Source organism: Uloborus diversus, chromosome 1, assembly GCF_026930045.1.
Source record: "Uloborus diversus isolate 005 chromosome 1, Udiv.v.3.1, whole genome shotgun sequence".
NCBI classification, from domain to species: domain Eukaryota; kingdom Metazoa; phylum Arthropoda; class Arachnida; order Araneae; family Uloboridae; genus Uloborus; species Uloborus diversus.
In genome coordinates this window covers 116,752,561-117,011,271 of record NC_072731.1, presented here as the reverse complement: position 1 = coordinate 117,011,271, position 258,711 = coordinate 116,752,561, and the positions used below count along the sequence as shown (strand labels likewise).

At 34.4% G+C, this 258,711-nt stretch overlaps 1 protein-coding gene and 1 non-coding gene across 2 annotated transcripts; both read left to right on the top strand.

The window, feature by feature from the left end:
* Window positions 1-71,648: 71,648 nt before the first annotated feature.
* Window positions 71,649-257,923, top strand: LOC129231666 (protein Wnt-5b-like). Its single transcript, XM_054866031.1, has 5 exons — window positions 71,649-71,863; window positions 108,971-109,135; window positions 219,229-219,485; window positions 231,779-232,071; window positions 257,439-257,923. Exons 2-5 carry the CDS (start codon window positions 108,996-108,998, stop codon window positions 257,895-257,897), a joined length of 1,149 nt encoding a protein of 382 aa, XP_054722006.1. The 5' UTR covers window positions 71,649-71,863; window positions 108,971-108,995; the 3' UTR covers window positions 257,898-257,923.
* On the top strand, window positions 143,973-144,064 carry Trnai-uau (transfer RNA isoleucine (anticodon UAU)). Its single transcript is given in 2 exon segments — window positions 143,973-144,010; window positions 144,029-144,064. It is a non-coding gene; the product is annotated as a tRNA-Ile (tRNA).
* Window positions 257,924-258,711: the final 788 nt, after the last annotated feature.

The following is a 258,711-nucleotide window of genomic DNA, read 5'->3' as shown; positions in this document are numbered from 1 at the left end:
GTTTCTTTCTTATCGACACCTCTTATCACCATTTTCCTGTCATTTCTTTGATCCAACAAGAAACTTCTCTCATTGATGGGAACTTTTTTAGGTTTTAAACACAAACAAGACTCAAATACAGGGCACTTACAAGCCGCAACGTCGAAGAGCTTCTCAGATGACTCTAAAAAGCACTTCAGTTTATTTTCAAAACTATCACTTCGTTTGCTTCTGGGGTATCGTTTCAAATTGACGTACTTTTCGAAATAGAATTTTAATAATTGAATTACTCGTTCCTTAGTTACGATTGGAATTGAAGCTTTTGTCCAAATACTGTTAATTTTTTCAGAAACAATTGTATATATATCTGAACTGGAAGGGTCCTTTCCATTATACATACATTTCTGTTCGCTCCTGACAAATAAAATAAATTTTATGACGTCTTTTACAGTAGGTAGCTGCCGATCATCAAGTTCCTTGTAGGGTCCCAGTATAGCACAAGTAGTCTCACTACGTCTCGAACTCATTACTTAAAACTAACAGAATCGACATATAACACTAACAATTGCAACTGTACTTTTATAGCATTAAAATTACTTTGGCTACGAAGAAAACACCCGTGAGTCAAGCCAAGAAAGCCCTCGAAACAAGTAAAAGGAATTAGCAAGTTGAAACCAAACAAAGTCGAAATCGTCAGTAACATATTGTTGCATGCAAATCGAGACGTGGCGCCAAGCTTCGTGGACGATTCTACTGCGGAAATGGGGGTTATTCCCATATATGCATTTACAGTAGTAATCACCATGTTTTTTTTTTTTTTTTTCCTGTTCGTGTTGATATTACGAATCACGATCTTTTTATTTCAGCTGTCGAGCTTTTATTTCACAGTAAATTTATAACTTTATTCACAGTACTTCTTTTTCAGTTGCCATAAAAATGACAATTTTTCAAAACTTTGACGATCGGTAGAGCCCTGAAGATATAGTTTTATTCTATTTTTTAAAGTAGTTTTGTAATTTACGATCGATTTCGCAAATTTTGAGAGGTCTTGCATTAAGAAAAACGGAAATTTTTTTTTTCGGGACACCCTAGTGTCCCCCCCCCCCAATACAATTTTAAGGTATAGTCCAATTCGAACAAATTTATTTTTTGTTTAAAAGATATCAGCGAAGACACCTCATTCCCCTATTTTATTTTTTTTCTTTGAACAGTTCAAATTAGCGACTAGGATGAAATTCAAGGCAAATATAAATCCCGAACTTAGAGGCGAATTTGCTTCAAACAAACTTTGTAGGAAAAAGTTTTCAAAGAAGAGCACGTGTAGGAAATATATCTTTTTTATTTTGAGCAATTTTTCGTTCAATGGGGTGGTTTCCTCAGTCAAAAGTACTACTTTTAGTCATTGAAATAGATAGAATGATAAAAAAAAAAAAAAAAGCATGGACCCAGAAAATACTTCATTTTCCGAACAGTTTTTTTTTTTTAAATTAATTTTTTTTAAATGTCCGATTTTGAAAACAAGGAGTGGTCTTTATGACGTCACAAATGATGCAATTTGGCGCCTCTTTCTATCACGTTTCCACGTTATGATGAAATTAGTCGGATTTCGACTCTCCGACTTTGACTCCGTAGCTTTAGCAAACATTTAGACACGGAGGGGAAATAACTGACTCCGACTCCTGGAAATTCATGGTCTTCGATTCTGACTCCGTTGTCCTAAAATAAGTCAGACTACGACTCCTCAAACATTGGCAAAGTTGCGGACTTGAAGGAAAAATGACCAATTCCGACTAAGAGCCTTTGAATTATAAACCTTCGACTCCCGAATCTGACTCTTTTACCCCAAATACGAAAATGAGATTGACCCCGACTCCTCAGTTATGGTTTTTACTTTGAAAGTTATTGTTGATATGATTTATTTTAATTTTCACTTTAAAGTTTTAATTTATGTATTCACTGTTTGGCGGAGAAATTTGGATTCCTTTATGTTTCTACATGAAAATATGAGCAGACGATTTGATTTTTTTTTTCATAATAAAAATTATTTCTTTAAGTTGATATTTTGTTGTTTTTTATTTATTTTGAAAGTACATTACTTATTTTTTGACAACAGGGGAAAAGCGATTTTTTTAAACACATTGTATTTATTTTAATGAGCTTATTATTTTTCATCATTTTTTTTTCTGTTTGAAAGCGATAAAAGTTTTTTTTAATGGAAAAAATACATTAGCTGCTTTGCTTAAAAAGTGCTACTACTTTATTTGTTGGTTTATTTATTTTTTACACATCTATTTCTTCAGATAAACGAGGCATATTTTATTTCTAGAAATCAGATTAAAATGTTAAAAGTTACGTTTGAAATAATTTGCGATTTTAGCTAATTTGGAGAATATTGATCAGATACTAGAATTTCGATATCGGTATACGGGAAAGTAGGCTCGTTTAGTTCTGGACGCAACTTTTTGTTTAGATTTTATCTACTACAGTTGATTACTCCATGTTTCAAAAATCATCTTTTGAAATTTTCGATTCCTAATAAATATTATTCGAAGACGAACATTAATAATTCAAAACTTTTCTTCACTCGTCTCTATCTTTTAACAAAAAGTTCGTAAATAACGTATGTGAAAAATAAATAGTAAATAAATAAATAAGGAGATAAAAGAGGAAAAAACCCATATAAAGCATAAGATTTGGCAGATTAGCTCTCTACCAATCACAGAGACAGAAGAATCAAAAGCGCCATGCCAGCGGGATAGAAAAGTCGGTAATTTTGATTTCTCAGAAAATAAATAAACATAATAAATAAATAAATAAATAAAATAAATAAGAGACGGCATAAAATGAAATATTCGAAATGCACTTCTTTTTTACCAGTTGTTTTGTGAAATTCTTGCGATTTCAATCGATAATAAAAAAACATAATATTTCATTGATTTTACCAATGCGTCGTTTCTGCGGTGTAACAATTTTTTGCAACCACAACGAATGTGATAAAGTTAAATGATAATCCAATTAATCACTTGGTAGGTACAAATCACATTATTTTATTAGCAAACTTAATGCAATTAATAGGAATTTGTTTCCGTAAAAAATGGTAAATTTAAATGAGCCTCAATTTGCTCCTAATAGATTTTGGAGATTCGTTCCACTACTTTTTCTTCCGATTCATTTATTACTATTCTTTGTTATCTTACGAGTTACTGTGTGTTAAGCGTTTTAATTAATATCACTATCCTATTGTGATTGAGGAAACTATTGAATAAATATAAACTAATTATGAAACGCATTTACTCAGTCAAAAGTACTACTTTAGTCATTGAAATGGATGGAATGAGGAAAAAAAAAAAAACATAGACCCAGAAAGTGCTTTTATTTTCTCAACAGTTTTTTTTTAAATAATTTTTTTAAATGACCGATTTTTCAAACAAGGCGTGGTCTTGATGACGTTTTAAATGATGCGATTTGGCGCATCTTTCTACCACGTTTCCACGTTATGATAATCAAGCAGTGAATTAAAATTGCGCTCTACGCTTGCTATCAATCATATCGTCTACAATACACGTGAGTAAAGATGCGAATTAAATATTTTGCTCCGTGGATGGCAATTCTGCATGACATTTCATCATTTGTAATGTCAACGGCAGAAGCGTAAAGAGTGAAAGCGCTCCGATTTAAGTAATTTTTAAAAAATATTAAACGTAAACAAATTTATCAAAAAATGGTCAGATCCTATGTTTTTAAGGATGCTCTTTCAGAAAAAAATACTTTTAAAATTTTGGAAACGACCCCATTGGGTGCGAAACAGAAGTAGGCTGTTTGTAGTGGTGGATAACATTGGTGTCACTTGATTATCTGTCGCACCAAAATACCTCTTCCAAAATGCTTTTCTTTTTATTTTGAGCTTCAATCGATTGTCTTATCTTAGTCCGCTCGGATACTGAAAGTCACGTGGCTTACGATGTGTACGTACAATAAGAGATATTTCGTCGTAGTCGTAGTATAACTATTTTTAGATGCTTCACAAACAGTAGCGTAACTATGAGGGCTAGCGCCCCTGACGAACTAAAGAAATTGCGCCAGCCCCCCCACTCCAGGGGTGGCCCCCCACCCTCCCACGCCCACTTGGGAACTCGGGAACTCATTGTGACCTGCAATTTTTTTTTCTTTTTTAACATTTTGATTAATTGATTCGACAAATTGGAAGCAGCATTGTATTTTTTTTTCTTATTTTCTTTTTTAGAATTGTTTTTAATGATCTCCAAATGTTATGTATATATATATATATATATATATATATATATATATATATATATATATATATATATATATATATATATATATATATATATATATATATATATCCCCTCTAGCTCTTTTTCTTGAAAGGTTTTTTTTTAACAATTTTTAAAGCATTTTTCAAATTCTATGATAAAAAAAAGATTAAAAAAAGCGCTTAATTTTTTTTTTTGTTTAATCAGTCGAAATGCCGCCCCCGTCTGCTGCGCCCCCTGGCGAGAGTCAATATTGCCAACCCCTAGTTACGCTACTGTTCACAAAATAGGTATTACTGAAGGAGTATATGATCTTCCAAAGTTGCGAGTTTAGCTATTACCTTTTATATTTAGTCATTTCATGGGTATTGTGACACAATTAGTATTTTTATGACATTTTTATGTAAGATGCCGCTGACGTGAACTTAAAAGTCTGAAGTATAGTATTTCTTTAAAATATAAAGCAGGAAGTAGAGTAACTTTTTTCTCTTAATATTTAATTAAAAAAAAAAAAAAGAAAGCTTCAAAAAGAAGAGCAAAGGATATTTTGGTAAAATCAACATTCTGTAAATTTTTCGCCATTTTCTAATCATTTCGAGTTTTTTTTAGACCAAAATATCTATTTTGTTTCGAATGAAATTAATTATTTTAACCATCAAATTAATGCTTGGCATGGAATTTCATATAAGAAATTATAAAATTTGGCTTCATCTTCAAGTAATGCAAACACAGTTAACATGTCTTCTAAAAAGAAACACTTACATCTTCAATTTTAAATTAAGCTGTAATTCATCCAAGCGCTAACTATTGCGCAATGGTGTTCGTAAAATTCAGAATTTCTTAGAATTTCAAAAATTCTAAGAAATGTGCTTTGGAATTCGGAGGGAGATGTACCGAAAACGAAGAGTAATTCTTGATCGTCAAATTTTTACTGAAAAAGATTTGTCTGTTCTCAGTATTTAAGAAAAATATCCTGAATTTAACTATTTAAAACGATTCAACTACTTTAACTAGATTAAATTATTTTTTTTACATGGATTTGTGAATGCAATAAAAAAGTCATGTGGTATTCGCGATCAGAGTTTAATATTTTTTTCGTTTGAATTATGTAACTCATATCATTTTTATCGTAAATCATAAATGGTTTAAAAAAAAAACAACCAAATATTCCTTAAAAATATCTGTAATGTTGAAAATTTTGATTTTTCCCAAAATATGTATTAATAACCCCAATTATGCCAATAAAATAAATAAATGCTTAAAAGTTGTTGTTTTTTTAATTAAAAATATTTTATCAACTAACACGGTTCTCTTTCCAATTAAAATAATAAGCAGCAATTTGAAACTAATTTGTATCATTATTAAAATTGTATTATTATAGTATCATTATTAAAACTTCATTCGAGGTTTCAGTTTCTACACGTTCAGCAATTGAAAAATGAAAAAAATAAAAAAATAAAAAAAATCAAAAGCCATAACTAAAATTTGAAACATTGAAACTCAGAAAATAGCACTTTGGAGGAAACTTAGCAAATATATTACAGATTGCATATCCCTCTGGAGTAGCCTGAACGAATGTTGGAACGCTTCAGTAAGTTTAAGGAATGCACTCAAAACCTTTAACTTTCTAACAGCGCACAATGTTTTTCTCAAAAGGAGATAGCAATGAAAAACCTGACATTATTAATGCTTTCTATAGCCTGTAGAAAAGTGCACGGAATTCGAGAAAACTATTAATTCAAGTAACAAAAGCAGTCCTTCCTAAAAAGCACAATCTTTTCTATTTGAGATTAAAATTTAACTTTTAAAAGAATAATGTCAATCCCGCGGGATTCTGATATCAAACAAAACACGCTTGATTCATGTATCAAAACCAAAATTTTTCAATTATGTTTGTTAGCATTAAAAAAAAGAAGCCATTTGGCCTTATTAGGAACATGGGACTGTAATAAGGCTAACTCTGGGAAAGGATAACCTCTAATCCTGCGAGATTTTTGGATTGTAAGGAGCCAATCCCGCGTGATTGTTTGACGGTTTTTTAAGAATTGAAATTTTGAACAATACAAAGTATTGGGGTGAAACTAAAAGCAGAGCCGCCGAGAGCCAAAACGGGCTTCTTGTTGGTTTGGCCGCCGAGACTCCCTCTCACATAAAACTCATTAAACTTATACTAGTCCGCTTACAAGCCGGGTTCCCCTCAAGGGGTCCTAGTTTCCGACTAGACTGACTAGGCTCTCGTCGCGGGTCTGACTAAAAGTCACTATTTCAGTCTAGCTCTTAACATGTTCACAGATGTTTTGTGATTTTTTAATAAAAATGTCAAACAAACAAGTAGTTGACTGAAATTAGGTTTAATGCATTTAGTGAATATTATTGAAAGTTGAAAAACTACTTCAAGTATCATAAATAAACCCTTTACACATGCAAGTGAATTATTTAGTCAAATGTTTCACAGTTAGAGCAGAATAAAATACAGATATTGCACTGGAACATTAGAATTGATATTTTTATGAACTATAAAACAGATTATAAAATTTTATGCTTAACAACGAATTTTAATGAATTTGCTACTGCAAAATAAAGGCCAAAACTTTATTCAAGTTGGTTTTCGTTTCTACATGAGTAGGAAAAAATGCATCGCACATTGCCACTTGTGTCACCACTTAATTTTTCTCCTGTTTTATTGTTATTATTATTATTATTATTATTATTATTATTATTATTATTATTATTATTATTATTTTGATATCTTCTCTCACTGTTTTCTTATCAGAAATAAGTGTTAAAATGCTTTTTATTTATTAACATATTATTTTCATTTCTGCTTTAACAGTTTTAAAATCTAACAGATGGCAGCATTCGTAATTATTACTTACAAAAGCTGGCAGCTTTTAAATAGCTGGTGCTGCCATCTTTTGCGTATTTATGTAACTTCATACAAAAATCATATTATTTAGTCCAGTTATAGTGCCCTGAAAGAGGCACTTTCTAGGCATTACAGTCCAGTCCCGACCACAGGGCTGCGGAGTCGGAAGAAAAATGATCGACTCCGACTCCGGCTTATGTATTTATTTATTTTTCCAATCCCCCCCTCATGGGAAGGAAGAAAAACCCCTAAGCAGAGATTGAAATACAGTCGGACTTCCATATATCGAAGTAGCAAATTGTCGGGAAAAAATTCGGTATATAGAAATTTCGATACATAGAAACAATCTTATTTTATCCTAAAAATCTCCTAAAACATTAAAATTAAAGCTAATTTTCGTGTATGAAACCTAATTTATAATTTATACGAGCATTCGTTTAAATGAAAGTTAATAATTAAAAAAATAATAGAAATTACATTTTTGCGCCTTCATACATCTTCATTCTTCGGCAATTCAACCTGATCTGCAACATTAGGGGATTTTCGTTTTGACAAATCGAGAGAAAAGTAAAAAATTAATCTACTTAACTTGAATGAATTTTACTGCAGCCAAAACGACTAGGAACGATAATCAACAGACAAAAGGGATGACTTGAAACTGATTTTACAATGTTACTTGTTACAACTAAGATATCTGAAATAAACTTGAGGGAATTTAAGAATTCTAGAACGAAACAACGACCTATCTACACATCCCTCAGTGCCAGATTCCTTATGAGTTTCGTAACAACCTTTAGTGAACATAATTTTCTCCCCTAACCTTTATTTTTCATGAGACAAACAGTCTAAAGAGGAAAAAAAACTACGAATGTCTCGAAAAAAAATTCGATATATAGAAATTTTTTCGATACATAGAAACAATTTTTCTATGTAATGAACATAGAAATTTGCTGGGATTTCGATATATAGAAATTTTCTATATGTGGAAGTTCGATATATGGAGGTTCGACTGTATTAGTTCCTTTTTATGAAATTTTCGAGTTGAAAGTACACAATTTGAACAACATCTATTTGTTGAACATTAAAGAGCTGAAAATTAATCCTGTTCATTTTTCCCCTTCCCATGAGGGGGAAAATAAAACATAAATAAAGTAATAGTAATAAAAAATCAATAAATGGATAAATATGTCGGAGTTTGAGTTGGAGATTTTAAAATCCAGGATTCGGAGTCGGCCATTTCACCTTCCGATTCCGCAGCCCTGGCATGCATGCTTAATACATAAACTTGCTTCAAGTTTATTAAAAAAATATTTTTTGTTACTGAAAGATGAGACTAAACCAGTGGTCGGAAAAACTACATATTTTTTTGTTGCGAACTACAACTACTTTAATATAAATGTAGTTTACTACAACTAAAACTACTTTTTCCAAAATGTAGCAACTACAAACTACTTTTGAAAAGTAGTCGCTACTTCGCTCCTTTTTAGTTACTTTAAAAAAAATAAATAAATAAAAAGCATTCACTTATACACCGTTTTAGGATTGAACGAAATTTTTTAAAAAATGATTGATTAGTAAAAACTGAATCATTTGAACATGGTACATTACCAAGAATTATTTATTCTTTCCTTCGCTTGCTGAGTTAATTTGTCATTCAAATATTTGTAACGATTTTTGCGCATATTCGCTGCAAGAAAGGATTTAAAAGTGGATGGAATTCAACCTTAAAATTTTTAATCCTTTCCTGACAGTAAATATTTCATTCAAGAAGTGCAACTCGGTTACTTGAAAATGTAAATAGATGCAGTCATAATTTGTTTTGAATTTTATAAAGACATACATGTACATAAAATTGATTTAGATGATGAAAAACATCTTTTAAACAAAAGAGAAAAATTTTCATTATGTCAGTTAATTTTATAGGAACTTTTTTCTTTTTCTTTTTTTTTTTTTGCTGGAACTAATGAATTGATTTTGAGCTTCTAGTTAGAGGTCCGGACCAGAACATTTCCTTTCTTACTCCACTCATAAAATGAAATAAAAGCATTTTTTCAATTTCACCGAATAACCTCAAAAACTTACATTATTTAATAATTGACTTTTATCATGTTAATATAGCCAACACTCAATCAGTAGAAAAGTTGCTTCTACATTTGAACAAAGCCATTGCCTGTTTGGTGATATTTTGATAGTTGAAATTGTAACCGTAACTCCAGTGGATTAACCCTAAACTCCAGTAGATAGCGTTAATTTTGTTGACTACCTTTGTCGAAATACAGCATTTCCCAGCATGTCATAGATTACCAAAAAATATTTCAAATCATCATGCCGTGGCGTGCGTTTCATTATTGATGACGTCAGGAGCGTTACTCGATCATTCGCTAGTATATATATGAGGACATCTAAAATATGAAACATAACTAAGAATGCTCACTTTACTTCAATGTGAAATTTTAAACTACAATGGACTCGCGCAAAAGCGCGATTCTATTTACACGAAATGTATATTTTGCGAGCTTTTCTCGGAGTAATGAATTTTGGAGTTAACGCGGATTCCTCACCCCGTAACACAAAAGTTTTCGAGTGAGAATCACAGGGCTTAAACATCACCTTCTTTACTGGCTACTAAATATTAGTTTCCTGAATGAACTTTCCCTTTAGATTCACTGAAAGCGCAAGTTCCTCCACCGAAACATCGCTTTGACAATTTATAAATCGCCACCACGCATCTTTTTCATTCTGAATATGAAGTTGATGAAACATAATTTCACATAAGCGGCTGGTTATCTAAAGTTTGAAAATGGAAGGAAACTTAGAAATCTCTGACAGCTAAAGAAATGTAAAGATTTTCGATATGCTTGAACAACTAAAAAGTGTGTCGAATATATTTACAATATCTACTGTACAGTATTATTGTAGTGTTTCATTTTTTTTATTGCTACATACTATACGCACTGCACTGTTTCATTTTATGCCATTATCTCCCACTGATTTTTGTGCAACCTAACAGTATTTTTATTCAAGAACACAGCTTTTAAAAAAAAATACAGTAAAGATTCAGTTCTCTATGTTTAAATTTGGTAATAGGAGGTTAAGAAATGGGTAAAAATAATCTGAGGGATGTTTCAAATGTCTCAAAATTATTGGTATGCTCATAAAAAATCGTATATTTTCCCCCTTTTCCACAACGCGAAATTTCAACCTACGCTAGGAGTCTTGGAACGCATCCCTCGCGTAAGTTGAGATTCGACCATATATGCAGATGACATCTGACATGAACACCGAGAGCTTTTTGCTCAACGAGCATATTTGCAAGAAACGGAAAAATTTTCGTGATCATACATTTCTATAACACTGTAATATTTGTTGTTAGCCGGCCAAGACAGTTCAATATCTTGCTCTTCCATAACATTTACAGTAGCTTCCATACTATGGGGATATTGGCACAATAATCTCATTGACATCTAAAATGCTAATCCACGGGACATTCTCAACTACCAGAAAACAGAAACGCTGCATGGGCGCCATTATGCAAAGTTTTAAAAGGGGGTCAGATATTTTCCCCATGGTTTAGCAGGAGATGTTCACATGGAAACTGATTTCAGTACAGATTAAAATTATTAAAATTTGACATTTTTAATAACTTATTTAATAATGGCTGGGGAAGACATGTTTTTACATTTTTTCGAAGAAAAAAGGATTAGAAGCAAGGAAGTTCTAATTTCTAAGGGGGGGGGGGACATGAGCCCCAACTTGCCTCCTATATGGGCAGCCATGAAACGCGACACCACATTGACAGTTACGCTTATTCTTTTTTTCTTAAGCCATTCAATGTGAATATTGGGAAAATGTGAAAATTTCGATGCTAAACAAGCTAATTGCGTCAAACAGATAGAACGTATGGTGTTAATCTGATGTCAGCTCGTATTTTTTAGAGTCTTTCGAATCTGATTGGTACAACTTTTACTCGCGTAAGACTTCTACCAGTCAGATTCGTTTGAAACTTCGTTTCTTTCTTCTTCTTCTTTTTTTTTTTTTAAATTTTGTTTAAAAGTAGTTTCCAGAAACCGCTACAAACTACTTTTTTTTTGTATCGAACTACTCGCTGCACTACTTTTTTGAAAAGTAGTGCGCTACACTACAAACCATTAAAAAATGTAGCTACTACAGTAGCGTCGCTACTTCCAACCACTGGACTAAACAATGTGCTCTACTCCAGTGGCGCACTCACGGAGGGGGCTAAGGGCCTTAAGCCTCTCTCAGAGATCAGAAGCAATTCAGAAATGGCCATAACCCTCTTCACCAGACCAAAGAAAGGGTCCAAAATTGCGTTTTTTGGTCTTTAATTTTGGAAATTTTAGGAAATGGTTGAAAATAATTCTTCTTAAAATATGACTGCTGTAAATATCTTTTCCCAAAAGAATTTTCTCTCCACAAGAGTCATCTTCTTTTTTTTCTTCTTTTTAAAAGTAATATTTGTTGCATATTTCTTTATTTAATGTTTTTTCTTAATAGTTCTCAATGGGATTGTTTTTGAAATTTTAAAAGTATTTTTTCTGAAAAAGCATGCTTAAAAAACTAAAATCTGATCGGTTTCTAAATAATTTGACAAAGTTTAATATTTTAAAAAAATATTTAAATTGGTGCGCTTTCATTTTTTACGCTTTTGTACATGACATCACAAATGATGAAATACCATTCACTGATGCCATTAACGCAGAGCGCAATATTTAATTCACTTCTTTACTCATATGTAGTGGAAACGATATGGTTAATAGCAAGCATAGAGGGCAATATTTAATTCGCTGCTGAATCATCATAACCTGGAAACGCAGTAGACAGCAAGCGTAAACATTCTGCGCGCCAGTGGAGATGGGCTTTATTACATCATTTGTGAGTCATAAGGACCACGTCTTGTTTGAAAAATCGGACATTCAATAAAATTAATTAAAAATTAAACATTTTGAAAATAAAAGATTTTTTTCGCTCCATATGTTTTTTTGCTCATTTCCCGCCTTATAAACTTTTAATATTTTTCGCGATTTCGATTATTTTCATGCATTTTAGAATTCGATTATGCCACTTTAGTCTTTGTCCAATTCAGCGTCTTTTGATCTTTGATTATTTTCGTACGTTTTCGGACTTCGTCGTTTTTCGAGCATATTGAACTTTGTCGTTTTTCAACAATTTTTTAAACTTTATCATTTTTCCCGACTTAGATTATTTTTATGCATTTGACTAAGACTATTTTGGATTCTTTTGAACTTTGATTATTTTCGAGCATATTAGACTTAGGTGTTTTTTTTTTCATGAATTTTTTGAACTTGTCCTTTTTCCCGACTTAGATTATTTTTACACTTATTATTATGGACTATTTTTCAGTTTTGATTATTGTAGAACATATTGGACTTTGATTATTTCTTCGCATTTTTGAACTTAGAATTTTTTTGTGATTTTTAGTCTTAGATTATTTTTATGCTTTTTTTTTGTCTTAGTCGTTTTTCCCCCCATGCATTTAAGTGTTCGATTTTTTTTTGCATTTAGGCCTTAGACTATTTTAATGCTCTTTTGATTATTTTTCGAGATTTTTTAGACTTTGTCTTTTTTTTATGCATTTCGATTATTAACTATTTTTGCATCCTTTATTTATTGAAAAGTATTCTTGACTTCATCATTTTTCCAATCTTTATCCATTTTCATTAATCTATCGAGTTTAATAATTTTTATAAATATTTTTTTTTTTTACACGTGAAATATTTTTCGAACTTTGGTTTGATCATGCATTTCGAACTTTATCACTTTTTTTTACAACTTTATGATTATTTGCGCGCCTTTCGAAATTCATAGTATTTCTGACTTAGTTTATTTTCAATTGTTTCGAACTTTGTCATTCTTCATACACTTTGAACTTTAACGTTTTTTCCCGTCACTTAGCTCTTTGATTATTTTTCACTATTTTCTGGCTTAGATTATATTTATGAGTTCAATTATGCAGTTATTATTAATGTTCCGCATTTCCTAGCAGAGCGCTTTAAAGCGCTCTGCTAGGAAATGTGGAACGAGATACAGTGAAACCTGTGTAAGTTGACCACTTGCGGTGCACTACTTTAGTGGTCAACTTAAACAGGTGGTCAACTTATAGAGGTTGAATTATATGATTTCGATCTAATCATTTGCCTGAAAATGGTGGTCAACTTAGACAGGTGGTCAACTTTACAGGTTTTACTGTAACTTTTTCGCGGAGCTGCGGAGTTTCGCTATTTTTCCGGAGCAACTTCGCGAGATGCGGAGCAGTCGGCAACCCTGCTTCACGGGATACGCTTGCAGCTTATAAGTGTGTAATTATGTGTTCATATTTTATTTGGCGTAACATAACCTTATTTTTCTTATTTCGGAGTCGGAAGGGAAATTTGTATACGCTCAAAAAGCTTTTTTTTTTAAACTGTATAGTACGAGCATAGCCGTGTGGGGGCAGCAAGGAGAGAAATAAATTTTTAATTTGACGCTGCTGAGTGCTCTAATTCAGGGCTGCAGAGTCGGATGGAAAATGGCCTGCTCCGACTCCTGGATTTAGAAACATCCGACTCCGGATATTTTTATTTATTTATTTATTTATTTTAATTCCCCTTCCCTCTCATGGGAAGGGCGGAAAACCTCTAAACAAAGATTGAAACATATATTCCTTTTTATGAAATTTTAATGCTGTATTTATTGCAAACCTAAGATGCATATTATAACATTAGAAATTCAATTTGAAAATCAAGTTTTCCAATAGTTACGATTTTAAAAGTGAAATTACCTAAAAATTCCAATTTTTTAAAAATTGAAAAGGATTAATTTGCTTCTTTTTAATGCTTAACAAATAGATAATGATCAAATCGTGTGCTTTCAATTTTTGAAAGCTCTAACTTGAGAGAGAAAAAAAAGCGTTTTTGCTAAGTCAAAAATCCTTTCTTGAGATGGGGCGCTCCGCCCCGGGTGACACCCATCAAGTGGGTGAAAATCCAACTTAATTTCACAGTTTATGAAAATTTTTAATACTTTAAGCCTGAACAGTTTTCCCAATAAATCTATAAAATTTCAACGAAACTAGGACACTATATAGTGGGGAGAGGGCTTATAAAAATTTTACACAAAATGCAGCGGTTTACAGCTTTGTACAAATAGCTTATACTGTACCTATATTTCTACTTCGCTCAATTTTTTATTTTAATGTTATTCGCTGGCAAATCTAAAGATTTCAGGATTAACTGCAATTAGTGTTATAACCAAGAAATCATACTCTTATTTTCTTTCATACTTTCTAGTGAGAACCAAGCTTTTGACTTAGTCTTTAGATATAAAAAACAGATTTTTTTGGATCTTTTGGATTCGCGCTTTCGCGCCAACACTTATTTCAATTTACCGAACACCCTCAGAAGTTTCCTTCCGTGCTACGGGGCCCCGACTTGCGCAAGGAATATATTTCTTTTACTATTTTATAATTGAGATAAAGGAAAAAAATACATTATTATTTTTCGTTAAGCAATCAAGCTAGCTGGTTGCCAATGACAGTTATTTTCTTATTAGTAGGCCTTTATACATATAATCGAACCTATTGTTAGTCATTTTTTTTAATTCAAGGAGAGCCGGTGAAAATTAAAGTAAAAAAGAAGCCCAGAGTTGGACTCGGCATATTTTCTAACGACTCCGGCTCCTTTACCCCAAAATCAGTCCGATTCCGACTCCACAGCCCTGGCTCTAATAACATCCGTACATCTTCAGCGTTTTTCTTGTATGAATAAATGAATAAATGAATTTTTTTTTTTTTTTGGTACTACACTGGTGGACGATTGCTAAGGACGGATTCCAATGGGCTATGTAACCCGTAAAAAAGTAAGTGTAATTCGATGCCAATTGAAATAAACTAATGCCAGAACTCTAGAACATTGCAATGACGATAATTTATTGTGCTCTGAGATACAGAAGGCGTTGAAAAGTGTTCAAAGGACGAAACGGTCATTTTGGGCTGAATTCTTAAAAGTGAATAAATGTAAATACCGTCCCAGGCGTTCCGGCGTAAGAAGTCAATATGAGATATGGTTACCATGGAGAGCGATGCAAGCTTCCACACATCATTTGATGCTTTACACAACATTATCCAGCAGTTATTGGGGTAATTTATCCCATTCTTCTGTCAGTCACGGATAAGAGTGTCCTTGCTTATTGGAGGGCGTTGTCGACTAGTAAGACTGCTCCCCAAAACATCCCAAACATTTTCAATACGATTCAGATCTATAGAACGTGCTGGATATCCGATGGGTTGAATGTTTTGAGTGAGCTAGACACTCCTGGACAGCGATTGTTAATGACACATAGCGTTGCCATCCATGAAAACGAATTCATCGCCGCTAGCATCACAGAAAACGTGAACTTGAGGCAGTAGAACAACATTAATGTATCACTAGCCGTCCTAGTCTTGTTTGGAAGCACACTAGCGACGTATGGCCATTGATCATAATCCTACCCATAACATATGATACAACCCGTATCCAAAGGTGGGGTGTGTTGGCCGGATTCGTAAGGTGTCAGACTCTTAACTCAGGGGTGCCCACCAGGAAGGGGTCATGGTACAGACTGCGCCAATAGAATTTCTAAGGGATTTCTAAGGGAAGGGGGGGGGGAGAAAATTGAGAGGTATTTTTTGGGGGGTGCTTTTGCCCTTGGGGGAGGACCCCTGCTTACCCGAAGGGTCCAAGGTCCGATGCCAGCTGGTCAAAGATCTTCCATGTTTGTTAATGGTGACTGGGGCAAGTTAAATATGTCGCAGTCAAAGTCCTTCAAAGAATTAATACCTCTGGGAGTGCTAGACCAGAGATTACTCGTCTTCTGACCTCTGGATCAAAAAACAGCTGTCTTCAGGTCCCCATCCAACAGTTTAGAACAAAAATGGTAGGTACGGGGAATCCTAGAGTGTGATGTATTCAACAGTACCAGTATTGACTTGGCAGACATTTCCAGTTCAGAGGAGATGCGGTTAGGGACAGGCAGTCACAGAAATTAATATTATCGACTATTAGATAATCTGTTATGCAAATTGTTCTGAATGATGTTTTAATTTTCAAACTACAAATAGAAAGAAATTCACGAAAAAACATTTTAGCAATTATTTTTCTTTTCGTAATTGCATATGTAAAGCCTAATAAATACAAAATAAATTTCATTCATTGGATATTTAAAGAGAGATGGGTTTCTAAACTCCTTGGGCCTGGGCTCAGTTAGCCCCCGCTCCAGATCTACTTACCTGCAGCCGGGGTGGCTCACTATACTAAATGGGCCCCCAGCTTTCAGTGGCTTAGAACTCCAGTAGCCAGTTAGGGGCTCTGCTAATTTTTTGCCAGGGGGGCCTAAAATTTATAGATCAGAGCCACACAAGGGTGTCGCCATCTCAACATGGAAGGGGAGGGCAGGCCCAGGAAAGTCCCAATGCAAAGTCGTTGTGACCTCCCAAAATTTTCCTTATTCGATAAATTTTTTTGCCGCTTCAGCAAAATTAGGAGTTTTATTAGGTAAAATTATCCTCATTCAGCGACAATATTTGTGGCATTCCATTCGGCAAATAATTGAAGACTTTTTTTCCTCCCAAAGATTAAAGTTCAGTGTCCTCCTGGGCAGGGCCATAATTTGGACAGTTTGGGGACTGGTCTTTTAGCCCCCCCCCTCCCCCCAAGATTTTGGAAGCAAAGCAATTCTAAAATGATAGCAGTATTAACTCAACACCAGTAATTTTTCTTTTTTAATGTACTTGGAAGAAGATGTATACACTTTCAAACTCATTGACAAATGCCCCCCCCCCCCGGTGAATATGTCCATGGTGCCAGAAATGCCTGTTTTTTATTTGAGAGTTGACACAAAAGTACTTTGAGCCAAATTCTTAAAAAATATTATAGTGTTAAAGCTATTTTGATAATTTACAAAACAATTCAAAATAATGTTTCAAAGAATGATATTTCGTTACATTAGGAATATTTTGTAATTTCATTATCATATTGACAGATCAATGAAGAAATATCAAAAATGAATTTAATTAGAACCTTCCATTGCCTTGTTTTCTTTGCTAGTTGATATTTTAAATTTTAGGAATTTGTTACTGAATGCTCCAAAAAAAAAAAAAAAAAAAAATGGTAAAAACTCCAACAAAAATGCTTTTTTTTTATTATCATTATGATTCTTAGGTCAAAAGGTTCTTCTTTTGTGCCCCTTTTTTTCTGATTTGGGTACCCGAGTGGTGTAAGTAATAACAAGAAATTTTTTTTCCATCTTTCTATGATTGAGAGCAGACGTCGGAAGGAGAATCAAAACAAAACAACTGAGGCTAGCCTCGTCTCCTGAGCGTTCTCATGTCAACGATTCTAATTTTCCATTGGCTTACAGGGACAGGAAAAAAGGCGTGGTTTAATGCTTACCGTACGTTCGTTATCCCAGTGAGTATTAACGAACTTCCGGTATTTTTGGGCAGAGACTACCGCAGTTACCGTATGTACGGTGAGTGCGTAAGTTGCTAGCGTCCGATACGATGTGCTCGTGCGATGACGTCACGATTAACGTATGCTATTTACGTATGGGCAGAGACTAGACCTCTAGTACACAAGTCCAGTCGACTTCTCTCCAATTGCGATGTTGAAGACATCATTACAAATTAGCAGAACACTGACTTGTAGACAATGAGATGTACAAAACATGCTAACGGGCGTATAGTATTACTGCATTCAAACGTCTGGCTACTGTTTTTGGGGATATTTACTTACTAGTAGCAGCAGGAAACTACTTTGTTACCTGCGTAGCTGTGTTGCGCTGGTTCCGTTTCGTAGCTAGCACTAAGTACCAATCTTCTGCTGACGTTGTATTGCGTACACGACCTCCCTCGTGACATTTACTACACATTCCATTTATTGGAAATGATTTCCATACTCTCGAAACAACCCAGTGGCTGACGTCGAACACCCTAGCAACATCTAAATTTTTATGCCCTTCTTCGATGTTGCCAACCCCACGACCACCCATAAAACCAAGAGATGTTGGGAAGACATACCAAAAATTGCAAGTTCGTCAATTGATCCTTTCCCGTCAAACTTTGCTTTTGAACAATAATTATCATCATGCGCCCAATCCTTAATATCGCTTATCAACGTTATCACGTGACCAGCAAAGTCGTGAGTCTAAAATCTGCATACTCACAGCACGTCTTACTGTGTCCCGAACTTATGCTAATTTCCATATTTCCTTGCCTTCGATTTTGTGGTTGCTAATGCTGATATTGTCATCCGTCCTTAACAATTTTCCACCAATGTCTGAATAGAGCGGCTTAGAAAGCTTTTTTCATTTTCTATCTGGCTATCTACGGCGAAGAATGGCGTCTACCGAGTAGAAAACAACGTGAAGAAGGATCGAGGTGCAGGGGGGGGGGGGCTTAAGAAAGAAATAAGAGTAACTGGAATAACTTTTTAATAGAGTTTTTATAAATGAATGTTAATAATTCCAAATATTCATGAGTTCTCTTTCCGTCATTTTTGTTTCATATTCTTATTTCACGCTCTGAGGAAGGTGCGTAACTCCAAAACACTTATACAAGTTTTTCATTGCCTATTTGTGAGTTTGCAAGTTGGTGAAGTGCGAGTAATCAAATGCTACTGTAGATTGTGAAATGATAGACGTTTTACTGCAGAGGCTAACATGCCATTTGTTTTCACGAAACAGCTGTTATATGCAATCACAATGCAACATCTATTCATCCCATTTCTTTTTACAATATCTGTGCCCGTGTTTTTTTTTCGCAAAAGCGATTTTGAACAAGAGCTGACACACACATCACCCTCCTTGGCAATCTTTCTTTCGCGCTACAAGAAGTTACTCGCCTTCCTTGGCAATCTTTCCCATCAGCCGTAATTTTCAGTTTCGTTTTCTAATGATGTGACCTTCACTCGAGAACCGTGATTTCTCTTCTTTCTAGAAGTCACGTCATTGATACAGTTGTCAAAGGAGAAGCTAGAACTATGCCTACGCAATTGCGATGGCTTCAAGACTGAGTTTTGATCTTGAGTAAAGTGGCACGCATCAGTGGTACGTCAGAGCAGCAATTACGTGCTCGAAACCACGTTTCACGATCAATAGAATAAGTGAGTCGACGACACGCAACCTCAAATAAAGCATTCAAATAAAAATTTGCGTTTGTCTAGGCTTCACATGTTTCTCTTAAGGCAGGGGTTCTCAAACTTTTTCGACTCGCGGCACCCTTTGAAGCATTAGAACTTCCTCACGGCACCCTAGTCCGTCTAGATTATTCAGGTAATGCGTAAGTGTGCCAAATAAAGCTAACCTAAGGTTCAAAACCAAACAGCTTTCTCCTTTATGATTGAATTGCTCCAGCTTTTGCATATTCACTAGATGACTCATAAAAAGTAAGAAAAAAATAAAACCAAGTGAAAAATTAAGTTTAAATTGTGTTTCTTCGCAGTTTTAGCAGAGAAAAGGCGGTTAAGTTTTATTAAGAACAAAGACTCTAATAAGGAATAGACTGGGCAAACATTACTGCAGGTAAAGTTAAAGACAAAAACGCTAAAAATTACTATCAAACTAAAATGAATTGAAAGAGTCTTTATCTCGAAATATATTAAACCATATTTGATAAACCTAAAAAACATTATCGAAAACTCTATGTTTACTTCCATCGAAAGAAGAAAGACCAATCGTCATATTCCGGACCACTAATAATAATTCATTATTTTCTGTTTTATGTCACTCATGGTAACACTTCGTGCACATATGTGCAGCATATGCAGCACATGATAATATCCTCCATCCAATACTCCGGTGTCATATTGTAAGGACACCGGAGTACTCAGAAGGCTAAACACAGCCTCAACAGCCAACAATCTATTTTTCTTGGTTATCAAATCGCAATGGGGGGGGGGGGGGACGGTACCCAGCGACATTTTACTTTGTGAATTCATCAATTGCATAAACTAGGCTACAAGAACAATGAAGAACTTTTTTTATACTAGTAGTTTACAGTGAACCATGTAGAAGCAAAACTCACAGCAAAATAAGATCAGCTAGTTTTTTCATTAGTCTTCTGTAATAACTTTTCTCTGGTTATTAGTGGTGCGACATCGATGGCAAAACATCGATGTTGGAAATTAAAACATCGATGGTATTGATACATCGACCAAAAAACATCGATGTTTTAAAACATCGATCTTTTTGTCAATATTTAACAAACATTTTTTAGTATACTACACTACTAACTTACATAGATGATAATCTCTAACAAATTTTTCTTAATGAATCAGGGAATTCTTTTGGCATTGCGTCTAATTTTAGCAATACAAAAGAATACGAACCCCACGAATATATTGAAACTACTGAACTGCAAATCATAAATACAATTTAATAGGAATAATTTCGCAACATCTTGGTACTATAATAAGACAAAAAATGATAATAAGACATGCAACAATTAATACAAACTAGTTAAATCTGTGAAAAAATCTATCATAGCACTTACAGTCAGTTGTATGATGAGAAAGAGTTGTGCAAATTATATTAAAAGTACAAAATTAATTCTGACAATTATTATTAAGAGCTAGAAATATGTTTTGAACTGTTAGTGCAATATAATTAAACACAAATTGTGAGTAATTAAGGGACGGCTTGTTGAGGGTAGACAAGTGAGGGGTTCATAATCCCCCCCCCCCCAACCCGCAACAGTATTTGAATGTTTGCTCGAAAAAATAAAAAACTTGTCGAAATCGTGAGAAGTGTATACAAGGAGGAGGGGGGAGGGATCATGGGGGTCATGACCCCCTCCTCTCATCAAAATCTGTGGCAATACTTTGTAATCTGTTTCAAGGTTCATTGCATTGAGTGAAAATGACTGCTTGAAAAAAAAAAAAAAAAGCAGGACCGAAACCATATAGTACAGTAAAAATAGGGGTCGGACCCAAACATCCAAAAAAAAAAAAAAAAAGCTAAACCAGGTGCAACTTGCTTATTACCCTCCCAATAAGAACAGGTAAAAAGTCCCTACATTGTGCGTCGGGTTTCGGAATGGGGGGGGGGGGGGGCATCTAAAAATTGCTGTTTTGGGTAATTTTCTAGAATTTTTAGAGTAAATTTAAAGTGAGAATATTATGTCATACTAAATTTAAAAGCATAAAATTAAAGGTGTTTGCCGCCCAAGAGGGATGACATAACCCACCAGTGCTACAGAGCCCTCTATCCCCGTAAAACGAAGCAGTACCCCTGAACCCCCCTCCATACATTTCATATGGAAATATTATTTTATGCAAAGTTAAAGTTAGAAATCAAGTGTGTCCATCCTCCAAGTGCCATGGTGCACTTCCTCCCGAAGCTACAGCATCCCCCCTCTGCCAAATAAATACCTCAATCCCCCCCTTCCATTTCAAGTAGAAGTATTATTTCATGCAAATCTAAAATGCATTAAATCAGGACTATCCACCCCATAAGAACAGTAGCTCACCTCCCAAAACGAACTTATATACTAAAAGATACCCCCCCCCCCCCCCTCTGATGGCGCACATTTGATTAAATGGTTGAAAAAATTACACTGAACTGTTTTTTGCTTTTAAATGATTTCTCTTAAGCTTGTAACAAAAAGTCTTCGTTATCAAGTCTTTTTTTTGGAATCTAGATCCTCATCAAAATCGTTATTGTTGCAGCTATGTCTAACACAGTTTAAACACACAATTGAGCACTTCAGTCCACTTTCAGACTTATTAAACATTGACTATATCCAATGAATCCCTCAGAGGAAGCACAAGATTTGAGGCGCAGAAAGTCTTCTAGAGCAGAAGGCTTGACTGTTGTAATTGGACGTAGATTATATTTCTGGTGCTTTCTATGTACCCATCAAAAATGACACTAGCTTTCCCATACTTACAAGTGACCTTAACACTGCATTGCTGGCATATTTCCTTGAAGCTTGCAGATCATTACCAAAAAATATGATCGAGCAGGTATCTTACATCTATGAGTCAGTGAGAAGCAAAGGGATGTATGTGGCAAAATTAAAAATTTGGAAATAACCAGTACAAATGGTAGGTGAACCTCTCCTCTGTCTTGGGGCAAGAGATGGTATTAGCAGACCTGGTAGTTGCTGCTATACAGCATGATTTAAAAGAAAAAAATCAATGAAAGCCTACCTAGGAGCTAATCTTTAAACGCGTTTTACTCAAAACGTGAAAATGTCCACTCACACCCCTTTGCTTCTCACTGCCTCATATATGATACCAGCTGTTCGTTCTGTGATGGTGGATGAATCTTTTGCTTCAGATAATAGCACTTTAACGATACAGATTTTTTTTCCTTCGGAAACCAGATTCATCGAATACTGATGGGGGATCAGCGCATAACTCATACTAGAAGTTTTTAGCAATTTGTTATTCCATCTTTACTGTTCATATCATTTGGTGTAAAAGATGGTTTGGGCTTACACATCTTTACAGATAGTAACTACTCTCGTAACAGAAGCTAAAGACATAACTGCTTACCTCCTTTACAAAGAAATGCCACCAAAGTGTTTGCCTCCCATATCCTTTAATGTTACTACCCCAACGTTAAAGGCCTCCTCACCTCACCTTACCGACCAGTATCAACGAGCAATACCACTACCAACTTGAGTCAATACACATAGAGAGGGAAGAAACTTCTGGTGGCTTTAGAAACGGATTGTGATCTCCAAACTAGTAGACAAAAAGGTGCAAATATTTAGCATTCTACTGTTGTATTGCTCATTGCTCTCATCAAGACTTGTTCTATCGTTGAATCACTACAGGTTCTGGACCACCTGAATTTGTCACTTCGTTATATCGTTGGATAGCTGATGTTTTAGCTGATGTTTGATGTGATCAAAATTTTTTTTATCGCATAATGTACTCTAAAGTTTCAGATAGTGTTACAAGTACATGTGCGCATATTTATCATAATTCACATAACCTGTTGCGTAAAAGAGAGGAAGTTTGGTGTTTGCAAATGAGAACCCCCACTCATTTAGAGGGTGCAGAATTGCAGCATTGCCCGTCTCACTATTGGTAATTTCGGTTTGTCCCCCCTTACGGTGATGGCAAAAGATTGTAGAAAAGTTGAAGTAAATTATTCAAGAAGTAGAGAAACTTTAGTCAATTTGGACTTTTTTATGTTGCACAGAAATTTGGTTTTCCAGCGCTCTAAACAGTTTAATAACTCCAGTCACAAATAATTTGGTTACTGAGCTCACTTAGATCTTTTAGAATTATCCTTCTGACATTACTATATCATTGTGTGGCATTTTGTACTTCGGAAAATTTGAAATCGGGGAAATTTTTTCGTAAGCTTAACTGCAATCGTTGATTTTAGGATGCAAATTCAGGTCCCCCCCCCCGCCAAAAAAAAAGCGATGGCGCACCCCTTAAGTGTGACGGAGTACCCATCCAGAATAAAAGCCCTCAAAAAAGAAAGAAATACCCCTTGAAAAAACTGCCTTAAAAATTCCAATGACGTAAATCTGCTACATGGACACCCCTCCCCCCCCCCCACAAGTGCACTCCTGTTAATTAGAATTTTTTTCTGTGAGAGTTTATTATTTTACTATTATACAGTGGTTTCTGCGAGGTTTGAGAATTTTTTTTAAGCAATAGAAATTATTTTTATTTAAATACAGGATTATTTCGTCCCCCCTTCCCCCCAAAACCCGACGCGCAAAGTGCTGGGACTTTTTACCCCTTCTTGCTGGAAGGGTAAGAGGTAATTTGCAACAGGATTCACCTTTTTTGTTGGATGTTTGGGTTTTGCCATTTTTTTTTCCTAATTTTACTGTACTAATAATAATAAACAGTAAATAGTTCTCGATTTTTTGGGGGGGGGGAGAGGGGCATTAACTGTCACTTTTCTATTTATAGCGTATGTATTTAAAATATGTAGACAGTAAAGATAGCTTTTCTTGAGACAGTTAGTCTGCGGCGCTGAGTTCAGGAGCCAGTATAATGAAAAGTAATAAAGAAGTGTCTGACGCTCGTTTGCTTTTTATAAGCAACAAATTTAATCAACGATAGTTTTTGTGAAACCATATCCAAAGCTTCAGGCATCGCTTCAATCGATAAAACATTCGAGTCCGTAAATATTTTTTTTCTGTAAAGTCTCTATAGATTAGAATTTCTTTCTGTTGTAATTTTTAGATAGTTCAGTTTTTAGTCGTGCTGAGTTTATTTTTAAATGTGCTGTAAATAGTTTATTAGTTTAAATCAGTGTTTAGGATTTATTATCGTGCAAGAAATGTAAACTTTGAGTGCCGTGTTAGACCTCATTATACATAGGTTCTCGCAGGGGTGCCCACCTAGGCAATGGCGGATACAAAAAGTGGATCATAGGGGTCATGATCCCCTCCCCCTCCCTAAAACGTCGACAATATTATTCGTTTGCATTGTATTCAAACACTTTATGGATAAAATGTAAATAATTTCAGTTTTTGTTTCAGTTTTTGAATTGCTTTTAAAAGTAAATACTTGAAATACTACTTCTTTTAATTGTTTATAAAATTTATTCGTGAGGTTTTTGTCCTATTCGGTGCCATATCCCTGACCGATGTGGTGTTTTTTAAACACCTAAGCAGTTTCAGATTTTTTTCTTATCAAAAACCATAAGTTTATTCATGGAGGAGGAGTGAGGGTCACTCTTTAGCATGACCCCCCCTAAAATGTTAGTCTGTATCCACTCCTGGGTAGACGATAAGTAACCCACAATATTTGGTGTTTAAGCGCATTTCTCTTTTCGCTGACTATTCCACCAGGCAGAGAAAAAACAAAAGTCGCCATCACTATCAAATACTTCGACACAACTTTTAACAGTTCTGAATTTGTACAGTTCTAATATTCACCGTAGTAATACATAGGATTCTCCTTTAGTTTAATAATTGGAGTCTTAGAATCGACTGCAAGTTCTGGCAACAGACTACCAGTGTCGAGTTCTTCCAATAGCTTTGACCTCTTCCTCACCCTCCAGTTATCTTTTACCATCTTGTAGTGATCTTCCCAAAAATCATTCTTTACACAGAAAAATCGATATTTTTAAATGTGCGCAAATAAATGAAATTTTTGGAGCAATTCCATACGTTAACTTAATTACCTAGCGAGAAAATTGGAGCAAATTTTACTATAATTTTTAATTATAATACAAAAACATCAACATCGAAAAAACATCGAAACCAAAACATCGATGTTCCGAAAACATCGAAAGTAAAACATCGATGTTAAAAACATCGATGTTTTGACAAAAACATCGATGTTTCCAAAACATCGACATCGATGTCGCACCCCTACTGGTTATTAAAAAGTGCTGGTAGATAACGCTTTGATGAAGATGAAGTCTCGATCTAGAAGCTTTTTACCATGTTACAAAAAAGGGGAGACTGGCCTTATTGTTCAATATCACCTCATTTGGCAAACCCACGTAATATATGTTATATTGATAGCATGGACACTTCGCGGCACCCCTCCACTCTTCTTACGGCACCCAGGGTGCCGCGGCACCCAGTTTGAGAACCCCTGTCTTAAGAGATAACTTTTAATTTTTTTCCTATGATTATCCAAGTGCTGGACATGAATTCGCGTTTCGCCGGATTGCTAGAATGTTTAAACCTCGCGACTTAAGGTCTACCCTTTAAAACCCAGCTTACAGACTTCTACGTCATTTACAGCAGATTAATTTTTCTCAAAGATGTTGTTATGCACTTCTATTCGCACAAACCTCGGAGAAAAAATCTTACTTTGAAATCTAACACAAAACATGGTTATTTTCAAGTTAGAAATGGATAAATTTCATCAAACCCACTCCCCCTCCTACATTAGTTCGGAAAATTCGTTATAGTAACATACTTTTATAATAAGGTACGCGCTGGAGATAGGGATGATTGAGTAAATAGGCCATTAGGGAGTAAAATATAGGGAAGTATTCTTTTGAACCACCTTATATTTCCGAAGAAAATATAGGCCTGAAAACCCCATTGCACGGGGCAGGAGGACTAAACGGAGACTGAAAATCAAGCACTATTTCTTTAACAGGGCCCCTTCCCAAATTTTTTAGGGGATTCCCCGAATCCTATAACTTGTTGGGGGTCAGTAACAGGAAACAGAAAGGGTGCCGATGTTCTGCCAAACGGTTCCATTTTTCACCGCCTTGCACGCTGGGTTAAGGGTGCCAATTTTCCCCTCGTGTTAAAGGTGCGCCGTATAGGCTGGTGAACAAGCTTCCTTGAAAGGTGCCAAATGCAACCTGTAGTTTTAACGGTGCAGGTAGGGCAGATCTCCTTTGGAAAAAAACGCCAAGGGAGGGAAAAAAACTTCCCAATTGTGTGCAGGAAAAGAAATTACTTGAGTTTAAGAACATGGTGCTCAAAAGTTTCGTCAGTTAGAAGCGAAATAACATTTCAGTTCCTAACAACGGAGTAAAATTTGCCCACCGTGTGCACTCATTTACAGCATCCCAAACAAATATACGATGATGCAAACGACGCGCTGAAAGCAACCGCCTTCAAAGGCACAGCTGATAAAACAACCCTCATTCGATGTGTCAATATGTCATGGATTTCACTGTCACGTGCTTGAAAAAGTGTTCCATCTTTCCTCAAACAATGACCTTTAAAACCTTGTCCTCTAACAGAACAGTCTTCTTACAACGACAATCGTTTTAACTTTTTGTTAGTCATTGTTTCTATTATAACAATGTTTGTTTCAAACTGGGTAAGATTTAAGACCACGGGCAAGGGAGATACGAGGATAGTTACACTCCTTTGAAAATTCGAGTTCCACTTCGATCGATTAAAAACGTAAGTAAAAGAAAAGAAAAGGCTCGCCCCCAGCCGTGCGGGGGGAAGGGGGGGGGCGCTACGCGGACCCCCCGGAGGCCTTCAGGGTTTTCAAACTTATAGGATTCGTGATACCCTTTGAATTGCAGAAGCTTACTCACGGCACCCTAGTCTATCTCTAGTACATATGAGACAATTAGAAGCGAAAAAGGATGTAAGTAAAAAAAAATAAAAAAATTTGGAGATGACCAGTTGGGCCAAGAGATAGTACTAGTAGCCTTGGTAGGTACAGCTATACAGCATGATTTAGAAAAACTTTTCAATGAAAGCGTACCTAGGACGTTATCTTTAAACCCGTTTTACTCAAAACTTGAAAAGGTCCATTATTTTGTGTGTTCGTGTTGCATTTCAATTTAATATGCACATTTTTAATGAACAGAGTTTACGAAACAAAATTTGAAAATTAATTCGGTTTCTCGTTGGACCAACTACATCTTATTCCCAACTTTAACTAATCTTAACTATTTCAAACGCCAACGGAAGAGAAAACTTTTGCTAATGAATTTAAAATTTAGACTTCTCCATTTCGAGAGTCTGCCAGTGAAAATTAAGATCTGAGAATTATGAGAAATTTCGAAGAAGAAAACAAGTTTCGTATCTTTTCGAAAGAAAAACCTAGATTCCGACATGTTTGGACACGCTCACAAAGTATAAATATATTTACTTTATGAAATGCTGTGCCCTTGAGTATGGAAATTAAAATTTCCCTGATCCCGATCAGAAATTTTTGAACAGTAGGCCAGACACATCTATAGGGGTCCACTTGAATAGTACAATTGCCGAAAGTGCTGTAGAGTTGCAATGGACACCTATTGTGTTGCTATGCTACAGGCTAGAGTACACGCATAGAGTGTAGAAGTAAAATATTATGCAGCAAAAAATGGCTATTTTGACGTTAAAAGCACCAGTGCTTTTCAAGTTTTATATCGCTCTTGATTTGAAATGTCAGAATTAATAAATTTATGCCATATTTTGGTATAAAGTTACATATCATCGCTTCAGAGCAACAGTAGGATATCTTAATGTTACTCCTGGGATTAGATGTCTTAGCGCTGCCAGAAGCGACGGTATAGTCTTTTCTCTACAATACTCCACCTCTTAGCTTTTAGCCAAGTTAAACCTTAGTTAAGTTATATATAGTCTGTAATTTTTCAGTATGTAACTGGACCCCTTGCAATTGAAGGGTCCCTTGGCTGTATCTCATGTCCTAGTGGTAAATTCGAGCCCTACCTGCCAATATTACTATTGTTCAACATCTGTAGGTCAAGAATGGCGGCTTCTGATCGTAGGTTGGCATTATCTGCAGGTCTTCACATTTCGTGACCAGTGCCGCTTAATCATGACGTCAGAAACGGTAGGAATCCAAGTCACGCGCAAAGGGGCCCACGGAACGTGCTAAAAGACCCGATCCCCGGATCACGAGCCGGACTCACCCTCTGACGTGTTCAATTTTGATTCCCACCCCCTTCACCAGTTCCTACGTCTCGCGTGAGATCTAGCATTGGCTTTGTAGAAGAATGCATCATTGAGAAAATTTTCACAACGGATGACTGTTTTGCCGTTAGTTGGAATGAAAGATGCTACAAAAGTTCAACTTTTAGTATGTTTCTAACCTTAATTACTTTAGTAAACGGACTAAAGTATAGTTATGTGTTCATGTGCAACAAATTTAGGAAATTCATTTGTTGAGAAACATATAATTTGATAAGTCCTTTCAGAGGTTGATACTTAGCACTAATTATTTGAACTGTCTTTTCAAAGATCACCTATCTGGTTAAAGAGAAAATCGCAGGCTCACAATTCTAATTTGGATACATACCCTCTTCATTTTATTTAAAATTTACAAGTTAGTTCCAGCTTTTCCCATGAAAATTTAGAAACACCTGAATAACCAGTCGACATTCGACTGTAATTTTGTTAATAATGGTACAAATTCAATGCCTAACCATTTTAACTGTGCTTTCAAAATTTTAGCTTTGCGCTCTCAAAATTGCCAAAACTCAGTCGTAACCTTCCTTAGAGCTTGCTGTAGAACTTGATCTTCAGTACTCAATAGTGTAAGAGCTAGCCCCAAAAAATCGACTTGGAAATCGAACCGGAGAGTTTTGCTTGCAAAAGGCATGTAATACATCTTCTCTTTTTATCCCTGCGCATTGTCCGACACCTTTCCGTGTCGGCGTGGGCGGACGCGTGAACATGACTTTTTGCGATAATTTAAAACCGGTAACCGAACTGCACGACATTTTGGCAACCCCAACTCATTCGAAATAGTTTTAGTAGCAAAAACTTTTTAACAAAAAAATTGAACCGCCGAAAAAACTGAAAAGCAAAAAATAATAAACCATTTTAATTAAACCTTAATAACTAAGTTCTTAAACTGATGTAAGTATACCTAAGTATATATTTTTGTAATAATTTAGAGTTTTTAATTAACCTTAATAACTCAGTTCTTAAATTAATGTAAGTATACCTAAGTAGTTTTGAGTCGGTGCCAAACAAGCAAATTAATTATTTTTGTAAAGAGTGAGGCGCAGCGGTGGCGTATGGCGACACGCCCCTTCGCCGGAAAATGCCGAGCGTTCACAAAGTTAAACCCGAACGTCGTCGAGTGGTCTCGAAGAAGCACGTGTCGAGTATTTGGCTGCTACTGAGCTTTTCGCTCATATACAACAGTCAAAATGTTTATATCATTGTTCATCATACTGAAGAAGGATTTCTCATCTTGTTAAAAGCTCAAATAAATGGTTTTGTGGGTCATAGTATTATTCAGCGTAAGTATGGCATAACATCTGTAGCCGTTAATTGCATACATGATCCTGAAGATTTTTCTCACTGGTTGTTTGCCTCTCTCGTGCGAGGTCCCAAAGGTTTCAAAGCTCCAACGAGAGGTACTTTTTGTTGTATACGATCTACTAGTATTCATGATTTAATGATGGCGTGTGGAGGGAGCATTTTTTGAAACATTTATGTTTATCGCCGGACATTTCACATTACATTGCTAATTTTATTTGGTTATTTCTTTAAATTTAGGTAATTTAGGGATCTTTGTTTATTTATTGTTTGGCACCGACTCAAAACTACTTAGGTATACTTACATTAATTTAAGAACTGAGTTATTAAGGTTAATTAAAAACTCTAAATTATTACAAAAATATATACTTAGGTATACTTACATCAGTTTAAGAACTTAGTTATTAAGGTTTAATTAAAATGGTTTATTATTTTTTGCTTTTCAGTTTTTTCGGTGGTTCAATTTTTTTGTTAAAAAGTTTTTATTTTATAATTTTTTGTGGCTATAAGCTACTAATGTGGCTATAATCTGTATGCTTATATTTTTGATTACTTTTAAAATAGCTACCTACCTTACTTTAGCTATTAACATATATATATATATATATATATATATATATATATATATATATATAATCGTATTTTAACAATTATCAGTTGTGTTATATAAATAATTTTAAAAAAGCAGGCTTTATATACTAACATTGGTAGGCCTACAAAAAATGCTGCTCGGATGAGGAAAAGATGTTTAGAAGAATCTATTAATGAGAAAGAAAAAAGGTTGGAAGCAAACAGAAAGAGAATTACATTAACACGTTCACAGGAGAGTTTAGGTCAGCGCGAGGAAAGACTGTCCAGAATGAGAAGCTACAATAACGATAGGTTATTGCAAGAAAGTGATAAGCAGCGCGCTCGTCGTTTAGATATGATAAGAGAGCGACTTTCAAATGAGAGTGAAGAGCAACGCGCTCATCGTTTAGATCTGATAAGAGAGCGACTTTCAAATGAGAGTGAAGAGCAACGCGCTCATCGTTTAGATCTGATAAGAGAGCGAGTTTTAAATGAAATTGAGGACGAACGTATGCTGCGTTTGGATGCTGCTCGTAACCGTTCAGCAATGGTGGTACTTCACGAATCTTCCGAGGAGAGAACTAATCGTCTGAGCGCCATGCGGCAAGCAGCTCGCGATCGAAGAAACCAGTGTAACGCAGAAAACTTTAAGAAATCAATTAATGTTTATGCTGACTTGTCGTGTTCAATATGCAAAAAAAAAAAAAATTTGTATCCTCAGCAACGTAGGAAATTGCAAACTAAAAATTTAGGCTCTATTTTGCCTAACGAACTGATAGCTTTAGGTAATATAATTACTTGTTCACGATGCTCAAACAATATTAAAAAACATAAAACTCCACCCCAGGCCTATTAGAACAAAATGTCGGTAGCTGCAATACCTACAGAAATTGATGAGTTATCGGAAATTGAGAAACGTTTTATTTGCAGAGTAGTGCCATTTCTTAAAATAATAAAAGTTCAAAATCGTTTGAGCCAAGACTGGTGCAAAGGGCAGGCAATCCTTTTTGCTCAGGATGTGGTCGAGCTGGCGGAACAACTTCCGCTTGAACCTAATCAAACTGGATTAGTGCTCGTAGTAGAAAGTCGTGAAAATTTAGAACATTCTAGGGAGTTTCAAATTGATATAGGTAAACTTCAAGTGGCATTGCAGTGGCTCCTAAAGAATAATGCACTGTATAAAGATGTTCGTGTGCATTTTCCTACTGTGATCGATATTTCTACGATAACACAAATTGCTGACGAATTTGCATTTTGTCATCTATTGTACGTTAGCTTTGTTGTACAAACTAACTTATTTGGTTTCCGCTGAAAAAAATATATAACTCCAACATTTTCTTATTGTTAGTACTACTGAATCCAACACACATTTCTTCAATTATCTCGAAAACTCATTTCTGCAGATACTGCCGCTTACCTGCCCACGGCAGTACACACGAGAGACATACAGGTCTGAAGCTCATTCATTGTGAGCTTTTTTTTTTTTTTTTTTTTTTTGTAATACCCAACTCAGAATCAAAAAATCTTGGAGTAAACAACTAATCACCCTCTCTCCCCCCCTTAGGGTAGGAATTTTTCCCTCAAATTTATAGGGGAATTACTTCAGGCTATACCCTTTCTAATAAAAAAAGAATATTCAAAATCGGGCTATTCTGTAAAAAGTTATGTGTGGTCATACATTAAAAAAAAAAGAAAAAATATACGTGTCGACTTGAGAACCTCCTCCGTTTTTTCGTCGGTTAAAAATAGTATGTCACCATCACTAAACTTCGCCCTATTTTTTCATACAAATCCTGAACATAAAAAATGTTTGACGACTGGCACTGAAAACTAACCCTAATCACAAGTACCAGAGATTGAGAAGTCTACACTGCCGTGTGCAGGTAAAGGGCTATTACTGCAATTTTATCTTTTTTTTTTTTTTTTTGCATTTTGTCATCATTGTTTGTACGTTAGCTTTGTTGTACAAATTAACTTATTTGGTTTCCGCTAAAAAAAATATAATTCCAACATTTCCCAGTTGATAGTACTAAATCCAGCGCACAATTCTTCAAATATCTCGAAAACTCATTTCTGCAGATACTGTCGTTTACCTGCTCAAGAGAGTACACACGAGAGACATACAAGTCTGCATCTCATTCATCGTGAGGTTTTTTTTTTTTTTTTATACCCAATTCAGCATCAAAAAATCTTAGAGTGAACTACTAATCGCCCCCCTTTCCCCACCCTTAGGGAAGGATTTTTTAACTCAAATTTATATAGGAACAACTTCAGGCTATACCCTTTCCAATAAAAAAAAGAATATTCTAAATCGGACTATTCTGTAAAAAGTTATGTGTGGTCATATATAAAAAAATCTGTGAGTGAACAACAAATCTCCCCCTTTTCCCACCCTTAGGGTAGGAATTTTTTCTCCAAATTTATATGAGATCAACTTCAGGGTATAACCTTTCCAATAAAAAAAGAATTATCAAAATCGGACTATTTTGTAAAACGTTATGTGTGGTCATACATTAAAAATCTGTGAGTGAACAACAAATCAACCCCCTTTTCCCACCCTTAGGGTAGGATTTTTTTTTCAAAATTTTTATGGGACCACCTTCGGGGTATACCCTTTCCAATAAAAAAAGAATTATCAAAATCAGACTGTTCTGTAAAAAGTTATGCGTGGTCATACATTAAAAAAAAAAAATATACGTGTCGAATTGAGAACCTCCTCCGTTTTTTCGTCGGTTAAAAATTGTCAGACACCTTTCTGGGGCCGTTAAGCGAGGATGGGCGCGTAATCATGAATTTTTTGCAATCTTTAAAAACTGGCAACCGAACTGCACGACATTTTGGCACAAGATTCAAAATAGTTTTTTAAACGCGTAACCAAATTGTCAGACACTTTTCCGGGGCCGATCGGACGATATGTTTTTCTTTCGCCTATCAATTCAGCACTGCGCATTCTATTTTTACTTCCTTTTACAAAAAAGGAAGTAAAATTCGCGAAAAAATTTGCACTCAAAAATTGACCTTAATTTCCATTTTGCTCACCCCCGAATGAATGTTGAATTTTTTTTTCGACCCGACTACACGTGCATATATGCCTAAGAACTCATAGACGCCCGAAATATCGATTTTGACGATTCCCAAGTTAATTACAACGAATTTTTCATGACGTCTGTATGTACGTATGTATGTATGTATGTATGTCGCATAACTCAAGAACGGTATGTCCTAGAAAGTTGAAATTTGGTACGTAGACTCCTAGTGAGGTCTAGTTGTGCACCCCCCCCCCATTTTGGTTGCCTTTGGGTGTTTCTAAAGGGGTCTTTTGCACCTTTTTGAGAGGAAATCATTGTTAATTTCGATGCAGACTCAAGTGGTGTTATAATTTGGTGGACATTTGGCGATATATCGCCAGTCTTTTGGTCGCCAAGTTTTGTCGACAACTTAGCGACAAAACATTTTTTTTAAATTTGTTTTTAATTTGGCCATTGTTGGTGATATTTAGAGAGTTAAATATTGAATCACATTAAAATAGCAATAATGGGGAAATAACATTAAATTGGTGTACAAGGAAGTCATGTGATGCACACATCAGTGCGTTTTAATTGCAAAACCGATAATCGAACTGCACGACATTTTGGTAGCTGATTCGAATTTGTTTTATAAACGCGTAGCAAAATTGTCAGACATTTTTCCGGGGCCGTTAAGCGAGGATGGGGAGGGGACCTTAATTTTTTGCAATCTTAAAAAACCGGTAATCGAACTGCACGACATTTGGGCACGAAGTTCAAAGTTTTTTTTTAATTTAGTAACCAAATTGTCAGACACCTTGCTTTGTCCGATCGGACGATATGCTTTTTGTTTTTTTTTTTTTCCACCTATAAATTCAGCGCTGCTGCCTCTTGTCAGCGTTTCAAAGTTTGTTTATTTTTGATTGGACGGCGCTTATGCCAAAACGTCGTGCAGTTCAGTTACCGGTTTTTAAAGATTGCAAAAAAGTCGCATGTTCACGCGTCCATCCTAACAGCCCTGTAAAGATGTCTGACAGTTTCGCAACGCGATCATGAAATTACTTCGAATCAGATGCCAAAATGTGCATTTCGGTTGTCGGTTTGCAATTAAAAAAATGGAGTGCGCGGTGCTGAATTGATAGGAGAAAAAAAAAAAAAAAACACATATCATCCGATCAGCCCCGGAAAGTTGTCTGACAATTTGGTTACGCGCTTAAAACCTATTTTGAATCTTGTGCCAAAATGTTGTGCAGTTCGGTTACCAGTTTTTGAAAATATCAAAGAAGTCATATTCACGCGTCTATCCTCGCTTAATGGCCCCGGAAAGTTGTCTGACAATTTTGCTACGTGTTTATAAAACTATTTCGAATCACTTGCGTACATGTCGTGCAGTTCGGTTACCGGTTTTAAATTATTGAAAAAATTCATGTTCACGCATACACCGACACCTAACGACCCCGGAGAGGCGTCGGACAATGCGCAGGGACATTAAGTGATGCAATATATGCAGTTTGCAAGCAAAACTCTCCGGTTCGGTTGCCAAGTCGATTTTTTGGAGCTTGCTGTTAAACTACAAGTAGCTTTATCCCTTCAGTCGAAGTTATGAGATGGGGGGGGGGGGGGGGTAAGGGAAGAATTTATAAACTATTCGTATTTATAAACTTTTATAAACGAACTCTTAATAGTTTGAACGTTTTCTCCATATCCGGAGATCTATTTGATAAGAAGAGGAAATATTTGGGGAGGCCCGTGTGCCCTTTAACAAATGATCAGCAAATAAGGGCGTCGTCCATGGAGGTGCAGTTCTTGTCATTAAAGCGGGGTGTTGCGGGATGAGAAATCTTTTGTGAGAAAAGCCGACATCTGCAGGAAGTATAACACGTGGTTCGTCAACTTTCGCACACCCTGAGAAGGTCTTTCTTTTTGATTAATCTTCATTTTGTCTCCAGGTTTTCCTCTAAGGTCACTGAATAGTGACTAATGGGACAATTAAAGATGAAACTAGATAGACATTGAGCCTTGATCTTGTTACTGATTTATGAAATGTCAAGTACTTCTTTTGCCTTTGGAATCTTTTGAAATCTTGTTTATCAAGTAGCATTAGATAGGTCCTATAGAAATTAGCCATATTTGATTGAAATGTCATTATGTGGGAAAAAATTTTGGACGATGGGAAACATACTACATATGAGTCAGTGAGAAGCAAAGGGATGTAAGTGTCAAAATTAAAAATTTGGAGTTTACCAGTACACATGGTAGGTGAACCTCTCCTCTCTCTTGGGGGCAAGAGACAGTACTAGTAGTCCTGGTAGGTGTTATTATACAGCATGAATTAGAAAAACTTTTTAATGGAATCCTACCAAAGATCTTATCTTTAAACGAGTTTCACCGAAAACTTGAAAGTGTCCAATTACATGCCTTTGCTTCTCACTGCCTCATATGTAACCATTAATTGAAATAATCAGATGTTCCGCTAATACTACTAGCAGGGATCCATAGAACACAGAAATAAAATAGGAACTCGAGCACATGCGACAATAAACAGTAAAATTTGAGAATATGTTAATTGAGATCGTCCGCGTTGCACTGGTTGCTGGGAAACCCATTATAGTAGGGGGAAAATTAACCGGGCAGCGTCCGTAATGGTGTGATTAGGATCTGCTTAGCCTTCACAACGGTGCCAAGTTAGCTTAGCCACAACTGTAAAATGGCAATTCAGACTATGCAGAATGAGATCTTCAGGCATCTTGCAAGTAGTTCAAGAAGAGATCCATAGAACCTACAGTTAAAATAGAAATTCAGAGCTAGGAATTCTATGTGACTGCACATAGCAAGATTTAGAAAATATAAATGGAGATCATCAGCCATTTTCCCTGGTATTTCTAGCAGGCTCCTTCGTAGTCCTGCCACAGTTAAATGGGAATTTAGTGCCCATGTGATCGTACATAGCTCATTTTCGAATGTATAAAAGCAAATTGGCGATGTTTTATTCCACAGAAATGGATCCACCATGTGGTAAAGGTTGACCACGGAGAGATGGCGGATGACCTTGAAGTGGAAACATCATTTGTATCATTGTAATATGTAGAATCAAACTAAAACGCAGAGTAGTAAGAGGTGCGTTCTCGCTGATCCTTTCTATTACAAAACAATAACAAACTATCTATTACAAACGTTCCAAATGATGTTTCTGCTTCTAGGTCATCCGCTACCTCTCAGTTGGTCAAACTATACCAGAACTCTGGCTAGTCAACATGAGCTCGGTTAGACCGACATTTGTGTGAATGCCAAACTTTTCCTTGTATACCACCATCTGGAGAAATAGAATTAAATTATATAGCACACCTGTATTATTACATTACGTCATGCCTTGGTATTTTAATGTTGAACTCCTATTTTGTCGTACTGAGGGTGTAGCTTCAGCATGCACCTGGAGGTAAACATGCAATGTACTAACATGAACTGGATGGACGCGTTAGCTTTTCTTTTTAGAGACGTCATTAATGCATGGGATTTTCTTTTAAAGCTTTTTTTTTTTAAACATTTAAATGGTTCCCCGCAACCTGAAAGACGTGCTTGCAATTCTAATTGCTATTTGCGCAAATTTAACGTTGCTATAATATTTTTAACTTATCCTCTGTCTTAGAGAAAAAGAGGCCTGAAGTCAATAGACGCCATTTCTTCATTAGGACAGCAAGCTCTAAGAGGCAGAATTCCTGCATTTGCAGTTATAGTACATGTAGCGAGAAGTAATAGTGAAAGTAAACAGAGCAACGTGACAATTGGCGTTGTCTGCTTCGCGCTGATATGTTGGAAACAGAGCCAATCAAATAAGGGAAATGTTCGGGAACAGAATCGCCAACCCAACGAGTAATTCATGAAAGTGGCAAATGTTGGCTCGAAACAGCAACCCGCTTTGTTTACTTTCACTATCACTTCTCCATGATTGCAGTATAGGTTAACATCGCAGTACGTAATTATCAAGGAGTTCCTACAAACAACACTCACTATTTCATACTTAAATCTTGTCTACACGATCGGTTTTTTTTTTCAAGTATGATTTTAAAAGGAAAAAGTTAAATGTTTAAAGGGGGAAAAAAAGAACAACGAGTTTTGTACATTTAAAAGTAGTTAATGGAAAATTTCTACTTCTAAAGTTATGCATTTATACCATGTTTCTGAAATGGTGTGATTACGAAGCTTTTTTTTTTTTTGATGGCATTTATTGACCGTCAAATTTCACTTTTGAAGAAGGAGAGTTTATTTATACTGCCGTGTGCTAAACACAAAAGTCGTATCTGCACTTTTCATCAAAATTGAGTTACGGTCACCAGGTGATTCTTTGCCGCAAATTTTACCTAAATACAATGTTTTATGGTCATTTGTGAATGGGAAATATATATATATATATATTTTTAATCTGAAAAAGTTACATCTGAATCAAAAGCATGGAGGAGCAAAACTTTGACGGCAATTTCTCATTTTGAACTCAGATGCAGATACGACTTTTGCGCTTAGCACGGCAGAATACGATTTCATTTTTTAAAGTTAGTGTCACACGTGATCGATACTCTCAAAAGCCGAAGATTAAATGCTTTGTAAAGTTTGCATTGAGTTTATAAAAGCTGTTTTTTTAAAGGATTTAAGATAAATTTAATTCAAGCCAATATATTTGGCTTTTGCGTCATACTTGGTATAGGGGAGGGTGGGCCACAATGAGACATTGTAAATTCAAAAATAAATAACAAGTCTAACAGCTGCCACCACCTAGGAGGAGTAAACATAACGAAAATGCTTCCCAGAATTCCTAGTTCCATGCTTTTCTATGCTTTTGTTTTGTAGTTATTTAGATAATTTCTTGCATGTATCATAATCTTGAAAAACTCCAACAATTAAGATAAGTGATGTAGTTTATGTTGTTACTGACCCTTTAATATTCTATTATTCAGCTATAGGGTCTGGTGGGGGAAAGTGGTCAATGGGGTAAAGTGGTCATTCGTCAGATAAATGGCTATAGCTTAGAAATAAATGTTCGAATGAACGTGAAAATTTTATTTTAGGATAGGGCAGTTAGAAACTACATTTTGAATACAAAATTTCACATCTGGCAAAATTTTATTTGGTGAAATAAAATACTTTGTATGAATATGAAAAATTTCAAAATCTGAACACCTCTTTTAACTTTCTTGGAAAATTTTGTTTGTTAGAATTATGAACAAATTGGCTGCACAGGAAGCTTCCTACATGACTCAAGAACTCTTACTCATTAGCAGTTAACTGAATCTATTTTGGTTAATTTTTCAGAACAATTTAAGTAAGATGGGGTAAAGTGGTCATAATATTAGGCTTAACGAATATTGTCCTTCTAACGTCACGTAATCTTTAAGCATGAGGCAGACACAAATGAAATATTGATTTTACTTAATATGTATTGTTTTTACATTAAACAGGGATAAATATACGAGTATATGCGTATGCAAGCGCATATAATCGTGTAGGCACGTATACATACGCATTCACATAAATGCATCAACAAACGCGTAGTATATGGGTATCTGCAAGTATTTTTTGTCTATAAAAGTATACGTTCGACTATACACGTATATACCCGCTTATACTCGTATATATACGAACACTTATTTTCTCAGGTAGACACGTATATATGCGTACGTACTCGTAACTCGAGTAGACACTTACACACAAGCATATGATATACACGTATACAGGGTAAGATTAAACTCTTGGGCAAATTCTTAAAAGATGTAAGAAGGGAGTAGAAGAAACAAGAATCATAAGAAACATATGGTCACAAACACAACGCTGACGCGCTACATGCACGCAAAGCCAGAAACTGAGGGATGCAAAACAGGTCACAAATTTATTACACAAAGACAAATTTACACAACATTTTAGATCTTAAGAAAGTGTTAAAGTGATTGATGAACTTTGTGGCCAGTTGCTGTAATACATGCGTCGTAATCACAAAGCACTCTCTGTTGCAATAATGAGACTTATGAAAAACTTTTATCAGTCGCTGTGCCTTTGTTGCGATGGATGGATTAGAGCTACTACAGGCCGTAACTTTAACACCTTCTCTAAATATTTCTTAAAAACTAAAATGTTGGTTAAAATCATCTTTTTTTTTTCTTTTTCTTTTTTTTTTCCAATTGGGCTGTACAAGAGACCCACCTGAAGAGGCGTCTGGGTCATAACCAGGCCTAGTGCGCTCCCCTACAATCCTAGAATGCCTCAGTTTTTTATGTGTCACCATTAAGGCGCTGATGCATATGACACAGTAGTGTTTTTGACGCCCAGTTTCCACCAGGTGGAGACACCTGGGCTCTTTTTGATGCGACATTGCACTTGGAATTTAATTTTTTCCTAGGGAGTTCTAAGCCAAACGTCCAAAAATCCTAAGCCCTAGGGATCTTTTACATGCCGCATAATCATACGACATGTGCGCTGATGATTTTCTTCATGTCGAAAATCTACCTACCGGCATCCCCAGTTCAGAACCCGGCTCCACAGACCTGCAAGGCGAGCGCCACACGGCACCAGCCGGTCAGGTAAATCATGTTTGTGTAACAATTTTGTGGCCTGTTTTGCATCCATCAGTTTCTGGCTCAGTGTGCATGTAGCGCGTCAGCGACCATAATTTCATTATGATTCTTTGCTTCGTATCCTCTCCTCTCACACACCCCTTTGGTTTTTGCCCCATACCTTGGATTCATTCTGTAAGCATATATGTATATTAGGGGATATACCTGTGTATACATACATGTACTGATGTAAACGTAAATGTACGTATATACATACGTCTATACTGGTACATAATCGTGTTTGCACGTAAACATACGTATATACTCGTTGCTTCCATATATATGTAAGTGAGTAGACATGTACAAACACGCACTGGATATATCCACGAAATAACTCGTGTATACCCGTAAATGTATGTATGTATACCTATACATGCATATATATGTCTACTATACACGCATATACTCAGGTATGCATGTATAGACTCGAGAAAGAAGTGCATACACACATATGATGTTCGTTTATACGCGTATATACTTGTATATACACGTGACACGTATGTACTCGTTTAGACACGTATATTGTAGGTAATCACGTATAAATGCTTATGTATACCCGCATATACTCGTGCATATACTTGTAATTGTAATCGACTTTAATCGAAATATACAAATATTACGGTTATTTATAACGGTTTTGCATCTATTTTAAACTGTGACCACTTTACCCCATGCTATGACCACTTTCCCCCACCCCATGGGGTAAAGTGATCATAAATATATAGGGAAATGAAAGTGTTATAAAACTACTTAAAACAATATTTTTTTCCCTGAAATTCTATGTACCGTGTTCTTTAATAATGCAATGTAAAATAACAACAAAAAAAGTTGAAGTGTTTAAAGAATTTATTGTACTTATTATCCACCTAAGTTGAAAACCTACGATTTTATGACCACTTTACCCCACCAGACCCTATTATTTTTAACTCATGGTTTATTTTAATGATATGAAGCAAAAATCTTTATTATGTTGTTTGGGCCACAATGAGACAAATTTTTTGGGCCAGAATGAGATATTTCATTGTGGCCGAAGCAGCAGTAAGCAAGCGTAAAATACTTATCTACTTCTTGTTTTAGTTTACAAAAAAGAAATTAAACAATAAAAAATAGACTTGATTTAAAAATATTTATATTTTAACTCATTATTACGGGTGAACTTTTTATTTTACTACAGAACTTTGTACAAAACAAAACTAGAAACCGGTTAGGAATTGATAAGGTTGCCAAACATGGTACTTATTTCAAAGCCCTTTATAGTTAAGATTAACATTTGTATAAAATAATTATATAAATTAATCATCAATTAATATTTGACATTTATTATTTTAATCTTTTCCTGTTCTTTAAATCCTAATGATTTTTTTTTTTTGCCATTCAGAAGGGAGAGGGCTTAATGTGCAATTTCCAGGATGTATTTACTGTTGAAAAACACTAAAATTTAACCTTTGCTTATTTTTTGCTTAAATACATTACTGGATTGTTTAAATGCTGTACTGAAACGTTGAAATGCTATTGCAAAATGCTTTTTAATAACTCTGTGCCAAATTAAGTTTCTTTACCAAACTAGCTAAAGGTACTTATTTATTTTGCAAACTTTAGGTAAAAATACAGTGTTTATTCAGCTGTCCCATTGTTGCTCTACTTAATGTCTCATAGTGGCCCATAATTGGGCCACAATAAGACACTTTTCATCGAATTTATAAAGCCTCATAACTTTTTTTTAAACATTAAATGGGCTAAATTTGGTGCAATATAGTATAATTTAATACCTTTAACATAATGAAATATGTTTCTGCGCTTTAGAACTTACTAATATACGAAAAATATGTGTTTTTTGTCTCATTGTGGCTCACCCTTCCCTATATAACGAATAACAAAATTTAATTTTTCAAAGAGGAATTTAGCTCTAAAAAATTCATTAACCCTTGTGTGAGACAATTATTGCAAGAAACAAGAACTTTTAATGGTTTAAAATGGAGCTTAAAAAGCTTTATTCCAGATTTATTAATCTTTCCTCGAAAACGAATTTATCCTTTAGAAAATGGAAGGTGCACGCTTTTTAGTTATGAAGTAATAAATTAAAAAAGTCCGTGGAAACCATCTGTCCACGATTTCGCAAACCACAGTGCTCCAACTCTCTCCTTAAATCAAAAGAAACGCGAACTCTCTTTTTTGAAACTTTTGACATTTTCTATAATCGTCTGTCGTGTTAAGAGAGGGTGGGGTAGATAAATGAGCCGCATCGGACTGTTTAATGTTCCAGCATCATTTCTCAAAGAATTTCCTCGTCTTGAAACTATTTCTTCCGCAGAAGATTGAGAGCGAACACGGCAACTAGAAGAACGATCTTTTGTTTTAGAGGGAAGAAAACGGTGCAGACGGGTGTCTTACGAGTTAAAAATGCTATGATGTGTCCGATTTTTTAGATAAATTGTTGAAGAAAACGAAAGGAAGAAAAAATGTTGAATTCTGTGGAATTGTAAACTATTATTCGCATTATAAACTTGTTGAATGTGGGAATACGAATAACATGGAAGATGATTACTGTCATCGCAATGGACAGGGAAATGGTAGTATTTCAATCATACCTTTTAACGTGTTTAAGGGGGTAGGAAATTTTAAATGTCGGCGAAACGGGGTGTGAATCAAGAAATATGATGTCGTATGCAAGACCCTGTTTTGAAGTAGTTTTAGTAATCCCCTCTACAAAACAGAAACAATCACGATATTCTTTCAGGTATTTTCTATGGCAGTTGCAATTCTTTACTGAACGAGTCTTTTACACCATGAATGTTGATTTCTGCCATGATTGATGGGAAAAGAATTGCTTAGTTCACTTTGAATAATTTCCTTTGTATTTCTTTTGTTTATATAAATATTTTATGTGTTGCCATAAAATTCTACAACCACTCATTCGAACGGTCTCTACAACGGTGTCATTTTATGAGAAACTTAACCATTCACATACGGGGTTAATGCCGTAAATTACCTATTATCAGTGGACGTCAGGATGACGCTTATTTCTGATAGCGCGTCGAAAAAACCGTTAAGATTTTATTTCTAAGTAACTTTTACGGTTCTTGCTTGAGCTTCAACCTACCGGTCGTATTGATTTCTGTACCAATAAAACCACTTCCCGTTGCTTCATGACTCATAAAGACTTTAATGTTCTGATGTGTAAAAAGGACTTCCTAAAATGGGTGGGTGTAGTAGCAGAAAGCTTTTCTTTTCTACCCTACACAACATGAATCGAATACTTTCTTGGACAACCGTTTGAAATGATAGGGAGAATAAATGGGAGCAGTCATAACTTGTTTCTCGTTGTTGTAGCTACAGTAATCCGAAATCGTAAATGTTTACTTAAAAAATAATAATAATAAAAATAGACAATTAAAACACATCGTCTACAATTTGAACTTGCACAATGCACAAACACAACGAAGTGGTTTGCCTCAAATATTCTTAAAATGAATTTTATGTTGGTAATCATCATCGTCCCAACATTTTCTTTTCAATAACTAAAAGTGAAGATTGAACAGTCTGTGGGAAAACATATTGTTTCAGAGATGTTATTTTTGTTTTAGTAGATTTGAAAAATAGTAATTATAGTAAACTAAAAATTTGACGCTAAATTAGTAGACGCTAAGTGTGACAAACTCAAGTTGTGTGAAACCAAATTGATTCATTCCGAGTGTGTTGTGATTCCCTAAGTTCAGTTCAGTAATTTCAAGTATTTTTTTGAGCAATCACGATTGCTTATTATTGCTTTCATTTGACTGTTTTGGGTCCTATCATTTTATTTTCCCACCAGCACCCTCTGCAGCATCACGATGCTGCTCCTCTAGCGAAAACCGTCTCCAGGTTGCGTCAATATCCTATACTTACACGCATACATACACGCACGTACAGACACACAAACACATACACACACATACATACGCCAACACACATACACAAACACACACAAACACATACACCCACTCAAACACATACACACACACGCATACATACAGACACCTACACATACACACACACCTACACACAACTACCAACACTCATGCCTGCACACAGACACAAACACATATGCTTACACACACGCATACAAACAGACACACCCCGCCACACACAAACAATCATACACACAACTATCCACACACTCATACCTGCACACAGACATAAGCACACATGCCTACACACACTTACACATACCCTCTACACACAAACACACATACCCCTACACACAAACACATACCCTTACACACAAACACACATACCCCTACACACAAACACACATACCCCCCACACACATAAACACACACGCCGACATACACACATACCCTCGTGATTGCGAAAAACATAATTTGAATTCAAGAGGTCAAAATTCAAATTATTTTTTTTTTTCATTTTCGGTATTGTTAAGAAAAAAAATGCTTTGATTTTAAATATGTTAAGTTTGTATCAGTTTACAAGACATGAATCCTTATAGAAATTTCTTATATACAGTCAAACCCGCCAATTCAAAATTTTCTTAGCGGAATTGATCTCCCTCCTTGGGCTATTGTAGGCCAAAAAGCTACTTTTTTATTTTAGAAAAGGAGAATGACGTCATAGATGCGCTGCTTTGGTAAATTATTCAGTAGTAATTACAGAAGAGCGTCTATTAATAAAGTCTAAAGATACATGGAAAATTGAAATTTGAATAAGTTTTTATCAAATCAATACTTCTGTAAACTTAACGTGGTTAGGCTTTGTGAGTTTTACCTTAGAATTTACATTTAAGTAGCAGAAAAACGTAAATTTGTTTCCGGTACAATGCAAAAAAAAAATGCTTCTTAGAAAGTATAATCGCTAAGATTTATGGCTTGAGTCGGAATTTTATTTCTGTATTGAACATATAACGTTTTCCGTGTGGGTTTGCTTTTAGTGAAAACGATTTTAAATTATGTTTTATAACTCAATTTTTCTATCCCAAAAAGAGGAAGTAAGTCTTTGTCGCCTTTGGGTGGATCTGGCAGTAATTGCGCATCGCTGTTATTTTTGACTTGTTCACCGGGGGTGGATAATTAGGACATAAATGTGTGTCGAAGGTAAACGGGCAATTGAAACGCTAGTGTTGTTCTGTTGAGTCCGCCTACTTATACGGTTTATTTGTCTTTTAGCAAACGAATTTATATTTTTTGCTATCTTTATGAATTTTAGCTGTCTTGGAAATAGCCAGAACACGCGAAGCATCAATTAGATCGCCTTCGCTTGGTTAGTGGAAGAATCAAGACATGTTGGACTACTTGTAAGATGACACCATATGGTAACGGATTCTTATACGGCCGTGCTTAATACAGTGCGTATCGAAATGATAGGTCCACTCATATTTTTCGAAGTTACGACACTTAATTGAGAATAAGAATCACTTTTTTACTACAGATAACTAATCAGTAATTATTATAAATATTTATGAAGAAGTTTCGTAAAAATAAATAATTCCTTTTTATTTTATGCAAAGTTTCATTTTTAGACGGCTTCAAAAACATAGGTCCACCTTAAGAAATTTTGCTCTAACCACATTTATTTCCAAAAAATTTGTATAAATCTCGTTGCCTAGTCTTACTGCGAGATTATGCTGGCTGCTGTGGAGGTATTTAAACAGATTTAAGCATGACGTTGTAAGCAAACGAAATGGGTCGTCGTTGCAGTCTTTTGCTGGTTGAGCAAGCAAAAATTGAAGCATTTAAAAAGTGTGGAAAATCGAATGGAGAAATAGGTAAGCTTTTAAATAGATCATATAATGTTGTAAACAAATTTTTGCTACGTAAATGCTTCTGGCTGTAAAGAAATCATCTGGCTGCCCATCAAAAGTAACAGCCCGACAAAGAAGGATTATCGTAAAGGACTTAAAATCAGGAAATATAAGCTTATCCACTTTAGGCAAACAATAAAACCCTCTAATATCGAAATCTACAGTTCATAGAGTAGTAAAGAAGGTCGCCAATTTAGTTTACGTGAAGAGGAAAGGGGCTCCAAAATTGACTAAAAAGCGCAAAGGAAGTTATGGACTGGAAACAAGATTGTAATCGTGTGATATTCAGCGATGAAAAGAAATTCAACCTGGATGGTCCAGATGGCGTAACGATAGACAGATATTCTCGAAGAGGCAAGCTGGTAGTGGTTCCGTTATGGTATGGGCCGGATTCGGAGGTGCTGGAAAAACTGATATAGCATTTGTAGACAATCGTTTGAATGCTGCAGGCTATAAACAGTTGCTTGAACAATATTTTCTTCCACAATCAGAGTACATTGGGGGCACATTCTTCTTGTTCCAACAAGATACTGCTCCTGTGCACACTGCAAAGTCCACTTTCGAATGCTTTCTGGATAATGGTGTACACGTTATCCATTGGCCACCTTGCAGCCCCGACCTGAATTCGGTAGAAAACATGTGGGGTACACTCGCAAGAGCGGTGTATGCAGGCGGAATGCAGTACAACAGTATTGCAGGCTTGAGAAAGGCTATTTCCACCGAATGGTCAAAAATCTAGACAAATTGTATGCAAAAACTTGTAGGAACCATGCCGAAAAGGGTTTATGAGCTTATTCAGAAAAAATACAAAAATTTCTTATTAATTCAACATTAATTTGATGTTTGGCTCAATGGACTTATCTTTTTGGAACAGCTGTTTCATGTAAATTTTGTTTAACTTATTATTCCTATTATTTGCAAACTCTTCATGAATTATTTTACATTGAATGAAGCAATTAAGTTTATAAAATAGTATTTTGTACACAATAAATCCTTTTTTACCAACTTAACTTTCGATTTTACGGGTGGACCTATCATTTCGACACACAGTAATGTATTTTTTTTACGATTGCCGCCAAATGGCAGTGAATGTAGACTGGATCCAGACTAATAGTGCTATGGAAGAAGAATAATTTGCGCATACTACCATGGCTGTAGCCATGATTTTGCTCGGGGGTAGGGGGTAGGGTAAAAAGTTTCGACAAAAAGACGAAAAAGTTAGTTGTTACAATGATTTTTGTAGCATATTGCGCATTGGTAGATATATGGCAGTAGGGTGAAGGGGGGGGGGAGAGACAGCAAAATGAAATGTTTTTTTTTGAAGACGTGGGAGTGGGTAGGCGGTATCATTGGTTGTTATTTTTTAACCGACTTCAAAAAGGAGGTGGTTATCATTCAGTAAATTACCAGTTCATACCGTATGTATGTTTTTTTGTTTTTTTTGTTTGTCCACTCATAGCGTCTCACATAGTGAACCGATTTTGATGATTCTTTTTTTTAATGGATAGGGGATGGCTCAACTTAGGTTCCATTACCTTGTTTGACCATATTTATTCTTTAGAAAAAAGTTATGGGCAAAAAACAGTAAATTTTATGCAATTTCCCTATTAAATGATTAAAATGATATTCTAGCGAAGTTCGCGCTTTTCATCCGTGGATAACGGTGGCTCAGTGGTAGAATTCTCGCCTCCCACACGAGCGACCCAGGTTCAAATCCCGACTAGGACAAAGTGAATTTTACTAAAATTTCGTTTCTACTGTTTCCCGGATTTTCTCGAATATTCTATTAATTTCTGTATCTTTCCAAGTCTGGAAAGTTCCAGCACTTTCTCAAGTTGTATATAAGGAGATGTAACGTTCATTCGTGGTTCTGAATAAAGATCTCGAGTTGAGACTAACGAGTATTCGCTACATTTGGCTTTCACATTATCTTCGCTATCTTCATTTACGCGACAATATGAAACTCATTGTTATAAAAGTTTAGTGCCATATAACAGTAACATTAATAGTAATTGCAATGATAATTTTGAAAAAAGGCTTTTCTAAAGCAATACAGTGATATAGAGCCGAACTTCTTACTAGGTAACTTCTTACTTTTACTGAAATATCTACATTTACACTAAAAAGAATGAAATAAAAAAATTTTGAAAAAAAAATTGAACCGACTTCAAAAGTGCTCTAAAAAGTGAAAAATAATTTTATTCTTTAAACATCATTGATAATACTTTTAAACATAATTTTTGAAGTTGGCGCAAAAACAAAAAGTAAAATCTATTGTAACCATGCTTCGTTCATATTTTTATCAAAAAATCATTCAAAGTTAGGAACGAAACATTTATATCGTTACTCAAATATGCTGTCATCAATGCGTAATGCATGTGGTAGTGAAGAAACTGGACCTGGTTAAATTTATACTTGTAGTTGAGTTATGGCTGTGAATGATTTTATCGCTCATTTTTGCGCCAACTTCAAAAATTATGTTTAAAAGTATTATCGATGGTGTTTAAAGAATAAAATTATTTTTCACTTTTTAGAGCAATTTTGAAGTCGGTTCTATTTTTTTTTTTCAAATTTTTTTTTCTTTTGAACAGTAATTTTATTGAATTACCAAGAGTTAAAGTTACTTAATCAAAATGTGAGCAAATGTTTTCTCAGATAATTTAAATTTATTATCATAATATCATTTAATCAAAATTTAATAATGTACAAGTTACTCTCCCCTGAAATTTTTCGAAGGTATAGTTGCAAAAATGCAGTTTTATATGATCTTTTATGACGTTTGAGGGAAGAGAGATTCGTGGCTAATCCCCGGGAATTTTTTGAAATTGAAATCTTGAAAACACGTTTGTAATACTATCTTTGGTATAGTCAAGGGGACAGGGAATCTTTCCCAATTGAAGCTTCAAAAACGTAATTTTGGTTGACTTTGAATGTTTTTGAAACATTCTCTCCAGAAAATTTTCGAAATTCAAGCCCTGAAAACGAAATTGAAAACAATCTTTAATGATGTTAGGGAGAGAAAGAGGGAGGGGGTTGGGCAGAGAGACATTACCTCGAAAAAATTTTGAAGTTAGCTTTTAAAAAGGCAGGTTTTAGAAGATCTTCGGTAATGAGTGGGAGAAAAGATTTGGGGGCCACCTTTCGGTAATTTTCGGGGGCGCGCCCCCGGAATTTTTTTTTTTTTTGGAAATGAAGCCTTAAGAACGAAAGTTTAGACGATTTTGGTGATATTAAGGAGGGGGGGGGGGAAACCTAATATTTTTTGAGTTCAAGTCCGAAAAACGAAAATTTTGGCAGTTTGTTTTTAATAGCAAGTGAAACTTTGAAAATTTCAAGGGGAGGGGGGATCTTCCTCCCCCGCTGGCTACGGCCTTTTTATTATGAAATCGGATTGATGAGATGTTAGAATTAACTAATAAATGGAAAACTAATGCCGGAATCAAGGACGTGCACAGAAATTTTGGGGCCCGTTAAAAATGACTTTTCTGGGCCCCCCTCCATATTGTTTACCCCTGTATTCCACCCCTAATTAAAAAAATAGCGGGCTCCCTTCAGGCTCGGGCCCTGGCCAACAGGTGTCCTTTCTCCCCCCCCTGTGCATGCCCCAGGCCGGAATCAATTCTTAACTGATTAGTACCGAAATATACTTCTTGCAGGCGAATTAGTGTAGTTTTAATCTGAAAAACAAATAAGTAAATAATTTTCTTATAAAATTAAATGTAATGGAATCTAATGGAGCAAAAGGCACAGTTAATCTTTCCCAAAAAATGTCCTTGATTGTTGTAAGATACCTTGCTCATTGAATAAACCTGGCTGATAATTACGGTCAGCTTTCTAGAGTTACATATATGAATGACAATTCGCGGTCATCTGTGATTTGTTTTTAATAGTAAAGTGAACTTCTTGAATGGTAGTGCTCCTAGAGACAATGTTAAGTGTTTCACAGTGTATGTTTTATTTTCGAGCTACAGATGACTATCTCTGATTTCGGCAGTATTAAAGCACACCTGTAACTTAGTCATCTAGCTCTGACTCAACTTTTATAAAACTAAGGTGATAGTAATGGCGCGTATCTTGTTGTAAGGTACAGTTTAGTGATTGCAAAACCGAATGCCGGTATTTCGAGCTATTTTGCAATTTCGTAGTATATACCAGTATTTGCTGAGATAAAATTCCATTATTTTCGGTATTAGCTGAAAATAAAAAGTAATTTTTATTTTAAGAGTTTTTAATTTTACCTATTAGATATTTGCTATTTCAAATGTATATTTCCTTTTCAAAGAGACAGTAAAAAATCATTTTATTAATGTAAAAATTTAGCTTCAAAAACACAAATTAGTAGAATATAAAGAAATAAAAGTAACGGAAAGATTACAAAATTATATTTTCGTCACTAGATGGTTCGATGAATCGAATTTACGTGCGTTTATTGCACCATGTTTTTTTCTTCCATTTCCTTGATCCACTTGTATTTTTGTAAAAGTTAATTTTAAGTGTAATTAACGAATATATTTGTGCTACGTATGAATAACTTATTCCAACCATCAGTTGAAGCAATACTTTATGATATTGTTTTTAAAATTAGTATTTGTCTCAACTGTACTGAATTTTGAGAAAACCTTTTTCTTCTCTAATATAAAAATAAATTACTTTTAAATAAAAAAAAACCGCCTTCAAAAAATTCAGAAGAACTAAAAAGCACAAAATAACTGATTACACTTACATTCGATTTCCTACCCAAACATAGAAATGAAATTTATTTTACAATTCCAGTACAAAAATCAACTAAACTAAACACCGAATTATAAAATCTCATTTAAATTACTATACGATGAATTATTTTAAATACCTAACTAATTATATACGATCTCTTAATTTTTAATAACCATTTGAAGTCGGGGTCTCCTATAAACAACTACATAACGTAACTGACAACCCACCGAATCCTGAATTAAACACTAATTTAACTATATACGCGAAATTAGTCTTTAAAACTAAACCTACTCAGTTACATTATGTAGTTGTTTATAGGAGGCCCCGACTTCAAAAGGTTATTAAAAATTAAGAGATCGTATATAATTAGTTAGGTATTATTATATACAATCTCTTAATTTTTAATAACAATAACCTTTTGAAGTCGGGGCCTCCTATAAACAACTACATAACGTAACTGAGTAGGTTTAGTTTTAAAGACTAATTTCGCGTATAGTTAAATTAGTGTTTAATTCAAGATTCGGTGGGTTGTCAGTTACGTTATGTAGTTGTTTATAGGAGGCCCAGACTTCAAAAGATTATTAAAAATTGAGAGATCGTATATAATTAGTTAGGTATTCGAAATAATTCATCGTATAGTAATTTAAATCACTGTTTATTTTATAATTCGGTGTTTAGTTTAGCTGATTTTTGTACTGGAATTGTAAAATAAATTTCATTTCTATGTTTGAGTAGGAAATCGAATGTAAGTGTAATCAGTTATTTTTTTGCTTTTTAGTTCCTGGGAATTTTTTGAAGGCGTTTTTTTTTTATTTAAAAGTAATTTATTTTTTTATTTTTTGCTTTTTGGTGGTGTAAATAACACGGCGAGCGTCTCGGAGACTTCCGACGACTGTGAAGAAAGAAGAAAGGCTTTTCAAATGCGTAACTATGTAAAAATATGCGTAACTATGTATGTGCTTTCCGAAAGTAAATGCACAAGTCCCTAACAAAAAAAAAAAAAAAAAAAACGAAATCGCTTTAAGTTTAAATTTGTAAAACTGTAAACTTTAGAATTGTAATATTGTAAATTGTAATTTATGTTTCGCAATTAGTGTCATGTAACTCGTGATAATAGTCGCATGTTTCTTCACATGGCCCCACTATAGATGATTAAAAATTCCACTAGAATGAATTTTATGTTTGCTTCAGAGAATCCTTAATTCAAAATTTTCATTATCATTACTCTTAATAATATATATTTTTAGTAATTTCTTTAACTATAGGTAAAGAAAGTATAAACCTCTGTTTTATGGCCTTTGTTTATCAATTGGTTTTATATTTAATCGTTTGTAAGGGAAATTGCATGAAATTTATTCTTTTACCCTTAACTTTTCCCTAAAGAACAAATAATGTAAATCAAAGATTTGGAACCTAAGTTAGACCACCACAAAACAAAACCACCACTAAAAAAAAAAGCATAAAAACCGGTTCACTAAGTGAGACGATATACAAAGTTAATGAAGTACAAATCGATTTAAATGTGAATATGATATTTGAAAAGCTCCATCAATTTCATCAAATCTGAACTTGATTAACATTAGACCGCCGAGGAACTATACTGTTTCAAACAAAAAAAGACTTTTCTTTATCGGTACAGGCAGGGGCGTGCACAGAAATTTTGGAGCCCATCACAAATGACTTTTCCGGGCCCCTTTCCATATTGCTTACCCCTATATTTCACCCTTAGTTACAAAAATATTGGGCCCCCTCCAGGCTCGGGCCAACAGCTGTCCCTCCCCCTCCCTGTGTACACTCCTGGGTAAAGGTGTCTTCGAGTATTTATGGGACATTGTACAAAGAAAAACCAAATCCGACGTGTTCAAAACCTCCTCCTTTTTTTGAAGCCTGCTAATTAATATAACCCTAATTTTAAATTGAACTGGCGGCATCGTGAAATAGTAAATCCAGAATATTGGTCAAACTTCAGAAATTATACACAGTTATGATGCATATTATTAAAGAATATAAATTAAATCGTGGGGGAGGGGTGTTCTGCATTCAATTCCCCCTCAACTGAACACTAAATATATTTAAAAATTGGAATATTAAATAAAGAACTTTATATTTTAGTGCCTAAATAAAGTTATTTATTAGTAAATAAAATATGAAGGTAATTGATTCAACTATTAAAGTAGCAAAATATATTTAATTTACTGCTTTGCTACGCAGTAATAAATACATTAGTAACACCTATAATAAAAAATTACCATGCGGCGCAGCGTTGAGAAAATTAATCATCCATGCCAGCCGCGAGAATTAAATATCGTTCAAGAGAAAGCCAAAAGCTTCGGTGTGAAAATACACCGATCACAGCAACACCACGTGATTGTGACGTTTGAAATTTAAAGTTTCTTGGATTTCTCCGTGACCCCTTATCAGATTCAGACCAAATTACAATGGGACCATCTGGGAAGTATACCCTTCCAAAAAAAAAAAAAAAAAAAAATTCAAATCGGTCCAGTAGTGTTGGAATAATTCGAAAACACACATAAAAAGCCGCAATACGACATCATATAACCTCCTTTTTTGAAGTCGGTTAAGAAATGGTAATTTTTTGTCATCGGTATTAGTGTGTTGTCTTATCTCGCTATTTAGCTTCTGGCTAGGCGAGATACTATTTAGCAATTATATAGTGCCTTGAAAATTTGCGTAGAGGAAAGCTATAATAAACTGGTACATATTTTCAGATATTTAAATAGTTGTAAAGAATTGTGTTGGGAAAAAATGAAAACCCATAAAATAAACTAATAAGAAAATCAAATTGAATTAAGTGCATCGTAAATTTCAAACCAAAAGGGTTAATAAAATCAAATGTAAACTTTTGCTGATGAAGAGGAAATCGTTGATTATGATGTTTATATTGGAAAATTATCGTTTCTTGAAGAAAAATTACAACTAGCTATGAATAAATTAAAAAATAAAAACCACACACAATACAAAAGAAACACACATACTCACACAAAATGATTTTCCCAAAACCAACACGCAAGAGAGACTTATTTGAAGAGAAAAGACTTTGGGGAAGTTGAGGAGGCGCATCGCTCATTGTACTCATAACATTACCACTGACCTGCGTAAACATGGAAAACTTATTTTCAACTGCAGGAAATGTGTTCACTCAAATGAGTTCCAGGCTTAGTGAGTATTCAATAGAAGCATTATGTTTCTTACTATAAGTGGCTTTTAATTAATGACATTTGCTCCTTCATTTTACATTTGTTTGCAATGTTTTCATAAACGATGCACTTTTTTCACAAAATTATGAAATATGGCAACAAACAATATGCTTTTGAACATTTTTTGATAGTTTTCTAATACCGGTATTAATACCAGAACTACGGTATCACGTCTTAAAAAATACCGAATACCGATATTGCGTTTTCGGTACAGTATTGCAATCACTAGTACAGTTGAAATATACTGATGTTGATCAACGTATGTCTGTACCTGGGAGGTAAAGGGCATCATGTCCATTGAACCATTATCGAGATCTAAGTGCTTTATTATTCAACTTTTTGTATTCTATTCAGAGGTACAAAGCACTAAGTCTAACTCTGAATTGTAAACAAGATAAAGAATAGAATACATCACTTAATGGCATATTAAATAAAGTTGATTTTCAGATAATCATGAAGGAGGATTTTAAACATTTTTCCTGAAAGCTTTTGTTTTGTAACATACCTACGAGTGCCCTTTACCTGCTAAGCACAAATGTAATAAATTTATTATTTACAAGCTGTAAACAAAGAACTTGAAATTATTTCTTTTCCTGTTCCAGTTCTTAGCAACGTTTTTGAAATTTTTCGCTCAAACATTTATGCCTTGTACTGTTTCGCGAAGATTATCAGCGATACATATATTTGTAGCTATCCAATAATTAATGTACACATGTATCTCATATAGAGTAAAAATTCTTCAAAACGAACTACCTGTTCATCCTCAGACTGAAAACTTCTTTATATAAAATCATCATAAAACTTTCAATCTCCCATAGGTAGCTGCCCACAATTTTCCTTCTATTTCCATAACTTACTGAGTGATATTAACAGACATAAAAGATCCATTAAGATCCAAACAGCCACGGGGGCGTATGATCACCCCCTTTCGAAAGATGACACTTTTCACCGGATGTCGACTAATGCACCTTTTCAAGCAGATTTCTAAAAGGAGTTTCCTCGAAAGGTGGTTTCGCCACAGGGAAGAATCGTTGTTAAAGAAAACAAAATGGATGGCGAAATTTTATTCGGAGATATCTAATGGTGTTTAAAAATATTTTAAATGGCTTTATGGAGATTTAGAATATTCAATAGGTTCATGCTCATTTTGAGCCCAGTTACAATGAGAACTCTATGCCGAGGAGACTAAAGTATCAAAATACTATTTCTCAAAGTGGTGGTAAGCAAAAATGCACGCAATACAAAATGTATTATAATATGAAGTATTTAAAGAAATTCTTATATATTATTACTGCAAAAAAGACAAAATTAAAACAGAACAGTTACACACTTTTTTAGCGAATAATTAAGCTTAAGTTCAGTCAATTATCAGTGACGCGCCGCAAAATAATTATAATCGTAATTAAAATCCTTTTTTGGGGAGAGAGGGAGGATACTGAAGCCTCTTAATGAACATAATTTACAAAATGAATACTTTGACGAAAACGATATGAAATGTTTAGTGGCAAAACTTATTTCGGCTCGCAGCCAATAAAAACGATGTCCACCTCAAGCTCTGTTGCGGAGCATCTATATATATATATAAAACGCTTATGCGTGGCGCAAAACGAGCCTTTATTTCTTTCTCTCCGCTGGCAACGATCCGCTTTGTTTACGATCGTTGTTTACAATTGTTGCAAACTCGCGTTCTCGGGACCGGAGGGTCTCGGGTTCGATCCTCACTGGTCGAAGACCCACCGTCGTCATTAATGGTGACTGGGCGACGTTAAATATGCTCGTGGTCACAATGTCCTCCAAGTGAAACGATACCTCTGGGGGTGCCAGACTAGGAAGTTATTCGGCTCCTGGCCTGGTTCTAAATTGACTCTCGAACTGTTCATAGATGGTACCACCATCTATTGTGTTGTCTGTGTACTGTCCTGGTAAACAAAATACTGGAAACATTGTGGATTAATAGAGGTATAAGCTTCCCTAGTGGAATAGCAGAAACCTCAATCTGTGTGTGTGAAAGAAAGAAAGAAAGGAGTGCAGATTCGCTTCTAGCGTTAGATGTCTAGCGTTAGAATTTTGATTTTTGAATGAGTGTTTCCAATCACTTGAATATAATTTACAAAAAAAAGAGCAGTGTGCTTAGGAGTCTTTAGATGAAAGATTTAAATGCTGATCGGTAAGAAATGCTGCAGATAGGATTAGGCCCTTAAACGCACGCCGTGAACCGCGAATTGAAAATCGAGTGAGTTCTGTAAGTGGTTTCAAACATATTTCCGGTATAATCATGCACTTTACTGGAGAAAAGAGTGAAATAACAGTGATAGTAATGAAACTGGAGAAAAATATTATTTTATGTTTTAAAAAAATGCTAATAATAACACTGATACTTAACCTCGAATACCACTTATTTTATCCGATAGTAACAGCCCTGCTATAGCTTACCACGAAAAGAAGGTGGATGACCTTAATGCAAAAACATCATTTGTATCATTTGTAATAGGTTGTTTGTTATTATTTTGGAATAGATAGGATTAGCGAGACAATGCCTCTTACTATTTGGTGCTTTCCGGAAGATTCTACCTATTACAAATGATGGTTCGCTTCAAGGTAATCCGCCTTTTGTTCGTGGTCAAGCTTAACTAATTGCAACCTGTAAATACTGAAGTTTTTTTTCCAACCACATTTTTTTATATACAGTGAAGCACCGTTTATACGTTTTTGAAGGGACTAATGAAAAAAGCATACAAATGAAAAAATGTATAATTGGTAAAGAAAATGTATATTAGACCCTCTAGGGACAATTTAAAAAATTTATAATAGATAAAAACGAATAGAAGAAAAATGTATAAACCGTGCTTCAGTGTATTATGTTATTCCACATAGACTAAATGAATTTATTGGACAATTCTCATTGCAAATCATGTCACTTAGTTTTGCAATGCATCGAAGTTAAGAACTAAACAACAATGACAAAGTAAAACAACAAATTGAATCGTGAAGACCTGGAGAGCGAAACATTTCACATACTTCTGCAATGGCATTGATGTTGAGAACTGAACCACAGTGGCAAAGTAAAGCAACAAATTGAATCGTGAAACCTGATTTTACTGCTAATATTTTTTCACAAAATCATTTTGACCCTCTGCTTTATTTATAGTCCTTAGGAAGGCTAATCTAATGGGAAATTGTTTACGTTTGAATTTAAAAGGCACATTGCTATCGAATGAAATAAATGGTATCCGAGGTAAGACAAATATTAGTGTTATATAATAATCAATAATTTTTTTTTGCTACAATAATATTTTTCTCCAGTTTCATAATTATCAGTCTTATGTCAGCCCTTTTTCTCCAGTAAAGTGCATGATTAATCCGTAAATGTATTCGGAAACACTTGCGGAATTCTTTCGATTTGAAGACGGTGTGCATTTGTGCACCTAGCGTATCGGCAGCATTTCTGACCAATCGCGTTCAGATCTTTCATCTGAAGAATCCGTAGCCTGTTTCGTAAATTATATTTAAGTGCTCTGAAGCCCAGAAACTCAGTGGTAACCCTTCCATGCTGCAGGTCCGGGTTTGATCTCCGGGTTGGGCATGATTGATTCAGCTGTTCATTCCTTCAGTGGGTAGTACCAAGTATGCTTGGGAACTAAACCCTGGGGGTTCCGCGTTAGGCTGACCTCTTAACCAGAACATCTGCCTAGCACCCCAGAGCCCTTGGTCAGAAGGAGTGAGATGGGTACGGTAGGCCTTGGCCCTCATAAGCTGTCATGCCACTGGATTTGGTTTCTTGACTCTTGAACACTCATTCTAACATTTTTTTTACTAAATCACTGCTTTTAGAGAATGTCAGAAGTTGCTTGCTCTTTGCAACTGTTAGACATATTAAAACATATATACACACATATTTTTACACTGAACATAGTGTAGTTAATGACCATGAAGTGTTTTTAAGTGTGTTAACATGGTAGTGTTTTTTTCACTGCAATTTCTTTTGCATTCAGTAAATGTAGGAAACAAAGATTATATTATGTTTGTAATTTTAGTACAAAAATGTTCTTTTTCATACTTCTCTCAAAAGATGATGGAATTGCAAACTTTTGCTTTATAATAATCCAATGCACAAGTTGCATGTCAAACTAATTGTCCCCTTCTAAGTGTATGAAAATCATAAGTTTTAGATATTCATATTTAAAAAAGTGCCTTTTTTAAATACAGATAAAGCTAGACCAATATTTGGTGAGCGAGCGTAGCGAGCTCGGATCGCGAAGCGATCCGAAGGAACTGCGGAAGCAGTTCCGGGGGTTGGCGAGCGTTAGCGAGCAGGGGGCGATAGCCCCCTAGTCTCAAGTATTTCGCTTATAAAACAGATTTGAATTTTGGAAGTGCGCATTGGGAGTCCTTGCAATGCGGTATTCCCTAATATACAACATTTAGAAACTATGGATTTCTTAAAAACTACTTTTTACATACGAAGGTTAAATCTAATGCTTCAAATTATTTTCCTAAAACGCATCGCGGCCAGCAGAAACCAAGGACGTGAGTTACATACGGCCGCGGGCTGTTAGTTGGAAATCCCTTTTCCATGCCTTCTATTTCCTTTTAAAATTTAATTTTGTTTTATCTCAACAAGTGACCATCAACAACACATGAATTGAAAAGTTATGGAAATCTCGTGTTCATATGAAAAATTTGTACTTGAGAGACCATTGTGCGCGCGCGCTGCCCTTTAAGAAGTTTTAAAGCAGGGAAAAGCAACAATTTCTGTCACAGACTTTAACTTGGATGTTATTATTTTTCCGTTCATTTTTTTCAGAGACCTTGATATTGAATTTAGTTGTACTATTACTGTCTGTAGATTCTGTGACGGTTGGCAAAGATTAACCAAATTAAGAACTTGTATTTCAGAAACATTATTCTGTAAAATAACTGCATTCAATGGAAAATGGCAATTTATTCCAGGGACTCACAATCTTGGAAAAAATATCAAAGTATAAAAAAAAAACTGGTCCCACGATTTTATAAAGAGTTTCTTCTAGGCGAGGGGGGCAGCATTCAGTTTCTGAAAGGTAGGTCTGCCGCACCCTACTCAACACCACAGCCAGCAAGATAATCATTACTTATTTGTTGTTTAATTCATAATCGTCATCGAAATCGGTTGCTATTCATTACAATCATTTCATAATCTTATGTCAAGACAGTAGACATGCAGCTCGGGGCATCTAGAGCGAGTGAACCGCGCCTGCCCCCTGAATGACCTAGACCCCTTAATGATAGGGTAGGGCACCGTGGCAGCACAGTCGTCTGCAAACGAACATCAACTATGTTTGCTGAAGCGTGGATGTGATTTTTATCACTAAAACTTTTTCGAGGTATGTGTTTAACATCCTGTGGGGTCCTTTAAGAACCGCAAAACTTTCTGAACACTCTCAGCTCTTTTAGTAGTAAATACGATTGCTTATCTTTGCAATGGAGATTTGTTAAAGTTTTAACCACATCAATACATATTTTCATAAATTTGATTAAACACAATTTCAATTATTCTTCTGATAACAAACAATCATGTCAACTTCTATTAATCGTTCAACACAGTGGTGCCCAACCTACTGCCTGCGGGCCACGTCCGGCCCGCGAAGCTGATCCGTGTGACCCATTGTTTTGATTAATGTTACAAATCGAAAAGCACGATTAATGACAAGGTGCCAAATATTCAGAAATTGGTTTATGAAAAACAGATGCATTTAAATAAAAGAAGATAGTAATTTATAATGACAATTATTGGTTGTTATTTTTTTTTCCCTTTTCCACTCTTTTCCCTTGTTATTAAAAAAAAAAAAAAAAAAAAAACTTAGGAAATTTTAAATGTCTTCTGGTTTGCGGGAATTATTTTAAAACTGAGGTACGGCCCTCGGGTAGAAAAATGTTGGGCACTACTGGTCTAACACAAACTGCTATCAACCTCCTTATTCTTAGTGAAGGCTTATAAGAGACAAAGATGCCACCAAGATAAATAAAATGTGTCACTGCACAGAAATGGTTAATTTTCGTGTTGATGACACTGAAAGTAAAGGTGTTTCGTTGGACAGGGTTTTATTCTTAGCTTGTTTACAGTCAAATGAAAATATCATTTTCTGATGGAAAAAAATGAAGAAAAGAACAGAAAATTACACTCATGCGTATATGAAAGTGTTCCTATTTTTAATTATTTTTATAGTTGAAAATTTTTAAACATGCTGCTGAATTCCTTTAATTTTGTGTTTTTTCATGCATGATTATTAATTTCACCACCAAATCTTCCTTCTACTAATTTAAAACCTTATTATTTAGTGTCGCTCCTATAAAAAACACTAATTTTCTCAAAAATAATCGCGCAGTCAGACATTTCCTTCGCCCCACCCACAAGGAAATTTCTCGCTACGCTACAAGTAAATAGCGAATAAGAAAAAATTGACTTGAACGTACTGTCCACCTCCGAGAAGTAGAGCTATGGCCTTGAGCAAGTCCATTCCACCTCCGAGAAGTAGAGCTATGGCCTTGAGCAAGTCCATTTCTTTCAAGGGAGAGCAACCAGTAAGCAGAGGACACGTTAGGTGCAGAGTTGGGCTACCGCAACCCATTTATTGGCGAGAAAACCCTGTACCTCTTGCTACTTCTTACCTGGATTATATTGTTTGCAAAATGGGCAATAAAACATCAAACTAAATCCGCAAGTTCATAAGCCGTTTTTTCTCACCCCTATTTCATCAAATGGAATCGTTGAATCAATCGGGCAGCGGAGCTCAACTTGCCAGCGGTGGACAGTAGAGATGTGCAACTTCGTTCTTTTAAAGATCCGTTCATCAGAGGATCGTTCTTTCTTTTGACCCGTTCACTGATCCCGTTCATTTAAAAATGTTGCAGGTGATCTCTCTGCCAGATATACTCACGTGAATTCGAATGTTTCATTAGATCAGTACCTAATATTCTTTTAAGGAAAAACAACTAAAATTACCTAAAAGTAGGAAAATATTGCATTTTTCTGAACAACACACTGCAACTAAGTGTAGGAGCCAATTAATTTTCTCCTTTACCACCCTGCCGTTAGCTATAAAACTCAGATGCAATACAATTTTATACATCATGACAGAAATGTTTGCCATGTTTTTATTTCAAAGTACGTTTGTTTTAAAGAAGATTAAATAGTAAGTACAATGGGAAAAATCCCATCCAATACAGAGACATTCATAAACAATATTTTCGAAACATAGAAATGACATGATTGAATATAAGAGCATGAGGATAAACAGACTCGCTTTTCCATCAATTTCTCAACATAAGGGTAGATCCCTGGCTTTATGAGTCTTAGTTTGGCTGTAAAATACATCATACATTTGGTTTCTTTAATCCATTCAACATGGCATTGTATGAAATAACGGGCCCAGGAGCCCTGTTCCCATTTGGATTCATATAAGTGCAGGGCAGCAACTATCCGCCATTTTGTTGTAATCGCAAAGAAAGGGAGTACGGTGAAACCTGTGTAAGTTGATCACTTGCCGTGCACTACTTTAGTGGTCAACTTAAACAGGTGGTCTACTTATAGAGGTTGAATTATATGATAGAGATCTAACTCTGTGCCTGAAAATAGTGGTCAACTTAGACAGGTGGTCAACTTACAATGGTGGTCAACTTTGCAGGTTTTACTGTACGTGGAATATATGCATGAGAAAAATAGGGTGGCATGCAGGAGCGTCCCGAACTTAAATACTTTGGGAGGGTAGAAATTCTTAATTTGCTGAATGAAGCTCCTAAGTTTGCCGAATGATGATTATTCTGCCCAGAAGAACTCCAAATTTTGCCAAATGAGGAAATTTTTTGGAAGGTCACAGCGGTCTCCCGTGACGTCCCATTGGGGCACCCCTGGTGGTGTGGTTTTCTTTGTTGGACGAACGAACGAACATAGAGTCGGGCACACACACACGCTCGCACCTAATTTTTGATACACGAACATTTTATATAGGAACGTATATAAAGAAATCTATTTTGGGAGGGACCCAAGTCCAGCATTACGAGAAGTTTCCCTAAGTTTAAGTTGAAAAATATTAAATCCTGATTTACAATGAGCTGTTTTAAACTTATTTTGGAAGGGGGCCAAAGCCCCTTCGGTTCCTTCATTTATACTAATCCAGGTCAACAATGTTCGTTAATAAAAATAAAGCATTTGTAAAGAAAATTAACGGATTGTGTTAACGTGCAATAAAAACTAAAGACAGATTATGTAACATGCGCGATAAATGATAATATTGCTGAGAATTTGTTAAACTAAGTATTACGTAGAGGAGGGGGGTGGGGTAATAAATTTCTTTATAGTACTACCTTAGATGAGAGCCTTAAAAATCGCTCAGATTTCAGTTGATTTCTCCCATTCCAAATCAAACCTAGGATTTTTCAGCTTCAATATTTTACGATGAATTCGAGACCGAAATGGCGTCCTGATCAACTTGTATTTTTCTTCTCGGAGTCATCTCGTTTCCCAATACTGTGAGAGCACCCCACGTTTTGCTACATCTAGCCATTCATATCTTTCATATTCTCTTTGGTCTGAATGCTTTATGACTCTTGTCTATGAAAGAAAGAAATGAACCGCGTCTGGGGAGAGGAAAGTCTATGGCAAGGGTAGGAGGGGAATGCGTAGGAATCGAACATTTTCACTTGCTTGAAGTGAATATGGAGCCATGCTTAAGTGTTTGGTGGGTGTATGTGATCATTGACTTGAAAACATACTATTCTCATAAATCTAAAACTTTACATTTGCGCGACTCCAAAAGGCGTAAAGAAAAATATTTCAGGTACATATATTCTAGAACAGTGGTTCCCAATCTTTTCCCCAACCCATAGCATAAAGATGATTAACCCCTACAGCCTCCCCCCTCCCCCACCTTTTTCCTTGAAAACAAGCATAACTTAAAAAAAAAAATGCCTAATTTAAATATGAAGTAAATTGTATGTTATAAAGCGATTTCTACACCTCTTAAACTAAAACGAAAGTAAATAAGTAACGCATCGTTTTTGCGTTGAACTGATAGGAATTTGAAGGGAAATCTTTTACTTTGATCATTGACTTACTTTTCAAAGTACGTTTTGTATGAAATTATTTTCATTTTAAATTAGATTTTGGAGGAATTAAAGACGCTAAAAAAAAGGCAATTTGAAAATTCATAAATTTTGCAAAAAATGATGCGATAATTCCTTAAAGTTCAACCGAGGTGTAAGGAGGAAGCTCCTGTACTTCAGTTTCATTTCTTTTTTACCCGACTGTGCGTGCGCGACGCAAAGGAGGGTAATGTGTTCCTATGCGGCGATGTAGCGACTAAACGCCTTATCCAGTTTTGATGAATCTTACGTCAATCGATTTGTCTTAACTGTGGGAGTGTCACTAAACACATGACAGCAATTAAAATTCACCATATCAACAACCAGTCGTCATATTGTCAGTTCGGGATCGTGTCGCACGCTAGTTGCGTACGACAAATGCAGGTAAAACTTGACCACGAAAAGAAGACGGATGACCTTGAAGCGAAGCATCATTTGTATCATTTATAGTAGGTAGAATCTGCCAGGAAGCACCTAATAGTAAGAGGCACGGTCTCGTTAATCCTATTTATTCCAAAATAATAACAAACAACCTATTACAAATCATACAATGATGTTCTTGCTTCAAGATCATCTGCCTCCTTTTCGTGGTCAAGCTATAGCGTTTTCGTCGCCTGAATTTTTTTGTTTACTAAAACCACTAATTCGATTTTCATCTCTAACATGTTGCATTTGTTTTTGTCGTGATTCAGGGGACTGAGTTTCGCGACGTGTACTTTCTTGACGGGCGTTTTTAGTTTTGCGAGAAAGATTTGACTAACGGGGGGAGGGGGGGGGGACGTTTTCGAGCTCGCGTCATCATGCTGTTTATATAGCTGTGGTTGACTTAAGTTCGCGCATTTTTGCGAAAAATCAAGCATATGTAGCTTTAGCTTTAAGCCAAGTTATGTCCCTAAAGGGACTAATAGTTTAGACCACTGTAAGTTACTTAATAATCCTCATGATATAAACTCTCTCAATAAAATGACAAATTGTGAAAATTACCGTCTTATAATCATAATAACTAAGTCAAAGAAAATTAACTAAAAAGTGTAAAATAAAAAATAATCATTAAATAAAAACAAAAAACCCGGCTGCGTAAAATCAAAAAAAAAAAAAAACTAAAAAGAAATAATACAAGCCCAGTAGTTTAGAATGTTATTAAGTACTACCGAATAACTACACCATTAAAATAGTTTTATAATCGATACATACATATGGCAAATCATAAATTCAAAAGCAGAATAGAAGGATCAACAGTCGGGGCCCGTCCAAATTTTACGGGGTTCTTTGATTGGTTAAAAAGGAATGAGCATTAACTTTTGATCCTTCTATTCAGCTTTTAAATTTATGATTGTCTTATGTGTCTATCGATTATAAAACTATTTCAATGGTGTAGTTGTTTAGTAGTACTTAATAACATTCTAAACTACTAGGCTCATATTTTTTCTTTTTAGTTTTTTCGGTTTTTACGCAGTCGGTTTTTTTTTTATTAATCTTTTTTATTGACTTGTGATTCCTTGTCCGAACTCTGAAAAATCGGTTTCGAGTACGTTTTCAATTTTGATATTCTCTGTCTTTCTATTATTTTATTCCTTTTTTTTAATACTTTCACGTCCTATCGCCTGCCCTTTACGAATTCAACGCTCCCTTGACGAGCCAAATCACTTCTTTGGGGGCGATCGCCCCCAGGATGGGATCCAATTTGCTAGAATTTTCTAAGAGCCCATTTCATTGACTAAAGAAACTCTTAATTCAGTGCATGCGTAAAGCGAGAGATATTTCTAGGGTGTTTTTTTTTTCAAGGTAGGAAAATACATTGACATTTTAGAGAAAGAAATATACGAAAACGGTTAGGACCATAATACTGATTAATTCCATAAAAATTGACTTTCTAAGGATGCAATGTAATATGGCAGTTTGATTTAAAAGATTTCGAATGATTGACATTTTGTAGTTAAATAATAATAAAACATTCAAATATAATATTTTTAAAATTCCGATTGCTCTTTTTTTTTTTTTTTTCATTTTTCATGATACTAAATTAGAAATACAAAGAGTGAAAATACGCTTAACAAACGTTTTGAGGTATATTTTCGATTTTCAATGCTTGAAATATGCTTGTAGAGTTGTAAAAACATCTTTGTATAAGATAATTATGTTATTTATGTTCTAAAAGCATCTTGGAAACTTATATTGTTTGAAAGTGTTTTCTCTGTTTTTTGCGCAGTTTCACTAAATGAACTGCGTTACGACAGAAATGCATAAAGCATTTCTGTCGTAATTCAAAACTCCATTAATCATAAGAGCTTAGAAATTTGCGTTTTCAGTGTTAACATAGTTCACTCTTAATAACTTAATAGACAATAAATTTCAAATAAATGAGCCAGTATTTACCATTATTTTTTTACATAAACACTCTTTCTGGAGCAGAATCAATATCTCCATCGGAGGGATAAAACACGTCGGATTTGTTGTTTAACAGATTATTTATCTTATTACGATGACTTCCTTACCTATTTTGAAGCAACACAAAAGTTACGATCCTAAGGAATTAACGTAATTTTAGGAATGGAATAAATGACTCTCGCAGTGCGTATTGACTATTAGAAAACAATCGGCAGCGTCCTGGTAGTATTTTTTTTTAAGTAGTCTGTGACGGAGTTTAAAAAACTCAAAAGTAGTCTGCAAAATAGAACAGCATTAGATTAGTCGTAACACTCATAATGAATCAGCAAAAAGGAATGCTTCAAAATAAAATGATAATTTAAAAAAATACGAGTAAAACTAAGGCTGAAAAAAGCTTCAAAATAGAATAGAAAATTGAAGCTCAGATAGCTGCGGGACAGAGACGTATATAGCACCCCGCAACCCCCACGACGTGGGGCGGGGGGGGGGGGGGGCGTGCGCAAGAGGTACGAGGGCACACGCTATGAAGGGAAAAAAAAGCCCACTATGTTAAAATTTAAAAGCAATTTTTCTTACGGGAAGGGGCGCACTTTTAAATCTTGCCGGACGGGGGGGGGGGGGGGTGGCGCACCGAAGGCTATGTACTTTACTGCTAAAGCCTTGGTTTCTTAGGAGCGAGCACGCCGATCGTCGGCATCGCTCTTCACTGAGCGAAAACTTGATTCTTCTGCGCATGCGCGCCCGAGCTAAATCGACGTCGTGAATGGCTACGCCGGAATCCACTTGATTTTGATTTCAGCGTCACGGCGAAGAGCTTCGTCGAAGATCGGCGATTCGCTTCTAGGAAACCAGGGCTTAAGAGAGCAAATGCTTTTGACCTCTTTGCCACTAAGGACTTCTGTATAGATTTAGATGCTTTTTTTAAAATTGTTTTAACTTTTTTTCTACTTCCCTTTGAACTGCAGTTCTCTGCTTTGCTTTGAAATTCAGAAATTTGTCCACAATGCGGAAAACTAATTATTTTCGATTCAGAATTAGTCTGCAGACCTTCTCAATCGCAGACTATATATAGGCAGGGAATCGGCGGATTCTCTTCCCGTCGCAGCGTCACGTTGCTTCTGATCCTAAGGGCAGCACGAGTCATTTAGATGACGTAAATGGAACCCGATAGAGCCTAAATATCAATTGTAACAACTTAATCTCCAATATCAATATTCTAATTGTGTGCGGACACGTTTCTATAGTCGACACGAGACTGCGATATTTGCTCGTTATATTCGAGTGCTCTTAAAAAGCGGATTCGTTTCAAAAATAATTAAATACACTCATAATTCCTTGATTTTTTTGTGCATTTTTTACTTCCATCAGTTTATAAGAAGTTATTTAATTTACTTCAAACTAACTGCTTTATGCCTCTTTCTTGTGTTATTGTTTTTATTGTTACGGCTGGAAAAATAACGTCATTTGTACCTCTGGGCTGACTTCGAAAGAGGGGGGGGGGGGGTGGAATCCACACTCAAAGTCGTCGAGTATGTTGAAGGTGGTTTCAGCTTAACATTCTTCCCATTCGTCGTAATCATTGTTACTTTCGGATAGTTTTTTTCATGTAATTCAGCTTGAATTTCAGCAGCAATATCTTTGTAACTCTGGTTCTTTTAAATGTTCTCAATTTAACAAAAAGAAAAAGGCCGTCATCACTTCTTTTCCGGATATATGACTCATAGGGCCGCCGAGAGCCAAGGCGGGTCCCTTGTCGTTTTGGTTATCGGCCCCCCTCCTCGCCACGGCTGGATTCAGATTACCGTTTTTTTTTTTTTTTTGAGGGGGGAAGGGTCATGCTAAAGAATGACCCCCGCCATGAAGGAACCTACGGCTTTAGGTACGAAAAGTCTCTGAAACAGCTTGGGTGTCAATAAAAAGCACTAAATCGGCCAGGAATATGGAAATAAAGTATCTAATCAAGGGCGTGCCCGGGGGGGGGGGGGGGGTAGAAGGGAGACCTGTTGGCCCTGGCCCGAACCTGAAGGGGGTCCAATATTTTTAAAATTAGGGCTGAAATATAGAGGTAAACAATATGGAAGAGGGCCCGGAAAAGTCATTTGTGACGGGCGCCAAAATATCTGTGCACGCCCCTTTATCTAAGAGGGCATAAACACTGCTAATTAATTTCATTTGCAATGAAAAGAATTAGTATTTTAAGTACTTACTTCAAAAAATAATTTATGAATTGAAAAGACAACTGAAATCGTTTACATTTTATGCATAAAATGTTGAAGCACAACGTAGGCGAGTAGTATTGATTGTGGTTTAAGAGGACGGGAGGGGGGGGGGGGGTCATGACCTCCATGACCCTCTCCTTGTATCCGCGCCTGCTCCTCACCCCGTAAAACAGTTAAAATATATACTACGGTTCCGAGTCGAGCCCCTAGTTTCCGAATAGTCTGACATGGCCTTTCGTCGGACCTGATGATTCATCACTGAAATTCAGTAGACTCCAGAATGATTAAAAGATTTTTTCAAAGAAAAGAGTAACTGAGTTAATAAAGTAGAAATCAATAGCAATTTCATGAATCACAAAAATATTGCTCACTATATCCGGGTTTCCTCGTTAAAATCGAGTTTTGTTCCCATAGACCTAACATTATTCCAACCAAGTATTTCTGATTTTCTCGTTTTATCCAAGTTCTCTTTACATCAGGCGAGTTCGACTGAATGAATCATTCGTTTAGCAAAGTGCAAAGTTTTAATAATACCAAGTTTCTCGGCATAGGAAAGTGTCGAAATTGATTCAAACTTAGTCAGTTCATTAAGAACTATCTTTTTCAAGACGATGTTCACTTCTTTAATGACTAATTCTGATATCGCGTGGGAATTAAGCGGGGACTTCTGAAGTGAAAGATAACCGACTCCCGTAGTGTCCGCATAGTTTCTGTGAGTGCAGGTTGATTGTTATATCGAGGACAATGATGCGCGAAGGATCGGAAATAAAGTAAGTACTCGGATTTAATTTGTATTAGTTATGTTTTGATTTAACCATCTAATTATGTACCTTATGCACGTTTTTGTTTCACCTGGTTGTAGCTTCTTGTTTGTTAAATTTCTCGTGGAATTTGCAATAGTTTAACCATTTTAAACAAAGTTTTAATATTATACAGCGTTTCAATTGCCCTTTCAACGCTGTAATGACCATTGGAACGTATTGGGAAGTCAGGTTTACTATTTTTTAATGACAAATTACTCTTAAAGTTAAAATTTTATTACCTCTCACTCTCAGTTATTTATTGTTAATTTAGAAATCTAATTTTTTTAGTTTTCAGTTTTTAAGTTCAGTATCATTTTTTAAAACTAAAATATTTCATAAAATTTCTTACATAAGTCAGGTTTATTTATTTTTCTGGAAATAGATTCATCATTTTTGAGTATACTCAATATTCAAATGACGTCCTCAAGGAATTTAACTTTGAGGACCCATAACTTTTGGCATCAATCTTTTCTTCACAACAATGAATTGCGCAAAAATAATTTCTAAATATTTAACTAAACGTTTTATAAATTTACCCCCAATTTCTGTTTTTTCTCGCTGTCTCTTTTTAATTAGAACTCGATATAAAGTTGAAAGAAGAGCAGTAGTATCAAAAGGGTTTTTCCTGCCTCGAAAAGTTGAAGATTCGGCAAGAATTTAAAGCACAGTAGAACGTCAAAAATCCAAATCCCAAAAATCCAAACTCCAAAAATCCGAGCCCTAAAAACCCGAATGCACTCTCATGAAGTTTCAACAAATTTTCCGAATATTATGAAACGTAAACAACGATCCTAAATTTTTCTTGAAGTTTGTTAACAAATGTAATTATACATTGTAGCGTCATTTACTGTGTTGTACGTTATGTACAGACATATTGTACAACCACTTTATTTGAATAAGGGACTTACAATTTTCCAAAACGGTATTTTCTTGGAAATTTTCGAAAATCCGAACAATTTGAAAATTTGAACTACATATGCGGATTTTGGCGTTCTATTGCAATGTGTTGTGACACTAAGAAATATATGTTTGATGGTTGAGTTGTATTTTTGCTACTTTCATTATTTTGATGGTTCATTGAAAGATTTTGTATAGAATTGTTTGGATACAAAATCACACATTATATTCAGATTCATATTATACTAACTCATAACAGTATTATGTAGAAATTAAACATGTTTTTTATGCACTGTTTTGTACGTAGAGATTGAAAATTCGGCACAGTATATGCATTTGTTGATTTGATGTACCTTTTAATAACGAAGGGTAAACCAAATGGATGATATTAAACACTTGAAATTTTATTTTACGGTTAAAATAATTTTCTAACATGTTGTCTCAAAAGCTACAACTTTGTAAAAAGTTTTATTGGTTTAAACAGGTGTTGAATTCGAAGAAGGGGGGGGGGGGGGAATGTGAAGAGTACTGATTGAATGAAGGTTTTTCTTTTGTAGGGGGAGGGTCTGTAAAACTCATTTGCTACGGATCCCATAATATCAGTGCACGGCCCTAGTTGCATAACTAGACCCCACTCAGAGTTTACATACCAAATTTCAGTCTTCTACAGCTAAACGCTTTTGAGTTATGCGAGATAAAAACACACATACATACACACGTACAAGCGCCCCTACAGACGTCACGAGAAAACTCGTGACAATAAACTCGGGAATCATCAAAATTGATATTTTGGCCGCCCATACGTTATAAGTACGGTCGTATCAATAGAACCACCCATCATTCATTCTAGGGTCAGAAAATGAAAAATTAGGCCGAATTTTACCTGACAATTTTTTCGCGATTATAATACTTTATTTACTTTTACAAAATTTATATTTAGCAGAAAATTTGATACGGAAGGCTCCTTTTCGATCATTTCAAGTTCCACTGATGATGTAAAACTTTACAAACTCTTCCGGAGTTTTAAGAAGTTGCAACATTTTCCTGACAATTTGTGTCTTTTCAGTAACTTACCACCCCATAGCCAGGGCCTAAGGCCCTGGCTATGGGGTGCTGGCAGTGTACATAAAATACACTGCCAGCTCAGTCATTCCATCCGTGGACTGCAGTTTCGTGCTTATTAGCACTCATCAGCCCGGAGTAGGAAGTGACTGAGCTGGAGGTGGAAAACCTCTTAAGGGAGCCAAGATAGCCAAACAAACTAAGGTAGCTAACATAATATAGCATTGCTTCGGTCACTAGTTTAGTCTGTGCTAATTTTACATTAGCTGCCAGTTTGTTTGGCTATCTTGACTCCCAAGAGGTTTTCCACCTCCAGCTCAGTCACTTCCTATGCCGGGCTGACGAGTGTTAATAAGCACGAAACTGCAGTCCTCGAATGGAATGACTGAGCTGGCGGTGTATTTTATGAGTTTATTCCTTATTTACCTTTTTTTTTCATTTAAAACATATTTTAGTGCAAAACATTTTCTATTAATTTTCGTTTCTTCTAGAAATAACTAAAATGACAGAACTTTTCTTTGAATTGTGATCGGGTTTTGAAGGAAGTTGATGAGTTACAGTTCTTTTTCTGATCAGAGTACCTTTTTGGTTAACATTTTTACCTAAAAGTTCTGTTTTTATTTATTTATATATTTATTATTTTTTAAATAGTTACATCTCACACCCATACATAAAGTAGTCAGAATTTTCCCATGGAAGGGGTGTTGTTCATAACAAGCCTGAACTTCTCCGTGCAGGGAGAAAGAATCGGTCACAAGTCCTTACAAGTATCAATATAAACCCACTAGGGGATTCCGCCTCCTGCTCGTTTTGCTCGCCAACTTTTATGTCACTGTTTCACATTACTTTGTTTTGCATAAAATTTTGTCACTTACTTAAAATCATTTCTCAATGTTTTAGCATACGAAAATATTGCTTTCGACCTGCTAATTTGCTTATAACTTTGCATAAAATTGCACTTTTTAAAATAATTTTCTATGCATAGTCTGCAGTATAATGTACGCAATTTTATTTATTTTTACTGAAGCTGAAGAAGTTTTTTTTTTCTAAACTTTGATTATTGTAAATGGCTAAAAGAATTCAGAAAGAAGTAGCATTTTTAAAATATCACCAATTTAAGTGGGGGGGGGGGGGGACAATTAAGGAAATAAATAATTCCAAAATATTCTTTTGTTCACATCCAAGTACCTAGAATCTTGAAGGAACAACACTACCTCCCTCTGACGCAACTAAGAGTATTGTCAACAATCGCCGAAAGAGATTCCGCTCAGCCAATCCAAAACGTCACAAGAACTTTCATAGCATTCCATTGGTAGATGTGCAAAGGTGCACACGCGCGCGCAGCAGATACATATTTTTTATTTTATTTTCGCTCCCTACGCGCAAACGTTTCCCACCGCGCTTCGTTCGTAGTTAATTATTCTAGTGGCTTCCGCAGACGATGTAGGTTATTGCGAACTCTTGGTTTTCTATCTATGGCTTGCAGACGATACTTACTTAGTAGGTGATCGCGGCGTTCGATTTAGCTTATTTCAAATTTGGTGTGTTTGGTTTTATTCCCCACTATGGATGAATGCTTGGATTTATGGGACGCGCTTTTGTGTTTCGATTTTCCGTGAAAGTCCTAGGGAAAGTTGGATAAGATTTTGGAACACCTGTGCCGTCAGCCCGAAAGGTAAGATGCTTTTTGTGGAGAATCCTCAACATTCATGTACTTTACTTTTGTCCATGAGCTTGACAAACATTTCACTCAATAGGACTTATCGTTTGTTGCTTTCACCCTCGTTAAAACTGGTATTTTTTGAATGTTTAAAGAGATAGAATGATTATATTAACGGCTATTAAAACGTAATGACTTTCTATGGTTTAGAATTCAATTTTACGAGAAAGTTACTTAGTGAGAATAACATCTTCGAAATTGATGGTTTTTGCAATTTGAATTTACAAGAGGTTGCTAAAAGTGTCGAAATAATTGAGACGTATATTACATTATCTTTCGCATTAATTCAAGAAAAAAAAAGCATTTTATTATCTGATCATTTTGCATCAGAAACTCTTCGAGCTATCAGTGAAAAACTACCAGCACATTATGTTATCGTAGAACATTGTAATGACTACAAATTTTATTCTAGAAAGTTCTGTTATAATTATGGGATAAAGAATAGGGTTTAACCGCATTAGGCCACGGAATGTGAACTTTCTCCCTTTCTTTATTACCCTTTTCGTATTTATTAGGTCATCATTATTTTTTCTCTATACATTGTTTTTTCGCATTCGGATGTTCTGAGAACACTTGATGGTGAATAATAATTACTTAATTTTGTTTCTTAATAAACTTTACTTTCAATAATGACATAAAAAAACCTTAATAGTAGTATAAAGCACAAAAATCATTCACTTTCTAGTAGGAAGAAAAAAACTTAGCAATGTCAAAACTTAGCAATAAATTACTTTTAAATAAAAAAAAAAAAATCCGCCTTCAAAAAATACCCAGGAACGGAAAAAAAAAAAAAAAAAAAAAAAAAAAAAAAACGATTACGTTTACATTCTATTTCCTACCCAAACATAGAAATTAAATTTATTTTACAATCCCAGTACAAAAATCAACTAAACTAAACGCCAATTATAAAATAAACAGTGATTTAAATTACTATACGATGAATTATTTTAAATACCTAACTAATTATATACGATCTCTTAATTTTTAATAACCTTTTGAAGTCGGGGCCTCCTATAAACAACTACATAACGTAACTGACAACCCACCGAATCTTGAATTAAACACTAATTTAACTATACGCGAAATTAGTCTTTAAAACTAAACCTACTCAGTTATAATTAGTTAGGTATTTAAAATAATCCATCGTATAGTAATTTAAATCACTGTTTATTTTATAATTGGCGTTTAGTTTAGTTGATTTTTGTGCTGGGATTGTAAAATAAATTTCATTTCTATGTTTGGATAGGAAATAGAATGTAAATGTAATCGGTATTTTTTTTTTTTTTTTGCTTTTTCGTTCCTGGGTATTTTTTGAAGGCGTTTTTTTTATTTAAAAGTAATTTATTTTTTGCTTTTTAGTGGTGTAAATAACACGGCGAGCGTCTCGGAGACTTCCAACGACTGTGAAGAAAGGTTTTTTCAAATGCGTAACTATGTACAAAAAAAAAAAAAAAATGTCTTCATCACTTTTTCAACTTTAATCAAAGTTTGCTTTCCGAAAGCAAATAAACGAGTCACTAAAAAAAAAAAAACGAAATCGCTTTAAGTTTAAATTTGTAAAATTGTAAATTTTAGAATTGTAATATTGTAAATTGTAATTTATGTTTCGCAATACGTGTCATGTAACTCGTGATAAAAGTCGCATGTTTTTTCACATGGCCCCACTAAGATGGTTTTTGCAATTTGAATTTACAAGAGGTTGCTAAAAGTGTCGAAATAATTGAGACGTATATTACATTATCTTTCGCATTAATTCAAAAAAAGAAAAAAAAAAGCATTTTATTATCTGATCATTTTGCATCAGAAACTCTTCGAGCTATCAGTGAAAAACCACTAGATCAAAAATTCCACTAGAATGAATTTTATGTTTGCTTCAGAGAATCCTTAATTCAAAATTTTCATTATCATTACTCTTAATAATATATATTTTTAGTAATTTCTTTAACTATAGGTAAAGAAAGTATAAACCTCTGTTTTATGGCCTTGGTTTATCAATGGGTTTTATATTTAATCGTTTGTGAGGGATATTACATGAAATTTATTGTTTTACCTTTAACTTTTCCCTAAAGAACAAATAGGGTAAATCAAAGATTTGGAACCTAAGTTAGACCACCCCCAAACAAAACCACCACTAAACAAAAAAAAGCATAAAAACCGGTTCACTAAGTGAGACGATATACAAAGTTAATAAAGTACAAATCGATTTAAATGTGAGTATGATATTTGAAGAGTTCCTTCAATTTCATCAAACCTGAACTTGATTAACATTAGACCGCCGAGGAACTATGCTGTTTCAAACAAAAAAAGACTTTTCCTTATCGATACAGGCAGGGGCGTGCACAGAAATTTTGGAGTCCATCACAAATGACTTTCCAGGCCCCTAATCCATATTGTTAACCCCTATATTTCACTGTTAGTTACAAAAATATTGGACCCCCTCCAGGCTCGGGCCCGGGCCAACAGGTGTTCCTCCCCCCTCCCTGTGCACGCCCCTGGGTACAGGTGTCTACGAGTATTTATGGAACATTGTACAAAGGAGAAACAAATCCGACGAGTTCAGAACCTCCTCCTTTTTTTGAAGCCTGCTAATTAATATAACCCTAATTTCAAATTGAACTGACGGCATAGTGAAATAGTAAATCCAGAATACTTGTCAAACTTCAAAAACCATTCGCAGTTATAATGTTTATTATTAAAGAATATAAATTAAATCGTGGGGGAGCGGTTTTCTGTATTCAATCCCACCCTCAATTGAACACTAAATATATTTAAAAATTGGAATATTAAATAAAGAACTTTATATTTTAGTGCCTAAATAAAGTTTTTATTAGTAAATAAAATATGAAGGTAATTGATTCAACTATTAAAGTAGCAAAATATATTTAATTTACTGCTTTGCTACGCAGTAATAAATACATTAGTAACACCTATAATAAAAAAATTACCATGCGGCGCGGCGTTGAGAAAATTAATCATCCAAGTGCCGCGAGAATTAAATATCGTTCAAGAGAAAGCCAACAGCTTAGGTGTGAAAATGCACCGATCAGAGCAACACTACGTGACCATGATGTATGAAATTTAAAGTTTCTTGGATTTCTCCGGGACCCCTTATCAGATCCAGACCAAATTACAATAGGACCATCTGGAAAGTATACCCTTCCAAACAAAAAAAAAAAAAAAAAAAAAATCAAGTCGGTCCAGTAGTGTTGGAATAATTCGAAAACACACATAAAAAGCCGCAATACGAAATCATAACCTCCTTTTTTGAAGTCGGTTAAAAAGATTTACTTCCCTGCAAGATAAAATAAGAGAATGCGTGTCATTACCTGATAATTTTCGCATTCAGTTAGTTCAATCATAGTTGCTGCAATTTAATTCAATGTACGCTAATGTTTTCATTTCGTTTGCAAGAATAGTTTTTCACCTCCGTTGTCTCTATTCGCAACTCCAGAGCTCAAATACGCTACCTTGCGGTGATTAACAGTACTACCGAAAAAGGTAAAACATTTCATTCCACGTGTTTTCTTTGGGATAAATTACAGGCTTCAGACAGTTTGTGGTATAATGTAATTTCAGAAGAATAGAAAAGAAAGCTTCCCGCAAACACGATGAAAAATTACTGTCATTCACTAAGCGTCAAAGCAAGTTAGAAGTTACGGCGTTTGTTTGTTTTACCTTTTTTATCCGCCATTAGACAGTGGCTGCAGCGCACTCTATAGTTTATTGGAGTTGCGAGTTGGCAGAAGATTATTTTCTCGTGTGTGTGTGCGTTTTTATTGGTAAAAGAAAGTAGCATTTCATCGCATCCATTTTAGATCACCTTAATGCTTCTTTTGAAAGAGACTTTCATTCACAACTTTTTACTTTACAATGATCCATTTCTGCGACGGAATATTTGATTGTTGTTTATTTAATTTGCAACAGATTAAATACATTTTTTTTGTCGAATAACAAATCGATTAATTCTTGAATTTTAGATTTTTAATTAGAGCTGCATCAATTTCTGGTAGCATTTTAATTCATCATCACATCGCACCCTGGTGACATAAGTGGCGCATCTCAATAATGTGTGCTAACTATTATTGACTTAAAATCGAAATTTAATGACTTTTTCATGCCACAAAAACTTGTAAAAAGTTGTACAACTGTTGCGTCGTGGCGTATAAAAGAAAAATGTTCGCACTTTTAGAAGCGAGAGCTTAGCTCCCACACTTTTTTTCAATTTTCTTTTGAATTTCCTCTTAAATCGGCGGAGGTAAGACTATTTATACATTGAAAACGGTTCGGGGATCCAACACTTTTAGTGGTTAATATAACAACACTTTTAGTGGTTAGAAACTAAGCCCCGAAAATGCTACAGTAAAATACCAAAATTTGAAAATGTTCACAATCGCCAGTGATTTACCGGAAATATTCGGTCTTCGACTGTGCTATGTGAAAGTCGACATTCACCGGCGAATGAGTTTTAATCTTGTTTCCGTCTTTTACAGCTGCATATACTCTCTAATATTAATTTAGACGACAAACACCTACCAATAAACCTAACATTATAAATGTTTTGCACGTATTGCAGTATTTGATTATAAATCAGTTAAAAGTAGTATGGCGTAAAACCAGGGCCGGATTTAGACTTAACGGGGCTTTAATCTATTTTGGGCCTGGGGCCTCTTTTGTAGTCCGGACAACTTTTCTGTCGTTGGTGGAAGAGACCATGTTTAAGTTTCTTTTTAAAAAAATATTGTTATTATTTTTGTGTCTCACTATGTATTTCTTTTCTCCCGTGATGATACATAAAAGCCATGATCTCTGTTTATTTTTTCCCCTTTTTTAATGTGTTCGCCTGCTGTCCTTTGGAGAATAGTATCAAGAAAGTGATGCAGGGCTCACCAATTTTAGGGGGTCCGGGAGTTTCTCCCCCGGAGTTTTGCAAAATAAATATCAATTTCTGCATTTTGAATCCGTACAAAGAAGGATTGAACTGGAATCAAATTTATCCGAAAAAATAGGCAAATAAATTTTTTTTAATGTTACGTACCGTAAACGCGGGCTATTTTGGCCTAAGGGAAGAGTCCTTCTTTGGCCCAAATAGATAAAAATTTACAACGTCCTCTGTCAACCTTCAGGGCGCAATTTTTTCAACATATTTTGACAGATTCCACTAGAGAGCATCCCCAAGGACTCCATTATGTATAGCAAACAGTTCTAAAACTCTGCTCAAGAAGCAACATTAGTGGTTCTGCATTCCTTGTGCTAACATGTGCCTTCATAACCTCTCAAACTCCTCCATGTGGAAGCAGTTCTACATCAGCTAAGAGTTTTTAAAGTACCTATTTATGAGCATTATTTAATACTCTATGCCGTAGTATAGTTGTACTTCTCATTTCTGTTGAGTTTTAAAAAAAAAATTGACAATGACAACATATCTCTTTACCTAAAAATTACGACCTACTTTGGCCCAGCATAAAAACTTGAAAAAATCCACCAGGGAGATTTGGAAAAGTAAAGAATAGCTAAAAATAAGACTCTAAACAGGAAAAACAAAAGAAAAAAATCCTGGAATTCTCGGCAATGGATACATAGAGTGATTGCAGACTCAATTCATCAGGATTCAATTACATGGCTTTCATTATGGAAGTGAAGAGAAATTAAAAGTTGCAGAAGGCTTAGAAAAAGGTTTACCCAGTTGCAACTACGTATTACAAATGTTGTTAATTTTTTTTGGAAAGTTTACGGAATTTCATTATTGTAGAATGGAATGAGCTCATGTTTCTAAAGATAGCTGTTGATGCGAGAGCAGAAGGAGCGAATGTTGAGAGCATGGAATGCGCCAAAAAGTTTTGAAAGTGACTAAAAATTTAGGATCCTTTGTTTTACGAATGGTGTAGTCTTTATAAAATTATTCAACATTCATAACTGATGAAAAGATGACTGTTCTCCGTCGGTAATTTCTGAGACAATAACTAGGTATGCATACACATATTAAAAAAATAATAATAATTAAAACATATATGTGTGACTCAAACTTCTTTCAAATGTATTTTTCATTCCAATAAATAGTTTTTCGCATAAACATACGTATTTCTTTGACTTAAGTTAGTTCTACAGCGGTTTTAAATAGAGAAAACCACTTTGGGCTAAAGTAACCCAAACGCAAGGGTAACATTGGCCCAAATTAAAAACACTAATAAAGGGTAAATATACTTGGAAATAAATTGATCACTGTTCAAAAATTAAATTAAGAAACCTCTAGATTTGTAAAACAAGTTTCCATAGCTTAGAAATATGAAGAGTTACAAATTTTTTTGAGAAAAGAATGAGAAAAAATAAAAAAACTGGGCCTAAGTAGCCCGCGTCTACGGTACTCTTTTGCAAATTGAGTTAATACACAGTAGAATTTTTTTTTTTTTTTTTTGGGGGGGGGGGGGGGGGTTGACAATCGATGTAGTAATCGACAGATAGATAGAGCGAGGGAGGAGATTGGATAATGCATTGTTACTTGCTCACATGGGCTTTCAATACAGTTAGTTTTTGATCCCCCTCCAACTCACCAACAAATACGACGATCAATTAAATATAAAATGGTAAATAGTCATTAGTGCTTTAAAAGAAATGGTGTACAGATTTAGAAAATAGGTAACAAAAGAAAGTAACATACTACCCATTTGAACAATTCATAATTTATACGCTTAGTAAGAAATAAAATTGAAGCACACTTTGATGAACACGCACTGAATTTAACATATTTTAGTATTTCTCTTCCCAACCTACTCCAATTTGTTAGAAATTTTAAATTTCAAGGTTTGTAGCCACACGTTTCCAAATTTTCAAGCACTTTAAAATGAAATTGTTTTTTTTTCAAGTAGTTATTTTTTAAGAACGAATCGCACAATTTTTCGGGAGTTAGGGGCCCCCATCAAAGCAAGGGCTCTAAGCTATAGCTTGCTCAGCTTACATGTAAATCTGGCCCTGTCTAAAACATTGGTTTTCTCCAATTCTGTTTATTTGGGTTGTCAATTTTGTTACCGGGGTGCGATATTTTTTTGCCTTTGCGAGTATTCCTCAGCCCATTTTATTATTGTTTAACCAGCTTATTATTTATGGACTTTAAAATAAAAAAAAAGAATTCATCGAGACTGTGTGCGCTGTTAATTTCCTTCATTTTGATGTATTAACAATCAAAACATGAGTGTTGTCAAATTGCAGTTCAATTAAAACGGTTTTAAATGTTATGCGCTTTTTTATAAAGGGTGTCCCAAAATTAACGCAAGATTTGAATTTGCCGCCATTTTTGCAATAAATGGTTGGCAACCCTGAAAAAAGAACAATTTGACAGCTGAGAGTTTAGGGTAATCAAAAATGGAGCGTTATACGATACAATAACGCGCTTTCATAATTGAACAATTGTTTCAAAAATAATGAAAGTTGAAGCTGGTCAAGCAGTTACTGTTATTGGCGCTCAGTATCGCAACACGGTAATGCACGGGTGGTTGTGGGCTTGTTGACATAGACCTTTGAATTCAAATAACCCCATAAGAAGAAATTTAAAAATATTAAATCACACGATCTAGGGTGTCAATTCTGATCACCGAAATGAGAGAGTACGCGACTAGGAAATGCCTTATGCAGTAATTGAAATGTTTCACTCTCTCTAGCTGTATGGTACAATAACACCCCATTTTTACTAACCCTAAACTCTCAACTGTCAAATTGTTCTTTTTTCATGGCTGCCAACAATTTATGGAAAAAATGGTGGCAAATTCAAATCTTGCGTTAATTTTGGGACACCCTTTACTAAGAGTTCATATGGATAGTTATCTTATCTCCATTATTTTCCCATTTCGTGACATGAGAAGTAAAATTTAAGTAAAGATGTTCGGTTCAAAAAAAAAAAAAAAGTCGAAGTGTTAGTCGCTCGAAAAAAAAAAAAAAAAAAGCTAGCAGTAACTTTTCATACGAATAATGCGAAAATACTCTAAGTAATCGCCTGCAAATGGTGTCACGCTTTGAAGGGTGAGGTTCGTGAAACTGTGAGTTTGTGACAAGGGGAAGAGAGAGGAAGGAGCGTGAATGCACGTGTTTTTTTTTAAATAAAAATATGATAATGAAAAATAGTGTAACGTGTGACAAGGGGAGGAGTGTGTAAGGTAAAGTGTGACACTTTATGACGAGAAAAAGGGGAGCGGGGTCAAAAAGTGACATCGTTTGTAAAATATAAGTTATACCCCTGAGTGTTTGTAAAATATGATAAGTAATACCAAAATTAAAAAAGAAATTTTTTGAGACAAAACTCTTAATAGTGGATAAACCTCATCGAAAAAAAAAACATTAAGAATTAAATGAATAAGCGGAATCAATTTTGTACAGGAACGGGCGTCATCGCACAAACTGTAAGTACTGCAAAATCAGGACTTGAAAAAATGAAGAATGACCCTCGGAAATCCAAAAACTTCGTCCACATCTGCTTTTTAAATAGGCAAAAAAAAAAAAAAAAAAGATATTCTTTCATTACCCTGAGATGCAGTACAACTGAAAGTTTGTATGTACTCATCAAAGTGCTCTAAAAAGGAAACAAATCATCCAAAAGCCAGCAGATAGTTTAAATTTTTATTAAAAATGGCCTGGTTAGAAAACATTTTTTTTCCAACAGCAAAAAACGAGCATCTATTATAGATGTGCAAAAAGTTTGAACAAATCGCTTGAAGCTAAGCACATTTCTAATGTCATAACTATCGTAAACCTCATACAGTGATAGCCAAATTATAAGGACAAAAGAAAAATCAACATATCTTCTCTGCATTTGGTTGGAAAGTTATCCAAATTTTATGACTGGAAACTATGGTAAAAGAAACTTTTTTCATTACTTTTATGGGAAATACATAGGTATTTCGTATTCAGAGAATGAAATTTGAATTTAGACATCGCTGTTATATAGACAAAATTTTCTGAACAATTAGATTTGTGTGCTCTAAAAAGCGAAATTTGCATGTTTTTTGTTCTGCACACAGCATTACATAATGATATAAATGCTCAGTAAGTGATTGGGGACGTCACATTCTATTTTTACAGTCATGCGGCTAGGTACTAAACTTTAAAAAAATGAGAAAAGGAAAGTGGTTGCTTGAAAAACTTAACGATTTACTATACATCAAAGAGCAACAAATATGAACAAATGATAGAAACGAGTCATTTAGAGCGTTTAGTCTCATGGTATGAAAATAATGTCACTGCTGACTCTTAAAACAGTTCATTAGAGACCAAGGGTTGTACCGTTGAACCTGCCAAAAATGCTTTGTTATAGGTAAAAAGTGGGATAATGTAACCTTTTTTGGTGAGAGAAAGTTTAAATAGGATGAACTAGTTTGTTTTTGGTATTTAAGGTACCATCTCTGTGAAGGAAAAAACATTCTCAAAGCGTAGATTTGGAGGCGGCTTAGTAATGGTCTGAGGAAATTTTTAAATGGACGATTTTTTGTGTAGGGCAGAATGTATTCTGAAAGTAATATTGATGTTCTGAGCAATATTTTTCAAAGCCAATAGCACCGCAAATTTCGAGTTAAGACAATTTTTTCCGCCAGGATAATGCCTAATTATATGTTTCTCAAACTTCAAAATCATTAGGGGACAGTTTTATACCTTGGGACAGTTTTAATTTTTAATGTCAATTATTTGAATCAAATTCAATATCTAAAAGTCCCATTAAAATACCCCAACATACTTCTATGCAATATTTTTTAAAATTCAGACAGTTTGAAAATAAAATATTGCCAGCCATTTAAAGTAAAAGTTCCAAGCTGTCCCAAGGTATAACATCCTATTGTATCTTGGGATACATCTTGGGGAAAGTCTTCACGATTCAGGAAACAGCCATATACTTGAACCAATTTTGCACCAGAAAACAAAAAAAAAATATTTTTTTTCATTGTAGTGAATTAAATCATGAATAATTAATTATGAATATTGAATTATTAATTATTATCTAACATTAAATGTGTTTAAAACGCTACATAAGATCAGAGCATTGTTCCATGTTCCTAAACATATCTTAATTATTAAGAACCATGCATATGTTGTACCTTGGTACGTGTTTTAAGGTACAAAATGTTTGGCTGTCCCAAGGTACAATCCCCACGTGGTTTAAGAAAAACCAAAATGATGGTCAATCTAGACGCACTATCGTTATTTTCCCATAAGAAAAATATTTAAAGTACTTCTCTTTTATAACAAAATAAAATTCAATTGATTAAATTTACAAATACAAAGACAAAATATAGAAGAAAGTAAAAATGAAATAAAATGAAGAAAAAAATTTACTTTGATGTCATGAATTTTTCTTTCTCTCACAGAATCGTCAATTTTACTCATTTGACGCTGATTTTTACTATGGCACCATTTAGTGGTGAAGGTTACTATTAGAGATTACAAAAACATGGCTGCTAAAAATAGATTCTTAGAAATTAGCAGTGTCCCAAGGTACAACGCTCTCCCCTACTTGTTGCTTATTTCTTGAAATTACTGTACTGACCGGACAAAAGGCTCGATCTAAGTTTAAGAGAAACTTTGTGAGACATTTTGCACCCAAAGTGTGAAGAAATGGCATTCAATATCGAAACAATGAAGAACTCATTTTTTCCTTCGAAAAAGACAGGATAAAAATTTCCAAGAACGTTCTTCAACTTCCATGACACCGAGACTGATAACAGTGATTGGGGGGGGGGGTAAAAAAAAGGGGGATATTATTTATTACTGCGATTTTTCAGGGCCAAATGCTCGTTGTCCTTATAATTTTGTCCAGTTTTAACAATGAAATTTTTTTAAATAAATCATATAGCAAAACATTTATGTTTTGTATTTTCAACTGTACCACAATACGGAACCATTTCACTGAACCACAATAATTTCTAGCATAAAAACGCATCTAATGTATAAATTTGACTAAATAACTTCAGAAAAATCGATTTTTTCTTTGCAATTTTCTGCAGTCTTTGTAATTCTGACCACCACTGTTATCTCTGTCAAAAGTTTTTTTCCCCGTCTCGTAATTATTTTTTGACATTTAACTAGCATTTGAATATAACTCAGTTCTTCGAACATATCCTGAAAATTAAAAGAATATAAAAGAACGTTTTTACATACAAATTAGCAGGAAAGCTGTACACTCTTATTTTGGAGTTATAGGGAACCCCGTATTCAATGCTAAAGAAACGAGTTTATGGATAAAAAGACATTCGACAAAAACAAAAGCCTACTTTTGCCGGGTGTCCCTTGCAAAAGGGGTTTCGTGCAACTCAAAAATACGCGTAATGCAGCTTTCCTGGACATTAGTATGTTAAAATGCTGTTTTATCTTTTATTTTTCAAGCACAATGGTATTTATTTAATTCATATCCTAAAAATATTCGATTTTCATCATTTTTTCTCGAGAGAAAAAATCTTGTTTACCAAACTTTTTATCCAGAAGAAACGAACATTTTTAATAAACCTCCAGAAAATTTAAATGAACCGTGTGAAAATAAGCATGTTTTCAATTTCGTAAGACTTCAATTGCCAAGTGCACTATGAATACGGGTTACTTTAGCCCACATTTGTGAACTTTTTTTATCTTTTCTCATCAATCTTGTCACTTGTCAATCTTGTCAACTGGGGAAACTTTTTTACACATCTAGAGTACTCTTAAACTTATTTCTGAATAGTTATTATTATTTTTTTAACCTTTATTATTACTTTTACGTGTTATTACCTTTTTCAATTGTTTTTTGTTTGGATCAATGTTACCCTTGCGTTTATGTTACTTTGACCCAAGTTTGTTTCCCTTATTTAAAAGCATTGTGTAACTAACTAGAGCCAAAGAAGGATTTGTGTTCCTAAGAAAACCTATTTGAAACAAAAATACATTTTATATGAAGTTTGAGTCGCACAAATTTGTTTTAAAGAAAGTTTTTTTTTTTTTTTTTAAATGTGTGTCTGCCTAGTTATTATCTCAGAACACGAAGAAGAGTCATATTTTCATTAGTTGGAAGGTTGAATAATTTTATTCATAAAACACCATTTGTAAAACAAAGGACCCTTATTTGTTCGCCATTTCCAAAACTTGCTGGTGCGTTCTATGCACTCAACAACAATTCTTTCTTTTCTCACATAAACAACTATCCCTGGAAACCTGAGGCACCTGAGGCTACTCCATTTCACAACACAATCCTCTAAACATTCCATCAAATTGCCTGAAAATTCGTAAAAAGTAGATACACACACACAACTGGGTAAATTTCTTTTGGATCTTCAATAATTTCTCATCTTTCGTTGTAAAAACCATGTTTCTGTGGAAGTCGTTCCTTCCTTCTGGTAATTTTTTGTTGACGAGTGGTTCTAATCTATTACACCGTTTATATGCAAAATGTCAAAGGCAATTTTTTCAATTGTAAGCAAGTTAATTCACAAAACAATTGAAGAGAAAGTGATACAATTAGATTTTGCGATCTGTATTGTTTCACTTCTTGTTTTTTCCTGATACTTTTGGAAGTTTATTATGAATCAGTTTTTTTTTTTTTTTTTGAGAACAAATGTTAACTGGAAAGATCTTTGAAACTTCGAGTTTGTCGTTGCATACGAATATGAACTTCGAAAATTGGGGCCATATTTACGTTGGTTTTTCTCCACGTGTGCTAACTTTATATTATGAACATGAAAAATGCTACCCCCCCCCCCCCCCACTTTCTCTTTTATTTTGTCTGCAACAGTTTATCAGTGCTCTGAAAGGAAGTGTTGTGCTGGGGAGTGGGTTGCAAAAACAAAGGAATCTAAGAACAGGAATACCCAGACGTGTAAAAATGTTGCTTTTAGACACCTTTAAGGTTTTTCCCCCTTTTGAAAAAAACGAAGAAAAATAGACCCTATTGTTCCCTCGTCGGCTGATTTAGATTTGTGTTCGTCTGCTGAATTCTTTTTCAACACTGAACAAATAGGATAAATTTTGGCTTTTGTCACGTTGTCAGACTTAAATCAGTTTTAGCTTTTGCTATTCTGATTGTTAAACTGGGCGAGTTCACATATGTATGAGAATTTTGCAAGTTAATGTAAGAAAATAATCTCTTTTAATAGTTGTACTGATGTTTCTGAGGCGTATCAAATGAATGGTCTATTTCGGAAACGTAACATCTGTTAAACATAAAACAAACGGACTTATGACAGTTTGAAAAATGTTACTAGTCTTATCTTTTTCTATTTTGTTTCGGTAGGTAATTGCAGTTGCTCCATATTTAACTAAAACAATTTTCGATTGTTTCAACGTAAAAATAAATAAATAAATAAATAAAAAAATAATAAATAAAATAAACTGAGAGTTAAGTAAGACAAAACAACGTAAGAAGAAGCACAAATTTGTAAATTACAGCAGACACGTGTTTTGGCGTTATAGGGAACGTCTTTTTCAATGCAAAAAATAATGAGTTTATGGATGAAAAGACATCCGACAAAAGCCAAGAGCAGATAAGCATGCAGCTTAAAAGATAAAAACAGCGGATTAGCCAAACACCAATGACAAAATTATAAACCGATCAGGAACCAATAGGAATGCAAGCAAAGGCCAAGAGCTTTCTCTTAGGTACGAACCCAGAAAGAAAGAATTCAATTGGACAAAGATTAAGCCGAAGCTTAAACAAAAAGAAAAGAAATTGTCAGTAACCGTGAACCGCAAGAAAGGAAAAGCTGAATGGAAAACCATGAAATAAAATAAACAGAAACAAAAAATATTCAAAAAAAAAAAAAAAAATAAAGATAAATAGAAGAAAATTGGGGGGGGGGGGTGTCAATCAAGACAAAAAGGTAAAAATAAACAAAGGAAGATCGATAAAAAAAGCGGGGGGGGGGGGGTGTGATGGGGAAAGGACAGTATTAAAGATATGGGAGCCAAATGTTAGAAACATATGGAACTGCACTAAGATCGTTAACTAAGTTATAACTGTTCCTCAAAATATGAAAGGATTCCCAAAAGTCAAGATCTGATGAATTGGGGCATTTTTGGATAATCTGATAAGAGTTAAAATCAAAAGAGTGATTCGAATCCCAACAGTGTTGAGCAATACTAGACTTATTTAATTGTTGTTTTTTCACATAATTTTGATGCTCTTTCAAGCGAATTTTTAATGCACGCCGAGTCTGTCCAATATAGGCAAGTTTACAACTACAATTAATTCTATAAATTCCACAACAATTAAGAGGGTGAATAGGATCTTTAAGAGAAGAGAATGAAAGTTTATTAATAGGAGAGAACACCACCTGGAATTGGAAACGTTTTAGAATCTTAGCAACCTGATAGCTTACAGATGGAAAGAATGGCAAAACAACCAAATTCTTTCTGATGAAGGTTCGGTTAAGAACATTAGTTTGGGATTTATTTGAAAGTTTTTTATAAATGGAATCAATCAAAGTTGGCGGATAGTCTCTATCAACTTATATTGATGATTCCATTTATAAAAAACTTTCAAATAAATCCCAAACTAATGTTCTTAACCGAACCTTCATCAGAAAGAATTTGGATGTTTTGCCATTCTTTCCATCTGTAAGCTATCAGGTTGCTAAGATTCTAAAACGTTTCCAATTCCAGGTGGTGTTCTCTCCTATTAATAAACTTTCATTCTCTTCTCTTAAAGATCCTATTCACCCTCTTAATTGTTGTGGAATTTATAGAATTAATTGTAGTTGCAAACTTGCCTATATTGGACAGACTCGGCGTGCTTTAAAAATTCGCTTGAAAGAGCATCAAAATTATGTGAAAAAACAACAATTAAATAAGTCTAGTATTGCTCAACACTGTTGGGATTCGAATCACTCTTTTGATTTTAACTCTTATCAGATTATCCAAAAATGCCCCAATTCATCAGATCTTGACTTTTGGGAATCCTTTCATATTTTGAGGAACAGTTATAACTTAGTTAACGATCTTAGTGCAGTTCCATATTTTTCTAACATTTGGCTCCCATATCTTTAATACTGTCCTTTCCCCATCCGCCCCTTTTATATATATATTTTTTATCGATCTTCCTTTGTTTATTTTTACCTTTTTGTCTTGATTGACACCCCCCCCCCCCCCCAATTTTCTTCTATTTATCTTTATTTTTCCTTTTTTTTTTTGAATATTTTTTGTTTCTGTTTATTTTATTTCATGGTTTTCCATTCAGCTTTTCCTTTCTTGCGGTTCACGGTTACTGACAATTTCTTTTCTTTTTGTTTAAGCTTCGGCTTAATCTTTGTCCAATTGAATTCTTTCTTTCTGGGTTCGTACCTAAGAGAAAGCTCTTGGCCTTTGCTTGCATTCCTATTGGTTCCTGATCGGTTTATAACTTTGTTTTTATCTTTTAAGCTGCATGCTTATCTGCTCTTGGCTTTTGTCGGATGTCTTTTCATCCATAAGCTCATTATTTTTTGCATTGAAAAAGACGTTCCCTGTAACGCCGAAACACGTGTCTGCTGTAATTTACAAATTTGTGCTTCTTCTTACGTTGTTTTGTCTTACTTTACTGTTCAGCACAAAGGTATTTATTTATCTTAAACTGAGAGTTGTTCTTTTTTCAGCAGACAGATGAGATCCAAAATACAGAAAATAAACTTTTCGAAATAAACGATTAAATGTATTGTTATTTGAGCTAGAGGAAAGATTCTGATCAAACAAGAAGTTTTAATTTTTTTGCAGACTAGCTAACGGTACCCGCACGGCTTTGCCCATAGTAGAATATTAAAAGACCATTTGTTACGCCTGTACATTTACAGATAACGTCTGTTATTATGCGTTAAGTTTTTTTTTTTTAAAGATCTCTTCATATTTTTGGCAAATTTAATAACTTAGCATGTAGCTTAACAGAAACCAGTGAGAGCCTTAGAAATATTTTAAAACAGGAAGGAAGTTTCCCTTCCTTGTTTAAAACGCAGAAAAAAACATTTTTCCAAAATTAAACACTATAGAAAGAAGGTTGGAATTCGATATTTTAATAATTTACTGTAAGAAATTCCGTAAAAACTAAAAAAATAAAAGCAGAAGACTTTTTCTTAACGGTTAAAATATTTTAATTGAATTCCTTTTCAATAAAAGAAAAGGATTGATCGCCAAAATAAGCACGCTTTTAAAAATGTTTATAAAAAAAAGTAACGAAACAATCAAAGGGACGAAGAGGAGTAAAAGTCTTTAACCATGGTAACATACAAATTTAATTTTTGCTTCAAAAATAATATCTATTTATCTTTAATTTTTGATTTCATTCTCGAGCTTGATTTCGTTAAGCTTGCATAAGATAAGCCCTGGATGATGGTTTTTCTCTAAGCGATTCCTACATTTTTCTTAATACTCATAATTCAAATGACTTAAAACTTAAAAATGGGAATGAAATATTTCTTCCTCATATTATCAAATTTATGTGAAAAATGGGCTTAAAATTATAACAGGAAAAGAACTAAGTCGAATTTTCGAAAAGTGCACACCCTATGCTACAAACTGATTTTGCGTCAAATTTCATGAAAATCGACGGAACAGCCTAGGCGCTATGCTCGTCATAGAGATCCAGACCGAGATCCAGAGATCCAGACAAACTTTCAGCTTTATTATTAGTAAAGAAAGATAAAGATTATGAAGCAATTTGCGACTGACAACAATCTTTTAAGAAACTTATGCTTTAGAACCCCACCCCCCCCTCCCCAAGTTATATTTAGAATCTCAAACGCTGTCGGTTTTTTAGTACTTTCTAGTGTTGGTCGTTTTCTTTTTTGGATAAGTTTTAACTGCTTCCTTAAGCTGATTATTAAACATATTGAAAGAAAACTTGTTGAAATCAAACAATAAGACACGGGAGTGAAATGACCCGTTCAAGACCTTTCGGACAAATAATGGTCTTAAGTAATAAGTTACCGCCCATAAGCCAGGGCTAAGGCAGGAACTACATGCAATATTCCAGACAGCTGTATATATTCTGGATGTAATAACCGGGCTGTCTGGCATATTGCATGTAAAGAATTTAGTTTGTTTGAGTCGAACTATTTCTTTCACATTTTAAAGAGTAAAAAGAGAGAGAAGGGGGGGGGGGGGGACAGATCAACAAACCAACCGTCAGAATAAAACCCATTTTCCAACCCATTTTTTTTATTTTAAGACTGCTTACTTATCAATTTCTATTGAGTTTTTAATTATATTATTTTTTTTTTATTCGTTTCAGCGATATTTAAAAAAATACATTAAGTATTATTTCTTCTATTTTAAAAGTCTTCAAATTACGCTAAAAGAAACTACATATCAATAATTTATTTCTAAGAAAACCTTTCTATTTTCGTCTTTTATTTTCTTTTCTTTTTATTTTTGAGTGAAAGGGAAAAGTGCTTTCATACTGAAATAGAATGAAGCAGTTTTTCTATTACATATTTTTAATATATTTTTTTAATTAAAAAGCTAAAAATATTTGCAAAAAAACTCGTGTTTTGCAACAAAACATTTTAGTTTGACAAACACGACTTAACATCTCGTAGTTCTTTTCGACGGCAAACTTTTTGTAAAATAATTAATTTGATAATCGTAATTTTACGTCGAGTTGTCATTTTTTAAATAGATATATATATTATGCAGAAAATTTTGTGGAAGCTACTTGAATTGTTTTATCATCACAAATGTACCACAGAGCTTTCATGGTGTTGTAGATCAATAACAGAAGTGACATTTTATCGCATATGATGGCACCCCATATTATCACCCCAGCTGTAGGTGCTGTAAGCTGCTGAAAACAAAGGCAGTATTAGGGCTTTCACACTGTCGGCTCTGTTTGGAGTATGTAGTGTCGTGTTCGACAGGAATGGATTACAACCAAATGGAACAGAAAGTCTTCTGCGACGAATCCAGATTCAATTTGGGCAACGATGATACTCGTGTATGTGTATGGTGGCTCCGTGGTAAAGTCTCAAGAGTGCTTTTGCTTTTTAACGACACACGGCACAGACAGCTTTGGTGATGTTTTGGGGTGCCATAGTGTTGAATACATGGTCACTCCTACTATTGATGCAGAACAAACTCGGCAATGCAGAAGTTTGTTCGGGACATGCTTCAGTTGGGCACAGGCGTCGATTGTTTTTCTTATAGAGTGTATTTGCTACGGTAAATGTGATAAATCCAATGATTTTATATAATCTCCGATGATTACTCACAACCCCCCTCTAAAATTGGTAAATGTGATAAATTATTGAATATTTAGAGAATATTTATCAAATTTACCGGTGAACTCATATAATCCCCGACTCGTAATGGGGAATGTCATAAAAGTCGGTACTTAGCCAAAATTCGTTCAATTTGCTCTACTACTTGTCTTTTTCTATGGCGTATAGTATCTCTTCTCGATGAGGGTTCACATACTTATCGTCTCTATTTATGTCGGATGCAGTTGCCTACGTCTGCGCATGGATTGACCTTTTTAGCAGAATTTTAATTTCAGTTCAGTACAGTAACCCCTCATTAATCGGGACCCAATTAAACCGGACTTCGATCAATCCTGACAGCCATTCGAACGTACACAATGTATAAATAAAATGCGAATTCTAGTAATAATGTATTTTTAAAAATTTCTCTTCAGTTTTATTTTTTCTTCTCTTGAATTCAAAGTACAATTTCTACTACGCAGAGTAGTTTTTTTTTATGTACCTTGGCTCAACTTATCGGTTATTTTGTTTAATCCGTACTTTCATTAATTCGGACAACCTAGATCCGCTATTTGTTCGGATCAATGATGTTCTTCTGTATTTCTGATTTCCTGATGCTGCTAAGCAGGGGTGCCCATCCTCCTTAAGTCCGATAGCGCAAATCCCCCCCCCCTTAATTTTCTCAACCCTCTTTCCCTTTTTTATTTTTTATATTTTATCTCTCTTTTTTATTTTATTTGCTTTAAAAAATTAATTAAAATTAATTTATTTATTTATTTTTAATTGTTAATATTATCATTAGAAAAGTTCTGTTCTACGCCAATGACATACATGCACACACAAACTAAATAAATAAATGAAATGAAGCATAAACGGAATCAAAGCAAATAAAATAGTATAAATAATTTAAATAAAAATAAATCAATAAATAAGTTTAAATAAATAAATAAATAATTTTAAAAAATCCCCCCTCCCCAAATTTTGATGGCGCAACTTGCGCCATATCCCCCCCCCCCTCCCTGGGCACCCTGCTGCCAAGATGTTTTCTTCGAGGTGTTTGCTTTCTCACATTTATGGAGTTTTAATAACGGCAGAAAGACGATAAATCACCATTTGGTAATGACATGTTAAGTAATAGAACATTTATTCTAAACGCAACGATGGACTAAATTTACAACACCAGTTTTCAAGAATTCTAAGTTAAAATCAACATTAGAGGCAATAAAATGACGAAATAACCTCCTTTTGTCAAAAAAAGTTCAGGCAGAAAGTTTAAACATTTTCTTTAGAAGAAATAACGTTAGAAAGAGATTTTTTTCCTCAAAACAGCTAAATTGCCGCTGTGTCAATATTTTTTTTTTTTTTTTCAATTAGTATTTGATGAACATTAGAAAATCCATATTAGGTACGCAGTTGGCTACTGGGTAGATCAACAAAACAGTATAGAACCAGTGGTCAATCTGCCATGACCGACTATTGGAAATGCATAAGATTTCAGTTCCCAATGGTCGGCCACCCCTCTAAAAATAATTGAGTCGAAGAAGGAGCTTAATTTTTAATTGAAACGTAATGTTATACTATCTATTAAAACATAAGTAAAAGCAAATTTACATTAGAACGATAAAAATAAGGGTACTTAGCATTTAAAGATGGAGTGTCTTCTTAAGAAAAAAAATAAGCAGAATCGCAAACTCGGATGATGGACGCACCATTTAAAATAAAATGACTGATTACTACCTAATAAAACGTACTTACAACTTCACTGTCGTTGAATGATAATTGGGGACAGGTAAAGAAATGTGGGAATGCATCATACCCGATTTTGAGTTATACACATTTTATTTACAGTGGCTCCCAAAAGTCTTCGTACACCTACGACTTTCAACGAAATAGGCCCTAATCCATTGGTTAGAATTAATATTTCGGAATAGGTATTTAATTATAAGATCTATGATCAATTTTTAACAAAACTACATGAAAAGTTTTTAAAAAAATATTAAAACGTAATTTTTTAAAAATAAAAAACCAAAAAGTGCCGGAAATTTTATTTCGCAAAAGTCTTCGCACACTTTATAACATGTCTATATATTATTGAATAATCTAACTTTTGATTAAGTTATTAGTTGGTAGAATATCATACAGTATTCATAACAACTTTTAAACGTCTGGGAATAAATTTCATTCTTTTTCTTTCTTTTTTTTTGCGTAATTTCTGAGTAAGTGTTCAACCACACCTCGAGTATTACTGTTTCTAGCTCTATTTTCGTTTTAAAGCCCTATTTTCGTAATCTAACTTCCAGATATCTCTAAATACGTTACTTTAAGTTAAAATCTGGATATTGAGGGGGTATTTTCTAAACTTTAGGACAATTTTCGAGGCACTAGACGCAAACGTTGAAAACCGTGTGCTTCTTATCGTTATCTTGATAAAAAACAAAGTTGTTTCCAACAACCAAATTTTTGGCTAAGAGTTCAAAATTGCTTTTTAAAATATTTAAAGGAACAGCATGATTCATTATTTCATCAAAAATTTTCAAACTACCAAGTCCTGATTCTGATATGCACCCTCACACTAGAACACTTCCACCGTCCTGATTAACTGATCCAACTAAGTTCTTAAGATTAAGTTCCTAATTTTTTTCTTCTACTTATAGTTATACAACAATTTAGCCAAAAATGTTGAATTAATTTTTATCTGTAAGTAAGACGTGATTTTAAAACGTTTTTAGCTTATTTATCATTGATTTTGCAACGAAAAGGTAAGCTTTCTGTTTTTCGCACGACCAAGAAAATTTCTGCGGGAAGAGGTCCCATTTAATCCAGCTAATCAGAGAACTTGGCGAACACTTTTAAGTGAAAATTAAATGTAAAATGTTTCATTTAACTCTTTAAAAACTTTTACAGCACTCAAATGTGTATTTTTCATAAATTATTTAACTTTAAATCTAATATCACATTTTGTCAACTTTGCCGGTTGGCCTTTTCTTACCTTGTTTTCGGTCCGATTTCTTTCTTTAAAGCATTTTATCAAGCACTTTACTATACAAACAAATAAATTAACTAATTTAGAGACATTTCAAACCAATTTACCACTACTGTGGGGAAAAAAAATTCAAATTTGGAATGGTGTTGGCGGTTTTTTACGAATACCAGCCATTTTACCGTAATAAGCACAATATTAAGGAATAAATAAACAAAAAATTAAAGCCAAATGACTTATAAGGGTCAACACAATGCAAAAATATAAATAAAACGGCATATAATAATTTTAATCATGAATTTATTCGAAAATATTTGAGTGTACGATGACTTTTGTGGCGTGTTATTTCTCAGTCTCTTCGTTTTCTGACCCATTTCAAAAAGAAGATCCGTCAATATTTTGAAAAAACCAATGGGTTTTATTTAGAACTAGCCGCCTGCGGCGACCAGCTGGTTCGCCTTCTTACGCAATTCGCCTTTTCTGTGCAAGCAGCCACCTACGGCGGCTCTTTGGCTAACTTGTCATTTACCTTTTCACTTCAAGTTTGCCGCAAATAAATTTGGCAGCAGTATTACTCAATCCATCTCTACCTTTTTTGTGCCATTCACATTTTTACGCCAAGATTGCCGCTTTCGGCGGCTATCTACCTTTACGGTCTATCTCTAAAATTTCTTATCCATCTCTATTTATTTTAACCTCCCCGGCCATTTCCTAATAAAAACAAAAAGATCACTCAAAAAACCGCCTTTTTTATTTCGGTAGAGCAAAAATAAAGGTTATCTCCAAAATTCCCCGTAGTGTGCAAGTAGCGTTTGACAAAGAAAAAAAAAAATCTCGCTGTTTTTATTGAATTTAATGTGCACAACTATGAAATGTAACGTAATATAGATACAGCAAAACGTCCAGCTTGGGGGGGAGGGGGGAATGGAAAAAGAAATAAATGCAATCTCCAAATAAAACAAAAAGAAAGAAAAAAATCAAGCGCTGCCGGAAAAACGCATGGTCAACGCGTCATAAAATGTAGAAGTAAGCTATATAGTAAAAAAAAAAAGATTAACATTGTTTGCGATTAAGATCCCATCGTAAATATCGAATCGAAATCCAAGTAGTGACGTCAGAGTCATAAAAGATTGAAGAACGTTTTTTTCGACCGATGCGTGGAAAGACATAATGTGTTCAGCATTAAAAAAATTGTAAAAAAAAAAAAAAAACTATTGCGTATTTTTAAGAACTTTTTTCTTCTAAAGAGGGCGAAATGTTTTTACTATTACCAACTTAAATTTCAGAAATGAGGCTTTGATACTTCTCGCAGGATGATATTAGAAAAAAATAAAACCCAGGAAAAAATGCAAATTAAAGGTTTTTTCAAAAATTCATAAAAAAATACAAAAATTGCTCTATCTTCAAATTTTTTCGTTCATCATATTTAAAATTAAATTTCCTACATTATAGTATGAAACATGTTTGTGTGGTGCGATTGGTTCGGGGTCTGTAAGGTAATAAATACTAAAAAGTGCAAAAAAACACATAAAATATTAAATAACTTTTTTTCTAATTAAAATATCAAAAATCGAACCCCGAGGTTCACATCTTCGGCAAAAACTGCACCTTTATACCAAATTTCATCTTTCTAGGCCTTACCGTTTTCCCGGGAAGCGCGCCACACACACACACACACAAACATCTTATTTTATTATATGTATAGATGACATAGGAATGACGTGAAAAAATATTCGACTTCATATTCGAATTCAGTTTCGAGTTATTTTGGTTTTACTAAAAAATTTCAAAGTGTACGAACACTTTTGGGAGCCACTGTATAAGCAGTTTTATGTCCTTGTGGCCGACTACTGGAGACTGGTCAACTACTGGAGCACTTACCCTATTCAGTTTTTGGCGGAAAAACCCGGATTCCTTTATGTTTCTACTTAAAGATATGCTCAGACGATTTTTTTTTTCGACAATGAAAATTATTTCTTTAAGATGGCATTTTATTGTTTTTACTTCTATTTGAAATTTCATTAAATCATTTTTAAAATTATTTTTTGGCATCGGGGGGAAAAAGAAATGATTTTTTTTTTTTTTTTGATTTGATGTATTTATTTTATTGAACTTATTAATTTTAATTCTTTTTTTTTCTTTTTGAAAGCAGCTAAAGATTTTTTTTAATGTAATAAAATGTATTTGCCGCTTTGTTTAAAATGTGCTGCTACTTTATTTGTTCGTTTATTTATTTTTTACGCATCTAATTGTCTAGATGAGCGAAGCATATTTTATTTCAAGAAATTGGCTTAAAATATTTTTAAAAATATGATATAGATAATTTGCGATTTTAGCTAATTTTGAGAATTTTGATCAGATTCTAGATAGTTGATATTGGTATTCGGGAAAGTAGGCTCGTTTAGTTCTGGACGGAACTTTTTGTTAATTTTATAAAAGCTCGACTACGGCATTTGAATTGAATTATAATGTTATTAATGTGAAAGTGACAGAGGATTTCAATAGAACTAAATAGATAGATATATCTAACACATCAAATGACTGGTTTTACTCAATAAGACGTTTATATCAAACAGCACCTACCTTGTTTCTTACTTTTAGCGTTTTTGCCACAGTCGGATTTCAATTTTTTAAATTTTATTTATTTTGATATTTTTTCTATTAATCGCATCTGTTTTTCAGAAACCACTTTCTGAACCACATTGTCGTCTATCGCGCTTTTCGATTTGTAGTATTTCTAACTTTAACTTTGCATGAAATAATTTTTTCCTCTTGAAATGTATGAAGGGGGATTCGGAGATACTGCTTTGTTTTACGGGGAGAGGGGGACTCTGCAGCATTGATGGGTTGTGTCATCCCTTTTGGAGGATAAACACCTATTATTTAATGCTGTTAAATTTAGTATGACAAAATATTACCCACTTGAAATGCTTTCTAAAAATTCCTGAAAAATACCCGAAATAGCAATTTTTAGATGCCCCAATTCCGAAACCCGACGTACAATGGGGTGGGACTTTTTCCCTGTTCTTATTAAGAGGGTAATAAACAATTTGCAACTGGTTTTAATTTTTTTTTTGGATGTTTGGGTCCGACTGCTATTTTTACTGTACTATATATAAGCAAATTTCAAATAAATTTTTTTTACGATGTACAACACTTAAAATATTCCCACGACAGCAATTGATTTTAGAATAGTTGTAAATTTGAAACATTAACTTAATTACTGTAGTTAATTATATTTCATTGATAATTCAGGTCAAGAAAGGAACTTAATGAAGTAGTTTCTTGATTTAGAATAGGGGTTCTCAATCTAGGAGGCGCGTCCTCTGGGGCAAATTTTTCATAAAATGTAAAATTAAAATAAAATAAAATTTAATAAATTTTGTGTTTATATGTACATAGCTTAAGATCAAGGATTGAAAGGAGTACCCTCAAAATCTCCCCTTGACTGAGCTCCAGTTGCACACATACAGGTTTATTAATTGAAGGGTCTTGAGGGAAGTTGCTTTTGTCTTTGTTTAGTTTGCAACAAAATCATATACTAATCTGAACAAATATGTGATTGCGATGTTTACATGTATGGTTCAATAAAAACTCTCCACAGCTCAGCAGAAAAAAAAAAAGTTAGAATCCATGTCAATTTAACAAGGGGTGTAACTTGATGGTCTCGGATTTTTTTTTTTTTTTTTTTGAATTTAACATATGTTAAAATTCATAAAAAATTAAGAAATACTTTTTTTTTGTTTTTCCCAAAAAAATTCCTGGGCCGAGATGCATGCCGCGCCAAAGATGGCGGTCCTGTCATGATTTCTCACTTGGTATTTTCGTCAAAATTTTTAAAGTCCATTATCGCAGGAACGGTAGAACATATTTTGTTGCGGTTTGTTTTATTTATTATTATTATTTTTTTTTTTGTTTAAAAACATGTGCAACATTTTAAAATATGTGCTTTAGTTTTTTTTCCAGAGTCTTTTTTAAAAAAAGTTTAAAATAATTGTTTTGATTTTTCTCAAAAATGCCAATTTCAAAAATTTTCCATTTTTTTTACAGTTTATTAGTACTACTGAGAACTACGTTTCCTGAAAAGGAGAGCTTCCACTTTTTCGTTCAACAGAGTTCAGAGGCATTAGAAAAAATGAGGGTTTTTAAGGAATTCTTTACGTAATGGCAAACCTCAAAATTAAAAAAAAAAAAAAAAAAAAAGAAATTTCGCAACAAGTGGCCAGAGAACACTTTTAACTCAGTCATATAGCGAAACTTCCATTTTGAGTCGCCATTTTATCCAGGATATTGAATTGAGAACAAGATGGCACAGCGCTTAAAGATTCTTTCGGCGCTGCGCTGAAAGGTTGCGTGGGGAAATGCAGCGAATCGGCTGGAGACTGCGTTATTGTTTTCATAAAAAATAAAAACTTCTGAATAAAGTGGACTCAAAATGAAAATTTTGCTATATAACTTAATTAAAAGTGTTCTCTGACCACTTCTTTGCGATTTTTTTTTTTTTTTTTTGAATTTTCAGGTCTGCCATTACGTAAAGAGTTCCTTAAATACCATCATTTTTTCTAATGTCTCTAAAATGTAAGTGGTACTAATAAACTCTCTGTAAGTGGTTCTAATAAACTGTAACTGTTTAAAATTGGCATTTTTGAGAAAAAATAAATAAATAAATAAACTTTTTTTTTTTCAAAAGACTGTGGAAAAAAATTAGAGCACGTATTTCAAAATATTGCATACGTTTTTAAACAAAAAAAAAACAAAAAAAAAAAAAAAACCCTTTTAAATAAAACAAACCGCAACAAAATATGTTCTACCGTTCCGGAGATAATAGACTTTAAAAATTTTGACGAAAATCTCAAGTGAGAAATCATGACAGGACCGCCATCTTTGGCGGCCTGTATCTCGGTCCAGGAATTTTTTTTGCCCCCCCCCCCCAAAAAAAAAAACGCATTTCTTAATTTTTTATGAAATTTAACATGTTTAATTCAAAAAATCTGAGACCGTCATGTTACACCCCTTGTTGAATTGACATGGATTCTACATAAAGCAGTTTTTTAAAGAAATATATTTTTCACACATAAAACCTGTACTATTTTGCATCAAAAAAAATAAGCCAGTAAAAGCCTCAAATTATGCATCGAAATGTTAAATTTATTATCTTAATTTAAAAAGATAAAGAAATAGAGACAAACAATAGCATAATTTCTAAATTCTTCAATACATATAAATTACCTGACTTAGTAATAACTGCTATGAAATAGGAGGGAAAATGACAGACATACTCCCTTCATATACGCCACTTTTCGCTGTTTTGAAATAAGTTAATCAAGCAAAGTTAAGTGACAAAACAATTCATTGTTTCCCAGTCATTGCGTCACATTACATGATGTCTTTGCTGCCTTTATTTTTTTGCATGGGAAGTTGCGTTTAAAATTAGAATCGCCACCGTGTTCGCCTTTATTCTTTTTCCAAGTGTCAGCTTTAGAAGTGATAGACGGCTCACCAAAATCTCATTCAAGACTCGTAGTTAACATTTTAAACGCAAGCAAATGAATTGTTTTGGAAAAAAAGTGTCATCATTTACTGACAAAGAAACGTTATTATGTGTCTAATTTGTGGCAATCTTAAAATGTGAAAGTAATAAATACTTGACTGATGATTACTAGACATGAAAGAAGTGTTTTTGTTTACCTGTTATTCGGGGTAATTAATCCATTGGATGTAAAAAGAAAAGAAAAAAAAAACAGTATTTTGTTATGGGATACTCTGATACCTTTTTTTTTTAAAGTAAAAGAGATATCCAACATTGTGGAGACACGTCCGCCATCTTGCGGCTAATTGATGCTTTCTTCCTATGTCTGCTATGATGAAGTAGCGTGTTTTTCTTCTCGATTATGATGTTTCTTGATTGTAGACAAACATGGGGTATAGCTTGATCACGGAAAGAAGGTGGATGACCTTGAAGCAAAACCATCATTTGTATCATTTGTAATAGGTTGTTTGGTATCATATTGTATTTGAAATAGATAGGACTAGCGAGACCATGCCTCTTACTATGCGGTGCTTTCTGACAGATTCTACCTATTACAAATGATGTTTCACTTCGAGGTCATCCGCCTTCTTTTCGTAGTCAAGCTTTAAATAAAAACCACAATCAAGAAGCAAAACACGCTACTTCATGAAAGTAAACATAAGAACAAAGCAGCGTTTAGCCCTAAGCTGGCGAACTTGTCGCTAATTAAGCTGCAATTTAGGGCTTTACGTTTCCCTTTCCCAACCCATGTAAAGATCGAGCTATGTGAGAGAAATAGAAAATGTGGTTGTGTTTTGGTTAATTTGCATAGAGTCACAAATGCAATTTATTTTTGCAATTTCAAATTTTAAAGTATCTAAATTTGAGTTTGACGTTAAAACGACAATTTAGCGACAGCGAAAGAAATTCAAGTTTCAAATTAGTGAACGACACAGTTTAAAATACCAATCGAAATGCGATAAGTGTTTCGATGAGTGCTATGTCTTCATAAAGTCATTCAAATAAATCAGAAGCTTGGAGAGAAGAGGGGACGAGAGACAAGTGGTAAAAACAAGCCGATGTTATTGGAAGCCATTGGAGGCTTACATTGTGTGATTTCCAGGACCTGGAACCGTTTTTGGGCGGCTGGAAATACAGATCAAAGACCAGGGAGAGGTCGTGGATGTGCAATAAGGCCCCAGCGAAGATCGACAATTATGGCTAACGGCACGTAGATAACACAATTCCATAGACATGGAAACCGGTTCGCTCGCGCTCTCTTAACTAGATGGATCATCCTGTGGTAGAAAAGTGATTCCTTTTCAACCAACGATCGTCCGCCATTGGTAGGGCAAGAACTTTCCACCTCGCATCACATAAGCTTATTATCGGTTCGTTTTCCGCAATTTTCTGGGATTTTTCTGTTTTAAAATAGTACTTTCAGTGAAAGATTTTTTTTTTCAATTTGAAAAAAAAAAAATCCTCAAAATCTGTTTGAAATTAACTACTGGAGGAAATTTCAAAACAGAAAATAGATTTCGCATCTTCTTAATTTGTAACTCATTCGTCATTCGGAATTATGCGAAACATTAAAGTATATTTTGGTCTTTAACGAAAAATTAATTTTTGGGTAACGGATAAGTCAGTTTTAATCACTACGAGGATTTTTTAGGCTGCATCTCGTATCTTGTGTGAATTCTCGCATATTTTCAAATAAAGGGATTTTAAATTAACTAGGATATATCTGTGAAGTTTACTGCATAAAATTTGCAACTCATGGGTAAATTTATATGTACTTTTGGTTAGTAATAAATTATAAATTTAAGAAATCAAAATTGATATTGAATGGCTTTTAAAGTCATGATAACATGTTTAATTACTCGTAATCAGAATATGTACTTTAAATTGCAAGAAGTAAAATTTACAAAATATTTTTATTGAACAAAAATGGCATAAGGTACATAGATTTGTAAATCTCACATCCACTTTCGGATCAGAATCAATAACAAATATTATAAAACAAAATAATATGTAACACTTGCAGCTAAATTGTTGATAAAACACGAAAATTTGCTATTAATTCTCTATTATGTGTAGTTTTTAATGGCGATAACTTTTCAACGCTAATTTTTGATTGATCTAAAACTTTTATGTCCTTAAAAATACAAAAGACTTTAGTTTTCGAGCGGTATCTGCCTGCATGCGTGTGAAAAATGTTATCCATTTCTCATTGGAAACTTGCTAAATTTAAACTTTTCTTAAAATTACGAGAGACCTACAAACTTCATATTTCGGTTACGGAGACACGAAGGCAAAAAATTTACGAATCTAGAGACATGCTATACTTAGCTCTTTCCGTTGATACTAAATGATCAATATTTTTTCGTTATTACACTATCGTATGGTTTCCTAGTATCTTTGAAACTTAAAGTTGAAGCATTATTTATCGTTACATTATGTTAACTTGTTAATTGTGCATGTTTTTCTTAAAGCAAAATTAAAATAAAATGCTGTTTGGTATAAGTTTATTTATGATATTTTATACTTAACGGATAATTTAATCATAATTTAATCGTTATTGAAGAGTGGGGTTTTTTTTAGTTTTTGTCTGATTCTACTACGCTTACAATTGAGATTCTTAGAAATATGGTGACCTCTAGTTTTAACATATTGGTTTGCAAGTAATTTTATTAGTTGAAGTGTATGCTCCCCATGTTTATCATCATTGCCATGATTGATTTCTTTAAATAATGAAATGCAAGTAAAATTGGCTAGCACTAAATTGACAATTTCGGTTCTTATTTTGACCACACACACATTTTTGGTAAACCTTTGTTAATATACTTACGAATACACTTTTCTGTTTCTGAGCAAATTTTAACACTATCCTTAGTCGGTTTCGTCAACCCTCCTTTGTTTTTCCTATCAAATAGAGCAGTATGCTTTACAATATTTTTACTCCTGTTGATTATTTAACATTATAGTAGCTCAAACTAAATTCTACGCTTCTAAATACAAACTCACTCTTACCTGTAGAAAGATACAGGTAGCTTACGGCATTTGTGATTGTTGACATTTTTAATTTTTCTTATTTTCACATATGTTGTTCCTTATCATAAATGTAATGTTTGTGCAAAATATGAGCTTTGTCTGCCTTACCGTTTTTGGGAAATTAAATTTTGAAATTTAGGGGGCGTGGCACATTTTGCGTGTTTTTCAAATTTGCGGATTTTAAAGTTCTTGTTGCTTTAAGTGCACCTACAATGACATGGATTTTTGAATTCTATAATATTATATGATCTTAGATACTATTACAGCTGTCAAATCGGTGTCACTACGAGGGCGACGGCCTCAAATCCCGTTTAAAAGTGACCGAAAATGAATTTTTTTACTACATTCAATGACAATTTTCTAAAAGCGCCTTCATGATGACACCAACGTTTTTGCATGAATTCTTAGCTACACTTGCATACATCAAAAATATGTAATAAAATTGGTGTCACTATAAAGGCGCCAGAAGATATTGGAACTTTTATGAGATAAATTTCACAAAAATGCAAATGTTTAAAATCTAACTACTACTCTCGCCCTCATAGCAGAGATCTGAAACTAATTAAGTTTGATAACCAACATGTTCGTCTAACATATGAACTAAAAAAATCGGTGTCACTCCTATTACTTTCGGAACTGTAATTTTATATTAAAGTTTAAAACAAACCGTGCAAAAAGCCATTCGAATTAAAAAAGTCTTTTTTTTTTTAAATAACTCCATAACATACTAATTATGAATGATTATATTTCCGAAAGTAATAGGAGTGACACCGATTTTTTAGTTCATATGTTAGACAAACATGTTGGTTATCAAACTTAATTAGTTTCAGATCTCTGCTATGAGGGCGAGAGTAGAAGTTAAATTTTAAACATTTGCATTTTTGTGAAATTTAACACTTATAAGTTCCAATATCTTCTGGCGCCCTTATAGTGACACCAATTTTATTACATATTTTTGATGTATGCAAGTGTAGCTAGGAATTTATGCAAAAACGTTGGTGTCATCATGAAGGCGCTTTGAGAAAATTGACATTGAATATAGTAAAAAAATTCATTTTCGGTCATTTTTAAACGGAAATTGTGGCCGTCACCCTCGTAGTGACACCGATTTGACAGCTGGAATAGTATGTAAGAAGACCATATAATAGTATAGAATTTAAAAATCCAAGTCATTATAGGGGCGCTTAAAGCAACAAGAACTTTAAAATCTGCAAATTTGAAAAACACGCAAAAATGTGCCACGCCCCCTAAATTTAAAAATTTAATTTCCCAAAAACGGTAAGGCGGACAAAGCTCATATTTTGCACAAACATTACATTCATGATAAGGAACAACATTTGCGAAAATAAAGAAAATTAAAAATGTCAACAATCACAACCTGCCTGATCTTTACAGACAAGGTTCTTAAATGCTGAACACGAAGTCGGCATGATTGAGCTTCATCCACCTGAAAAATGCTGAGAAACGAAGCAAATGCCATTCAACCACCAATATATTCGCCCTTACAATGGCGGCCGAGTGTACTCCTAGGAAGAATCATTTTCCCCTCCGAACTTCGGTAGGCTGATCCATCTAGTTAAGTGAGCGAGAGCGAACCGGTTCCCATGTCTATGCACAATTCGAATGCCACTTTTCGGCAGCATCGCTCTCTTGGCTACTGGCACCACAGTTTGGACTCAGACTATTCGAAACTAGCTTTATGCTTGGTCTGTGTGCTCGCAGGTCAGTGGCATGTGTTACGTTGATGGAAAGGCACCTTCAGACTCCCCCAGGGCAATAGAGCATCTAAACTGATGAAAAAATGAATGACGCAATTAGTTATTTTTCGTACGAGAGCTGTTTTTCTATTTATTTTTATAATGTGCGTATTTTCATATGGAGGGAACAAGTCCCTGCTTTCTTGTTCGGAACTGTCAGATTTGATGGTGGGAGAGTGATGGTTTATGATACTGACTTCACCATTGATGGTCGCAACGGTCCCCACATCCTTCAAAATGAAACTCTGTTGGGTAGCTAATGTAGGAATGAGATCTTAAGACCTGTTGTAATTCCTTACGTTGCTGCAATTGGGGAATATTTCGTGTTAATGAATGACAATTGCAAGCTATATCTTGCTAGCTTGGTGAAAGATTTCTTTTTAAAGGAAATGCGAATGAGATATCCAGTGTTCTCTTTGGACATGAACTCCATCGAACATGTTTGAGACATTAGAGGTAGGCAAACGAGGCCTAGGACGGCCCTTTATCGCCCTAGAACTCTCCAAAAACTGGAAAGAGCTCTTCCGAGGACAGGGATAGGATACACCAGCTCCACATTAATACATAAGCCTCATTGACTCAGTACTTCATATGTGTGGCATCTACGGTAGGGAAACTATACCCTCTACGGAAAGCAGTTTTCTTTCAAAGGAACACCTTTATTATTCGTTTTTCTCAAGTGCACAAATTAGGTTTTCCTTCTTTTATACCCAACCCACTGTGAAATAGATTGTGTTTTTTTCTGACAAACGTAGTATTTTCCCTTCATACAAACCACCACGTCTGTCGATCATGTATGGCATCAATCATTTCAACATTTTCCTCAGGCTCAAAATCCATTCATAACCTCAAAATCTTTTACTCGTTTTGAGCAGCGTATTTGATGTAGTTAATAAAATGTTCAGACTTAATGCTTGAATTTTCAAAACAAATTTCATCGAGAAAAAACTTACATAAAAATTCTTAGCTTCTACAGCGAAACTGCATACATTGAAATAAGGCTCAAATCTTAGGTTTTAAAGGGAAAGTTTTCTAAACTTATGCTTCCATAATTATTTTTCAGAAGAATGAAAAAAGGAAGTAAAAGGATTTTGAGTAAAAAAATAGCAAGCAGGAAAAGTTTTGAAAGTTGGAACAGAAAGTACAAAATGTATAACTATTAAAAGCTGTTGCAGCTTTTTTCTGCAGCTATTTCTTAATTGCAAAATTATGACAAACCACATTTTCAGTTTTGACTATCAAGTTTTTCATTTTGCTATCTTTCTTCCCGAGATTCGCAATTTTGCAACTGTTTCTCTATTTAGTCAGAATATCTTGTCTTATATTTAATGCTTCCGACTTTTGTAATTGTTTTTTACCTACTTTCATCCATATAATTTCCAATCGAATTTTATATCTTTTCCAGATACTTTTATCTGTGTTTGTTTTCTTAATTATTTGTAGTCCCCAAAACACCAGTGTAAGATTGTTGGAACCGATAAGTTTTCTTGAGTAGCTTTGAATTTTCAGATTTCTGGATTATAAGACCCTCTTAAGCAACGTTAAAAGTTAAATTTTGTCTTCATACTTCATGCACAAAGTTGAAGTTTTATTAACTTGGCATTTGTTTCTTCTGAAAGGAACCAGTTATACTTTTCTTTTTGACTTACTCCTTTTGCTATTAGCGATTAAAATAATACACTGTATTGAAGAGCTCTTAGGTATCATTTTTGGCACATTGTAATGAAGATAAATAAGAAATTACAAAAAGAATCCTTTCTAGTTAAAAATAGCAAATTGATAAATATTACAGGGCTACAAAATTTTTTTTTTTTTTCTTTAGTGCCCATAGTTTAAGAACTTTTTGTACCTATGTTTCGAATGCTGAATCAAAGTATGAAATTTGTTTTTCTCTTATCAGCTCTACATTTTTAGATCAGTGCTGCAAAATTTGCAGTTTTAACTCCATTTTGCGCATTTTTATAGCAAGTATAGGCTTCTGGGCCAAGGCTTGCTTTCTTCTAGCATATTTGCTTTGTTGTCAACCTGCAGTGCAGTTAAAGGAAATTCACTAGATGGTGTAAGAATCTGGCAAGTTTAGTAACAACGCTTCAACAAGTTAAAGTTAATATGTGAGTTCTTGCCTTGCATATGTTAGCTTCATGCGATGTATGACAAGTTGAATCTTAGTACATAATATTTTCAGGAACCAACTAAGGAATTGGGTCACTCTAGATCAAAAATTTTTTCAAGGCCATCCGTAGAGAAAACAAGCATTTATTTTGAACCAAGTGTGACGATTTCAGGGGTGTTGAGGTGCTCAACTATTCTTTCAAAATAATTGTTCGGGTTCAAGAGATCCCACACCTTAAGTGCACATAAGAAAACGCAAATAAATTAAGGATAAAACCTCCTAATTTTCTTTCAGAGTAGAGTAGAGCAATTTCAGTCATTTTGAGACCATTAAAAATTGTAGGCTTGAGGCCACAGCCTAGTTGGTCTGATTGGTAATCAGGCTCTGAATATTTGTATAGTATAATATTAATAAAAATTCCATGTTTTGTGCTGTGTTTGATCCATGGATTTAACATAAACTCGTATCATGTGTATTACACTAAAATGTTATACCTTAGAAATTGGAGCTCCTAGGCAAAACTAATGTCATATTTGAGTTCAGAGCACAGAATTCATACGAAAGCAGCTCCAATAATCCGGCACCAAAATCACTGCTCCCCTGTATAATTTTTCCCCTGTCCCGAATTAGCTGCAGCGTTTATGTTGAAAATTTTGTCATAAATGAGTTGCTACAATTGAATACTTTTGTATCAAACATTGAAACTGATGATTTTCTGATTTCATTTAAACATTTTCCTGAGTATTATGCTGTCAATCAACAACATTTCATTAGCAAGCCTTCCTTTCTTAAATTAGTACTAAATTAGTTAAAAAAAACTCATGGTTCTCACGCTCTCAATCCACTGCCCATTTTACAAGGGCTCTTCCACCAGTAATCATATACACTTATCTTCTAGCTTATGAATCATGAATCAGTGGCGAATCCACGGGGGGGGGGGGGGAGTGATTGGGGCGATCGCCTCCCAAAAGGTTTGTAAATTCAAAACATTTCCGTGACCAAACAATCTCCTCCCTCCCCCAACATATCACAAAAAATCGCCTACAACTTTGTTTTTACTCAAAAGTTTTCCAGGGGAGAATCTCTCAACCATCTCTCTCCAATGTCATCGAAGAGTGTCAAAAACTTTGAATTTTTGGAGTTTCAATTTCGAAAAAATCGCCGGAATCGAAAACGTTTTCGAGAATATCGTTAATGAGGGCCTTTAATTACGATTTTAAAACTTCAATTCCGAAAAAAATCCGGGGAAGAGCCTCCGAGCTCGAGTCCTTCCTCTAACATCAATTAAGACGCACTAACATTATGTTTTTGAAGCTTCAGAATTGAAAAGTTGAGAGATAGCTCCTGGACCCATCGCATTTTAAGGCTTCAATTTCGAACAATTTCCTATGGAAAGTTTAAAACAACGTTCCTTCCCCAAGAAGGCTACAATTGCGTTTTCAGGACTACAATTTCAAAAAATTTCCGGAGAGGAGCCCCCATGTCCTTGTTTCCTCATTTTTCAACATCGTTCAAAGATCGTCTAAAACAACGTTTCAGGAACTCTTACATCGAAAAGTTTCTGGGGAAAAGTTCGGAACCCCATGCATTCTGCTACGTCATCAAAGATGGTCTACAATTGCGTTTTTAGGACTTCAATTCCGAAAATTTTCCCTGGTTTTTAGCATCACTAAAGATATCTAAAATTGCATTTTTGAAGCTCTAATATTAAAAAAGGGAGAAAATTCCTGAATCTCATCTTTTCCCTTCAAGAAAAAAAAAATCGCAAACAATTGTGTTTTCAAAAATCTACCCTTAAATTTCAAAAAACTTTCGAAGAGGGACCTCCAAATCTTCCTTCCTCTTAATAACAACCAAACAGTCTAAAAATGCGTTCCTGTTAAAAATTTTCGGGGGAGAGCCTGCAAACTCTTCTACTTATGTTCGAATATTAAACAACTCAATCAGCAAACAAATCCGTAACGATCTCCTTCAAATTTTATTTAAAAATAAAATTTTAATATTTCATTATGTTCGGTACCTTTCTCTTCATTATGCTCGGTGCCTTTGTTTCTGCAACCTTTCTTTTTATAAGGAGGAAAGTTCAATTAGGGACCTGAATGGCGCTACTGAAAATACTTCACGAGTCCTCAAACGAATCAAAAGTTGAAGAGTTAATTTCGATAACAGATTCAGAATATTAGTAGAAATTTTTTTTTTTTTTCTTTTTTTCCAAAACACTTATAATTTTATTCAAACTCGTTGAACAATACACATAAAAAAAAGAAAAAAAAAAGTAAAAACATGCTTCAGTTCATAATTAAAAAAAAAATTCATTACCCCTCCCCCCCTGTATTATTTAATCACCCCTCACAACAGGATCGTCTGGATCCGCCACTGTCATGAATTTAATCGAAAGTAAACTGATCTTTCTGATACACTGGTGTTATATTCCTTACAAAATGGGGTACGGCTTAAGAAGGTGCTAACTCTGGATTTTTGAAACTAATTTAGTACTGCTTTAGAAAAATTTCATGTTAAGTAAATAACGTTAATTGATAGTATAGGGCCATGAAAACTCTAAAAAGTTTTCAAACAAAATCATAAATTCATCAGTACAAAAATATTTAAATGTAGCAATAGTTTCGGACGGCAGGAGTAATCAATAAGGGTATGTTCGAATCGAAATATCGGTTAGCCGATCGTATGTCAATACACATTGTGTACACTCACCTCACTAACCACTGACGTCATCAAATCAAACCGACCGGATTAACCGGTTGCTCTGTTCAAAAATGCTCTAAGAAAAAACTGAGTTTACAAATAGTTTGAAAAAAGATAAAAAAAATTGACGGTAATATAGTATCTTGACACGTAAGCAATAGGATTCCTCAGCAACAAACTTCTTAAAGCATCTACTAGGTTGTTGAACATTGTCGATGCTAAAATGATCTTACCGGGAAAACTTTAACTGTTTAGAATTTATTTCCGTTGCAATTAGTCAGTGAAATAAATTTTATTTAACCATGTTTACATTGATTGAATATAGTATGCTTAGTTAATTAGCAATAATAAGAATATTATTTGTAAATAAACTTACAAGGGAACCACTTTGATAATCACAAACAAAAAATTTTATATTAATAACAAGTGAGATGCATTAAGACTTCATTCAGAAAATGTTTTGATAACTGCAAATGATTTTTTGATAAATTCAGATTCCATAAATAAGAATTCTTGCAAAGAATGTATCATTTTAGGTAACTAATTATGATGATTTCGAAAAGATGTATTTAAAAAAAATGGCAAAATAGAACATCAGATAAAAGAGGCTAAAGATTATAAAGTACCAGCTCTTCAACTTTAGGGTTTATAACATTCGCGGTGCATAATTAAACCGAAGTTAACTGTGTCTTTGACCCCTGAGCTGAACATAATGCAGTGCTTCTTTTATACCTCAAGGTTAAACAGTACCAAGTATCGTCGATCTTATAGTTTTTATTTTTCCAACACAGGCCTTCCCTTAATGCTGCAACGGAAATGAAAGGGAACCGACGGCGAAGAGTGTCCTCCGACGGTGCCCACTGGATCCCATTCGTCGAAAAGGTCACGTGGCCTCTTTTGATGCTGGCTGTCTTCTTTGCTGCCGAAACGGGTGCCACTTCCATTGGTACCTGGATGTGAGTACCAAAGAGTTTTGATTGTTATAAATTGTTGATAGCAATTTTGACTAATGCATACAGTAGAATCCATGTCAATTCAACAAGGAGTGTAACATGATGGTCTCCGATTTTTTTGAATTTAGTATATGTTAAAATTCATAAAAAATTAAGCAATACGTTTGTTTTTGTTTTTCCCAAAAAAATTCGTGGACCGAGATGCAGCCTGCCAAAGATGGAGGTTCTCTCATGATTTTTCACTTGAGATTTTCGTCAAAATTTCTTAAGTACATTATCTCAGGAACGGTAGAACATAGTTAATTGCGGTTTGTTTCATTTAAAATGATATTTGTTTTTTGTTTAAAAACATATGCAACATTCTGAAATATGTGCTTTAGGTTTTTTTTTCCAGTCTTTAAAAAAAGTTTAAAATAATTGTTTTGCTTTTTCTCAAAAATGCCAATTTCAAAATTTTTTCGTTTAACAGATTTTAAAAGCATTTGAAAAAAAATGAGAGTTTTAAAGAAACTCTTTATGTAATGGCAGACCTAAAAATTCAAAAAAAAATCGCAACAATTGGCCAGAGAACACTTTTAACTCAGTCATATAGCGAAACTTTCACTTTGAGTCGCCATTTTATCCAGAATATTGAATTTGGTGAGAACAAGATGGCATTGCACTTAACGATTCTCTCGGCGCTACGCTGAAAAGATTGCGTGGGGAAATGCAGCGAATCGGCTGTAAGCTGCGTTCTTGTTTTCATAAAAAAATAAAACTTCTGGATAAAGTGGAGACTCAAAATGAAAATTTCGCTATATAACTTAATTAAAAGTGTAGATACTTAAAGAATCCACTGTAGCTATTTATGGAAGTGATAATAAAAGTGATAATAAAAGTGATAAACTTATAAAAAATTTAATTGATTTTTAAAAAATATTAATGAGATTGCAGTCACTATTTAAGCAATGGGATTAGAGGGCTATCTGTTATTTTTCTTGGTGGAAAGGGGATATTTATCAATGCGACTGAATTTCATATAGTTTATTACTAAAAACATGTAATGCTACTTGTCCAAACTTAACGCATTATTTCTTATTGACCGAATTTAGTAATAAAAAGCGTAATTAAATGATAAAACTCGTTAGCATTTTGTGAAAGAAAGAAGATGGCAAATTTTGTTTTGTCCTTTTTAACAAGCTCCTCCCCTCTCTCTCTCTCTCTTTTTCATTGTGAAACTTTTCCCCTTTCGTTTGCTTATTTTTTGTGAAAGCTTGCCAATGTTTTTTCTTTTGAGGTTGAAGAGTTTTAGTTTCATTTTAAGTATGTGTTGAGCAGAAATGTTGACGTGTCTTCAATAGCTGAATCTTGCTTGTAGGACTCCTAAATAAATAAATAAACAAATAAATGGGGATGAAGAGCCTTCCAGTTGTTAGTTAGTCAAGATATTATTACAGAAATAGAAATCGTCAACATTTTTTTTATAAATGCAAGATCTGAATTTTTCATTGCTTGTACAATTGAGACAGTGAGAAGCAAAGTGATGTAAGTGGATGTTTTCAAGTTCTGAGTAAAACTCGTTTGAAGTCCAGATCCTAGGTAAGCTTTCACTGAATTCTTTTTTTAAATCATTCCACCTACCAGGACTACTAGTACTATTTCTTGCCCCAAAGCAGAGGAGAAGATTTTGAAGGAGAAGATATCATTTGTACTGTTGATCTGATTTTTTTTTTTTTTTTAAATTCTGTCACTTAACATCCCTATGCTTCTTACTGCCGTAATTAGGAAAGCAACAAAACATAGATATCTTTATCGATTCCAGTGTGTTTCTTTTATTAAAATTGTCCTACAGCTAAAGAATAAGTAAAATAAGGCAACAATGGCTTTGGATGTACCTCAATCAGCAATCATAAGCTTGTAGTAATGATATAATTGCGGGAGGAAGGTTGAACACGAGTTGATGTGTCTAATTACAAATTTAGTAGTTTGAACCAATGATATTTTTTGACTTCAGACACGAAAAATTGTAAACATTTGACCGATGGTGGTGAGAAATTAAGGAGATTGAGTTTACGAATAATTAAAGAACGTATGAACATAGTACGTGACTCAGGAAGAAATGAAGTTTGTGGACAAAAAGAAATTAAAAAGTAAAAATAAGGAATAACAACATATAAGGGTCTTTTCACGGTATTTTTGACATTTATGTACAGTCCGTAACGTGATCTTTTTTTTTTTGCCATAACTTTTTAATTTACTGTTTGATTTGCAAATTATTTTAATTTGAGTTGGTGTGCTGGTAGGAAAAGCTCAAAATAAAATAATATGCTAATCAAATAGTAAATTAAAAAGTTGTGGCAAAAAAAGGTCACGTTACGAATTCTACATAAATGTCTAAATTACCGTGAAATGACCCATAATTGTACAAAAATTAGAGATTACTGCGCACACGTGTTTCGGAGTTATAAAGAACCCAATCTTCAATACAAATTGTCGGATATCTTTTCATCCATAAGCTCACTAATTTTGCATTGGAAAGGGGATTCTTTGTAACCCCGAAACACGTGTCTGCAGTAATCTGTAACTTTTGCGCCATTATACGTTGTTATCTCTCATTTTTACTTTTCTTGCACAAATGTATTTTTTCCTCTTAAAAATAAATTGCTTCCTTTTTTTTCTCCGCATAAAGTGTTTTTCATTTCGTGTGACAAAACTGGTTCAAGCTGAAAAATCTAAACTTGAAAAAAAAAAAAAAAAAAAAAAGAAAAAACACTAATATCGGCCGAAACAAGATCAAAAAATGCAAAATTAAAAAATATATAAATAAATAAATAATTAAAATGAAAATAAATAAATGAAAGAAAATGACCCAATCAATAAATAAAAGTAAATAAGAACTAAAAAGAAGCTTGTTTATATTTCTCCTGAAACATCGTGCAGGAAAATCGTGAATAGTGTGATGTCGAGGAGAAGAAGCAAGAGAAGCACGTTTCGACAATTGTCTCTAATTCATTTATTTCTCAGATAAACATCCGCTAATTTCTTTACATTTACGTCTTGATTTTTAAGAAGACCTGACTAATTGTTAAAGATAAAGAAGTAGTTTGTCTACTTAAGTACAAAAATAGAATTTACAATCAGTTTCGCTGGTGTCAAAACTGTAATGCAAAGTGAAAAAGAACTAAAACTTTGTTCTACTTAGTCACACACTTGAATTGCGTTATTTGCGTGGTGGTTTTGCAAAGTATTAAAACCCAAATCCGCGCCGAAAAATGAATCCATAGCTCAACTTATCAGAACCATACTATAGGTGAGTTTACATTTGAACAAATCCGACCAAATTTATTCAGTTTAAGTATATCTGTGAGTGAAACAGTGTGTTTTTAAAATTTCGTTTAGTCCGTGGTGTCTGATTCAGAGAAATGGACTTTCAAAGTTTTCGAACTGAATACAAAACTGGGGCTAAGGATGTTATACATTTTACATCTTTGTGCGGTCAGACTAAAGAACTAGAACTAGGCTTGGTTAATTCTAGCATGGAATATCTTTACGATAATTTTGAATGAAAAATTTCTCATTGAGGAAGGGAAAGAAAGAGAGGGAGAAAGAGATTTGGTTCATTTATTGACAGAATTTTCAAACTATGAAATAAGACTTGAAACGAGATGATGAAATGAGCAAGATCTTCAACATCATATGTATCATTGCTATTGAGCGTCATAGTGTTCACAATCTGGTAAAGAAAAAGAAAAGAAACTTGGCTCATTTGTACATTGAACGATCCAACTGCCAAATGACAAAATACGAGTACGACTTGAAAAGGATACTCAAACAGCAAGAGCTCTAAGACATCTTTCATTTCTGTTAAGCGTTATTGTATAACAAAAAAGTGTACACGAATTATGGAGCAAATTTTGATGGTTTCAATTGCTTTGTCACGTTAAACGAGTCAAACAAATTTGGACATATATTTTTCAAAGAACCGGTTGCGATTCACGGCAGTAATTTCCAAGGCTCTTTCTGATGATGTTTGTTTAACATCAATTGAATGCGTCACTCCATTTTCAACAAACCTCCTCCTCCTAACTCTTAATGAAGAGAAGCGGTTTCTTCTTGCCGCTCATTAACAAGCTTGAGTGGGAGAGCATTAAACTTAATTCCCCGGATGATGTCTTTTCTCACAAAAGAACAGAGCAGATGGCACACGTGCCATTACGCGCGGGAAGCACGTGGGTCGGCGCGAAATGATGGGTCTCTGGTGTCGAGGGTTCGACCCTTAAACGATTTCTGATGAAGTTTCTCGCGCCCGCTTAATTGGTGCTGTAACTGTACAGCGCCCGGATTGGGAGACGCTGAGAATAAGTTGTTAACATTGGAATTTGGGTAACGGTTCTTGCGGTTTTGGTAAATTAGTCACTGAAACGAGTGAGGAGAAATTTTCAATCCGAAAGAATTCTTTCCTTGTTTTCAGAAAAGCGTTGATGATTTTTATTGTTGTAAGTTCGTTAAATTCTACTTGACTGCGTGAAGAATCTAAGGAGATTGATCATAAAATAGCCTGGTCTCTGTGTCATATTAGTGTGACCACAGACCACCAGCAATATTTTGCTTTTCTCTCCTTCCTTAAGGCAAAAATACAAAGTCCAGTCACATTAATGTGACCACCTGTCAATAGCCAGAGTAACCACCTTTTGCAAAGCGGACTGCTGCGAGACGTGCAGGAAGAGAGTTAATTAGGCTCCTGAAGGTGGTCACTGGGAAGTTGAGCCGTGCCAACTCCAATGCCGTGGCCAGCTGCGCAAGTTTACGCGGTTGAGGATCCATGGCGTGAACAACCCGATCGAAATGGTCCCACAGATTTTTTTTTTTTGGGGGGGGGGGAGGGGATTGGGTTTAAGGCAGGTAAGTTCCGGTGCTAGTCCGGGGAGAACGGTAAACTCATCCTAGTGCTCTTCGAACCATGCAAGTACACTGCCAGCAGGATGGCACTTTGCATTGTCCTGCTGGTAAATGCCATCATCTTGAGGAAAAACAATGCGTATATAGGAGTAGATATGGTCCGCAAGGACAGATTCGTACTTGTATTGATTCATCGTGCCTTCCACAATGATGAGAGAAGCCTGAGATTTTGCCAGGAAAACATTCCCCAGACTATAATGCTCCCGCCTCCAGCTTGGCCCGTTCCGGCAATAGTTTCAGAGTGTTTGCTTTCAGAGGTTTCCCTTCTTATACGCCAACGTCCATCGATCTGATGAAGCAAAAAACGTGATTCATCGGGAAACACTAGCTGTCGCCACTCAGTAGACATCCAGCTGCGGTACTGTAGTGCAAATTCCAGCCTTCGTCTTCGATAAACATCAGTCAGCATAGGTGCACGAACCAGGTGTCTGCTTCGGAGGCCCAGACGCAGCAACGTTCGCTGAACAATGAACAATAGTTTGGGAGACACTGATGGTATTCCCTTGGTTCATTTGGGTGGTCATTTGGTCAACGGTAGCACGTCTATTTACCCGAACGCATCTCCGCAGCAGTCGTTCGCCTCTGTCATCTGTGGTCTGTGGTGCACCACATTTGCCACGTTGCTGATTTTGGACAATCCTATTTTGCCATGTACGGCACACTTTTACACGAAAGCGCGCGAACAGTTCAAACTCAGTCGTTTCGGAAATGCTTCCACCCTTGGCCCGAAAGCCAATAATCATGCCCTTTTGGACGTCGGATAAATCGCCTCGTTTTTGCATTGCGCCAACGATTGAAATGCTTCCCGAAGTCATCATATTCCCTTTATATACCACCAATACCACCAACTGCACTGTATTGCCACGTGCCTTCTGTGATTGGTTATTTAACCTCGACGTCGAAAGTACGTGGTGGTCACATTAATGTGACTGGACTGTGTATTCTAATATGTAAATAAATCTGTGTTTCAGAAATAGTATATCTTTGGGAAACAGTTTAGGAATTATTTTTGTTTATTCTTAGTCATGGAACTTCCAGATTAGCATCCAGCGATGAAAACAGCAGTAATGAAGGTATTAAGGGGATATTCTAGTCTAGAGGCTTGATTTTAAGGTGATTTTACGAGCGTAATAGTAAAAAAAAAAAAAAAAAAAAAAAAAAAAAGCTATTTTCTCTATCCAATTTTATCAGTTTTTATTGATACTTTAAAAGTATAAAAATGCATAATAGTTGAAAAAAAATTAAAATTGTAATTGGTGGAGACTGGCGAAGTGGGGAAAAATATGGGGGTCTCCCGGTTAACGTGATTCCAATCCCACAGGTGATCTGAAATGTCAAGTTAAGGTTAACTCTTTTTAACAAGGTTGTCTGGACGTGAACGATTTGAATATGTTTTTTTTTTTTTTCACAATATAGCGTCTTTTTGAAGAAAAAAAAAGTTCATTTTTTGGCTCCATTTTTGAATCTTGCTATTTTTTAAAAAATACTAAAAATCAAAAATTACAAAAACCTCTACGTGGAGACAATTTTGATAGTACTAAGAAAGTCTATACCAAATTTCAAGTAAATCGATGCATTAGAACTTGAAATATCTTGTCAACCGTATATCGAAAAAAACTAGTTGCGAGAAAAACGCGTTCAAAGTTTGCGGTCTCATTTCAGCAAAATAGTTTATTTTAAACAAAATTAACTGTTACTTCAAAAATAATTTGAATTTCAATCAATCCTCTTAGAAACTTATTCTTAAAGGTGTAAACTTTGAAAATATGAAGTGAGAAAACATCGATTTTTTTGAATATCTAGACTAGAATGCCCCCTTAATAGAAATTGAAATTGAAACCTTTTGCCAGGGACGAATCGCAAACATGATTAAGTTCCTAAACCAGTCAGGCGAATTGGCAAAGACGTTACAGAACGAATAAGGATCAGCTTCAAAATGCAGTTGAAAGTACACTATACAATATACTAGGACTCGACCGATGCATCGGCGCCGATGGTTCAACAATTTTGCCATCGGCATCGGCATCGGCGGCCGATGCTAACTGGCAGGAAACATCGGCCCATCGGCCTTAAAAACATCGAAAAGCCGATGGAATTGGCCGATGTTTTTGAAAAAAAAAGGACCTTTGTTGTTTTACATTTTAATACAAAGTAAAGGGAGTTATTGTTTTCAAACAAAATTGTTTACATAAATTTCAGTATGAATTTCTATTTTAGTCACCCATCAAAGAGTTTTTAATACTGCACTCAGGTATCAAACCAGTTAATTATTGCGTTGTTTCTTGCGGCTGGATGTACGTATGTATCTCTCATAAGTCATAACTCAAAAATGGTAAGCTGTAGAAGGCTAAATTTTCGCATGTGGGATGTGCGCACGTTCCAGTTGTGCACTTCCCTTTTTGTTTTCGATCGGGTGTTCGAAAAAGCCTATCAACTGATTTTTTGTGGCTATTAATTACTTATTTCAATGCAAAACTAATATAGCGTCTCAGACTGACGATCATTTGGTGATAGATTGCAGAATTGGAGACCGTGGAAACAAATATGAGATGGCGAAACCGGTTTTTTGAGCAATCACAATGCTTGTTGTTCTCATTTGACTGTTTTGAATTCCTATGATTTTATTTTTCTCCCGCCTCCCTTTGCAGCACCACCGTCGACCGGCCTCACGATGCTGCTGCTCTAACGAAAACCGTCTCCAGGTTGCGTCCATATCCTACACAGGGCCCGATCAAGCCAAACTGGTGCCCAGGTCCTAAGTAGATGTTGATGCCCCCCCCCCACATGAGAAAATCTGCGCAGTTTTAAAGTCAATGTTTCATACTTAATGTGACCAGACGTCACGCTTTTTGTCTTACTGTCCCGCCAAAATCTCCCGCTTTGTCAAAAAAGTCCCGCTTTTTTTGTTTAAATTCCGTCACACAAGAAATATAACCAGGGGTCGATCCAGCTTTTATTTTTTGGGTCCCCATTTTGTGAAAAAGCAAAATATTTTTGTGAATTTTCTTTATTTTTGTGAAAAAGCAAAATATTTTTGTGAATTTTCTTTATTTTTGTAAAAAAGAACTTCTTGTGATTTTTTTCTTGGAAAAGATTATATGAAAGTATTTAGCTGTCGTATCGTTATAGAAAAGCCCTAGACAGGTTTCAGGGGTGATTGCAAGTTCTTGAAGAATACCTGAAAGCTGTCTAGAGAAAATGCGCTGGGGGAGGGGGGAAGTAAGACCCTTAACATTTTATTCGTAATTTGACACACATTACATTTATTGTTTTTTACAAATATACATATGCAAGGCACACTTTCTTAAGGTGAAAGTCTCACAACAGATTTACTGTTTGCCCCTCTCAAATACTTTTAGATCAATGAAAATTGCACATGCTGCTGAACGTAATGATAACTCCCAATAAATACAATATGAACAGACTCAAAGATATCACATATTTCTTAACACAGAAGAATGTATGTGTTTCAAAAACTTAAAAGTAATTAAAACCCAAAATAATACTGCACCAGAGTTCAGCGTTTAATTTTTTGACATTTGACGTTCTTACAGAGTAGGTATTTCGTTTAAAACTTTTCAATTTAATGATTTTAATAAATAAAGAAATTTTATTTGTTTGCCCCTTAACAAGGTACAGTCAACATCAAAAATGCGAAAAATTCATTTACCATGGCGCATGTAAGGAAATCAAGATCTTCGAAAGAAATAAAAATATAAAAACAGCATATAAAAGAATTTTATTTTTTGGAAAGTTATTTTAGAATTGGATTTCGAAACTCAACACAAATTAATACTAAATATATATTGCGTAATCAAAGTAAAATTTAGAATTTTCCTGAAAACAACAGAATTTTGGTATTTTCAAAGATAAATGTTTTGAACTGAAATGTGGGATAAATACGTGGCATTCTTACCACAAGTTAGCAAATGTTTTTTCATTTCATTGTCATCTAAATTTACCCCCAAAAATCTAACTAGAAATTCAAAATTCTCAAAAATGGCCCATTGCTTCATGATTATAAGTACAAAATTTGAATAAACTTACCAATCAATTTTTTTTTTTTTGCTTCATTTCCAATCTTTTCACTTTCAGATTTTTTTGAGAATTCCTTCTTTTGAACTTGATTTTTGTATATTGACAGCCTCTCTGGTGATTTTTGCTGCACTCATGTTTTTTTTAAAACTCTATAGGGGGACAGCTTTTCTTGATATCAACTCCAATATTTACTCAAGGTTTGTTCAAATCACTAACATTCATGAAAGATGAACATATTTTGCACAAAAACCCTTAGCTGAATAACTATAGTAAAGCCAGCTATACACCTTTTCATAATTTGCAATGTACTTTTTATTTATTGCATGCTTCTTATTTCCATTTGTACTCTCAAATACAATGCTTGAATCATTATTTGATGGCTCAATCTCAATATCATCATCAGTTGAAGTTGCTCCAGATTCACTTCCAGTATTTTCTGCTCAAAAATCGTTATACTTTCGCGAACTGCCTCACTGTCATTTGATGTACTATCTTTTACCGCATTTCCCGAGCCCTCCAAAACGGGAACATTTGCGTTACTGTATGATGAAGTGGTGGTAGCGATTTTATCGGGGTTGTTAATTGCTGGCTTGAAGAAATTCACAATATTTTGGGACCCAACTTTCGAAGAGCGAAATTTTTTAACATAATACGCACAATTTCGGGAGGTACCTCCCGTTGCAGGACGTCCTCGTTTCATATTTTAATTTCTTGCAGAAAAATTTTCAACGAACAAGCAATCTCTCCAAACTGAGATTATTGCGGCTGCTATCTCCAGCGCTCCATTATCCGCTAAAATTATCCATTATCCGCTCCCACACAAATTATAATCGAATAGAATATCAATTTATTCTTTGATGCGCCTAAAAAATGTCCTCTTAAACACGCGAAGGCGCGAACAAGCTAACTACGAAAAATATCGTCTGCGCTCCTGGATCGCAGACGATCTGTTACAAAAGAAAAATTAATACCGAGAAAGAAAACGAACTGGAATAATATACAATTAGCACAATTTTTTAATTTATCGTCTGCAGATTACGCGATTCCCGCCACTTTTTAATAAAATCCCACTCAATAAAACTTCCTTTACGCGCTGTTCCCGTTGCTCACCATTAGCGGACATGCGTTAAAAAATTGCGAAATTGCTCATCTGGAAGTTTCATATTTATTTTAAGAAGACAGTAAGATTAAATAGAATGACCGACGATATTTTTCAGCTGGCATTGTATTTTATCAATAAAAGAAGGAATCTAGGAATTAAACTACAAAAAAAATAATACCGTTATTCTTTTGGTTTATGCTGTACGCTCAAACTAGCGTGACTTTGGACGTTATATTTTGCTCTTACGCGTACAGTCTACAAGAAAAATAGCAGGAAAGAAAAAATGAATAATGCATTTTAAACCAGCAATTCTCCGCAGGCACCGGTCCGCGAAAAAATTTGACCGGTCTTCGAAGAATTATACCCATTTCCAATAAAATAAAATTTCCTTATTTTAATTTTATTCCTAATTTTATACGATTTTTTATGCATTAATATATCCATTACTTTGCATACGTTTTGTGGTTTCTCTATAAGATTTCTTCGCTTATGAAAATTTACACAAATAAGCTGCGCTTATTTTTACATTCAAAGTGTGTAAGTTATTTAAAAAAATCTTACAATTAACTTTTGTAAGTTTATTTTAAGTAGAAGGGTTTTCTTTCTGGCATTTGTTTAAAAAAAAAGGACAACACAGATTAGTTTATTTTAGTGAAAAAAAAAATTAAAATTTCTACCGGTCCGTGAAATTTTTTGACGAAGTTCTACCGGTCCGAGATTGAAAAAAAGATCAAGAAACGCTGCTTTAAACTAAAGAATATGAGAAAAAGTGGGTACCCCTGGCCTAATCACACCTTTTTTTTTCATTAAATGCAATCGTGTCAAGTGAGCTTTCGAGAACGGACAGTATCAACTACAAACTACAGGGAATTTCGCCAATCGGTTGTTCGGCGTTTCCCGCGTAGTCACTCTTGCTCTAACAGGATTTAATTAATTGCCATATAATACGATTTGCACCAGCATGCGCCAGTATTCAATGCGAATTTCTGTGCAATTGATTAAAAAAGGAAAATATAAGATTTTCGAGTGTTCTTTTTAACCTTCGTTCGGGAATAATTTTCAGAAATTTTGCTCGTCCGTTCCGTAAGATAACCCCCCAACTATGAACCTTAAACTTTTTCAAAATAAACTGAAGGAAATAGGAACAAATTGAAAAAACAGGAGAATATTTTTAAAAAAATTTTAAAAAAAGAGGAAAAAACTAAAAGATCTGCAACTGGCAAGGTTTCAATTTGCAACTACTTTTGAGAATTAAAAGTGCATAATTTGGCAAAATAATATGGATAAAGGAAGGATGCGTGCAACTAAGACACAATTGAAAGTTACAATAATTCAAAGGAATATTTAATTCAGAAGTATTTGGTCATTGAAGCAAATCAAACCAACAGAATATAGGCGATTAATTTGCCGTGGCGTGAAATGAGTCAGTCTTCATTTCGCACTCGTGGAACAGCAGAAAATCATCGAAACAATTCTTTATCACGTGCTCATTATTTTTCTTGGATTTTCGCTAGCCACCAATCACAAGCGTCCCCCCCCCCCACCTCTGACACTCTCAAGCAAAAACACCTCACGCAGTAGGCAAAAAAGATAAGATGGGGGAAGGTGGAAGAGGGGTAGGCTTTCGCGTAGATGCGTACACATTTGCGGTTAAAAAATATTGTGAAAAGGCTGCCTTTTTATAAATTTTTGTGAAGGGGCTGCTTTTACGACGCGGAATTTTGTGAATGGGGCCGCTTTTGCGATGGGGAATTTTGTGAATGGGGCCGCTTTTGCGACGCAGAATTTTGTGAAAGGGGTCGCTTTTGCCATGCGGAATTTTGTGAAGGGGCCGCAAAGCGGCCCCAATTTCGCGCTGGATCGACCCCTGATAACATACAATCTAGATTTTTTAAACGCTTTTTCGATTTTTTGCTGTCGGTAAACGTAAGAACGCCATGTAAAATGTTATTCTTTAATGTCTAATACGCTGAACTACCTCCACTATGATTTAGATTGAAGAGGAGGAGCTGTTAAGCGTCAGGTGTTGGCCGCGAACGGGGGAAAATAATTTTGATTAATAAACTTGTTGTGTGATGCAATATTCTTTACATCAGTACTATTAAATTATTTTCAACTTGAGTTCTTTATTGGTACATTTGAGTTATTTCTTTGCATTTTTCTGTTACGTAAAATATTAAGCCTGTGGAAAAAAAAAAAAAACTCTCCCCCCCCCCCGTCATGTGTCCTGATTTTTAGCTTGAAAAATCTGGTCACATTATTCACACTAGAAACCTAATTACTAGAAACTACATTTTAAAGGAACATTACTACATTTGAAAGGAAATCTGGGATTTGAATACCAAACACTTGATAGTCACCAAATTAATCACAGTTAAAATTGCCTCTTAAGGCAAAAAAGAGTTACAAAACAATTTAAAACTGCAAAAAAAAATCTTACTAATTCTGAAATCAAGTTTTAAAAAAGCTTCTTTCTGGCTTTAACAGAAGCAAATGTGTCGATTAAATAATTGAAATCTATGTTTGATGTCACAGAATTTTCAATGGTCAACGAGGAAAATGCCTGTAAATTATCCTGAGAAACGCAGCTTCTCAAATGATTTTTTATTCTTTTCAAAAATGAAAAGGAACGTTCACTGGAACAGCTGCTGATAGGCAAGGTAAGAGAAGAAGCTGCAGGGGTGAATCCACATTCGGAAATGTATGTGTAATGTTTAGTGATCTTATCCTTTTAAAACATTCTCCAGGAAAAGGGTTACCTTTTGCAAAAATTTGAAAGTGTGTTAATTCTTCTGGAAAATGTTCATCTATGTCATCCGAGTAATTATTTTGAAATTCCAGAACTAAGGGACAACGACTTCTTTACGCGGAATGTTTTTAACTTTATGAGGTTTTGAGATGATTTTTAAACAAATTTGAGCCTCCTCTCCCTTAAAGTTGAGAGAAAGTAAAATGATCTTTAAAAAAAAGGAAGTAACTGAATTTAGGCTAGGCTATTTTGGTGCCCCTAAATTTGTGGTGCCCAGGTCCGTGGACCCGGTGGACCGTGCGTTAATCAGGCCCTGATCCTACACACACACGCATACACAAACACACCTACCCACATACACACACACACCTACACACACATCTACACATACACACACACACACCTACACACACATCTACACATACACACACACACACCTATACACTCATACACAGACATAAACACACGCCTACATACACACACGCACTCCTGATTGAGAAAAACATAATTTGAATTCTAAATGTCAAAATTCAAATTAATTTCATTTTGTTAGATTCCCGTTGAACCGACGGTAATTTTTAATTTTTCGATATTTTTAATATGAACCACAGTACTGCAGTCCTTTCTGTATCGCTTCGGCGGAGCTACAAGTTTGAGGCCCGTCGAAATACATTTTGGGGCAGTATTTCTTTATCACAGAAGTTGTAAAACATTTATCACAAGCATTTTTGTAACTTCTACGGTGCCCCTATGGTTATGGGGCCTCTCTCGCAATTGCAACATTTGCTATTAAATCCGCCACTGCACGTCAAAACAAACTCGGGTTCAATTTTTAACCCATAACAGGGGAGGTGAAAAAGTAGGACGTAACAAGGGACGTGAGGTCTCAGAGACCGCTCTACTTTCAGATTTTTTTTAAAAATCGTATAATTAAAAGATACATTCCTGCAACTTCCCTTAAGTGCTATTTGTACTTTTATTGCACAGGAAAAAAATATTTTTGAATTCTGAATTAAAATATACCTTTTCTGAGGAAATTTTACTAGAGCATCAAGATTTTTTAAGAAAATTCATATTTTTCAGTAAATAATTTACTACTCGTAATAAAATTAATCTATTATTTATTAATGATTTTGTTTTAAGTGTTTAATATATACAGAACATTTTAAAACCAGAAAATTGATTATATCACGTTACAAGAAAATTTTGACAGTCCTTTAACTATAAGTATTTTGCGTCGTATTTTCAGGAATAATTTTGCCCTAATTGTACCTAAAAAATCATTGCGTATTTTTTTGTGAACATATCAAACAACTCTCAACTTCAACTAGAATAGTTTGCATTTCTTCTGCATAACGCAGGTAAGATAAAGTTACCCCTTTTTAAACGGTTTGCCATGTCTACTACTGCGAAAAATGGTAACACTAAAGGTGAGGTGCGGTCTCACAGACCCGCTTCTAAAGAATGCAATGAAATTTGAACCAGATGCACTCGCCGAAAGATGCTGATAAGAAAAAGGGGTGTTCAAGGTCACAAAACAAAAAGCTATTGGGGGAAAAACCATTCAATCGGACTGAAAATAAAATAAGGGTGATCAGATGAACTTTTAAGCGGTCTATGAGACCGCACCTCCCCTGTTACGGGTTAAAAGGTTTTTTCTGCTTAATGTTTATGATTATTTGAAACTCTATTCTTTACGACTATTTTTTGTATTTCCGAGAACACTTGCGTGCCCCTCCTCCCACTCCCTCAATTTCTGAAATTAAACTCTAGTTGTACTAGTTGTTTAAAACTAACACCATTCATAAAAATATAATTTTTTTTTTCAAGATTTATCTATTCTTTAGGAAGAATTTAAAGCATTAATGTAAGAAAATGATAAAAGACGTTTTGAATGGTGACATAATTCGGAAAACAAAGGGACTTTTGAATTTTTTCTTCGGAAGTGCTGAAGTAGATTTAGAAACTCTTCCGAGGCGTTGGTGGTAGCGGTTCCGTACTAAAAAAAATAAGTCGAAGTTTAACGTTGTGAGTTACTTCGAAATCGTGACTCCCCTAACCCACCCTCGTCGTTTCAAGCATTTCTTAAATATTTAGCGATTACTTATTTTGGTCAAGAAATGTCATTTTGCGTAATTCTTATACTCGTTTCACCTATATTTTATAATGGGTCATCTTTTTTGCATCATTATAAGCGATCGATTTTCTTTTTCTGTTGTAAGTATCTATTTTTATGTATTTATATAAAATCAATGAATAAGTTATTTTCGTTTTCATCATATGTTTAATAATATGTTATAGAAAAGTTTCAAGGATTTTCTTATATGCAATTTTTTAAATTTCAGAAAATTATTGTTAAATTGAAAAAAATAATTTGAACTTGGTTGTAGTGCTTCATAAAAGATTAAACAATCAAATTGTTCAATATTGCGTGCGCAAACGTCAGATCAAGGAGTATATGTATTCAGTTATTAACTAGGTGTAAATATTGAGTTTGTTTATTGTACTTGCATTTTAAGAACCTCGCACTTTTCATGGCTATTTCTTTTTTCCGCAAAATTTATGTCATTGTTATACATTTTATGAAAAATGCAAACTTTTCTATTCATAAATTTAAATAAGTATAAAAATATTAATATTATGATTTAATATTGTAATTTATCTGTTACCTTTTTTGTTTAATTTGATGACTAAAAAATGTCTAAGTGCAATCTTTCCGCTTTAATTGCGTAAATTGTTGACAGTTTCATAGTTTAATTCTTAATTTATTTTTGAATGATTAAACAACATAATTGAATTTTAACTATGTTTAGTTTACCTAAATCCATACATTATTACAATATTACTGAAATCTTAGTTATATGTTCAATTTAAAAAAAAAATATCAATCGGTTATTAAACAGTCTCTTTGTTTTTCTTCCTTTTTTCTCTTTTTTCTTTCTTTCTTTCTTTTTCTTTCTTTTTTTTGGCTGTTGTTCTTTATCTTCTGTCATACAGCAGTCAAAAAAGGATAAACATAACTACACCCTATACAGATTGTACGTAGTACGATCCAAAAGTTTGGGGGACAAGCTGTATAAAACATTACCCAGAATAGTTCGCATTACCGAAGCACATCCACCTTCAAAAGGTCATCATGAGAGACCATGTACTTCTGCCAAACTTTTGGAAACACTCCTAGAAGCCATTTTTCGCTACCTTCTGTGATGCAGCTTTATCTTCTCCTGACGGTAGAAAGCGGCGTCCATGCAAATGTTTTTTTGTTTGCTGGGAACAGGTAAAAGTCACACGGAGCTAAGTCCGACGAAACGTTATGCTTTTTGTTTGCCATATCAGAGTATTGACTAATCGAACCGTGCATCCTCAACATGAAAGTCGGCTTCTTCCCCACGTTGAAGTTAAAGCGGCAGCGCAACAGGCCTTACAGGAGGTTGCGATAAATATCTTCCAGGAGTCCTTCTAAAAGCTATACGAACGTTGGCAGAAGTGCATAGTCGTTCAAGGTGACTATTTTGTAGATAGATGTACTTCAGAAATGTGAATTATTTACGGTAAATTTTTATAGAACTTGTCCTCGAACTTTTAGATCACACTTCGTACGTATGAGTTTTCAACTTACTGTTTCATAACGTTTTTGAGTGATGTAAGTTTACGAGCATGAAGATATCACAAGAGAATTTGCGATAATTAACTAAGGAGGCGTTCAAAATAGATATTTCGATCATCTATATGTTCTTAGGTACATTTGCATGTACATATGCGCCGAAACAACTTGTGAAGTTTAAATTGGATGATCGTAAAATAAAAATTTAAGTCGAAATCTGATGTTTTTTTTGGGATTACAATTCCTTATTCGTAGAAAGGAAGTAAAGTGAAATAAATCAATGATCCTTTAAATCCTGACAATCTTATCAATTTATTTCTGTTAGAATTTTTTCTTTTTTTGCCATCGGCCAACAGCATCGGCCATCGGCAATCGGCCATTTGTAGGAAAACAATCGGCCATCGGCCAAATTTTAACAATCGGCCAACAATCGGCATCGGCCCATCGGCCAAAAAATGCCATCGGTCGAGCCCTACAATATACTCTACGTGGTATTGGAAAACTGACCGATAGCGTAATAAGCAATAAGACTACAACCAGTCAGAGTACAACCAACTAGAAAATTAAACTTGTGGGGGAAGCTGGAGTTGACGCAATCTTTACAGGCAGTAATGAATTAAAGAAAGAACAAGCTAAAATGTATGAAATAGCATTCAATATTTATTTTGTAATAAATGCAACATGTGTTCAACATGTGTTCATTGTTCAACCTTTTCCCAGTCATCCACGGCAAAGTTTTCTGTATTTACTTACCTGTGTCAATCTTTACTTTTTCATATTTTGAGTCAATAACTGCTTTTCAGCAAAACGGCGGCTGTTTAAATTGAATTCTTTTAAACACCGCCGTACTGTCTATAAGGGTACTCAACTCCTGCTTCATACAAGCTGAATTTTGTAGTTTCATTATTTTACAATTTCAAGTAGTGATCGCAATTTTGTTTGGGATCTTGTATTCTTTTCTAACTATGTTCTCATCTTATCATTTTTCTTCGATATATTAACCATATCAGGTAAAACGGTCATGCCCATAAAAGACGTCTACAGAGCAGCATTAAATATACTATATATATATATATATATATATATATATATATATATATATATATATATATATATATATATATATATATATATATATATATATATTTAAAACTGTTTTACGGCTGATGTAACTTGTTTAACAGCTGGACGCCTCTTTTCTTTGCAAGAAAATATGTCATTTGTACGTGAGATAGCATCGCACAACATTTGCCTTAAGCTTCTATTTATCCCGTTTCGCTTTTAACTACCAAATGCACATAAAAATGACGAGGTCAGGACGCAGGATAAAAAGGCGATCACGAGTCAAGACAGCTCTACACACGAAGATATGTGTTGTGTATTCAGTGCAGTTGAGTAAATACGCCGACACGAAACACTCCACAAAATCAGCTAACTCACGAAAAATCACACAAACACTACTATTGATTTGTATGCAACTAAAATAGCGTAGGAAAGAAAATTGACAGATAAAGGAGCACATTGACCTACATGAGCACAAATGCTAGAATAAAAAGATTGAATGTATTGTGTACTATTATTATTATTATTATTATTATTATTGTGGTAAAAATGCAAAGGTTTTGGCTAAAATTTTGACAAACAATTTGAGCCTTTTTAAGCGATATCTGCATTAAAAAGAATGCTAATAATAAAAAAAGTGGTTGCCTGCTCAGTAACGAAGAAGAGTGAATAAGAAACATGAATTAGCAGACACGTACAACGTTATCCACAGACAAGGGGCGCCCTTAACTCAATTTTTTGAGAGTGATGATAGTTTTGCCGAATAGAACTCCAACTTTTTCCGAATGATATTTTTGCCGAATTGTCAGACAAAAATTGCCGAGTAAGGACATTTTTGCGAGGCTCCCATCGGGGCGCACCTTGTCCACAGAAGGTGCACTCTCCTTTCCTCGCAGCAAGGATTTTTTGTTTCAAGGGAAGAATTGTTTTCTTACAGATTAGGGTATTTCTTCAAAGAATTTTTTTTCATCTCTTCAGTGAGATTTTTTCCTTGATCTATTGGTACTTTACAGATTTAAATATCACTTTAAACAAGTTCAATAACTTTCTCAACCGAATTTTAAACTTGCTAAGTATTAGATTTATACTGGTTTTGATAAGAGATATAATTTATTCTGTAGGAATTTTAATGGATAATTTTTAACCTGAAACAATGTGGTAATTATGTTTTAATTAGTTTATCTAATTCCAGAATTTATCAAATGCATGACTCTTGTCTAACCCCCCTCCCCCCACCTCCAGAACGCTGTTCTCTATGAAGCAAGCTTGACTTCTTCGTGCCCTTTGTGCGCATTTAACATTAAAATTGTTCGCGGGTAGGTGGGTCCCTACCGTCACTTTATCTGGAAAATTAGTTTCCTCTTTTGTTTCAATATCAATTGAACTTCAAATCAATTTTACTATTCAGGGGGAATCAGAAAAAATGGTGAGGTTTCAAACGACTACCGATTTGGGAATAATGGCTCTACTAACTTTGTGGCGGAGCTTGAATGAAAGTACGAGTTGTTTCAGTTTCAACTTAGTCCCGCTAAATATATCTGTGTGTTGTTGCATGTGTTCCACTTTAGTCAGAAAGGCAATCAAGGAAGAGGTGACTTTTTATTTGACCCCTAGGTAACCAAACCTAACACTTGATTTTTTTTTCTCCTGTGGGTATGTGTAAAAGATTCTGTTTTCCCACCTACCTTTCTGGGTTTTGGTGGCCCGATCGGTAACGAGTTTTAAACTCGGAGCTGGAGGGTGCCGAGCATGATACCAGCCGGTCGAAGATCCGCCGTGCTCGCTAATGGTTATCGGAGCCCGTTAAATATGTTCGTGATTGCAAAGTGCTTCAAGTTTCCAATTCAAATCAATACCTCTACTGGGTCAGGGGTTTCTCAACTCCTGTTCTGGATCAAAAACACAGAGCCGCCATCTAACCGGTTCAGCCATGTGTAGTAGTAGTAGTTAGGGGGACGCTAGAGTGTAGTGCTATGTAAACCTTTTACATTCTTATCTTGACAAACTGAAAAATCGGATCTTTACAGCAATTACATGTGTGGATGCACGCATGCTACACTGTGTATAGCAGGACTTTGAATACAAGTATGATAGCGTTTGAGCCTCAGGAGGAGGAGGAGGCACCGAACATCTTTAGAATAAATTAATTACACAAAAAAAAAAAAAACATCCGTATAATTTTTACTCTTTGAAATACACACATTTGAACCCTTGACACTCTTTTTGAATTACCCTGACTTGATGAAATATGAAGTCTTATTTAATACAATAAAACGCTATTCTCAACGAAAAAGCTTCGAATGACCACCTGTTTATCCGAGGAATCAATCAGCTCCGCTAGTTATTGATGTTGTTTCCCAGTGACTTCTCTGCTCTCCATCCCATGCAGGTATGTCTTTCATCTGCGCCGCTTTTCGCCAACCTGGCCGAAAGTAACGCCTCCCCCTCTAATAGTCGGTAAATCCTTCGGAAGAAATGGGGGTCTAACAAAGTGTTTTTTGCTGTTGCCATTCATGGGAAGGAAAGAGGATAACCTCTGAGGTCTTTAAGTGCTTTTCAGAGCTTTCTGGAGGGGAAGAAGGGGGGGGGGCAGAAACGAAGACACAGCTGTCGTGTTAGTTTTTCCAGAAGATGTAAATAAACTGCTTTCTAAATGTTGGATTAGAGCTAATAAAGTTGAACCCATGCTCAAAGCCAAAAACAACCAGCGAACCCCGATTTTACGTTTTCCAAGGAACTGGATTAAAAAAACGTAAAATAACGGAAAACGTAAAATTTGGGAAATACATAGAAAGCAAAAATGAAATAAAAAACTAAAGGTGGCAAAGATAACTCTTTTAAAGGTTTAATATCTATATTTTACTAAAAGAACATTACTATACATACCGTTTTAGATCATTTTAACGCATTTAGTTGAGAATCTAGGCGTTTAGGTTAAAAATAGCCCGTAATTGTGAATTGTTTTTGAGTCATTGAGTTCAAAATGAATGTTCATGAATTAAAGTGTTCAAGTAGATTTTCACTACTTGTAAGTTCTTTAATGCACTATTGAAAGAAGGAACGGGCTGTGCTTCTGCTTGTCCTTGTTCATATTCATTGGAGGACGAAAAGTCCATAAGGTCGGCAGTAGCATGGAGCAGTAGCATTTCTATTTTCATAGATCAACTTTCAACATCATGGATTAACTTTTAAAAAGCAAAAAATGAAGCTAATTGCTTTTTTGTAGACATCATTGCTTTTTTTTTTACTTCCAAGGGAAAATGCAAAATGTGCGAAATTTAAAAAAAAAAACAAGCTTTTCATCCGGGTTAAATTAACATGTATGCGGAAAACCTGAGACCTGATGGAAAAAACGTGAAATGCGAGGAAACGTAGATTCGAGGGACGTAAAATCGGGGTTTCACTGCAATTCATATTTCAGTAAAGAAAAATCTGATAAAAAGATAGTGCAACTAGTGTTTGAAATTGCTAGTTAACAACCATGGATGTATAAATAAAATAGAAATCATCTCTGTTACGAAAAAGACCAGAACAGCGTTTCTGAACCTTTTCACTTTTATGGAATCCTCGTGGCGATTTCCAAGTACCGAGGAACCATAATGGGGGTGGGGGGGGGTAGAATTCTGAATCAAGCCTACCGGTGGGGGGTGGGTATTGATTCAAAATTACTCGGGCTTGGTTTAAAATTTCTTACTAAAAACATTAATAGTTGAAAATTATCAAGCAATAATTCGTTACAGTTTAATTAATTGAACTAAAATAATCCAAAGACTTTCTTTTTACGTACAAGACATACAGTTTAACTCCGATTTACGTTTTTTAAGGGACTGGGTTAAAAAACGTAAAACACTGGAAATACATAGCAGCAAAACTGATGATAGGACCCGATGAAAAGACGTTAAATGCGGGAAAACCGTAGATTCGGGGGGCGTAAATTGGTGTTTCACTGTATAATTTTTAAACGATTGCTCTAATTGTGAGAAACTTATATTAAAAATGATTTGGAGCCTGAATTTAATGAGAAAGTAATGACAGAAAATCGATGTTTATGTACGGAAAAATAGGCTCGTTTTATTTTGAACGAAATTTTTTGTGTATTTCTTTCGTTCTTTTAAACTTTTTATTCAATAAAGTTAATGAATTCACTTATTTTCATTTATAAAATTGTATAGAGAGAAAATAATGGAGTTGATTGTTATTGTTTGAGAGCCCAGCACGGTTTGACATATAGAAATAAGAGACATATAAGTATTGGTGCAAAAATCTCTCTTGATACGAAATCGAAGTTGACGCATCTTGGATTTAACCTCGGGCAATTTTTGAACACTGAATGTGTCTCTGAAAATGGATAGCTAAATGTACATATTTGTACTTAACAAGCATACTTTTGGGGTTGCAAAAAGAGGAAATGTGTTGGAAGTTGAAATATTTACAGAGCCTTGATCAAGCCGCTAACATCAAACAACTGGGGAACTAGTATCAATATCGGAGATTCAAAAGATTGTGACGCTTTTGCAAGCATGTGTATTCAGAGACGTTTATAAAACCAAAGCTCACAACGAGAATTTTGATATGAACGAATTGCAGTTACGATTTTGAATTTTAGTTTCGATTTTCAGAGTCAGTTGAAATTTACGAACCCTTCCGGATCACTTTGCCATCATTTTTTTTCTTATAAATTAAATGAGCACTTGCTTTAAAACATTATGAACTTTTTCAAACGGGTGGGGGTCGGGGGGAGGCTGGGGAGATCAGTTATCTTAAAATTTAAGTTAGACTTTTTATGTAGGGGAGGGCGGCCCAAAGCGGGTAGGCATTCGTATGCCGCCGCACGGTATGAAAGCTGCGATGCATGCGTATGTAGTGTTTACTCGTAAATCTCCGAATTTCAATCAGTTCCACTGAATGGCATGGCGTAACCAGGCTTTAAAACAGAAAAATGACACATATCTAAAAAAAACTGAAGGTGAAGAAACTTGGGATTAGTCGAAGACCAGTTTTTATTATTATTATTATTATTATTATTATTATTATTATTTGAATGTCAATAATATTACGTTATTCTGACACCATCCACCTACAAACTACGATGGTCATTTTATTATTTTAATTTTTTTAAATTTAAAGTTATAACTATTGAAATAAAAAACATGCCTTCGGGCAAAGCGGATATAAGATTTAATCATGTATTTATTTATAATTTCTTGACACATGTTCCGACACACATGTTCCGACATAGATTTTCTATTTCAATAGGTTAAGTATAACTTAAAAAAGTTATTTTTTATGATGGGAATTAGTTAGTCTATTAATTTAATCATTTATTTATAAACAAATGTGCTGACTTAGATTTTTAATTTAAATTGGATAAATATAACTTTATTTTATTTTTTCAGTTAGTTGATTTAATCATTCATAACTTCATATTTGATTGACAAATGTGCGAAATCACAATTAATTAAGCTTACCCGCTTTACCCGAACGACTTACTCGCTTTAGGCCCTCTGGTAGGGCAAAGCGGGTTTTTCAAGTGTTTTTAATGTTTGATAACAAATAAAAAATGACTTTGAAATTTGGCAAAAATCACTTTTTATTTTAAAGTTCACGAACCTTGCTAAGAAATAAACATAAAATTTTTGCGAGAACAATCCAAAAACTACAACTTTCGAGCGTTTTTTATCGACCTACCCGCTTTGGGCCACCTTCCCTATATTCTGTTTCTGTGTTTCGTATAATTACTGTTTTTATTCATTTTCGATCTTTTCTTTTCCAAAATTTATGTCAATTTTCGAAAGTTTTAAACAGGCCAGTCTTAGGATGTTCAGGGGATGACAAATGCCCTCCTCCCGGCTTTGAAAAATTAATGTTTTTACATATAAGTGGACGTGGTTATTGCTGTTTTCCAATAAAATTTGCATTGAGTATACACCTTTTGCCCTTCCACCAGGAAAAATTCTAAATGACGGGTCTGGTTCTAAGTGGTTGATTCTATTTTGTTTAAAGACGTAAGAACCTTTATAGGATATACTGCGCGATTCTGAATGGTATCGAGAACCTCAACTAAATCCAACTTAGGGAATAGATTAACATGGAATTAACCCGGATCATGTGCTATAGGAATAAAAAGTGCTTGCAAAAATCTCTTTTTTAAAAATTGTGTGTTGTAGTAACTAGAAAAAAAAAATACAGCAATTGAATTCAATGAATATGAATTTTTTGTAAAGTCTAAGTTCTATGGTGCAAAAAATACTGCCCAAATAAGTTAATAACGCCAATTTAGACGTTTTCTAGTTGCAGTTAGAACAGAAAACTATTAAATTGTTTTTGGTTCCATTTCTATTCTTTTTATGCTCCTGCGATTTTCATTCCAGCCGTTGAATACATACTTCACATAGCATTTGTCATCTTTTGTTACTTTCTCTTGCACCCTAGTAAAAGTCGAATAAAAGTACGAAAATGTACTGCTGTTCTTGAATTCTAAGCAAAATTGCTAACAACTGAGCAATTTCATGGTAATAGAGGTGTCAATTGTTGCATAAAACACCCTAAACAAAGACTCCAAATGTGTTAGACTTTTGTTTTATTGCATGAACTTTATGAAGAACATTGACTCTCATTTCCCTGTAATGCTATGAAATTTTGACGTTTTTCACAAACAAATAGTGTATATTTTTTAAAAATAAGACAATTCCTACATAGGTCAAGTTTACCCCCGTGTGTAGAAACCATATTTATATTGCTTTAAAAGTTGGAAATAATGTAAATCTGAACGCTTTAATACAAATTTTGATAAAGAAAATCATTGTTCAGCAATCCTTATATATTATTTCTGTAGCCTGTTTTTTGTTCTTACGCGAGAACTTCCTTAATTCCTGATCGGTTTCTTTGATGTACACCTCATTTTAAAGCTTTTCGTGCCGGCTAATGACGAAAAATAGATCCACGATCAAAAAATTAGTTTTTCTGTCAAAAAAACCTGTTTTAAAGCACCGGACTGAGGTTTTCGGTTAAATTTAAAGGTTTAACTTGTGCTGTGGCCGACAGAGCTAAATAGTTCGATTGGCAGAGCGTTCGAATGGTGACCAGAAGAATGAGTGTTCGGGCCTCAAAATAAACTTAATTAACTCTACTTAATTTCACATCGACTTAATGGACCAACACATTTCAAAACTCGCACCAAATTACATTCCAGAACTTATGGAGTAAAACGCCGACGCACTATGTAATTACGAAACACTTCGATTTCATATGTGTTTTTTCAGGCAGGTTGAATTTACGTGACGTTCCGAGGAAGATTGCGGGAGGAGACATACGAGGTCTGTCATTTCCTCTCATAACGAGCTCTTCTGGTGCCTATCATTATCCTGATCTCAGTGGTGCTGATTGGTTGGGCGTATGGTTTGTTGACTTCAGTGCTGCCACTAAGATGATCTAAATGAAAGGCTTGGCTCCTAAAATCAGTCATTTCCGTCCAATAATGAGCAGATAAGATAGCGCAGTTTTCTGAGTTTTTCTTTTCTTTTGTTTCTTTTTATTGCTTATAAAATGTTAGGAAAATATAGAACTTTTAAATAGGTTATCTGAAACAATTCGTCGAGCATTATTGTTTTTGTATGTGAAACCAAAATTGCAATCAAAACTGTTTCAAACATTTGACGAAAATCGATCAAAACTGTGAAAGTAGAAAAAAAAAAAAAAAAATCAATAAAATGATGATATTTTGAGGAGACAAGAGATAATTTCTAAGAGAGAAGGTGGCAATCTTGAAGCTGAACTTAGTGGCTAAATGTTAGTGTAGATAATTAACATTTTAAAAAATTAGTGCATTATTGCTTCCCGTAGAAGGCCCTCAATTTCGCGCAGCATCTATTGCACCAATTTTAGTCTTTGCTTTGTAACATTTTAGAATCAAAAATTTTCTACTGTTTGTGGATTTCAAAACAAAGCCGCATTGTTTTCTTGACTTTTCAAGATAAAATCGATCTCGACGCACTGTCAACACTACAATCGTCTCGATGACAGACGAAGTGCGGAAGTAGTTTTTTCCAGTTTTATTTTTAACTGCGACCGTGTTTGTGTGATGGAACACTGGAAATGGTTTTTTAGCGACGATCTTTGTTTTCTCAATGAGACCTTTATTTTCTCAAGAAAAGTAGCTAAGAAAGATTGGTTGATTTTGAACCCCAAAATTAGGAATTAGACTGGTCACGTCATTGTTAAAATGAATATACCCCTACATATACGATATAATGTGAATGTGTGTGTGTGTTATTTGACTGAAAATTAAAGCCTTGTTATTTAGCAGGATATTTTAATCTCTTGACGATTCTTTAAACTATGCGGGCTCAAATTCGGGATGCTCTAGACTAACTTTGTTCTGAAATTTTCCATTTTTGGTTTCGTTTTTATTTATTGAGGAATTTTTTTTTATTTTTAATTATACTTCGAGAAAAAGCGTGTTTAATAAAGTATTCATCTTTACTAATAATAAAGCTGAAAGTCTGTATGTCTGGATTTCTAGATGTCTGTTCCACGCATAATGCCTAGACCGTTCGGCCAATTTTCATGAAATTTGACATAAAATTAGTTCGTAGCATTGAGATGAGCACTTCGAAGCGTTTTTTCGAAAATTCGATTTTGCTCTTTTTATATTCCAATTTTAAGAACATTTTACCGAACAAATTACCGGAACACGGACGAGTATATAATAACATGGACGAGCAAATTACCATAAAGATGACGAGCAAATTAACACAGCAAATTGGCGAGGATTTCATCATCCATTATTTGTAAACATACAGGCGAACCAAATGACCTTTTAATTTTCTACTACGGACAAGGCCGTGCTGGTACCGCTAGTTAATAATAAAGTAACACTATTTTGCTGATCAAAGACATGGCACTTGTGAGGTTCTCAACACAGCACTAAACAATTGGTTTAGTTGAAATTGCAGTTACAAAATGATCAACACATTGAAAAAGCTTTCACTTAATAACTCTTTTTGGTTCATTTTCTAGTTTTTTCTCTCCCATCGTCCTCAAAACGGAAGGCATTCCATTGTGTGAATGAGCAACAACTCGATCTCCTATATTTTGAGATTTTGAATTTTTGGGTCCTAATTGATATGTTATTTTCACTCCCTCAAGGACGTGACCCCTCTAATAAGGTTAAAAACCCTGTAAAATCACTTCATCGATCTTAAAAATTTCAGTTGCGCAGCCTGCGCCATGAACTCGTCTCCCCCCTCGTGGACACATGCTACAGGTAAAATCCCTGTAGCATGTGTATATTACTTATATATAATTTAAAGGCAATAAAACGATGTCTCATGTCTTCCTAGTTAAGTTTATCGAATTCAAAAAGGAAACAAACAGAATAGAAATGTATCTACTTGAAGTTTTAATTTTCATTTAACAATAATTTATTTCTTTTACTTCATTTTAACTGGGGAAAAATATTATAAAATAACATATTAAAGATGACCTTTTTTTTTCGTCATCAATTTGCTCGGGGCAGAATTGTGACAAGTCACATGAAGTGACTTATCGACCAAAATTTTGTCTCTCATAACTAAAATTTAAATAAACAGGACAATGTATTATGTACCTCATTTGGAGAAAAACATATCTGGTTTCATTATTACAAAATATAGAATGTATAATACCTTTGAAAATTCTGCAAATATTTTTTACAAGTTTCAAATTGGCCTGCTGAAAAATTCACATCATGTGTAGGCTTGCCAGAGTCCCGGTTTGACCGGGACAGTCCCGGTTTTGAGACAAAATTCCGGTGTCCCGGCCAATTTACTTCACGTCCCGGGAAAAGATAAATTTGATTATAGATGACCAAAAAAGTCTAAAAATAATTAACTGTGATGGATTATTTAGGACAATTAGTCTGTTCTTTGAAAGGATTTTACAACAAAATTAAAACCAAAAGAGTTCTAGCCAATGAAAAGTGCATTTAAATATTGTTCAATTTTTTTCAACTTACTTCAGCAACTTGAAAATAGGAACATGTAAGAAATAAAATCTTGAAGTTTATCTGTTTGGATCATGTATTAATACTCAATCCTCGCAAAGCGGGAGGGGAAGGAGGGGGGAGGTTTCTCTTCCGGTGTCCCAATTGAACATTTCAGAAATCTGGCAAGCCTAATCATGTGGCATATCACATTCTTGCCCCGATCATTTCATTTCTACATTGTAGGATGATTTCATTGAGCGAGGGAAAGTCTTTACTGAAAACTAACACTAAAGTTTTAAAACTTTTTATTACTCATATTAAAATATTTCAGTAAAGTTTAGAAGTTGACGGTTGAGGTTAACAGACAATTTTTCCCTCTAATATTTTTTATACCTGGGAAAATACGAACAAAAACTGTTGGTAGAAGGGTCATTCCATGTCAAATCAACACACCCATCTGACCTCACCATCTCAGATTTTAATGAAATTTGGCACATAGGTAGCATCCATGTAGACTAAGAAAAATACCAAATTTCATTAAATTATATCAACGCATTTAGAAAATATGGCAATCCAAAGTTACCAAAAATCGACCAAAAAAGCATCACCTTGCCTTCTTGAAATATAAATTACTCCTCTCCCAGTTGCACTAGAGATATGAAATAAGTGTCAATTTGTACCAATTGTTATGCTCTTTCTTGTGATATACAACAATGCATATGTTGTAATTGAAATTTTTTTTGAAAATTTCAAATTTAAATTTTAAATTTCAATTTTTAAAAAAACGCATTTTCAAAAATTCTGAAAAAATTCCAAAAGATACAGTAGCTTTTTGTTAAATGTTACAAAAAGTTTCAAAATGGGAGGACAATGGGTTGATGGTAAAAAAAATTTAAAACTAAAGTGGTTTTATCAAAATTCTGATATAAATGACTTAAATTTTGTTATGAATGTTTGCATAAAAATTAAGCAAATTAAATAACCCAAAATGGAAAACATTATTTAATTCATCATTCACTAACAATGAATAAATCATTTGGATTGATGAAGAATCAAAATCGATTGTTATTTAAAAATTTAATAAATTTAATTAAATTTGATTTGTTTTTGAGGTCTAAGCAAATAGTATATTAGTGTATGTTTAGTTAATATCCATGTGAATACACTAATATACTATTAGTTTAGACCTAAAAAAATCAAATTAATTAAATTAATTAATTTTTTAAATAACAATTAATTTTGATTCTTCATTCAATGCTAAATATTTTTTTTTATTGTTTGTGAATAATGAATTAAATAATGTTTACCATTAAAAACATTAAGTACTTGTCAGATATTAAATGCATAAAGAATTAAATTTTGAGTAGTCTTAATTTATCGTTGTAATTTAGAGACATTGCAGAAAACATTATCCGAATTCATTGACCTTCTTTCTGATAAGCTGTCAGCTCTAGTAAAACATGATTTCATAACTAAACAGCAGACAGCATTCATGAACCAAATAAAAGAAAACTTAAGTGAATCTGAGTATGCTGTCACATTAGATTTTTCAGAAAATTACAATATGGTAGTTCAGGATGAAGCTCAAAGTTATCATTGGGCTAGTAATTATGCCACAGTTCATCCTTTTGCAGTACATTACAAAAAGGGAAATGAAATGAATCATCTGAATTATGTTGTTATTTCAGATTGCCTTGAACATATTATATTGGTGTGCATACTTTTCAAAAACAATTTATCAACTCTTTAACAAAAAAATTTATCAATTCTTTAACAAAAAAATTTGGAAATACTCCAAAAAAGATCTTTTACTTTTCCAATGGGTCAGCTGCCTAGTACAAAAATAAAAAGAATTTTTCTAACTTGTGCCATCATAAACAAGATTTAAAATTGAAGCAGAATGGCACTTTTTCGCCACTGCTCACAGTAAAGGGCCTTGTGATGGCATTGGTTGTACAGTGAAAAGTCTGGCTGCCAGAGCCAGCTTACAGCGACCATATGAGAATCAAATCTTGACTACTCTCAAACTGTATGAATGGGCAGATAAAAATATTTGTGGAATAAATTTTACGTTTAGTACACAAGAAGATTACATTTTATCAGAAACATTCCTAAAAGAACGTTTTAAAGAAGCAGTAACAATAAAAGATACACAGCAACTTCATGCAGTCATTCCTGTTGCATCAAGTCAAACTAAATTGTCAGTGAACATATTTTCATATGATACAACCTCTTCTGAAGTATGTCTCAAGATCCCAAGATAAACTGAAATTATCAGATTGTAACAGTCACATTCAGGGTTGGCTTTCTGCCGGCAGAAACTAGTTTTGCCGTGCCAGAAACTGGTTATAACCGGTGAAAAACGGCAGAAACTGGCAAAAACTTAAAAATGTCTTTAATAACTCAAGTAATTAGAAAATGATATTTGTTTAAGTAAACTAAAAAATTAAACATCATTCCATCGTTTAAAAAAATAAAATCCCATGCTAATGCCCTCGATTTAGTTCAGAAAGGGAACTTTCCAATTGCAGAGGCTTGTAGTATTTGGATTAATTGAACAAACGATAAAAAATCATACAGGGGTGCTTAGGGAAGAGGAGTGACATACAGAATTAAACAAGTATTACTGATTGTAATTTGCTTACTTATACGCTTCCTCTAAATTGTGATTGAAATTATCATGTCATGTGCTTCAAGAAGAAAATGCCAGAATTTTACTTGCCTAAATTTTGTAGCTAATGTCACAGCTTTGCAAAACAAATTGGCCCCATTTCTCAAAACTTATTTTTCCAGTCAAATTTTTACCACAACCCCAGTTACTACATGGTGGGCCAGTTATACAATAGATGAAAGTTTCACGAACATTGCTTGCTCCTTGATGCATTGTCTGCTAGCTCTTCTGTTTTAAGAATATTCTGAAATTTCTCATTTGTGCGTAGTACATTGAGAACCTGTTTAGATTTCTGAAACCACCTTTTCTAAGAGGCAATTGCAGGGTCCAAACAATGTAACATTTGATTTTGAATTGTGATAATTTTGTAATAAAATTACAGTACTTTGGTTAACAATTAATTATTTTTTCCATGCATTTTCAGTTGTATACCAAGAATTAATTTTTTATTTTGTGAGTTTTTGCCAGTTTCTGCCGCAAGTGGCGGAAAGTGGTTTTTGCCATGCCGGTTTCTACCAGTGGTTTTAACCGCCTCGGCAGAAACTTGCCAACCCTGGTTACATTACAATGCAGAAAAATGAAGAAGATGACGAGGTTAAAGTTACATGCCTTCATCCACATGGGCCATCCCCATCATTTAGTTATCCAAGTAAAACCAGATGTACTGTGGGTACATGTAACTGATGTCCTATGTGTAGTAAGTCCTGTGACTCCTACTGGAAGAATGTATGTTCTTCCTGAACATGATATTTCACAAAGCAATGAAGCCCTATCCAATAACACATAATGAACTTCCTTAGACTGAAGTAGCAGTGATTTGTTAATTCCTTTCCCACGTCTTCATAAAAAAAATGACTTTTATTTTAAATTATTTCAATAATGATTTTAACTATGCAAAGTATATGGACATTCTATATCACATGGAATAAATTTCAACTTTTTTCATCTCACTGTCCGAAAGTTGTATTTTCTATAGCAAAGTAAGTTGACTTTTACTATAGTTGAAATTTTGATAAAACCACTTTAGTTTTAAATTTTTTTAACCATCAGCCCATTGTCCTCCCATTTTGAAACTTTTTGTAACATTTAACAATAAGCTATTGTATCTTTTGAAATTTTTTCAGAATTTTTAAAAATGCGTTTTTTTAAATTGAAATTTAAAATTTAAATTTGAAATTTTCAAAAACATTTTCAATTACAACATATGCATTGTTGTATATCACAAGAAAGAGCATAAGAATTGCTACAAAATGACACTTATTTCATGTCTCTAGTGCAACTGGGAGAGGAGTAATTTATACTAAGGCAAGGTGATGCTTTTTTGGTCGATTTTTGGTAACTTTGGATTGCCATATTTTCTAAATGCGTTGATATAATTTAATGAAATTTGGTATTTTTCTTAGTCTACATGGATGCTACCTATGTGCCAAATTTCCTTAAAATCTGAGATGGTGAGGTCAAATTTTTGCAAAAAGTGTGTTGATTTGACACGGAATGACCCAGAAACTTACCTTCCAGAATGTTTATAATGATCTGCATGCAAATACAGACGAAAGTATTTGCCGAGGAACTTATTTTGTTTTGAATAGAGAAACTGAAGTTTATGTTATTTAATATTTTTAATACAACTGTAGTAGATATATCGCATTCTCAAAGCATCAGTAGGATATTTAACAGTCATTCCTGGGATTAAATGTCTTACTGCTGCTGCGACTAGTGATTGCAATACCGGTGTATCGGTATACTAAATACTGGTATTTCGAGAAATTTTGCAAATTCATAATACCGGTATTTGCTGAAATAAAACACCAGTATTTTCGGAATTAGCTGAAAATAATAAATACTTTAAATTAAAGAATTTCAATTTAACTAATCTACTTATATTTCAAATGTAGGGTAGACAGGGGCACGTTTACGCAGTGCGCTTTTTTCAAAACGAATTAGAACTGGAGAGCCAACAGTCATAACAGATTGGTGCTACTCTCTAGCAAATATTCTCACAAGTTTTTGAGCATTAGCCGAGCTTCGGTCCGGCATGCAAAAAGAATAATCTGTTTTCTACCAGAAGTTGAGTAAATTTTGTGTTGAACATTTTGAAGCTTATTGTAAATAAACAATACTTAAAAATTTAGCAGAATTTTTTCCTTTTTTGAGAATTGTATTTGTATGAAGTGAAATGTTATTAATTTTTTTTAACGTTAAAAATAAATTCACGTTTACGCGTTGAAGGTCGGTCGGAGCACCTTCTTCCGGCTCTTTAGTTTTGAAAATTACCATTTAATTTTTAATTAAGTTACACATTCGTATCTTATATACTTAACAATCATATAGTACTGTTTACATGTTTCTTCAGCTTAAACTTTGTACACTATTCAGTCTATACTAAATTTGCTTCATTTTAGCGGTGGTAAGACATTATGTTCAAAACACTAACAGAACCACGTTATGTGTCAAAATAAATATACGTAAACATGCCCCGTGTCCGGGGCAAGCTTACGCAACCGACTTGGACTCAAAAAAAATTTTTTTTAACCGTAAACACAAGCTGAGCAACAACTGAATATACGAATTTTGACTCCATTAAGTGCTTCATAAAACCGAAATGTCTAAAATTTCCTAAGTTAAAACGTAAAACTTAGAGAATTCATTGAAAAAAATCCCCGTAAACGTGCCCCGTCTATCCTACATTTCTTTTCTGTGATACATAACCAAAATCAATCTATTGATGAAAAAATTTGGCTTCGAAAGCACGAACTAATAGAGTATCATTAAACAAAAGTAGCGGAAGGATTGCAAAATGATATTTTCATAATTAGATAGTGAAATCAATCGCATTTTTGTGCATTTTTGTAAACCATGCTTTATTTTTTCGATTTTCCTGATCACTCACTTTCCCTTTTGGAGAGTTAATTTCGAGTGTAATTTCGAATGCATTTGTTTTATGAATAATTTATTCTAACCATCAATTGCAGTAATACTTCATGATATTTTCTTTAAATATTTTTCTTAACTTTACTGAATATTGGCAAAAACGTTTTCTTGTTAGTAAAACAAATGGTAATGTGTTGTCACCAGCACTGTTTTATTGTCATATCTCGCTTTAAACTTGGCAAGATAATATTTAGAAATTATATATAGTAGCTTCAAAATTTGCATAGAGGTTAAGCATAATCATTTGAAACATATTTTCAGATATAATTGTAAATAATTTTGAAAAGAATGCGAAAACGAATAAGAAAAATTATCAAGATCAAATTTATTCAAGTCTATCGTAAATTTCAAACCAAAGGGCTAATAATAAATATCAAATCTCTCTTGCTCAAGAGAAAATGATATTAATATTGAAAAGAATCGTCTCTCTTAAAGAAATTACTACAACAAAAATTATAATAATAGTACACACAATGCAAAACAAATGTACACACAAAAAGAATTTTTCAAAAATATTACTCAAGAAACCGAATTATTTGAAGACGAAGGACTTCTGGACAATTAGAAAAGGTGTATCGCGCATTGTTCACAGTACCACCGACCTGCGTGAATTCAGAAAGAGTATGTAATGATTAACAGTAGAAAAGTTGAGCACTAAATGAGTTCCAGGCTTAGAGACAATAATTCAATAGATGCATTATGTTTTTTACTATTATTGATTTTTTGTTATGACGTTTCTTCTTTCATTTTTTGTTTGTTCCCAATACGTTTTCATAAATAATACAATTTTTGTACAAAATTATGAAATGTGGCAACAAAAAGATATGCTTTCAAGAATTTTTTTGAGAAATTTCAAATACCGGTATTATTACCGGTATTCCGGTATCACATTTTAAAAATACCGAATACCGGTATTGAATGTTTTGTCCGGTATTGCAGTCCCTAGGTGCGACGATATATTTATGTGTATTAGGGTTTCTCAACCTTTTAGCATTCGTGACACAGATTATGATTGTAATTTTCATCGTATATATCCCTCCACCACACAAAATAACAACATAAATAGTTATGCATTGTGAGTATTTTGAAGCTAAAGCTACACTATGACTTAACTAAAAATGGAAATTTTCTTTTTTTAAATAACTAGTAAATTTCTAGTTTTCATTAAATAGTCATATTTTAGTTTAATTTTAATTTGAACTCGCTTATGCTTGGGCACCCCAGGTTTGATGTTAGTAATTGTTTCTTAATATGAAAAAATAAAGTAAGAATTTTGGAATAAAATTCGTTTTTGAGTGAATAGAGAAATTTAAACTTTTTGACCCAAATTTTCTTTATGAAAGAAAAATTACTGATGTAAAATGTTAGTTTTCACAAACCCCCAAATTCTGTTTAGAATCTTTGTGACAGAGAAAGTTAAGAAGTACGTATAGAAATTTATCCCGTGTGATCTTAGACAGTTACATATCATAAACACTTAACGAAAGGGAAAGTCATTCACACACAAACTTATTTGTATGAATTCAGAAACTTTAGTTCTGTACTTTTATTTATTTATTTATTTATTTTGAAAGAAAGTCTCTTCATGAAAGAACGTTCTCGAGTGAATACAGAAACTTTTAAGTTTTCGGCTTTCTGCGTCGGGAAAGAAAATCCCTGTTGCTGGGAGAGATCATAAAAATCCCTCCTTCTAATAAGTAGAAATCCCTACGTCGCGATCAATGGTCGAGGTTCTTCGGTGGTTATCTGAACTTCAACGCTCTTTTGCTCCCACGTTCTTGTCCCCAGTGGCGCAACTGGTTAGCGCGCGGTACTTATAAGTCAGTGCTCGTGAGTGATGCCGAGGTTGTGAGTTCGATCCTCACCTGGGGAAGTCCTTTTTTAGAGAAAAAAAATTGGTTTATTATGTCAATTTATTTTTGAGAGAAAAGATGAAACATAATTTTGATCTTGACAAGAGAGATTGTGTGCTCATTTTATTTTTATTCGACAAACTCCTTCCTTAATGTATTACTTTATTTTTATTTTTTTAACTTGACATTTTCTAGCGATAAAATCTTTTCAGAAATTTTATTGCTTAAAAAAATAGAGGTAAAAACAAATAATGATCATGGTTACTTATTACTTATATTTTATTCGGAAAAATGATTAAAGGATGTTTTTAGGAAATATTTAAAAAAAATGAGGGAAAAAAATACTAGGGGAATATGGGGCAAAGTGAAATAGCAGGGCAAAGCTCTGAAAATCAAAGCATATGATAATACAATCAGTTTTCAAAAATTGGTACTCGAATTGTAATATTTTGTTGCAAGTCAAAAATTATTTTAATATTACCAAATGATAAAGTTCTTGCTATTAACATTTTAAATATTAATTGGGACATTCTAATATTCGGTACAATATTCATTTAGTTAATATTTAGCTCATTTGTATTTTTAATATTTTTCACACCTTTATTTTGTCCGTCATGCATTTGACATTAGTCAAGTGCATGTGGGACAAAGTGGATGGGGCAAAGTGAAATTAGTTAATTTCGGTTTCTCATTCAATCATTTATTAAATCACTTACGTATTCATTTATTAACTAATTTATTTACATTCCTTCAGTTATAATTATCTTATTTTCTTATTCATTCACCAGCTTGTTCACTCATTTATTTTCCCTCATGCATTAATTAATTAATATTTTTTTTATTAGTTTCATATTTTTATTCTCTTTTCATGCATTCAATTATCCTTTTATTTGCTCATTAATTTGTTCAAAAATATTTTTCACAATCGATAAAAAGAAAAAGAAAATATTTCATTTTCACTTTACCCCATTATTAAAAAAAAAACTCCACTTTTTTTTGAAGGAAAAATTTTACTCTCTAAAATAAAAGAAATAGTTTTCAATGGAAGTTTTATTATGAAATACAATGTTCTTTCTTTATGTACTGTAATTTTGAAAACAAATTTCTAATTTGTTCATTTTGAAAAAGCTCAGTCATCTTAACCATTTCACTTTGCCCCACATTCTTCTACTTATGTTAATAGAGGTTTCCATAATCAAGATTTTTTATTCGACATATGTTTTTATTAACAGCGAAACATTTAAAAGATCTTACTGTCAAAGGAATGCAGAAATAAAAAAATATTAATGGAGATGACTATTGATTACAATTTTAATTCGGTACGCTTCAATGAAAAAAATAAATGCGTTTAGAAGTCTTATCATCAAAGAAATAAATAAAATGATCATGTTAATGGAAACCTTTTACGTTTTTCGATTTGACGAGTCTCTGTTGGAAATGCAATATTTTTCGAAACCTCACTGTCAAAAGTGACAAGAAAATGATCTTTTGTTTTTATTTTTAATACTAAGTGCCTCACTTTTTTTTTTGGAAATTTCATCATCAAAGCGAAAGAAAAGATAATCATTAGGGTGGTTCAAAAATACACGTAAAAAAAAAGTTTCCCCTAGACAACGGGACACCCCTCAATATTTTTGGATTTTTGGATAGTAATATACTGGAAGAATTTTAGTTTCCTATTTCAACTGAAAGAAGGTGCTCAACCCTCTCCCCCAAACTTCATACGTATGGGGAGGGGGTTAAAAGAATACATTGAACTGAAAAAACAATGCTACTACATATTATAATATACACTAGTAATATGCATATACATAGTAATAAAATAATTATTTAGAAAATAACAGTTGAAGAAATTAAATGTTTCTAAACTTGTGGCATTTTCTATACTACGGCTAATGTTAAATTAAGGGGACACTGAGCACCCTTTTAAAATTTGAGTAAGAAGCTACAACTTTTACAGCATAATACTATTAGTTCGTCCAAAAAAATAGGGGGGTGTCCTGGACTCTAGCTGAAAAAAAGTTTTTTTGAACCACTCTAATGATTATGTTAGTAGAAAAGATAGTTGTTTATGTTTTTAATTCGATTTGTTTTTACTAATAATTATATCTTTGAAATCCTGAAACTTTTAAGAGTGAAAATGATAATAAGATTGAGAGAAATTATCATTATTTATATTTTATTCGACATACATTTTCACTTATTAAAAAACAGGAATTTTTGTAATTGAAATAAAAGAGAAAAAAAAAAGATTCATAGCTTAAATTTTTTTTTTTTTTTTTAAACTCAAGTTTATAGTTTTTACTCAACGTATGTCCCCATAAGGGATGCACCTATTAATTGGTGGTAATCGGCTATAATCGGACACTTTGCCGATTATTTATAATCGGCGAAAAAATTGTTTTAATTAAAATTACTTTCAGAATGCTTAGAAAAGAAACTATGCTAAATGGGTTCATAAACTGTAAATAAATGTAATTTTCTGCTATAAAGGGTAATAATAAACTATAGATTTCAAAAAGGTTGATTCATTCATTTAAAACAAAGATTTATGAATTTAATGCATAATTAGAAAAGTAGTCGGAGGTTTTGAAATGCTAACTTATATTTGTATCTGTCAGTTCCCCTCCCCTGCCTCTCCCCTAAATTTGAGAAAATACTTATTATAATTTTTTCTTTCTTTCTTTTTTTTTTTTTTTTTGTTTTGTTTTTTAGTTAATTTTTGTTGTTTAGTATTCATTGCTGATGCATGGAATTGCAACATACATTTTATTATTTCCTTAAATCATTAACTTTGTCATTTAATAAAAAAAAAATATTATTAATTATAGATAAACATTTTGAAGAAAAGAACATTTTTTAACTTCGATTTTTATATTGATCTGCAAATCTATTATACATCAATGTCGCACAGATCTCATGTGTCAAAACTTTTATGCATACTCTAGTTTTTGCATCGTTTTAAAGATGGTGCTTAAAATTTTGTAAATATTAAATGCCTATGTTAAATGGCTACTACTAATAAAAAAAGTAGATACTAAGCTAAATGTCTAGGGATGGACAGCGGTTACTAGCTAAATATTTCAGTTTTCATGTCTAGTTAACAACAGAATATTATTTTATCAGCAACAAGAAAATGTTCAGAATATTAATAAAATTTTGAAACATTGTTTTAAGAAAAAATATGAAAATAGAGAAAAGACTTAACAGAAATAAACAAACGTAGAAAAGGGCCGAACATCCTGTCTTGAGGATGTCCTGAGAACATCCAGGAGTAAAAACATCAAAATCATGAGTTTTCACTCGCCGCCGGCGGTATTGAGCCACTGCAGGTTGTTAAAAGCATTTTCCAACGTCTGAAAATATTCACAGAAATATCGAAATAACTGTTTAAAATGAAATACAAGAACTATAAGAAGACAAATGCTCCAACAGGAGGTTTAATCTACTACCACACGACAAAATCAAACTTATTCATTCATTCATTCATTCGGTTTTAGCTTTGAACAAAAAAAGTAGTGGATTGAACTCTACTGCGACAGGAATAATGAGGACTTCATTCTGGTTGTTGACATTTAAATGTGTGTCTGCTGTACTGAGCCGTAGCTCATTTGCTGGAGTCAGTCCAGAAGGTGATTATGGCGCATTCCAGGCATCTTTGGCATACATTAACTTGAGGTACTTCCATTTGAATGTCATCAGCATGGTGTTAGGTACATTCATTTGTCTTTTAGGTGCTAAAAATCGAATTGCCAATATTTATTCCGTACAAAACGAAATCTAATGTTACTGTTATCTTTATAATTTATTCAGATATCTTAGTTCATTTTCTCTTTTGAGAAAAAAAAAATCTCGTATAAACTGTCTATACTGTTGCTTGAGTGTTTTCCAGAATGATTTTTTTTTTTTAATTTTTAATCTCAACCAGTTAAGTTGTTTGGGAATGTCCTACGTGAACCAACTTAGTTTTTTATTACCTCTATTGAACATTCCAAAGCAGCAAAAGCAGAAGTCTTCGTAACCAGTTAAGTAGCCGGGCAAGTTACGCAAAGCAGCTGTCGTAGCAGAGAATTTCTAAGAAGCAAAAAAAGTATTCTACTTGGACGTTCATGACGGGTTAGTTGAGTTTTTTCAGGGAATGAAAGTTACCCTTCGTTTTAGTGTTCGCACATTTTACTATCCTTGGTTCTTAGTTAAGTTTTTGATTTTTTCAGTTGTCTTTCAATGTGTAGCTAGACTTTTTCTTCCTAAACCAGACGCGTTAACTACTGCTACAGAACATCTTCTCACACTTAGATGAAGTAGCACAACTCAGATAATCAAAATTCCGATTGTTTGGCGATTTTCACGAAGCCACGATTTTCAGCTCAAACAGAAGCGTTTACGTTAGGAACATAATGAATGCCAATGAACCGAAGTGTTCTTAAGTAACGTATGACTGTGTCATAACTAATTGAATGTGTCATAACTATATTTATCAAAGCAAATCAATAATTAACAGAAGTTTCTAAAGTCTTTTCGGTATTTAAAAAAAAAAAAAAAATGTCTCTGCTTAAATTTAAAACACCTGATTTAAGTAAAAATGACACGTCTATTGGGGTGCCAGCTTCTTCATCACAAGTTTTAGTGCCGTTATAAATTAAATAATAATAATTAATTCAAAATAGTTTTTTCTTGGAAGTCCCAACCATTTTGCTTTTTATAGAAACACTGCCAATAAAGAAAAGTCAGAAAAGGGATATTATCATACAGGGGTGCCCTCCCCTGAGATCAAGGGCGCACCCCCTTAAATCTCGTGAAGACTCCCCAGTCCCCCCTCAAAAAAAGCAATACCCCCCTAAAAATGCCTGACAAATCAAACAAAAACATCTATCAAATTATCTGACTGCCATTTTTTCCACGTCACAACGATTTTTGCCTTCAAGAGATCGTAGACATTCTCGCTTAAATTATTCTGCCTATTTTTACGGCGCAATAAAAGCCTTATTAATCCTCTAAATGTTAGTACAAAGAAAGAAAAATCCATGACGACAAAAATAGGCAAAGTTATTATGTTTTTAAAAAATTTTAAAGCATTTCACCTCAGTGGAGTTAACTGTTTTTGTAAGACTAATAGAGGGCATGATAAGGGCAAAACAATTATTTCAATATGTTGTTCGCGCAAGGAGTTATGACAGTTTGAATATCAGTAAAATGTGACATTTTCGCTATTTCTGCCTAATGTAACTAAAAGCACATTAAACTTGTCTCAGTTAATTATGCATTTTTTCAAAGTGCACATACTTACCTTTCAAGCGACAGTACTTTTGCCTTGGCAACTGAAAGGTGCAATCAGGTTTTCGACCTAAAAAATGCTAAAAAACGTCAAAAATGCCACTTTTTTGTGACCTTCACAGACCTTGCGGCAATAACTTGCCACAAATTTAGCATTCATTTTGAAAAGTTTGAACCTTCTATCCTTCATACATAAAAATAATATGGAGGCCAATTGTTCTCGGCAACAATTGTGGCTCATAGCAAGTTCCATGTCTTATAAATCGCTCAACTTTTGCTCACGCGCGATGACCTTTAGGTGCCCATAAAAACTGAACAACTCAGCTTCAGAACAAAAAATTCAGGATTCAGGTTTTTAACAAGGTAGGTAATAACTGGTAATTGTTTGGAGAGAATCTAAGATCGTATGAATCACAAGCGTGAAACTCTCTCAGATTCTTGCTCTTAATGCCGTGTACAAACTTCGACAGCAGGTAGAGAACATGATAACAAACAAGAATCACTTAGAAACATTAGTCGCAAACGTAATGCTGACGTGCTACATGCACTCGAAACCGGACACTGAAAGATAAGAAACAGCTAAAAAATAATGATAAATTATTGCAGATATTAAAAATTTGCTGTCAGTTTTTAGGAGGGTTTGTTTTAATGTTGCGACTGCAGCTGTAACACATGCACAAAGTACCGACCTTCGCAATTGCGAGCTACTTGGACAAGTTTTTCTCCATCGCTGCGTTGTCATTTGTGTGCATGTAACACGTCAGCATTGCGTTTGCGACTATATGTTGCTGTCCTAAATGATTCTTGCTTGTTATCGTGTTCTCTACCTCCACACCAAGTTTGTACACGGCTCATTCAGGGACACCCTGTATTTGTTCATTCATTTATTTTTTGCGTATCTATTTCAGGCATATTTGTTTCTTGAATCAGTTACAAAGGTATATTTGACATAATTTGCAGTTTTAGTTAATTTAGAGAATATTAATTGGATGTTAGAAAGTTAATGTTGGTACATGGGGGAAAGTAGGCTCGTTTAGTTCTGGACGGAACTTCTTGATAATTAAATTGCGTAATGTTTTAAATTCTGTGACAAAGATAAAAAGATAATTCCAACAATCGGAATTATTACGCTCACAATTAAAATACAAGGAAATATATTGAAAGTAATAGCTACAGTGGCTCCCAAAAGTGTTCGTACACTTTGAAACTTTTTAGTAAAACCAAAATAACTCGAAACTGAATTCGAATATGAAGTTCAATATTTTTTCACATCATTCCTATGTCATTCTAAATACAACCCATTGGTTTTTTCAAAATATTGACGGATCTTCTTTTTGAAATGGGTCAGAAAACGAAGAGACAGAGAAATAACACGCCACAAAAGTCATCGTACACTCAAATATTTTCGAATAAATTCATGATTAAAATTATTATATGCCGTTTTTTTTAAAATATTTTTGCATTGTGTTGATCCTTATAAGTCATTTGGCTTTAATTTTTTGTTTATTTATTCCTTAATGTTGTGCTTATTACTATAAAATGGTAGTATTCGTAAAAAACCGCGAACACCATTCAAAATTTGAATTTTTTTCCCACAGTAGCGGTAAATTCGTTTGAAATGTCTCTAAATTAGTTAATTTATTTGTTTGTAAAATAAATTGCTTGATAAAATGCTTTAAAGAAAAGAATCGGACCGAAAACAAGGTAAGAAAAGGTCAACCGGCAAAGTTGACAAAACGTGATCAGAGATTTAAAGTTAAAAAATTTATGAAAAATAAACATATGAGTGCTGTAAAAATTTCTGCAGAGTTAAATGAAACATCTTACATTTAATTTTCACCTAAAATTGTTTGCCAAGTTCTCTGATTAGCTGGATTAAATGGGACCTCTTCCCGCAGAAATTTTCTTGGTCGCGCGAAAAAACAGAAAGCTTACGCTTTTCACCGCAAAATCAATGATAAATAAGCTAAAAACGTTTTAGAATTATGTCTTACTTACAGATAAAAATGAATTTAACATTTTTGGTTAAATTGTTGTAGAATTGTAAGTAGATGAAAAAAATTAGGAACTAATGTCTTAAGAACTTAGTTGGATCAGTTAATCAGGACGGTGGAGGTGTTCTAGTGTGAGGATGCATATCAGCATCAGGACTTGATAGTTTGGAATTTTTTGATGAGATAATGAATCATGCTGTTCCTTTAAATATTTTAAACACCAATTTTGAACTCTTAGCCAAAAATTTGTTATTGGAAACAACTTCGTTTTTCTGTCTAGATAGCGATAAGAAGCACACGGTTTTCAACGTTTGCGCCTAGTGCCTCGAAAATTGTCCTAAAGTTTGGAAAATACCCCTTCAATCTCCAGATTTTAACTTAATGTAACGTATTTAGAGATATCCGGAGGCTAGATTACGAAAATAGGGCTTTAAAACGAAAAATAGAGCTGGAAACAGCAAGACTCTAAGTGTGGTTGAACACTGACTCAGAAATTACGCAAAAAAAAAAAAAAAGAAAAAAAGAAATCTATTCCCAGACGTTTAAAAGGTGTTATAAATACTGTAGGATATTCTACTAATTAATAACTTAATCAAAAGTTAGATTATTCAATAATACATAGACCTTTTTTAAAGTGTACGAAGACTTTTGTGAGATAAAATTTCCGGCACTTTTTGGTTTTTGATTTTTAAAAAATTAAACTTTAATTTATTTTTAAAATTTTTCATGTAGTTTTGTTAAAAATTGATTATAGATCTTATAATTAAATACCCATTCCGAAATATTAATTCTAACCAATGGATTGGGGCCTATTTCGTTGAAAGTCGTAGGTGTACGAAGACTTTTGGGAGCCACTCTACGTCGGGGATTCGTTAAGGATTTAAAAGATGATTACGATTGATAATAATTACCACAATTTAGCAAAAAAAAAAATGCTGAAATAAATTACATTAAAACATTGATTGCCTTATGATTTAAAATTACATAATAATTATGATTGGATGGAAATATAGAATATTGTAATTTTGATGAATATATTATATATATGAATTGGATTCTATTCGAAGTGATCCGATTCGGAACATCTATCGATCTTTCATAGAGAATATTTATTTTACGTTTCAGTATCATGCGTTTATGTTCCAAATGGAAGGAAAAAAAGTCATAATTTTGAGCGATTCCAGTCTTTCTTTCCGTTTCCCCGTTCCATTGATGGTACATACATTATTTCGGTATTTTCTGCGGGTGCACATAGGGGTCAAAGAAAAAGAGCATTGTTCGAAGGAGGAGGGTCGACAAAAGGAGCTTTTGTTCGATGTTCAACGCGGGGAGTCAGAGGGAAGAGGAATTTTGTTCGCTCTACCCGGTCAGGTGGTAAGCACGATCGAGTCAATTTTCTTTTCTCTTCCTTTTTATCCACATAAATTCGCAGAGGAAGTTACCGTGGAAACCACTCAAGGTCAAGATTGTTTATGCTCGAACAGATACACACTTTCAATCAGATTTTGGTTTCCCGAATCACGATCTGTAAAGCATTTCGTTTTCTTAAGTAATTTGGAACCCCACCAGACACTATACATGAAATTTCGTTAAAATTTTAAATTTTTGCGATCGTTAGCCTGTCTACAAAATAATTGTTCCATTTGAAAAGTAGTTCATTTTTACCCCATTTGAGTTAAATTTAATTTAATTAATTCTTCTCTGAGAGGAAGAAGCACTTGAAGGAACCATATTAATGATATTTATTTGAAATTTAGCCATAAAAAATTAATTAAAAAAATAATTCGCAATTAAAGCTAGAAGTTCCGTCTATAACTAAACGAGACTATTTTCCCATATACCAACATCAACTTTCTATCACTCGATCAAGATTCTCTTGATTAGCTAAAAATGTCAAGCATAAGTTTCTAAGGCTTAATATTGATTTCTAAAAACATAATATACGCCTCTCATTCGATGAAACAAATACGTAAAAAATAAATAAATCAGCAAGTAAAGTAGTAGCACCTTTTACACATAGTGCAGTTAATACATGTTTTTCCATTAAAAAAATAATAAAAATAAAAATAAAAAATAAATAAATTTAAAAAATAATAAATCCTTGAACCGTTTTTTTTTTTTTAATGGTGGGGCGGCGTAAATATGTAAAAATAAAAAGCACGTCAAAAGAAAAAAGAAAAACATTTTATTATAAAAGAAAAAACGTCCGATGTTCTTTTTTTTTTTGTTTGGGAGGACGGGAGGGATAAAAATAAAGCACCTTAAGCTTTATTTTTTCCCTCATTGCCAAAAATTAAAAAAATAAAAAATAATAACAACAAAAATAAAACTTTTGAAAATAAATAAATACTAAAATTCCTCTTAAACAAATAACTTTCGTCAAAATAGTCTGCACAGATGTTTCTTTCTGATAAAAAATAAAGCCCTCCGAATTTTCTTTTGATTCCCGCTGCCAAAAACAAAATAAATGCATTAAAGTTTTAGAGTGAAAACAAAACAAAAATTAAAAATTAATTTCAATTTTGACATCTGGAATTCAAATTATGTTTTTCGCAATCACAAGTGTGTAGGCGTGTGTGTGTGGGGATGTGTGTTTGTGTGTAGGGGGTATGTGTATGTGTGTAGGCATGTGTGTTTGTGTCTGAATGCAGGTATGAGTGTGTGGGTAGTTGTGTGTGTATATGTAGGTGTCTGTATGTGTGTGTATGTGTTTGTGTATGTGTGTAGGTGTATGTATGTGTGTGTATGTGTGTGTGTGTGTGTACGTGCGTGTTTGTATGCGTGTAAGTGTCGGTTATTGACGCAACCTGGAGACGGTTTTCGCTAGAGGAACAGCATCGTGAGAAGCCGGTCGACGGTGGTGCTGCAGAAGGTGCTGGTGGGAAAATAAAATGATAGCACATCAAAACAGTCAAATGAAAGCAATAAGCAATCGTGATTGCTCAATAACTTCAACAATCATCATTTCACAGTAAAAACGAGGGCCGCGGAGTTGCAGTTGGGCTGATTGTGAGGTAAAGGAGTAGGGAGGAAAAAAAAGAAAAAGATGGAAGAAATAGTAAAAGTCACGGGGGGGGGGGGGGTAAAAAATCACACACACACACACACACACACACAAAAAGGAAAATCCCGAGACCGTGGAGCAATCTCAAGTTTGCTTTTGTAAATACCGGCCTTTTCATCCAAATTACAACTTTTATTATCTCTACATTGTATAAAATGAAGTCCCCAAAAAGCGTCTGTGTGTTTGAACTCGCAAAACTCGAGAACTACCCGGCCGATTTTGCTGAAATTTCCACAGTTTGTTCCTTTAAGTCCTGAGAAGGTTTGCAGACCAGTTCGAAAACAATTCGATGAATAGTTCTTTTTTTATTCCAATTTAGGCCCAATTTTTACATGAATTCCTGAATATGGGGGTGAAAAATTACTCGCACATACTAATATTATATATCGTTGGAAAGGGAAGAATTTTCCGCGTTCTACGCAATTTGTTCCATTGCTCCAACTTAATTGCAATGGGAGTTTTTTACGTTTTTAGCTCGAATTTTTTTAGGCTTAGCTGAAATTTAGACACTACTTTCTTAAATAAATCAATAAAAAGTGAAAGAATTGTCCCACAGCTTTCTTTTTGACGCCATTAGAAAAAGCGACCTTTTCACTCCAGATCTAACTCTACCTATGATCGAAAAAATAAGCTTTTATCTCGAAAGGAAAAAAAAGTTACAAGCCTTTTTAAATCAAGTTTAAGAAATCTCGATTCCATTCAAATTGTGAACCATTTTCTTTCGCATTTTAATTCCCTAAACTTATTTTATTTTGTGTTTCCATGGTTACGCTTTTTAAATCTATCTTTCTGGATTTAATTTCTTAAAAGTATTTTGATATCTGTCGTCATTGTTTGGAAAGGAAATCATGATGTTTTTTTAATTTATTTTTTACGCCTGATTGTTGAATATACGTCACTTGACACAATTTTTATTTTCAAGGTGGACCGGGCAAAGCCGGGCAACGCAGCTAGTTTTAAAATAAAATGAATAATAATATCAATGGCACCCCGAACTGTTCACCACTTTGTTCTCGTATCTATTATAATTACATTTTTTGTAGTATGTGTAAGGTAAGGACGTATGTATAAATCTTGCGAGGTGGAGAGGGGGCACACACACACCAATGTCTTTTCTGTCACTGGTCGAAACATTCCTCACTGAACCCTTTTTTTGTAATGATGAAATTTTCCCACATAGAACTGATGAACTGTTTTCTGGAAGTAAGGACGTTTCCGTCAAGATTGCGTTTTCTCTTGCAAAATTTTTTTACATTAAGGTTATGTGCAATACTGTTTTTATCTGTTTGTATATTCATTCATTTGCAAATTAGACGCTAAAAGCAGATTGCACCTTAACTTTTGAGGGCAATGTAGATTGTTTAACCAGCCGCTGTAGATTTTATTAATAATTTATTATATGCAAGGTAAATAGTCATCGCCTGCTGTATAAACCTCATATAGAATTAAGATACATTCTATATCTATATTACAACTAAGGTTATACGAAAACACGAAGAATCAAGCATTTTTTAAAGGAACTTTCAAAATGGCCTCTTGAGTTTCACATAGATTAATGAAATATGAATCCTTTTCTCCTTATGTACAATTAGAAGCCATTTGAAACATTCTCCAAATTGGATTTATCTCAACTTTTTAGCCCATTCTTGCAGTATGACTACTTTTCAAATATTTCTTTGTAAATACAGCTTCAACTTTGAGGTGAATCATAATTTCCTTAAAACCCAAAATTACCACACGGTATTCTATATCTAAAGAGGACCCTTGTTATCTTTTTGCAACGACATTATTTATAAGTACTTATTGTTATACACGCTCATTATTGGATTACAAATTCTGGAAAAATTAGTCTCGCTGCGTTTCTGCTTTTCCTCCAGTTCCGTTCTCACCCTATTTTGCTATAATTACTACTACAGTGCACTCTTCCTTTTACAATCTATTTTCTCCGATTTTACGCAATGGATGAAGTTCAGAGGCTTCTTAAGGGGAATCAGTGAAAATGAATAAAGGTTTCTTTATATTCTCCAATTGGCAAACGAAAAATTGGTTCTTAAGCAAAGACTTTTATGTTGGATTCTTTGGTTAAAATGAAGGCTACTTTCATAAAAATTGAAAAGTTTATGAGGTCACAGCAGATATGCTCCGGTTTTTAAAACTCATTTTGAGCTCGAAGCGCTTTATGACTTGCACCACCTACCTCTTGACTTCAAATACCAACATTATTTTGTTGAGAAACTTGTATCACCGAATGACGGGAACATAAACTGAAATTACTCTACACTGTATAGGATACCATTACAATGTCTCACAATTTGACGAGCGTTGTGAATACTGATTTTTTTTTTTTAGCTCCGGTGCACTTTTTACTTCCTTTTACAAAAAAGGAAGTATTATATTCGCGAAAAAAAATTCACCCAAAAATCGACCTTAATTTCCATTTTGCTCACCTCCAAATGAATGTTGAGTTTTTTTTCCAACCCGACCACACGTGGATATGTGCCTAGGAACGTACAGACACCCGAAATATTCATTTTGACGATCCCCGAGTTAATTACGAGTTTTCTCGTGACGTCTGTATGTACGTGTGTATGTGTGTATGTATGTCGCATAACTCAAGAACGGAATGTCCTAGAAAGTTGAAATTTGGTACGTAGACACCTAGTGGGATCTAACTGTGCACCTTCTTTTTTGGTTGCATTCGTATGCTCCAAAGGGGGTCTTTTGCCCCTTTTTGGGGGGAAATCAGTGTTAATTTCGATGTAAACTCAAGTGGTGTTATAATTTGGCGGACACTTGGCGATATATCGCCAGTCCTTTGGTCGCCAAGTTTTGTCGCCGACTTGGCGACAAATTTGGCGATTTTTTTTTTTTTTTTAAAATCTGGTTTCAATTTGGCCACTATTGGTGATATTTAGAGTAAACTATTGAATCCTATTAAACTGACAATAATGAGAAAATGACATTAAATTGGAGTAAAAGGAAGTCATATTATGCACACATCAGCTCGTTTTATAGAAATTTCTCATGGTATACAAAACTAATCTATATATGATATGGATACGACAAAAACTATCACATATTGCCGTGTAATATATTCAAATTATCGGTTTCAAACCCATGGCAGGAAATACCATTTCCTGCCATCCTAGGTTCAGGCATGGAAATACCACTGCAACATCGTGCTCTTAGCTACCTCGTGCTACCTAGAGTCATTTTCAAATTTAATAGATTTGGTATACACAGCTTTTTGGGCTTCGATTTGATATAGCTACATAGTGTTTCTTGCGTCCCGAATAGGGTTTCCAATCCTGATCCTGAATCCCGCGGGATCTCGCACGATATTTAGCGGGATTAATCCCACGGGATTTCTAATCTGGCAAAGATTTTCCATGCAAAAGGTTTTCAACTTTTGCGGTTAATGAAACGAATATTTTTACAAGTATCATCTGAAGTTTTAATCACCATCCTGTATATCTGCAAGAAGAGCAAGAAATATACTTTGTCTCATATTATGAACGGTGGATTTATCATTGTAGAAAATAGAGTACATATTTTTCGGAGAATGAATCGATATTCTCATTTGAGGTTTCTGTGTTCATACGTTCAGCAATTACGAAAATGCGCAAAACATATAAACCTTTTCGAAAACCATCACTAAATATTGAAACCTAAACGAGCTGATCACATGACTTCCTTTTACTCCAATTTAATAACATTTCCCCATTACTGGCAATTTTAATGTGATTCAATAGTTTACTTTCTAAATTGCATCAACAGTGGCCAAATTGAAACAGTGGCCAATTGAAAAAAAAAAAAAAAAATTGAATTTTGACATCTTGAATTCAAATTATGTGTTTCGCAATCACGAGTGTGTGTATGTAGGCGTGCGTGTTTGTGTGTAGGGGGTATGTGTATGTGTGTATAGGCATGTATGTTTGTGTCTGTGTGCTGGCATAAGTGTGTGGGTAGTTGTGTGCATGAATGTGTGTGTGGGAGTATGTGTATGTGTGTGTAGGCATATGTGTTTGTGTCTGCGTGCAGGCATGAATGTGTGTGTCTATGATTTTGTGTGTGTGTGTTTTTGTGTGTATGTGTAGGTGTCTGTATTTATGCGTGTGTGTATGTGTTTGTGTGTGCATATGTTTGTGTATGTGTGTGTATGTGTTTGTTTGTGTGTGTATGTGCGTGTGTAGTTGTGTATGTATGCGCGTGTGTGTAGGACATGGATGCAACCCGGAGATGGCTTTCTCTAGAGGAGCAGCATCGTGAGGAACCGCTCGACGGTGATGCTGCAGAGGATGCTGGTGGGAAAATAAAATCATAGGACATCAAAACAGTCAAATGAAAGCAACAAGCAATCGTGATTGCTTAAAAATGCCAAATTTGTTGCCAAGTTGTTTACAAAACTTGGCGACCAAAAAACTGGCAATATATCGCCAAATTATAACGCCACTTGAGTTTACATCGAAATTAACAATGATTCCCCCCAAAAAGGGGCAAAAAACGCCTTGAAAAACACCCGAATGCAACCAAAAGGGGAGGTGCACAACTAGACCCCACTAGGAGTCTACGTACCGAATTTCAACGTTCTAGGACTTACCGTTCTTGAGTTATGCGACATACATACGCACATACGTACATACAGACGTCACGAGAAAATTCGTTGTAATTAACTCGGGAATCGTCATTATGGATATTTCGCGTGTCTGTACGTTCTTTACTTATCCACGTGTGGTCGAGTCGGAAAAAAAAAAAACCTCTATATTCATTCGAGGGCGAGTAAAATGGAAATTAAGGTCGATTTCTGAGTGAAATTTTTTTTTCGAATACAATATTTCCTTTTTTGTAAAAGGAAGTAAAAATTAGGCTTTAGAAGAACTTAAGAAACTGCAGTACGCAGTGCAAAATCCGATGAAGTAGCCTGAATATAATGTTTGAACGCTTCTGTAAACTTAATGAATGTGCTCAAAATATTCAACTTACTAAAAGTGCACAACATTGTTTTAAGAAGAAGAAAGCAATGAAAAATCTGATATTATTTTTTATTTATGCTCTCTAATCTTTAGAAAGTGCCTTCTGGTTTCTTTGTCACTGTGAAGCTAATAATATAAATGTGGGTGGCACCTTTAAAAAATTATGTTGGAGGAATTAGCTGAGCAATCTTTAATACTCGGCACGACTCTAAAAGAGGTGACAAAATCTTGGATGAAACACAAGATGACTCAATCGCATGACTGTGCAGTTCATTAAGCTACTCAATTTTTTTTTTATTGTCTCTTTAAAGTGATAGGTAAAATTAGCGATGTTATTCATAACCTTTTACTGAGACTGCGACCCAATTAGCGTTTACACCCTGCTGAAATGAATCAAATGCCCTGATGCAATGACCAACATTACTGAAGCAACATGGCTAGTTAAATTGGATGGAGCAATACACAAATCAAACAGACATCGTTATTGTCCGAAATTTGAAAATGTTGTGCAAAACCCCCCAAACATAACCCAAAAGAAAAGAAAAATCGATTTTAGAAGGTGATGAGTTTATAAGGATCGTTTGCTTAATGTACAAAATTATTTAATCTGAGTAAAGCCGACTGCAGTTGAGCCACATCCAGCGTTTTCATCAATCCTATTCTTTTTTGCGCAAAAATCTTTTCCCTTTTCATACGGGCAATGCTTTGTTAAGACGCATTGAACTCTTTTAAAGCTCACTTTTACGTACCTAACGATAATTGCTCATTGAGATGTGATTTTGTATTTAAATTATATTAACATTGTAACATAAAACTAATTTATGTAACAAAAGCAGTCCTTCCTAAAAAGCACAACTTTTACTATTTGAAATGAAAATTTAACTTTTTGAAGAATAAAGTCAATCCCGCGGGATTCCGGGATCTCACGGGATTGGCTCTCTACAATTCCGAAATCCCGCGGGACTGAGATTGACGCGAGATTGGAAACCCTAGTCCCGAAAATCGAAAGGCCTTCGCGGTGGAAAAGGAATTCACAGTGACTCGAGACTCGTGCGTGCCACGTGAATTCAATAAAAGCCCTGGATCGCAGCTAAATAAATAGCGACATGTCCACCATCTTGGGGCTAATGCCGCTTTTTTCCTATCTCTGCTGTGGTGAAGTAGGGTGTTTTGCTTTTTACTTTCTTCTATATCTAGTATATAGAAGAAAGTATTGGTTTCGAGCAAATTTTCGAATTTCGAATGTTGACAGATTCGAACGTTTTGAGGTGTGCTGAGTCTATTTTGACCATTTTTGGAAAATGGCTGTCTGTGTGTGTGTGCTCTGTTTGTGTGTGACCTTTTTTTTTGTGGCTGCTCTACAGCAAAAACTACCGCATGAAATCAAACGTAATTTAGAACACATATGTGCACCTATGTGAACTTGTACCCATTAGTTTTTGGCGCGAATTCTTCCAAAGGGAATGAATTAATGGAAGGTTTCTTGAGTTATGCTTGCCTGCTATTCCCCAAGAAGTAACTTACGGAATCAAACCAAATTTGGTCCATATGTTGCCCCTGATAGGTACAGGTGTTGATTCAATTTTGGTGTCAATAATTCAAACTGGGGCTGAGCTATCGAACGTTTTTGTCGTCACTTGTGACTCATATATCTCAAAAGAAATAATGAACGGAAGCAAACAAATATTTATCGATAAGTAACCTTTATAAGGTACGAAAGCTGTATTTATTTTGGCATCAATAGCTGAAAAGGGGTGGTGCAATCGAATGTTCTTTCTTTTTCATTGCGAGTGCCATATCTCACGAAGTAATTCCTGCCATGTTCTAGATGAAATTTGGAATAAATATGAATTTATATGTAAGCAGGCGTTGGTTCAATTTTGTCGCCAATCGCTCCAAAGGGGGGTTGATTATTTTTACTTTCTTCTATATGAAATATAATGAAAGTATTGGTTTCGTGCAAATTTTCGAATTTCGACGGATTCGAACGTTTTGAGGTGTGCTGGGTCCATTTCGACCATTCTTGGAAAGTGTCTGTGAGCGTGTGTGTGTGTCCGTCCGTCCATATGTGTGTGTGTGTGTCACGTATGTGTATGTGACCAGTTTTTTGTGGCCGCTCTACAGCAAAAACTACCGCACGAAATCGAACGAAATTTGGTACACATATTGAACCCTTTGTGAATTTGTGCCCATTGGTTTTTGGCGCGAATTCCTCCAAGGGGGTTGGAGCAATGGTACTTTTTTGAGTTATGCGTGCCTGCTATTCCCCAGGAAATAACTGGCGGAATCAAACAAAATTTGGTCCACATGTTGCCCCTAACAGGTACAGGTGCTGATTCAATTTTGGTGTCAATAGTTCAGATGTGGTTGAGCTATAGAACGTTTTTTGTCGTCAATTGTGACTGCTGTATCTGAAGAAATTATGAACGGAATCAAACAAAAATTTATCGACAAGTAGCCATTAGAAGGTATAAGAGCTGATTCTATTTTGGCGTCAACAGCTAAAAGGGGAGTGGCGCAATCGAACGATCTTTTTTGCCATTGTGAGTGCCAAATCTCAAGGAGTAATGCTACGTTTTGGATGAAATTTGGAATAAATGTAAAACTATATGTAAACAGGCGTTGGTTCAATTTTGTCGTCAATCACTCCATGGGGGGGGGAGGGGGGTGACTTTTTTGTGTGAATAAAAATAGCTTTATAATTTCAACAATAAGGGAGATAAATCGTAATAGACTGTTCTGCCTATTTCGTGTGATTTTAATTGTTGGAAAAGGACCAGAAAATTGCGATGATTTAAACTTTTTAACTGTTGCCATCTTGTGTTTGTTAACAAACAAATGTTTGTAATTATTTTAAGCAAGGCTTTTAAAATAACTTTCAATTTTCATTCTTTGCTTTGCTTTTGTTTTTGTTGGGATTCAATGCACGGGGAGGGATCGCAATTCATAAGAAAGATATAGAAAAAAGTTTCGTGACGGCCACAACATACTAGTAACTAGTTAATAGTGATTTCTTATTAAATCCATGTGAAACTACAATCAAGAAGCAAAACATGCTACATCATCATATCAAACACAGGAAAAAGCGGCATTTAGCCCCAAGCACATTGCGCTTCATTATAGTATGGCTCTAATATGTTGAACTATGACCTTGACCAGGATCTGACAAATATTATGCGACTACAAAAAGTACCTTTACGATCAGTTCTTTCAGAACAGGAGTTTTTCTGAAGGCATGTTTATTGAATCTTCCTATAAACTCACAGAAATAGTTTTTAGGAGCCTAAAATATTTTCCTGGAGCCAAAGATTTTTCAGGTTTTTTTTCCAGTCTTTGACTTTTACAATGTTTATCTACTTTTGGGGAGTTTAGGGAAAAAGGAACATGCTAAGGAGCGGATTCGAGTATGAATACTTTTTTGAAGCTACTACGAAAGTAATCGAAAGTGTATTGACGAAAAATGTGTGTAGTGTACATGTGAAATAAAGTTGCATTGGGCGCAATTTATTCAAGCCCTATTTTTGACATCTTAACGCTTTGTTTCTAAACCGTTAAATTGTGGCGACAAATACCCGTTGATACAACCACGTTGCAACGTCGTGCATTCCCCCAGCTTTTTTTTCTTTGAAACTCCTTCCTCATCAAGTTCCATAGTTTGGTGGTAAACATAACTCTATCTTCTGCTACATTGAATCCTTCCAGAAAAAAATCATTGCTGAATTACGAGGCATTCGTTTTAATTATTATCCATTGAAAAAAAAAGCTAATTCTTTTTTCCAGCCTAATTCCTTGTTGCGTAATTGCATCATCCGCATCCAGTGGCAATTTGGCCCCCGTTCCAGATGAACTGCAAAAGAGAGAATCGTTTATTACGTCATCCCCCCATCTCCTGTCGATCATTCCCGTAATGACCTGCCAATTAATGAGCTTTTATCTAACGAGATGTAAAAATACGGCCGAGTAATTGGGTTTCCGTCATCACTCATAATAGGAAAATCTCTTGTTCATAATCCATCAAGGGCTAAGCTCCGCGGAGCCGAATTGGGTTGCGAGGCTCATTTGTTCGTAAATCAAGGAGCCAGGATTTGATTTCGAAGGGGACGCAATGCTGTTTCTTCAAAGCGGATGCCATGTTAATAGTTTTCATCTTAAACCAAAACTCATTTGAAAAATTAATTTGGGCCGCTAATTAAAAGTTGTAAACAGTTTGTAGTTGAAAACAAATTACGTCGTTTTTGCACTCGTGTATGTTTTGTTATTTTAACTTTACTTGAGTAAACAGATTAATTCTGTTTTTCTTTTTTCTTTTGTGTGAAGGGAGATGAATCCACAGATTAGCTTACATATTAAAAAGCGAGTGTATTTATGTATCTATATATTGTCTCCTCAGAGCAACAGTAAGGTATCTAATCCCAGACATATCGTTAGGATATCTTACTGTTGCTCTTAGGCGACGATTGTGAAACAAAGGAATGTAAGTGGCAAAATTAAAAATTTGTAGATAACCAGTACAAATAGTAGAGGAATCTCACCTCTGTTTCGGGCCAAGAAATAGTACTAGTAGTCCTGGTAGGTCTTGCTCTACAGCATAATTTAGCAAAAAAATTCAATGAAAGCTTACCTAGGACGGCATCTTTAAACGCGTTTTACTCAGAACTTGAAAATGTCCACTTACATCCCTTTGCTTCTCACTGCCTCATATGTCACTCTAACTTCTTCCGAACGCCTGAGAATTGACAATCGAACAAGGTATCGATAGATTCGTAATTTCTCAGACTTCATGTTTAGGAAACTTTCGTTTTTGTGCGACTTTAATTAGCGGAGATATTGACTTAAAAAAAAAAAAGTCAACTTCTACGAACAAACGATTCTACTTTTTTTGCCACCGAAAGCGGCTGATCTTGCCGCTGTGGCGGCTAGTTTATTAAAACGTTTGATTTTCTCCTGATATGCGCGTGTGTGTATAACATCCGACTGCGCAAATTCTGAACATTTACATCACCGATGATACTAACTTAACTTTTGCGTCCTTGCAAATATCCAACTACGGCCATACTGCTAGTTCAACATTGACTTACCAGACTGCCGTGGACAGGTAAACGGCGGTATCGGCAGAAATAAGCTTTCGAGATATTTGAAGAATCACGTTTTGGATTCAATACAAACAAAACTGAAAATTTTGAATTAATTAGGCGATTTTTTTGTGATATTTTTTCAAAATGAGAAATCTTGTAGAATTTTGTTGACGTGCAATAGATAACAAAATGCGAAAAAAAAAGTAGAAATTCGTAGTTTCTGCCCTTTACTTGCCCACGGAAGTATACAAGTAGCTATCAATGATCAGTTATACTCAAAAAAAGGTTAAAGCTTTTGAAGTAATCTGTGGATGATTCCGCTTGCCTTCCCCCCTAAAGTAATCTGTTTTCCCATCTCCAGTTAAAATATCAACACAAACTTTCAAAACTACGGTATTATCTACGTACTATTGTATATTACTCGTTAAATGCAATTTATTTTCACATATTAATGATGAAAATATTCTTTGCTATTGTATCTACACTCGGTGTTTATATTGAATCTTTTATTTATTTGAAACATTATTCGTTGATTGCAATCTATTGTTTCGTATGACTTCTTCCTACGATTCAGTCCATCAAAAAATTATACATTCTCAAAAGAAACCGTATAAAAACCAAAAGCGCGTCGATTTTATTCTGGCTTGTCTTAAATGTAAAATAATATCCACTTCAAAGGCTTCCGCTTTTAAGCCACAGAGGTAAATCACAAACGTGTCAACTTTTTTCACGAGTATCATTCGTATCAAATTATCGTAACATTTTTACCGAAAGGTTTTACGCATTATTAACTTTCGTGTCGTGTCGACTACGTTTTCACGGAAAAGTTTCAATGCATTATGTTATGCACCTATATTTTTAGAAATGTTGAGAATATTTTTGCAGCATTGTTCTAGACTTGACTTGTACATTTAAATGACAATCTGCAGAATGATTTTGGCTGATTCGTTATCTTGTCTTAAAAAGCATTTTTTAAATTGTTAATTTAGTTACACCTTGTCTGACTACGTTTACACGTTTTTAACTTATTGTTTCTCAAAATTTGCCCAGTTTTTTTCCGTCTTGATTTGCATCAATCAAATTTCTTTTCCTCCAGGCAGTCTTCCTTATTAGGTAAATGAAGCAGTGTTACCGTTTAACAGTAAAACGAATTGCGTTGAACTAGATTTCAAACTCTTATTGAATTTAAAAGAATTCAAAACAAACTGTTGAGACTAAGGATCCGGTTAGCAAATAAAGGGATAATGAAAATGTTTTATTCATCGTTGACTAACTTTACGACTAAAAGAGAGCTGGAGAATATTAATTTACTCGGGTTAATGCAAATTTTACCATTTTCGTGCAAATATCGACTCGACAGCAGATACTTCTTTAGACTATATCCTCGGTTTTGTTAACTTTAATACCGATTTCATATCTACAGAATCACTTTTATTCGTTTTCAGTTAGTTCACTTTAGATTTATATCGACTACTTTACACATTTCCCTAAGCAGGGCCTTCCGAAGAGAGGGGCAAGCGGGGCCATCGCCCCGGGCGTCAAGATGTGAGACGGCGCCCTAAACTAAGCTTTTGCTGCATTACATATGTTTCAGTATCATTTTTTTTTTAATTTTTTAAAAGCTAACACATTAAACTCCTGTCTAGAATGGTACAATCTAAAAATCTTTCGGATTACACGTTCAATTATGTTCGAAATTAATATAAAAATGTTGGGTACTTTTCCATTATACGCTCACCCTTCTGTGTGTGGGAGGGAGGAAGGGGATGCCAGAAAATACTCGCCCCGGGCACCGTCATCTTTTGCGACGGCCCTGTCCCTAAGCATCTTTAATACCTTATCAAATTATAGTATGATTGTCAAAGTTATTGTTTCCGAAGTGTTTTTACATTCTGGATTGTTTCATTTTCCAATCGTTACATATTAAGCATTACAATTTCCTATTATACAAGTCAGTGCACTCTGCAGAACAAAGCTAGCGTCCCAAGTTCTCAAAAATAGAAGTTAAACTTTTTGTGCCGAGAACTCAATCTGAGCTGCATCGTTAACAAAACACAAGGATTGCCACAAAGAAAGCACACAAACTTAGTCTGGTGTCGAAATGATATCTTTGGGTGGTTTACGGAAATGCGAGGGATTGCTGACACAACAGAATCATTTTTGGGATGTTTAAGGAGGGACTTCTTGAGTGACACTAGCATGATCAGTTGGCTTTTACTGGCACTAATACGTCAATTTGACGGCTCTTTCGGTACTTGTAGCTCTTATGAAGTGCTTTGTTATTTAGAGACATAATGAGCACTCGGTAACTACTCGGTACTCGGCCTACTCGGCCAATTTGCCGAGTACTCGGTACTCGGCCAAATTTTGATCAGGTACTCGGCCAATATCGAGTAGCTGTAAAAAATTGAACATTGTTCAAAGCAGATTTTACAATTAATAAAAAAGTGCAAGCATATAGTATACTGCAATCAATTACAATTCAAATTTAAATTTTGAGAATAATGAAGTTTGTTATGCTTCAATGGAATAAATCTTTTATTTTAATGCCCCAATGTTGATGAAACTTATTTATTGAAAATGGGGCAAAAAAGGTAAGTACAGAAAATATGAAATGTTTTATTATTAAATGGATTTTTGCCACAAACAAAATTATTTATAAGAAGCCTAAAAATACCTTTTCTTAAAAAATAAAACAACATTCAATTCGGAATTGAATGCAAAAAAATGTGAGCTTATAGATTTAAAGACATACAACAAAAGTCGGATTTTTTTACATTCATTAGCTCACATTTTATGCACTGAAAAAGACATTCATTGTAATGCAGAAACACGTGTCTGCAGTGCTCCTGCACATTTGTGCTTTTAACGTTGTTTGATTGGCTTTAAAAAATTATTTACCTTTGGCGGACTAGAAGTATATAGATTGATATAATTTGTCTTAATTCCAACTTAATTAATCCTAATTTCTATTTATTTGTTTATTTTTAATTTAAAAAATAACTCTTTTGTAAAATTATTGACACATATAAAATCTTTTAAATAATGCGTAATTAAATTTCAGCTGGAATTTTGCTTTAAAAACTATTGTTTGGACATGGAAGATGGAAGTTTATACTTTTTTTTTTTTATTTATTTACGATTTGTGTTTTGACCTTTGACAACGATTGTCATGTGACAAAAAAGTGAAGATGTTTTACATTGTTCCGTACTTTTATGGCAGATTTGGATCTAGGAGCATTGAAGAGTTACACAAATCAGTTGAGTGTTTTACTGCTTCGGATAGTGTACTGCTATTTGTGAAAATATGAGCTAATGTTTTTCACAGAACCCGTGTGATATCTGAAGTGTAAATAAAAATTTTCATTTTTGCTCTTTTATTCGTAGCAGAAAAACAAACACTAATTTCAAAACACAAGATCTTTTAGAAAACTGAAGCACACGCTGTATTGTGTTGGTGTATTTTCTTAAATTTTAATGAATAAATAAAACTGACCAATAAAAATATATTTCAGTATTTTTACATCATTTATGATGAATCTGAATTGAATGCAAAACTAGCTAGAAATAGTAAGGTAGAAAAACATTGATGTGCTTTCCTACTAAGAGTGGATGTTGATTTAGTGTTGCATCTGACATTGTGAAGTGAAAATTATCTGAACATTTTCATTTTTGTGCATTCTCAAAACAAGCAAAAGTGCAAAGGATTTAGGATGTCTTGTGGTAGTTGTACTTCTTTTTTTCCTTTCAATTTTATCCAAGTACCTAAAATGATTTTCAGAATAATCACAGAAAACAAATTTCCTTATTTAGGCTTTTTTTGCTTAGGAAAAAGCGAAAATGACTCTTACCACCTGTATATACAATCATAATTCGCTTTCATTCAATACGTAATGGGGAGAGGAGAACACTAAGACATAAAACAATAGAAATACGTAATACTTTACACACAAAACTATTCTTATTGCACTCTACTTGCAGTTTGAGAGCCTAATTTCAACTAAGAATCAGTTTCCTGGATTGTTACCTCTAACTCATAGCTTGAGGCCATTTAAATACGCATCACCGATTTGGCGAAGTCTTGAACAACGTGGGAAAACGAAAAAAAAAAAAAAAAGTCTCCAAACTCTCATCAAGTACCAGCTACGCATATCACTTGAAGAGCTATTGATTTTTGCTCTCATCAATTCCCACTCTCCACTTCAACTATCCCGTGGGCCCTTTGCAACCCCTCTTCTTCGTCCCCCCTAGTTTCGAGCCCCCTAGGCGGCGTTTATCGTCCCATGGAGAACCCTCATTACCAGGGAATCTCCCCTCTCCCTTGCTAGTTCTTTTTGGAACATGGGGTCGTTGAATATGAAAATCAGATGAATGCTTACCTGCATGAAACTGCGATGTGTGATTTTTGTTCCGAAATGGGATAAGTCAGTTCGTATTTCGGTGTACGTGTTATGTTCTCTTTTGTTCAATTGGCAAGTATATGTGCAAAGATTCTTTTCTTTTTGAAGAGCATAAGTTTCTTCACCCATCGAAGTTAAGTTTCAAGAACTTCTTCAAACTTCATTGATACGACCTGCAATAAGTTTATTCTACTCAGCAACAGATTTCCCGCAGGTTTAGTTGGCGCACCCTTTTTTCCCACTTTCTTGTTGAAAAATTCTCAGCCTCAATAAGCATTCTAATACATTATTTGCTGGATTGTTAGCTTTGCTCATCAATAGTCACTGGAGAATGCTCAAAGCTTTAGGATTCATTCTAGAACTTTGTTAGTTCATATAACAATAAGTTTGTATAATAACTGCATATAATTTTATAAATCTGTTCCATAACGTTCAATCGGCAGTCTAATTATTTTGTTGATATTATAAACTAAACAGTAGACTAATCTGAATGAGACATATTAATTTTTGTTTGATTCTCAAAATCTCAATTCTCATGTTAACTGTTCAAAGGTACTATGGACTTTTTACAGAGCAAGTCGTTGAAAAATATGATTTCTCAGATACCTAGAATGTAGGCAGGAAAGATAGTTTTACAGAGATTGTCAATAGAAAATGTCCCAAAAGATTTAACTTGAAGTTCTGTAGAAGCTGTCACCAATATCACCAATCTGACACTGTTCATTTAATAGGATGAATGTATAGATGAAAATTTCTTTTAAGGAATTATTAAAGAAGCAAATACAGTAGGGGCTACTGTATTTACTACTACTCGTACCCCTGTTACGAAAAAACCCCTGATGAAAAGTTTTATTCGTTATATCGCGCTTGTGGGAGACAATAAAAAAGCGCGATATTTCCAAAAACGTGATGATAACCAAGGTCGTTAAAACTAGCGATTGAACTAACATTCAAGCAATTGATATGTGCTTCTACAATAAATATGGTTTCTTCTTATATAGTAGGACGAAGTTTGGAGTGAAAGCAATGAAAGAAAATTATCTTACCATTTGCTTTTTTTTAATAGTATAAAAACAATTTGAAATATTACAATTGTTTTCGGTGAAATAAAAATTGACACCATTGCGACTAAAGATGTAGCGAAGTCAGAAGAATGAAATACATCCATGTTTAATTAATGAGCTGAAAAGGAAAATAAAGAATTTTCCTGAGAAAATACAATATTTTTACTTATTAAGAGATCTCAAATTTAGAACGAAGTTTGATAATATTTAATTTTTCATGGGGCAGAAGAAAATCACGATATATCCGAATGAGCGATGAGCGATATAATAAGGCGCGATTAAACGAAGGGTTGCTGTACATAAATACAGCACTGTTTAGCGAGGTTCTTAGTACGAACGTACGTTTACAGCTGATAGAATGAAAGAGATATTTAGTAATACAGTACACGACGCTACAGTATGTAATTATTATTATTATTATTATTATTTATTTTTTTTTGCAAATAAGAATGAATGAAAGATCTTTACAATACTGTATGTTTTATCTGATAAGCTATTATATAGTCATTCAAACAAAGAAAACTGAATGAACTTGCAATACACCGACTTTTTGCAAAAGAAGTTGAATTGATCATTGTATGCAATTATTTGCTTCATGAAATGTATCTGTTCGTTCGCAATCATTAAAACTTCAATGGGGTACGTTCGGATTTTTGACCTTTTTTAATGTTTTGAGCTTATACAGGGGTACCCACCTAGAAGGGCTCATGGTTCAGACTGCGCCAATGAAATTTTTAGGGTGGGGGTGTTTTCAGGGGTATTTTTCTCTTTTTTGGGGGAGGTGCCCGATCGGGGGGGGGGGATCTTTGTTGTGTTTAGGGGGTGCGCCCTTGCTTTGAGATGGGAGCACCCTGGCACATACATAATATTTTTGATGAACTAAATGATAAGTAACTACTGAACAAAATGTGATCAGCAAGGGGAATCATAAATAAGATATTTACTTTAAAAATATGTTTAAATGCCTTTTTAATAAAATGAGATCATTAGAGTCATATGAATTATACATTTCTAGGAAATAATAACATTCAGTGAAGTGGATACGTTAGATTAGATTAATCTCTTGGACACCAACCATGTGTTAATGTTTCAAATCAACTTGTTGTTTGTCGATAATGGTTTTGAATGAAGAAATGTTTCGTGATTGATTATTTGTTTCATGGAATAGGATGATCTTTATATGAAGGCAGTATGTATCTCCTGTATTCTTTCTCCAATATCTCTCATACATATTTCCGGACACTCCCGGGCATTCCCTGAGATGCACCGCATCCATAACAGTGTCGCTGCCGCACAATGTTTTTACAGTTTAGTGAAGAAAAGATATTGAACCTAAAAAGATGTCTCGCAAGGCAATCATGTCCTGTCTCTATACTAAGGCCACCTCACCTGCATTCGAATGCAGCTTACGCAAAAAATCTTCCTCCATGTAATGCTCTGCCGCTGTAGTGGATTTAGTGTTAACCGGATGCACCACGAGGAGGCCCACTACATTAAACCCCATTACATTGACCCAATTAACTTCTTACTTGTATTACTTTTATCCTTTTGGACTGTTACAGTTTATATTTGAGCATTTTATTCCCTTGTACTTTTATACTTTTACAATTTTTCAATGTTAGATGTTACATTTTATATTTGTACATTTCCTCCTTTTTAATTTTATATTTTTACAACTTTTCAATTTTACATTTTACATTTGTAGATTATACCTTTTCATTTTTTACATTTTCATTCGTTACATTTTATATATTTATAGTTTACTCCGTTGCAGTTTAATATTTTACTCTCTCTTCATGTGTGCTGAGGGCATTATCTATGTGCACTCTAGTCAATAAATTCATATGTTCAAGTGCTACTGCTAAAAAAAAAAATAAAAAAATATATGAAGGCAAAATATTAATAAGATATTTTACTGAAAACAATTATCGCAAACCAAATGAGATTATTACAAACGTGTTAGACGGTTCAGTTTTCAATCGCAAAAAATAGACTCTTCGCGCACAAGATACCTCGTCAATTATTTTGTTTTTTTCGTTTTTTTTTTTTTTTTTTGTGTATTTCTATCTGTCTCTCTCCCCATATAAGACGAATTTCGAGCCTGACTTAACCCATTATTTTTCTACTCTCTTCATTCCAATTCATTGGCTACTATTCGTTTGTCAGTGCCAAACGAGATTTGTGGGGCACTGATTCGGAATGATGGAATCATGCACATCGGCCATCTATCATCTGCACCTCCCCCATAAGGGCGAGAGTGGAACATGAAAATAACCCCTTATATTATCTGTAATGGGGGATAAATTTATGTTGATGGTAAAAGACTTTTCTGAGTCTGTCGAATTCCATGGTGCGAGCTTTGAGAAAAAAATTCCTGTGTGCACAAAACCTCGGCAAAAACAAAACTAGTCAACAACTTGCTATAGTATTTCTCGATACAAATCATATTGTTTTTACTTTTGCTTGGAGTGTGATTTGCTAAAAGTATCTCTTTTCAAAGAATTTATTAACATGATTACACTCGAGGTTTATTTCGTACGAACGTTATTAAACGTTTCGTACAAAGGTTGTTATATTACCTTTGAACTCGATACCTTTTTCACTAAATTTTCATTTGTCGCGAGTGCTGAAAAGTTGACAACCCAATTGTCATAATCACCGTGAGAGGAGCCCATGAGAAGAGATATTAAAATTACCATGTTCCCTCAAGTTGATACTCTGCGGAGTTTGATCCTCTTTATTTTATTACTTTTTGCCCCATTTTTTAACATACCCGTCAATGTTGAAAGCAATTCATTCTCCAATTTTTAGTTTTACTTAAAACAAACGAATTTCTCTTTGTTTTCCATTTTAATTATCATCTTGATTTACGGGGTTCACACATTTTTTCGTGTGTGAATAGAAGTTTACAAAATAGTTTTCCATTTCTTGGTAAGAAAATAAGTTTTCATCCATTGCGGCGCGTGCGCCCCATCAGTGGCGCAACTAGAGGGGGAGGGGGGACGGTGTTGCTGCATAGGGCCTGTGCCTTATGCAGGATGTTGAACTGAGTGATTTTCAAAAATATGCTTTAATATTGAAGAGAAGAAAAAAAAAGAAATCTTTGGAAACAAAGTGGTTTTTGTAAGAAATAATTATTAATAATTTTTTAGAAATATTTTAAAAAAATCTTTGAATTACGCATTTCCAATAATTACAGCTCATTGGTCGGCTAATCCCCCCCCCTCCCTCCCTTCCTATTCCTTCTTTTTTTCTAGTTCGTCAGAAAATAAGAAAGTCTCTACAATACTACTTCTCCGAAGCTCACCCCCCCCCCCTCCCAAAAAAAGGATTACGGATCATCTCAGATTTCGTTTCCAGATTTCAATTTCACAAAATGTCCAGGGGAAGCCCAGAACACCTAACATTTCTTAAAATTATGTTCGAAATGGACTTAAAATTGTATTTTTGGAGCTTCAATTTCGAAAAATTGCCGGTCCTAATGTTTCCAAATACAAGGTCTGACGATCGCATTTTTGAGACTTCAATTTCAGAATATGTTCGGGCGAGAGCATCCGTTCTTCTTTTAATATCGTCAAAAATTGGAATTTTAAAACTACACTTACGAAAGATGTATGTGGAATAGCCTCGGAACCCCTCCTTCTAATATCATAGCGTACTGCTATTTTTTTTTTTTTTTTGAAAAAATTTCCAGGGGAGAGCAGCAGATTCCGCTTTTCATAAAATCTTCAAAGTTTGCGTATAATTGTGGTTTTGGAATTTCAATATCGAAAAATTGGTGGAAGATAATTTGATTTTGACCTATTTTTCCAATAAATTGACAGTCCTTGAACTCTACTCCTTCCCTAACGTCAATAAACACGGCCAAGCATCACGTTTTTAAGGCTTCAATTTCTACAAATTTCCGCTGAGCTTCTTGTACTAGTAGAGGGGCTATGGTAGAATATATAGCCGGAAACTGCATTTTGTGATAAAATCATGAAACTTGGCATGCATGTAGACAATGTACTAACAAACATTTTTGGAAGGGGAGGCAACTCAAAATCCCCTCCACCCCACCCCCCCGGCAGCCATTTTTGGTCAAAAATCCAAAACTACTTTTCTTTTTTATTTTTTGAAAAATACCCACTAGATCTTCTTTTGTGAGTTCTATTATGCTTACTAAAGCGTAAAAAGTCATCAAAATATCTCTAAACCTCCTAATTTTAAAATTAATTTTAAAAATTTGATTTTTTTAAATAAAATTTTAACTAATCAAAGTCTTTAACATTTCTTGAGGGGTCGTTTGAGAAATGTTTTTTTTAATGCATTTTAAAGCACTGTGTTAAGGAAAATCAATTCATTCACAGTAGAACCCAATAATCCGAACCCCAGAAATCCGAACCTATGTTTTAAAGTTTACTATTAAAAATTGATTACAAAACTAAGAGTAAAACTAGAAATTAAAAGCCATAAACAAAGCTAGTAATTTTTCAAAACTTGAAACAAACATTTGAATTGTTGTCTAAGAATAATACAGCACTTTGATTAGTTAAAACGAAATCAATTTTCATTATCGGTGAAAAAAAAAAAAAAAAAGCTTCAAACACTTGGAAATGAAGTACGCAATTTTTTGGAAGTTTCACTCACATTTTGCAGTTTTATCAGTCATATCTGCACTTGAGATAAGGGGGAGGGGGCACGGACGTTGTTTTTACAGAACTCCGATCTTTATTATTATCAAACGCTTTAAAAAAAGTTTCAAGTTTTTTCTCATTAGATGATTTGAGGCGTTTGTTCTATGTTTTAAACGATGTAAGAGGAAGAAATATTTAATTACTACAATAAGAAGTTTAGTGCTATGTTAATAAAGCTAGCAATATTTTTACTGTTAATAAAATTGTTATTTATGGAAATATAATTCACTGTTACAAAAACTACAACTAAATTGCAACACAAATCTGATTAAGTGATGCATACAACGATAATATAGAAGGCAATTTAAAACGTTTGAATTTACAAGTAATTTACACAATTACATAACATTTTCCATTGCAATATTTACACATAGGTGTTTAGATAAGTCCATTTTTGAAGCACCCACAAATTATTTGAGAGCAGTTTTTTTTTTTTTTTTTTTGCACTTGCATAACGTAAATTCGCTTTCAGCAAGAACTTGAAACTTTGGGCAAACTCAAACAAATAAGAGCGTGCTTTTCATCGGTTACTGTAAAACCCCAATCATAAAATAGAGTTAAGGCTAAATTTTTGGGCATACTGCCCCATTGATGTCTTAATAACTTGCCTTAGAGCTTCAGCTGTGGGTGGTAAGTTATTCGTTGATCATTGTTCGCTGGTGGAAAAACAGTTTCCAGCTTCATTTACGGACGGCAAGTTGCATGCAGACGAGTAGTAGCAAAGATTAATGAATTGCTAAGATAATTGAAATTTTTAATTAGGTGTGCATTTTTTTAGGTTAGGATATATATATATATATATATATATATATATATATATATATATATATATATAAAAAATATGAAAATGCACCAATAACATCAGGATAGTCTTTTCATCATTTCCATATCGTCACTTTTTTCCGACCTGCAAGAAAAGAGGTAACCATGAGAGTTCCGCTAAGAATGAGTGGATTTCTCTTAGAACAACTGATTTTTGCTGACCGAATTCGCACGCTAAGTCTTGGACTAGTATAAGTCGAAAGTGTTTTCCAGCTCCAAAATCTTCTTTATCCTTTTTTTTTTTTTTTGTACAGCTGATGGAAGGATCGTTGTCAACAGTTCCAACGAATATGCTCATGTGTCCTCTTATTGTAGCATGCAAAACATGAACGAAGATCCAGAAATTAGCTTCCTCATGATTTTATGGCACTAGAGATGTCTTATTCGATGAAAATCATCGTCACATCATTAAGAGCAAACATAAGATCATATAGCTAGTGCAATCATGGAAAACAATTCTGTCTTATCTGCGTTTCGTAGAAACCAGTTCTTAGAAAGCAAACCATTTTCTCTAAAATGATATCTTTCTCTTATTGTATCCCTCCTTACTTGTTGTATCCTGAAAAGAATGCAGATACTTCGCCGAAAAATTTTCTGTCTTAGGTCGTTTTATGTGAACGATGAAAGAACCATCATAGACAATGTCGTCACAATGTATCTCCATTGCACTTATTTTAAAATTAGCATTCATCATTTGCATCTTCATCATCCCATCTTGACTCGTTTTCTTCTTCTTTCGAGATGTTTTCATCAGTAGGAATACTATAATTTAACTCATTGAGCAGGAATGTTATTGACCAGACTTATTTCTCGTTCAAAGAACTCCATTTATTGAAATCGATGGAGGGTGAAGTTGATTTTCATAGAGGAGAAATTCAACTAGGTTAAAATTTACGGTATTGCAAATAATGAAAAGCTTTGAAAACGAATCTGTATCGGATTTTAATCTTTTCAGTAAAAGAGCAGACTTACTGATTTTTCTGGAAAAATTAAATGCTAAGAAGTTATTGTTTTTCTACCCGTGAACATAAAGTGATTTTTGAGTCACAACTCTTTTCTCTATAAATTTGTTGCACTGTTTTTTTCCCTCATATTGCCCAATCTTCATCAGTTGCTCCACATATTCTTCGTCTACTGCTACATTCGTCTCCAATGAGAACAATTCTTTCGATGACTCTAAAAATGGATTCTCATGTTTAGCTATTTCTTTTCAAGACCTTTCTTGAAATCATGCTTTGGAAACTTAACATTTCTTCATTGCGCATATACAGCGTTTCTTTAAATCAGCAGAGGTAACTTTTTCAAACTGTGTAATTAAATCGATAATTTGAAGACCAGCCAACATCCATCTTCTTAACGCAGTTGGATCTGTGAAAGACCAATAGTCCCACCATCTCTTTTCACTATCGCATTGTTTTGCTGAGCATGGTCCGATCCAGTTACAGAAAACACGTTCATTGTCTTTTTTACTACAAACGTTCCTTTTTTAAAGGCTTTGTGTACGTCTGGAAGGTTTGTGGGTTAAAGAAAAAGATTTTGAATAAAAACTAGTAACCATCTAGCATAGTTACCAAAGTATATATGTATAGCGTATAGCAATAAAATGAAACACACACACACACACAAAATCAACTCCATCAAAGTTTCAGAAAAGATACTAAAGTTGGTTGAAATCTTTGATCTAATAAACTTTAATTTTAAAAGCACCAGCTTTAGTACGGTGCTCCAAAACTTGAATTTGTTTATATATATGTTTTTTTTTTAATAAAATGAGAAAAAGCTTACTGATGATCAATTGGGTGACGGAGAATTAATAACAGCAACAATAGTAATAATAATAATGAACAGAAATTTAAAATTCAACTTTAAATTTCTTTCTATTAGAATTATTTTGTCTTGAAATTAATTTCTCCCTTTTTTTCTTCAAGTCCTTATCCTATTATACCCTTCGCAATTATTTTCAATTATGCGTCCTCAGTCATTAAAAAAAAGGGGCATCATGACCGGATAATTGGACAGTTCGGGCAATTAGAGTTCGGATAACCGGAACTCTACTTTGATAAAATACTAATGTAATGTATCTTCAAATTCAGAAACCTGTAATTCTGTTATGGGGGGAAAAATTCACTTCAGGGAACTTACAATTTAAAAATATAGATTTAAAAAAAAAAAACTTTTTGTGCAGTTATTTCTGAAATTAGACATTTTTTGGAATTTTAAATAGTAAAAAATGTAATAAACATCCATGGAATGACACAATCAACGATTTAAAAAATTATAATAACGAAAATTTAAACAGAATCTCCGTTTATGGTTTTGGACCAAAAATGGCTGCCAGGGGGTGGTTGGGGGGGGGGGGGATTTTGGAATGCCTCCCCTTCCTAAAATTTTTGTTTATACAATGTCTACAAGCATGCCGAATTTCATAATTTTATCACAATTTGCAGTTTCTTCCCCCGTAGCTCCCCGACTATACTTTTCTTTCCCCTAACATCACCCAAAACCGCCTAAATCTGCGTTTTTAAAACTACAAGTTTCAAAACTTTCCTGGGGGAGGCCCTCGGGACACCGATTTCCCTATCAGATGAGAATACTTTTCTTTTCAATGTGCTCCTCCTCCTAAAACTAGATTTTATAGTTGCGCCACTCGGCCCCTTGGGGCTCGTAAAGCAGTTCTGTGTGGACCGTTGTCTTGATCAGCTGTATCAAAAACCACGATTAGTCACTATCTCTCGATCTCACAAATTTGGAACTAAATATTCAGAAATTGGTTTATGAGAAATAGATGCAAGCTTCGTATTAATAAAAAAAAACGCTAATTACATTTCATGTTTTGTAATTTTCTTTCCTTTTTCGTGTTTCTAAAATTGTTTGGAAATTTTAAATAATATTTTAAAATTTTATATGTGTTAAGAATCATCTTAATATGCTGTGCTGCCCTCAGGTAAAAAGGGTCGGGCGCCACTGGTTTAAAGCTATCCAGGCATTATTAAACTATTAAAAACCATGCGGCGATATGCGCATCCAGTTACTTTAGAAAGTGAGAATTTTACTAATAAATATGAATTCAAGGAATGTGATTTTTTTTTATGGGGAAGGAGATCTAATTTTGCAAAAATAGTATAAGCAAGAACTTTCTCATTTTTTCTAACCATTGCCCGCAAGGTAAAAACCAAACACAAAATAGTATATAATTATAATTTCCTTACTTTTTATTTCACGTTTGGTTTTCTTTTAAACTTGTTTTATGTTTTAATCTTTTTCAAAGCAGGCAATAAATGTTAATTATGACACGTCGTCTCTAAATGCCGAAATAAAATTAACTTCGCCATTATGAGGGTTTAAGAAGCTTTTTCCTCAAGTTGAAGCTACCGGAATTTTAATTTGTTTCCAATGACAAACAACCTTTGAATGCAAAGGAGTTTTATCTTGAAAAGGAGACTTATTAAGTATTCATTAAATGGGATTACCTGATGAATAAATAATTTATTTTCCTGGAAGGTATGTTGTAAAAGTTTTGATTTATTGAAATCTGCCAAATACGTCGGAAGGTCACTACAAACAGGTGTTTAACGTAATGAGAAGACGACTGCGGCTGCGGTTTCTGAAAAGAAGAAATAAATAAAAATTCCCACAAGAATGTTTTGCAGTTGCATTTAATAAAAGCTATTTTATTGTAAAGGTTTTTTTAAAAAGCAGGAAGGAAAGCTTAAATAGTTGTGAAAATATCGCTAAAAACCAGGGTTGTTTGGTTTAAACCATGTTTTAAACCAAGTGTTTTTTTTTAAAACCATGTGGGATTTTTTTCAAAAATGGTTCTTTTCAAAAACTTCATCGTTTTCCCCCAAATGTTTCTTAAATTTTACATATCATTGCAAAGAGTTAAATCTAATTAATGCAAAGTAACTAGCAAAGTTTTATAGATAAATTACAGATTTAATAAATTAATAAACATATTTTTTAAGGTAATGCAAGTTTGCTAAGTAGTTTTCTTTTCTTTCTTTCTTTTTTTTTTTTTTAATCAATGCATCTTTCCTGTTAGGTACAGAAATATCCAAGGCAGACCGACTAAACTTTTCTAAAATTACACGGAGCATTACATTTACATCCAAGTAGCTCTTTTTTTATTTATTCAATTATGATTATTTTTCAGTCTTTGTGTTGAATGTAATCGCTTTCTCCATTGGTTTAAAAGAAAGAACTGTGCTTATATCTTATTGGAAGAGACATTTGCAGCTTTCCACGGAGTTCGCAAAATCTCTTCTTTAATCCACCATCGGACTTTGGAGAAAACTTATTGCTATTTGAGAAACATCATTGGATACTGAAAATCTGCCCTCTATTCTATTTAAAGAGCCGCAGTCTTGTTTATCGGGCTTCACTACTTTTCTATATGTCTTGCTGTATGTGTGTCCCCATGTTTCGTATTAAACGTATTTGTTTATGTTCAGCTGTCTGAATCTCTGCTTTACACAACCTTTCAACACTTTGCATTTCAAAGTAGTCCAAGAAGCATATTTCAACCAAAACTTCATTTACTACCTAATTTGCATGATTACTTAAGATTTATTGAAATAGAAAATGTACCATTGAAGCGATGCATAGTGTATGTAAATCTTAACGCTGGAATTAATTTACAAGAATTTATTCTTGGTTATTTGTAATTAATAATGTCTGGTTATCACATTAAATTATTTCTTTGATTATTCATACCAAGGCTCATTTACGTATTGTATTTTTTATAAAAGTTGAAGATTTTCTAACAATATTCTCCTATAGAAATCTCTACATATGAGGAAATGAAATTATACAATTTTACTCTTAATTATTTAATCAATTACGAAGAAATTACGTACAAATATGAATATTAAACATTCCTTAACTATTACTTCATAAAAGCTTCATGATTTTCCTAAAATAAAATTGTTTTTCTTAGAAATAGTGTTTAAACCAAATAAACCTGGTTTATACCAATAAAACCTGGTTTAAACCAAAAACCGTTTTTTTTTACAAACCCTGCTGAAAACGAAAGAAAGAAAAAGTAAATTTTTTGAAATAGTAGGAGAAATGTGCACCTGTCAAAAAACCAACTCAAACTGTTTTTAGTTCAAAAGATCTCCACCGGGGACGTTTAGTATATTCGTTAAGAGACCTTTTTGTACATGTGTACCAATTTTTATAACTAAACGTTTATTTTTTATCCTCATTTTGGGTCTTCGTTTGCTGGACTATGGTGGAAGGAAAAAAAGAATGAAAAGAACACCTGCACCTCGCATTACTTCTTCCACTCCCACCTGACCTCTAATTTCAAGAAATAAAATCCTCCTAATAACCTGTACTACTTCAGACCAAGAAGAGGAAAGAATCACACCAAATAAATCATTGAAGGACTCCAAAAATAGAAAAAAGCGAAAAAAAGATCATTTTTTCGAAAATTCACTAATGTTGACATTTAATTTGTCGTCAACTATTATTGATACAATAAAAGTAAAAAAAGCTTTTTAAAGATACTTTTACGTTCTTTAATCCATTTAATAGCAATTTTGTTTGCAAGTAAATAGTTTTTGAGATATAAAATAGATAGTTTTTGAGATATAAGACAGAAATTGAAAACACGTACTTTAATTTCAAGATGGTCGTGCGAGCTCCTTCCCTACCACCGGGGACTTTAAGTACCCTCACTTGCTTTCCAGTTTCAATAAATTAAATCACCATAATGACCTTCACTACATCAGACTGAAAAGATAAAGGAATCACATCAAATCAATCACTAAAGAGGTGCCAAAAATAGAAAAAGCGAAATAATGGTCAGTTTTCCGAAAATTCACAAACTTGAAATTTAATATCTCGGAAACTATTGTAGCTACAATAAAAATTAAAAAACGCTTTTTAAAGATAATTTTAGGCTCTTTGATTCATCTTACAACAGTTTTGTTCGCAAGTAAATAATTTTTGAGATATTAGACGAAAACTGAAAAAACACACCTATATATACCCCCTCTTGAATGTAAGAAGAATCATAGGTATTGAAATCAAAAACTCAGGTTTGATGGTGTTTTTTGTTTAAATAAGTGATACTTGCATTGAACATGCAAAATGTTCACTCTTTAGGTGAAGTGTACATATATATTTCTTTTAAATTAATCTTACTCCATATCAGCAGGAAGATTCATAGATATTGAAATGAAAAACGCAGGTTTGATGGTGTTTTTTGTTTTAATAGGTGATACTTGAAGCGAATATACAAAATGTTCACTCTTAAGGTGAAGTGTTACATATAATATTTTTTTTATTATTAATCTTACTCTATATCAGCAGGACAACAGAAGTCAAATTCAAAACTTTATCAGGTCTGACCTAAGCAATATTTCAGTTATTTTACTAAGTAACAGCTCATTGTGCTCAAAGATTATTAGTTTTTTCATTATTTGTCAAATAAAATCAATTTTTCAGACCAAAATATTATATATTATACTTAGTCACTTAAAAAAAAAAAAAAAAAAAAAAAAAAATCAGGCCTTCATATTCACAATATTAGTGTCATTCCATGAATGAAATCAAATAATTAGGCCTAAATGACAATAGTTTATCTATTCAAAAATATTAAGTCATTGAAAAGCATCAAATTCAACAAAAATATCAAATTAGTCTTTGGGCCAATTCTCCCTACTTAGCTTGGGTCAAAGCTCCCTAGTTAGCTTTAATTTTGTTTACCTTAAATTTTTAGCATCTTAGATTAAAGTTGTATAACTACTATATATCAATAGATAGCTAGAAAAGTGACTAAAGATTCCATACTTTTAAAATTCATTTCCCTTAAAACTGGAGGTTAAAATCGGAAAATTCCAAAATCTTCAAACTTCACTTTCAAGGTGCAGTCGTGCAGTATCATTTAACACTGAACTTCTTGAAAACCACTGACAATTCTGAAATGGCTTGTTCCTGAAAAATGCTATTGTGTGACTGGTCAACCAATAATATGACTAAAATTTTCCCTGAATATCCTTTTCATGGAAAAAATAATCATGCGTCAAGTCTCCCTAGTTTACCCTACTCACACTTCGAATGACGAGAAAAACCTCCTTCACTTAATCTCCAGCAGGTATATTTTTAGTTTCATTTCAGGCTAGATTTTCCTGTCTTATCATTTCTGTTTGATAAATGGTCACTCAAAATATACACCACGAATGTAATGCAATTTCTTTTTACACCCGCCACAATACTTTCCGAGATCAAGGTTTTTCTGCTTATGCGCACAGTGTTTCAATTCGAGTCAGCTTATTTCAAAGAAGGTTACCCCTATCTATTAATTTTTGCCTCGTGAAAGTTATGACTATTTTGCTAACATTTTACTCTCACCATTAAAATACTAGTGGTACGGCGCACGGCTTTGCCCGTAATAGAAAAATTAAAAGGTCTTTCGGTTCGCCTGTATATTTACAAATAATGTATGGTGAATTTTCTCGCCAATTGGCTTGTACCCATGTTACGGTTCCACGTTATGATAATTTCGTAATTTACTCGTCCATCTTATGATAATTTTGTTCTTAAAATTGGAATAGAAAAAGAACCACGTCGAATTTTTGAAAAATCGCTTCGAGGTGCACACCCCTGGCTACAAACTAATTTTGTGCCTGATTTCATGAAAATCGGCCGAACGGTTTGGGCGCGTCACTGAGATCCTGACAGACAGAGAGAGATCCGGACAGAGAGACTTTCAGCTTTCTTATTAGTAAATATTTCGGGTTGGAATATGTGTTTTGATCATTAAAAAAAAAAAGAAAATGTTCAGCAAACTTATTTTGCTGAAAAAATACTTCTTGGGCAAGGAAACATGTTTTGTTAAAAATAAGTTTCATTGATAAAATGAGTGAACTTCACACGCCTATTACCGTACTAGTAAGATGATGCAATTATTAATTTCCTAAGCTCTTTTATTCCAGCTATAATCATTCAAGACACGAACTATTAAAATTACTTTTATATGAATTTTTTAATCGATTGGCGAGCTTTTTTTTAAGTTTTAATGAAGTTTTGCATGTACGATATTAATATTACTATTATGTATTTTTTAACTTGTACTTGCTTTGGGAAATTTACCCGGGAAGAGCAAATTAATCAAGTTATTTATCGTAATTATGAACCTTAACATATTCATCTGTAATTGTAATGAATACGTTTCTAGTTATGCATATGAGCCTTAATCAAACTAGTGGAATGTGTTGACACAGAAATAACTCTTATGTTCACAAATGGCGTGGCACCAAAAAGACACCTAATAAAACATCATTAGCGTCACTATTTGTCTTCAGCTATTCAAAATAAATGGCCTCTGAAAATTTAATGCCTGTCAACCGCTGCCTTATTATTCGTGATAAGTGTGTACTTTAACAGCACATGAAACATTGGACCAAGAAGCATATTCAAACTGAGGAACTTCAATACTATGCTGGATATGTTACTAGAATCAAATCTCTTCATTCTGGACAAACCTAATCGGACAAACCCCCTATCTCTTGGACAAACCTAAATCGATTGATTTTAGGTTTGTCCAAGAGAGAGTGAGAGAGAGAGAAGAGAGAAAAACTTGAATTCCTTTTTGTCAAATGAAAGTTTTCAAAATCAAGTGTTGCGCCCAGTAGATGATTGTTAAATAATTCTCTTATTTTTTGATAAATTTATTGCTTAACGGTTTTTTTAGATGGGGGTCTAGTGTGATGAATTTAGACTCTGAATTTAATTTTGAGTATGTTTGAAAACAGTAACATGTTGCACCTACTCTCTTAAAAAATTCCAGCGATTTTAACTCAGACTGAGTAAATTTTCACTCCTTTCCAGTGTCGAAAACGCACTTTCCTTATAGGAGTGAATTTCATTCCTTTTGCGGAGCGGTTATTTTCACTCCTTTTGGATAAGCTTATTTCACTCCCTTTTGATAAGTGTTTTTCACTCTTTTTAAGACTAAATTAATATCCTAAATGAGTGGTTGCTTTCTGTTTTGGAAAGCCGCTATTTCACTCTTTTTTTAGAATAAAATAGATAAAATCATTTCACTCTCCTTTGGTGAAATTGTTTTTTAAACGTGTTTTCATGTGCTTATGCTGTGTATTTGAATTTAAAACTGTTTTTAAAACTTATTTCATTTGAAAAAAAGTTAGTTTTTTAATTTAAAAAAAAAATGTTTTTAGTGTTTCCGAAGCAGGGTTGGCAAAAACCCGGGTTTTTTTAAAAAAGCCCATGTACCCAGGGTTTTTTGGGTTTTTTAAAATAAAACCCAAAAAAACCCAACTAAAGTTGGGTTTTTTAAAAGAAATGTGGGTTTTTTTTTTGTCTTTTTTAGGGAAAATGTGGGGTACTTGTAGCATATTGTAGCATAAGTATATGGACAAAGTGCAAAAATTGTCTTTGGGTAAAAAAAAAGCTGGGAAACTAGTTAAAATTTAGCATTTTCTGAAGAAAAGTATAAAAGACAAAAAAACCCAAGAATGGTGAAGTTTTAGATTTTTTAATTTTCATTATTACCAACAGTTAAGGCAAAGTTACTTCTCGAGTGATAAAATCTATTGTTCGTTTTTATTTACTAAATTTTTTTTTTTTTTTTTTTTTTGCATTTTACTTTGTTGTATTTCATTTTGTTATGCAAAACTATTGTAGAACCTCAAGTAGTTTAAATCCCTTTTTACTGAATTCCAGCTTAATCAAGACATTTCTTTGAATTTTATGTTGCCCATTCTTCTATTTCTGTGTACAGAGTAAGAAATATTAAACTTTTCGTAAGATAATGAAAATACTGTACCTGTTCTGTTTTCTGTCGACCGTTTGTAAAATCTGTTTATTTCTAAAAAATATACCTTGTGTTTATTCGAGATTTGTGACGTGTTGGTTAGCAGAAAATAATTCACATGAAAGCCTTTTAACTAGATTAGTTTCCTCTGTACAATCTACAAATATTGAGAAAATCAGACGTGACAGGACTTGGTCAAGATAATTTGATTTATTTATTGACCAATTAAAGAAAAAAGTTAAATATAATTATTTAAAATCTTTGAAGTATTTTTTTATGCCGTTAAGAGTTAAGAAATACTATTAAAGTTCAAAATTCATTTTTTATGTTCGTTGTCTATGGTGAAGAACAAATAAAAATGAAGTTTAAATTGTAAAAGTATTTAAATTAGTTAATTTTTTTAAAAACTTCTCAGAAAATTCAAAAAACCCCAAAAGTGGGCTAAATAATGGGTTTTTTTAAATGGGTTTTTTCAAAAAAACCCATTGGGTCCAACCCAATTGGGTCCAATTCGGCCAACTCTGTTCCGAAGAGGATGCACAAGAACTTTATGGCAAATACGAAGAATTTTCTTTTTTATTAAAACTTTAACTGGTAATATTTCTTGAACTACTGGTACATCGTTACAAATCACCCACGTGCAATATTACGTACATTTCCGAATCTAAAGATTGAAATAAAACTAAAAAACCCACACAGTTCCAAATAAATAGATTTAAAATTTTGAAACTCTATATTGATATTCTCGGTGTGCCTTTTAACATTAATAATGTTTTAAAAGTTACATCAGTTTAAATTAATTTAAAAAGTCACTCATAAATTGTGACAAGATACGTTTGAATTCAATTTTGTTTCTTCGAAGCCATTCATTAATTACCTAAGGACAATTTTGGCAATTTTTGACCTTCCCTTCCCCCTATGTAAGGGTATGTAAGACTCCCCCCCCTATCTTAGGTAAGATTCTTTTTTTTCTTCACAATAATAAAATAAAAAATATTACATCACTGGGATCGTTCTTAAATTAACTATCATTTTTTTTTAAATTTTTTTCAAAACATTTTTGAGTAAAGAAATGTTTACTGTAAGGAATCTAGACCGAATGTTTTTTGACAAATAATTTTTGTATATGATGCGATAATAATTAAAAATAAGACATGCAAAACACAGTGCGATTCTTTTATTATATTTTACACGTTTCATTCTTTGAAACACAAGTAAAAAACAGCTCATCCTATAATACATACTTTTACCTTCCTGAAGCAAATGAAATATAATATTTGCCAAACCACTTGACCGCGGATTTCTAATATAAAATATCGGCTTGGAAAATATTACGTAAGAATGGATCTACCCCCCCCCTCCAAGCAAGGGTATGTAGAGAATTTTCCATCCCCTCCCCATCAGGACCCTGAATTAATGAATGGCCCGTTACACATATGAATGAGTGTATTATACAAAGTTTATGATACTCTTTAAAGTTTATTATACACAAAAACAATGTTTGATTAATTTAAAATATACGCAGTGGTTGGAGCTCCGACCATCGGGAGCGGATTCGGTATCCGACCTGTAGATTTGCGCATGGTCGGGTCTGTAACACCTGCCTAAAATATATATACAGTACACACACACCAAAGATGGTAACGACTGTTTCAAATGTCATATTTTTGATTCGATGATCGAAATAAAATTGTTGATGAAAGTGTCATTCATTTGGAAGAAAAAGTTACAAAAAGTTCGCCGTAACATTGCACGTGGATGATTTGTAATGATATACGAGCAGTGCAAGAAATATTAACAGTTACAAGTTTTAATAAAAAAGAAAATTCTTCGCCCTTACCATGCAGTTTTTGTGCACTTCCTTCAGAAACCTCATTCGGCAACAAATATTGTTTAAATTCATTAAATGAAGACATTTAGATAGCGACATCCACTTGGTACTCGCGACCAACGTTGGGTAAGCCTAACGTGGAGGTATAGAAGATTCTCCCTAAACAAAATCACGTGACAGAATCGAACCAATGAAAATGTTTTTGAGTCCTTCTTTTAAAGAATGTTTTTATATTTCGCTCATCAAAGGAGTGTTTCCGAATTTCACGCGAATAAAGAAAAGTTTTAGTCTTGGTTTTTTCGTAAAGCGTCTTTTTTCGATAAAGCTAGCACTCAGAAAGAATGAATGCACCCGCTATAGATTTCACTCTTTTTAAGAGTTATTTTTTCGCTCTTTTGAATTAAGAGTGTAGAGTTGCTATATAGATAGGCCGACGTAGCAGCTTAAGTTCAGCCTTTTTGGATCGGATTTTTCATCGTTGCGGAGTTAGGGTTACCACAGCGAAGTTTCGTTCAACAAATTTGCCGTAAATAATATTTTATTTAACAAACAATTCACGTGCAGCTAATAATCGCTCGCAGTGAACAATCACCAAACGCGATAACTCGCCAGAAAAGACAACCACTCAAACACGCGCTCCGATCCAATATGGCTGATCTTAAGCTGATGCTCCGGCTCGTATATATAGGGGCCTTAGTTGCACCAAGAGCCACTATATAGATAGGCCGACGCATCAGCTTAAGTTCAGCCATTTTGGATCGGAGCGCGTGTTTGAGAGATTGTCTTTTCTGCTCAGTTATCGCATTTGGTGATTTCTCACTGCGAGCAATTATTAGCGGCACGTGAATTATTTATTAAATAAAGTATTATTTTCAGCAAATTTGCGGAATCCGGAACTTTGCTGTGATAGCCCTAGCAGCGCAACAATGAAAAATCCGATCCAAAATGGCTAAACTTAAGCTGATGCGTCGGCCTATCTATATAGCGACTCTAGTTGAACCGGTTGATTGATTTGATGACGTCACGGTGAGTGTCCATAGGATATTTTCTTTAGTTAGTTTCCATCAACTGGTAGCTCTGTTTCCATCAACCGGAAGCTCTACTAAAACTCGTCTGGTTAGTCACCAGTTACTCTATTCGAACATGCCCTTCGTCTTGTTAAATTGCCATTTTGACTACTTAAGCTACTACTTGCTGCTTTTATTGGATGGATTTGCATTCTAAAAGTTTACATTTTCTGCATTGAAAAGGGGGTTCATCAAAACCCCGAAATTTGTCGCATTAAAAAAAATGTTTTTTTTTTTTTTTTTTCTTTTTTTTTTTTTTTTTAATACGATCATTGACACTGCTTTTCTCACAAACCCTGTATCTAGCTCAGAGCTCCAAGAGGGGCGAAAAGATCGCTCGCGAAGTTCATTTTTGAAGCAAACGTGATTAGTGATCTTTCCAGGTAACAACGCAAAAAGTGTAAAAATGAATCTAAGTTCTAAAAGGTAGCATCCAAAGAGCATATTGCGATTTTTTTTTCTTTTGACGCAAAGCAGCCTATTTTTGATCTGTGCCACAGACAACTGAAACAAATTCTGCTGTCTGGTGCACTAATTTAAGGCCAAAGATAATTTTTTCATGGAATTATCATCTGTTTATTTTTCTGATAATTGTACTTCAACGAAACTGAGATCGAACAAATCCCTGTGCAAACAAGCCTCCGTTGCATCCGTGAGACAACAAATTGATTCTTGTTACCTCCCTTCTTGTCATCAGGAACATGGAGCAAACCGTTCCTCTTTCAGTGACGCGCGCGTGACCAGCCAGCTCATTATTTTTGATAAGTGGCCTCACTGATGATTCATGAAATGCAGAACACCCTCTTGAAAAATGGGATGAAAATTAATCGGCTTTTCAGGACTTCCGATGTCTGACACAGTACGAATTTACCACCGAATAGAAAGTAAGCTATTTACAAATACTAATTGTGTAAGTGGTTATAATACAACCGAACTGCGGCTTGACATTTTTATAAGGGTAATTGAAATTGATGAGATGTTTCAGTTTAAAATCAGGGCTTCATGCCTACGATAACTCTGTAGAATTATGAGTAAACGATAATGAATGAATTAATTATTCAGGGACTTCCAAGTCATTCCGGTTAATTTTGCGCCACTTCAATTTTTAAAAGTATATTTGACTTTAAATATTACGAAGCCTAGTGCTGCATTCCCTTGGCAAGGTTATGAAAATTTTTTCTACTCTTTATCTCACGAAAAGAAAAAATACATAAAAATGTGGCAATATTGTACGCAACTAATTTTATCCATCAATAATTTTGCAGTTTCTGTTTAGAAGCTACTTTTTAAGTTACACGCAATATTCCAGCAAACTTACGGTTTAATATTTTTTAAGTTGTAGAACGTGCTCTTCCTATATTTTAATACTCTATGCGATAATATAAATGAAAAAAAATCATGTGATGTTGTGAAGTACGAAGTAGGAGCTTTTAAACCTTTAGCAATTCTATTTTTTTGTTTTGAATTTGCACTATTTTTGATGAAATTAATTTGTATCTTATTTTGGATAACTATAAAATAGTTTAACGAGTTTTCCCTCTGTTTTATATTAACAAATACAATGAAACTTTTAAAATATCAATTTGACAGTTTAAAATAGAGAAATTGTGGCTAAAAGTTACCCTGAATGACTGTACAGTGTACAGTAAACTCCGGGGTTATCCGCGGAATAGGGTAACGCGGTAACGTCGGATAAGTAAATCGCGGATAATCCGAAAATTAGGTAAAAACGATGCTAATACATACATGCGAATAGTCCTAAAAAAGATCAGTAACACTCACACACATTTCAACTATAACTAAAACGATATCAGTACTATTTGACCACGGATTGTATGTAATTTGGCAAATTGCCAAGTAAAGACGATTCCAACTGAATGAATCTAGCAGGGGAGAAGGGAAAATAACGATGGGGTTTTGATGTACGCGTTTTATAATATCACTAGTGCCTTATTCATTTACTGCATTCTCAAAAATAAAATAAGGGGAAAGAAGAATAGTTACCATGGAAACAACAAAAAGAAAATAAAATATTTTCATTTCGTTCAGGAATGTAAAAGCAAAATGGTAAGCTCAAAACTTTGTTCTGAATAAATAAATCAATTAATTTTACCGTGAGAATATAGATCGAATATACTTTAGATTAAAAAAATGTTGCTGTGAGCAAATTTTCATTTTTACAAAACTAAGGCTAAATAATAGGGAGAGACAAAAGTGTACATCTGAAACAAACCAACTAACATCCCTATAAACTAATAGATACGTCCATTTCTGCCTATAAACCGGATATTGACGGAAATTATATAAATGCCTTTCCATGTAATCGATGGTCAGACAGTATATGTAAAAGCTAGAAAATGATCGCTCATTACTGCAAACGGATTACACTTATATGCGTGAAAGTCGTGCACGCAGATTAACTGCAACAGATCAGTCTAGATTCCAAAGAATCTTTTCTTTGGGGAGGCTGTCTTTCCTTCCGCTTCGCAACTAAGACATGAAACTGCCGCATAATCTATCTTCTAAATTTCATTCTAGTTCATTTGTTTCTGAAATAAAATTTTCATACCACGTAATCACTGCCGAAGCTCGTATCGTGTCTGAAAAACTTATTTTTTCTCAATCTAAAAAATTGAATTTTTTTTAACAGTTAAACAGTTATAAATGCCATATAACTGGTTTAAAGAAGCGGAAAATTCGTGCAGTAGCAGACTAATGACTCCTTGGCTCGCACCATTGATATTCATCGCGCTTTCAAATTTCTGCCTCTCGGTGTTCGTATCTTTGAATGGATGATTACGTTATGCAATTTGACACACACACTCTCTCTCACACATACACAAAAAAAGGTTTATGTGGCCTTGGTGAGAAAAGCTGAATTGGAGATGTATGGATTCAGGAAAGACAATTTATTGTTTATCTGGAATGCAAAAACTACTAATTAACAATGTGTCTTCTATTTTACTAGCTTCTCTTAGTTCAAACTGGTTTATGCAGAGTTCCTTAATGGGATGGTTTCCTTCAGTCAAAAGTACTACTTTTAGTCACTGAAATTGATAGAATGAGTAAAAAAAAAATAACATATGATTCCAGAAAATACTTTTATTTTCCCAGCAGTTATTTTTTAATAAAGTTTTTAAAATGTCCGATTTTAAAAACAAGGCTTAGTCTTGATGACATCACAAATGATGCATTTTTGCGTATCTTTCTACCACGATTCCACGTTATGATAATCAACAAACGAATTAAAATTGCGCTCTACGCTTGCTATCAACCATATCGTTGGCAATACACGATAGTAAAGATGTGAATTTAAAATTTTGCTCTGTGATTGGCAACACAGAATTTCATTTCATCATTTGTGATGTCACACGACATAAGTGTAAACAATGAACGCGCACAGATTTCAATTTTTTTTAATAAATATTATACTTAAACAAATTATTTAAAAAATGGTCAGATCCTATGTTTTTAAGCATGCCCTTTGAGAAAAAATACTTTTAAAATTTTGGAAACGATCCCATTGTGCCCTGTTGTAGGACTATGCCCACTTCAATGTTAAACTACATACACTAAACCCGAACGTGTTCAGGAACCAGTCCAGGTGGATAAAATGGCTCATTCGAAGAAAAAAGTAATTAAATGGTAGAAAATCAAGTCGAGAATGTATGTGAGATCAGTAGGCTAGATTTTGTTCTATTGAATTCCGGTCTAAGTTAAAAAATGCATTCTAAACAACTTTTTTTGATGCTCACTAAATCTAAAATTATGTGGCTTATTAAGACTAGACTGGGGCAAGTTTACTTCTTGTGTTACTTCTGTGTCTTACTTCTTTTACTCAGTGCCCTTTTTTCAAAACGAATTATAACTGGAGAGCCAACAGTTATTGATATTGCTCCCTAGCAAATATCCTCACAAGTTTTTGAGCATCAGTCGAGCTTCAGTCTAGCATGCAGTCTAGCATGCAGAAAGAATAATTTGTTTTTTACTAAGTCGAGTAAATTTTGAATTAAACGTTTTGAAACTTATTGTGAACAAATAATACTTAGTTAAAAGAGAACAAATATGTAAAAATTAGCAGAGTTTTAGCCTTTCTTAAGAATTGTATTTGTGTGAACTGAAATGTAATTAAAATTTTTTGCACGTTAAAAATAAATCCAAATCTGGCGACGGGGCACATTTACGCGTTGACGCCTAAGCGTTCTTACTGTGTCTTACTTCTAAACGTGCCCTGACGCTTTTTTTCGCTCCGAACAATCTCAAACTTTTTAGTATTTTCAGGCTATTTAGTTTTGAAAATTCGAATTTAATTTTTAATTGAGTTACAAATTCATTTCTTATAGCTTACAATCAATGTAGTGCTGTTTTCATGCAGGGTCAGTTTTTACTTTATACACTACTAGCAAAAATACCCGGCGTTGCCTGGGTCAGTAATAATTACGAGAAACAATCGTTACTTGCCCTTGTTTTCTGTTTTAAGCGAAAGAATTTAAAACAAACCTTTTTGACGTGATTAAAAATCGAGCTTCTTCCTTACTCATTAAACTAAAATAGCAATAAGTATAAAAAACAAAATAGTATTCAATTAAAAACGAAAGCACGACATTTAAGCATATACAAATTTGAAGAATTTCCAAAACATGAAATTAAACTTTACATGTTTAAAAAGATTTATCTGTTAGTACTTTTTTTTAAATCTAAAACCTTCTCTGCATGGCTATTGATGTACGAACTGTTTTAAAAAATGTAGCCACCCGTGTTCCCCTTACACTTGCTTTAGTTATTTTGGTAAATTTCAATTTTTGTGAACACTTGGTGCGGTTTAAAATCTTACCAAATTTGCGAGAACCATTTTGGGACACTTTCGATAATACTACCCCTCCTTACTAATTTTTATTATAGAAATATTGTTGCCAGATGCTGATATACTTTTGATCAAAAAAAAAAAAAAAAAAAAAAAAAAGAAAAAAAATGGCGCTAACGGTTTCATCCGAAATGTTTCCAAAATAAGTAGTAAAATTTGGCGATTGTTTGAAATCGTGCAAAAATTAAAATTAATGGAAGTTTTTGTGCGGTTTATGGATTTGCCTAATTTAGTTGTTGAGTTATTTTACACAGTATTTTTTTTTTAAGTATCTTTGATTGGCGATGTTTTGTTTATATGGTGAAAGATGAGAAACATTATTACGTAGTCTTTGGGCTCAAAAACAGTGACAGTGGAAAAAACTGCCAAATGCATCAGCTACTGAAATCTTTCTGAAAACATTCTGGCGAGCAAGTGTCCAATCAGCATAAATAATAATAATAAACCATTAATTACATAAGTTCCGTTTAAAAGTAAAATGATCAGCCAAATCCATTTATTTTTAGCCAATCTTGTGGAAAAACGTTACTTTAAGATTTGACTTGAGAAAAGCCTCAAAAAGTCAGACGAAACGCAAAAATATTCAACAATACAACAGTTCTTGGGAGTTGAGATGACACACTAAATAATGACTTGGGTTGATGAAAGCCTTCGAACAGGGAACAAAAAAGCTCATAACTCGTTTTTTATACAACTTAGAAACTTCGAACAGACGCTATCTTCAGCAGAAAAATTGGCGCTCTCGATGGACATATAATGTTAGTATGTGCACGTTTTTTTCCACCCCCGTATTGGGGCATTTATGCGAAAATTGGGACAAAAATTGGAATAAAAAGGGAACTATCAATCGGATTTTTTTCGAACTCGTCTATAAACCTTCCCAGTACCAAACTGAACAAACGGTGAAAGTTTCAGCCAAATCTGCCGGGTAGTTTCTGAGATCTTAGGGAACAAATTTACCAAACTCCATTTTTATATATATATAGATTCAGTTTGTAATAAACTTGCTTTATTTTAACGATGGTAAGACATTATGTTCAAAACACTAACAGGAATCACGTAGGTGTCAAAATAAATATGCTTAAACGCGCCACGTATCCGTGGCACGTTTACGCAACCGACTTGGACTCAAAAATAATTTTTTGTAACGGTTAAAAACACAAGCTGAGCAACATCTGAATATACCAATTTTGACTCCATTAACTGCTTCATAAAACCACTATGTCTAAAATTTCCTAAGTTAAAACATAAAATTTAAAAAATTCACCGGCAAAAATCCTCGTAAATGTGCCCCGGTCTACCCTACTATCGCCATCAATAATAATATCAATTCAATAATTCTTGGAGATTTTCTCATCTTTATGTTCAAAAATACTACGGTTACTTTCGATTTCTTATCGAATTCAATGCAATTGTACCAGTCCATGTTGACTTTTTTCACTTTTTTGTAGTTTGATGTTATGGGTATGTGGGGTGCAATACTTTCAACATAGTGTAGCACCCACCTCATATGCGTCTTAGAACTATTAAGTAGGACTCGACCGATGCATCGGCGCCGATGGTTCAACTATTTAGCCATCGGCATCGGCGGCCGATGCTAACTTGCAGGAAACATCGGCCCATCGGCCTTAAAAAACATCGAAAAGCCGATGGAATTGGCTGATGTTTTTGAAAAGAAAAAGGACCTTTGTTGTTTTACTTTTGAATACAAAGTAAAGGGAGTTATTGTTTTCATATAAAATTGTTTACTTAAATTTCAGTATGAATTTCTATTTTAGTCACCCCTGAAAGAGTTTTTTATACAGCATTCAGGTACCAAATAAGTTAATTGTTGCGTTGTTTCTTGCGGCTGGATGTACGTATCTCTCATAATTCATAACTCAAAAATGGTAAACTGTAGAAGGCTAAATTTTCGCATGTGGGGTGTGCGTACGTTCCAGTTGTGAACTTCACTTTTTGTTTTCGATCGGGTGTTCTAAAAAGCCTATTTACTCATTTTTTGTGGCTATTAATTACTTATTTCAATGCTAAACTAATATAGCGTCTCAGACTGACGATCATTCGGTGATATATTGCCGAGTTGGAGACCCATGGAAACAAATATGAGATGGCGAAACCGGTTTTGTTTCATTTTGTTAGATTCCAGTTGAAACGACGGTAATTTTTAATTTTTCGATATTTGTAATATGAATCACAGTAATGCAGTCTTTTCTGTATTGCTTCGGCGGAGCTACAAGTTTGAGGCCCGTCGAAATACATTTTGGGGCCCTATTTCTCCAGCACAGAAGTTGTAAAACATTTATCATAAGCATTTTTGTAACTCCTACGGTTCCCCTATGGTTATTGGGCCTCTCGCGCAATTGCAACATTTGCTATATTTTAAATCCGCCACTGCACGTCAAAACAAACTCGGGTGCAAGTTTTAAAAGTGTTTTCCTGGTTCAATGTTTATGATTATTTTGAACTCTATTTTTTACGATTATTTTTTGTATTTCCGAGAACACTTGCGTGCCCCTCCTCCAAATCGAACAATTTCTGAAGTTAAACTGTAGTTGTACTTCTGAGTTGTTTAAAACTAACACCATTCATAAAATTAGAGTTTTTTTTTCAAGCTTTATCTCTTGTTGTCAGAAATTGATTAAAGACGTTTTGAATGGAAACATAATTCGGAAACCAAAGGGACTTTTGAATTTTTTCTTCGAAAGTGCTGAAGTAGATTCAGAAACTCTTCCGAGGCGTTGGTGGTAGCGGTCCTGTACTAAAAAAATGAGGCCGAAGTTTAAAGTTGTGAATCACTCCAAAATCAGAGGGTGACCCCCCTAACCCACCCTCGTCGTTTCAAGCACTTCTTAAATATTTAACGATCATTTATTTTGGTCAAGAAATATCATCTTGCGTATTTCTTATACTTGTTTCACCTATATTTCGTAATGCGCCATCTTTTTTGCATCATTAATAGCGATCGCTTTTTTTTCTGTTGTAAGTAACTATATATATATATATATATATATATATATATATATATATATATATATATATATATATATATATATATATATATATATATATATATATATATATATATAAAATAAATGAGTAAGTTATTTTCGTTTTCATATTTTTAATAATATGTTATAGAAAAGTTTCTTAGGATTTTCTATTATGCAATTTTTTAAATTTCAGAAATTTTTTGTTAAATTTCAAAATTTAATTTGAACTTGTTTGTAGTGCTTCATAAAAGATTAAACAATCAAATTGTTCAATATTACGTGTGAAAACATCAGATCAAGTAGTATATGCATTCAGTTATTAACTTCATGTAAATATTGAGTTTGTTTATTGTGGCTGCGTTTTAAGAACCTTGCTCTTTTCGTGGCTATTTCTTTTTTTTCGCAAAATTTATGTCACGGTTATAGCTTTTATGAAAAATGCAAACTTTTCCTTTCATAAATTTTAAATAAGTATAAAAATATTCCTATTATGATTTAATATTGTAATTTATCTGTTCACTTTTTTGTTTAATTTGATGAGTAAAAAATGTCTACGTGCAATCTTTCCACTTTAATTGCGTAATTTGTTGACGGTTCCATAGTTTTATTCTTATTATTATTTTTTTTGAATGATTAAACAACATAATTTAATGTTTTTTAACGATGTTTAGTGTACCTAAATCCATACATTATTACAATATTACTGAAATCTTAGTTATATGTTCAATTTAAAAAAAGTCAATTGGTTATTAAACAGTCTCTTTGTTTTTCTTCCTTTATTTTTATTTTATTTATTTATTTATTTATTTTTGCTGTTGTTCTTTCTCTTCCATCATACAGCAGTCAAAAAAAGGAGAAGCATAACTACACTCTATACAGATTGTACGTAGTACGATCCAAAAGTTCGGGGACAAGCTGTATAAAACCTTACCCAGAATAGTTTACATTACCGAAGCACATCCACCTTCAAAAGGTCACCTTGAAAGACTATGTACTTCTGCCAATGTTCATATAACTTTTGGGAACACGCCTGGAAGCCATTTTTTGCAACCTTTTATGATGCAGCTTTATCTTCTCATGACGGAAGAAAGCGGCATCCATGCAAATGTTTTTTTGCTGGGAACAGGTAAAAGTCACATGGAGCTAACTCCGACGAAACGTTATTTTATTTGTTCGTCATATCAGAGTATTGACCAATCAAACCGTGCATCCTCAATATAAAAATCGCCTTCTTTCCCACGATGAAGTTAAAGCAGCAGCGCAAGAGGCCTTACAGGAGGTTGCGAAAAGTGTCTTCCAGGAGTGCTTAAAAAAGCTACATGAACGTTGGCAGAAGAGCATAGTCGTTCAAAGTGAGTATTTTGTAGATAGATGTACTTCGGTAATGTGAACTGTTCAGGGTAAGGTTTTAAACAACTTGTCCTCGAACTTTTAGATGATACTACGTACGTATGAGTTTTCAACTTACTATTTCATAACGTTTTTGAGTGACGCAAGTTTAAGCAACATAAAGCCATCACAAGAGAATTTGCGATAATTAACTAAGGAGGCCTTCAAAATAGATATTTCGGTCATCTATATGTTCTTAGGTACATATGCATGTACAGATGTGCCGAAAAAACTTGTGAAGTTTAAATTAGGTAATCGTAAAATAAAAATTTAGATCGAAATATGATTTTTTTTTTTTTGCGATTACAATTCCTTATTCGTAGAAAGGAAGTACAGTGAAATGAATCAATGATCCTTTAAATCCCTGACAACCTGACAATCTTATCAATTTATTTCTGTTAGTTTTTTTTTTTTTTTTTTTTTTTTGCCATCGGCCAACGGCATCGGCCATCGGCAATCGGCCATTTGGAGGAAAACAATCGGCCATCGGCCATCTTTGAACAATCGGCCAACAATCGGCATCGGCCCATCGGCCAAAAAATGCCATCGGTCGAGCCCTACTATTAAGCACATCAATCAATAAAGGTTCTATGTTTTCGTGTTTATACTTCGACAGGATTCTACAACTACTTGTGCAAAACCGCGCAATAAGACGTTCTAAGCTCCAAATCGCTATTTTAGTAGATTTGTTATCGGCATAATATTTGTATGCTTTGGTGTTTTCATTCATCAACATTTCACAAAAAAAAAAAAAAAAAAAGATTCTCAAGAAAGATTTCTGTTTGAATTAAAAATTAACTTTTTTCTAATTTGTTTGTTAGATTTACCTGGTTTTTTCTCTTAGATATTATTGCTGATTTTAATTTAAGTTCTGTTTATGACCTATACAGGTTGGTTAGATATAAACTGAGGATAATAGTACAATCGTAAACATGCCTTAAATGAAAGGAACCTACATGTTTAACCTGCACTGTAAAAACGCGGTATCGTTAAGATTAGAACTAAAAATAATCACTTGCCACTCGTTAAATGGCATACTTTTGCGACTAAACAAAACCTTTAACTGAAAACTTAAATAAAAAAAACTAACCAGCTACAGATCATTTTTATTTTATTCACAATTTATATTTCAGACACATAGTATTCCATTTTATCAACGAATAAGGCCAATTCAACAAAGCTGGATTCTATTCTTTTTTTGACAATTTGATTCATTAAAGCGGCTGATTCAATTAACCGGCGCCCACTGTGTCAAAAAAGTTTTTAAAAAATGCTTCAATTTAGGAGCGGGAGTTGTTTAGTTTTCTCTGTATTGAGAGAACGCTAGCAGTGAAACAAGTTTTACAGAGAAAGAAGTAGAGGTTTTTCGGAGTTTATCTATTGGAGAATTTAGTTCGATATTTGGTGGAAATGTGACTAAACAAAAATAAAAGTTTCGAGAATGTTTCTAATTTTAGGTACTCAATTTTCTTTAAAACTTTGAAGGCTGATTGTTCGCGAGAGAGAGGTACGAGATAATGAGAGACGTTATGTTTGACCGAGTCCGAACTACTACGGTCTGTGATCGAGATGTTCTGCGTTGATTTTCCTCACTACTTTGTTGTCAAGACTGAAGTAGTGCTGTGACTTTCTAGGAATATTGCATCTAATTTCGTATAAGTATTCAAATATTCTACACAGTTTAGTATAATTAAAGTGTATTCTTTTAAAATCAGTATTGTGTTTCAATTTATGACTTTCAAAACGACTTGAAAACTTTGCTGAAAGAAAAATACAGTGCGTGGTTTTCAATAAATTTTAACAAACGATTCGAGCCAAATTTCGAGTAAACAGTGAACGGCTCATCTGAGAGTAAACTTAGTTAAATAGCTTAGTAATCAAAGGATGTTTTGACGAACTCTATGTATTTGATTGATGTGTGCCTATTGTGCCCAGTTGTTAATAGCTTTGAATTCCAAAATGATTTCAAGATACTGCCGGAGAGAAACATTGGTATATGACTGTGTTACTAACTTTCAACTTTGAATCTGCATCATAAGTTCATACTTGATGATCACGATAGTAAACCAGGCTTCATCAAGGTGTGTCCAAAACCCGAAATTCCTTCTAAATCCAAACTGCTAGCTAGAGCCTCAAAGAATAAGAATCTAATACCCCCTGGAGGTACTCCAACCCATCTTTGGTCCCTCTTTCATAATTTTCGACGAGGCATGAAACCTGGAGATAACGTCATGAAATTGTCGACATCTTTCTCAAGCAATGAATCAAAGAAAAATCCCGGCTAACACGGAAGGCGGAGAAAGGGCACGGCGGAAAATCAAAAGCCGAAGGAGGGAACGTAATGGAACAAATCGAGCATTTGATCTTCTTATCTCTAACCTCTAAGTAATTGCCTTATTCTGGGAGCACCCCGTGGGGGATGGGAGGAAAAAATCCTCGTGATGGCTGGAAGGCTAGGCGGGCTCTGTGCTGTTAACAAGGATTTTTTGATATTGGTTGAGTGAACTGTAGCGAGCTGATTCAGAAAAATGCTATGTAAGAATGGTAGTCGTCAACCATAAACATTTTAAATTTCTTTCTAAAAGAATGGATTTTTTTTTCTCTCGAAAGAATCAAACTTTTTACGCTTTTGTTATAGTATTACAGGAAAGATTCACAATATTTATTACATCCGTAAAAGTTAATCATAAAGGTCTGTATTAACTGTAAATATGAGTGTTGAATCAGAGCCGATTTTTCAAACAAATTTTGAAAGTTGCTCTCTAGAATTGCAAGTACGGAACATCTTCAGAACATTTACAATTATCTATCGTTTTTGATCAGAACGGTAATCAGACATTTCAAATTGACGGGGGCATTCAAAGCACGGCAACCCGCCCACCTTTTTTAGGGTCTTCAGATCACTTGTTTTATATGTTCAAATGCTTCAACATATTTAAGTATTTTTGCAGTTGCAATGAAAATTCGACTGTTCTACATAATTGAAACTGATAATGATCCACTCTTTTGTTTTTTCGGGTGTTATATATATAAATGAAAAATACATCGGCAGTCAAAAAGCATCGATGAAAGTAAGTTTTTCGTCTCCGAAATGACAGAGAAGGAGACCATCAAAATGAAGGATGGCTGATTTGTTTTATTAGATTACTAGCAAAAATATCCGGCGTTGGCTGAGTCAGTAATAATTGTGAGAAACAATCGCTACTTTCATTCGTTTCCTGTTTTAACTGTAAGGACTCAAAACACACCGCTTTGACGTGATTAAAAATCAAAATTCTTCCTTGCCCATAAAAGTAAAATAGCAATAAATATAAAGAACGAAATAGTATATAATATTCTGATAGAAACGAAAGCACGACATTTAAGCATATAAAAATTTGAAGAATTTCCAAACTATGAACTAACAAAAACAATCACTAAAAAAAGACTTGAACTTTATTTATTTAATCAAATAATACACACACACACACAAAAAAAAAAACTCTACTATTTCCCTAAGTGCAAAAAGTAGTTTCCAAATATTTAAATGACTTTAAATTCACGTTTGCTTCGGATTAGCCTAGATTCAAAATATTCATTATGATCACTATTTATATTGCTGTTGTAAGGCAACGAATTTTTGTAACAACGGGTTTTATATTAAATCATTTAATGGGGAAATTACATGAAATTTACTGTTTTCCATCATAACTTTTTTAAACTAAGTTTTTCAGAAATAAATTATAGCCTATGTCGCTTCTTGATAATGTAGCTATCTGAGGTGAAAAAAATGGTTAAAATCGGCCGGTAGTTTTGTAATTTACCCCGGACATACTTACATACAGAAGTATCCTTTTATGTATCTTACTACTATTATATATGCGGAAGTTTGTCTGTATGGATGTAATGGATGTTTGTTACTCTTTCCCGCAAAAACTACTTAATGGCTTTTGATGAAACTTTTCAATAATATAGTTTATACATCAGAATAGCACTTAGGGTAGTTTTCACCCCGTTATGGAGGAACCCCCCCTCCTAGGGGGGGGGGGCGATAAAACCCAATTTTCGTATAAATTCTCTAATATGAGGATGAAAAAATACTTGCACATATTAACATTATACGTCCATCGAAAGCTTTGATTTTTCTGCTGAAGATGGCACCTGTTCCAAATTTCTAAGTTGAATAAAAAACGAGTTATGAGCTTTTTAATAGGGAAGTTTTCGATTTTTCAATTTTATTTTTATATGATAGAGTAACATGTATGAACATCATAGGTGAAAAAACTTTTGCGATACGATAAGTAGTTTTTTTTAAATTAATTTTTAAAGTTCAAGCGCCTGTGACGTCAGATGGCTTAGGAAGTGACGTTATGCGCCTTCCGGTAGGGCAGAAGCCGAAGGTCACGCATTCGACTTTGAAGACGAAACGTAAAAGGCTATCTCCTCGCGTTTCTGGAACATTAAACCTCTCATCCTCTCGGAAATATTCGAATATCCTCATTGATGTTACATGAGGAAGATTATTTAGATTGTGCTTTAACGAATCTGGTCTCCATAGTGTGTTCAAAAGGATTATTGAATTTCTAAAAAATATAAATATCGGCGCGCTCAAAATATTCCTAGCGAAAACAAGGGATCTTCGGCGGAAGGCTGCCCGTTCGCGCCCTGTGACGTAGACTCGTGACGTTTCAGAAGCGCGCACTTTTGCGCGTGGATTTTTAAAAATTCATTAAAAATCAACCACGGTGTTTTGAAATTCGGCGATGGTGAATTTTTTAGTTTTGAGGGTCAATTAACAATATCCAATAGCCAAAATATGAACATTTAATAGGTTGCAACTTCCCTATTCCATGTTCGAAGACTTTCCTCAGCACAATACAGTATTTAGGGTATCATCTCAACTCCCTGCTGATAGCGACAATTGTTGTATTGTTGACTATTTTTGCTTTTCGTCTGACTGTTCAAGGCTTTTCTCAAGTAAAATTTTAAAGTGAGTTTTTTTGCACAAGATAGGCAAATAATACATGGATTTGGCCGATTATTTTCCAGTTTTACGCAACTTTGAGGCAATTAATGGTTTTTACTTTCTTCTATATCTAATATATAGAAGAAAGTATTGGATTCGTGCAAATTTTCGAATTTCGAATTTTGACGGATTCGAACGTTTTGAGGTGTGCTGAGTCCATTTCGACTATTTTTGGAAAATGTCTGTGTGTGTGTGTGTGTGTGTGTGTGTCACGTCTGTGTGTGACCAGTTTTTTGTGGTCGCTCTACAGCAAAAACTACCGCATGAAATCGAACGAAATTTGGTACACATATGTGCCCCTATGTGAACTTGTGCCCATTGGTTTTCGGCGCGAATTCCTCAAAGGGGGGGGGGGGGTGGAGCAATGGGGCGTTTTTTGAGTTACGCGTGCTTGCTATTCCTCAGGAAGTAACTGGCGGAAACAAACAAAATTTAGTCCATATGTTGCCATAAACAGGAACAGGTGCTGATTCAATTTTGGTGACAATAACTCAAACGGGGGTTGAGCTATAGAACGTTTTTTGTCGTCAATTGTGACTGCTGTATCTCAAGAAATAATGAACGGAATGAAAGAAAAAATTATCGGCAAGTAGCCCTTAGTGGGTATAAGAGCTGATTTTATTTTAGTGTCAACAGCAAAAAAGGGGGTAGCGCAATCACCCGTTCTTTTCTTCCATTGTGAGTGCCCTATCTCAAGAAGTAATGCTACGTTCTGGTTGAAATTTGGAATATATGTGAATCCATATGTAAACAGGCTTTGGTTCAATTTTGACGCCAATCGCTCCAAGAGGTATTGATTTTTTTTTTTTTTTTTTGCGAATAAAAATAGCTTTATTAATGCAACAATAAGAAAGATAAATCGTAATAGATTGTCGTCTGCGTATTTCTCGTGATTTTAATTGTATGGAAATGATCGGAAATATTATCTCAATGATTTAAAAATTTTAACTGTTGCCATCTTATGTTTGTTAACAAATAAAGTATTTGTAATTAATTCAAGCAAGGCTTTTAAAATAACTTTCAATTTTCGCTCTTTGCTTTGCTTTTGCAATAATTCAGACATTGGGATGGTCGTCAAGTTTTTGCATGTGTAATTTTGTTTTTGTTGGGAATACAGTGAAATTCCGTTACAACGAATACCAATACAGCGAAATTTCCGTTTCAACGAACTACATTTTCAGTCCCTATATAACTGCCATTACATTATTTGAATTCCATTACAACGAAATTCCCGTTACTACGAACAAAACTTACGGTCCCCTGAAGTTCGTTGTAACGGGATTTCACTGTATTGCTTCCTCATCAAGCATGGGGAGGGATCAGAAAAAAATATATATACAGAAGAAAGTTTCGTGATAGCCACAACATACTGTTTTTTTCTTTTTTTTTTTAATTTATATGAAATGAGGAGTTTTTTGTACTATTGTCCGCATTTAAATGGGAACTTAAAAAAAAAAAAAACTGTTGTGCTTACTCTAATTTTAATGGTATTTTTACTCTGAACTTTTTTGGTATTTTAATCAGGACTGTTTACGTTATTAAGAAACAGTTGATTTCCTTCATGTGGGGGATTTTAAAAGTTTGATGTTCTCACTCTAAAGGGACATTATTAGAATCTGGACTTGTAGTGACTGATTAATTTGGAGACTATTTCTCCGGTAAGAAGCTATACAATAATTTAGATAGCAGGTGTAGCGCCAGACACCATTTGACGGGGATGGGGATTATAAGAATTGTTGACCTCACTCGAATTGGAATTTTTGAGAATTACCCAAACTAACTTCTTTACAACTCCTGAACGTTTTCCTGATTTATGTTGTGTGAATTTTTTTGGGTATCTTCTCAGTTTCGCCGACATTTCATTTACCCCCCCCCCCCCTAATTTTTAGTTTTCATCATATCTTTTAATATAATAAAGGGGGGATGCATTTTAAATGTCGGCGAAACTAGGGAGAAACCATTTTTTGGTAACTGACCTCTCCCTGTGGTGACCATTAACTTGAATTGATTGAAAAAAACTACACCAACCATTAACGTGAGCGAAGCCGCGGGTAAAAGCTAGTATAGATATATAGATTCATACGATTGAGATGAGAACCAATACTAATTTAGAAATTGTGAGAGATATTTTATAAGCAATAACTTCAGTGATTGACCAAAATCATGATCGCAAATCTGAACAGTTTTGGTGTTAATATGTTAGCTCAAAAAGTAGCTGAATTTTTACTTCCTTGTACGAGGTACAAGAAGTAATGTATTCTCGAAAAAAATTGCTCTCAAATTTCAGTTCAAATTTCCATTTTACTCCCCACAAATGGATATGAAGTAGCTTTTTCTGCCTGTCTGCTCGTGTCTGTATGGTTGTCCATGCGTTCTACGAACGTATAGATAGCTGGAATACCCATTTTTACTGTTCCCAGGAGCGGATCCAGAACTTTTTGTGAGGGGGGTAAAGTTTCCAAATTTTCAAAGGTGGGGCAACCTGCATCATGGATAATTTACCTCAAATTTTCGTCAAAATTCATATTTCTTCAGGCAAACAGGCTTGTCAAGTTACAGTAAGCTTGCGACATATGGTTTGAGGTAGAATGCTCTGAAAAAAAAAAAAAAAGCTCATTATTAGAGATTATTGTTCATTTGAAAATGAACAAAAAACTCAAAATAGCAAAAGTCTAGTAATCAAACCCAATCAATGCTTTGAATTATTATGTGTTGAAAAGAAATACCTCACAGAACCAAGCAAAGTAAGGTGGTGTAATAGTACATTGATTCCACTTACTATATTTTCAGATATAAAAAAATTTAAGTTTAATAATAATCATTACAAAATTTTTGTCACAGGGGGGTGAGCTGACCCTTTGACCCTCCCATGAATCCGCCCTTGGCTGTTCCTGAGTTATTTATCAAGAGTTTTCTCGTGATGTCTATAAGTTCTTACGTACTTTTTCTTCATAACTCAAAAACAGTATGCCTGTAGAAGATTAAATAGTGCATATTATAGACTCAGAGTGTGGTCTAGTTGTGGACTTCTCCTTTTGGTTGCATTTGGATGTTCCAAAAGGGGTGTTAACACGTTTTTCCGGGCAAATCGGTGTTAATTCAAACTAAAATGATGTCCTTCCTAAATTGGTGACCACTTATCGATATATCGCCTAAGATTTTGGTCGCCAAGTTTCTGGCGCCATAGGTGATACATCACCAAATTTTGACGTCCAAAATGAATCTCTAGAGGACTTTTCCGTATCGGTTCATGGCAAGCTAGGAGAGAAATTAAAATGTTTAATTGCTCACTTAAAAGTACCGTTATATTACTTTTTTCTTTGTACACGTTCCATGTAATTTTTGCGCTTTTTTTTAGACTAACAAAAACATAAACTTTCTTTATATTGAAAAATACCGTTCTCTATGGTTACCATGCTTTTATAGGTTTAGGATGATGGAACATTTTAGAAATAGACTCGTTTAGGGTTTTGAACCCTAACAAGTTTAAATATTACGCGTTTAAATATTAGTTAATAGGTAAGCACTGATACTTTTTCCTGAAATAAACACTTTTATCAACAAATTTTTAATTTGGATTAAATAAATGTTTTATTTGCTTTGTGCAACATTTATTTTTTCTCCTCTGTTTTGAAGTAAAACTTTTCATGCGAGAGCTTTGAATTTCTGATCCCCAACCTTTTTGTGTAAGGTAGTTGTTTTTTAATTGTTGCCAAGAACAACGCAAAATGATAGAAACAATAAAGTTAGCTTTGTAAATAAATTTAACCAAGGCTTCACTTGATACGCGTCCTTAATAAAGGAAAGAAATTCTCTTTATTTTGGTATTAAATTTTAAAATTTTTCACTGCAAAAATCGCGAAAAACTCTCTTTTCGAACATTGTTTTTTTTTTTCAAAATCGATCCACCCGTCTATGCGCTAGAGTGCCACAGACAGACACACAAATGCACAGACACGTCAAACTTATAATCCTCTTCCTTTGTGTGTCGGAGTTTAAATATGATGTATAACACATTAATATTAGTTGAGTTTGAAATTTTGGCCTACATGTTGACATTTTCGTACAATGACACTATAACGAAATATCTATTTCAATAAAAATAATTCATGACAGATTTCATTCCCACTACATTGCTTGACCTACATTACAACGCAATTCCCGTTGGAACGAACAAATTTTGCGGTCCCTTCAATTTCGTTGTAACGTGATCTCATTACATTTCTGGAGCGAAATAAATATGAAATACCGCTTTTAATTTGTAACTCTAAATACTACTTTACTTTCGAAACTCTTACGCGAAGAACTAGTTAAACTCGACGACCCCAACTCCGTGCCGACCTTGCCAAGATTCCCGCCATCAGGCGATGCGTTGTCAGGCGATCCCTTCTGGCAGAGTACCAGAACATTTTGTCAACACAACAATGACGCCACGGATTTTAAAGCTGTCACCCCTCTCTGCCCTCTAAAACAACGACCTGTAGTTGGTTTGGTGCTCAGGGTGGGCGAACCGAATACTTTTAACAGCAGCTAATATGCAGGGTCTTCATCAAGTCTTACATTGAGAAAGAAAGCTTATTTAAAAGGAAAATAAGATAGATAAGATTTATTAACAAACACATACACAACGAACAGTAAACAAAATAAAATAAAGTTATACAAATAACGTAAATTACAAAAGACAATCACAAACATTAAGAAATTCTAAAGTATCGTTCAACATGAGTTAATAAACTGTTTTGAAAAATCCTGAAATTTTACGGTAAAAATTACTGGCGTCCATGTTGCCAGTAACTTTTACCGTAAAATCCTATTTTAAAATAAAATTTTACAGTAGAATAAGCGAGAGTTAAAAAACGCAAAATGTGGGCTGCATGTTCGATCTCGGGACCTTCGGATGGGCAGGCGGCTTTGCAGCCCACCATACGAGTTGAGTCGCATCGAGTGAGGGGAAATACGGTGTTACGTGCTTCGCTTTGTAAGTCACGTGGTGCATCAATTGACTCTGCAATCGTTTATTTATTTATTTATTTATTTATTTTTTTGGTACAATTTACTGTAATTTTTTTCTGTACTGTAAACAGTTCAAGTCCATTTTGCAGTAATATTCACCATAAAAGTTTCCTGAATTTTTAACAATATAGAAGCTTATTCAGATTCTTACATTAAAAAAAAAAAAAATCGATCCCTATCACATTACGTTTTTTCACCATTGGTGCAATCTTAGCTAAAGGCAAGTAAGGTGCGCTTACATCGAAAACTGAAAATGGCGTCTATGAAAGACAACCCTTAAAAACAGTGCTGCGAGGCAGGTTTTGAGAATCAGCCCCTAAAACCTTTAATTTTAACCCATATCGCCAGTTCTAATACATCAGTTTATGTTCGTAACAAGCACTGACATGACCAAACTGGAATGAGACTGGAACAAGAAAAAAAAATGGGGGAAAAACAAAAACAGAAGTGATAACGTGTTTCCCCGAAAATAAGACCCTATCAAAAAATGAACTCGAGCTTGATTTTTTAGATACTCCTAACCAAGCCCTACCCCTAAAATAAACCCGAGTTAAGATCGTGATTCAAAACAACGCTCTCATGTCAGTCAGATCGGAATCTTATTTACTAACAGCAAGATGGATACCTTCCTGTATGACTAAGCTTAGACGCAACAAATACGCCCACATTTGAAAGTTTTTAAGCAGTTATGGGTTATCTTTAGTCACTTGAAGGGAAAATCCTGAACCCTCCATCGACGAACATGATTGAATCAATGATTTTGTTTATTTTATGATGTTTATTTGCCCAAAACTAAATGTATTGATCTCGAATAAATATAGTTCCTTAATTCCAAATGCTTGAATTCGAATAAATGTATTTTTTGAGCACGAACAAATATTATTATTGAGCATTAAAAAAAAAAAAAAGATATCCTCAGAAAGTAAGCGTGTCTTTTGTAACAAAAAATTTCACATGATCGGATCTTATTTTCGAGAAACACGGTAGAAATGCACAGTTTGGTCTGGTGCAGCAGAAATGCTCTTCGCTGGTGGCTGAAGTGTTTTTTTCATTTATCAAATACATAAATGATAAATGCAGCAAAATAAAATTTCTGTAAACCGACGCCGGTAAATCGAGGTTCCGGTCAAAAGCGTTTTAGGTAATCGAGATTGTTCTTTATTTAATGTGAGTTTTATTTATCCTTGCACAAGACTGAGTGTTTCAAAATTTTATGTACTTCTACATATTTTTCTTCATCAAATTCGATTGTGAACAACGAAACGAGATGGAGTGAGACTGGAATCGAACTCGAAGTAGAGGGTGATCTCCGGAGCCATGCCGGCTGGTTCAGCAGTCGATTATTCCTGGTCACAACCTTTTCATCGCATCGTTCATCTCGTGTGCTATTAATAAACCGCCAACTAATGAGTCTGCTCTTTCCGTCGTGGAATAGAACAAGGAGCTTAGCAAAACGGAAAGGTCAACGAATTTCTTCTGTTTTCTTTAATATTCCTCCAACTCACATGAGGTTATACGTTACGTAATTAATAACGGAAACTGGGTTTCTGCTACGGTCGCATTTTCGCAAAATGCGAAAATACAATCTAAAATATAAAATGAAGCAAGGCAATTTCACTTTTCAACTTCAGTAAAAAACTAAATAAACAAACGATACACGATCTCAGAGTGGAAGTTAGCGTGGTGATACTCAACTTAATTTTATTAGAAATCTTATCTAAGGTGTTAAAATTACTATTAAGTTCAACAACTATTAGTCTTAGTCATTATTATGTCCCCTCACTACTGCATGTAAAAATAAAACTTGTGTTTTCTCAATAGTAAGTACAGTTCTATTTTTTTATTTCAAATGAAAATAGCTACACTGCATATTTATTTGATGTCATTGCTGAACTTAGAATTTAGATTTCAGCTATAGCTGAAACACATTGAGGCATTTAGAAAGATGTGTGAATCTTCGACATTTTCGGAAAATATTTTTCACATGAATGAAAATTAATGCCTATGACTTCCTTTCCACAGTTCGTTTTGTTCCTTGTGTGATGCATCATTTTCCCATTTCTTATGCATTCAAGGTCACTAAGAATTTTTTCGAAATATAAGCCCTCCGATATAATTTTTGTTTCTACCACATTTAGCTTCATGGTCTTTATTCAGAATCATTAAACAGTGAATGTCTCATAAAAACCGTCCAAACTAATCAGTTACTCCCCTCTAATCCCTCAAATTGTTACTTAATGATTCTGCTATCATGTTTCCCAAGAGTGATGAAGGACCCAGGATCTTTTTATTCGCACTTGTAAGCTGAGTAATTCAATTGTGAAGTTCAAAGGATGTTCTGAAAGCGATCAAGTTCAGTTGTTATGTTTTAAAATATGTTTTTTTTTAAATTTTACTATGATCCTCCAATATCTGACAAGTCCAGATAAAACCTAAAAGGTTGTTGACTCTAAGAAAGTCCTGCATAAGAGGAGGATCCGAATAAAGATCTTTCCTTTACAATCCATACAGTGAAGAATATGATCTGCAGAAACCTAATTACTTCAGCAATTGGTGCAAATAGCATAGTTTTTCTTGCCTTCACTAAACGTGCGGCACTTGGTGGGTCCTCTTGCAAGGCGAGAAAGCTGTTTGGTAGTCTCTGTCACATACAAGAAATAACGCCGAGTCCTGTCTGGTATCCATGTACCAGTGTTGAGTTGCGGTGTCGACCCAAGACATTTTATTTTGTTTTAAACTACTAGGGACTCCGTTCCCTGCTCGCTGGCGACTAGGACTTTTCGCTAAAATTGATACCCTTGTCTGCGGTTTTAAATAATTGAGAAAATTGGAAAAACTTTATTTGATGCAGAAATAAAATCTTCTTCGAACCATATAGAATGTCAAGAGATGTGGGAAATCTTTCATCCCTTTAGTAGGCAATTTGCGTGAAATTTTAGCTTTAAAAACTAATTACAAAAAACTAAATCGAAGTTATGAATAAAAAAAAAAACCCTGAGCAAGCCTGCAGTGCTCGAAGTAACTTTGTACAAAATTTCAAGGCTGCAGGTGCTATCGGGTCTTCAGGACGTAAGCCCGCCAGAGACTTCCTGCCACAATTTCTTCGGTGTTACTTTTTTTTAATACAGTAGACCCTCGTTTTACGCGGCGGTTACGTTCCACGGAAATGTCGCGTAAATCGAAACCGCGTAAATTGAGACCTAATACTAGTGTTGAAATAGGGGTTTGGTTCCGTAGATAACAAAATACTTCATTCTAGTGATGACTAATTGTATAATAAGTTTAATGTGTATTTATATCGACTTTTATGCACAATATGCATAAAGAAAACATAAATTAATTTCGTGTTCTGTTTATAAAGAGGAGCTGGCTATGATAGTCTTTTGGCAGTCATTAAGAAGGTTTCTCTGTAATTATTTGCAGAGCATTAACGCATACATGATCACTTGCCTCAATTCCATGATAGAATCTTCCTTTACTAACAAATCAGAAACATCATTTCTATTGCCTAGGAATTTCTCAAAATTTTCAATGTATTTTTGGTTGTGCGTCACCGACGTCGGTATCCTCGTTGGTTTTGACCTCCTTTGTAACTCCTAAAAGCTCTTCTTTCAGTGCGTTCTGAACTGTGTGAGATTAATAGTTTTTTACTTCTTCAAAGAGCGCTGAAACCAATCGCATAAAATGTCCCCAGTGGCCCAAGCTCGATTATTAGCACGTCAAAATGCAGTTGATTACGCGTAATCTGCAATCTTTAGGAGTTTGGATTTTGAAAGAGGGGAAAATTTTCGGTTTTCAGCGGATGCGGCAATGTAAAAAGATAAACTCACCACGTAAAATAAAATAAAGGTGTCAAATCTTAAACCGCGTATAATCGAAACCGCGTAAAATAACCCACGTAAAACGAGGGTCCACTGTAGTACATCACGGGACCTAAAACCGTTGCTTTCAAGAAATAAAGGCTTCTCTCTCTCTCTCTCTCTCTCTACGTTTTATCTATCCTCAGTTGACACGTCACAGTAAGAAATTTCATTACAAAAAGCTGACCTGGCTTCCTTATTACCCTTTGGCAACGGGTTTAAAATTTATTTCAGTTCTCGCTCAACAATAGGTTAAAAATAAATATTAATCATCTAGGAGTTATAACCATCCAATGTTTAACTGAGATTCGTGTCTCGAGCGGAAACTTCTGAAGGTGGCAAATTGACTTAGTCCCATTAAAAGATCAAATGGAGTCTAAGATGACTAAAAATTACCTCAGAGTTTCCCAAACTGCGGTCCGCGGTGCTATATTGCTAAAACGTTAAATATAATTGCGATTGAAGAATGAGTAGCAATATTTTAATTAAAAATAAGAAAGCACATTTTTGAGGAATAAAAAAGTTCTTGCCTAAGTACAGTCGTCCCTCGCTACTTCGCGCTTCAACTTTCGCGGCTTTACTACAGCGCGGTGTTTTCTAGTTCTTTTTTTTTTTTTATTTTATTTTAAATATATTAAATAGCCTTTTTTATGCGCTCGTGTAAACTTTTTTCTACAAAAGAATAACAAAGTATATGTCTTTTAAGTAAGGTAAGCTTTTAAGTAAGGTCTGAGGGGCTAGTTGTACTAGTTGAAGGAGTTTAGGTATAAAATCGACGAAGAAAGTGTGGGGAATCCCATTTTAATCGTTAAGCACTAACTGGAAAGTATAAATCACTGTATTATTACTAGGGGATAAATACATCTGTAAATGGTGTTTAACAATGTACTAGCTTTTAAGTTGTACACTTAAATGTAGAGGAAAAAGGGGGCACCTACGGTCACTAACGGGCAATTGATTCTTCATCGAACAAGTTGAGGTTTTTTTTCATAGACTAGTCGACCCGTGCGGAACTCCGCACTGTGCTTCGAATCGTTTCATAAGGCATTTCGCTCTTTAAATATTTCAAAGAAAGAATATTATGATGAAAAACCGAAAAAAGTAAACGGAAAAAAGTAAGCGCACAAGAGAAGGCATGTAATTTGAAGACATCAGTAACAAAACCTCGTTAAATACAACGTTGTGATAATTTGATCTTCGCTCCCCTTTTGGTTGTACGCATTTTCAATGCAAATATAAATATCATTAAAAGTGTGGCTGAGTGACACGTGAAAAATCAGTAATTTTGCATGTGAAAAAACACGTTGTGGCAAATACAGTCCTGCCCATGTGAACATCTGACGGAAAAAAAAGAAACATTAAAGAGATATTTAGTGGCACGGATTCGAACTGGCGCCATTCTGATTAACAGTACGACGCTCCAACAAACCTAGCAATTGTGCCTTCTTTTTCGAATGCTATTCATTGAAGGAATGCGTAATAAAACACAGTAAAAAAGTTTTTCGCCGAAAAAAATATAATAAGATCATTCGTCTATGTTTTGTCATTAGCCAGCATGATACGATTTAAAATTATTCGTAAAACATGGAATTTGATTAAAGAATGAGGAAGATCTCACGTAGCTATTGAAACAAACATTCTAGAGTAATAAAGTAATAAGTAATAAATTCGGTTGAAAAAATAAGTGTTTTTATTTTTAAATATTCAACAATTTCCCACAGCAGGCTTCTTTAACCTGTACGGCTTAAAAGCCCGCACTTGTTTTTCTTTTATTTGAACACTTAAAATTCAAAACCAAAACCAGTTGAACTGAGTCCGTTTTTTAAGTGTAGTTTTTCGAACGTAGACAAAATGTTTTTTTTTTTTTCAGCCGAAAGCAGAGGAGTAGAAAATGATTTCTTACTAAGGAAGTTGATAATAATTTTAATGTTTTATATCGTATTCGAATAAATAATTAAAGATTTACTGGTTGAAACTCGTAGTTTTAATTTGGCGTAGTATTTTTTCATTTGTATAAAAGTTCGACACTGCTATTAGAAAAATCTACATTTCAGCATACAATGAAAATGTTTTTCTGCACATTCCCTTGAGGTATATCTAATGCTTTTTTTATGCTTACATTATGCTCAGTGGTCTGGACGGAGTCAAAGCTTAAAAAAAGGGAAGAACACCCTTCGATTAGCAGTCAACTTATCTGAATGATAACTGTAGCCTGCATAAAGGAGTCGAAACACCAAATAGCATTCCCACTGCGTTTATTTTATTGAGTGCGTTATCTGTTGTATGTTATGAGTGCATGTAATGCGTAATATTACTGTAAATTTGCTACTATGTCGGACAGCCCGAACTGGCTCGAAGTTCAGACAGTTTATAGCCGAACGCTCTACCGAAAAAAAAAAAAAAAAAACCCACAGGTAACTTTAAATTTTTTTTCTTGCCGAGAAGTGTTTTTATTTTTGAAAATTTTTACAATTTGTTATCGCAGGCTGTTTGAACCGTTATGACTTAGATGGCAGCACGTGTTCATCATTTAACAGCACGGTTAAAATACAAAATAATTTGAACTAAGTTCTTTTTTAAGCGTAGCTTTTCAAATGTAGTAAAAATGTGATACGCTATTTGTTTTTTTGCAAAAAGAAGAAAAATATGTATATTACCCTTTAAATTGAGGTAGTATTTTTTTTATTTGTACAAAAAGTCAAAAACTCATTAGAAGAATCTATATTTCAACATACGATTTATTATATTTTACTGAACAAAAAGCAATTCCAATGTAGTCTGAAATCTTAAACCTGATACTTATATTTTCGCTTACATTATGCTTTAATTTTCTTCCCGGAGCCAAAGCTTTAAAAAAAAAAAAAAAAAAAAAAAAACCTTACAATTGAGTATCAATTTAGCTCCGTGTTGCATCAAGTTTTCTTACCAGCTAGGAGCGTTTCTACCTCATGTATTAACTCATATTTGTTATTCATTGTTCATGTAATGCGCGATATTTTTCTAATTTTTTTGATGCAGATTGTCCGGACGTGGGCCCGAACACGCATTCTCCTGGTTACCAGTCGAACGCTCTGCCGATCAAGCTATTCAGCTCTGTCGGTAACAGTGCAAGTTAAAGTTATAAATTTAACCGAAAACCTCATTCTGGTTCTTTAAAACAGGTTTTTTGCCCGAAAAAACAATTTTTAGACCGTGGGTCTATTTTTCGTTAGTAGCCTGCACGATAAGCTTTACAATAAGGTGTAAATTAAAGAAATCGATCAAGAATTGAGGAAAGTCTCGCGTAGAAACCAAAAACAGACTACAGAAATAATATATAAGGATTAGTAGTAGTGTACAAGAACTGCGTGTGTGTGTCGTTTATTTCCCAATACTTAACAATGTGATATCTATTATTTCTAACACATCTAATTTTCTCATATTTTGTGCAATATATTAAGTAATAGTTATGTAATGGTGGCTAAGGGTGCTGTTTCATGTCTAGGGGTCTCTAACTATGATAAAAGCCTATTTAAATCTCCGTAAGTAAGTTTTATGCGCTCTAATTAGAAAAATATATACTGAATCCTAATTCGCGGAAATTCAGATATCGCGGTCAAGTCTGGAACGAATTAACCGCGATAAACGAGGGTTGACTGTACATGCAGGACGCAGCAATCCCTCCCCCTCTCCTCCCGGAACTCTCAAAGGTGAACAAACGACACATCAATTAATTGTGTGTACAATAACGAAGTTCATAATGTTACAAAACTATATTAAGTTAAATGCAAACATTGAGGCACATTTTTACAGTTGGGATAATTATACTTCAAATTGAAATTTTTGCTCCAAAATTTTCAAGACTAAATTTAATAGTCAACATTCAAAATTTAAAGCAAAGGCTGAAATGGGTCAAATGCTATGTTTTGCAGTCAGTTTTAATAATTATGGAGTACCACTGTTTTATAAATTTGTTGCATAATATGCTTGCGTTTATTCCATAGAGTAAAGAAATTACATAGAGAGGCCCCGCTATACTAAGAAATTGAATCCGGAAGTTGCACCCCTGTATCCCAAGATCCTCAGCTTCTTGAGAAACATCTTGATTCAAAACACTCCATTACTGAATCTCAATTGGTTGTTAATTTAAACTTAGATATCGTTGCAAGTTTATGAAGCACGTTTTCGAAATTGCATTAATACATGAATTAAAATGCAAAAGAATCCGCCAGCTACTTTATACGGTCCCTTTGCGAGATTGGTAAAAACTATTCTCGCGAAGCGATCATGTTATCATAACCCCGCTCATTATTGCACCGCTGTATCCCATAATTGCGGCTTCAATTTTATTTACTTTTTACCATAGACGGGGCCTCTCTATGTATATTTCTTTACTCTATGGTTTATTCAGAAAAATCATTTGAAGGAAAATTAAACGTTTGACGCTTGAGATTTTCATACAATCACCAGGGTTTTGGCTCCCTATAATTGAGGTAAACTTAGGCAGGCAGCATTGTGAAGGCTACGCAGTCTTAATCACAGCATTATGACGCTGCCAGGGTAGGTTTTCCCAAACCATAGTTAGTAATTAAAATCCTAATACGCCATAAAAAATACAACCCCTATGAAAAATTAACACACTTAAACTAGGTGGTAGTAGGATAACTTAGAACTAACAGTGTTTTGTTCGCTTACTTCAAAAGTTCATCTTTATTAATAAACTTGTTGTAGAAATTTGGAGGCAACATTTTAATTCTTAATTGAATTTTAAATTTACTTCCGAAACTCAAAATAATAATGTAAAAAATGAAAAACAGACAGGAGCTCTGAAAAATATACAGAACAAAGAATGAATAAGTTTTAAGGAAAAAAAGCTTAAAAATATATTTAAAAAGAAAATAGATTTAACTGTGTCATTTTTTTGCACATGCCCGGGGGTGGAGGGGGGGGGGATTCCGTGAAGTTTATAATTTTTTCGGAGGATGTGCGCTGAGGTTTGAAGTTTAGGAACCTCTGAATTACCTTTTTATAATTTCAGTTTCAAAAGCTTATAAATTTGGAAAGCCAATTTCTCGCATATTCTTCCCTAACTTGGCCAAACATAGCCTAAAACAATGTTTTTCGGACATTACTTTCAAACAATTTCCGAATGGTAACTTTGTCTCCCTCTCTTGTCGAACATCACCAAAGATAACACCGGTTCCACATTCTCGCCCGAGAACAAAAGAGATTTTATTCTCAAAAATAAATAAATAAATAAAAATAAATAAATAAATAAATAAAAATAAGGGCTCGTGTCCACCATTTTGGTTCACTCTGAATCACAGCCCAGCTATATGGAATTCAACTGCTATACTCTGATATGGTAAACACAGGGCCGGATTTGCCTGTGAGCTAAATAAGCTATATTAAGGCGCCCACTTTGCTGAACGTCCCCAACTCCCACCCTCCCCCAAATGCATAATTCGTTCCTAAAAAAATTTTAAGTATTTGAAAAAATAAAATTTATTTTCAAGTTCTTAAAAACCTTGAAAATTTGAATAAGTCCGACTACACCTTGAATTATAAAATTTCTAACAAATGGTAGAGGGTAGCACGGGCGGATACAGAATTTCATTTTAGGGGGGGGGGGGAGGCAGGACCCGTTTAACAGCTGAAGTTAGAGAAAGCCAAGTCTCATTTCAGGGTCCCCATCTCTTGTTTTCAGAATATATATTTTCTAAAAATTTTATGCACATTGAAACAAAACTCACAATTGCTATATGCATCATTTCCAAAAACGGCTAAGCAGACTTCCAAATAAAGTTTATCCCCCCCCCCCGTCGTATTAAACTTTTCTACACTACTTATTTTCACTCCCATTCGCAGCAGATAGATGGTGTTTCAGATTTATCACTTCATAAAATTTATCAAGTGTCATAAAAGTATACTATATAGAGATAACAGTCGTTACTAAAATAATTGTTCGGGTGGAAGTGGAAGGAAAAAAAAACTTTCTTAAACGGAAAGATATTTGCAATTTAAGGGCGGATGTGTGATTCTAAGCCGTCGTTGTAATAAAATGCTGGACTGAAGAGACATACCACCTACAAACTGATGCCTGTTAATGTTAATTCATCGCTGAAAAGTATGAAAACTTGATGTGCAAGATTCAACTCTTTTGCAGAAATTTCTTCTTCGTATGATCGTAAGCGTAAAATAAATTGATTACAAACGTTTGAAAAACGAAACGTTTTCTTTGGACGTCATTTGGGGATCACTAAGGAATAAAATATGCATAGAATAGACGTTTCTTTATGGTTTTTTTTTTCACGGGAGAGACAAATATGTTCTTTGAAAGTTTTGCCTTTTTTGAGAACTTTCCAAGAGGAGAAACTTTACTCTGCATTGTTTTTCTATTGTTTTGTCAACTATTAAACTCCTTTGAAACATTTATGTGTAAAGATTGCTCTTATAATTCTGGTGATTATTTTCCCTGAAATATTCTTAAAACTTTACAATCCCTAGCAATAAATGCATCATTTCTTTCAGAAACATTGCTTTTGTAAAAACTTTAAAGTGGTAACAAATTGAGAAATAAAAGAAGCTGCGATGCCTTTATCAACATTCCAAAGAGTTCCTTATCTCTCTCAAAACGATCTTCGTTATTTATAAACCTTCTCTCCGCCACACGTGTTCCCCACTGTTCTCTCCCATCGTAATGGACGACCTGTGACGAACATCTTGATGGATAGAACATCATCGCGCTGTCGCCCCACCCCCTTCTCCTAGACGCATAAAAAGTGCGGCTGAGGGCCACATTCGGCGTTACCTAATGGTGTAATTGTACCTAATGGCGTACCTATGTTGTTCGTAGAATTTCACTTTCTACGTCTCCGTGAATAAATGGTGGAAAGAATGGTTTCTGTTGGGTTTTGTCGTGCCGCATTTTTCTGTTGTTGTCTATGGTTGAAATTTTGAATGGAATTGAATGAATGTGCGGAATTCTTGGTGTTAAGTTCTGGTTCGAAATGAACATACTTACAAAACACAATGTGGACTGTATAAAAGTTAAATCAACACACTTTATTAGTCGGAGCCACTACTCCTAATTAACTTCTAATAATACATATGAAGCCACTACTTCAAAATAAACAACGCATGAAGCCACTACTTCATTAGATGCAATAACACTTTTGCAAGAAGAAAGAAGAAAGCACACAACAATTATCATAACTGTTGCCATAGAAAACAATTAAAAAATTAAACTTTTTACGAGGTAACATTTTTTGGAGGAAGTACCAAACACTTGGTACTCCTGGATTTGTGTAAACATAAAATGAATTGAAACCTATGCACCATGTAGAAAATGTCGGAGCAGTGGTCAAATATGTTTTTTTCTCTTTCCAGAACGTTAATGAAAAAATTTTTTCTTTTAGCTGCTGCTTGTGGGAAGTGAGGTTAATTATTGCTATTGCACCACGAATAAGGCAAAGATGTTGTTTTAATTAAAGCGCAACTTAAGATGCCTACCCAACTAGTACATAACTCAGAATCTTACTTATCTTGATTGTGTGGCTTTAATTTATTCTTACGAATAAATTAAAGCCACACAATCAAGATAATAATTTTTTCGCGTCCAATTATAATCATATACCACTATCTCTGCAAATCTGGGTATTGCCATCTCTTCAAAACAACAGCAAAAATTTCCGTCTTGAATTAATTCTTTTATTGTTAACCATGTAACAAATTACTCGATTATTTTAGCCTTAACACATTATGAAAACCTTCTGTAACTGAAGAGCACCTAATTACGTAATACTATCTCCTTGTTGTTGGTTGGTTGATTAGATTGATTCTGCTTCCGCATTCCACAAGTACCTTAAGACTAGCATAGCGTCTGTACCACTGTATAAGTAAAGGCTAGGAGTATTTTTTCCTAACAAAACAATTTGTTTCTCAAAACAAGTGTGCACAGTCGACGTGTAACATAGTTTTCGTCTTTTCTTTTTTCTATCTTATGTACATAAATGAGATTTTTCAACTTACAAAATATACAAATTGTCCGTTTCTTTCAGGAACCTAGGCCTTCAGGGACTCGACGTCTTGCACAATCCACAAGCATATTTGTTGGGAGCGCAGCCACTGTGTTCTAGGTTGAGTGGGCTGTCCCGAGGCCAAACCAAGCTCTGCTACCTTTACCAAGACCACATGGCTCACGTCGCAAGGGGGGCTCGGCTCGGCATCCACGAGTGTCAGTGGCAGTTCACCAACAGGAGGTGGAATTGCTCCACAGTTGATGACTCTAGTGTCTTCGGTCCAATGTTGAGTATTGGTAAGTGTTTGTAATGCTTTTACTCGTGCTTCTGCTTCCAAATAAATTAGCGGCATAGCCATTTCTTTTGCGTAGTTTTTTAAATTGTATGTGGCTCTATTTTTTCTTCACTCTAAACTTTAGCTCAACACCAAACGGCTCGCCCAAAATACCTGGAAGTGGTTTAAACGAAGAAAAAATTCATTATAAAGCGTAAAATACACGAATGTCCGGTATTTTTAAAACTTATTTTACGTTCCGTCGAATTAATATGTGCTTTTGCTACGTTTGACAAAAACCAATTTCTTGTTCACTTGGTAATTTGTTCTGAAACAGTTTTTCTTCTTAAAACAGAACACAGAACTTAAGAAAACTTTTCAAAGCAATGCAATCGCTACTAATAAGTTTTTCCAAAATTGATATCCAATCAAAAACTGTTTCTTCAATCCGGCAACCAGCTTATTAGTTATTCTTTATCATTATTTATGTTAAGTTATTTTAGAAGCATTTAAACTCCCTTTCAAATTATTCGTCAATTTTTGTTAGCAATTATTTTGTAGTACGTAATTTAACTTTTTCGTAAAATGTACTCCTAAGGACAGCTACTTGAGCAATACTCTTCTTTAATAGGCAAAAATACCGAAAGATTGTCATTACTTCTACTTCAGTTCATTGCAAAATAAATATGCTAGTTCGTCGTTTCTCATGACACGAGTTTTCAGTTTATTGCAGCAGAAATTCATTATAGTTATATGATCAGCGGTTATTTTTGAAAAGGGTTTTTGCATTTCAAAAAACGTCATTATTTTTTAAAAACACATTGCAAATTTCAGCTTATTTCCATCATAAATAATACAAACACAAAATTTTTACATGAAAAACACCGCCAACTCAGTCATTCCAGCCGAGGACTGCAGTTTCGTGCTTATTAGCACTTATCAGCCCGGTTTAGGAATTGACTGAGCTGGAGGTGGAAAGCCTCTTAAGGAACCCAAGAGTGCCAAACAAACTGGAAAAACCAACCAAAGTGCCAAACTTACTGAAAAAAAAATTTTTTTTTCATTCAAACATCATGAAATAGTGCTTTATTTTATTAGACGAATAACATTGCGACAACTTTCAATGGGGTCTCCAAAAACGTATTTTTTTCTGAAAGAGCATGCTTAAAAACATAGGATCTGACCGTTTTTTGGATGATTCATTTAAGTTTAATATTTTTAAAAAATTACTTAAATCGGTGCGCTTTCGTTGCTTACACTTCTGTCGTGTGACATCACAAATGATGAAATGCCATACAATGTTGCCATTCACAGAACAAAATATTTAATTCACATCTTTACTCACGTGTATTGGCAACGATATGGTTGATAGCAAGCGTAGAGCGAAATTTTAATTCGCTGCTTGATTATCATAACGTGGAAACGCAGTAGAAAGATGCGCCAAATTGCATCATTTGTGACGTCATCAAGACCACGACTTGTTTGAAAAATTGGACATTTAAAAAAATTAATTAAAAGAAACTGTAGGGAAATTGAAAGTATTTTCTCCATGTTTTTTTTTTTTTTTGCTCATTCTATCCTTTTCAATTACTAAAAGTAGTACTTTTGACTGAAGGAAGCCACCCCATTGAGGCAGCGAGAAGCTAAGGGATGTAAGTGAACTTTTAAAGTTTCGAGTAAAAAACCGTTCAAAGTTCAGATCATAGGTAGGTTTTCATTGATTTTTTTCCTTAATCTTGCTATAAAGCAGCATCTATCAGAGCTACTATCACCATATTTTGCTCCAAAACAGAGAAGGGGTTCTCCTATTTATTTATTATTATTTTTCCTAACATTTGCACTTGTTATCACGAAAATATTGTTTTGGCACTCACACACACACACATCCCTTTGCTTTTTCACTGCCTCAATTGCAGTGAAGTGACGCTGAGAAGAAATGCCGCTTGATGCAGGAGTTCTTGTAACAAAAACAAAAGTAGCGTCTAGTTGCGCTTGAAAAGTCCTAGCACCTTGAAGCTTTAAGTTTGCGAAAGAGCATGATTACTTTGACCTTCTGGATAACGATTACACTACTTGACATACCCGATTATTTCCTTCATCCGCATCATGCCGTCAAAATATTTTGAGAAGGCAAAGCCGACGACACATCACAAAGGCGCGAAGTGCTCTTTTTAACCACCAACCTCTTTATGCTGACCCGGGTAAATTTCTCAATGCCCATAAAAAATGTTGCGGCCGCAGAGAAAACACAGAACACAGGCAGAACAGGAATCTGTAAATTAGTTTTACGATCTGGTGTGTCGTAAAACTAATTACAGCAAAGATCCCGACCGTAAATTAGGGGCCAAAGCGAAAAAAGAACTGACGCCTCTAAAAATGTTTCAAGTCTGACTGATTGTTTGCCGTTCATTTTCTCTAAGCATTTGCGGAGAAAAGAGAGAGAACCGGATGCCTTTGGCTTGTCCCCGGTCTCACAGAATCTTGTTTGATGACCGAAGTCATTACAGTTTGACATTTTTAAACGGCAGAGAACGTTGTATTTTATGGTGCCGGCGTTTATTAACCGAAATTCGTTTTATGTTATGTTGTTTAGCTATACGCTATCTATCGCATGTGTACATTATTCTATCGACGATTGAAAGAGTAATCTACACTATAAAGCACTGAATCGTAGAATAAGTGGCCGACATTACATGCAATGTACCAGACAGCCCGGTTATCACATCCTGAGACTGCAGTTTCGTTCTTATTAGAACTCCTCAGTCAGGGGTAGTGAATAACCGAGCTGGAGTCAGATGTCATCTCATTAAAGCTGAGAGTGATCGGAGTGGTGATTTCAAAAATTTTAGGACACAACTTTGATAAAATTTTAGGACATTTTTAGGGCAACAAAAATAAAGTTGCTTCAACTTAAATGTAACTTATAAGGTTGGTTTTCGTAGTGGATGATAAAACGTTTCAAATTCAATCTTGAAAACTACAAAAAAAAAATGCATTCAATCTTTTATTCTTCAACACAGTGACACATTATGAAGCAGAAGTGTATACCACGTACCAGTAGGATAAATGTATGTCCAATTGCTTCATTACTTGCTTTGTTGTTGTTTCATCAAAGTGAATTACAAAGAATGATGAAGAAATATCCTTAATACGGAGGGGTTTAAAGTAAGGTGCAAAGCTCAAAATTTATTATGTACTTAACTTTTATCATATTTTTTTTATACCTTTTGCTATCTCAGAATCACCAAAAATATCCCTGTAAATTACAGATAAATCATTTAAAGATGCAAATGAATAATTTTTTTATGGCAACTTAAACTAAGAAAACCTTTGCTTTCGAAATTTTATCTTGGAGTGAATTTGGAACAAAAGCTTTGAATTGCTTCATAATAACAAATTTGTTTTCATTTTCCGTGGCGTTTTAAAAAAACAATTTACATTTTTAAGGCAAAAAATTAAGTGACTAAATTTAAAAATTATATGTGCAAGAAATAATCTAACTTCACTAAACAGAAACACAAAGCAAGCTGACTCTTTGTACTGTAAGAACAAAATAATGTTCAAACCACACACAAGAAAAGCACAATAAAAACAAATATTACTTCCTATCTGGGGACAAATCATTTAAATTTTTTTGAACCAAGTGTTTATATTTGGGTTCTAACTTAACACATTGTATTTATTTCATTTCAATTAGCTATGATACCTTTAACCCCCCCCCCCCTCTCTATCAGGGAACTGGAATTTGAGAGAAGGAGGGAATACTCTCCCTCCCTCCCTGGTTCACATATTTTTCAATTATTTTCAAAGGAGGAAAAAAAATCAAAAACATCAGATCATATTCCTTTCCCCTAACTCTTTTTCTGCAAAATTTGCTGCACAGCTGTTTTAATTTTCTTTATTATTTTATTTACAAATATATTTTTGCAGAAGAAAAATGATTGCAAGAGTTACAAAGTATAGATAAAACATACAGCTTCATATTGAGTATGTGTTTTAGTTAACTACATCCCCCATCCCCTTTTCCAGGAAAAAAACAGCAGCAGCATAGGCATATCATCATGAAAAGTTTCATTTTTTGGTTGAATTTTATTTTTAAGCGTAAGTAGGGAATGAATAATGAAAATGTTAGGAATTTTAGGACAAAACTCGAAATTTTAGGACAAAATTTGAAATTTTAGGATTTTTAGGACAATTCCTACTCCTGCTAGTAGATAAAGTGAATTTATCTCACCAGCGAGTGTCCGCAGCATGATACGGTTCGACTCGTGAATTGATGGCAAAGCTAATAATTCAATTTACGATGTTAATAAACGCCGCCACCATAAAATACGACGTTCTCTGAACCGTTTGTATATGTCAAACTGCAAGGACTTCGGTCGTCAAACAAGGTTCTGTGAGATAAATTCACTTTATTTACCAGTTTGTTGGCATTCTCAGCTTCAATGAGATGGCATCTCTCTGCCTCCAGTTCGGTTATTCACTATTCCTGACTGAGGAGTTCTAATAAGAACGAAACTGCAGTCTCTGGATATGGAACCAGGCTGTCTGGTATATTGCATGTGGTTCTGCCTTAGCCCTGACTTACGGACGGTAACTTGCTGCTAAAGTAGCGACACGTCCGCCATCTTGGGGCTTAACGATACTTTCTTCCTATGTCTTCTATGGTGAAATAGCATGTTTTGCTTCTCCATTGTGGTTTTATGTTAATTCTATGTTAATCCACAATCAAGAAGCATAATGATCAACAAGCAAAACAAAGTTATTCTTCGTTATAGTAGACGTAGGAAGAAAGCGGCATTTAGCCCCAAGATAGTGGATCTGTCGCTAATTAATCTGCGATCTAGGGCTTTAATTTGCCCCACAGACAATTTTTCCAGAACTCATCACTTTCATGGTCTATGCATCTGAATATTCTGAATTGAATATGCAGATGATTTGTATTCAATTACTAAAATTTTTTGCTTTTCGTAAACCATCTGGACAACATGCAAAAAACTGACAGCCCGGTTATCACACCCAGATGAATAAGATTTATTGAAGTAGACTTTTATAAAAGGGGGAAATAATAATTTTAACTATGGTCATCATTATTAGGGCTATTCTTTTCGAAAGAAGTTCTTCAACAGGCAATAGAATTGCGAAATAGTTTTTTTTTTCTTTAAATCAGTTCTCCGTTTTAAGTTAAGGATGGGTACACTAATGAAATTTTCCTCAGCACATGCTGAAATCTCAGTTTAAGAGTAAAAGAGTCTTCAAACTAGATAAACGTAAAAAAAACAAGACCAGTTCGTGTAGCTCCAACTCTTTTTATTCAGATAAGTGACTACGCTAGAAGGCGAAAAACCATACAATGGGAAATAAATGCAATATTGTTGTCAAGAATGCTTTAAATACAAAAGCTTCGCAGTTTAATTATACGTAATTCAATAGCAATCAGATAGGTGAAAAAGGAAATGCTTCTGCAGCAGTACCATTCCTGAATTGCCGTGCACCGGTACATGAAAGAGAGTTTTACAGAGATTATCTATGAAATGTTCGCCGAAATTCTTCATGAACATTAAATGTTTTAACAAAATGATCGCTCATATGTGTTAGAAATTAACTTTAGATAGTATATAAAGTTTAAACTCACTGCTTTACAATTGAATTATATGTAACTCACTAGCAATTAAATTCGTGAAGCAGGAAATGTTGCAGTACCGCTCCTGCAGAGCCGCGTACCGATGCAGGAAAGAGAGTTTTACAGAGATTATCCACGAAATCTTCACCGAAATTCTCGAGTAATGTTGAAAGTTTTACATAAAGATTGTTCATGTGCGTTAGAAATTGGCTTTAGACTCTATATATGTTCCGATTTTTGTGCAGCAGTTTGTATACAAATTGGCACATCAATCTGCTGTGAGAAATACCGATACTGTTTTTAACTCCAAAAATGTATACGCAAAATGAGCTGTCTGTCATTGACGCTGAGCTAAGCTTTAAGGAGACAGGGGCGGATCTAGAGGGGGGCCATGAGGGCCATGGCCCCTCCCAAAGCCTTGTGATTGTAGGAATTTTTTTAAGGAAAAAAAAAGAAAAAAATATGAGAAGATGGCAAAATTTAACACTTGTATTTTACTGAAAAAGAAGTATAGGCCTTAATTGGGAGATATCCCTATCCTCAAAACAAAACTTTTATTTCCGAAATTTTTCTCCATCTTTTACATCATTTCTTGATTCCAACTACAGACACTTGAACGATCTCTAAATGCTGCTGTTCTCAGCGTATAGCTATGGTTTACAAGATCAAAGAGAGCCTAAATTTTCGTTTTTATGGCTTTAATTTCGAAACTAGGGAGAGAACCCCCTTTTCCCATGTCCTTTCACAAATGCCTTGAAATGTAGCAAAAAAATTGCATTTTAAGTCTTTTATTTGGAAAAAATGTCAACGGAAACTAGCTTATCCAACCCTTATCACTTAACTTGCTTAAAAGCAACTTAAATGAATTTTTTTGGGACTTCAATTACAAACGAGTTTTGATAAGACCATCTCCCTCCCTAGTTTATATCGGGATAATAGCTTTAAAAGGAGGTTTTTTTTTTGAAGGAGCTCATGAATATTCCATCCCTTTCTAAAATATGTAAAAATATAGTTAAAAATCGAATTTTTAGAGCCTCAAAGGCAAAATATTTCCAGGAAGGAAGGATTCTAAGCACCTTCACACTTCCTTAAATGTAAGCAAACATTACCTAAAGGTGCATTTTTAGGCTGAACAGCTGAAGAGCTAGAAGAGCACCCCTCCTCTTCTAATTTCACAATGTATAATGACAGAATATTTTGTTTTCTAAGCTTTATTTTCAAAAAGTATTTTGGGACCAGCGCCCGAAACCTGACCTTTCTCCGTACATCATCAAAAGTAGACAAAATGCGTTTTTAGTTTCCTGATTTTCAAAAATTACTCCGAAATTTAAATTTTGAAACATTTTCGAGGGAGATTCCTAAATCCACCCCGTCACCTAATGTCTCAATGCCCGGAAAATTGAGATTTTAAAACTTCATTTTATTAACATTTCTGGGGAGTTATCAGGGCCCAATTTCCCAATAAGCAGATTAGGCAGCTGCCGAGGGCGGCAAGCTTTTCAGGGGCGGCAAATTTGCTAGTATAATACACATTTTTTGAATTAAATTGTTATTCTTAAAAGTAAAATATTAGTATTCTTTCATTTTCCACAGAGACAATTTTTTCTTGTAATTTAATAATGATTACTTTCACACATCTTATGAAAGTCAAATGTTTTTCAATACTGCATTTGCCGAATCGTCAGCAAAATTTGCCGAATAAAAATTTTTTTGGGAGATCGCTGTGATCATTTCATCGGGGCGCCTCAGAATGTGAAACGCCATCATTTCTTCATAAGTTGGACAGTTTGAATCTGGGAAACACTTTTTTACGTTTTTTTTTTTTTTTGAGTCAAGGATATTTTGCTTCTTTTCGGGGGAAGGGGGGTGGCAGATTTCAAATTTGCCTAGGGTCGGCATAGAGCTAAATTTGGCCCTGGGGAGTTGATTCAAAAATTTCGGATGGCCCCTCCCAACACAATCGGCTGGATCCACCACTGTAAGGAGAACAGTGTTATTTTGCTCTATGTTCGATAAGGTACGCGCCATTTAGTTATTTATGCTCAAGTTTGAAGTATAAGCTTTTGATAAGTTAAATCGCCAATCGCCGGCATGAAAACTCATTTTCAGACAATGTGTCTTCATTCATGTTCTTCGATGTTGCTTCCCGCGATGCCTCCAGAATCCTCTTTTACAGAAAGCTGTATTCTGTTTGCCACGTCCGTGTCTCATATGAGCCAATTATTCGATCGTTTGCGCAATCTGGCAACACATTTACTTTCCAATTCTCACGCTGCATTTCCCGCGCTCTCTATCGATAGAGATCCATCACGTGTTCATAATTCCCTCTCTGGAGTAAATTTTCGTGGGGGAGGGGGTTACTCATTAGAGTATTCTCTCTCTCTGTTTCTCTTTGATACTTTCAGAAAGAGTATTGGAAAGGAGGAGGGTGGGGGCGAGAAGGGGTCGAAGTGTGGAAATCATCATTTATCACCTCCCTCGCAAGAGGTCGTTAGTGATCATTAGAGGTCCCTAATGGGCCCTTCTTAGACAGGCTGACGTATGGGCCCCGTGACGAAATGACACACCTCTGCGAATACCCTTTGCTCCACGTGTTCCGTCTCCGCCTCCGTTTCGCGCCTACTTTTCGTAATCCGCGTTGGCAACAGTTCTGACGAAGAAAATAAGCGTTTAAGGCTGAGAATGATTGTTTTGCCGTTTGTGAGAAAGTGGATTGCGTCCGCTTTCAAGCATTTATTATCCGTTGCGAGTAAATGATTTTTTAAAGAAAAAAAAAGCATTTGTTTATGATCATTTTTTGTGCATGGCTATTTTGATATTTTACTCGTTTTTCATAAATTTTCTCCCACAGAATGACATTAAAATAAAACAGAGGACCTCTCTTTTCCCTTTTGTGTATTCGTTTTGATTTAACAGGATTTTAATGAAAAAAAAAGCCGAATGCTGCTCTTCTAAACATAACTCATGCAGGTTAACTATTTATCGGGCCAATATACAGGCAATATAGAACTTGATTCAAGTATTCTATAGAATTTGTAGAGAATGTATAAAAGAGTTTGTGTGTGAGTTGTACATAAAGTTCTCTGTTCGATTTTAAGGAAACTCTTTTTTTTTTCCCTTCATGAATGAAACCTTCCAAGTACCATACACCAAGCTATGAAAATGTGCACAAAATATGTGTATTTTAATAATAATGAATGCTGATACGATTTATAAATATATACAATCACATATTGGTAGATTATTGATGAATATCCTCAACTATAGAAAAGTTTTAATATAAGTTATTCATTATAAATTGATGACGTAGTTAATTATTAATCAGGAATGCAGTCTCTTTTCAACATTAGGCAGCTTAGAATACATCACTCGTCACTCTAACTTTAGCCTGACTGCCACAGGCACAGTCGGCCTAGTGATTTTATTTTCCTTCAGAAATGCGCGATGAAAAATGAGGCTTAAGGTGTAAAACTATGAGTTGCCAACACGGCAGAGGCGTTGATTACAGCACTGTTGATCAACAAGTTCCAGGGATGCTTATCATTTCGACGCTTACCTATACGTCAACCTGTCTTCATCTGGTTCATTAAGGATCTTTTAATGACCATTAACGATCTCTTTCATTTCAAGTGATGAACGATGGGTTACACACCTCCCCTCCCCCCTTCTTTAGGGAAACTTTTCAAATGGAAGAATTATGGCGAAAAAACAGGAAATCGTGAGGAGAAAAAAGTTTACGAGTATGTGGCTGATTTTAGTCCGTTATGGCAAGCCTTGTATTATATGAAAGAATATAAGCTTACTTAATGGTTTTTCGAAATTGGGGACATCAACATCAACTTCCATCTTATTGATTTGTTATGTTTACTACAAGCAATTTTTATCTGTTATTTTTCTGAAAATTATCTAAATTGCGAGTACAATATCAAGTCTTTTAAAAAATTTCTTTTTGGAGAATTGCACATTCAAGCAACTAATTTCATAATTGAAAATCACTTTCCACCCAGGAGATCCGTTAGTTGTTGACTAGGATTCGACATTACTGGACACCTCGATCCAGATTTCTCTTTTCTGTCAACCATACAAAGTCAAATGTGACATGCTCATACTCTAATGTGACAGCTCCTCTTCACTGTTGTGAAATCTCCATAAGAGTCTCAACGTTATTTGTCACCGTCACAGCAGGTGTGAGTGCATCATAAGGGTCGTCAAAGTGTGGTTTCATAAGGGTAAGCACGTATTTCGTCGTCATCTCGAGCGGCCTGAACTCGACATTTTTCCTATTGCAATGTACCGGAGACAGCAATTTCGTCCTTCTTATGGACTGATCTGTCCGGACGGAATAGTCAATAATGGAGCAATGGAGCTGAAGGCAGATGTCACCTCGTTGAAGTTGAGATAACCTTCCAAAACTGGCAACAAAAACTATTTTAGCACACCAGCAAGAGTCCGAAAGCAATGCTGCGGTTAAACTCGTAAAATGAAGGCAAAAGTTTTGTTGTAAGCAGTAAAAGGACGAACTGCAATTTCTGGATGTCATAACTACGTTGTCGGTATATTGCGTGCAGTTCTGCCTCAGCTTTGGCTCAAGGGCGGTAACTTACTGCTTTTTGAGTAGTCATCAATTGCTTATTGTCCTCACTTGACCATAGTTGATGCCCTATCCTTTTTTCAGAGAAACGGGGACATTTTTTCAACTTATACTGAGAATCTTTTTTATAAATCATTTTTGCGTACATTAACCTTTCTAATAATAGAATGAATTATAAAATTTCAACAAACGCTAATGCACAAAACTAAGGGTTGTCGGCTAAAAAAGTTACAGCTGAAATACAAGTATAAATTATTTTTTAACAATCAATGCTGCAGACGATAAATATTAAATGGTTCCTACGAATCTTTAAAAGTTTAACTAATGATTATTTTGATATTCAAAAAACAAACAAAAAAGAAAAAATAAATATGACGAGACTAACAGAAATTTGTTTAACATTAATAACTTTTAGAATCTCAAAGTGAGCACCTGACTGCAGTTCTTGATCGCAAAAACTTTAAATCTGTCAGAAACAAATTTAAGTTTTTTTAAATTTTTTTTTAAACCTTTAGTGTTCCTATTAGGGAACTAGTAAGTAATGTTTTTTTTTCACGCACATACATTTTTAAAACTTTTCATTTTCAGTCAGCAATGTAATTGCCCTCGTTATCAAACACCTTTGGTCGTGTGGTGTCCAAATATTCGTTCTCGGATATAAATTGGTTTCTGAGCAAAATAATTGGTGATAGCATTTTGGCTATCGGGCAAACGTTCATATTTTTGTCACATATAGGTCGGAATAAAGGGAAATCAGAAGGTGCAATTTCAGGTGGGTATGGTGGGTGAAGCAGTCCATTGATGCTATAATTACATCATTGATTATAAATGAAAAATAAACTAGTATGTTGTGGCCATCACGAAACTTCCTTCTATATTTTTCTTTTTTTTTTTTTCTGATCCCTCCCCATGCTTGACGAGGAAGCAATATTCCCAACAAAAACAAAATTACACATGCAAAAACTTGACGACCATCCCAATGTCTGAATTATTGCAAAAGCAAAGAGCGAAAATTGAAAGTTATTTTAAAAGCCTTGCTTGAATGAATTACAAATATTTTATTTGTTAACAAACATAAGATGGCAACAGTTAAAAATTTTAAATCATTGAGATAATATTTCCGATCATTTCCATACAATTAAAATCACGAGCTGAACGCAGACGACAATCTATTACGATTTATCTTTCTTATTGTTGCATTAATAAAACTATTTTTATTCGCTAAAAAATAATGATAATAAAAATAAATCAGCACCTCTTGGCGCGATTGGCGCCGAAATTGAACCAAAGCCTGTTTACATATGGATTCACATATATTCCAAATTTCAACCAGAACGTAGCATTACTTCTTGAGATAAGGCACTCACAATGGAAAAAAAGAACGGGCGATTGCGCTACCCCCTTTTTAGCTGTTGACACCAAAATAAAATCAGCTCTTATACCCACTAAGGACTACTTGCCGATAAATTTTTCTTTCATTCCGTTCATTATTTCTTGAGATATAGCAGTCACAATTGACGACAAAAAAACGTTCTATAGCTCAACCCCCGTTTGAGTTATTAACACCAAAATTGAATCAGCACCTGTTCCTGTTAATGGCAACATAAGGACCAAATTTTGTTTGATTCCGCCAATTACTTCCTGAGGAATAGCAAGCACGCGTAACTCAAAAAACGTCCCATTGCTCCACCCCCCTTGGAGGAATTCGCGCCAAAAACCAATGGGCACAAGTTCACATAGGGGCACATATGTGTACCAAATTTCGTTCGATTTCATGCGGTAGTTTTTGCTGTAGAGCGGCCACAAAAAACTGGTCACACACAGACGTGACACACACACATACACACACACATACATACACACACACATACATACACACACACATACATACACACACATACACACAGACAGACAGACATTTTCCAAAAATAGTCGAAATGGACTCAGCACACTTCAAAACGTTCGAATCCGTCAAAATTCGAAATTCGAAAATTTGCACGAATCCAATACTTTCTTCTATATATTAGATATAGAAGAAAGTAAAAATGAAGAAAAAAAAAGACATTACTTTCTGGTCTCCTAATGTTTTTTTCTTTTGCAGGAAGCAGGGAAGCTGCATTTGCGCACGCCATCTCTGCGGCAGGCGTCGTGCACACCGTGTCTCGGGGCTGCCGCGACGGCCAGCTGGCCAACTGCGGCTGCAGCCAGACGGCCAGGCCGCGGACCCTCCGGAGAGACTGGATCTGGGGCGGATGCGGGGACAACGTGGAGTACGGATACCGCTTCACCGAGGGGTTCGTTGACGTGCGAGAGCGCGAACTCAACCACCCACGTGGTACTAGGGCCCAAGCCAGGAAGCTCATGAACCTGCACAACAACGAGGCTGGAAGAAGGGTTTGTATTTATTAGTTAACTTTGTCAACAATCACGTTTGCTTATTGTTTTCACTTGACCGTCGAATAGTGTCCTACCTTTTCGAGCTCCACTCGATTCCGCGCGCGGGTGCTCCTCCTAGACGGCAGCAGGGGTGGAATTCTCTGGCTCTTCGTCCATGTCCCCCGAAATCGCCTTTATTTAAATTTTTACCCTACCGAATTTACACACTCCTCTTTAGACAAAAACGGCGTCCAGCACACTGGCACATAACTTCTAGCATTCAGCCCCTGGCATTCATTTGAATTTTGACATCTTGAATCCTATTTATCTTTTTCGCAATACTGATTGGAAGGAGCCATTTGTAGAAACGAGAAACCCCGAGAAGCCAGGTCCTATCGCAATTTGTAATTGCAAAAAACATAATTTGATTTCAAGATGTCAGAATTCTAATTCTTCTTGATCCTAATTTAGCTCACCCCAAGATAAATGATGAACTGCTTCTTCTGGTGTTAGGACCCAAACCAGGAAGTTAATTAACATGTAAAATAACGCACGAGGGTGGCCGGAGGGTTTGTATAAATTAGTTAACGTTTTCTTGATCTCTGCTATATCGCACCTTTGGTTCTAAGACCTAACCCAGGAAACCCTGGTATATGCACAATAATGATGCAGAACCGAGGATTTGTCCAAATAAGTTAACTTTTGCATGATCCTAATTTGGATCATGCAAAAGGATGGCAATGCAATTGGATGCTAAGCAGCGCCTCTGAACGGCGGATCGAACCGAATATAAATAGACGGCTGTAGTGAGGCGTGTATGATTATCGGTGGTTTTTGCTAGAGTAAACGTTAACTGAATTTTTACTATGACTCTTCGACGAAAGAAAGCGAAATTTGAGCAAATTTCGGAGTTTGAACGGGGCAGAATCGTCGGCCTTCGTGAAGCTGGATTGTCTTATCGTGCAGTAGCCGCTCGTGTGCAGCGTAACAGCAGCACATTCATGCGTGTTTGGAAGCAGTGGACGGACGAGGGTCGGACAGCTCGGAAATCCGGTAGTGGACCCCGAAACGTGACGTCAGCTCGCGATGACAGACACCTGGTGCGTATGGTGCTGACGGACCGCACAGCTTCTTCTAGACAATTAGCAGCAAATTGATCAACAGCTACAGGTGTTTCAGTGTGTGCTTTATCAATTCGGAGACGTCTGCTGCAGCGTGGGCTGCACGTAAGGATTCCTCTCACGCAAAACCATCGCCGCCGTGATAACAATGGGCCAATGTGCATAGGAGCTGGCGTGCTGATTGACAACAGGTCGTCTTTTCTGACGAATTCCGCTTCAATTTGTGGCACCATGATGGCCGAATTTGTGTCAGGAGCTATGGTGAACGGCACATTTCGGAGTGCATTACCAAACGCCACACTGGACGAACACCCGGAGTTATGGTCTGGACTGCCATAGCATATCATAAACGATCACAATTGCTACGAATTGTGGGCAATTTGAACAGCACCCGATACATAAACGAAGTTTTACAGCCCAAGCTATTCCTTTCCTGCAAGGATTGCCAGGGGCTGTATTCCAGCAGGCTAATGCCCGTCCACATGTCACCAGGACTGTCAAATCCTACCTTGATTAGCAGCTTGTACAGCTTCTTCCTTGGCCTGCATATTCCCCGGATATGTCACCGATTGAACATGTGTGAGATTTCGTTGGGCAGCGTCTCGCTCGTGATCCTCGTCCGTTGTTTCGACAGACGAACTTTGGTTGCTAATTAGTTAATTTTTCCCAAGACCCTAATTTATCTCACACTAAATTACTCTACTAAATCACCCCTATGGTAATCCCAATCAGGAATTTCTCGAACCTTGTACAATAACAAGACTGAAAAGGGGGGAGGGGTTGTATAAGTCAACTTTTTCATGACTATTTTATCTCACCCTATATGTCTTTGCTGTGGTCTGTATGCGAAGAATCCCTATTCTGCTTAAACCACATGAATTGGCAGGTACAGGTGGTCTTGAAGAGGGATCTAATCACATTTGAGCTTCTGAATCTGTTTCTTTGTAATTCAAATTTAGAGTAGAAAAACATCAAAACAGCGCAGTGAAATATCACGCAATAATAAGACGAAATTAAAGAATATTCCGTTCATTCCAATACCATAACTACACAATGTAAAGAAATAAAGTTACGAATTTGGCGTTGATACTAATACAAAATCATGCAATACCGAAACAAAAATGAAGGAATGTTAAAAAATGCAAACGTTTAATTTTGTGTTAAACGAGTAAAAAACCATATGATTTAAATAAACAACGTAATTAGAAAAGACATTCGCTAAAATATTGCATACACGTGTCTTTTAGAGCCCTTCTATGTAATATTTCTGCAAAGTTTTTTACTTCCATTTTTTTTCTTTTTGTTTATATCATTTGTTGTTTGCAGGAAAAGATTGTTTCTCGGGCGAACTCTTAAACTCTTAAGGAATCCTCTGCCAACTTCAAGTTTTTAACGCATCTCTTCTATTACACCCAAATCAGTTTTCGTGCGGTAGATAGGGATCACATAAAAAAAAATCGCATAGAAAGCAGTCGCCCAAAATTACACTATTAAGCGCTCGTTTTAAAGATAGATTAGTCAATTGAGTCACCTTTTTTGTGAAATGTTCATACACCGCACAAAAAAAAAAAAAAAAAAAAAAAAAAAAAAAAAAAAAAAAAAAAAAATTGCACGAAAAAAGACCGCTCAAAAACAGGTTCGAGTGTAGTTTCCTTTATTTTCCCTTTTATTGCAGGGTAGGTCGATCGCAGATAGAAATGCACAAATGCAAAATAAGGGATGCCACCACGATTTTAGCCTACTTTCCCAGCAAAAGTCACAGAAAGAAGAAAAAAGCATGAAAGACGACTTAATGCATCTTAAAAATATCGTGAAAAAAAAAAAAAATCAAAAATATGTAAAATAATTGAATTTATGTCGAAAAATCAAAAAATTGGAAAGTAGAGTATTGAGATATGGGAAAATGTCTGTCGGTCTGTCTGTCCCCCTTATTAACTTTTCACTGATTAGTCCGATTCGAACCAACTTTTTTTTTGTTCAAATGATCTCGGCGAGGACGCCTCATTCCCATATTTCATTTTTTGATTTGAACAATTTTTCGTTCAATTTTAAACAGTTCAAAAAAAACTTAACATTAGCACCTACGGGAAAATTCAAGGCGAATATAAATCCCGAACTTTGTAGCGAATTTAATTCAAACAAACTTTGTAAGAAAAGTTTTTGAAGAAGAGCATGCATTGAAAATATCTTTTTAATTTGAACAATTTTCCGTTCAATTTTGAACAATTCAAATCCTCTAACATGAGCACCTAAGGCGAAACTAAAATTCACCATAGATCCTGAACGGCGGATTAATCTTATACATATAAAATCTGAGTATCTATCTATCTATCTATCTATCTATCTATGTCCAAGCTTCTTCTCCCGAACGACAGTGAACTGACCATCGAACCAGGTATCGATGGATTCGTCATCTTCCCGTCTTCATGTTTGGCTATTTAACATAATCCTCCGATAATAATTAGCGGAGATATCAATTAAAAATTATTAATTATGACTCTTAGATTTCAAAATAAAATCCATATTTTTCGAAGGCTTTCCTCCATTCAAATTATTATTCAGTGCTTCAACTCAACTTTCCGGATGAACGCTTTTATTAAAATTTACAGCGTGAAGAAAATCATTGAGATGAAAGATCTGTTGCCATTTCTTTTTCTCGAATATGAACAGGTAAAATTCTTCTTTTTGTTTTGAGGCTTTTCCTGTAATCAGGGTGTTTAAGTTGTTTACTTTTCGATTATTTTGCTGTTTTTTTTTTTTTGTTCAAGCCTGATTCGCAACTCCAACGAACTATAGGGGGCACTGAAGTCACTGTCTAATGGCGGAATTGAAAACTAAAACAAACGCACATGGTAACGAAGAAAATGCTAAAAGTGTTGTGATTTTTGTTCGTACGTATGATTGTTCCGCTTTATTCTTTTTAAATTAATTTTCAAAGTCTTGTTGATATTCTGACCCACGTAGAAAGAAATGAGAATTCAAGAAGCATTACTAAACGTCAAACATTAATGCAAAGTACGTAGTTCGTAGTTCTAAGCAGCCATTTTCACGATGTTGAATTCGATATTTATCAATTCTTGATAAAACTAAATAATAATTGTGGCCTGACAAGAATAACAATTAATGCTAGAAAATTTAATATGACATTACAAATTATTACCAAAAGAAGATGATACTTCTTTGCTTTGCTTTGGCTAGAGCTTGTTTTCCATTTGTAGCTGAGTTATTTCTCTTGAATTCCCGAATCGGTTAATTTAAAAATTTTCTGTTTCGATTTTTCTAATTTCTGAGTTACGATTTAATTGTGTCATGTTATGCAAATCATCAACAAAATTCTCACGGATATATGGTGGTAGTTTTCTTTTCAGTTGATTGACAATTATTTCTTTTTACTTATCGAATTCTGTAATCTTACTACCATTTTATTCCACTCATGATAAAAATTGAAAATGGTTTAACTAAAAACGCGAAATCTCGCCAAGGCTACTTTGCTCGCACAATGCCAAAATTATAACCCTAAACAAATTTGGCGATACCTTTCAGCTGAGAATAAAAGGAATAAAGTAAATTCTTTCTCGGTTATTCATTTTGTTCTACGATAATATATTCAAGAAAATATTTTGCATACTGTCCATTCCAACTAAATGCTGCTGTAAAATATGGTAAGTTTAATTAATTTAAGATTAAAAAAAACTCCCATATTCTTACAAATTCATACAAAACAATAAAATTTTTTACCTTGTAGAACGCTATCCAAGTTTGTTAATCCAGAATTTTCGCTTTCACCTATTATTAAGGAAATAATGAAAACTAACATTATTTTGAGGAGCTCGAGAATACTACTAAGCGACGAATTAATTTCTGTAGCTGAAAGCAAACTAAGACACATCGATTGCGTTAATAAATACTCAGAACAAACTGCCTGTGTTTACGTCAACAGACACACATGGAACGCAACGTGGCAAAGTTTTAGGTGCATTCGCAGTTTTATAAATCACCGCAAGGTAGCGTATTCGAGCGCTGGAGTTCCGAATTGTTAAATACGCGTCACATGACATAACTTTCATTTTCGAGGAGGACCGTGCACGTCGTAAAGTAAATGAGTGATTTACAAGTTATTTGAGTTCTTTGAGGGTTTGTACCTGGAAAACGGATTGATGTAATTCTTGTACGACCATGTGGATAGAATCCATCCAAATATTTATCTGAGTGGTATGTTGCATTAATAAACACCCGGGCAACGCCGGGTAGTAGACTATTTTATGTAAAAAGCGGATTGTTATTGTGCATAAATATTTCCGATATAGTCTATCAGATGTAATTCAGTTTAACGTGAGTAAAGATTATAGTTGATAATGCATATATTTTCCCCTTTTGTGCTGACTGAAAATGTACTCATAACTTGTATCATTGATAACGATTATTAACGTTGATGAGGTGTTTTGGCAAAAATATGTTTTACTGGTGTTTTGCAAACCTTGCTTTACGCGCATTTATTTATTCCTTAACGCGTTAGAAACTAGTGTCAATGTACTACAAAAGCATCAACTGGACTGCTCTTACATTTTTTAGGTAGCCCGTGCAACGCCGGGCACGCAGCTAGTTTCAAATAAATTTTGTTGGAAATAGCTCTTGATGACTAACTTCTGATTCCGACTCCTAGAATTTTAGAGCAGTTGCTTTGATTCTGACTCCTGTACGCGAAAATTAGTCGAACTCCGACTTCACAACACCGATTCCGACTCCGTAGCTATGGCAAAAATTTAGACACGGAGGGAAGATGACTGATTTCGACTCTTGAAAAATTTAAGTCTTCGACTCCTTTATCCCAAATTAAGTCCTACTCCGATCCGCCAACAGTGGCACAGTTGCGGACTTGAAGGAAAAATGACCGTTTCCTACTCCCGAATATGACTTTTTTTACCCCAAAATAAGATTGACTTCGACTCCACAGCCATGGTTTTTACTTTGAAATAATTATTGTTGATATGAATTGTTTTCATTTTCCCGCTAAAGTTTAAATTTATGTGTTCAGTGTTTGGTGGAGAAATTCGAAGTTCTTAATATTTCTATATATTTCCTTGTATATGTCCTATATAAATCCTTGCGCAGACGATTTTTTTTTCGGTAATGAAAATTATTCCTTTAAGTCGGCATTTTTTGGGTTTTTTTTTTATTTTGAAAGTACATTTAATTATTTGTTTAATTATTTTTTGACAACACGGGAAAAACAAGCGATTTTTTTCACATCATTTTAATGGGTCTTATTTTGCATTTTTTTTTTTTTGTTTTTGTTTTTTGGTAAGCGTTTAAATATTTTTTTTTGATATTAAAAAATATATTAGCTGCTATGTTTGAAAGGTGCTACTACTTTATTCGTTCGTTTAGTTATTTTTTAACCATCTGTTTCTTTAGATGAGCAAGGCTTATTTTATTTCTATAAATCAGGTTAATTTTTAAAAAAAATACATTTGGGATAATTTGCCATTTTAGCTAATTTTGAGAATATTGATCAGATACTAGAAAGTTGATATTTGTATAGGGGAAAGTAGGCTCGTTTAGTTCTAGATGGAACTTCTTGTTTCTGTTTGAATCCTAATCTACCTCTTTTTCTTGAAACTAAAAAGCATTCTGCTAAATATCTTATTTATTCCATGGGGCCTAGTGATTAGGGTCGCTGTCTCTTATCCAGAAGACCCGAGCTCGATCCCCATCAAGAAAAATTGCAACCACTTCTCCCACACCACAAGGCAATTTCAAGACTTCAGGCTAAAATATGGAGAGTTGTTCTGGAAATGAAACTCCATTCCCATATTTTATTTTCTTGAATTAATCAGTTTTTTGTTTTACTTAACAAAAAATTATTCACGCTTGAATTTGGGCGACATCCTGCGCAAAAATCAGGGAATAATCTGTAAATTTCACAAATTAGTTTCACTTGCTATGTGCAATTATTTTAATGATTTTCGTAAAAGTAGGGTCACACGGGGGAATTATGGGTCACTCTCTTTCCAGGGTAAATAATGGTCACCAACTTTTTACTGTTAAATAATGTTTTTGCTAAAAAACTAAATTATGCTAAGCCATCCTTATACATTCAATTTTCCTATACTAAGGTCAAAAACAATGCAACAGTAAAGTAAATTAGAGAGAAAAAACAGTTTTCATACTTCTATAAAAACATCTTCAAAATTCATCCTCTGCCTCGGAAAATCATGATTTTTTTTCAAGATTCGTGTTGGTGAAACACTGTGGAATAATTTTGTTGGTGCTGTTTTCGAATAGCAAAGGGTCTAAGCTTTTCATACCTACATACATTTTTTCTTCTTTTTAAAAATAATTAGTACTAAAGTAGACTGATTTATAGCACTGGTTTGGTGGGGTAATTCTGGGTCAGTATATTTTTTGATATTTTAGATGTTTTTCTTATTTATTTCTACATGAATAATATAAGTATTAACTTCAACTTATTTTTTTCTATGCCAAACTCTCTCTTAAAAAGAAATTTCAACGCGCCAAGTGTAATATTAGATATTTTATCATCTTCAATTGTTGCTTAAGTATCATGCCCTTTTGGCTAGCAAATCAATTTCAGCTTTGAAAATAATTTATGTCAGCGTGCAATTATGGCACACATCAAGAAGCAAATAAAGCAACAAATTAATGCCAACCACTTTAGTACCAAGTAAGGAGACAAATTTAATACTTATAACAAATCCAACTCGCTTGTCTATCTTGTAACTGCATGAGAAATCGAATTCACAAATGTAGTCGATGAAAAAAACTCAGCTTGCAAAAAATAAATAAATAAATAAATAAAAGTATCTCAAGCTGATATAGACTGTTTAGATGCAAAATGAGCTTTTTTTGGAATTGTTTATGACAACGACAAAAAGAGGGAAGAATTTGCAATAACACAATTGCAAAAATAATCCTGTTTTAAAAATGTTAAAAGATGGTGCTATAACCGAATTCATTCTGTACTTGAAAATCAGATATACTTTGTTGTGTATGATGATAAGCAACATATTCTACAATGGGAAAGTAACTTAAATTTTGGACAAAGAAAAAACAGAAATCAATTTTCTGGAACAAGGTGTCGGAAACTTGAGTTTGTTCAAAGGAGACATTTCTAGAAGTAATTTGAAATAAGCGCATTTTTTTTCAGTCTAGTTAACACTCCGTCGGGCGCAACTGATCTATTAGGCACACCTCGAATTCTTTAGTTAGCCACGCCTCCTCAATAGCATGGAAAAATGTATATTCATTTTCTCAAACTTATGTTACATTCGAAAATCATGAAAAACTGTTTTATTTCTCTTCTTTGGTGTTTGTAGTTGACAATTTTTTCGTAAGAAAATGTAAACATGCATAGAAAAGATCAGTAGATTCAAAGTGTGCTTCCCAGGCTCAATGCGCCCGATCGTGTTCTACAACATATTGCGCCCGACGGAGTGTTAATTGAAATTGGAAAAAAAAATCCCTGCAGTCGATAGAAACATGAATGATGAAGGTAGCATACAACTATTTATGAAATTTCTTCATCGAATTGTGGGCTAAGAGCAATAGCCAATAGTAGTCGACGAGTAAGAGTAACATCAAATTATTTCAATTATAATGTGTTATTCCATAAACATAAAACTTTTTGTCATTAAAAAGTCTCTTAGTGGGCTAACAAATGATAATTTATAACAATTAATTACTTTTGACATGGATTACTTTAAAAAAAGTGGGTGACCCATATTTGCCCCATGTGTGACCCATAATTGCCCCGATCCGGGGTACTTCCTGGTCATTCATTTAATTTAAATAAAATAAATAATAATGTAATTTTAGGTAAAGAGATTATTTTAATGATTTCTTTCTAAATTGTGTAAGCTTACTCCATGCTAAATTAAATCATTTTATCTTTTATACTTAAGAAAATATTAAGATGTTATAATATTTTGACCCATAATTGCCCCGTCTGACCCTACCACTTATATTCACGAATATATGAGCTACTTACTCATTTCCTTCGTACCTTTTTTGGCTACAGGAGAGGAAGATGAACTTTCAGATCAGCTTGGAAGCAGGGTAAATTGCATTTTGGTGGAGTAATTTGGGGTTTTGAAACAGGTCCAAATAACACTTTTAAATGTTAACACGTATTGTTAAACATTATTTCTTGCAAAGTGCGTAAATTAGCAATATGTGTTACACACGCACACACATATTCTCATCAGAAATTGCTCATAGTTTGAGAAACTAAGAAACGATTTTAATTTTAATTAACCTCAGTCAAAAACGTCTAATAAGTCTGATGGATTTGACCTGGTGAACCGTGAATTTGCAAGTACAAAACAAAATACTTATTTTGTACTCAGTCAATCGTAAACTTTAAAACAAATCCTGATTGAGAAATATTTTGTCATTAACAACAAATTCTGATGAAACTTAACGCTAGAAATAACTCGAAATTAAACAGCTGAATTTACTGTATTCCGGATTTTGCACGAGTTATCAGGACAAAAAAAGAAGTAAGTCAACCACAAATTACGCAACAAATCCCTGCTGAGCTTTCCCACATCAAATCCAACCCTCAAGACAATAATAACCCTTAATCCGATACTTTACGATACTAGTCGTGCGATATGCGACAGTTTATCCGAGAAAAGCCGAATGTTTATGGCATGGCCCTAGCACGGTGCATAGGGTACTCCGTGAGATTTTTTTTTCTTTCCAACATTCTGTACTTCTCCATGCAATCGGTAACTTTCCGGTTGTGTTCAGAGTATACCATTTTGGAACGTGATTGGAATGATCTTGGATGATAGTTGCACCACCAACAGGGTGTTTAAAAATTACGAGCGTGTAAATTAATCTTGCCCAAGACTGCGGTGCAACAATTTGTTACGGAATTCAGAGTAAATAAACAAAAAGGAAACTTTTTTTTCAAGAGAGACAGAGAGGAAGATATTTTTTTCTTTTAATTCCTTGAGGTCTGGAAGATAACGAGCTCTTGTACTGAACCACGAGACTTAGAAAAAAAAAAAAAAAAACTGCTGTCTATAAGACTCCACCCTAAAAGTGTTACTTTCTTCTCTTCTGTTTCAATTTAATTACTGCTACCATATTTCAGGGGTAACAATTGCTTCATTGTACTTGGCTTCAACAGCAAAAGTCAGCCACATTTTATTGAGATATTAGTGGTACCCGCACGGCTTCGCCCGTAGTAGAAAATTAAAAGGTCATTTAATTAGCCTGTATATTTGCAAATAATGGATGATGAATTTCTCTCCAATTTGCTGTGTTCATTTGGTCGCTCATATTACTGTTCCACGTTATGACAATTTGGTAATTAACTCGTCCACGTTGTGATAATTTACGCGATAAAATGTTCTTAAAATTGGAATAAAAAAATAACAAAATCGAATTTTCAATCGCTTCGAGGTGCTCACCCCTATGCTACGAACTAATTCTGTGCTAAACTTCATGAAAATCGGCCGTACGGTCTAGGCGCTATGCGTGTAACAGACATACAGAGATCCAGAGACACAGACATCCAGACACAGACTTTCAGCTTTATTATTAGTAAAGAAAACGCAGCAAATATTGACGGTCGTGTGATGAGCCCTTGGGCTTGTAGAGAAAACAGTAGAAGCCTTCAGCACTGCTTCTGCCCTTATAAGGGGCATGTTAGAACAGTACACATTATGGGAGTAGAGGTGACGACATAGCGAGGAAAATAGTTGATGAGCAATTTTGTGTAAAACAAAACACTCTTAAAATAATTATGTTAAGCCTAATTTTCAAAGTTGCAATAAATTTCATCCAATTAGAGCGATGTAGTAAAAATAGAGCAAATCAATTTGTTTGAATTGAAATAACGACAGTTCTGTTGCATCGTTTTCAACCCAAATCAAATTATAATAACCTGTGCTTCCCGTTCAGAAGGTTTAAAACTTTTTTACAAAAAACGAATTAAAATTAAAAAAAAATCTGTTTGGTTTAGAACTTCTATTACATCTCAGACATCTAAAATCATTGCACGTAGTAAGTAAAAAGTGAACGTTGAACGAAGTTACAAAACACGCGAAACATCGAGTTTGAATACGCTATATACCTAGGAATCTCTCTATGAGAGATTATATGGATAACTATGTTTATTAATGTACACTGAATTACAACATTCAGAATAAACACAACTGAAAGGTTAAAATCTGTACATCAGAGCCAAAAGGATCTAAGTCACATTATGATAATTTTACAGGAGAGAGGAAAAACTTTTTTTCTGTCGCATGCAAAGGATAGGACGCCTGCTCTTTTAACCCGGATAAAAAATTGAAAAGGATTTTTTAAAAAGAATTACATTCACATGGCTGGATGCGGAATAGGCTTCTACGTAAATTGCACTAATAAGAAGAAAATCGCAAATTTTGGTCGTACGTCTTTCTTGCTCTGAGGTACATAAATACGATGGGCTAATTTAGATAGAAACATCCACAATCTGCCAGTATTTTCATTGCACTCAAGATGACCACAAAAATTTCTCAGAAAGAATAAAAACAACAAAAATATAAATATTACCGTTAATTAAAAAAAAGCAGATTTTATAATTTGCTTTTACCCAGCTTTTGTTACTTTATTAGCTTAGCTTTTTGCTATATTCATGCTACTAAAAAAAGCAACGAGTATCACAGTAATGCAACATTCACACTACGTCCGTACATCCGTCACCGACGTATGCTTTTCTCCCTAAAACCAGTTTTCAACCGGCGTTGCCATGACAGCAAGCCGTATTGTACGGGACCCGTCGACGGGACGAGAAGCCTGATATCTGACGGCTCTGACGGTCCGTAGAGTTGGGCGTCGCATTTCATTGGTCTCCACGAGATGAGCGCGCTCTCTCTATTGGGTGAGAGACAGACATGTGCCTTTTTCGCGTTCCGCAAAGTATGAATGCTTCTCCCTTTTTGGAAAACGTTACTCTGCCCGCTTTACGTTTCGAACGTGATGTGCGGACGCTGTTTGAATGTTGCATTCCCCTAGTTAAATCGCGCTTGTCAGGAGACAACAAAAAGCGCGATATATCCAAAAACGCGATATAACCGAGGTCATAAAAAGTGACAATTTGATTAAATTAAAAAAAATATCACTTTATTATCATATGAAGTCGATTTTCTCAATAAAAACAAAAGAAAATTTGTCTACCAATTTTTCACTTAAACTAAGAAAAATAATTTAAACTATTTTTATTGTTTTTTGGTAGAATACGAATCAAAAGTTGCAACTTGAGCTGCAAAGAATCAAGTCTCTCTAAAATTCTTTTTCAGTGAAATATAATTTTTTTTCTGTAATGTGAAATGTAAAGCAACGTTAAAAAATCAAAAAATGTTCAATATATTTTTTCAGGAGACAAAGGAAAAGTGCGATATATCCGAATGAACGATGTAACAAGGAGTTTCTGTACATAAAGTTTTTAAATTCCTACCTTAGATTGTTTATTTAAATTTAATTAATGAATTAAATTTTTAAAAAACTGTATTAATATCAAGTTCTATCCACTACAAGTTGAAAAAATGTATTTGAACTTGAGAGTGTGAACTATGTGAACCTCTCCTCTGTTTAGGGGCATGAGACCGTACTAGTAGCCATGGTAGGGGCTGCTATACAGCTTAATTTAGAAAAACATTTAAATGAAAGCCTACCTAGGGCAAGAACTTTAAAATTTGTTTAACGAAAAGCTTGAAAATGTCCCCATCATGTGCATCCCTTTGCTTCTCACTGCCTCATTTAATTTATATAGGGAAAGTGTGCGCTAATAGTAGTACTTGAAAAAAAAGCTGCGTTGCGCTGGTTGTTATTTATGGCGTCATCTGTCTTGAAATGACAATTTTTCCTTTACAAGCATTGGCAGAATAACCCCGCGTCATTAAAGGATTATCAACGCTTTATCATGATAATCCACGCGTCTGAAAGACTTGACGTCTACATCAACGCCATTGTGCGAAATGTAAGAAAGCTACACGACGGTGAAGGGAGGAGCGTCGAAAGTTTCCTTTTTTTTGGTGAAATAAAGAACCGTTCGGGGATAATGGTACACAGAGAGTTATGATTTTTTTTCTCTCGGAGAAAATGGCACGCTTGGGCTGTTTCTGAATAAGAAAAGGGGAAGGGTCACCCAGGTAAACAGAACACTTGATCGGGAGGTTTTGAACCAGGTTTTCTTTTGTATTTCTCAGTTTCCGTCGCTCCACATCATTCAGTTCTCCACAGAAAAAGATTCGAGTCGGGGGAAGTATGTTGGTTGAGTTTCTTCACTTCAGGAATTGTTGAGGTGCTTAGGCAGCAAAAATATGTCTAATCTTCAAGTTATCTTTTATCTACGCTCTAAAAGCTCCCATAAATTAAGGGCTAAACTAGCAGATGGGATGTTACCAAGAATCGGGGCCCACGAAAGGCAGTGTCAACCTAGTCGGGAACTAGGGGCCCGGCCCTTTGGGAGACCCGGCTCTGAGGGTCCGGCTCAGAAGCACAGTAGTCTTACAAGTTGTATGGAGGGAGGAGGGTCCGCTGACGAAACTGACAAGGGGCCTGCCTTGGCTTCGGCGCCCCTGCATGGATTGTGCTGTTAATTTAAATTAACAGTTCGTTGGGGGAGAAAACAAGACGGTTGAAGACCTCCTTTCAAAGTATTTTGAAATGCTAAGGCATCAAATCTTTCCTCAGTGTATTGAAATTGATTAAATATATAGCCATAACACTAAGCAATTTATTCAAATTTGTTTAAATTAGCAATATAAAGTATAATATTAACAAAATAGCATCCTGGAGTTATCTGCATAAATACTGATGATATTGACCCAGACAAAGTGATTAATGTCACGGTACACTATTTTTCTTTCTGTTTATTTCAGTATCGTTCATTATTGTTCTCTGAATATTTCGTAGACTTCTGAATTGAGAGAAGTTAGAAATAGGCTCGTTCGGTGTCTTATTTCAGAATCTGCTAAAGAACGTTGATTGTACACAATTTCATGCAAATGCAGATTACCACAGGGCATCGTAGAGAATCTAGGAGGAAATCCCTCGGACGCGGTTCCAAGGATACTCCGAAGAAAGGAAGGCAAGGGACAGGATTTTTGCGAGACTGAAAATATCGGTGATTTTGCGAGCTGAAAATTTCACGAATTTTATATGATCGGAACCGAAAGTTGTTTATATATAAATGTATAGCTAAAATTGTGTGTGTGAACTATTTCGCGAGGATTGAATTTTCGCGATTACGATTGACTCGCGAAAGTTAAAGCCTCGCGAAAATAATTATTTTTGCAAAAGTCAGAAATTGGTTTTAAAGAAAAGATTGAAACTTTATACTAATAAAATAGTAATAATAACAAAAAAAAAAAAAATCTTTGGTAATTATCTTTATTTTCCCGTGCTTTCTCTTGTTATCTATTATCTAGGGCAAAATTTAACTGTATTTAAATTTTTAAGTGTTATGGAGATTCACCTTAATATGAGGTACGGTCTTTGTGTAAGAAAAAGGTTAGGCACCACTAGTTAAAACCACGACTTTCAAGAAATCATTAATTCCAAGAAAGCTAATGAGCTTGCAAATTGCTGCAAAATGATTAACACGAACTACTTCCTTCCTTCATAACTTTCTTCAGAAGTATTCCTCGCTCTAAACCGTGGACCGTGCTCGCTGACAGTTAAAAATTGTTCCATCCCGAGCCGCATTCCATACCGCGGGGCTAAACACACACATTTAATAATAATGATGCCATATAAAGGACGAGGGAAACTTTCTTGACATGGGCGAATTTCGTCGCTCTCGCATTCCAGAAAGCCTCACATAAAAGTTTTTATTTTTCATTTTTTAGTCTTTCATAAAATAGAAGGGGGTCGAGTAAGGGGTAGTTGTGAGCATAATGGATCTCGTGATTACCGTGTTCGGTTTTTATTCCTTTGTGTTGCATCCGCTGTGACAAATTAGCTCTTGAGGGGGAATATGCTTTTCAGTTCTTTTTCGGGCTAGACGGGAGCTTCAGCGCCGTTTTACCAGCATTGGCGATAATTCGCATTTTAATGTGGGTTACATTCATCTCTTTCAAACTTCGAACTGTGAGGGAAAGTTTCAAAGTGAAACAGACGATAATTACTGATAAACAGTATTTTCAGTTTCAGTACAGTTAAATTCCTAAACAGTGCTATGATAGTGCAATGCACATATGATAATGTTTGAAATTTCTCAAACTTTATGTCATTCTTTCCACCTTTCAACAAACACCATGCTCGAATATTCATGTCTGAAATGTCCTTGCAGAATCGTTTAAACCAGTGGTTTCCAAAATGGTCCACAGAGACCCCCTGGGGTCCTTGTACGTCTGTCCGTCTCAACGAAAGAAAAATTGGGGGTGCAAGAGATCAAGCCCATCATTTAGGGGATCAGGGGGATATTCCCCCCCCCCGGCTGCAGGAAATGATTGTATTTACAACCAAGTGGGCGTGGGTTTTTCTTTGGCATAATTTACATTGAGTATATACTCAAGGCGGGGCGAGCGAAGCGAGCAGGGGTGGATCTCCCTAGGGTATACTACAATGGATTTGCGCTACAACGTGATTCGCCTTGAGTGAAATGGCTGTAACGTGGGTTTTTCGCGAGTAACTAATTTTACAGCTAACATGAATTCCACTTCCGCAATACGAAAATTTTTGGAAGGGAATATCTACTTGTTATTCGTTCGTGAATGTACTTTCATCCTTTTAGCATTATTGAAGCGGAAGTTCCCACACCGTATTAGTCTAAACATCGCTTTGTCAGCGACCTTCCTTCATTTTTCATTTATTCTTTTAAATTGTAAGCATGAAAGGTGATGATATATAACGGCTCCTGAGCGCGCTGTTTCTTCTAAAATTTGTGAGGATGGGAAGATTAAGTTTTTGACAATGTAAGAAAAGGTAAAGATTCTTGATATGCATGAACACCTAGAAAGAGCGTCGAACAAGTAGCACGACAAGTATGTACGAGTGAATCTTCTACTCTACTCTTTACTTCTCTCTACTGAAAGTCAAAAAAAGGAAATCAGAACTTAGTTTCAATATCGTGCGAACCGCACTATTTTATTTTACCTCCTCCCTCCCATTGACCATGGATTTTGTGCATCATAACTGGATTTTGTGCATCATAACAGTATTTTATGTTGAACAAAGCACCTTTTTTAATTTTTTAAATACAGTAAGAGTTCATTTCTTTATGAAAGAAACGGTGATTTAAAGTTAAATTAATGGTTTAAATCAGTTTGAGGGGTGTTTGCAAAGATCTGAAGTAATTGGGTATGTATATTAAAAAAATTTGTATCCATACCCTTTTAAACAACGCGTAATTTCGACTTACGCGAGGGGTCTTGGGACGCATCCCCCGCATAAGTCGAGATTCGACTAGATTACAACCTGTGCGCGTCTCTGTGTGTATATGTATGTGTAACCCAATCTCCTCCAGACTGTCAATATCTACCAGGTCAATACTGGTACTGTTAGATACAGGACATCTAGGACATCCAGGGGAAGCCATTCCGCCTTGTCTCACACCTCTAACCCTTAAGTTGTCAGAGATATAGAGTGATAAATATAGCATTAAAATTATCAATTGTCACAAGCGAAATAATTGATGGCACACACTGCCGCAGGCGGCGACGCGAGGTTGGTGAGCGAAGCAAGCAGGGGCGGAGTCCCCTATTTACATAACACAACATGAGTCCACCACATGACTGTAGGAACTATTTCGAAATAATCTTTCAAACTTCTTACCTCAATTTCCCATACCAATTCGTTCCAGAATCCAGTATCATGGACAGGCAGTGGACCGGGACTCAGATCAGGGACTCTTCAGCTTTCGGCTTGTGTCCTTCTATCTAAACTAATCTGAAAATAAGTAAAAGGAAATAGTAAAAACAAGTTGCCCTTGCCATAGGTCTACATTTTTGCCCAGTAAAGAAGAGGTTAGCTGTAATTCAAGCAAGAAAACGAATTCAATTTTCGTGCAATCGATACCTTATCACGAGATCTCTCTTCAAGTTAAACAACTCACGTTACCCTGAAACTTTCTGTTAAAAAATAGCACAGTTGAGTGACTTAACTATTTTTTAAACTCATTAAAAGTGCGCAAATAGTGTGTTTATTTATTTCTTTTCCAGTTAGAAAAGTTTATATCGCTAATACGTTTACGCAAGACCCTTTTTAGAAATTTTGGCACAGTAGGGCAGACACATTTGTAGGGGACCCTTGGAGTTGTACAAATATAGCAATTGCCGTGTACTTGCAAGCTTGCAACCTTACATCCTTTTGAACATTGCAGATGCATGGCGATAAGCTGCACACTGATAATCAAAACAACTGATATTCCATTTCTGTTTCACTTAGGCCACATACACATGACAAGCCACGTACACGTGACAAATACTTCACGCGTTCACAATCTAAACGTCAATGACAATTAGTTTGCGTCAGATGGAGTTTTGTTTTGTTTTTATAACGTCGCTGAATTCATTAAAAAACAATTCGTTCCTTCTGCTTGAAAATATTGATACCTCATATAGGAGGAGAGCTCCCTGAACTAAGGGACACCAGACCGGGCTTCCGGGGACTAATAGTATATCGGCCCTATTTTACATAACCATCAAATATTGTCAATAGACTATTGATAGTAGAGCAACAGTCGGCAATTGGCAAATCGCGGTCCAGATCTGAACTGCGAAAGGTTAAATTGGTCCGTCATAAATGTTTTCAAGTATAAATTACAAATAAATCATTAAAATAATATTTTTATGCAAGCAACATATAATATGAAGACGTTTTCTTGTGGACCCCCAAAATAAATTTTAAAAGCATTTGGACTTCAATTCAAATTACTAGCCGACCCCTGTTATAGAGAATGTAAAGAACATAAGAGGAACATAATCGTGAACTATATCAAAAGCGAAACTCCGCTTGATTTTAGCCTCCTGATGTTAAGATTGACATCAAGGGGCAAAAGCAGGGTCTGAGCAATTTCAAAAATATTTCCAAATATGCAGCTCTTTGTCAACATGTTAGGATACTTGTCGCCAAGTTTGGCATCGTTTCCTGTAGCTGCAACCCCACCGAGTGCACGATTGGCCATGCACGCGGAAAAGCGAGCGCGGGTCCGGCACATTCTCTTCCAAAATGAAATCCCGAATCCCGATCCGGGTATGCGTGCAGAATGCCATAACGGGGTTGCGAGGAATGCCCGGGCATGGGAAATGAAACAGGCGCGCCACTGATTCACAGGTATCTTATTAAAACCACCGAGGGAAAGCAGACTTTACAGTCACACGCCATAAAAGCGGTCATCGTGCGTTCATGCGTGCGCTCTCATTCTATATGCGAGGCGGATTCGAATGGCGAAGGGGTTTCTCATCTTTCGCGCCACCCCCAGGACATTAATCGTCTGCATTTCTCAACCCGACTGCTGGTTACACGAATTCAGTTGCTTTCCGAACTGGAATCACTTATTGCCTATGATTCATTCATCTCACTGTTCCTACAAAATAATACTGTTTTGGACTTGATGCAAGCATTGTATATCATTAGAGCGAATTGTAACTCTATCATGATACATTTTATACGTTTCTTTCTAAACAAAAGAAGAAAAAGCTGCAATAGAATTTGAACAATTCTTTTCTTAACACTTGTAAAGTAAAACCACCAGTAGTTGACACCGCAGTAGTATTTGACACTTGAAAAGAATAGACTGAAAGGTAAGTATTGAAAATTATACATCATTTAATAATTTCGATTAAAAAGGAATAAAACAAGGAACTAAATGCCTTTTTAATCAAAGTTATAAAATGGTGTTTAAATTTACAACGTTTGATTTTCAACTTATTCTTAATAAGTGTCAACTACTACTTGCATTGCCTACCTGTGGTTTTACCAGCGATGTTTCCAGGGAGGGGGATACAAAGATAAAATCTCCTCTGAAACCCAGAAAAATTTCTTTTTTTGCCTACAGAAGAAGACTAAAACTAGCCTTAACTTACCCCCCTCCGACCAAAATTTAATCATATCCCCCTCCGATTTTTTTCCCGTCTACGACTATGGATTTTTACCTTAATTCATTTCCACAGCTAAGTTCGATTCTACCTGAAATAGGTCTGCCCTATCCTAATAAGTTTTGAGAAAATCTTTTGATTCGAACAAATTTTTCACTCCTTTCCTTATGTTCCACATATCTTCATTAGAACTAGGGTTTTCAATCCCGATCCCGAATCCCGCGGGATCCCGCAGGATATTTACTGGGATTGATCCCGCAGGATTTTGCTCTAAATCCTGCAGGATTCCCAATCCCGAATTTTTTTTCCATTCACGCGTTTCCCAGCTTTTTTCGCTCATAAAACGACTGTTTTCACAAGCACCATCTGTAGTTTGAATCTTCTTCCTCATCTGCAGAAAATAAATCTGCAAGAAGAGTAAGAAAAACTGTGTCTCATATATATTTCTGAGAATGAATTGCTATTCTCATTCGAGGTTTCAGTTTTCATATTTTCAGCAATTGAGAAAATGTGTAAAACTTATTAGCATTTTCGAAAACTATCATTAAAATTTAAAATCAAGTAAATTGCGCTTTAGAAAAAATAGAGAAAGTGTATTATAAATTAACAAAATCGCTGGAGTAGCCAAAATGCAATGTTGGAGCACTTCTGTAAGTTTTAGTAATGCACTCAAAACCTTTAAGTTATAAAAAGTGCACTCCAAAAAAGAAAGCAATGAAAAATCTGACATTATTTCTATCTTCGGCATGACTTTAACATGAGCGACAGAAACTTGTATGAAACACAGGATGACTTGCACGACAGGGCAGTAAGTTAAGCTGCTCAAGTTTTTCTTTAAAGTGATAGGTACAGTTAGCGAAGTTATCCAAACACTTTTACTGAGACTGGGACTTTGTGAAATGGTGAATTCAGGCTATATTCACCCCTTGCTGTAATGAATGAAATTCACTGACACAATAACTAACGTTAATGAAGCAACAAGGGTGTATTATCAATGTAAAGTTAAATTGTTTTCAGCAAAGCATCGTTTCCATCCAACAGATGTAGTTTTTGTCCGAAATTTGTAGTTCTTGAGGAAAAACCCAGCAGAAGAAAATAAAAATGTATTTCAAAAGGTGATGAAGTTAATGCGGATTTTTTTCTAAATGTCCTCAACTATTTACTTTTAGGAAAACCAATTGTAGTGGAGTCACAGCACGTGTTTTCATCAAGCTTGTTTTCATCATTATTTTTAGAACAAAAATCATTTACCATCCCATACAGAGGCGTAGCTAGACCCGACTTTCGGGGGGGGGGGGTTACTTATTTTATATATATATATATATATATATATATATATATATATATATATATATATATATATATATATATATATATATATATATATATATATATATATATATATATATATATATATATAATAAAAGTGAAAAATATTGAAAAGACCACACCAAGAGCCCATAGATGCGCAACGCAGCAAAACTAAAAAGCCAAGTAAATATATATATATTTATATATATACAGTGGCGGATACAAAGGGAGGGTCATAGGGGTCATGACCCCCCCCCCTCCAACCGTCAACAATATTATCCATCCACATTGTGATCAAACAGTTTTTGAATAAAATGCAAACGATTTCAGTAGTCTTTTCAATTCATTAAGTATTTTTTAAAAGTAAATATTTGAAATATTGATTCCTTTCATTGCTTATGAAATTAATTAGTAGCTTTATGCTTTACTAACTGCTTTATTGGCTGATTTGGTGCTTTTTTTTTGCCTCCCAAGCAATTTCGGAAATTTTCGTACCCTAAACCACAGGTTCACTCTTGGGGGGGGGGAGTTTCATTCTTCCACATGTGACCCCCCCCCTAAAATGATACTCTGTATCCGCCCCTGTATATATATTAGGGTGGTCCGAAATAAGCCGAAAATTTTTTTTTTTCGAAATCAATTTTTGGATAGCGCGCAAAAGTTGCGTGATGAGCTAGTTAGCACTCACAAAAAATTTCTTGGATATTAAAAAATATCTAGCCGGCGCTATTTGCCTTAAAAAAACCGAAAAAAATGAGAAAAATGAATTTTTGTCGAAATTTTTTTTTAAAAACTAAATTCCAAATATTTTGCTGGAATGCACCAAAAATGTTATATAATGAGCCAGTTCGAGCCCATAAAATGTTTCATTGATTTTAATGAGCATTTAACCGCTCCTTTCGGACATCAAAAAATTGCAGAAAAATGAAAAAATATTGAATTTTTTTAAAAACCATTGTGAAAATTATTTTTCAAAATTAAATCATAGACTAATTAATTAAATAGCACTATTAATCTTAGTAATTATTATCACGCAATAATATCATACATTTTCTAGAATTACATATAAAGATAATAAAATTTTGAAAAAGAAATCTTCAAATTTGATTTATAATACCTCATGCATAATGAATGTTATTTTTGGAATAATATTGTCCCTTGTTATCAAATGATGGAAGTTCTTTCCTAGCTTGAAGTTTGGCACGAATGTATGCATCTTGTGCAGTTTCACCACGCACTTATATTGCAGCTTCGGTTATTAGTTTCACACAACGTTTCGCAGCTTCCGTGTGACAGGGAAATTTCTCGAAACAGATTAGGCTGTTCTTTGCACATTTCTTTCAATTGTTGGTCTTTTAGATGCATTGTAAGAGGTGGCTCTGTTGCAACACAGTTTGCCCAATGAACTAAATCAACATAATCAATGGCTTCAAAATTGAGTTTAGGACGCTTAAAAAATCGTAACCATTCGAGCTCTTCGTCTTCTTATTTCTAAAGTTCAGAATGCACCTAACAGCTAATTCCCGAATGTATTTTCTTGAGTCAAACAACATTGTCAACAGTAGCTGCTCAGGATGAGTGAAATATGCATTATTTGTTACCTTATCCACTTTTCCAATAGCCATTTTTCTTACTGTCCTTTGATCAATTAGAAATTGTTTTTCTCTATCAGGGACTTTTGCTTTTTTTCTGCAATTACACGAATATAAATCTGCGCATTTGCAGGCACAAACGTCAAAGTTGTAGCCTCTGCTTTAAATTTTCCTAGCTTTGATTGTAAAAGTTGCGTCTTTATATTTTTAGCATTTTTTGTTGCGCTATTATATTTAGAACAATAAGATAAAATCAAGGTAATCACTCTTCTTATCGAAACGAGGAGAAGGGAAGCACGCCCCCAAATATCAATAACTTTTTTTGCAACTACAGCGGCCACACTTGCTGAAGATGGTTGCTTACTTCCTTCTCCCTTTATTTGCATCTTAGTGATTTGATAACATCTGATAATGTCCTCATGTGTTGGAAGAAATAAAGCATCGGAAGGAGACAAATTTCTTTTAGGTCCAAATAGAAGACTACTTGTGCTTGCTCGCGTTACTTTCTTTTTCGCGAGTTTCTACATAACAGTCGTATTGTATACCAAAACAAAGATAATAATGCAATGACATTCGAAATGTTCGGCTCCCGTTTAAAAGACTTCAGAGAATTCACATTTTTTTAATACTCAAGGGCTCTATTTGTCAAACATATATAAAATAGTTATAACATAATCTTAGGAATAATAGAAGCAGTTGAGCGCCGTTTATTGTCCAGGAGAAACAATTGGAATCGAAGATTAAAAAATTAGCATCTTATGTAACTATTTTTTATTTGAGTGTGTGCATTTTTTAAAATTGGCGTACAAATGTCGCATAAAATTGATTGAATTTTCACTGTTTTTTCTAAGTAACGTATTGCGTAACATTTCAGTATTTACTTATTTTGAAACTACTTTTAAATGTTTTTTTTTTTTTTTTTTTCATTTTCCCCATGTGTCAGTCTTAAAGGAGCGTAGCTAAATATTCTACGAAATGTATAAAAGTTTTTTCAGGTTTTCAACTAATTCACTGACAGATACTTCTAATGTTTGCTGAAACTAGCTTCAAACTTTTATTTTTACCCCCCCCCCCCTTTTTTTTTTTTTTTTTTTTGAAAAAGTGCATTTTTGCCCTTTTTTTTCAGTTTTTCAAGGTCAAATAGCGCCGGCTAAATATTAAACGAATTTAGCGAAATTTTTTATGGGTAATAACGGGCCCATATAGCAACTTTTCCGCACTATCCAAAAACAGATTTCCAAAAAAAAGTTTTTTCGGCCCACCCTAATATATATATATATATATATATATATATATATATATATATATATATATATATATATATATATATATATATATATATATATATATATATATATATATATATATATATATATATATGTATAGATATCCCCCCCCCCTTGATAAAGTGTTGGTTCTGGGTTCACCTTTTTCATTTTCTATTTTGATGTTCTTGCTTTTTTCATTTGTATTTTGTCTGTTTGTGTGAATATATATATATATATATATATATATATATATATATATATATATATATATATATATATATATATATATATATATATATATATATGTGTGTGTGTGTGTATATAAACTTTTTTAGTATTAACAAAATAAGAGGGAGGTGAATCTTACATACTTTGGAATGGAGTGCCGAAAGTCCGAAACTTGTGTCAAACAAAACAAAAGCAAAGAAATTTTTAAAGAGATTTTTTAGAAGAAGAGTAAAGGGGTGAAATTCATAGGTTTGACATTTAAGATGAACATTTCAAGTTCATGGTTAATGATCATTCAAGTTAAAAGCCATTTCACTCTGTTATCTGGATTAGTACTGTTCTTTGGTTGCTCTCTTCCTTAAAATTGTGATTCCTTAGAAAACCGAAATGATACGAGTAAAAAGAAAGTATAAGATTTTTTCAACTAACTAAACTAATACAGAGGAGTTTTAATCAACAACCCACATTGTCTTTAGTATCGATTTCAAATTTTCACCATCATATTCCAAATTTCTATAACGTTTCTTAAAGCCCCCGTATCTCAAAACCTCTTTATCTCGATTTTTTTCTTTCCTGTGAAATTCGAACTATACAGATTCGACTGTATGCAATATTCCCACTGCGCCACTCATAAAATTAAACATATTTAACAATTTGCGGAATGAATGACGAAGAAAGGCTACATGTACGTGGATTTAACAAATCAATCTCATTTCTAAAGCGAAGTGTCAAATTTCAGTCAATTATCAAATATTGTCGTATGGAATTCCCATACGAGAAGCACACTTTTGCTCACCAAAAGATAGTTGCTAATTAGGATCTGATTTTGTAGGGCTTTACGATTTCTGTACAGAATTGAAGAAGACTATTAATTCAAGTCACACAAGAGCGGTCCTTCCTAAAAAGCACAATTGTTTCTATTTGACGTAAAAAATAATCTTTTAGAAGAATAAAGTCGATCCCGGGATCAAGCGGAATTGGCTCCTTACAATTCGGACATCCCGCGGGACTGAATTTGGCACGGGATTGGAAACCCTAATTAGAATATCTTAAACCAGATCAGCAGAAGTATTTTTCTAAACTTTTATATGCATTTTTACACATATTTCTTGGAACTTGGACTGTTTACTTAATAATTTCTGAAGGCTTTTGGCAGACCCGTCATTTCGAATTTTTCCAGGGAGAGGGTGCAAAGGGTATAGTATATTGTATACTAAATGCAAATATTTTCGAAAAATAGCAAATACCGCCGTCACTTATCTGTAAAACACTAATTTTTAAGGCGGGGGGGGGGGGTCCCCCCGCTCCAAGCCAGTCATTTAGGTACCCTCCTAAATGACCGACCTTCACAGTTCACGCATTTTTTCTGTTTGAAATTTAAAAAAAAAAAAAAAAAATAACAGACTCCACTTTTAAAGCAGTTAGCTCCAGTGTATTTCATCGTACGTATTTTGTAAAGTTTTCATTTTTGCGTTTGTTCTGTCTCTGTAGCATGTGTTTCTGTCTATAAAACAAGTCAAGGTAATAATTAATTTTGCAATACAAATAAAATGAGAACAATTATAAACATTTCTTAAAGGCTTGCAAGCTAATAAGGTTTCTCGAAAACTAGAAATTAGGGCTTAATAACTTAGCACGTCATAAGTAAAAAGGAAAGTATACTGGTGTTAATAAGCATTTACCCACAATAACAGAAATAATAACCATTTGAATATACCTTTTATATTTTTGTTTGCAGAAACTAAATTTTTTGTCTGTCTTCTCTATCTAAGCATAAGATTCATTGAATACTTTTTGTTTTGATAGGCCGTGATCCGTAAGATCAGAGTAACTTGCAAATGCCATGGTGTATCTGGATCTTGCTCCCTGGTGACCTGTTGGCAACAGTTAGCACCATTCCGAGAAGTTGGCGACTACCTGAAGGACAAGTACGATGGTGCCACAGAGGTCAAAATCAACCACCGGAATAAACTTCAAATACGGAATCCCCGTTACAACCTGCCCACCGCTGAGGACCTCATCTACATAGACGAGAGTCCGGACTATTGCGTCTCCAATGAGAAGACTGGATCATTGGGCACGGAGGGACGCGTCTGCAACCGGACTTCGCTGTCCACGGATGGTTGCAACCTCATGTGCTGTGGAAGGGGCTACAACACTCACAAGACCACTGTCAAGGAGCGGTGCAAGTGTAAATTCCACTGGTGTTGCTACGTGGAATGCAAGACGTGCCATTATGTACTGGACATACAGTCTTGTAAATAGATTCATGACTATCTTCGCTCATGACTATTATCCTCATACTGGTGAAGGTGCAAGGTGCAAACACATCGGTTTAAAAAAGGTTGAAATTAGACTCGTTTATGTTGCCAATTTTTCACACTAATATCTAAAAAGACATAAAATTCATTTTGTGGACTCATGGTTCCCTCTCTTAAAGAATGGAAGCCACTTTTTTCAAATTTCACTCCGAGTGTCTCGCGATATCAAAGTTACTAATAAATATTACCCAGACCGATATCAATGTAGTAAATATGTTACAGTCAAAGTAATAAAACTAGTTAATAAGGAAAACACATGGTAAATATTTGTGATCCTGCATCAGGTCATTTAGATTCAGGTTTGACAAATCTGACCCAGCTTGGTTTTTCGGACGGCATTTTCCCACCAACAAAAATTTTCTGGATGTTTGTATAACATAAAATAGTTATTTCTATTCATTTATTGAAATAGAACTCATATTTGCAAGTTTACATTTTGTTAATACATTAAAGTACTAAATATTCAATTTAAATAGTTTAATTTACACGAATTAAACAAATGCAGGCACATTGCACAGTAAGTAAAATTTTGATAGGCCGTGACACATGAAAAAAGTATAATTTTTTCATAAATGTTCTTAAACTTGGAATATTTCAAAAGTTTTAACACGGAGATACCTATTTGGAAGAGAGTGATTTCCGTTTAAGTTAAAGTTCAGAAGCTAAATTGAAGTTCGCTTTCATTTTTCTTAATTAAAAATTGGTAATACGTATTCAATTGTATTTTTACGTAATCTAAAAGAAGTTTTGGCTAATAA

Excerpts from the sequence above, each read along its gene's own strand:
- LOC129231666 (XM_054866031.1), top strand. The coding sequence starts at position 108,996 with ATGAAAGGGAACCGACGGCGAAGAGTGTCCTCCGACGGTGCCCACTGG. Across the intron at positions 109,136-219,228 it reads ACTTCCATTGGTACCTGGAT|GAACCTAGGCCTTCAGGGAC; the intron begins GTGAGTACCAAA and ends CGTTTCTTTCAG. Across the intron at positions 219,486-231,778 it reads CGGTCCAATGTTGAGTATTG|GAAGCAGGGAAGCTGCATTT; the intron begins GTAAGTGTTTGT and ends TTTCTTTTGCAG.